Source organism: Zootermopsis nevadensis, unplaced genomic scaffold (genome assembly GCF_977971745.1).
Source record: "Zootermopsis nevadensis isolate Lab colony 2312 unplaced genomic scaffold, Znev_1.0 Znev_ptg000007l, whole genome shotgun sequence".
NCBI classification, from domain to species: Eukaryota; Metazoa; Arthropoda; class Insecta; order Blattodea; family Termopsidae; genus Zootermopsis; species Zootermopsis nevadensis.
Genome location: NW_028259139.1, coordinates 3,524,301 through 3,751,858, shown reverse-complemented (window position 1 = coordinate 3,751,858; position 227,558 = coordinate 3,524,301). Strand labels below are relative to the sequence as shown.

Sequence of the window (227,558 nt, the reverse complement as noted above, 5' to 3'; positions counted from 1 at the left end):
TAAATCCCATATTCACAGCGGCCGACAACCAGTAAACAAATGTGCTGATGTACTCCACGCATTGTACTAAAGATAATTAAATACCTTATTATAATTAAAACTAAAGTTGTAGGTCTTAATGACATTCAATTTTATGGCCTACACCGATGAGCACGTTTAATAAATACGCAAACCGTTACTCTCCAAGATGGAACTGGATCACTGAGGTTTAATATAGAAACCTAGCACAGTATCTCGAATTTAGTTGTTTAGATGAACTACGTGGGCATTATTCCCCATTATGCGTCAATGTTGAACTGATTACTGACTGATTAGCACTCCTACTTCGTATTCGGGAGGTCCCGGATTCAAATTTATTCTATGATTTTGTGGCTTCCCTCCGTTGAAACAAATGAATGCCAGAATAGTACTTTAAATTAAGCCACGACCGTTTCTTCCAACACCGCTCAAATTATTCATGTTAATCATCCCGCCATTTGACGATACATAATATTCTTAACTACTGACAGTGTCAAGTATACAACAAATAAATGAACTACCTCTCACTATGAGTTAATGTTACGACCTTCTAACAAAAAACGCATTGAAACAAAACAACTGTACTGTGTAAAGCTCATATTTATTGCCCTACATTAGTATATCAGCTATGTAACACACTGTCCTCGGGTACATACATTTCGAGTCAAACGTATGCTACAGACCACTTTGAAATAAACGACATTGGTATACAGTACTTTAATATATTTCTTATGTTGTTCGGTAGATTGATTTGCGATTGTTCATAATTTTTGTTAAATACCACATATAAATCACTTATCTCCCGCATTTAACCTTGTCGTGGTATCTTTAATCGTCATTCATTCTCACACAGACTGGTTTAGACTACATGCATGACATCACCGTCAGGATAGTTGCCGTCACTATACGGCGTTGCACTGGTCCACGTCACTGCTAACCAAACTTATCAACACCTCACAAACTAGTTTTCAGATGCTCAGAAACAGACGACGTTTTCGCCTACTTTCTACAAACAGAAAACTTAAAAATCCTCAAGTGCCTCTGTTCATTTTTTATCCTCCGAATGTTTGCTGCATCGGTCACTCAACACAACATTCTTCAGACCATCTGTGTACAGGAGCCACAAGGGATCACCGCTAATAAACAAAGTAAAATGTGTGAACTGTGGCAAACCTCAAAACTCACATTTATAGAATACCAACATAAAAAAGTGACAGTGGAACCACGGTTCCGGAGAATTTGACGTAAATACGTCTATACGGTAAGGAGTTTATATAGTGGCTTTATTCTAAATATTTTCTTTATACCCGCTTTACAATTGATTAAAGTTTGAGTAAGACAGTACTGCCTACCTTGAATTAGTTATGCTTAAGATGGGTCTGTGGTAGGAGAAATATGTTATAAAATTTGTACATTTTAGAGTATCAACATATCTATACAAGATTTTGATCTAGTAGTACTACATTGAGGATTTGACAGTTTTCTCCATAAATGTGAGAAAGCTTTGATTGTTGACGGCAGTAATGTAACACAACAATGCAGAGTAAACAGATGACGTTTCCTAGGTAACATAACAATGCATACAAGCTGACCATTGTTGTCAGTCCATATTTACAAATTGTTGATATTTCCTAGGTAACCATCTTACAAATTTTTCTTACACTTTTTTGCAGAATGACACTGACCCTTCCATATAGACGTATTTACGTCAAAAAACTTAAAAGAAATATTTTCATTTTAAGTATAATATTCTCTTCAGTATAAGAGTAGCAGCCACTAGAGCTAGAGAACTTTGGACACAGATAACATATGGATGTGAATTTCACTAGATGAGCGTACTGTTAGCTTCAAAAAGTCTCTACTTTATGCAATTAAGCATTTACTTCATTCAAGATCATAAAAATCATCATTTCTTTAAACAGAAACAAAAATAAAGAAAAAATCTAGTCTTATAAACAAGTAAATATAATATTACCATTACCATACTTCAGTTAATTAAGCAAAATCAATTAAGATAAAGGAAGAAGAAAAAAGATGAACTCGAGATCAGGAAGTGAGATGGCATCAGCTGTAAGAGAACTTTCAAACACACAAACAAATTACATACCTCTGTGAAGAAGAATCAGCACAATTTTTGAAAACCACTTCATGAACAGGTTGAATATTCCTTAAGCTTAATATTAAGACTCTGTCCTTTCAAAATAATACTGTATGCAGCAAAATTGAGAATGTGGGATCAGCAAATGTTGCTTCACTGTGAAGATTATATCCTGGAGGTCAATATCATTTCTGCAAACATTTATTACATTTATGTTCTTTGTCAATGCTGTCTCAGCCTGTATGGGAAGAAAGAAGGAATTATCTTCTGAGATGGAAGCAACACACAAGAAGGGCTCAAACCATTCACACTGTGACTTTGTAATGAGGCATGAGGATGGTGAGGAGAAAATCTGTACTTGACTTGGCTGGTTCCAAATGAAGGAAAATACTTTCATTATCTATGGTTTATTTGAAAATGCTTTCAGTAGCTCTAACTATACAGCAATGAATGGTAGGAAATGATATGGATGGAAGTTGTCATGGCCTAATTTAAGGTACTATCCTGACAAATGCCTGGAGTGACAAAGAAAAATCATGAAAAAACTCATGATATCCAGTTATCTGGACCAAGATCTCTCTAACACAAAGCATGAGTGCTAACCACTTGGCCATATTAAGTCTGAGGAAAGTATTACAGCATATACACAATCTTGTAAACCAACATAATACAGACTGGTGTTCTAATATTTATCATCATGGTGAACAACTGTGGCATGCATATATAACTTATGTGACTACCTTTCATTCATTGACATGGCTTTATGATCTGGTGGACATATTTAATCCGAAGTGTTGCAAAGACATGTGTCTATCTAATTATATCATTACATTATATATTTCGTCAGATATCTTCGCTTATATATCAAACTACTGCCAATTCTATAGAGGAGACCACAAACTTTTTATTTATGTTACCTAGCACAATTTTAAAAAAAAAAACTTTCTCTTATAAAATTTGGACTGAAAGCAAAGTATATGTGGGCAGTGCTTTCATCTAAAGGTAATGATTTGTCTCTCAAGTTAAAACTTGTTACAAACCAAGCTAATACATGCAAACAGAGCTATGATGTACAATGTACTGGTATCTCTTATAAAACATTGTGCGGAGGAGTTAAGCACTGGTCACACACAATAAAGTATTTAGAATTCATAAGCTAATGGCAACATTTTTATAATTCCTCCATTTAACAATCCTGAAAGTATGGGAAAGATGATAACAGTACTTAATTTATATAAGGTAAGTCTGCTAAATCAGCAGTCTCCAAATCAAAGTAACGCAACACTCATGTTCATGGGCTGATAGCAATATTAACCCTACATAATGAACTTCGAAGTGGAAGTAGTATGAGAGATTAAGACAGTAATCAGTATTCCTGTACATTAAATTAAGTCTATGTTATGGGGTTGGTGGTTAAGAGGTCTGGAATTTTAATACATTCTCTGCTGAACACATGTGAACTGTCATTAAGTATAACTCATTCACATCATCAATACTTCTTTAAAAATTTAGTTTACTACACATGATTATGAGTATTTAAATTGATATAAGGGTGAAGATTTATGTGAAAATAAGTGACAGGAATGGAGATGATATACAGCGAGAAGCTTCATAATGTTAGGGTGATTAAATCAAGAATGAGATGGGTAGGGTATGTAGATGAATATAATGGGTTCATAATAATTTCACATTTACATTATTTTTCAGTCCTCATTCAACTCCTTATCTAAGTATTGATAATTAACTTATTACAAAGTTCACATTAAATAAAGTTAAAACAGTCAGAGTTTTTATTATATGCAATGAAATAATATTTTTAAATATTCCTAACTTATAGCATGTTCAACATTTCTCCTCACTAATGGACGAGAGTAAAGTGTGCATTGTGAAGACAAAAGCACAGGGACCTGCATACCTAGCAGCAAGAATAACATCCCAGAATATGAAAAACAAACTACGAATAACATATATAAAGCTGAATTAATTTCAGTTATTAACCCATTCCCTACAATGAAATGAATGAGATAATTAGGAAGGATCTGCTGTGCAAACCACAATCCAATTGGACAGATGATTGCGTGTCAGTTTTCTATTGCATGTAATGTTATACACATAAGTTAATTAGGTGCCACAACTATATAGAACATTTTATTTAAACAGTTTCTGCTCTTTAACTTGGCACAGAAGTCTTGCTTGTGTTATTTGGTTTGTATGAAACAGCCTACAATTCTTGTACAACCTGCAAAAATAAGCTTAGCTGTACTGGAGTTATATGGTAACATTTAATAAAACACAAGCATATCAGTACTGGTAAGTAAATACCAATTTTCTTTCTAAAACACACTGATTTCTGTAATTATTTGTATACAGGTGCAAGGAAATGCAAGTCATCTGAGGAAGACATAGCAGAATAATTCAAATATTCAGAAAAGTCTGCAGGAAATTCCAGGACATGCTAGAGAAAAAGCAACATGAGATAAGCAGATGGCAACATTGTACAAAAGCATATCTGGAAAGAAGTCTAACCTCCCATCTTATAACAAAAGTATCTGCTTTATATAAAGCTGTCAAAATATTTGGTAACACTGGAATTGTGTACTACTATTTTAATCAAAACTCGACTCATTTATTAATACACAAAATATACTTGTAACACTGTTCTATTAATTTTCAAGGGAATACAGACATATTTTGACAATGACCTCACTTTCTTTTAAAGAGGCACACAAAACCAAGTCAGTTGTCTGTGCAGTACTTACAGACATATCTTGGTGTATCTAACAAATGGCAAAATAAAGTTATTTCTATAAAGTTCCTGTTTGCTACAATAAAGTTCCTGTTCGCTACTTAAAATATTTTGCAGTGTTTGGGAACTGCTCTGCTGTGAAGTCTGGATTGTTGGCCAAGTTTTCCCGTACAGCCAAGCGCACTTGTTCTCTGTATGCTGCTTGTATTTCAGGATCATTGCCAGCAACCTGGGTCACAGTTTCCAGTCCAGTTACAGCATCCACTCCAGCAGCATCTACAGCATTACCAACACTCTCTACAAACAAAAAAACAACGAATACTACATATATAAACTCTCAATTACACATGAATGGATTATCCAGTTTACTCTACAAAAATTGTTTTATTATGAACTAAGAAACTGTACTTCCGATTGTCATTTCATCTTACCTGCAAAAATCTGACTGACAGTTCCATGAGGTTTTGCTGTAGTTGCATTTTATGACTTTTAGATGGCAACCTTGACAGGAAAGAATCAATGCATAGAGGACAAGGATTCTTCCTTCATTGTCTATGAGTCTGTCTTGCCCGAAGAAGAACCCATCTTACCTGCAATAATTTTACTTAGGCTTCCTTGAGGTTTTGCTGCAGTTACTATTTTCCGCCTCTTAGATGGCATCCCTGCCAGGTAAGCATCACTGAATGGAGGCTGAGGATTTTGCCTACGCTGCCTTTGTGTGTCTCTTGCTATAATAGGAACCCAGTCCTAAAAATAAATATCTTTATTTCAATATACATATTACACATTTTAAAACCATTCATCAGACTTGTACCACTGCCAGTAATCATGCTAAGAGTTGTGTTGATTTTCACAAAGAAACTGTGAACTGTGATACCATCCTGAACTGGCATCAGATTCTGCATCTAAACAAAGCATGTAATAAAATATGTGTGTAAAGCTGTCCACAAGTTTTAAATACAGAGGGGTCGTAAATGTATTTGTTACAAATTTTTCATCACTCACTGGTTTAATGGTGATTCAATGTACTAATCTATTGCTGACATAGATACACAAAAGCAGAGATTATCATGTAACAAATAAAAAAAAAATTAAATCTGTGGCTTACAGCAACAGAGAGCCAAAGCCGACTAGCTCGACTGTTGGCCTCATGTTCACATGCCTAAGCAGAGGTGAACGATCATCCAACCAGATATAGGGTGACGTGTGGTCAGTATGACGAGTCCCCCAGCCATTGCTAGCTTTCTTAACTGGAATACGCTACTCATCGTACCTCCCCAATTTCCTCACGATGCTGGGTTGGCACTGGCCCCATACACTGGTTGAAAGCTCATGAGAAAATTTCTTCTCCCCTGAGACTCGAACCAGTGCGCATTCCGTATCGCCGGTCCGAAGCATGAAGCCTCAGACCGTGCGGCTACGACGCGGGACCACGTAACAAATAATTTATATACATATATATATATATATATCCTGTACATCAAGATTACTTGAAATAAAAGTTAAAGATAGTCATAAGGTTTGTATTTCTATTACCTAAACCAATATCTGGTATGACATAATTTATGAGAAATATGAATTTCAGAGAGTATAGCAGAAGTTATTGTGGAGAGACACTGGCAAATATAAACGCCTCTTCAAGAACCCACTCTAAATGCGAGTGCTGTCTCATATTTTAAATTCACTAGCTTGATCACAATGACACACATTTTGATCAGCAACAGTAACTCAAAATACAGCAAGTGTGTGTGTGTGTGAAAGAGAGAGGTTTTTACCAAAAACGGTAACTTACAGAAGGCAGGGCATTGTGCCATGTCTCAGAACCCAACAACACATCTGGAAGATTATCAGTGTCCATTGTCAGCCCTCGATCTTGTTCACCCTTATTTTGAACTGGCACACCAATTCGATTGCATTCAGATGAAATTCCATCTGTTTCCATTGGCTGAACAAGAGCAGAACGGTGTAAGAACAAAAAGAGGTCAGTTAGAAAGTTTCAGATACTGAATGGTTCTACTTTAGGTAAAACACTAAAAAAATTACAAGCTGAAAGTAATGGATATCATTTGAGTAAGGAGTAAATTCTATTTGTTACATCTATAATGCATAGATAGAAAATAAGAGGCTCAAATATAGAACCAAGTTTCTTTACCTCTGAAATGGCACTAGCCTCAACCTGTTCAGCATGAACTGGTGACTCCTGTGCTGAAACTGATGCTGGTGGTGGGACAGGGGGCTCAGCTGTTCCCCGGATGCGGTACACCAAATATCGTTGAATATCTTCAAATGGAACATCCAACTGAGAGATATAGGTACGTAGATGTGTAATTGAACTTCCTACAGTCCACTGCTGTATAGCTGGATGCACTCCACTTGTCAGACGTTGCTGTAAGTTACATCATGTAACATTCATCTTTCAGATTGCCAGGAAAATCTTATTAAATGTTATACTTGGATAAAGAGATTGTAAATATGGTATGAACATTTGGGAATGTTTCATGGGAAAACATGTCAGACTGACTGGAAAGATTAAACAAGAACCAGACATCATGCTGATAAGCAAAAGTAATGTATGAGATTTGAGGTTCTCAGGGCAGCAAAGATGTCAATTTTGGTCTTCTGTGTTGCAACATTGTGAACTTACAGATAGATACCAATGTTTCAGAGGAGCCAATATGGCATTACAACCATTAGACCAAAATCAACAAAAATAATTTAACTTAATGTTTCTGTTTTAAAGTTTTTTAAAATAAATTTTAACTTTCAAATGTACATACACATTTGAAATGTTGGGAAGATGGTCTCAGATGAACAAATGTTGATGTAAAACACTTAAGCAATACTGGCATTCTGCAACATTAATGTTGTCTGCAAATTCTGTAATTTTATATTGTTTTTTATACTAGATAAAACTTGATTTATTTTACTTACATGTTTCTGATGCCTAAGATGGCAACCTCTAAATTTCTTTATTCAGTAAAGTGGTTCTCATGTAACTTACAGATCTTTTATACATACTATTCATTAAGGCACTACCACACTACTACAAACTTATTGATTTAGTTCATTAGCCTTTTAGTGTGTATGGTTTCTTGCATTACATTCTAGGAAGTGGGGTTGTGTTTTTCTGAATTTATACAATTTTAATGAAGATGATAAAAGTAAGGCTATAAAACATCAACTAACTCATCACATACAAATGAACTAGCAAAAATTCCACTTTTGTTCTGTAGGACAGTCTTGCATGACCTCATGTTGTCACGGCTACAGCAAAAACTGATAGCTAAACTTTTATATTTAATTCATAACAGGAGGAAAATCTACACAGTACACTATCATAAAGTATTTTAAAATAATGTGACATCCTTAAACCAAGAATATATAAGTGTACGAGTATGCACAAAATGGCTGCAACAGAGTAACAGTATGTAATGTCCATACATACTCATCATTAGTGTTAATGATTACTATTCTCAGTTTACTCACCACATAACTCTGCATTATTGTCTCCAGCCCCTGAATTTTATCTACACAACAATGCATCAAAATAGCACTCATCTCTCCGATGTATCTTCGACACCAACGAAACACTTCCTGGCCAAAGTTGTTTTCATTTCCTGCAAAATAAAGACAAATTAGTATCTGCACACACAAATTTCAACTGTAATCAAAAAATTTGTTTACTAACCTTCAGACATTATGATTGTGATAACTTCTGGAAGGCGGATCTGATTATATTGATTTGCAGTAGCAACCAAATCTACTTCATCTCGAAGTCGTGCTTCCAGCTAAAGGGGAAAAAATTACCTTAGACTCTTCAGAACAAAGTGTAAAGCAATAAAAATGACAATTATATTCTTATGGCCATCATGTGTCTCTGACTAAGTCTCACTGTCACCTTACCCTAAAGACAGAAACCGCTAATTCCTCTCAACCACTAATAAATCAGAGCCCAGTACATGTCATCAGCAAAATTTGAAAAGGCAGTCATAGCAAACAAATTTGGAATAACTGATTCATTTCTTTACCCATGGTTCTAAATTAAAAGACACATTTTTAAATAATTCCAAATCATTATTGCATACAATTTTTGGAACACAGTTCTTCTAAATATCCCCTTTGAATCTATCAATCTTTTCTCGATAAAATGGGCAATGAAAAATGGAAAATAATTTTTAAAAAATGTTTAATTTAACTTCTTTTACTTAATCCCTTCAATATCAACCCAAGTACATACTTGAACTATGTACTGTGTCTGCACTATGTTAACCAAAGTACCAAGTCCATGTAACATTCATTTCAATGTCTATTTAAGAAAAACCGTAATAGCATTTTATGCACGTGCTTTCCACTGTATAACATAATAACCAGTGCTGCTTTTCTCATTCTCTACCATATTAAATAGCCAAGGCAAACAAAAAATATCAACAAATAATAAATTTATTTCCACCATGGAACAGTGTACACAGCTGGTCTGTTATACCATAACACTCAAAGGGCTAAAAGTAGGTGTTTTTTTTAGTGTTCTGTCTGACGACAGGTCCATATGAACAGGATCCTTCCATCCTTTTCTCGGACTGGGACCTGTTCATATACGTTCTTGGCAGATGATCCAGAAGTGGTTTGCCATTGCCTTCTTCTGTGTGTGAATGGAGTAATTGTTGGGATGCCACGGAGGAAAACTCCGTGTTGCCTAGACCACGGCCTTGCCCAACACAAGTTATAAATTCGGGCACCGCCGGGAATCGAACCCGAGACCCCAGGATTACAAGGCCAGCGTTCTGACCGCTATACCACCTCATCTTATTATTATTTAGTGTTCTGTCTGACGACAGGTCCATATGAACAGGATCCTTCCATCCTTTTCTTGGACTGGGACCTGTTCATATACGTTCATGGCAGATGTTTCAGAAGTGGTTTGCCATTGCCTTCTTCTGTGTGTGAATGGAGTAATTGTTGGGATACCACGGATAAACCGGGGAAGCCCCCGGAGGAAAACTAAATGTTTTCTGTTTTCTTACACAATTATCAACATTAGGAATTATTTCAACATTTTATTTTACAAAGTGCACTGGACAAACCGTAATATCAAAGTAGGGTCTCATTTCCCTAATCAGCATGTCTGCACCTCGGGCTATGTTCTCTGGGGTGGGTGTCTGGCCTTGCAATATGCGCTGGCCAACAAACTCCCTCAACTGTGGGTGTATGTTGTTCAGTGAGGCCATATATCCAAAACACTGAGCGATCAAATCCTGGAATGTCAAATTTCGTGCCTGAAAAGAAAAATTATTTTATTATGTAAATACAATCAGTTATACTCAATGCAACAAATTTGTTTAATAAATAACAAGCGTGAAAGAAACTAGTGTTCTGCAAAAGGAAAAACAAAAGAACCTCAGCCACGCTCACCAGTCTCCAAACTACGATTTGAATTTGGGATCTCATGAATATGAAGCACAGCAAACCATTATACTATGACCTCAGTTGCCAGGAACTGCTGCACACCCAAAATGGTAGATAACGAACAAAAAAGGGATCAATCTAATTTCTGTTTGCACTTTATGCAAGCTTATTTCTATCTGACTGATACTAATACTGACTTACCAATATCATGGCTAAATCAGCAAAGATAGACTCTCCTTCTGTGTAGGAATGGTCAGGAATAGACTGCAGTAAGTCAGCCAATGTTGGACTGGAGCCTTGCACAAAAAATGTTCCTCCAAGTCCACTAGACAAGTTCTGATAACAGATCATTGAACATTACAAGACAAAAGCCAAACATACAACAGTAAATACTAAACTTACAATATCACTGCAAGTCTCGACAAGGCAATAGACAAACAAACCTCACTATACTTTTAAAGTGTAAGTGTTCAGTTCAGTGTTCCATCTTTGATATCTGTTACAAATACCAGTATCCTACTTATAAAATTAAATCTTCTCAAATTTTACCTACTACAATTAATTCTCAAGTACTCACATTGCATGATAAACCACACAGACAATTTAATGAATGCAAAAGAAACTTACCTCAAACATTTGTGACATCACTGGAGGAGTCTCACCAACCTGAAATGAAGAAATTAATTTTAGAGTTCATCTCATAGAGGTATAAAACAAGAATAATTTTACACACGACTCTGAATACAACCATCAATTTTACCACTGAAACTGTGTATGTAATCTCACCCCAGAAGTTCCTTGGCCGGTCATCATGTTCATCAAAGACAGGAATGATAAGCCAGGAGTTTGGTTCGTTGAGGCGGCACCAGGAGCTGAGGCAGCACCAGCAGTAGCTGACTGCATGTTGGGAGGCCTCGGTGGTGAAGGAGGATGCATTGGTGGTGGTGGTGCTGTTGGGATCTGGAAGGAAAATGAACCCATACCCATGCCAGGTGTTCCACCACGCATATTGCCAATGATGTTTGAAATTAAGCTGAAAAGGTTGCCAGCCTGTTGTTGTGGCTGTGGGTGGGGATGGGGTTGAGACTGATGTTCGGGCTGGGGTGTGGGTCGTGGCTGAGGTGATGGTGGTGACTGGGCAGGATGGCTACTGGAATCTTCTGATGGTTGTGACAACTGCTGTGGCTGCTCTGCCACTTGTACCGACACTTGAACCTCAACTTGGGGTTCTGAACTTGCAGTGGCAGCCAACTGCTCTTGGGCCTGTTGAGCTATTCTTTGCCTACGCCTGAATGTCCGTACATGGTGTGAATTGCATGGTAAGAATGGATCAAAGTTGGTTGAACCTAAGCCTGTAGACAAATCAAACATATTACAATATACTCCGAACTACAACCACACTTAATCCACAATGACAGCAGCACTGAGCAGAAATATACAGCTCCAGTGCACCCACAGTGATGCTGACATACACGCACGCTAACCACTAGTCCACCGAGGGCGACTGTCAGAAGAAGCATTACTCAAAATGTTATAAATTTTCATTATATTAATATAGTACTTTTAGCAGACTAAATGGTTGCCTGATGTCACCAACCACTATCCAAGTGACAAGTTCCATTCTATTTAGAGTCAATAATATCAATGTATAACAGATATAAGTAACAATTTGTTGCAATTTGTGCATTACACAACATGAAAGAACATACAGTACCTTGCACAGTAGCTGGTGCAAGATGAACATGGGGACGTGAAGTAGAGCGTGTTTGCGTAGAGGTGGTGGGGTGCGTAGCTGTGTTGCCACGGGCCTGACTGTTCTGCCCTCCTGCACTCACGCCTGCACCAGCAGCTGCCTGAGTAGTTCCATTAGTGTTTGGTACATTACCAGTTCGACTCATCACATGTCCTGCTACAGCTTGCATCAAATTATGTATGAACTCTGGTGGAGGTGGTGAACCCCAGGGAAAGTTGCCACCTACAACTGCAGAATTTGAACATCACATCTTAGTGTCACCACCATACATGTAATGATCTTCATGTGTAAATGTAATTTCCACCTTTCTTTACAAACCAATCTATATAACAAGGAATTGTTGGTTGATTGGTTACCAAGAAATTCTAGGCCTTATGAAATAACAATATTCATGAATATGTGTGTTGCTGAAGGTAACAGCATTATGGAATATTATGATGTGTCACAGTGTCATAGTCTCACAGAAGTCGACCAATGTTTCTGAGGTTCTTACTGCCTCCATCATCGAGGTAATGAGTAATGAAGGCGGTAAGAACCTCTGAAAATTCAGTCAACTTCTGCAAGACTACATGGTGCAATATCCAAGAAGGCTGTCATCTTCATACTGCTGTGAAAACCTAAAATATAACATGTGTAATGTTATAACCGTTGCCATGGTTTGTGCAAAGGAATTTTGGGCATTATGGGATAATATTTTTGGCTATGTGGTAATTCAGTCATAGTCTACTACAGGATGGTTATAAAATAGGATTTTAGAGGAGATAATAAAAACCATAGAATTTATGTTACATAAAAACAGTTGGCTGCTGCTGGATGTCCGTGCCCATTGTAAGCATATTTAAATGGGCATGGACCTGGAACAAAATGCTGAATGGCTAATGTTACTCATTGTTCTCTTATAATGGATTAATATGAGTAGTATTTAGATTTATATTACAGAGTATAAAAATAGTTCTGTCTTTGTCATATCTCCAAGTATTAATGTTTATAATATGATCTGAGAATAACAAAGAGGAACAATGTAGCAAAGAAGAGTGATAAGATTCAAGGAGACAAATGTAAAGGGGTGGGAATAAAACACAGGAGAAAGGAGGGAAGGAGATAAAAGAGATAAGAGAGAAAGTGGGGGGAATAAGATATGAAACAAATCATTCACCAGCGATTCTCACAGGTATTTTTACATTATTATGATACAGCACAATTTAATGTTTTTCTGTCAGCACTTCAGTCTGTTGCTTGCAGTACTTACCATTGGGATCTACTCCACCTGAAGGTCCACTTGTATTTCCATTGGTAACTACTGTTGCTTCCAGAGAATCAATAGTGATACTACCTGGTCCAACTTCCATGAAGAACTCCACATTACCTGGAGTAATGTTGAAAGTAGGTTGAGGAACAAAGCCTTGTTCTGAATTCTGGGCTGTGGAAACATAAATATTACTTTCTAGTAAATTGCCCATCAGGAATGACTGGTAATTCTAAAGTAATAAACACACAATGTCTTAAATATTATCCCATAAAGCCAAAAAGTCCCTTAACAGCATTACCATGGCAATGGTTATAACACACACTCATTAATATTCTCCCAAAATGTCCAGAATCCCTTCATAGTACATGATCACCAATCAATCAACAAAGTTTCCAACCAACATTTGCTCATTATACAGACAGACAGACAGTTCATATCCAACCAATAACAGCCACAGAAAAATCACTCATCATAGTTCTTGGTTTACTTAATGACCTTTTCTAATGACGTAAGTTTATGTGGAGAAGAATGGTAGATTAATATGTGAACAATAAATTGGAAAGGATGTGAAATGAAGCAGTCGTAAGATGTTTTGAAGTACTACTCCAGCATTTTTCTGGAAGGAATAGGAAAATCAGATAAAATAAATATATTAGAATATGGTTTAAAGCATAACTCTGATTACAAAAAATTTATGATAGTAATATTAAAAAATTATCCGAATGATTAGTACTTGAAAAGGAAAAGTTAGTGGCAAGAAAACAAAAATTAAGCAATGAAAACACTTCATACCAAAATCAAAGTTTGGAATGCGGTACTTGTAGATATTATTGCAGCATGATCATTAAAAAGGAAGATTAAAGCACACAAGTTTATCACAAATGAAGAGGATGGAGGAACACAGTCATCATTAATTACAATACCAATATACCAAAAGAAAATTGATTTATACATAATAATGGCTTTACAGAGCCAGAAACAGATCCTGCCCCCAAATTTCATCTAATTATAATTATCAGGACTCATCTGTCACAGATAAAATTAAAATCCTATCCTTGAACATAAAACCTATGCACCAACATGCCAATTACACAACAGAAATCATGCATATTATTGAACGTGTCAATTCAATGCTATTGCGGAGCCTGCTTGGGAGATGGCTTCACCCTGACAACAGAGGCAGTAAGAATCTCCAAAACATATGCAATATAGCCTTCTCTTCACAGATGTATCACACAAAACAATAACCATATTAACAAATAATACATGCCCAAATTATTTGATTAAACTGTCTAGACATAACACTTATACTGAACACAGTGTTAAATTTGAACTTCCACATATCATTATCAACCACATGATGACAGATGATGAAACGAGTTAAAATTATGAATCAGAAGCAAGTGTCAGTCTATGAAATGGTGTTACAAATGTTCACCTGTAAAAGAAAATTTCAAGACCCAAGAATCTGCTGGAAATGCCATGGATGCGTAATGGGTTAAAAGTTAACTGACATATGATCATAATTTGGTGACCCATAAATGGATTACTGGTTATATAGGAAACTAACATAAGAACAGACTACAGTAAACTGAAGGCTGAATGTACTGATTTAAATTTCCAATGCATAAACGAAGATATATATTGTAAATGCTTTCAGTACTTACCTTGAGTAGTAACATGAGGTCTTGCAGACTGGGTCTGGGGTGCATCTTGAGTCTGGTTAGCGTTGGTTGCAGCAGTCTCGGTCTGAGCAGCCACAGTACCACTGCTGGGTGGTCCCAAAGTTGTGGGAGGTGGTGGTGGTGGTGATGAATTATCATTCTCAGCATGTGTAGTTGGCTGTGAGGTGTTACCTGCATTCGGTCTGTTTGCCATTACATTAATCTGAGCCTGAAAAACAAACAGGTCATTCATAAATAGGAAAAAGAGAAAGAAAGAAAGATGATAACACTGTAAACATTTTACCCTTTTGAGTATATATACACAATGTCACTCAATATTCATTAATAAGCTAATTAAGTGGCTGAGTGGTCACACTTCTGCATCATAAGTCAGAGATCTTGACTTCAATTATTGGTCAAGAAACTGTAATTCCTGACTGATGTCATTCAGGATTCTCCTGTCTGTCTAGGTAAATGTTAGCATAGTACCTTAAAGCAGACAAATTAGAGGGTGATCATGCATCTAATTTGTCTCCATATAATTGATGCAGTTGAGAACAATCATTAAACAAATTCATTAAAAATCACATTGAACAAACTCCCACGAAGATTTTTTCATGTTCCAGAGAGTACTGCATGCAAATGCTTTTATAATGAAACATTAAATCTCATAAAAAGCCTACATTCAGAGGGTAGGGCATACTGTCAAAGACAGGCAGCTACATAACTGAAATGGAATCTTGCCAGAACAAAGTAAAGTAAGAAGAGATTTCTCTATACTTAAGATTTTGTTTTTACCTGAATTGGTATCCCTGCCTGCAGTAATGCAGAATGTTGAATAAGTACTGGACGACATCTCAGATTACGCGGCGGAGGACACGACAATTCACACATGATGTCACTCATGGCATGATATGCATGAGACAGAAAGTGCATCACTTCTGACACAGAATTGAACACTCTCTGGGCCTCTTGGAGTGCTGTTGACTGTAAATATAAACAATGCATTATAAAAACAAATTTATATTGCACAACCACTAAACAGTTCTCCCAAGTTTCAACATTCCATACTATACCATGAATGGACAGAGTTCAAAATACAACTGAATAATATGCAATTCTGAAAACAGCAGCTTCAGTGTTTGAAGACCTTCCAGTGTTTTGGAAACAGCACAATTGCTATTGTCAGGGTGAACATGCCCTAAATCAGTTATAAACAGGTAATACAAAGAATCACTAACGCACTGAAAATAAAGTTACCTTCTGAGGCACTTATTATAGATATTTAAAAATTAAATTCATACCTCAAAGTAAACACATAGATCAAGTGGTCAATGTATTTTATGGAAATAATCACTTTTCATTCTGAGAATCAAATGAAATCCATAAAAATGCAGTTACTTAATGTTGTAGCAGGTGGCACATATAGCAGCAACCTCTGTGCTTTAACCTATTTGCTATGGATTATTTTCTCAGCACTTTCATAAAATAATGCAATGTTAAGGTAAAAAAACTGTCAATATATATTTCATTAAATGTAATATAACAATGTTTTTCTACAACTTCAAATGCTTCAAACCAGGTGGCAGCACTATGAAGACCAACAAGAATGCATTTTCAAAGCTCAGTGAATTAAGTCAAATGATACAGAAAAAAGGAGAATATTTCTTGATATGGACTAAATAATTCTGTGCTTCCACAACTGCGAGTTGCAAAAATGGGTACATTAGTTTTGTCATGGGTGTCTGTCCATCTATAAACATGTGGGAACATAAGAACCACTGGAGAGATTTTCATGAAAAGGAGTTTTACTAAATTTTTTGACACATTCCAGTTGTAGTTAGCTCACAATAAAGGGTACTTTTTATTGAGATCCACATCTATTTCTGTAAAAAGCAGTGACTGGGTAGGAAATCCTGATCTAAAGATCAACCATGTGGAGAATCACCACCCATTCTCAATAGTCAAATTACAGCTATGCCTTATTTCATAATTTCTTTACCGTCATTAACTGGCACCGAGTTATACTACATCAATATCAACAATACATACATCTGCCTCAAGAACTGGATCAACTCGCATGAGTTGATGGTACTGCTGCAGATACGGTTGCATATGTGCAGTAACATTGTTCAAGTCATCTAGCAAGGCTGCCATGTCATTTGTTCTCGGGTACCTGTAGTAGGAAAAGAACACATCGTGACAGTTTTGTTTCCTACTTTGACACCTCCATAAGCTGCAGCAGTTATGTAAGTGGAAATAGCAGGATGACGTGTTAATTTCAGCACCCATGGAGTCATTTCATTAACGCATTATTCAATGTACTATTGCTGAATTTACCTGGAAATATACGAGAAAAAACAAAAATTCTGACGAAGACAGTCTCTCGGTACAGTTCTGAATCACCTACTTCCTGAAAGGAAGGCAGTCACTCAGTGACAGCAAACATAGTGGTAGTAGATTCCCATATATTGCTAACCCATAAAACTACAATCATAATCATAAAAGACAATCACTGGATACAATCTGGAAACAATTCAAATCCCAACAAGTTACTTCCCTAACAGCAATTACTCTTCACCTTGATCTTCCAAGAAGTCACTTCACAAGTAATTTACCCCCCATCCTTTTCTTGTTCCACATCTAAGCTTCCTTGATTTGTCCAATGTAACATCAATATGTGAGCTGCATAAATCACAAACTTCCTCATGTCACATCTTTGATTCAAAACTTTCTACAAATCCTCCTGCACCCAAATATTTTTCAGAATGCTTTGTTTACAAATACTAACAATTTCTGTTTATATGTGAAATTAAATTTATGTTTCACAATAACACAAACCTAGTAACATGTTTTTATTATATACATTTCAGTACTTGGAAAAGCTGTGAACAAACAGATATCAGATAGAAAAACACCTCAACTACTCACTCTGTAGACCTCCTGTTTTGATTTTCACTTCCAGACATTGAATTGGCATCTGCTGATGTCTGTTGCGTGGCTTGTGCATCAGCCTCTCCGGCCTCCGAACTGCTGACTTGCTCAGTTCTTGTGCCTTCCTCATTGCCAGAACCTGACATAACATTAAGACTGATTAGTGACGAATTTATACGAGGCTTTCAAGTGACAAGAATAATCCTTTGAACAACATGAGTAATCAAAAACCAAAAACTATGTTGTGATATACCCATGAAAAGTTTTCTGAATGGTAAAAAATTACCACAAAAATCTTCAATGGGACTAGAAGATGAATACTTTAAACTATTAGCATATATAATATTTACATTTGACACATAATAGAAATGTCATACACAGAAGCTGAAGATTAAAACAAAAATATACTGAAATTAAGAATGTTCATGCATGTCTTTCAAAAACACACACCATATTTATACAAAACTCATACTGTATATAATATTGGCCTCTAAACATAGCAATATTGCAATAAAAACCTAACCTATAAAAGCCAGTATTTCAGATAGGATATTCAAAACATTACTTCAAATCAGTTTTAATTCTCCTTACGTGTATCAATCTGTCTCCAATTTGTCACTTACAGAACATACTTGTCATCATTATGGTATAACCAAATGTTGCTACTGTAGACATGTCAACCTTTAAGTAGCCTCAGCCCGGACCTATCTAGTTTTCTTTGTACAGCTATGGGTCATGATAAAATATAAAGCTATTCATAAAAGTCTGAAGTTAGACTTTAAAAATCAACCTGACATCAGCCACAAAGAGAAAAATGTGTTAAAATACTGCAAATTTTAAGTGAGCCAGATATAGCCAACAAGCTGGGAACTGCCCATTTCAGACTGAAATAGAAATTAAGCTGAACATGTAGGTAGTCAGTATACAAAATTTCACAACAGAATAACAATGGACATGAATTTTATAAATTATGAATCAGTAATGGAGGAAAGTCAGAAAGGTTATGCTTCAGCGTACAATTTGGAGACAGAGTTCTTAACTTGGATGTTACCATCTATCCGAATATTGACAGTCTCCTGTGATCCTTGTGGCTGCCCCCCTCGGACAATGGTGATGTTCGGGACACCTGCAGCATGAGCAGCAGAGACTGCAGCAGCTATTGCAGCAGCTGTGGCAGCTTGTGCAGCCTGAGCAATGCTGCCAGCAAAGGGCTGAGCTTGTGTAAGCACGCTACCACCATTTCCATTGTTCTCTCCATTCGAACCACTTGAGTAAAATACAATAAAAAGGCAATGTTCAGACAATCATTAAGGATACTAAGAACTGAATTGGGCAGAGTTCTGCACACTTTACAAATATGTAGAAACTGTTATATTTTCTTACAATAAATAATACAAGTCACCTCCAGCCTTCATCACAGCCAGAACCCAGCACAACAAAATATGGTGCTTTAATATCACAAACTTAAATATGACAGTCACTTCCCAGCTACCAGCAGGAAATGCATGACTACAGGATATCACACAGATGTGTAGGGGCATGGAGGTACAAACACACAAAGCTAAACCTCAGCACCATACATGAGTGGGTGTCCAGCTTCACATTTCACCCACAAAGATTAGGCTGGCTGGACTCGCAATCCCTGTTACAGCGATTAAGAAAATCCCAATGCCCCCTGTTCAACCTACCAAGCATATATCACAACACACAACAATCTATCAGAATTACACAATAACAAACTTTCTTACCTCCCATTCTCAGTATCTTCTGGAGGTATTTCTGGGTCTGGTGACTCCTGAATGCCAGGCCATTCCAATCGCTGCAGAACAGCTGATGCACGGCGTATCATTCGACGAGCCACAATTAAGCGGCTTTGTGAGAGATTATGTGACGGCTGAGGTGGCTGTATACCTTTACAAATTCAAATGAACTCAAAATTATAACACTACCGATGCCATTACAGTTGAATGAACTCAAATTCCATTACCTTTAATTCATATTAAACCATACCATAATTGAAGAATCTCAATAAATGAATTTCAACTGTCCTAGCAACTAAGCACCGCAAAACTGTATTCTGCTTGTCTAGGATGCCATATTCAGGACACAAACAGCACGACAGTAAAGTCAATAGAATAAGTGACACAGATTTCCCCTATCTGTCTACCTGGCAGCCACCTACCCCCAAATGGCTTCCTCACTCCTACAAGCTGCCACTATCTAGAGGCACTCTCCCCTGTGTTCTAAGTTTGTCATTTCATTTTATTAAAATAAATCAACATATATTATATAATTTATTTATCATTCACTATATTCCTTCATAACATTAATGATTACAATTAATAAATACAATGCTCCTGCCTTTTAAGGCAAGGAGAAACTTGAACTGTTGACAAGGGGGAGGGAGGTGTGTAGTGCAGGAAAGGTGGGAGAGCAGAAGGTCGACTGTAACTCCCACCAACAGTGTTGATTCTTTTGTTGACCTAACTGCATGCCCTGTTATTCAGATGTAAGCATACACAATATAAAGCCAGTCTTAACAGTATATATATAAAACTGCTGAAGTTTTCTTTTCACCAAATGAGATTTAAACATTCCAAATTTACAGAAAAGAAAACAAAAAAATAATCAGCTACAGTGCAGGAAAATTTTATACATCATTTATAGCACATACAATAAACATTTAACATATGGCACTTCCATTGTACGTACAGGAAGACATCCTTCCCAGCAGATGCAGGTAAATAAGATTTAGTATGATTTCTCAATGGAAACTAGGGTACCATCATACCTTGTGCATCCATAAGATCTGCAGGGAAGGCCATAGCCCCCAGATACATGGCATTTCCATCCATGCGAGGTTGTCTGTGATGTTGGTTTGTGCGACGTTGTTGCTGATTAGTAGACCTGCCACCCGAGTTATTTCCATTGGGACGACCTGCCTGAGGTGGAGGCCGATGCACAAGATGAATGACCTTGCCATTGACATCTACAAATCAACATTCAGGAAGCAATTTCACATGATAATAAAACTGTATTAGAGGTGAAGATAAAATGATCCCTGTGCCTAATACAAGGCAATGATGGCAGACAGCTATACATTCTTTACTTCAGGATTTAACAGAGGCTTCATGTACAAGCTGCCTTTATCCCTGGGGAAAGAAACCTTGGACTCCACTGGAGACAAAGTTTAATGACACCTGTAAATGTGAAGATGATGCCAAAAATACCAACCATAAGGAAATAAATCCCAAATGCCAAGTTAAGAGCCAGCTACTTTATTCACCAAGCTATCATGGCTCATGAGAAACGTTAATATTAACCCTTCTTATGAATAGGAATAATTAAGGATTCCTTAAAGCATAAACACAATTGTCAAAATAAAGAAGATTATTTTTGTCAACAGAATTGAATGTTTAAGAAACTGCCTTTTTTCAAACGTGGACAGAAATGTACGACAGTCTGTGATGTTCATAATTTTTAATTGTCACACTCATCAAAAATCTCATATTAAGTAGCATCTGACCGATGAAAGAAATATTATAGTCCGCCTACTTAAAATCGATTTCGAATCTGGAACAGACTGTGCTATGGAACAAGCCCAGGAGAACACTAGCTTCCATGAGTATGGGCAAGTTTTATATGAGCTTATTTAATAATACAGTCATTATTACTGCCATTTTTTTCAGAGCCTCTCCAGAAGCAGATCAGAGCTGAATAGTTGGAGATGTACAAGTAAAAAAGGATCACACATTATCATGCATTGGTGTGGTCTAATAACAATTGCATGTAACATTTTCAGTTATGTAAACACCTGTCCGTCATATGTACCTACCATATTCACTCAAATTTTTTTCATCTACCAACACCCTTCCACAATAAATCAACCGCTGAGAATCTGCAGGAATACTGATCGATTCAGCAATTTTCTCTTTCAGTTGCTTCACGGTAGTCTGTAACATTAAAGAAATGAGCACTTGACTACTAAGCTAAAATTTCAAAGAGAAAATAAATTATGAATAACAAGACTGTAACAGGTACTATGCAGACTGCAGATTAAAATAATACCAACGCAAGAATAACAATTCACCACATTAATAAACATAATTTGTTAACTACAGCTTATCCAAAGTTCAAAAATATACTATTAGATCTTAAGGCTATTCCTCCTAATAGCACCACCCACACAAAGTTAAATTGACTGTTTTTATTTTTTCACTCTGGACTGTAATGCAATTATGTTTCTTCTTTTAGAAAATGGTGAAGAAATTCACCTGCTTCAACAACAAACATAAAACACATAATAAAAACAACAATTCAATTAATTTATTTAAATACTTGGTGACATTAGAAAAGCCAATTAAAGGCAAGCACAGAAAATACAGCAGTAACAGCAATAACAACAATAATTTCATCAACCTCCCCATTAACAAATGTTCTTATGTTCAGAGTCCAACATGCTCCAAAGACTGCTTAGCAGTTTCATTTTCTTAATCATGCGTGTGTTGTAAAACTGACTACTGCGAATTTTATAAAGAGCACAGGTAGACAAGTCTTTTAAAAGCAAGGAATAAAAAACTGTTTTGAACATGTTTAACTATACAAAAAGCAAAAGTAATGAGAAAACATATTCTGCTGAAGTTGCAGCTTGTATCAAAGGAATTGTTTATACAAAAAAATTACATGATAATTAAATACTTCTTCATATAGGAAAATATCTACCACTTTAGGCTGATAGTAAGACAAGAGAGAACTGCTTCAAAACAGTTATATATTGACCATGTGTATCTGACATAACAGCAAAAGTCTTTACTGAATATTGGATAAGCCACACTGTGCCTCCAAATTGGTGAAATGTATCAAATTTGTGAAGAAATGTAATCCTCTGACCTGATATATTAACACCAACCCCTTAATGCTTCATATCTCTACATTCATTACTATTTCTAAATATCATGTGGCTTTTGAAGTAGTAGTAGTGTAAATTTATCTATGCACCACAAAATCTAAAGTCAATACTTAATAAATAACTCAATCTCTGTTCTTCAGTTTTATTTCTGCCACAAAGTTAAACATATAGTGTGAGAATTAAGGGTCTCATAGTGGTTAAGATGTCCATGGTGGTCTGAACTGTGATACCATGTCGAATTGCCATTTTAAAGGAAAACACTGCCTTCGCCTCTGGGGCTGATCAAGCATCTTTTGGTTCCACATCTTTCCTACTGGTCTTAACTTTCTCCACATCCCCACCCCATTCCCAAAGCAGTGAATGACCAATCCCTTTGGTCTGGTCCTCATCATACCCTACATAAACCATTCAGTTCCTAACATTCCTCATTTCAGCCCAAAAAGATGTGAGGCAGTACATTCCTCTGAAACACTGCAACCTACCTACAAGATTACATGGTGTCACAACCCAGATCATCATAAACACAGAGTGTGAAAGACTGATTGCAGATCTATGAAACACTAAATTACTAGGACTGTTTTCTTCATACTACTGTTCAATGTCCACAGTCCTTTCACTGAAACTACTATCCAAAAGACAGGCAGCACAATATTTTAATGCCAATATAAACTATTACAAATTACAGAAATGTAAAAAATGCATTTTTGGGTCTTAATAACAAACAATTTTAATCTCTAACACCTCCTTACATAATGCAATAATCAGTATATTTGGAGTATTACATAGCAATAAAATTTTTGAAAAGTCTTTGAATGGTTCTCACTGCTGATGCATTTGTTTTTCTACTTTTTACGAAATGCCACAACCAAAATGAGAATTTCTGTTCCTACAATATCTATATCCAACACACAATTCCCAAAGTATGAATATAAATGTGGAGACACTGATTTTAAGTCTATAATATTCATGGTAACCATTACATTAATATACAGCAATTATTTTATATCACAACCACAGTAACATTGTGAGAGTAGGGGAAACCAACTGTTACAGCTATATAATGTAAAAATATACAAAATATCCAGAACAAACTTACATCATCTGGTACAGAAAACCCATGATTATGTGAATCTAATGTCTTCACTGTAAGCTCAATCATGTTTAATTCTGTAAGAAAAAAGAAATAAATACCATATACAAAACAGTTTCTCAGAAGCAGAAAATAATAACATAAAAACAATTCCCAATTTCCATTTCTTAGATGTGTTGAAAATTCATTTATAATTGAGATCACTTATTAGTCTAGTTTATATCTGGCAAATGTAATTATTGACAACTGGTCTTATGTTATTTATCACTATTAGTTACGCATCATGGTCAGATAGTCCTTTTAGCACTGGTTTCATTGAATAATGATTCTTCCTCATACTATCTATAAAAACATTATCAATGGTGGTCCTTCAGCCATTCTGAATTCTTGCTAAAAGTTAACATATGATATAATATTAAATGATGTTTGTTGGGAAATTAGACATCATGATGTCTTTCAGTACGAAAAATTTGCATTTTGTCACTACAGATGATGTGTCATGTATTATAAGTTCTCAGAAGACCTCGCTAAATAATATATTCTCTATTTGCCAGGAGTGTCTGGAGTATTACAACTCTATTCTCTTAACATATATAAATTTTGCATCCAAATGTATGCGAACAGCCACTCTTCGAAATTTTTCCAAAATTCATTTAAGGCATAACTTCCAAAAGTAATGAAGTCTTTTTATTGAACTTCCTCAATTTATTCACTGTGATGAGGAAATTCAATAATAGCTGTCTCCTCTAAATTGATGCATATGCGTATGAATTATAGTATCCTTATTAGACTTCTCCAGCACCTATAAACTTAAAACTTGTATTTCCTCAAACGAATAGTCAAAATTATCTCCTGCAATATCACTGAATACTTACTGCAGTACCTTTACAACAAATACTGACGGTATACTAGAAACTGACATGAGCAATTTATTGAAATCGGATGTTAATTTGTTTTTCACACAGACACAACTTGATAGCGAGCTTTATCGCATTACAAAGCAGCTCTAACGCTTCGGGAAAGCCAATGGTATTAAAAAATCGCATAAAGAATCATTACTCAACTTGCCTATTCACTTCTAGGTGGAGCAAGCTACGTCAGACATTTAGTTGTACCGTTAAAACAAAACTTGTGTGTGTAAGTAATTACGCTGCAACAATCACCCGCAGTATGTAATCACAGAATCAAACACAAAAAAGTGTGGAATAAAGGCTAAAACTGTCCAATTCTTACGATTAATAAATGTATTCGCATTCAGTTACGCAGATACTATCAGCAAATGTCCTTCTTCCCCACAATCCGCCATACACAGCAATCACAGATAATAAATTCAGAATTCACCATCACAGATAATACACAAAGTTGTCTGAAATTACAAAGTCATAGAACTTGACTACATACATACACATACATAACCCCGGCACAACAGCCCAGAAAACAGCCGTCATCAGACTCACCGCCTTGAAAACCTCAAATCCTACATCGCTAATATTTGTTCACCTCCCCAACCAGTTCCTACTACTAAAGGAATAGATAGAACTGAAATTATTTATCCTTCATATGCCCAAACCAAAGATGTAGAACATGTCATGGCACATATACAATACTTGTTTGTAATTCAAATAAAAAGTAACAGTGGAACCACGATTCCGGAGAATCTGACGTAAATACGTCTTTGTATTTAAATTATATTTAGGCAATGAATACAATGAAAGAAAGTTTATAAATTAGGTTGATAACTTGCAATAATTGCTTCTTGCGATTTCTATATTCCCTCATACGTTCAGCATGAAGTGCTATGCACCTTTATTTGTATAAATAAATGTTTTTAGAACCTAAACCATTTGTGATATGTAAAATCTGAAAATAGATATGGAAAGCTCAAGAGGCAATACGTATTTCGTACGCAATATGTCCAGATCCATCTCTCACGGTTTTCGAGAGGCGGGCGCTTAACGCGCCAGATGCATTGAAAATTGTACACATTGGTTCATTAAAATTACAATAAATATATAAACAATTATAATTACAATAAAATACATTACAGATTCTTAAAGGTCCTTATTTACTGATCATTTTACATAGGTTACATTACCCTTACAATTCTTTAGGAATGAACGTTTAAAGGGCTCGGATTCTCCTACACGAGTTCACAAATGCAGATGAAAACATTAAATGTGAAGAACAATAATAATAAATAGAAATTCCTTACCTCAAACTTTGTTCAATTGTAAGAGACCACGTTGTCCACCAGCACAATTTAATCAAAACTAAAATGGGCAGTATCGCAGATTTCTTAATAATTCTTATATAAGATAAGTACTTGTGATATTCTAAAACGTTTTTAACAGCACAATATTATCTACTCTACGACGCACTTCTTCTACAAGCGATTCACAGCTCAGCTCTTTCCGTAATAACGAAAGCGGATTTTTGACGGCAGTAATGAAACACAACAACGCCAAATAAACAATTAGTTTCTTAGGTAAAGGAGTAAAGCACTGTTACACATTGTTGATCTTACACATTTTCCTAACGCTGTTTTGCCGAATGACCCTTCCGTATAGACGTATTTACGTCAAAATTGTAGTTACCACAGTAATTTAGTCAACTACAAAATTACCGCCAAAAGATAAACATATGAGCATAACCACTGTTGCTTACATGCATTTATAATAGCTCAAATTATTTGGCTGCAGTAAAATCTTCTATGTAGTAGGAGTAAGGAGATACTCTTAGCACTAGCTGAAACTTCAGGTTCGCCAATTTGTTTATACTTAGCTTTTCCTGTGATAAGTGACCTGTCAGTTCATTGAATGTGTTGTGCAGTACTTAATCACAATAAGTATTTGACATGTCCTTCCACCTCCTGATCCTGAACACTACTCAGTGTGACGCTGACAACACTAGTTGGGGCAGATCTGTGCATTTGAGCTCCATGAGAAGTAAAAGGGCAAGGGTAGAAGATAAGAAAACATGTATCACTCATATTATAAACATTTCCCCACAGCAGAACTTTGTAATTTGCTGTCTCATTGCCAACATCAGTAATATCTTTAGCATATATATATATTTTATTTTTGTATATGCACTTTCCTTTTACCTGCAAGATGGAGACATGAACAAAGGAAGCAGTTTGGCCCTGGCTACAGTACATCCACAAGTTCTCAGCACAGAGCCCATACAAAACAATAACAATAATACAAAGTGACTAACATAAAATATTGTCACTTGAAAATGGTGGCAAATTAGAGTTGTTACATTTTCTGCTCAAAATTCTCTCTCCAACCTCCACAATATTGTACTATGGCTCTGAATCACCATATACATTTAAGTAAAGTAATGTGATTCACCATATTACTTCCATGTTAACAGTTGCACCACTAGTGGCCATCAGTCATGCCACTTCTCCCGTCTTAAGTTCTCTGTCCAGTGATATAACTTTCATTTCGGGGTGCTGCTTAGTTTTCATTAAATTAATGTTATAAACCACTCAGATCATTTGTTAACCCTGCATTTGCAGAAAAAGTCAATACAGTGCAAGTATTTAATAGAAGTATGAGGTAGAATAAACTATACCTGTATACACTGACCTCTACAGCAAACGTGCTTTGCCAACAGTAGTATTTTATATGTAAATAAAATTGGAAGGGGCGAGAGGGATGCAAAAGAACACAGATTCCTTATACTCCACCCTGGAGTATATTTTCCGACCTGACAGCAAAGTTTATTTTAGCATTTGCATCAAGTTACATTCAAGAGGCAGGCACTACACCTGCCAAATAAAAGATATTTCAGAAAGGAATGAAATTTGTGTTTTAACCATTTGCACAGACATTCGACGTTGAATTGAATGTAACACAAACTTTCAATGCACAAAAGTACAGAATTCATAAATCCATAACAAAGATTCCCTTTATGTGCAGGTAAAGTTACTGACATAAAAATCAAGATTCTGTCCTTTATATCGAGTATGGACTTGTCCTGCTAACATGTCATACAAATTGTGTTAATTATTTCATGTCACAGAAAAAGTTTTACTTTAATCTAGTACTGGACACTTGCCACATGAGAACTACACAGCACAGTTCTAATAATCTGCAAGATATTATACAAGTATAAATCGATTACATGCTTTTCTAATATGAACAACAAAGTATGTAGGATTTGAACAGCGAATTCCTCAGTTGCTTTCAGCAGCAGCGGTGGCAGCAGCAGGAACATCATTCACTGCCTGTTTCTTATCGTCTCCAAGTGACTTTATATTTTCTACTACTTTTGTGCCCATTCCTGCATCAGATTTTGTTACTGTTTCATCAGCTTCTACTGCTGCCTTGTTAGCATCTCCCTCAGAAGGTGGATCTGCAGTAGCTGCGCTTCCCTTCTCACTGTATCTAAATCTGTCATACCGTCCACCTTCAGCACGTGAATCATCATCCTCATCCGAAGACTTATTACCAGGCTCCACTACTTCACGCAGCAGTTCTCCGAGATCCTTATCAACATCAGCCCATAACTTGTCATCCATTCCACTTTCAAGGTCTTGATCCATGTCTCCATCTCCCTCTGCCCCACCTTCTGCAGTAGTTTCAGCAGAGATATCACGTCCTTCTTGCGACAATTTTGCTGTTCCCTCTGTACTGTTCTTACTGCCTGCCTCAGTGTCACCAACACTAACACATTCTTTACCAGGAATATCTTTTTCATTTGAACTGCTTGCACCATCATCCTTTTTCTGAAACACAATATACATGTGCTTTGCAGGCCAGAGGAAAAACAGTAAACTGCAGAGATACACAAAGAGACAAGAAAAAAGGCAGAAGTTGTGACAATGGGGAATTGTGCTTGAAGATACAACACAGATTACAAATTATGTTAAATGTATGAAATGTACAGCCATATCTGCAATATACGTACCACACAGTCTCTTAAAGATAGAAGAATTAAGATTCTATTATGGATAGAGCATTTCTAAATTAAAACATTTAGGATTTACCTTACCAATGACACCCAAAACGATATGTGATGGATATAAAACCCATTTTCAAATAAAATATTTTAATCATAATACAAACTTTAATGCAACAAAAATTTTGTAAATACAATTCAACCTCAATACAACAAAAATTTATAAACTTTGAAGGAAAAAATCCTCTTCTAACAGGTACTCGTAACATACAAAATTGATTGAAATGTATAATCCAAATATGGCACAAAGCTGAAAGTGGTATTAATTTTAATTCTAAACACAATAATATTACTCTTCTACTGCAAGGAAGAAAGCTCTACACAACAAAGTTGGGACCCTTCAAATCTGCCACTTAAAAGTGGAAATGTTTCTGAAAGAACAAAACTAATACAATACCAAACTTAATTTGGTAGCAATAATACAGTTACGAAGTGCCTACACACTTTGCTAAGGCCTAGCTACACCACACAGTTTTAAGTCTGGAATTATTCCACAGAAGAAAAGGTTCGACAGGAGAAGAAAGTCACCGCAGCTTTGATTAATGTTCTGTAAAGAGACGAGGAAGAATCAAGTGCTTCCAAGATATTCTGAAAACAGTCTTACCTCATCTTCACCTTCAGTCTTTTCTTCCAAGTTTTTCTTGGCCTCTGCCTCCTTCACAGCGTTTTCTTTTGCTACTTCCTTGCGATGATGTATTTTCTCTGCTTTACTTCTCAGCGCTCTATCATCACGATAACGCACATACCGCTGCAAATGAGTCCGAGTGCGACAGTGAATTGAAAGAGCTCTCTCTGTCTGGTCTAATCGAGGCAAGTAAATGCGACACAACTCACAGAAGTACACCTCAATTTTCTTTACATACTCCGAACCTAAGAGAATGAATCAAAATATCAGTAACCACTTCACTGTGCAAGAACATGTGCACAAATAATAAGAGTTAAAATGTTCAAGAATGTTAACATCAAAACACATTACTGGACATAATTCTGAGGTTCTTCAATAGAGTTTAAAAATCACTTCTTGAAGTTGCAAATTATGGCAAAAAGCATATTTCTGGTAAAGTAAGTATGAAGTAATAGAGTACTATCTCATGATCATATTACCTACCAAGATTAATTTCAGATTTTGACTTCTTCTCTTCACCCTCCTTGTCTTTTTCACTTCTTGGTTTCCCATCATCACCATCTCCTTCATCACCAGTATCTGAAAATGGGTTAAAATGTGTGAAGCATGATGATTTAAACACAAGCCTACCACCCTTCTCCTTTAATGTATATTCTGATTACACATCCTCTGTACTGTCCACTGCCCCACCATTTTATGTTCCCCTGCATGGACTGCGTTAAATTACATATGCTCAGAAAAAATACATCAGATAAAATATAGATGGTTGCATGGAGAGTGCTGCTGGCTGTTACTATCTCATAAATCTCTGGATATTTAACTTTTATCATTGAAAATTTACTTGAAATAATAAACAGACCTGATGCATAATCTTCCGACTTGCACAAATCCAAAAACTGACCTGATTTCTTTTCACAAACCAAACACAACCTGATATAAAATAAACACAAAGAATGTACAAGAAACAATAAAGTGGAGTGACCGGGAGCAGCAATGATGTCCTATTTTGTGCATTATCAATACTTACCATCAACAGTACCAACAGAATCAAGTATCATAAAGTTGTCCATATTCAATTCCTTGTCTTCATCCATTCCACTACCATCATCATCTACATCCCGTCCTCGGTCATGCAAGTGCATCATACGCTCCTCAAGTCTTGCTTTCCTCTGAAACAATCAATATTCATAGCGTCTTCATTCTTAGCATGTTCTCGAATACGAAAATGGTCAGAACTACAGATACTGCAATGCCGAGGCACTACATCACCAAAAGAAAAGAATTCATTCTTCTCTGTGCTCAATACATACAGAGAGCAAAGAGTCCCTGTGCACACACCCTAGGTCAGTGGTATTCAACCTGGAGTACGTGTACCCCTGGGGGTATGCGAAGACATCTTAAGGGGTGTGTAAAATTTAAAAAAATATTATTTTATGATAAGCACTGAATAATCAGGGCCAAATTTAATACATTATTTTGGATGTAATTTATTTTAGATGTGGATTATATACTATGTATAACTTGAATTACACACCAACAACTTTGGGGGTAGAGTTGGAAGAGAAATTATATCTGGGGGTACGCGAACAAAAAAGGTTGAATACCACTGCCCTAGGTGACACACCTGACTTACTCGTGTTACATGACCATATGACCTTGACAAACTTTTACCATGTCGTAACTGTCAGTTCACCACGAAAAATACATTTTACTTATGAGGTCACAGGGACTTCTAAATCACTTGTACAATCCAGAACTATAGATATCTCTCACACTATATACAATTAAAAACAAGAAAGAAAGCACACGTTTAATGTACAATACTCTTACAGTCTCACGCTACAAACATTTTTCCCACACTTAAGACAAACAAAAATAATGTACATTTTCTTTTCACTGTATACTTCCATGAAAATACATAATTTTCAGTACATTTCTGACTATTCATCTTCCATACAGTAGGGACAGAAGCTCAGGTATGACAATCACACTGCAAAACAGGACCACAACAAACTCCAAACCTTGAGAGCAATGGGATCATTGTCAGTCTTGTAAACCATAAAGGTTTAAGAAACACAAGTCTCTGGATCCCTATTTCTTGGCCTAGGTATCAGGGATTTTAATTCCAATTATAAGCCTTCTTTTTCATGTGAAAATCACAAGGCAAGTAAGCTGTTGTCAATAAGACAGTATTAATCAATACTGAAACCTCTGATGCATCGTAACACAACAAAAACAAAGTAAAATATCCCTTGTGCTCTTCTTAATAGACTTAAATGCAGGTGCATGAAGAGTAATTATTGTGACATAATTAGGATAGAATAAAATGGCACGGCAAAGTGTTAAAGACCCACAGAACAGGTGTACCAGTAAACATTACTGTTGGACAACTGTGTTATAAATTTATTTATTAATATTTGAGTGTGTATACATATATATGTGTGTGAATCATGTACATTAGGAGCTTTAGGAACTCATTTCCCTCCTTTGAAAAACATATACAACAATGTACTTACCTTAAGATGGTCCAAGGAGCATATGTGGTTTTCATAAAGCATAGGAGACTTGAATCCCATGCGACATACACGGCAATATGGCATCAAGAATTTCTTCATAGCCTTTAAAGAGAATTTATACATATATGTAAATATTTTTTCATGCAACACTTCCTATATGTAGCATACAGTGGTCCTTAAGTTAACAATAACTGCTTTCACATAAAACCATAGTTAATTACAATCGTCGTTAATCGAAAACAGGGAACACACTATAGACATTCAAGTGACTTGTTTCCATAAGCAACACAAACTGAACACTGAATGGCCAGTCAGCTGAGCTCAAAATGCTCATAAAAGAGGTTGCTGATTGGCTGAGGCCTGCTGGATCCACCTAGGAGCATTCTGATTGGCCAAAACTGTAGGCAGTGTAATATCATAAACATAATAACAAAATGTGTCTATATGAAACCAAGGGACCACAGCAATTAAATCCATACCACATGTAAGGAAAACCTACCCGATGAGATTCTGAAGCCTGATGTTTCGATTTCAGCTGCCTGTAGTTCAGCTTGCATACAGGACAGAAATTTGAGCGCGGTGCAAGGTTGCCATGAACTTCTTCAGTTTCCTCCACAAGTCGCTGCTTTTGTCTCTGGCTCATACGCATACGTGCAAGTGTTTGCTTGTGCCTCAGGGACTGTTTACGCATCATGTTTATGTGCTTCGACGTGTACAAATGTAATGTGTATTCCTGGAAACAGAAAAACATATTACAATACTAAACAAAATTTAAATTCACACTAATTTTCTTACAGCAGCTCACAGAAAGGATGGAAAGTTATTTAGCTGACAAACTCAATACTCAAAAAATTATCACCACTGTAACAAAAGCCTTTTATTGTGTCATATCTTGAGCCAGTTTATCTTCATTTTAATATTACTCTATGTACTGGCCTCCCAAGAAGTGTCTCCTCATGCAGTTCATGAACTCCCTCTTTTTCCAATCAATTACAAAATAAATATCTTCACAGACATATGCAAACCTTAAACGTTATGCAGCGCACATAGCAGTGGGGGCAGGTCAAACGGATGTATGGCCTACCACTTATCATTGATCGTGGTATGCGTTTTCGACCTTCTTCACTTACAGCACGGGCATCTGAATCTTGTTTAATTGTAACCTAAAAATTACATAAAATGTAAAATTAAGTTCTTTGTACAATGAGTTAATAAGCAATATTAAAACCCACCTAAGAGAATAATAATTAGTATGGAGATAGATGTTGTTTGGAAACAAATAAAGCTATTAAAACAACAAGGAAAATGTACAATTAAATGGAAATGTACTGAACACCTGGTCTTATGTTTTGTATTGGGATAATGTTTCAAAATTATGCAACTTATGGTACTGATTTATGGAAAATGGAATAACATGGCAACTGCACAAACTGTTTTCATGAGTGGCAATAACTGATAAAGTTTCATAGAAATAAGTACTTTCGTTTTCATGAATGAATGCTTACATGTACACCACTTTCATTCTTCACATCTGACTTCTTAGGTGGTGACGCTGTACCAGAAGCGGAGTCCCCATTGTCATCCTCTTCTTCCTCTTCCTCATCATCATCATCATCAACCTCTTCACCCTCCTCTCGTTCATCATCCTTGCTTGATGTTTTTGCTTCCTTTTTCTTCTCCTTGACTTTTGTCTTGTCCTTCTTGTCTGGAGTTTCACCTTCTTCCAATTCATCATCATCGTCGTCGTCATCTGCATCTGCCTGTTCATGAAGCATGAAATGCCATTAACATTGATAAACTAAACTATAAAGAAAAAGCAGATTCAATTAAAACAATCAACTCAGATGAAACTACAAACAAAATTAAATCAGACTGAACACTGGAAATCTCCAATTCACCTATTTCTGTTAATGACTTGTCAGAAATTTACAGAATGTGGCATGGGGCTTTACAACTTCTCATAAAAGTAATTTTGGAAGGTCTTACAAAACTCACGCATAATACAATTTAGAAAACTTGCAAGAAAATGTATATGCTGAAACACTGGTATTTCAAAGTTTTCACTGTTTGTGAAGTATGAAGAATCATCAGCAATCTACATGCAGGCAGTTTAAGATTGAGATTTTAATAAAGAAAATTATAATCAATAACAACCTGTTTAGTTTTTATATAATCCATTGCAACAGTTCAATCTCATTAATTTGACATCAAATTATTTCAAATACAGTACACTCTGTATCTTTGCTGCATTCACAGGTGACAAAGTTTATGTCTGGGACCTTCAGAACGAAATTATCCTTGACAGATCCAAGCATACGAATACTTTTCCCGGCTGGGATGTGCATGGTCTTGATATTATGTTTAGCCAGCAGTCTGATCTTGTTTGTGGAAGTGCTGATATGGCAACAGCTACACCAGTGGGCTCCATACACAGTGGCTTATGGTTACTATAGAACTAAAATTAAGTCGTGGTTGCTGTATCCATTCTGCCCGAAGGCCTTCTTCAGGTGCTCCAATTAACCCTCAAGACTTTCAGTGTCACAGATGGTTCTCGGACACAGGACGAGCGTTGTGAGCAATGCTTTCTTTTGGGCTGCATGGTGTTGAGACTTCGCATTAAAGTACAAATCAGTGTGTACAGGTTGTCTATACCAATGGTATTCAACCTGGGGTACGCGAAGACATCTTAGGGGGTACGTGAAATTTAAAAAAAAAAAATTATGATAAACATTGAATAATCAGTAGTGTAATTTATTTAATTTAGATGTAGATTATATACTATGTATAACTTGAATTATACACCAACAACTTTAGGGGTACAAAGTTGGAAGAGAAATTATATCTGGGGGGTAGGCGAACAAAAAAGGTTGAATACCACTGGTCTATACACAGTGTGTCCAAGTGAAAAATCTGGTTTCCTGTTTAGTTGGGTGTCTAAGAACGGAAGTGTCCTGTCTTGTTCTGCCTCTATTGTGAACTTGATTTTTGGATGGATGCTGTTAATCCTGGAGCTCTTCTTTTCTGTGGGTCCATACTACAAAATGCTATTATGTTGTCATCTTCACTGAAGTCAGCACGGTAGTGTCATTTCATGTACGCATTCACTTAATTCCTACCCCATAATCTTTGGCTAATTCAGTCGCCAATTCTTCACTGACAAATTTTTCAAGGTTCTCAAGCTTTAGTTTAACTATCAGTAAAATTTTCTTATGATTTTCAGTGAACTTACTTAGGCATCACAAGTGTTAACATACCATAAAGAAATTGACTGCACGACATCACCATAAACTTTTGAACAAATCTCCCCTCACCAATGATACTGACTGTACAGTAATGAAGAAGACAAAATTCTTTGCCCATATCTTCTGTAGACTCTCCCATATCAAACCCCCTTCCAATTGGGAATGAGAAAATGTCAAAAGCCTACCTAACACCTGTCGGCATTTATGAAAAATAGGTCATGCACAGATAAATGGGAGTGTTACAGTTGCAACAATATGGAATTCTATATGCTTTTTAGTATGGATAATGCAAAATATATCTAGAAAGGTCATGAACACTTTACTTAAAAAATCACAAAACACCGCATTACTGTATGATCTGAGTAACAGTAATGAGAAGAAACATAATTCTGGAGTTACATTACCACAGACTGAAGAAATAAGACAAGGGCCATGTGAACTGTTAGTTAGCACTTACTTTTTCCATTTCTTCATCCCAATTTTCTTCTTTCTCATCCTCATCACTTATGTCTTCAGTTGCTTTCGGCCCTTCCTTGTCCCCCTGGCCATCCCTTTTGGATGACAATGTTGCTTCCCTAATCCTAATATTGCAGAACAAGTTAGTACATTACAAACATAGACACAGAGACAGAGACACACACACACACACACACACACACACAAACAAATTATAGAAAGTCCAGCCTCCCATCTCACCCTCATGACAATGAGTCCGACGTCAAATCTTGTTACAGCAGCAGTTTCCACAAACTTGTTCACCTCCTTTCTCCATATATTTATTTCTATCTCTCTCTTTTCTATATCTATGTACATACACTGAAGGTTGTTCATCTTCAGAAATGGAACAAAGAGTTTTGCGTACATTCGTATTCCCCAATCAATGCATTATTTATTGTTACGATTAATTTCATTTGCCATTGTAACCCAATTTCCCTCAATCCTTGGCTGTGTAACTTTCATCGAAGTACAATTGACTTTGTATTGGTGACATCCAACAAATTTACATGCAAGTTAATGTGTTTCTGGCTGTTGCAGGTGCCACGTATAACAAATAACTAGAGACAATGCTTTCTTTCAACTCTATACATAGGCCATCTACTCCATGATCAGCCTAATCCATTTCCCCTTTCAATCTTTGTATAAGAACAAATATATACTCAGAGCTGTATAGTCCAATTTCCTCTTGTTCTCTCTGTATGTCATTTTGTAACCATTCGGCCAGTTTCTTTTCTCTTAATATACCGTAACAGATATTACCTCCGCAACCTCTGAAGTTTGAGTCTCCTTAGGGTTTCAGCTTGTGATCTTGCTGCTAACATTCTTTTTCGGAAGTTGTAACTAGAATCCATAATGTTTTTCTTCCTGATGAGTATGGTGTCGACTCGTCTGGGGAAAATCATTCTCGACATGCCTCTTGTTCCCCTGCCACTAATGCGCCCCCTGAAGGAGCCTCGGGGGGAGGATAGATGCCGAGGGGGGGCACTAGAAGGTGGGGGCATGCTTGAGTCCAGCTGTTCAGCCTTTCTGTGGGGATAATCCTCCCTTGAACGGTCTCTGAAACTACTGGCTGACCGCCTCTCCTCGCGGTAACTGCGGCCCCTTTCATCTGCATAGCCTCCCTTCTCCTCGGAGTAACCGTAACGATTACTGTAATCACTCCCACCCCCGTAGCCGCCTTCGTGGCTGCGACGGCTAGACGAGGCCTGTATGGCAAACCCAAAACATAAGCAGCTATTACAATGAAGAGGAGTTCCCATCTGCATGTTCACCATCACTGAAATTCTGAAACAATGATACTGTTGTCAGGCTTTCAAACATCAACATTCTTCAATTAACAACCAACATAAGTCCCTCCTTATTAGGCAGGTCGAGCAATATTGGACAGGCTTACAAGTTACACAAACGTCAAACAAATCAAAGATTTACAATTCCACCCAAACATACTGGGTCATCTTAATAGTTACAGTTATCATTCATAATGAGCCATGTCTATAAGACAGGTTTGCATAAAACTTCTTCTCACACACAAATAATGAAACATTATAACTCAACGTTTTCATTTAGAAATGTTATGTACAGCTTTGAGTGTGTTTTATTAGCATTTCAAAAACCACATGATGGCACATTTGATCTTCACCTTGCCTGGGTTTTTAAGTTTGCATTATCTATTCTGTGCTTTGTCACAAATCTAACACTGTTAAATCATCAGGCAATCATCTGAATTCTCTTTCACTTTTAAGATGAGAGCTGCCTTCTTTTTTCCAGAGGCATATCAACTGTTCTGCAGTATGTTTGTGCCAACACCACGAAATTTCTCATCCTTGACAGTGACAAATATTAATACCAAAACTGTAACACTGCATAGGTAAAATGGAAACCTGTCCATGATTAGAAAAACAACAGTGATACATCACTAGATAATTATCTCATATCTTTCAGATCTGTCTTCCTTTCCTAGAGTCACATCAGTCATTCTGTAGTACATCTGTTCTAATACAATGAAAGTGTTAAATTTCTCATCTTTGCTACTGACATAAACATAAGTACCAATATTGTGACACTGGATAGGTAAAATGGAAACCTGTCCACAGTAGGAAAAATAATACATATCAGATGTACAGTATAAACAATCTTCCTCCAATTCAATCTTCTTAGATGGAGTTTGTCCCTTGTAGTCTGTCAGAAGAAAATTTAATTATTTTGTTTATGGTAAAATACTAAATATAAAACTTTTTCATTTGGCAACTCAAATCTTCAGATCTCTCAATTCCTCTCTAATATACACAAATCTTCAGTGTTGTACTTGCTGTAATGTTGACAAACACCTAAATCTCAAAGGTAATCCATAAAAAATGTTAATGAAGATCCAAAATAACACACATATTGTATACTAATTAATTCTGATACTATTTCCTGGTCATGTCAATAACAATGGGAACAGAGAAGTGTTTGTGACCAATATGTTCAATGGTACAGAAACATAAAAGTAAACAAAACTGGAAAATAAAATCATAACATATGCATTTCCCCTTTTGACTTGACTTTACTGGGTTCTCAGTTGTACAAATTAAACACAATGCCAAATGAAAGCAATTTCTCAGTCAATACAGCTAGTCTCACAGTCAAAATTCAAACTTGGAATCTTCAGAACATGACGCAAGAGTGCAAATTATTTGACCAAGATGTTCAGTGTTGTTACTGACTGTAGGAAATTAAAAAGTTTTATCCACGAAGTAAAGCATGAAATATACAGAGTTGTTCTGGCAATTAGAACACTGTAACATCTATACCGTTTCAAGATATTTCACATAGAAAAATGTCTTGGATAGAGCTAAGTTTTCAATATAAAAGAAAAAAATCTGTGTGCATACACACATCATCACGCTCCGATTAAATATTGCTTTGACGTCCAAACTCTAATAAATGGCTGATAGTGGCTAACAAAATGTAACTCACACACTTTTCTTCAGCAAAAGTGAAGAAGTCTATTAAACACATCCCAAAACAATTCACATGCTGTAACAAAATCCAAATCCGCAGACTGAATTACTTTCTGATCCTACAACAGTAGTAAATATACAACTATACCTTCTAAGGCACACACAAGCAAAATACCAAATTTTTTCACATAAACCTGACAGTTTTATTTAAACATTTTCAAATAATCATCATAAGAAAAACAAACTTTGCACTTTTCAGTTCACACTACAGAATGAGAATCCAGGTTTGGGACTTCAGTAGTAAATCTGCACATGAAACCAACAAGGATACAGCTGCTGGATGGGTACAGGAGTAATTCCAATGACAAACAAGCCTGGCAGGCAGAGGTTATTGCTTCCCTTCTAGGATTTTACAAATTCCACCTCCCTCAAAAGAATTTACCGAGCTTAATCCACAAGCTATTGTACTTACATCACTGTATGGAAACACTTACAGTCCACTTGTGAACAACAAGCATCTTAAATAAAAACTGAGAAACAAACGCATGGATGAACAATGCAAGGAAAATTGAAATTTCCTCCTGTTACATCAAAGAGAACATTCATTAACTTGACAAAAGACAAACACTGCCACTATAGTATTAACACTGAGAAGTTTAAATCTATCCTGCATCACAAGAGAAGTAAATTAACAATTAATTAGAATATGAAATTGAGTGAATGGGTACCAAAATTTCAAATTGGTTCTGAATAACAGTCACATTTTAAAATGTAACCTACTCTGAAAAGTCTGCACACTCCTCCTTTAACACTTACTACTTTCCAATCCTTTATTTAGCAGTGTTAATATTTGACTTATTATTACAAGCTCTTTGTTACTAGAACAGAAAATATAAAATGATAACAGGCAATATACTGTATCACACCAGTAGTTTTAATAACTTGTGATTCTCAGTCTTGTACACTCTGTTTTCGTGCACAACACACACAAGAGGTTTCTGCTAATATTCCATCCAAGCATTGTTATCAAATTTCTTTTGCAAATACTTAACATTAAATTTTTCTTTCCATTAATATATAATGATAAAAACTTTATTAATCAAAATGAAAATATCTGAAGCTCTAATGTAAACTTATCTATGTCCAACAATAAGACATCTTACACCAGCACACAAGTTCAGGTGCCCTAATAGGATGCATGCTGGAAGTCTGTTCTTTGTCTTTTTGGAATGTTCTAAGACACATTTTCTGAATTTACAGAACAAACATTTAATCGATTGCATTCACACATCAAAAACCAACAGGCACTGAAGTCTACAAACCCATATTTACATGAATACTGTTATAGTCCTTCTGCGTATCTTTCAAGCTGAATAAGTGTTGGACCTCAGAAAGAGGATATACTAGGCTGATGATGGAAAAGACAGCACAATGAGGAACTCCATAATTTGCACTCTTAAACAAACTTTATTACGAAAACTAAACCAAGGAAGATAAAATGGGTGGGGCATGCACCTCTGATGATATGGCTGTTGGATAATTTTAAGGAATGCATCCTGTTTTGTGTTAATAAATAAATTAACAATCTGTCTACACATTTTTTATTACAATTCCAATGTCCAGTAAGATCCACTACATGTTTCAACCTTCAATAGTCATCTCCTGGTGGCTCTCTTTAAGTACTCAAAACTGATATGATTGCTAAAGCGTAACTTCAGGTTATAAACAACTCACAGACAGCTTGAACATTCTAATAGTTTAATATTTCAGCCAACATCTTACAAAATAGCCGTACAACTTAAAATCTTCACCCTTCCATTTCAGAATACACCTTCAAAACAGAGAAAAAAATATGTTTCTACTCTAGGTCAAACTTCCAACGCTTCCAGGTACATACCTATTACGAATAACTGTAAAGCAATCACACAGATACATGCAAATGTAATGTTTAAAATATGCTTACAACTTAGCAGTGATATCTATTAGTTGTGAGCACTTAAAAGAGAACCACCTGAATACAATCATTTTAGATCAAATCTTGTAGTGGATCTTAACAAGCAATGAACCTATAATCAAAATTTCTTGTGTAGATGGACTGTGAACCTTATGAGTTGAGGGATGCATACAGGATTTCGGTCAGAAAACCTGAGAGGCGTAGGAGACCTAGTGGTATGATGATACAGTAAAACCCATCTAGTTGGACACCCCTATATCCTGGACACCCCTTTATATTGGACACTTTTAATTGGAACCAGCGAATATCCTATAATTTTACATGTCCACAATACCATATATCTTGGACACCCCTTTATCCTGGAAGTTGAACACCTCTTTTGTTGTAAGTTGGACAGGTTCATGCACTTAACTTCGATGCTTTTCAGGGAAAGTTTATCAGTTACATATTTTGTTATTTTGAATTTCTGACTGATTAATGCCTCCTCTCAGGAGGATTATCTTATAACATTGAACCCATCACTGGAATGCATTGCAAGTGTTTAACTGTTCTTTTGCTGAACCCTTAACTGGACTACAGTATCACAGAAGACACAGTTTTAACTCCATCAGTATTGTGCTTGCATTTGAGTTCAGACTGTGTTAACAGAAATGGAATTTTTGTTTTTGCGATGGGGAGGCAAAAATTAGTGGAATTAACTTTAGAAAATGTTATTGAGACTGGGGTGTAATGTGCAATGCATGGGAGTGGGCTTCAAAAGATTATTATTAATACTATTGTCATTAATTCTTAATTCAAGTAAGCCTACAGCAGTTAGTGTATGTAAGTAAATAGACTATATTGTCATTAGACCACAATCTGATATTTCTCTTTCCCTCTATCTTGGCCACCTCTGTAAGTTGGACACATTTTCGTGGAACCACAAGTGTCCAACTTAGAGAGGTTTTACTGTATTTCATACAATGGACATTACAATTTTAGCAGTTCATAAAAGTGAAAGATCCCTATATGCAAACTGCATCAAGGATTTCAATTTAATTATCTTTTTTCTGGCATCAATTTTGCTTTTTTGCATTAGGGTCATTGTTCTAATAACATATTTTGAATGCCAAATACAGGAAATTAAAATAAAATATATTTTCTTTCAACACACTGCGACAGATCAAAAAATGGCACAAAAAGCTGGGGTATATCTAAATTATGCCCTCCTTAATTGGAATTCATCTTATACAGGATAATTGAAAATAGAATTAATAAAATTTACTAAACAAAGGAAACTAGAAAAAAAAGTAGGACAGTAGACAAGGGATATGAAGAGTTAATGAGATATCTATAGCATAAACTCAGTTCCTTTTCATGTTACGTACACTGCTGAAATATGTCATCACTGAAATGAAACTTAAGACTGCAATCTCAGGCATCATCTGCAAGAAGAGAAATCATGAAAACTCAAGTACTCAAAACTGATAAGATCTAAACCTTGTCACTCTACCTGTACATAACCATGATCAGTCCTCAAACGTTTGCGTTGGGACTCTGGAGATCTGTGATGACTGTGATCACGAGCTGAGTAACCTGGTCCATCCTATAACACAAAATAGAAATAAGTTGAGGAAGAACGATAGGATATCTCAAATTAAAGTTGTCACATTCACATCCTGCAAGTTTTTATTATGTATGATTAGCAGAGTATAGATGAGGCAACAAACTCTGATAATTCAAACTTGTCTTTTGGTTCCTTCGTCTATTAAATTTTAAACACAGTTAAAATCTCACCATACGGCTGTAGCGCCGATAGCTGGAGTCATCTCCACGACCTCGGCTGGTGTATCTTTCACCACTACTGCTACTAACTCCACCGCCTATAAACAATTTAATTTTTTATTATCAAATACTAGAACACAAACAAAACTGAACTGGCTCAGAATTTGGTCAAAAAGTGGGATCTGGTATTAGCAACATGAACCTTCAGACAACTGTCTGAAAATCCAAACCACTTAAGTGACACTTGAAATCTTTACATCATAAGTACACTTCTATTCTCTTATGTTTAAGGCTATGCATAAAATAAGGCAGGTGCAATACTTCTCAAGAAAATAATGGACAGGCCATAAACCAAACATCCTTGCATGGGTACTTGTCTCAAATAGCTACCATATCCATTTGAATGCAATTTCATTGCAAATTATTAACGCAGTTTTACATTCCTTCAAACACTGTAGTAGTAGTAGTAGTTCCTGTAACTCCTAAGTGGGGCACAGGGCCTCCTTTCAGAGGTTTCATAGTCTTTAAAGCGTGCACTGAATAGTAGTGAGTGACCAGCTCACTGACACTGCACAAATTCTACTCACTCCTGATTTGACTGCCAGAGCCATCTAGCAGTGAATCAGGAGAGACTTGGGTGAGAAATGGCCGCTGAATTTTGCTTACGAACATCTCGTATCATGCTCACAAGGTTCTTTTACATGCGGTAAATCTACGACATGGGACCGCCGGCTTTACTTCCCCTCAGAAGGAAGTTGTGCTACGGATTTTTATCAACCTTAAAAATCCATCAACCTCAGCAGGGATTGAACCCACAAACCTCGGGTCCAGTGGTGAGCATGCTAACCACTAGTCCACTGAGGGCAACCTTGAAAAACAGACCCATGATTATTAAGTATATGTGCATGCATGCATACAAACCTCCACACACACAAAAATGCATTATTTAAAGCTTATAAAAGTACAATACCTGATGGGTATCTGCTCCGAGAATCAAAACTGGAGGAATGTTCTTTGTACCAACCAAAGCGCCCTCTTGAAGCACCTGAAAAGCCACCTCGTCCACGGCTGTTCTCACTACTCCAGCTACTACCATCTGCTCCTCTGCCACGAAAGGAACTGCCCCTTGCACTAAAACCTCGACGAGACATCAATGCAGTTCTGGAATTACATAAATTCTAAACTTTAAATAAGTGAAGACTGGTTCTAGCGGAACCTGACAACATACCTAAAACCAACACAATGCCTCATTTGAACAAACTACAACCTCCCCAACTCTTGGCATTCATTTGTCAATATGTGGTGATCATAATTAGCCATGCTATAGTTGAACACACTGATTTTGGTATAATTTAATATAAATGAGAGGAGGATTAGGATTGAGACAGGAATGAAGAACAAGAGTCATCAAAATATTGGCTGCCTGTAGTTGTTGTTGTACCTGGATATGGTTAGAGTTGCTACTCTTACCACATAATTTAAATAATATGACCACCTTTCAAAGGCTGATTTCAACAAAAATTTCTTCTTCAAATGTAAACTTGTTTCATGTAGATTGAACAATCACAGAGATTGTAATGTTTGAAGAACAATGGTAAAATTATATGAATGGACTTCTACAACTACACAATTCCATTACTCAATCACCATATGAAGTTCAAGTAAGCACTTAAAAAAGTATTTCCTATCTCATTCCTTCTACTCCATAGAAGAATTTACCTCAAACAAAAATTCTCAGCTATTATAAATACATTTAAGCAATAGTTGTGAGTTCTCGTGTAATAATTTTTGCTACAACAAGGTAGTTGAGTGTAAATCACTATAACTATGTAATTCATATTTGTATTAGAAACAAGTACTGTATTTGTGCTATGACATGTTCTACATCATTAGCTTGGGCCAATAAAGATCTATAGAATGCAAATGAACTATTTTATACACAAGACTTTTAGACACATACCTAATGTATCAGAGAATACTATTCAACAATAAGAAGGAACATTCTATAAATCGTGTACTATAGATAAGCATAAAACTTTATGAAAGTTCTGTTCAATCAATCTACATTTCGTCATAATGTTAGGAACTGAAAAGTAACTACAGTTTAAAACCGAATTTACACAAACCGGTAATGCTATGGACTGAATAACACAAACTCCAAAATGGCGGCGAACCAAACTAATGGTACGTAGCAATCCCAAGTAAAACGACATTAGTTTTAACAAAAATATAAAGAACTCATACACATGCCTAACTCTGCAACAATATCATACAGACTTCCTGCACAATTTACCACATGACCATAACGAAATTTACTACGCCCCAAACTTACGATAGCGATCACAAAGTAAAGATATACGATAAAATATACTTATTAAACATATGCAGGACGGAAACTACATTATGTTACTTACGTTTGCTTATAATATTAAAGAACTACTACTTCTGAGACGCAAAGATATCACTTCTTGTAAAAAAGGTAGACCAAATTATTAGACCAACTACTTTTCACCAACGCCAACCACTGAACTCCACTTTCAATCACAGAATAGCAAACCGCAGGAAAATGCCATTCACAGAATTATTTCAACCAACGAGTCTCATGAACACGGAGAACGAAAACGGACAACATACAGTGAAGAAGAGCCATCTGTATTAAATGAACCATGTTAAAACCCCGAGATTCAATAATAAAATGTAAATAAAACGCTGATATGTGAGATTCCTGTAGATCCACGTTTACATATGCTCATTATATATAACGTCCAGGTTTATGAATAAGTCCAGAATTTAGGTTTGGATGAAATGTGATTTAACAGATTCATAACAACTGCCATTTTTTGCCCTTATGCATTGAAGCAATATATATACACAACTTTAGTTGAAAGTTTAAACTGACATTCTCAGCAACGGTTCATCGTACGTAAGATTTGTATTTAAAATAGATATTTTGAAACCAATGTTTGGAACATTTTCCCATATAACGTACATTTAACAAAACAAGGAATTGTGTTTCGTCATAAGCATTTAAATTATGACGTTCATTAATGTGTAACTATTCCGTTAGGTTTCCTTCCTGCGAAAAAGCGCTGGTGTTGGCAAGGCACATCCTTGAAAAGCAGAGAGAATAAAATGTTTAAATCAGTCTGTTGTTATGACTGCTTAGTTTGTTTAGACCAGGAGGTAAAGGTCTGGTCAGAGGCTGAATTCAGCGGACACTGCATCTTACACCATTGCAATGATAAGATGATAAAGACTAATAGGTTCCGGTTGCTGGACTACCGTGAACATAGACTGTACTGGATTTGAGGTCCCCACGGCAGTGAGTCTGAAGATGGCTGTCTTCTGGGTTGTTGCGATATCGCCCTGATGTTGGAGTCAGCAAGGACATCTGAAACGTCAGTAAACTACCAGATAACAAGGCACAACTAACCAGAAGACAGCCATCTTCACAGACTATACATTTCAGAAAATAATTATATAAGTAGGATGACGCCAAAATAATTGAGTTATTGAGAATATGCGGCATTTTTTACGGGGCTTACAAATAGATATTCGCCTAGCACTACATAGCATTGCATTTTTTAATAACATTATTCTTTGCTGACTCATTCAAAAGTTAGTAAAATTATCCATACTTGTTCAGTTTGGCTCAAAATTTCGTGAATTGAAAATAGGCGTCTCCGAGCCTGAAAATTAACATCTCCTCTGTCTGTGAATTGTGTTACTTTTGTTAGTTATACAAGAAATTACTGTTTTGTCCATTTTACATCTACAACTCCGGTGGTTCATCTCCACTGTCAATGCATTAAACATACCAAACCAAATTTTTTTTTTAAAAAAAAAAGTACTAATTTTGCCTGTGGGATTTCCTACGCTGCAGACGTAGTAAGCCCTTGTTCGTGTTCCGTCACGGGAAAAGCGTTTGAGATACTCTTTCTAGATCAGTTTCAATATTTTGCAAGAACATTACGCTCATATCCTGGAATGTGTGTAGAGGGGTTCATGTTGTAACATCTGCCCATTTGGGATCACGTGAAAATGAAAGTTTTTCTAGAAAATGTAGGTGCTAAAGAAAATGTGTGGTGAAAGGGTCAACGTTAATGCTAATATCACAATCGGTCTATTAGTCAGTGCAACAATATGTAGTTTGTAAAATTTTTATTTATTTATTTAGTCAATTGAATAAAAATTTACTTGGATATTATCCATCGTCTAGTAATAAAACGTAAAAAACGACGTTTCGGAGATGAGACTCTATCTCCGTCTTCAGGTTCCTACTCAGTTGGGCCCACTAGATAGCGCTAATCCCTATCCGGTCCGGAGATAGGGATTAGCTCTATCTAGTGGGCCCAACTGAGTAGGAACCTGAAGACGGAGATAGAGTCTCATCTCCGAAACGTCGTTTTTTACGTTTTTTACGTTTTATTACTAGACGATGGATAATATCCAAGTAAATTTTTATTCAATTGACTCTTCACCATCGTCAAGAAGTTTTAGATTTGATATATTTATTTAGTGTTCTGTCTGACGACAGGTCCATATGAACAGGATCCTTCCATCCTTTTCTCGGACTGGGACCTGTTCATATACGTTCTTGGCAGATGATCCAGAAGTGGTTTGCCATTGCCTTCTTCTGTGTGTGAATGGAGTAATTGAAACCGGGGAAGCCCCCGGAGGAAAACTCCGTGTTGCCTAGACCACGGCCTTGCCCAACACAAGTTATAAATTCGGGCACCGCCGGGAATCGAACCCGAGACCCCAGGATTACAAGGCCAGCGTTCTAACCGCTAGACCACCGTGGCTTCTTGTAAAACATCTCATAAATTTATATCCTGTACTCGCTAATGAACACGCCTATCGTTCGTTGTTAATTCGTACAATCTGAGGTGAAAATTAGTCTGCTTTAATCTGTGATTAAAATCCACACGTACTTTTCCTGTGTCTAGGTCAGAGAAGGTAATCTTCCCTCTAATTAGAAACATGAAAGTGCTATATTAATTTATAAATTCGTTTTCGTTTGGAGGGGGGGGGGGACTGATGGTACCGCCATTGGTGGGATGGAGGGGTATTGATTCTCCCAAGCCAGGCGGCGTTCAACATTCAGTGTGTCGTAAGGCGTCGTCATGGCAGCAACAGCGTCGCGACGACCCTGAAGCAGTGACCGTGCATCGTGATACTGGTGATTCACGAACAGTGAGAAGTGAACTAGTCTTTTCTGTAACCCCATATAATATTGCGAGCGAAGGGGACTGGGTTCGAAACTTAAGCCCGTGATTATCGGCCGTCGTATTATTGATTCGGGAGATTTTCGTTGCCATGACGACAACACAAATGCTGGAATCCTGGACACCGTCCAGCTAGTCCCGTCTGTTCACGTCAAACAGGTTATGTTCACGATGAGGACCGAACAGCGCGTGCGTCGTAGTTGAGGCCTCAAATGATGGACTTATGCTGTGTAGGGGCCGGGTGTGCGCCCTGGGGCTCCTGTTGACCTTATACCTGGCAGGAGTCTTGCTTATATCCACTGTCACCCTGGATGCTCAGCACAAGGTCAATTTAAAGGATTTTGACGTAATTTGGTGTCGCTGGTTTTAATTACTAACCTAATATTCACGCGCAGTTTCGATTGAAAGCGGCTACAGGATTCGCAAACTAGCAAAGAAATTGGCTGTGAGGACGTTAACTGTCTTTAGTCGCTCAGAATAGCTCCTAGTGACGGGATTTATTTTTGTGACGCCGTCACGTCAGTTTCTATTACCAGATTCATTAAAAAAAAACCCGCATAATCACAAATGTTACCGTCAAAAGAGGTCTAAAATGTTTCATATGCAAATGTTCTGAACACAGTGAAAAGAATAGATTCGTATTCTAATGTCCCCTGTCGGGATTAGAACAAGGACTTAGTAAAGTGGAATTAAAGGGTTTTGAAGATTGAATGTAAGTCTTAACCGTCAGCGCTGCGTTAATATCCGGAGAAGGAACGCAGATGAGTTACAAGCCTAATTCTACCTACAAAGTGGTTCCTTTTATCAAAATCTTGTGACGAAAATGTTGTGTGCATTTATAATTTTTTTATAGTGAACTGCACATCTAACTTTGCGTGATTTTATCCTCCTAATTATATTTAGCGAAAAGTACAAATCACGACAATTCTAATTCTACAATTTTCTTCAGAATGTCTTAACTTTCTTAGTCCAAATATTCTTCTCGGCTCCGTTGCCCAAAAATCTTCAATGCCCATTTTTCCCTCACGATGAAAACAAAAGTTCAGCACCCTTTTAAGGCAACTGGTAAAATGATATAAAATTATAATTTGAGTTTCAGTACTAATACTTAATTAATAAATTACCCCAATTTATGCAAAATATGTTTTACTGCCGTGAAAATTTAATAACAGAAACATAATTTTTTTAAAAAAAAAGACTTTTAAAAAGCAATATGAAACACATGGGGATATATTGAATTAATAAGACTAGAATTACACTGTATTAATTTTATGAATTCTTGTGTGTAATTAGCTGCTACTAATCTTTAACACGAGTCCCAGTGGTTTTCTGCGGGGTACAACCGATATTTTGATCTGAAACCATTAATCGTCGTAAAGACAGATTCACATAAGTAGATCTGATGAGGGACGTTACGCTTAAGGCTACTTGAACTAACAACTATCGCAGAATACCAGTATTTACCTTTCTACTTTGTAAATTTAAACCTTAGAAATTATAAGAAACCAAATATGTTATCGTTCTCCAATACATTGGCGGTCGACCTTTAGACCGCGGTCAACGTCTTGCTCAGACCTACTTTAAATCAATCACCTTCGTTCCGACAAGCAGCAGCAGTTACCTACGTGCAGTTTGTCAGAATCTATTATTAGTCGAATGGAGTTTTTCAGGGTTCCAAAGGAGGCGGGGACCGATCTCAGGGAGGAACCGTGGTGGGGGGCGTCATCAGGGTAGTGTCCAGACGCAACCGGTTGCAGTGGTGCCAGGCGTTGCGGTTCCTGGACGACCCGGGTCCCGTAGTGGCCCTGGCGTCATTTCCCGGCAGCGGCAACACATGGGTTCGTTACCTGTTGCAACAAGCCACAGGTGAGAACTGCAGACGCATTGTAAGATTAAAAGAAGAGCAGTCTTCCTAAAGATGCGTGTTCTTTATTAGAACGTAACGTTAAGCTATTGGTGATTTTTTATGCACTGTACGAGCTAAATTAATAAATTCCTTTAAAAAAATTAAAATATCTCTGATACTCCATTTAAATTTTGATTTTTCACAAATATCCCTTCGCCCGCATTACAGTCGAATTACGTAATCGGGACAGATTACAAGAGAATAAAATGTATTTTAAATAAATTAATATAGCGCCATTTTACATGTCACTGGCTTTTTTGTGAATAAGCTAATAGTCGATCTGTATATCAACAAATTCCACGTGGGAAAAGTCCTGACAATGAATAATTTTAAGTCTAAACTACCGTCGTCAAACCCCTTTAGAACTGTATTCCGGCTTATATTAAAATACTGGGTTTGATTAATAGCAAAGCCATCAACTTTATATTTCGCTAATTATCCTATTATTTACACAGAAACTCCCGATAATTCAGATTCCACATTCTATTTTCATATACCAAATAGTCCGACCATGTTCTTGGATCTGTGTAACATTCTATGGTATACTAGGATTTTGAGGTGAAGGTATGCTAGCTTCCCGTCTAACTCCCGAAGCTGCAAGACCACCCTTTGTCAGCTGTCGGTAACTGCTTATTCAGTATATATATATATATATATATATATATATATATATATCCTATTTAACCTGAGGACGGAAGCAGATCCAGCTTCCGAAACGTAATTTTCTTTAAAAAAAACAGACGATGGACAAAGTTCAAGAATTTAGTAATCCCGATCGTAATTTGTTATTTATATCGATCTATTGCTATGTCTTGCCGTCACATGATCTAGTAATGTCGCAGGTATTTACACCGGCTCCGTCTATAAGGACTACGGTTTGCTCAAGAACGGCTTCCCTGCAGAGTCCGTGGTGAATGGGTCCGTATCGGTTGTCAAGACGCACGAGTGGGGGGCGGCAGCTCGACGGCCTTTCGACAAAGCAGTGCTCCTCATCCGAGGACCGGGACCCGCGATACAAGCCGAATTCAACAGACAAAGCGGTGGTCACACCGGCTTCGCGTCTCCTGACAGATATCGCCGGAACAGGGGCAAATGTGAGTAGTCGAAAAACACGCAGGAGCGTAATTAATCTCCTGAGTAATGCTTGTTACTTCTAACTTATCAACGAAATTTTCATTTGTCGTATTTACTATTTGCAATTTCACATTTCGATTTTAATACGGAGGACCTATTAAGTTTTATACCGGAATAAGACACTATCGATCTATATGACCTTGAAACTATGTGTAACAATAAAATTTGCAGCTGTAATGATGATGCTCTAATTGTAAATAGAACATTTCGATAGAAAGAGCATCATTTTAATATATTTTAATATATTTTAAATATTAAATGTTAATTATAGTAATAATATTTTAATATTTAATAAAATATTTTATTGTGATTAGACGGTTAAAATAAACAATCAGCTGTAATAAAGTTTATTTTATGTGGGAAAGAAAGTTGGAAGTGTGGATAATCGAAGTTGTGTCTTACAAATTTCGTAAGAAGAATTTTTAGCCAGATTTTTATTTTAATGGGGGGAAAATGTAGGGTTATGATGTCATCATGCTCATCCTTGTATATGACCTCTCTTCCACTTAGATAAAAGGAATAAATATATATAAGTATATATTAAATCTTGTCCGTCTAATCACAATAATTCTTATTAAATATTAAAATAATTAACATTTAAAATATTTAAAATATTAAATGATGTTCTTTATCGAAATATTCGATTTACATTATTTACAATATTTTAAATGTTAATTATTGTAATATTTTAATATTTAATAAGAATTATTATGATTAGACGGACAAGATTTATTATATATACTTATTATATCACAATATGACGCAACTTTACCATCTTATGAAAAGGAATAAAACTGTTTTAATTTTACAATTCGTTATCTGGACGTCATACCACTGGCCACTGCCATTAATAAAACTAACTGTGATGTGATGTGAGAATAGTGTGGTAAATATGACGTCCGGATTCTTCCGTTCTAACGAAACTTATGCTTATAAATAAATCACTAAACTGCGTAATTATTAATAAACAATTTTTGCTTCGCTCAACATATAGACTGAAAGATATGAAAGAACATAAACGCCATAAGTACAACCCAGAACTTCCGTCTTGAATGTTAATATTCTTGGTGCTGTCTTAAAATAAACTCAAGATCACACAACACAGAACTAATTTCTGTCTTAAGTACTAATTTATTTTTTAAGTCATAGCATACAGTTGATTAAGTTCTTGTTAGGTTGTTCAAGAATGAGGCTATGACGTCATGAGATGTAATGGTCCACTGTTACTCAGAACATTTTGTGATGCTGTTGTATATTAAACACGCGAGAGAAATCAATAATTACGTTCACTTCTATATGTGTCTGGTTTGAATTTAATTGTTTTTGTTCATTGGTACTTCTGTTATGACGATTATACACAGTCAGTTTTAAATCGGAACGTGTAGGGAACTGCGACGACTTGTTAACAGACTGGCATATTTCTCCAGGGACGGTTTATGTATAGAAGTTCTTAAAATAATCTATTTATTACCTTCTTTGTTTTTTCATGAATCTTACTACCCGCATTATCTTTGTGAATTTGGAAAATAACTTTTTCTGGAAACAAATGTAATTTAACCTAAAACTTCTTAACGATGGTGAAGAGTCAATTGAATAAAAATTTTCTTGGATATTATCCATCGTCTAGTAAAATATAAAACGTAAAACGACGTTTCGGAGATGGGACTATATCTCCGTCTTCAGGTTCCTACACAGTTGGGCCCACTAGATAGAGCTAATCTCTATCTCCGGACAAAGTAAAGTAAGTCCCGGACTTAGCTCTATCTAGTGGGCCCAACTGTGTAGGAACCTGAAGACGGAGATAGAGTCCCATCTCCGAAACGTCGTTTTTTACGTTTTATATTTACTAGACGATGGATAATATCCAAGGAAATTTTTATTCAAATGTAATTTAAAACTTTTGGAATTTCCTTCTCCAGCTTTTGCTGAGATCTCGACCCGTGTTTTATTTTATAAATTGAAATCGACATTTCGAAACCTGAGTGGAATTTTTTATCCGTATTCTTCTGATTGATATTTATCTCAATTTTCCTTAATCCCCCCCCCGCCCCCCAGACGTCCATTCGGGATGGAATATAAATAGTAGAAACAGAGTAAGGCTGTCTAGATTTTTTATTTTCATTCTTTTATTTGAGCGAGAGCATCACTGCTTTACGACTATATGTTTCTTCTTTTAGTAAACTTCGAATCCTATTAATAAATGCATTGGCGTGAGCTTAATTTTGTACTTTATTTCATTTGACTTTACTGAATACGCGAAGGAAATCGCTTTACGTATTAGCTGTTTGTCTTGTGGGTTTTAGGGTTCCGAAGTATATGCTATTATTTTAGTAGTAGTAATAGTGGTCTAGCGGTTAGAACGCTGGCCTTGTAATCCTGGGGTCTCGGGTTCGATTCCCGGCGGTGCCCGAATTTATAACTTGTGTTGGGCAAGGCCGTGGTCTAGGCAACACGGAGTTTTCCTCCGGGGGCTTCCCCGGTTTCAATTACTCCATTCACACACAGAAGAAGGCAATGGCAAACCACTTCTGGATCATCTGCCAAGAACGTATATGAACAGGTCCTAGTCCGAGAAAAGGATGGAAGGATCCTGTTCATATGGACCTGTCGTCAGACAGAACACTAAATAATAATAATAAATCTTTTGTCTATAACGATTCGTGAATTATCTTTAACAATTCAAAATATATCACGTTTGTTCCATGCTGTTGTTTCCCCGTTTTCCTACGAAAAATACTCTGGTCTGTATTGCACTCTTTTTACAAAGGTCTGTTCTCTTGAAAATCCGAAGAACTTACACAGGCTAGCGATAATGCATTTTCACTTAAATCGGCCAATTAGTTTCCATGGTACTGATGTTTGTAAATGAATAACCTGGAGTCTGATACAAATCAGTGGTTAATATGGTCCCGAAGAGTGTCTGAAGCACTTTCCAGGCCGTCCGGGTATCTCGCATCAAAGGATAAAAATATATGGGTATCAGTACTGAGAAAATTGCGGATTTCGGAGACTGGCTTGTCTTGTTGCAGATTGGCAACAGTTCGTGGCAGACAAGCTGTCAGCATGGCGTCAGACCAATCTGGACTGGCTGCAGAACTTCACCGGTCCTATGTACATTATGTTCTACGACCAGCTGCTGGGGGATGTGACCACTCATCTGCAAGGCCTACTCCGATTCTTAAATTTTAACGTGTCCGAGCAAAATTTGGCCTGTGCCATAGAACGTCGTGAAGGCATCTATCGACGCAAAAGGCGAGTTATAAACTTCGACCCCTTCACAGCGGTAATGAAGCAGGCGTTGCGCAAGGAGCAGGATGCTGTGTTCGATGCTGTTGCCAATTATCCGCAGAAATCAGAGGCGACATCTGTGAACGTACGGTGATAACAGTGACATCTGTAACGAAGCAAATGACGAGCACCAGAGAGGCGTGGGCGTTGGAATATTGTGGATAACGATGACGAGGTTATAGACGAAAATGTATTACTGTGGAATAATTCTGGAAGGTCTTGGAAGAGAAAGGACAAGAATGCAGACAACCCACACAAGAGAAACTATGGATTGAAAGCAATAACAGGATGTTAATAACGTAGATAGATTCATATATTGTAAATGAACGTCACTCGCTTTCACCTAAAATAACTATACGTGGTCTCTAACAGATATAGTATCGAAAACGGATCATAGTATAACTTGCAAAGTATGAAAGTTCTAGAATAATTTAAAATTAACTTTCATAAAAATAAAAATATTGTGTAGTTGAATACTATTGTCAGATTTCGCCGAAAAAAGACGAGAATTTTGTTACTCCGTGACATTAATAAGCGGGAATTATGATCATTTTATTCCAGAAGATGTCAAAAAGGATGATAACAGAGACATGTAATCAGAGTACCTTTTAAAAAGTCATTGGTGGAAACTAGAGGAAGAATCTCTCTTTGTAGAAATAACATTAGCCAGAAAACGAAAGATGATGTATCGTGAGAAGAGTTGAGAATGAGAGATGTCAAAGTTACTGAAACTTAACTTTGTTATCGATGTTTTGCATAAGAATCTAAAGCAATTTAAATCAAAATTTAATTGAATGTGTGTAAGATAGTTGTTCGTCACACAAACATAGAACAGGCTTTATCATAACAGTTAGAAGTTAGTATTATTTTGTACAGTCTGGCTTTCGTTAGAAGTATTCGTTCTGGAACTTCTTTTAACAATAATTTTGTCTCTCAAATAGGCCTACAGTGTGGCTACAAAAGAACAGAATTAAAATCTCAGTACAGTATTTGGTGCTAATGAAATGAAACAGAAGACACTACTGACAATTTCCCTTTAAACCCTTCAGAAATCGTTGTCTCTGTTTCGAAACACGCTACATACCTTAGAAAGAATTTGCCGTTCATATCAATGTGTGTTTGTTATGTGGTATAGTGCGATGTATAATTAATTTCTCCTCGATTATCCTAGCTCATACGGTAAGGCAATAACGTGGGTAAGTGATACCCAAATATCTTTGTACAATAATGTCCATAAAATAAACAATACAGTGTCTCGTTGGTTTATGTACAATACTTCAGAGATTCCCGTCCAATAACGCTTTCTGGATCCAGCTGAAAACATACATATTTCTCAATTGTAAGACGGATCTTACTCCGCGGCTTATGGTTAGCACTCCTGCTTCTTCTTCAGCAGATCACGAGGTTAAATTTCTGCCCGAAAACCGACGAGTTTGATTGAAGTTTTTCACAATTTTCTTAAGTCCCTCCAGCCAAGTACCAGGGTAGAACCTTAAATTAAATCATAATGTTTCATACCCTTTTCAATTCATTCTATCACTAGCTGCTGTATATTCCGAGATACTGACATCATCGTTAAATAAACCGCACATAATGACAAAAAGAAATACATATTAACGTATATTTTGTTTTCTAAGCTTTGTTTCATTAATAGGTGTTCAATATAAATACCAGGCTCTCAAATGCTAAGCTTCTTTTTTATGTTGTTATAACGGTTTCCTCACACCACTGCAAGTTTGTATCCACTCAGTTAAAGCGAACAGTGAAATTGGAAAAGAAAATGAAGGTTAACAGCTTTTATTTGTTTAGTGAAGTAAAAGCTGCTTTATAGCGTTCGAAAACTGCCCTTTTACGTGTAAATATTATACAGAGCGCTGAAGTACACACCTACGTCCAGTCTAACTCACACTGCGTAACCACGGGATCATCATAAAACCAGTTCCGAGTATTGTAAATTGCCTTCATTCCCTCTGGTTTTATACTCTACGTTCTTGTTGGTACAAAACACAGTAAAATGATCTAAGCACCTTTAGCTGTATGAAGGGGTTGGTGGGGGGGACTTAGCAATGAACTAGCTCTCTGGTCCACCAGGACGGCGAGACGAACGCGATAAAATGTTAATACTTCTTTTAAATAAATAAAGCAAATTGAGTAGAACGACTTTCTGTGTACATTCTTGGCATGCTGCACTTCAACAGTTGAGTTTTTAGCATGAAGCTTTCGTCTGTTCTTTCATGTGAGTTGGGGTGAGTGTACATTAATTTAAGCGTTACCAACTCACACACGTACACTTATATTTTTTATGCAGTAACATCATTGATGGTATTAGTTGAAGACGATCAACATACTCATTGCGCGCTGCTACTTACTACTTTCGACATGTTTGTTTGGGAAATTTGTTTAATTTAATTTTAAGTGTTGGCAAAGCAATGTCGGCTTCGATCTATCGTAGGAAGTCATCTTTAGCTGTGATCTCTCGAAAGTAATTGACAGTAGCTTGTGCTAAATCCGTAGTATAAGTTCTGATATATTTGTACGTTGTTCCATGGCCCTTTAATCATACGTTCCCTTTATGTTACCAAAAAATTTCCATCGTAGATGCTGTGATGTGCTGCAGTATGCGCTGTTGTAAAACCGTAAGTAAACATGGTGTCTAAAGATTGTAAAAATATGAAATTGGTTCTTTTCTCATGTTGAGGCATTTCATTTATATTTTTACAGAAAATTCACAGACGTTCTTTTCTTATGTTCTAGGAGAATTGAGGCGCTTATATATCTGTAATGGGGTTGACATCTCCGCTTAGTAACTTGAAGGGGTTCGCGACGAGCCGCCCACCTTTGGTCGTCTTCACAATTTGTCTTTCAGTATTTTCTTTGACCACTGTGTCTCTTGCTTACTTCATCAGGTATTCTGGAAAAATTCCAAATCAAGATTTTCATGTGGTACGTACATCATAAGATCGTAATGGCAGTAGTTTTCTCTCTTTGCTCTTTGTGTGCTGTTTAATTTTTGTAATATGTATTTTTTTGTAGTGGTTGATTTTGGAAGGAGATAAATCTCATTTATAATAAATTAGTTAATTATGTAGAATGATTGTGTTTTACTTTAGTTTCAGTCATTTTTGAAGGTAGATAAGTCACTGCAATCTCAGGAGATTGGTTAATGTTTGATATTTGTACTTTGTTGTTTTCCAAAGCCCCTGCAGAAAAATTCTGGAACAAGAGCTTAAAGTAGACCATGACTGCTTCCTTCTGCACTCTTACCTGTTCTATATTTATTGATCATCATGTAATTTGACACTATATAATGTGGACTAAATATCTGTGCAGTGTAATATCTGTTCTACTGATTAGCTCCATTAGTAGTAGAATTTATGACTTCATGCAGTATAGTGTCTTGACGGTTGATAAACTCTCAACTGTATATTTATTTTTGCAATAAACAAGCAACAAAACCAATGAGGGAGAGGAAATCACAGATAACACTGGCCTGTGAGAGAGGTGATAGTGTTAAATTTCATGGAATAAATACAGCTCAGTGTTTTCATAATTTTCAGGACTGGAATAGGTTCCTGAAGCACCTGAGCAGTTATGAGTTATGTGCTCTGCCAGACACAACTAGCAACAGTACTCGAACAGTGGATGAGGAACAGAATGACAGTGTCGGCAATGTATCCATCACTGTGACAGCTTCATTGAGTCTTGTGCAGCAGCTCAGTCCTCTACAACATAATATAACAACAGTAGCAGGATTTCTGCCACTTGGAGGTATGGTTTAGACACACATGATGCAGAATATAATGGAATTCCATCTGCCTTCATTGACTGCATATTTCTGATGGCTCCAGTCTTGAGATGGTTGATGGATTCATACTACACGTTGAGGAATGTCTGTGTAACTAATTCAGTAGACAGTCATAAGCTTTTGTATCACAGGTTCTTATAATGTACAGTATTGTGGATAGAATAAGTGCTGTGTATACCCAGGCTAATATCCATAGCAAGTGCATGTGTGGAAACAAGGGAAGAACAATAGGCTATACCAATAGAAGATTTGTGATATGAAAAAATGTAATTTCATGATTATGACTATTTTTATCTGTAGAATTTTACAAAGTGGATTTAGAGCAATACATATGTGTGGCATGTTACTGTCAATACGCCTTTTTTACAGATATATAGTCTCATTGCATGTGTTTCAGCTTGATTAGGCCATCTTCAGGTACATTTCATGTAACTCAATGCAACATATCTCATTGTTGCACTGAGTTTCTATTGTTATTCCATATGTTCCTTCATTCTTTATAGCCTTTCAACAAACTTTTAATTCATATAGTAGCCTTTAATGGTTTATGACAGTTGTGGTTGTGATTGTAAGAGAAGTTAGTTTTCTGGTTCTCATGCTAGAGAGTAAGAAGATCACTTTCTTCTGGCATGTTGCACAATTTAGTTTCATACAAATTGACTGACATTTGATGAGTGGTTACTGCTGCTATAATAAGGGTGATGATCTTATCACCCCGGTGATGGAAGCAGTAAGCACCTCTGAAACATCAATCAATTTCTGTGATACATCCCAAAAGGCAGTCATCTTCATGGCGAATGAAGACTGATGTATCATCTAATATACATTCCAAGAAACAGAACCTCATACGCTTTTTGACAAGTAATAAGAATTAAAGGAAAATATAATTAAGAATTAATAATGAGAAAATTGTAAATCCTACAACATATTGAACTATAGAAAATTTTCAATGAATGTATTTAAAGAATGAGCTGTGGTAGGATCCCCTACAAAAGTATAAAATATCAGCGTGGAGGAAGGAAACGTCTAAAAAGTGTAAAGATTCTCTTCTGCAAAACTTGTAACTAGCAAACGAGGCATAGTAATTTGTGGTTTTATGACTGATTATGATGAAATAACTGATCTGTGGGTTAAGTATTCTCAGCTGCTTATAATGTTGCTGGCCTTATATCAGAATTTGTTGCTAATCTAAGGAGACAGGACTTGTCATGTTTCAGCATGGAGCTCCATGTGCAAAACAGAGTCACTAGTTGGAGAAGGGGCTGCACTTAACATGAGCCTCACATTGCCACAAAACCTGTCCCAAGCTGATGATGTGTGTGTCACCTTTGTTGGTCCTCGATCCCTCCTGCCTGTGGTTAGCACCTCACCTGCCTGTACACCAGTGGCACCTCAGCAAGGACTCTTGGGGAGGATGTTGGGGCGAAGTAGGGATGCAGAGGTGCTGGGTGAAAGAGATGATGATGACTGGTGCAAAGGTGGCACTGTTATGAGGTTGGTGTACCGATCCAGTCCTCAGCTGACAGTTCTGCTGACTGGGGTATGTATTGTTTTTTGCTAAGCTTTTGGTACTTCTCCTTCACTTTGTAGTTTGAAGCCTGACCAAATTCTCTGCAGTTTTATTTCTTACTTTCTGTCTCTCCCACCCTCCATGATATAAAGTTATGGTGCTCATTATGACTGTTTTCTTAATGCCTTAAAATTATCATTGCTAATCACCCTCTGTTTCTCATTTGAAGTCAGGATGGCAGGTGCTGCATAAGTTAGGAGAGCTGACCTGCTGTGTGTGTTGCTGTACTCACTATATTCTTTATCTAAATATGTATTTTGGCCTTCTTATGAGTGTAAACCACATTGTCCAGTTTTGACTAAAATTACTGTTAGTAAATTTTAATAGAAGTTTTGTAAAATGTTGTCACAGTCAGATCATGTAGAGTGACATTACTACAAAGCAAGGAGAAGTGGATGGACATTATGCAGCAAATGTATGCTCTCCTGCAGGTTTATATAAAGAGCTAAGAAGTGAACAGTTAAAATATTCTGTGAGCATTATAATTTGAGAGTTTATTCACTTCAAATTTTACAATACTCTGTTAAGTGTACTGTGTTTGATTTAATTTATACCCTTTCAGCACATGAATAAGTTACATAAATTATCAGTTATGTGTAAGGACTTCCTTGAAAAGTGTTAAAATTGTTGTTTACTTGCATTTATGCTGAATTATAATAAGAAAATTAAAATGTTGTGAAGCCAGACCCAATGTATTGTTTGTTATATGTTGTTTTTCAGAGTGACCGATCCCTCATCAACCTGCATCTTATTCACACCAGCTACTTCCTGTTTGTGATGGCCATGACACTGGTGTGCTATGCAATCATTAAAGGAAAGCCAAAGCAGAAAAACATTCTTGTAGACAAGGTATAAATTATCAATGTTGTTTGTGCATATGTCATGTACATATCATGAGGAGAGAAAAAAATTGTTTCAGCTGTGCAGTTATACTGAATCATGCATATACATTACAAATAACAGTAGTAGAATGGTGTATACCATTTGAGAATACACTGAGATTTTGAATGCATTGTTTGTGATTCCACATACCTCGATGGTCTCTGTTAACTTAATGTGACATTATTATTGATAATGCGGTGAAGTATTTTTGGGTGACTAACCATGTGAGTATGGATGTCAGATTTGAGGTTCTCAAAGTAGTCAATATGTTGATTGTGATCTTCTGGACTGTATGACCACGTGGACTTGTAGGTGGGTACCAATATTCTTGAGGAACATTCTGCCTCCATCATCAGCCCTGAATGTTCCCTTCAAGCACCGATACATACCTACGCGTCCACACATTATAACAAACTGAGAAGTTGACCATTGACATGTGAGTATGGAATTAGTTTCCAGAATTTCATAGACTGTCTCTGCCTTCTTCATCAGGGATTACTGTATAAATATAGTTACAATAGTTGCATCCAAATAAAGTTACTCAGCTGTGAAGATCTTTCACTGTGTAGAATTTTCTTTACCTCATGTTTAGTGTAATGTTTACCATTTTGAAAATATCCTATCCAAAGGATTGAGTTCTTTTGATAATCTTGCCAAAAGGTCCAAGCACATTCTTTTCTCATTGTTTACCACTGAGATTTGTTTGGTATCACATTCAAACATGTTTTGTGCTTTCAGGTCTTTGGTCAAAGTTATGCTTTCTCTGTTCAAGTGTCCAGTTCTTCTGTCTTCCAGGCTGTCAGTCACCAATAATTTTTTACTATTTCAGTCACTTCTTCCATATTTGGACCAGTTCTTGGATGGCCATTTGTTTTGTCATCTGTATCATCTTTCTTTCCATATTGAAATTATTTAATCCATAGAAATACATGTTCTGCTTTTTGTTCCCTCTTCATAAACTTGCTGTAATAATGTGGCACATTTCTCCATCTTCATCAGCAGCAGCAACAGTCGAGGATTAAGCCAATTGCTTATTTTACCCTTTAATCAGATCATCTAACACAGAGATGTCCCATGTCTCTTCTGACACGTCTTTTCTCATACACTTATTTGTCATCCTAGAATCTGGAATTCTTAAAAGATTATCCATCTGATTTTGGTGATATTATATTCATCCATTTACTTAAAATATTTCTGATTTTTTTCTTATGTGTACATTTCATTTATGGTACAGTATGGTATATCCTTGGGGCAGTCAAAGCCTGTAATAGGCTGTAGAACCCGTGATGAGGATGATGGTATATCTTGATACTTGTCTGAGAAAGTGCATTTCAGCATTGTGTGTATTATTGTGATTTCTCTTAGGCAATACCCATGTCTTAGGTCCATAAATTGAGACTGGTATTGCCATTTGTTCATATAATCTCTGTTGTGTCTCCTTTCTTGTCTTGTTATCGAGTGTATTTTGAATGGCACTGCATACATATAGAAACTTTGATAATTTTATTAATTTAATGTTGCTTCTCTGTTCCAACAATTTATCACTTATGTTGTTTAAACGAACATAAATAATATAGCATAAATAAAAATCCCTAACTGATAATGAACTTAATCCCAATGATACAAAACTCCAGAATCAATACTCACATGATCCAGCATTAGCTTATTTTGCAGTGTTCCCTATAGCTGCACAGAATCGTCAGTCTAATTTTTTATCTTATATTATGTGAATACACATGCTACTTCTTTATGCAGTTTCTTACAACTTTCTGTGACAGAAATGTTTTTGTGTGTGATAATCTGGATAATAGTGCAAGAATTATGTTGATAACTGTAAAAATAATAGCAATATAAAGGGATTAGGATGAGAATTGTTTCAAGTATGTTCATGTAGTACTGTACTCTTTTCATACTTTTAGCATCACTGTATATTTCTTGCAAAGTATTGATTTTAATTGTTTTCTGTGTTGCAGGTACAATTGGATCCTTGAAAGGACATCTTGTATGGGGAACTGTGCAGAGCATTTGAAATTACCATCTGCGAGATAGATGTGGATTTCAGCAATATCTCTGTTAAGAGACTGTGATTGATTAAATATTGATGGACATCGTGTCATATTATACTTCTTTATTCACAAGAAAATTGTGACTGGTTTCAGTTACTATTTGTTGAGCTTGAGTAGAAACACTTGTGCCATGGAAAATAAATTATTTTAAAACAGGACCTGTGAAGTGTACAAAATATGTTTGTAAAGATATCCCAAGTATATGATCATGGTTTTACACATTCATATTTGATTTTTAAGCTTTGTCCTGCAACTGATAATATTGCATTCACAGTTCTACAGTTCATTTTACATACATAGACCACAAGCATATGATTACATTGGTTGTTTGAACATAATGTACCAACTTTTCTTTGTTCTGCTGTTGGTGTTAATGACAAAGTCTGTGCTTTATTTTAATTGGAAATAGTAGATGTTTAGCCAGTTTCTGGTCTTTACATTGTAAGTAAAGCAGTTTTAGTAATCATTTTACTTCACTAGCATATCCTGTTTTGTGGCATATCCAGAAAAGGTGCTATCTGGTACGATTTCCTGATGGACCAGTTAACCTGACTGACGGGTTTCATGGCTTTCTTCATATCTCCAGGAAAAGATTGGAATAGCATCTCAAATTGACCAACTTCTTTCCCATTCATCATTCAATATCATCACACCATATCTTTGTCATTACTATGTAACTCCAGCAGTTGATACAATGTCTTAAAATAAACATTCAGAACATGTCTATAATATGGCTTTTTTTTTTTTAGAATTTTTTCAAAGCAATCCATGTATATGTACTCACCTTTGTTTTATTATCTGCCATCAAAGAGTCATTTGGTGGACATTATAAAAAAACTTCCAGTCAGCAGCACATCACAGGCCTTTAGATGTGAGCGTATATATTGCATTTTATGAATGCATGATTGACATTTCAAGGAATTAAGAACATAGCAACTCTGACTCTCCTTCAGACTGCTACCTGATGGCATTGTTGCAAATTGAAAACTATGATAGTAACAAGTCATTTCCAGAAGAATCCAAGTGAACTATTTTCAGCAGTGCAGATATGCATATTGGAACAACTAATCAATAATTCTGTCAGCATCTGAGCATTAGACAATCTGTTTTAAGGGAAGAATAATTTGGCAAAAATATTTGTCTTTTACTGATTGCAAGGGTCCAAGTACACTGCAGATTGTGAGCAAACACCTACTTCTTGGTAGTTTTATTTAATTACATACTTCTATCTAGGATTCCTACCCTTCTTTTTTGGATCCTGAAGGAAACTATTTCTTTTTCAGAATGTTTTTATGAAGCCAATTTTTTTTATCCTCTTTCAAATTTCAGACAACAGTGTTTCATGATATCTATATTTTTAACAAGGTCTAACAATGATGAAAACTGACAACACAAAGCAGATCACTGAATAGTATGACAGACAACCAAAATTATATTTCTGGAATAGAAGACAAATGATAAGTAACAACACTAATGTCTGGGTTTATGTATAAAATTATTTAATAACACAAATTTATACTAGAATACACACTCATAACATTCTTTGTGGCTTGGTCTGTTACTGACAGAAAAAAACTCAGCAATTCAGTTTTTTAGGGGATCATATTTAAGGTCATTCTTAAATGTCTTAGGTTCTTATAGTTTTTACAGATGAGGGCTTATGACCTTTTCCATACAATAATTTTATTCACCGTCTTTACACAAGCTTTAGATTGTTAAAATCACATAAAATTATAACATTTCAACATATGATATTGTTACATTTTAAAATGACGACATGTTTCGATGTTCATTCCATCATCGTCAGGTCTATCAATTAAAATTAAAAAACTGTTGCACTTGCTGCCCTGCGTATACTGATTTGTTCTACCCGTTAGATTTTATTTGTTTAACCTCCAGGCTTCTTCGATTTAATTTTTGAATTTTTTTTTTTTCAAAAATTAAATGGAAGAAGCCTGGAGGTTAAACAAATAAAATCTAACGGGTAGAACAAATCAGTATACGCAGGGCAGCAAGTGCAACAGTTTTTTAATTTTAATTGATAGACCTGACGATGATGGAATGAACATCGAAACATGTCGTCATTTTAAAATGTAACAATATCATATGTTGAAATGTTATAATTTTATGTGATTTTAACAATCTAAAGCTTGTGTAAAGACGGTGAATAAAATTATTGTATTGAAGAACACAAGCATGACGCAATTAAGATATAAGACCTTTTCCAATTCAGGAGTAACTTGAAATTATGAGTTTGTTTTAGACTTTGGTATGACTCCTGGATAGAGTATCAGACTTGTTTGACATTATGTACACAGGGCAGCTCAATACAAAATGCAGACATAAATCACCTCTGATAGGATTCAACTCCATAATTCCAGTGTTCAGTTTTCATGACCCATACCTTACAGTACATGGTGCTAATGAAAATATTTTGGTATCAACAGAAAAAAAGTTACTGCTTTTATCTCTGACGTAGCATTTGCCTGTTCTCAGAGTAAAGAATCTTCCTTTATGAGCTACAGACAACAAATACATAGTTAGTTCATACAAATCTTTCTTAGAATGTTCCTGATTTATTTGGAATGTGAGGTTCAAGTTAGCACTGTATCTTGCATTTGTGCTTTGTAATAAATGCTGAACCATTTGACAACAGATCATATAGAATTAACTGATCTGGTACTGGCTAGTGAAACCAGAACAACTCAGAGAAAAGTGAGTCCTAGTACCACTTTCTCCACCACACATACCGCACAAGCTATCCAATATGTGAACCCTAACATCTACAGAATAGAAGGAGTGAGTAAAGAGGTAATCTTTCAATACAGGCTTGAATACCTTTATATCATAATTTAGACTTTTAATTGTTGGTGGAAGATTATTAAATAACTTGATACCTGTATAGTACACTCCTTTCTGATATTTAGTAAAGTTAGCATTTGGCACATAGAGATCATGTCTTGTATTTAAATTATGTACATCTGTATTTCTTTTAAATTTATCCATGTTTTCCACCACAAATGATAGCAAGCAGAGTATAAATTCACTTGCAAGTGGAAGTATATTAAATTTACGAAATAATTTTCTACAAGATACCCTGCTTTTGACACCAGCCATTATTCTAATTATTTTCTTTTACATGTAAAAAACTTTATTACTGTCTGTTGAATTTCCCCAAAAGATTAATCCATATGACACTACAGAGTGAAAGTAAGCAAAGTAAACTAGCTTTAAAGTATCTATTGTCATGAGTAGTACAACTGTTCTCATGGCAAAGCATGCAGAGCTTAATTTGGGAATAATATACTCAATGTGTTTCTTCCAATTTAAGGTATTGTAAGCCAAGGAATTTGTTTGTTTCAACTTCCACAATTAATTTTTCTTCAAAACCTATATTTAACCTAGGATATGTCTTGTGCTTAGTAACAAATTTTATGAAGTTTGTTTTTTCAAAATTTAGTGCCAGTTTGTTAGCTCTAAACCATTTGTTTATGTTGGCTGGTGCTTTAAAATGATGTTCAGTTAGACAAAGAATATGTGGTAATTTGGCACTTTTAAGAGAAATTATCAATTCTTCAGTTTTTGGGAAAAGTCCTCTGATGTTCTGATGGAAAACCAGATTTTCTTTCTGGGTGGTTTCTAAGTTTTTGGTTGAAAGGCCTCTAATTTTCTGATAATATAACATGAAATTTTTATTTTGATTGTGATCTAAATTTAGAACTGGCTTATTTACAGTGACTTGGATATCTTTCAGGAATTTAGTGATACATTTGGGCCTTAACCTAAAAATGGCCTAGGTCTTACACCAGTGATTACACTTGATTACGTATGTCACAGACAATACTACTAATGCCAATGATGCTGGTTTTAAGTAATATAACGTTTATATTAAACATTAGTGTTCTCTTTATATTCTTTTGATTGTGCGACGCTTACCTATAGCCATGCATAATTTTACTTTCATTACAATGTATCAAATAGTCTGCCATGTTGATTAGAGGCCAAGGAGAAATGTGAATGATGGCCACTGACGTAATTGAAATGCTCTGTGAAGTCCATAAAGATGGCGGATTTATGATGGATAATTTGATTTTAAATATATTGACAAATGTTAAGTATGTTTAGTAAAGAAGTAAATAGATAAGTATTCTAGTGGACCAGGTTAAATTTAATTTGCTGTCATTCACTCGCGCGTTATACTGTATGACAGAATTGTTTTGTTTATAAATTAAATAATCCTTGAACCTGCGTCTCACCAATCCATTTTTAGTAAGTTCAGTTGACATCTGATGGGAATTGGTTTCCCAGTTATTATTGTTATTTATAAGCTCTAAGGATGGCAAAAGATGAAGTGGATGATCTTCTTCCCGATATAGACGCAGCAAAGGGATTTTATGCCAAATATGAACCAAAGGAAATACTTGGAAGGTAAATGAATTCTGAGTGATGGGAAAATAACATAGTGTAATTTGTATGGGTCTGTATATAGTGGTATGTCCTCCTAGGGGAATAAGTTCAACAGTGCGACGCTGTATTGAGAAGGAGACAGGTATTGAATATGCTGCCAAGATTATAGACCTGAGCAATGACAGTCATGATGGGGCAGGTGAAGGAGGAAAGACAATGCTTGAATCCACTATAGAGGAAGTGCATATATTGAGGATGGTGGCCGGACATCCATATATTAGTGAGTATTGTGTTTTTTTAATGCACTGTGTGTAATTAGTACTTGCAGAGAGGGAACCAACTGTTGTCAGTAATTGAGTCAAGCAAATATAAATTATGTATCCCCAGAGTTTTTGAAATTGTACTTAAACCACAACTCCAGTTTATTACTTGATGTGTTTCAGAAAAGTAATTAAAATAACAAAATGTATGGTATATTTTGTGTTTGTTTGTGTGTGTGTGTGTGTGTATGTATGTATGTATGTGCAGGTTGTTCCAAAAAGATCTATACATACATTCGTTGAACAGAGTAAAGACATTTTACTGTATTGGCACTTGGTGAATTAGTGAATGTGGTGTAGGTGTTTAAAATGGTCACCATTAGTTTTGTGGTACAGTTGACAATGGTGAGCAACTGATTGACAAGTGGCCACCAAAGTTGCTGCTGGGATGGCTGCACAAGACCAATCAATTTCTAGCTTTAGCTCTTGAAGTGCTGTAGGCTTTGTGATGTGCACCTCCTCCTTTAAGTAACCCCACAAGAAAAGTCTGGTTGGGTTAAATCTGGCGAATGTGGGGGTACTCTACAGATCCTCTGCATCTTATCCATTGGTCGGAAAACGTGTTATCAAGACAGGCCCTGACATCACGATGGTAGTGTCAGTAAGATGTATCATTGTGTACCGCCGGAAGAAAGCCCTCTGACTGTTTATATGTAGGGGTCTGTGAAAACTTGCATTGTAAGGGTTGAAGTAATAAATGGATATGAAAAAGGAACTAAGTTAATTTTTGTTAAATGGAAGTTACAATAAAGTTGAATTTTGGAAGAACAAAAATGTATTCTGTTATGTCTGTATAACAAGCAGCATTCCACTGTATGTGAAGTTTGGTAGGATTTTAGGTTTTCATAGTAATGAGTCAGAAGATAGCCCTATCTATGAAGTTTAGACATTGTACAGTTTCAGTGAAAAATAATGTTGGGCAGATATACACTTGGGACTTTTGAGTGATCACTTGGATATTTAGAGGAATGTAAGTGAAGTTTTTATTGTTTAAGAAATACAGAATTGTCACTGTGGGATTTATTTTTTCAGTGGCAGAATGAGATACCTCTAATTGTTGCTATATTGCAACAACATTAAACTCAGTATACTGGTATTGTGTTCCAGTTGAACTGCATGATGTATTTGAGTCAAATACTTTCGTCTTCCTTGTTTTTGAGCTGTGCAAGAATGGTGAGCTGTTTGATTATCTAACATCTGTGGTAGCACTTTCTGAAAAGAAGACAAGGCAAGTAATATAGGTTTGTTTATCTATACATTACATATAAAAAGTATTAGGCAATGTATAAAGACATTAGCACAATACAGGATTACTTTTATAGCTACCTAAAAGGGATTGTGTTGAGGTTTGTCTTTTCTTCTGTCTAGCGTATCTTCAGTTTGTCATGTTGAATGATACAGGTACATCATGCGACAGCTGTTTGAGGCCCTGCAACATGTACATAGTCACAATATTGTGCATCGTGACTTGAAGCCAGAGAACATTCTGTTGGATGATAACCTCAATGTAAAGCTCACTGACTTTGGCTTTGCACGTGTCTTGAAGCCGGGGGATAAACTGTTTGGTGAGTTACACTTGTCATTACCTGGTAGTTATGGATTAGAAATGAATGTGTGTTCCTAATAATCAGTAAATAAATGGAAAATGTCTTTAATATTTTTAGTCCTGGAACACTGAACCTCAGTGGAAGGTCATTAATGCTAGACTCTTTTAAAAATTAAGGCTTAGTTTTATTTGATATTATTTTTTATAAGCTAAACATAATTTTTTGGAAAAAATCATTGTATGAAGCATTAACACTTACAGTGAATGTACTTGTCCTCATCACAATGCTTCGTGATCTGCATATATAGCCCTTGAACTATACAGCAAAATCCTGATTGTCCGTGTGTGGATTATCTGTGCATAACTATTTTTACAGAAGTGCAGGCACATGTGAACTAGGCTTTTTACATATGAATTGAAATTCTCACAGTAGTCAGTAAGGAGATGGCTGCTTTTGTGTTGTAGCTCCATGTAGTCAACAACAACAACAACAACAACAAAAAACATCTTTACCTTACTTTTCTTCAGCATCTAAAATTATAATAAAGAAGAAGAGAGGATGAATTTATTAACGTTGTTGCTAAACATATGTATTTTGTATGACAGGTATGTGTCTCAGTGATAAACATAATTTCAGTGATGCAAATACATTACTTATTATAACTACTGTTAAGCAACTAATAGCAGTGAGAAGTAGTAGTATTGTACACTAGAGTGTAATAAATCCCTGTGGCATGTAGCAGGAGAAGTCACATGTTGCACCACTAACATACTGAAAAATGTTGTGTCCTGATATTACTTTAAAACATTGGAAGTTGTAAAATGGGCAGTAATAATAAAACAAATAAATTAAAATGATAATATGGGCAGTGGAAAGCAACAACAAAGATGTGTGACAAATATCTTTGTACAAAAGACCAGTGTTCTGAACTCGGGTATAGGGGGGTTACACATGCACACATTACTTGCCTACGAGACTACTTATGCCACAGAGACGTTCGTAAATTTCATGTACATTAGTGCTCCACACAAATGTAAAGGCGGGAAACATACAGTTGGAATTGTGTTTCTGTGAAATCCTCATTTTTGTGTGCTTGTGAGGAAACAGAGGAACATACCTTAAGCTCAAGCTTAGGTATAGAAATTAGTAGAAGTAGACATATGTGATTTTCCTCATCTATGTGATGGCCTCCAGAACAGTCATCTCTCCTTCTAGCAGCCCTTGGTAGACTGTGAGTTTAACATCAGATCATCGGCTTATTGCTTTTCATTACAGATCTGTGTGGAACCCCAGGGTACCTTGCCCCTGAGGTACTCAAGACCAACATGTTTGAAGATGCAGAAGGCTACTCAAAGGAAGTGGATATGTGAGTTTGTTTAAGCATGTATCTTCTTCTTCTGCCTTTGCTTGACATTGAATTTCAGCAGTTACATTTTATGATTTTCTGGCAAAATTCCATATAAAAAATTACTTGCCATAGGCGTGCTTCAAAACGTTGCCAGACAGTGCAAACCATATACAAAAATATAAAGCATCATGTCATGAACTGTTAATTTTTGTAATCCTGTACTTAGATCAGTGGCAAAAAAAGGCTGAAAGTGTGTGTGTTGGTATATGAACCTTCTGTATCCAACATGCCTGCCATTTGAATAGCTACATGTACCTGGTACATCTAGTTATGAAGGTAAATAGCTTTCCAGTGTTGACAGTAAATGTAAATGTAAAGATTATGTTGCAGTCAGTTGTATTATCCCAAAATAGAGGTTGGTTTTAATCCTAGTAAATTGTTGGCAGCATTGAGATTTGAGTTTCTTACTTGGTGAAGATGTTGGTTGTGGTCTTCCGGGTTGTGATGCCTTGTGGTCTTGTATGTGATTACCAACATTTTGGGGGACATCAGTTAACTGCTGATGAATGTTTTCTTTGTTTCAGTTGGGCATGTGGAGTAATCATGTTCACACTGTAAGTAAGACTTTTGTCCATTGACTTTTTAAGTGAAAACTTTAAGGCAACTTAACGTTATCCTCATGGGAAGTTATTTTTTATTAAACATGAGACATTCCAAGTTAGCTTAGTTTTGCTACTGTTCAGCATTGAATATCCTTACTTACCTCCTAAATCTCACAAATGAGGTTAATGCATTAATAATCTAGAATAGACTTCCAGTTGTTATAAATGGAAATTGTGTTAATATCTACATCATCTGCATACAATTCAGCCACATATTTTGTGAGTGTTTTAGAGGTTATGTTCTGTTATGCTATGAAGGGATTTGTATGGTGGTGTATTAGTTTGTGATTATTTACAATTAGAAATACTTAGCAAGTGTGAATGAGGAGTTTGCAAAAATAAATGCACAGAGGACTCAAAAAACTGATTGTGTTGTATTGATGTTTATATATATGTGTAGGAGGGTTATGTAATAATGATATGGTGTATAAATTCAACATTTCTTTATAAGCACATTTAGGACTGTAGTGGAATGGGCTGTTGGCTGTGAACAGGGTCTGCACTTAGCATTTCCTTGTTTATTCTTTGTTAAGATATATATAAGGGGTTCTTAACCACTTCCAGACTTTGGTCACATTTACTTTTGCTTATCGATTTGCAGGCTGTAAGGATATAAATGAGGACAATTTATTGAAAACTCCATGGCAGTTAATTAGAAACATTGTGGTCTTGCACTGTCTTCTATAAGTAAAATTATGTTTCGAGAGATGAAATTTTGGAAGTGGAAAGAGTGTGACATAGGTCATATCATTTGCAAGTGTTTAATAATCAGAGGAATAATTTTATGTTTTATTGTGATATAACCACCATTTAAGGTGTTTCTCAGTTTGGGGTACAAAGAATTTGTTCCCCTTTAGTAGGGGGTTTCATTATTGATTTTAATGTTGGTATGTGACATGATACCCAAGAATCTGTACTTCCTCTTGACCACCCACCTAGAGATACATTGGACAGCTAAAGGACATGTGCTCAGTATGAATGTATTTGGCATATATTCATATCTTACTGGTTCAAGCTGATGGACTGGTTATCCTGACTGTGGTTTTCATGTTACTTCAGTTCACAGTGCTTTCCAATTTACTGTTCATAATCTCCCCATTATCTCATTGTATTCTGCAGTGTACAGTGTGTCATTAAGTGTCCTAAGAACTAACCAACCATAATAATTTAACGCTATTCCAAGGTTTTCTGAGTCCATTTTCTATTGTGCCCTCTTCATATTACACTGGTGTTATTCATTAAGTTAAAATTCCTTAAATAAAATCATAGTACATTGCATTCAGAACATGGAAAAATTGTAAATCTTATGACCAATAATTTTTTTTCATAACTAAATTACTTAGATGCCTTGTCCAAGTCTATTTCATTGAGTTTCCCTTCTTCTTGCAGGCTTGTGGGCTGTCCTCCATTCTGGCATCGCAAACAGATGGTGATGCTCCGCAATATTATGGAGGGGAAGTACACCTTCATAACACCAGAGTGGGCTGACATAACAGGTATGGCATGTTATATCTGAAATATTTATTGTATGGAGGTACTCATTCTCCTGCCAGATAGTGTTGTTCATGCAGTCCTGTCAGGTGCCATTCTTGATACATGATTGTTCCATTCAGTGCTTTGCATCTTCATCCTTTCTCTTAATTGCTGTATCCTGCATTTGAGCCTGATGTCTTGGTCTCACATAGTCAGTCCTCCATTCTTCCATTATATTTCTTAACACACTCATTTCAGCTTTTTAAATATTTGCCTTCGTTTTGGGGTATGTTCTTTTGTGTGGAGGCAGTAGTGTTTAGGAATGAAGAAGTTCATTAAATTTTAATTTATGATAATGCTGCACACTGCAGATTCATTGTGAATGTGGGAGCAATGTTGTTATTTGCAGAGCCACCTAAAGATCTGATCCGCAAGCTTCTTGTAGTGGACCCAAAGAAGCGAATCACCATTAAGGAGGCACTGGAGCATCCATTCTTCCAGATGATGGTAAGGATCTTGACCAGTAGTGCAGTGCTCTGTTCTTGTGGCTCTCTGGTGCCATGACACATAATGTATCTTAGTCTGATAAATATGGAAGCTAACTGATTCACATTTTTACCATGTTGCACTGTGGTCCCAAATTTGTATTCTTGTGTTCCCCAGCAAAGTAGATGACCAGATGAACGTATTTGTGTATTAATCTCTAGTAATAATAGTGTATGCTCAAAAGAAAATAAATGAGTTGACAGTACTGTAACCAGCTTGAGAATGGCTGGTAGCATTATGAGTAACATGATGACAGAAACATTGAACATAATTACTGACATTGCATGTATCATTAAATTTATGTTTATTATCAAACGTGCCATTGCAGTTTCTTGTTCAGATTAAAACTGAGTTAACTGGTGAGCTAAAACTTTATACTAAAGGTATATATAAGATTTGTAGCAAGTAGTAGGTATTCTTCTGTAATCTCAGAGTTGTTATATAAATTTGTATTTGTCTTGTCACTGTCAGCTTTACAAAACATCTGCAAAATCGTAAAAGGTTAATACTAAACCAAAGTGAGTGTTCTGTTTTACTTATTACTAAGACTTCTATTCAGCAGTATTTTTTGTACTTATTTCAGAGAAAGGTGTGTGACTATATTATCAGGAAATCAGATTTTAAAGTTATATTGTCAGTGTGTATATCTTCAGCAATGGTACATATTATTTGTTTATTAATCTGTGACCTAGAGAAGAGAAATTTATGTTGTTGCTTACTATCTTTATAGTTAATAACTCTTGTTCTTGATCTCTTCATGCAGCCAGAAGTGTACCTATTAATATAAAACAAATTGCATTCATATTCATCCATCATTTTAAAATAACCAACCAGTTCCCTTTCTCACTTACATCCTTCTGCAGCAAGAAACTTCTGGCATGCAGTTTAAAATGTACTCCACCTACAGTACCCACTGAACTTTGAGTCTGTCTCTTACTTGTAATCTAATGCAGTGTTCCAAAACCATTTTTCACCCATGGCACACCCTTGTCTGTCAAAGACACGTGATGGCACACTACATTTTGCCTTACTAAAAGGAGGTGCGAAACTATACATAGCTATAAATATGTATATAACTACTTGCCCTATAAGAATGGGTCTGCAGTGGCCGCATGGTCTGAGGCGTGGGCCTTGTGCCGCTTGGTCGCTGGGACCATGGGTTTGAATCCCACTCGAGCCATAGATGTTTGTCTGCGTTTTTCTGTGTTGTGCTGTCCTGTGTACAGGTAGAGGCCTTGCGATGGGCCGATCCCTCGTCCAAGGAGTCCTACCGAATGTCTATAGATCAAGCCAACGAAAAGTTGGGACCCGCAGTGCTCAGGCACTTGAAGAACGGGTCGTTCCCAATATCCCTATAAGAATGCAGGTTTTTGAAAGCAATAACACTGACTTCATGAAGCAGATACTGAGCTTGGTTGTTGTAGAGCTGGGAAGTGTGTATTAAATTTATTATTCTATACAAGTGATACCTTCTATGTGAGCCTTCTGTGTGACAGGAATACCGCAGATACCAACACTGGAGAACTAAAGTTTGATTTGTTAACTGAAAAATAATTTTTATGTTCAGTATAGAATTTCTGTCTGTGATATTTGGTCTGTGAAGAGTAACATGAATGGAGCACTGCATTAATAGCTATGTTCTAGTCTAGTTTTCTTTAGTTCTGTTTCATTCAGAACATTACAGGTTATTCCAAGTGTTTTTAACTCACTGATTTGTTTGTTCATTAATTTATTTCATGACATTGCTTCAACTGCAAGTGGTTATGTAATTTCAAGTAAGATATATGATATGGGGAAGTTTTGAAAGGTAGCAGTCATGGCATCTTTGAAAGTATTATTCAAGTATTATATTCAGTGATTAATAGATACAATAGAAAATATTACTCAGGATAACTGGTTCCCTGGTTCCTTATCAGGATTCAAACTGAGTGTCTCCTAAATGCAAAGGCAGCCTTCTCAGTTTTGCTTAAGGTATATGTCTTGACTCATGAATCTTGTGGTCACAGCAATTCTGATTCCGGCTATCATGTTCATAAGGTCCTTGAAATGAATGTTGGGATCATATTTCAGAGTAGTCATCAACCATTTCTTTGTCTTCTCTCACATTCTTACATTATTTTATCTCATGACCTATGCAGTTCATTGTTAAATAACCTATGAATAAACCAACAAATTGCATTATACATTATCACTTCTGTCACCAAAAATATGTTGTTGAAAGGGAGTTTTGCTACATAGGTTTGTATGTCATGAAGGATCTGTCATATTTTTTTATGAGTGTTATGTCATGACACTGAATTGTGCTGATATGGAGTCCTGATAAATGTTCCTGTGGCTCACTTTTAAGTAACAAGGTGAAACACTGTTGTCTCCTCTTCCTTTCATTTTATCTGCAATGTTTTTTCAGCTGTGGGACCAAGATATAACCCCACTGAAACGCAGCCTGTCTGGCTCTTCGAGACGACTCAGTCGAATCTCACAGTTGGCTCTGGTAATACACAGTTTATTGTAGTGTCTACTAACTTGCAGGTTGTAAATAACACTGGGAGGAGCATAACATAGTGTTGTGCATGGACATGCCAGCTTCTGGGGTTACGTGTGTCGTATATCGTGTGTTACCCCATGTTCCACAGATATGCAGCACCTTTGTGATATTGTATGACCTGTTTATTGGTTGATTTACATCTCCCTCAGAGCTGATTAAGATAAGGATCAAAACATTTGATTTTTGATGTGAAGAGAAATAACTACCAGCCTCGTTTGATTTCTAAGTGGAATGTCTTTCCATTTGTACAGATAACTGCTTGGTGTAGAATAATTTTCACAGAATAGCAGGAATAGCCATATTTTTATCTGTAACATCACAGTCATCTTCTTTTATGTGAATACATTTAATGAAGTTGTTGATTGATACCTCGATGGACTGTGTTTCCATCTTCTCTCTGATATAAGTTTTGTTCATCTGTTTAAACATTTAAACACATGACTGCTTAAAGGAGAGGCTGTAATGGACTTGTGGACTGAGCCCCTTGGCATTAATGGTTATGTTCAGTATTACTAATTGCTACATAATTTTTGGAAAATTTTGTGTTCTTCTTCATTTAACCATTTCATGATCGTAACTGTTGATCATATTTAAACCATGTAATATCTCTGTTTCTGTACTACAGTGCTGATGAAGCCTGCTGTAGACTTTTGTACATGCATTAAATGTCCACAAATTCAGGAAATTCTTATTGTTTACTTATAAAGCTATCATGATCATCTTATTTATTTTCTAAAGCAATAGAGTGAGCAACCTATATAGAACTGTTAATTTGCCCACTGTTTTATATGGCCATGGTTTCGTGTGACACATGGTCTCTATTGCTGAAGAAAGAGTAAAAAATTGCAAGTACAGTGAATCTTGTATTTTGCACAGGTTTCCATTTGAAACTACAAATACAGGAATACACATTATATACCCATAGCGCATATAAGCATTTATTACAGAATTCACAAAGCTATATAACTTGGACATTTTTAGTGTAAAGTTGTCACTTCATGTACATCCCTTCCTACTGTGCAGCTTGTATTTGTTTAATTTATATTAACTAAGCTTTTATTTATAATAACAGTTTACAAGTTTTATGTGTTTTAGTTAAAGTTGTCACTGTTTATTAGAATTTGTTGAACGTTTTTCAGATTTCACTTTTTTTATAGTGTTCCACTAACACATTGTTTGCTTTTAAAACACAAAATTTTATTGGAAACAAATCAAGCAAGTTTTGTTACTGTTAGCATTGTCCTTGGATTAATTTTCTTTGATGAAATGACCAATTACTTATTTAGTCAGTTGTTTCTTCATTCAGGTCTCCTACTTCGCTATAGATGTCTCTGAAAACAATGTTGTGCCTGTTTTGAATCTTTGCAGCTATCAGTATGAAGATAAAAAGTCATTTTAACCCATCGTTTTTATTACTACTCTTGTTCGTGAATATTGCTGAAACTGGAATTCTTTGTACTTGCTGTCATAAGAACCTTAAATATTACTTTATTTATTTGACTTTTTATCTTTGATTGGCTTGAAGTCCAAGCTGTGTTTCTTATTTATTTTGTTACTGACAACAGTAAATCAATGACAGGCTGTTCGCAGACATCTCACCTGAGTATTATTTCTTTAAAATAAGTGAGATTTTCTGCAAGGCCCAGCTTGAGGACATGTTTCAATAAAAGGCATATGCATCAGTCATTTTCCTGCTATTAGAGACATTTTTACAGCAGATATCACTCTTTGTTCTTTGGGACAGGATAAATATTTTTGAAGAAGACTGGTTTATATTTCGTACAAGTTTTGTTCTTGGCAGGATTCAGTATATTTTAATGTATATACTAAATAAATATATGGATCTAAACGTGGTGATCTAAATACAAAATAAAATAAATGTATGAAATGTGGGTCTTTGTGATTATACTTGTACAGTATTGTTAGTATCACTAAATTGAGGGGGTTACAAGCTTGCATAGATGGGGGAAATAAAAACAAACATAGAAAACAGATATAGTCAGAAAGGGTACAGTGAAGATGGAGATTATGAAAATAGGTTGTAAGGTTGTGAACTGAATTGAACTGGCTTAGGATCATGTCCTTTGTTTGGCAGTATATGATGTCCTTTTCAGGGTCTGTTACTTGAGTCTGCTGTTTATGTCTGGGTTAGTGATTGTGAATATATTTATTGCTGCTGAGGTTGACTTACAATATTGGGATGATTGTAAGTATGTTTGTTTGCTGTGGAGTCAGTGTTAAATTATTGCATGTATGTCTCAACAAAATGCAGAAATGAATTGATTTTGTTGTAATGAGAATTTTGTCTCTTTGTTTCTCCCTTGTCAGCTGTATTATTTGGATTAAAGTGATATCACAGGTGCAGAATCCAGTGTGTTTATTTTGGTGTTTATTAATTGTGGTAATCATAACACCAGTAACACAGTTATTTCCATGACAGCAAATGCCAGTAGCTCCTGTACTAATGCTTTGTGCATTTAACATCTGTATCTGTTGGTCTATCTTTGAGGACTTGTCTGTGAGTTGTTAATTCAAGTTGTGTTCTGCAGGAGATGAAGAGTTGTACTTTCAATGCCCGCAAGATGTTCCAGTATGGAATTCTTTGTGTACGTGCTATGGTGCGTATCAGGAGATTGCGTTTCACACCAGAACCTCTTTCAGTGGAAGTTGCTCAGGTTGATCCTTATCGCATTAAGGTGCTCAGAAAGGTGAGCTCTTTCCATATGGTTTATAGAAGATTAATGATTTGTTGAGAATTGTAAGTGATAGATTAAGTATAATAGAGAGTTTATCCTTAGCTAGTGTTTATAAAGTCCCCCCACATTTAAGGAAGCTTGCAGATGTATCTTTGATTTTATATGCAGTGATAGTGTTTGCCATCTTTAAATTAAGTATGGGTGAAATTGACCACATTAATCGTCAAAGCTGTTACTTTGGGTGTCGTCATCACAGTATGATCATTGAGATGAAAAATGCTAAGCCTTAAAAATGTAATCCATTATTTAAGTGTTTTGTTAATTAAATTTTGTGTGAAATTGATGAGAGTGGGATTTCTGTGCTTATCTTCTACTTTATAAACTGATACAATATTTGAATCCTTTTGTGCTGTGGTAATTCTTCCTTATGCCAAATACAGTGTGTAAATTGTGAATCTGTGGATGCAACATTCTCTGTTCTCCTAAGATCAGTTGTGCTGGAATGTGGTTAGTACTTGATTATTTATATGTTTTAAGTTTTGTGTAACAAATTGGAAACCTAGGTATAATGGGAATTTATACCATTTTTTATTTGAGGTTTTCATAGCAGTGAGGATGATGGAGGTGTTCTCAGTTTCGTGCCATGTATTCTCATTGGAGAAACGTACCGTCTCCATCTTGAGGGCTGAAGTGGCTTTGGTGGGAAGTGAAGGGATTTATATAGGGTTAAAGTAAGGGAAGTCTCAGGTAGTGGGCTAATCGGGGATGAAGAATGAGGAGGAAAAGTTTCACACCAATAGGAAGTCTCCAACCAGGTGGTAGATAGCAGATGTATCAACAAATTAACGAGATTCTTACTCACTATAAAAGAAGTATTAAACAATAGTGAAGAGTATGAAAATATTTCATCTTGTTTGGATGAAAACTGAATCCAGATGCACTATTTTCTTTCAGGTGATTGATGGCTGTGCTTTCCGTGTGTATGGCCACTGGGTGAAGAAGGGTGAAGGACAAAATCGAGCTGCCTTGTTTGAAAACACACCCAAAATAGAACTTAAACATATCTATGTGAGCAACCTGAGTCGATAACATAGTGTTAAGTAACCTAGCCATTTTGAGTAGATCTGCACAGGTCCACATCCAATCATCGTAGGCAAATATCAAGTTCCTAACATTAGGATAAGTTAAATGTCTCTACACAGTCATTAATATTTTTCATCTTGGAAGTCAAGTTCCAGGGGCAGACATTACATACATGTCTTTCTGTTTATCGTCCCAACCTGTTATGTACACAATTACATTGAGCTTTCCCCTTCTAAAAATATTTATATATTCCTGTTTGTAATAAATACTCTAATATACCAGCTAGGTTTAATACTGGGAAATATGAAAATATTTTCATTAAACAGTTTTAGCTCCTGGTGTTGGTATAGATACAATATCAGAATGTTGAGTGTATAATTTATTTTAATGTCATTCTTGCTATCAGGATGATTCATACGCATAAAATCACTTCGTCATGTGGCACCATGCAAGATTCAGTTGAATTACTGAACATACTGGGGACATTGTCATAGATGTTTTATTCCCACCCACAAGAGATGATGTTAATCTTAATTGATCAAGAAGTAGTGCTGATCTGCATATTTCATTTCCAAAAATAGCTACTTGACAGATTTTTATGAAATTTGGTATTAAGGAGGGAATGTTTACATTGAAAGTTGCTAGGTAGATTTACTTTTGTTTCAGAATTAATAAATTATAACCCTTACTTCACATGACACTCAGATCAAGCTGTTAACTTTCTTTAAAACAGTTGATTATACAAAACTCATTTTACATGCCATAAAATATTAATCTTATTAATATGTAACAAAGCTCTTGAAAAAAAATATTTCTGTCTAAATAGAGTGAAGAACTTTAATGTGATATATTTATATCTGAATCCAAATCACATTTATTTTCTTTCTGTTAAAGAAAATAATTATGATATGGAAGCGAGAATTATAGACATTTGAAAGATGAGTAAATATTGTAGTAATTGATACTGGCAATTGAAGCACAGTTTTTTAAAAGACACTGAAAGGAAATGCAAATCAATACATATACTTATATATTGTATCTTATAGAAGGTAGTATACTAAATCAATTGATTAGAAGAATATGTCCTGCATATGTCACCTTCATTTTTACTGCTGTTAGTTGTGTTTATAATTTCATAGCATGGAAAGAAATAAACAAGTGTGAGGCAAGGCAATAATCTCACCATTACTATTCATCATACATATCAACAAAATAATACAGAAATGGAGACTGACCAGACATTGAAGCTTTGCATTTAGCAGAAATTATAACATTGATAGTGTGGTATTTGTAAATGATCACATCCTTTTGGACATAGCTGAGGATGTTCTACAATACTCATATTCATTATACAGTACTGAAACAGATTAATACTTTTAACTGTTTGAGATATAATTTATCTTGTGATGGAGGCCATGCCATAGCTCAGGCAGTTGCCAGCTTCTCACTGTGGTCACTTTGATTTAATGCTAGGTCAGTCCAGTGGGATGTGTAGAGGATATAGGAGTACTGACATATATTTTTCTTCGAGACCCTTCAGTATCATTCCGTCGCTGATCCATATTAGTTCATTTATCATCGGCAGGATGGGGGACACAGTCGACCTGTTAGCATCTGCACTTCTGTTAAGGCATATTCACCGTACTGCAGTGATGGTTATGGTGATTATGATGGTCTTCTGAAAGAGAATGACAACCGTAAATTTAACAAGTAACAGGATTCATAGAACAGTACATACGAATATGAGATTTGAGGTACTCATGGTGGTGAAAATGTTGATGTTGGTCTTCTGGGTTGTAATGCCATTGAGTAGATACCAAGGTTTCAGAGTAACATATTGTTTCCATTTCATCAACCCTGAAGAAGGAGGTAGTAGTATGCATTGTTATGGCAATACAGAAGAAATAAAAAATAACAGACAATTTGACAGAATTCCAATGAAAAAATATTTTAAAATACCAACCAAATGGAAGAGATGGGTAGCTCAGGCTGGATGATTGGAGTTCAATCCCCAATAGGGACAAAGGATTTTTCCTCTAGCCTCTGCATCCAGACTGGCTCAGGGGTACACTCAGCCTCCTGTGCAGTGGGTACTGGGGATCCTTTCCCCTGGGGTAAAGTGTAGCTCTATTTAGTGTCAAGGTTGAGAACGAGTAGGAAGTATACCATCTCTCCCCCTGAGCACCTACATGGTGTATAGTGGTCTAGCTTTAATCACACTTTTTATCAGAAACACTGGTATTAACATACAGTCATCGTTGCATATCCACTTAATGGAAGTAGAGATTTTTAAGAAAATTTTTCCATATTACCTTTTTAACACATTGGTCTAAAATTTAGACATGAAGTATGTGTGGATGTTGTTAGGTACAGAAGAATGTTTTCTTGCCTATGGGGTTGCATCCCCTCCCAAATCTTCAATAATACAATGCAGTTGAAATCCTCATATTTTGTGAAATTGTGTTCATTGACCTCAGATTAAATTTGTGGTCATAATTGTTAATCTATGGCCATTATTTGGTACAGGTTACTGTAATATTTTAACTTTGTAGTATAAATGTCTGGAGTCTTGTGAAATTGAGCCACTGGTGATGACCTCTTGAGGTCGAAACGCATATGGCAATAGTGTCTTTTTATAGTGTTAATAGTTGTTGGTTTGCTTACTCTATATAGTATTTTTTGTTGTTGTTTTTTTGGATAACACTATATTTGAAGTCTTACTGCTCTCACAGTGGTTTGTTGAAACTTTCGTGTCTGTGGGGTTGAAATACAGGTTTATAGTGTACTGGTTTTACATTTCTCTTGAGAAAATATCAGTCTCCATCTTCAGGACAGAATACTTAGTCCTCATAAGTACACATATTGTATTGGACCATGGTGCTATTAGAAATTCTTGTGGTTTGATTGGTAGATCTGAGAATATATGCAGAATAAGAAACAATGAACAGTTTTAAGGGCCACTACTATTACCCTGCAGGAAGTGTACCAAGTCATTGCATTACATTACTAAATTAAATGGAAGGTTTAAAATAAAATTACTTCAAAATTTTCATCAGCTTGTAAGACTAAGGAAAGAGAGAAATAATGTAACATATTGAGGAACATAATATGTGACATTAAAATATTTTTGCTTGAAAGTATTATAAATACATTTGTTACAGGATGTAATTTAATTGCAGCCATTTAGAAATAAACTATATTTTAAATAGGTGTTGTTCATATTGAAACCTCTGTAAGATTGGTTGTCAGTAAGTCACATTTCTCCGTACTAACCTCTAGTAACAGTCATAACATTTTGCATTCTAAGCCAAATAACCTTTGTAATTTAATAGTGTTACAGGATAAAGGAACATTACCTAATTATCCATAATACACATGATCTTCAGTTTCTCACAAGTTTACTGGCATTATTAACATTTGTATTTGTGGGTAGATTTATAAACCGTAAGGGTGACTTTCAACCATGTTAAGTTGGTAAATATGTGGCGTGTATTCCCATTAACGAACAGCACTCTAAGCCTGTGACCTCAGAAACGTTGGTGGACATCTACCACACTACACGACGTAACAACCCAGACGACAGCAATATTCATGGTGTGAATGATTTAATTTCAAGATTTTTTAAAATAAGTCAATAAGAACCATGTTATATTACAGTCAATTTAGTTGTATTTTTTCACATAATATTCATCTCTTTATGATCAGATCATTATTTTCTAAAATTTTATTGGACACTTCAGGTTGAATTTGAATCTATACACTTCCTGTTTAAATATGGCACTGCTCTTGAATCTGCTGGTTTGCAGTATTGTAATGGCTAGTGCCTAGGAATTACATACCTCTGCCCTTACTTGGTATGTTATTGAAGAGGAGAACAGCAGGTTTGAAGTATCTCTGTTCACAGTATATTCAGTGGCTTGTATCGCCAGGTTCCAACAATAATACATAATGACCATAACCATTAAACAGCAGAATGTGAAACTATTCTTTGACATCCTTTCCCATTGATGTACCTTTTTGTTGAAGTTTTCATGCATGCAGGTCAAGTGAACTACAACAGTTGTTTGCTTTCCTTCTGTTGCTATGGTATTTCAAAATCACTTCATTACATGTTCAGTTATGGTATGCAGTACCAGAAAATGTCATTGGAAATTTAGTTTTATTTGAGATTGTTTCTCATGAGGGGTGAAGATGGTCACTTGTGACCTGGGTTGTAATGCCATATAGAAATGTCTGTCGTGAAAAAGGAAGTGATATGTTCCTCAAAAATGTTTGTTACAAAACTACATGGTGTCAACCCAGAGGACCACAGTAGACTGTATATGCCTGAAATTGTAATTACTCATGTGCCACAGGGCAATCCACAACATTATCATACATGATACATAATTTTAATTCCACAGCTACCAACCCATGCATCTGAGTCTAAGAAAGTACCTGCTTGTATTGAACCTAAGATTTTGCAACACACGTTTGAATACTGTTTTATGGGAATCACACATTTTAGAGTTTTGCATGGAAGAGAAAAGAAGTGACGCGAGTATTCAGGATTATCTTGCTATAAATGTCCTCTCAATTTTGGGACATTTTAAAATTTTGAAAAACAATCACTGAATTCTGTAATTGGGCCTACTTGTTTGTTCGACTATTTTATACTCAATTTAATTAATGTTACTTGTATTATCTTCAACTTACGGATACGTTTTCTAGATATCACATCTGTGGTGCTCACGGCGGCGAAGAAAGTTTTTAGTTGTTAATTCTTATTTTGACACTGTTAACCCCCACATAACCGAACAGTGGAATGCATACAATAACCCTGACGAGGTGCACGACAAAGGTCATAAGATGTCAGTATTGTGCGTTCCATTTGTTCTGATTTCAATTTAGGTATAAATATTTGATAATGGTTAAAGAACTTGTTTGTGCTACGTTGACATATCATGTTCCGCCACAGTTTGGAATAACAATATTTATAGTTCGTTCGACTAGGGAGGGGATGGATATTGATGCAGCAGCATTTACTGCATTGATTGCGTGTCCTTGTTTACGTGCTGCATTTGGCAACAACGTGCTGGTACCCATGTGACACGGAGGAAACGTGACAGGCAGGGTGACGCTTGTGTTGCGGTCGCGTTCTCGTGGGTTGCAAAACCGTTGGGTCGGTAGGTAAAGACACTGCATAATATTTTAACAGTTTGGAAAATTACGTTATTGAAACATGAGTAAAATGTTTATTTGACAATTAAAAGCGGACCGGGATGCTAAGCTCACGACCTATAAGACGAACACGCCCTGTCCGAGTTACGTCACATAGTGCTCCCTGATTGGACAGTTAGTAGACCCCAGACACGTGAACCGAGTAGCAGCAAGCATGGCAGTTGATGCGCAGTGGTTTCCAGTTTTTTTGTAAGTGTCTTGATCGATCATTTTTAATAAGTTTTTTACCTGAGAAGTGGCGGATACGTGTGCGTCATTATTGTATTTGTGGATTAACACATTTTGGAGAAATCTTGAGCTTTGGTTCGGTCGGTATATTATAATTCTTGGGAAGTACTGTGAGGGTTTCAGTGGCTGCGTGGCGTGTTGGCGGTCCATAATTGCTTGGCCAATCGTTGCAAACATCCTTTTGTGACGTAACAGGCCTGGCGACTATTCATTGGCAGTTGTCGTTGGCAACCCAAACACTCACGTCACTCACGGCCGGGGCCGGGGCTGGCAGTGGCTGCTAGGTCCATGCTGCAGCCCTGTCTGCTGTGTTTATTTTACATTCCCAGTAACATCTGAATTTTAGTGTGTGCTAATAATGGAGGCGTAAGCTCAGACGGCGGGAGGGCGAGTTCCAGAAGAACAATGAGTCTGGAGACGCTTCTGGAAGCGGCGCGGTACGTGGAGCTGCAAGAGGCCCAGCGGCTACATCAGTCGTCGTCCTCAGTGACTTCTCTGGCACGTGGTGAAGGTATGTTTAGTGTTGCAATAATTACTTTGATATATTTATTTCAGTTATGAGATGTAAGGAATATCTGTTATTTACTTTTGCGAGTGCATACACTATCTCTATAACATTTGCTACACCAGTTGTTAGATTCTACAGGGATACACAGTGTGTGTCTCATTCAAAGTACTGCCGCTTTATTCTTTGACACTGTTGTATGTCCGGATGACGGCATGTTGAGACGTGCCTTATCGATTACCGTAATAGGGCTCGAAAGGTACCGGCCCTGCCATGGGCATAATGGCCAGATGCGCAGGAAACGTTTTCAGCTTTGTGATTGTAACCTTAAACTAATCATGTAACCCATCTGGGTTGTATCAGACGCAAAAGTGAATGCGTTCTGGAAATACTGGAGAGGAAAAATAATGGAAAATGATGTCACCATTTGAAAAAGGTCATTGGCTTGTACCACAACCGTGCGTAGTTTTTATGATGCCTCGGTGTGGCAAGAAGTTAAGTGACAGTGTGCATTATAAGTAAATTTAAACATTCCTGTTACATACGGTGTTCCTGTTTAGAGACAAGTTGGTACAGGCCTATAATTATGCATGCGGTGAGGTGTCGCCCTAAAGTGAGCATCTTATCAAAGAATCCCATGTTACCAATTTTAATTATGGTGACATGTACAAGTTTATTGTACGGTCGATAGATGGAACTGCAATGTGATTAATGATTCTTTTGTACTCTGTTAATAGATGGCAGTTGGTGTGAGTTTGTGTACTCCAAATTCAATATTTTGGTTGTGCAACGTTTCGTATTCAGAGCATCGTAGGGTTATATTGGCATGAACTTATCCTGTATTTCGAATTCCGCAATTTTGTAACGCTGTAGTTTGCTTAATTTTTGCCTGGGATGTCATGTTCTCGAAAAGTACTGTATTATACAAAAAACCCTTATTTGTATTTGACTTGAGGGTATCTCCTACAAGGCTAGCAGGTGCTGTTCGCTGGGTGGTTAAAGTTCTGACTTCTAGAGCTGAATCGATCACATTGGTTAGTAACTGAACTACCTCACCACCACGTGTGCCGGAAGTATGTGTCAGTCCCCTTTAGTAAACCAACCGTGAGCAAAGGTAGAATGTATTTGTAATATTTCTTACGTACAAATCTGCAGTTATGTCCACTGGTAGTCAAGGCCCACAAATCATGGATTGCAATTTTGTCAGCGATCGTAGTATATCGTGCTGCTGTGTTTCCAGAAATCGTTGAATACTGATTTGCTAGAGTCCAAGGCACTTTCCAGATCAACTTCGTTTTTAACCCAAGTTCTATTCTTAAGGAAAAAACAATACATGTATGTGTTTGCCATCAGAGTGTGGCTTCCCCCAAACGTCGTCACCATAGACTTAATTTATTTTTTTTATGAATGCTGCACCAGTGGAGGCCACTTCAGCCTCCTACATTTTAATTTCATGTTGACAATAGCACGGTGGGCGCGCGAAGTTGTGAGGTGGGTGCCACTAGCCCCATTATTTGGATCCTAAAATAATTTGTGGTAATAGGCATTGAAAAAATGCGAAACTTTGTTAGAAATTTTTTTTAAATTGGTATGGAGGTGGATCATATGTCAATTAAAGACATGACTGAAGTTACATCTAACAGGTTTAATGTGTTTTCTTCTTTACAGAATCAGTACTTTAGTAAAGAAGTTTGCTCAAATATAAAATAATAATGCAATGTATTTGCAGTTGCAAGAAATAACAAGAATGTGATAGTTGATCCTACGACTATCAGCACTTGAAACCAGTACCCTAACCCATCATTCAGAGCAGGCCTATATTCTACAGAGTATCCACACGTCGACCCACGTGTACAACTATTGACCCAAAGAAGGATGTCCAAAAAGGAATAGAATGAAGAGGCAGAGTAACAAATTTATCGATGACCGTCTGGAAATAACCTCCACTAGACGTTAATATGGAGACTACCTCTTTCGATATCTTGTCACCTGTGGAATCTGTGAACCCCAGATCCCATCTTTGGGCCCGTTTACTTGGCCGCGAAAGTGGAAAACAAACCCCTTTTTTTTATAGGAAGGGGTACTTAATTGTATAGATGCGAGCCTTCTGCAGTTTTGGCGTTCATAAGCCCGGGCGTATTGTAGCCTGCAAATGCAGGCATTTGGAAAGGATATATATGGTGCTTTTTAGGAGGGGGGCGGGGAGTTCGCGTGGCACGATTAAACGAAATCGGTAGTAACGGTAAAAAAATGTATGTACCTAATTCCGGCTACACACGTACAGGTATGACTGAACAGACGCTCGTCTCAAGTATACCTCAACGTGTGGATGCACTAGAGCATGAGGTATACCTGTACGTGTGTAGCCGGCTTTAAGCATGATGCATGAAAGCCCATGTTTGAGAAGTATTTGAACGAAGTTTGCTTCAATGCTCTTACGTATCAAGTTTTCTACATTATTTATCCGGTTACATACATATCAGTTTTTAACATAAATCTGAAGAAAATCTTGAATTCATACCAGCAGTTATGTTCATTGCAGTTAAATGGGGCCATGGTCACCGATCCACGTGGCTATAACTTTCACCACTTTACAGCTGCATGATGTATATTTCCATAACAGTCATAATCGCAGCCCTGATCAGTGGCTCTTATGTGACTGACCAGTCAAGACGTCGAGGGGAGCGGGGTTTAATGAGTACACCTTCATTAGCGATCGTCAGTGTTTGATGCACAGCATCTGGCAACATTGTGTGACCCGAGGGGGGGGGGGCATTGTGGGCGGAGCGTTGCCAGTCTGTTGTGCCAAGAGTAATACTCAGGACGGATATGTAGTACAATGGGTGTGCTAGTCGACCAGCAAGTTTATGGTGTCAGGATAATGCCACCTCCCAAGAAGAAATGGATACATCATTACTTACTGGGTAAGCGAAAACCATGTATTCACACGAGAGGTACATTTTCGCAGGATAGGCCGTGTTGCTAACATTATTATTGCATAGGAAGGCTCGCTTTATTAAGAAAGGCATTCTATTTTTGGGTCAAGGGTATTGAGTTTTTTAGAAGTACGCATGCGCGAACCCGCCTACGGCGTGACCTGGCTGTCACGTGGCGCTTGGTGACCCTCGTTGAATGTCAGGGCCACGGTTGTTATCGATCAGGACTTTGGCCTCTGTCTCAGCCGTGTGATTGTTGGCTTGCAGAGGAAGAACCTGCCCCCGGCGGGTTTCTGTCGTTCACCGCAGCAGCGCCGCCTCCACCCCCTCCTGCTGTCACTTCAGAACATCAACCGCCGCCGCCACTACCGCCCACCAGACCCGCCCACAACCAACAAGTCTCCAATGGGGGCCCCGCCCCCCATCTGCCGCTGGACCAGCCGGATGATTCCAAGGAATTCCAGAAGCGAGCGTGAGTTGCACTAATCACGTTGATATTTGTAGTTGTTGATGGAGTGGGATGTGTGGTACATGGCTGTGTCTTGCTGCAGGGCTGGCACACGCGAGGTGCACAACAAACTTGAAAAGAATCGCCGGGCGCATCTAAAGGAATGCTTCGAGCTCTTGAAACGGCAGTTGCCAGCCTCACAGGATGAGAAGAAGTCTTCCAATCTCAGTATCCTGCACAGTGCCCTGCGACACATTCAGGTACCCCTTGTTTTAGACAAGGCCAAGGGAGCGTGTGAGTCCACGTGCCATAGAAAGCACGTGGCCGACAGGTGGCGCGGTGTTGCCATATTGCCTGGGTTTCCTTTGTAGTGCTCTGGCCTTGTGGGGGATGGAGGTTCTGATTCCGTAATGATACCAAGGCTGATTGTTGAAAGTATACAAGTAAACATGCTGACTTTTTACAACCGTAGATCATATGATTGAGTCATTAGTATTTTACTGTTTTTAACTTGACATGAGCTCCACATTTATGATAACCATAAAAGGGCAAAATTCCATAAACCTTTTTTATGATAAGTATGCTTATTCCCAGGATACCTTATGTATTGTGAATGAAAATGTAAGGCGACCATTTTATTTTATTTATTTATTGTCAAATCAGGATATTTTGGTACTTATGTATTCTTCAATCAGATTTCCTATGAATGATCATGAATTATTACTTAATTGTAGAAGTAACACCAATCGAACATTACTACCTTTCAGTCATTGCAATCCTAAGAAGGAATATCAGTCTTGACCTTCGTATGAAGGAAAGTCATGACAGTAAGACAAGAACTTATTTCTTGGTATCAACCTCTTGAACCAAGACATGAACTTAAATCATTAAACAGATTTAGAATGTGCAAATTTTAAATAAAATTCACAACTGACAATTAATGAACTGATATTAGAGAAGTTATCAAAAAATTTGTCCCAATTTGGTCTTTAGAATGGTTTTGGAATTGCTGGTTTAGAATGGTGGGAAACAAAACTAGTACTATTTTGTTAGATACTATCGTTAACATTTTGATATTCCCACTTTGATTATTAGTTGCAATTTCTAATTTACATTTTATTTATATAAGGTGAAACAAGTGGTCATGTTTGTGCATTGGTAGTTCTTGCGGCGGAGGGAGCGGGAATTCGAGCACGAGATGGAGCGATTGGCACGAGAGAAGATTGCTGCACAACAGAGGCTAGTGATGCTCAAGAAGGAGCTGTCGGCTCAGTGGGACCACATCGACTTCAACGCGCTCCTGCCAGAAAGTGTGCATGTGCTTGAAGATCCGCGCAACAAGGATCACGTGTCTCATACTACTTCTACTGCCACAGAGAGGGACGAAGTGATGAGCGATGCAGAGGAGCCACTTAACAAGTGTGGTGTGGTGTATAGCAGCACGTCGTCCCTGTCCAGTGCTGCCACTGCCTGCTCACCACCTCAACTACCTCCCCCTCCACCACCTCCACCTCCAGGACCTACAGAATTGCGTGGAGGAGAGGATCCCAAGTCTCTACCTCCCACGTCCGTGGTGCAGCTGCCTGTGACTGCGCATGTGAGTTCATTAAACGTTTGATTCCTCTCGTATCTCATGTGTTGGGGCATGCTACAGTGATGGCTGATGTGTTGACAGATGGTGGGGACTACGGGTCTAGCAACGCTGGTTAGTCCCACCATCCAACTGCTAGCTCCATCAGGACTACGCATGTTGCCAGGCGACCCGCAGCCACTGGCGCTGACTGTGCACCCGCCACATCTCCCCAACACAAGTAAGAAATTAATAGAGTTGCAGGTGTGATACAGTAAGAAGTTCTTGGGCCACTCATTAACACAATTAGCCCTACGCCGTAATAATTTTGCCATTCTTGTCTTTCGTTTAAATACAAATGTTGGTATTTTTATAAAGCTCATATTATCGTCAGTAAAAATTGGCTCGATGCATTAAAAATATACTAATTGCCTTCTCTGTCTATCATGGTCTGGGGTTTGTCTTCGTCTTACTTTCATACGTTCCAGTATTGCATGCTGCATGTTCCCTGACACCATAGAAACCCTAGGACATAGAATGGCAGGTTAGAAAAAGAATATTAATCTCAGCTTAAATTAATAATGTAGTAATAAAGGTTATCATAATTTCCTCTTATAGTGTTTGGTATGTGAAACACATCATAACACACGTTTAGACCGTGAATCACACGGTGTGTTTAAGAAAAAATATTTTTGATTATTCATAATTGTATTTATGTATCTAATTTAGTTACAGGCACCATTTTGTAGAGGTCTGTACCAATTTTTTTATAACGTGCATTACATGTGTCCATCTTTAGTAATACAGCGGACGTCCTGCTAGATCCTACGTAGCATATCCACAGCCGTTGATGCTGCAATTTGTTTTAGTTTAGGAAGTGTTGCTAGCAGTGGTTGAATGCAGACATGCCCCTCGAAGAAAAAGTCTAATTGGGTAAGGTTAGGAGATGTCTGAGGCACGGACTGGTTCATTGGTTGTCCATATGGCCAGGCAGGAGTTTGTGTAGGGGCATTATCCTGTTGAAGTCCTGCAGGATATACAGAAGCAGTTGTGCTCATAATCAGATCTCCAGCATATCCAGATATGTTATTCTGGTGGTGATATCCTCTGCAAAGAATGGTCCATAGACCTTCCACTTTAACTCTGCAGGGATCACATTCGCTGTCGGAAAGTCTCGCCGTGGCTTGGCGGGATGCGTCAGGTTTTCCAAGACCCAGATGCGACGATTATGCTTAAATGTGCTGGAAGGTCATTTTGTTTCTAAACACCGGCTTATGCTCAAGTTTCATAATTTCTAGCATTTCCAGAAAATATGTGCAGGAAGATGAACAAACTCGGATGTCATTGTCACTGAGATCTTAAAGCATCTGCAGTCTTTAGGGCTTCATATACAAACGTATTTTTAGAATCCACCGTGCAGTTTTGGATGGAATATCCGCTTCTTGACTGGCACAGCATGTGGACTTCAAGATGCATACAAAATCTTACCACACGTTTGTGCCATCATGCCTCATGGCCACCCCATTCCCCCTTTTATTCAGGCATTATTCTGCGGATTTGGGTACCACTGCTTGCTGAACTTTTAAGATGTGGGTTCTTTCCAAATTGCATTCTGTTACTGGAGGAAGAACTAATGGATGCTTCAGTAGTAAACTTTGTACTTGTCTTGTCCATGTGATATTTGATTCATCAGGACTACCAAGCAAGCTTTAGAGATGTAAATATTTGTGATCAGGCCCCATATAACCAGGTCCAAAATAAGGTTTGAGGCATTTATGACAACTGAAAGTTATAAAATCCTCTGGGATAATTAGCTATGTCATTTAACAGTAAAGAGATCATCTCTTGTCTCTATCATCATGGAATGATGGTATCATACTCTGATGCTGGAGACAGAGGTCACTGAAGTGAAACCAGCGTTATGAACGTGCTTGTGTTACAGGCAGGTTTGGGTTGTTGTACTCCATTTTTTAAATTACGTATTCTTTCTTTGTGGTTTTGCATCAACAAATACAGATGTATTTTTAACTTATGAGCATTAAAGAATGCTGTGCTGCACGTAGTCAGATTCTGCTGTTAGCAAAACTACTCAACAGCGCAGGTTTTTAACTTCATAATGTATTTTATTTCATGTCACATTTTGTGATATTCCATTAAAAAAAATGACAAGAGTTCAAGTTGTGTTTCATGTAAAGTAGAGATTATATTAGACCAATAGTAGTAAAATAAAGATAAATTTGTCCCTGTGCCTAAGCCCCATACCATTTTACCATGCAGGGAACATGCATGTAAAGCACCACACAATTCGTAATTCTAGACTCCATCACTTGATGGGTGATGAGTGGTCAGCTTAATGTTCTCATCACCAACCACTAGAAAGAGCCTCTGGTAGCCATTATGTATAAGGCTGGGCAGGCCTCAGAAGTGGTCTGACAACGTTGTGAAGAGAAAAATGCCAGTCCTTTCCAGGAATCAGGTGCATCTCTCTTCGTATTATCCAGTCACTTTATTGAGTATGCTCTCCTTAATGCTTTCAGGTATCTTCTCAGACTACGTCATCTAGGTTATATCTGCAGTATATCAGAAAATTAGCCTTTTATTTTATGATGTAACTGTTTGTGTTTTAACACAGTGTTTCTCAATTTACACTGCAAACATTTGTTGAATGAAAATATAATTTTCCATTCCTCTGCTGCATGGTACTCTATATAAATTACATAAACAAATGTACAATTTCTAGCTGTTAATAAGTTTGTGGGGAAAATCACACTTTCTGTTGATTAAAACAAAAATGTAACGATGGTTTGAAACAAAGGAAGCGCTGGGGATTTTTTAATTTCAACTGTCATTTGCGCTGTAATGTGATTGACATTCCCTACCAAAACTGTTTTGGTGATCTTAAAAGTGTTACTATTGAAAAACATGTCAGTCAGTTCCCTTTTTGTGCTTTCCTTTCTAGATGTTGCCCATTCACCTGCTTCTGCGGTGGTGTCCCACCCGCGATTGCGGGGTATGAGTGGCAGTGAATCAGATACCAGGACAACTGCTGCCATCACCTTACCAACATTGCACTTACCAAACAAAATGGTGGCCGGCAGTGTGGCTCTTGCAGCAGAGGCTGCACGACTTCCAGGTGGGGCAGAACTCAATATTCTGCCAGCCAACGGGGCGGTGCGGGCTACTACCTCAGGCAAACATCACCCCATAACCCTTTCTGGAGGTTTGTGTTGTCTACAAAATAATACATGTGCGTCGGAAGTAACATTTTTATTGTTGAGATTCTATGGCTGGTGTCTAATGCACAAGATCAGTTTTCATGGCTCAAACTCTAAAGCAGTTGTTGTTACTAGGAGCAATATTGTTTTTTGATGAAGCCACTGCTTGATCACTATAAACAAATATTGTGATGTATTAATTTAAATTTATTTGTTCAAAGTTTAAGCACTCAGCTGTGATATAGAGACTACTTTATTTACAAAGACTGTACTCACCGCTGTGAGAACCTGAAATCTATTTTGTTCACCATTTTCAGTGATATATCCATCTGAATGAGGTATCAGGTTGACACTCTTTTATTTGCATCATAGGAAATTGAATTATACACAGAAATTAAGTAATTAGCAGTCATGTGTTGAAAGCTTGGCCATGCAAATTATTGGTACATAAAACATAATTAAATCAAGTGGAATTTTTAATAGTAAGCATCTGTATATATAATGTTCGTCTCAGTATCACAGGAAATCTACTGTGTGGATGATGTTCATTCCAGGTTTCATGACAAGTTTCCTGTTGGATTAAAAATTATAAGTAAGGGAAAGAACATGGATGTGATAATACCATGTTCCTCTAGCATGACCAGCATTCCACATCTCTGGCACAGTGGCATCTGGTCTCACACCAGTATTTGTAGGGTCTCATCAAAGATCTTCTGTTTGGTTAACAGAATTTGGGATGGAATTCTTGAGTAGGGCATTTGAAGAGCGTCGGTTTTCCAGCCGGCTCTGTAATTCTATATAAATTCTGAGAGTGTGTGTTTAATTTATGAACCTATCTTGTGTTACGGAGACTAAAATAAATTATTTAGGAATTTTTACATAACATAAGGGTGTTAAGTAATTGAAACTTTATTATTCTTCACTCTTACTTCCCTTTTTATTTTAGGTTTGACGCTTCCAAATGGTGTGCTGGGTCATGCAGGAGTTACACTTGCCACCAAGTCAATTGCTCACACTGCTTGTTCTGGTAAGAATTGTTTACTGAAAGAGAAGACTGTCTGCTGTCCGAAATGAGGACATCTGTGTCATTTTGGTTCATAGTTATTTTAACATCATTATTTCTAACCCCTTTGGTTATTCCAGGATGTCTGTCCATGCACACAGTTTGCATAGATGAACAGCGGCATGAAGATGGACTAATATGTCTAAAACATGCCACCTAGCTAAATAAACATTAAGATGTGGTATATGAGTGCATAGATTTGCAAATATTGTTTGTGGAGATAATTATTTAGTAATGATAAGGAATGTAATGACAAAAACTTTGTTTTTAAAATTGTGCTTCAGAGGGTTGAAGATAAAGTTGCATTGATGACGCACTGTTCTGATGTGTTGACTTACGTTCTTTTTCAGAAGCAAGTGGTACTGTGCTGACACCTGCTATTCATGGAGCTGGGACTATCCCTACGCACCTGACTTCAGCAGGTATGATCAACTCTTTGAAGCTGGAGCTCGTGTAATAATATTTAAGAACTCTGTCCATACTGCAAAGAAAATATGCTTCACCATTGCTTAGATCAGCTGGTTAATGCTCTTGAAGAAAATAATCCCTATTTTCAGTAAGAATCTGAGGCAGTACATAAATACAAAATAAAGTTACTGATTACTGAAACAGGTGGCTCATAGTTTCCACTGGGCTTTAAACGATTAGTTGAAGAACAATTTTTCTTTCTTTCAAAATGATGAGCTAAATAGAAGATGAACACTTGCTGTAATAACAATTTACCGGTTCCTTGCTTTGGTAATTTTCGATGAAGTGAAAACTAATGTCATGAAATAAATGTACCTTCTTATCACCATGAAGGTATATAGGTGGAGCACAAGAAATTTCTTGCATTTTAGGTGACTATAGGGATATTTGGGGAACCTTTAGAAAAAAAATGCATGAAGCTGTTTAGATGAACAAGACATATACCTATACATTTTTTATTTGCTGCATGTATCAGAAACCCTTCTCATTTTTTAAAAGGAGTGAAAGCTCCCAATTGTGTGGGAAATACGTATTTCCTCTCATAACTTCCTACATGTAATTTTGAGAAAGAAAAGTAGTTACTTTAATTTTCTCATACAGAATTTTTCCACCTGTTTGGCAGGTATCACACATGTGGTGACACCGCTAGGTAGCCACACAAGTTTGACCCCCCTGGTGACTCCAGTGACTGTTGTTTCACAGGGAAATCAGGTAGCTCATATTCTTGCTACTCCTCAGCAGCTTGGAGGCAAGGTATGTGCAAGAGACTTATTTATGCATACATTCCCCTGCAGTTCACTTTTATAAAGATTAAAAATTTGATTTCTCTATCAAATTTTAACCAGTTCTGTGAACCTTAATCTGGTGTATGGACATAATTGTACTTTCTCAGACTTCTCTTTAACTTACAGGTAGACTGATTTATATTTGTTTAGTTTTAGGACATTCTTCGTAGACTACTATATTTGATAATTCTGTAAAATGTATTTGAGATTGCATTTTCTTAATGTTTTATTAGAACTGTATAAATATGAAGGTTTTGATGTGTGGCAAGAAACATACGTCATAAGCTTAATAAAATGAATGAGGTAAATTACATTATTTATATTGTTTGGACAGTGACTGCTACAGATATGTTACTAGAGGAATGCTCTGTTGCAGATGATGACTACCACATCCCTTCTCAAGTCAGTGGGTCCAATGCCATTAATGAACACTCAGTACCTGAGCACAGCCACACTGGTGAAACCAGTTGTTGTCGTGAGCACACCTTCCACGCTCCCACCACACTCCAACAGCAGTTCGTGAGGTGTCCATGTGATACACTTGCTCCCAGCAGGCTGGGAGTCACAATATTCCGTCATAGCATCTGTGTGTGATTGAATAATTAACTTCTCAAGTACAAATGTTGTCCTGTCTGCCTTAGTGAGGGGATGTTGTGGAACTGCTCAAATTAAATATCTGTGGCAGAGGTCCTGGTTAAATGTGCCCATACCTTAGAGTTCTGTGTTCAAACCTTTCAATGTGTTCTGTAGAGTGTACTGTAGAGTTTATGAACATTTGGAATGATGGGAATGTGAATGTTTCTAGGACAGCTGCATCTGACATTTTTTCATTTTCCCTCCCCTGTTTTATGTTCAAATGTGTATGTGTGTGTAAGTATAATAAGGATGTGGCTGAGATAGTTCAACAGTGGTATGAATGTGTGTATGTATGTGGACAAGAATTAAACATACACGCATTGAACAAATTATGGTTTTTTGCTTGAAGACTTTACATGGTGCTGATGCTCATGATTTTTATTGTGCATTTGTTTCTAAACAGGAAGAACTCTTCTTTCTTGAGTGTACATAACATGAACAAACAGAAATTATGATCTGTTTATGTATTTAATTGTAAATAGTGAACATGAATTGCTGCAATAAAACAAACTTCATCAATCCAACAGAAGCAGTCATGCCTTGAAAAAAAATAAACATCTCCAGGAGTTTATCAGCATGGAACAATTGTCATACAAATCTCCATTAAATGCCCTAACCTTGGTTAATATAAGCCTCCAATAGTGCCTTCACCTTGTTCTCGGAGTTTCATTGAATATATTTGATGAAAGTTGTATCCACATTAGCCCATGCTCTTTATTAGTCCTCCAAGTGTATTAATTTCTTAGATAGGGTATGTGCCTTACCAACTACAAGTATGTCAATTTCCTTCAGTTTTATTCTTTACAGTAACCATTGTGTGTATTCTTCATTGTTTGTCAGTATTTTATTATAAAATTCAAAAGGCAGTCTTAACAAAAGGTAACAACATTGAAGTTAAGAAAGAAAACTGCAGGTAACATTTAAAAGTGCTTATTAAATAAGCCCTGTGGCAATAAGAAAGAAGAAATTATATTTCTTTGTTAACTTGTACTGAAACAGGCTGCCCTTATCCATTGTAATAGAAGTCATTCAATATCTGATGTTTTATTCATTCTCAGAGGTTTTCTTATTATTTCTTCTCATTAGATTAAGGGGATAGTGTAAACTGTGTTCATATTTGGAAGCAACACTGTTGTGTTTTAAGGTGTCTGTATACTGGGTTACAGAGCTGTAGAACCGAAGGTAAATTTTCTTTTTGTGATTTAAGGTAAAAACAATTAATGTAATAACATGTATTAGTGACGAGAAATATTCGTAGTTCCCTGTTACTAGCGGCACCGAAACTGACTCGCCCGTGACTCACGTGTTAAAGTCCCTCCTACGTCAACAGCAGCAGCCGATAACGCAATGTAAGCACGACCGTAAGCTCATAAATTGGAGACCCGGTACATCCCAGTAGACAGCCATCTTCAGACTCATGGCTGTGTAAACTACAAATGCTACTGTGTATGTTATGTATGTAAGGATATTTACATCCCAAATAATAGTCAAACACTACTGTGAGATAAATTTTTATTCCAAGAGTAATTGGGCTGTACATTACAATTGTGTTATTGGGGGAAGGCTGAATAACAAAAGCAGTTTGATTTGATATGTCTTGTAAGGAAAAGTAGTCTTTATGGAGATGTACAGAATGTAAGAACTGAATGGTTAGTGCTCCTTTATATTTGGAACATGATCAGTTCAATCAGCTAGAACACAAGCTATCCTGATTAATGGTTTTTGTGTGCTGGTTGTACACTCATCCCCAGACCAGGAAAATCCAGACTTTCCATCTGTGCCTAAGGCTTCCAAGTGGCTGTTCCTTTCAAGTTTCACAATTAAGATTTTGAATGCCTTTTTCATCAGTCCCAAGCATGATGCACGTCATTCCCATATATGTTTAGCCATTTAAATGGAAATACAAATCACAAAATTGTGCTTAAAAGTGTTATGCCAGAACTGCTAAAACGGAGTTGAATAGTGGAACTACATTCTTCACATAATTTATCATATTTTGATTTCAGAAACTGAATTTAAGTAATAGTATTATTTAATGTGAACTTTTATGCTAATGAGATTGGATAATTTGTAATATATTTATGATCGCTGTGTATCGCATTACTTTGGTATGTAATAGGCTGGAAAAATTTCATATTCAAATTTGCCTACACATCAGAATTAGAATAGTTTTAAAGCAGCGGCGCATAATGAGCTAGTATTTTAGTAATCGGAGGATATTTTGTGTTGAACACTTTCATCGATGGGCAGAAAAAGAGACAACTGGCATGCTTCTGTTGGCTGTTGGTTGCACTGCTACTGTACTCTGGGAGTCCTGGACAATTTCCTGTCGGCGCATGTTGTAAATTGAGGCTCTTGCGATAGGAACAGCGATTGTATAAGGACGCAATTTGTTATTGCGATAGAGTTTGGTTTTAGATTTTGCGCGGTTTAAACCTGCAGTACATTATTTAGTTTTCTAAAGTTCTATTGGGAGCAGTTTTAGACTTCACAATGTTTTGGGGTAAGTAACACCGTAAACGGAAATTTGAATGGCGACGCCATGTGGTAACTTATACGGAATGCATGTTAGGACCAACATGATTGGGTTTCTTTGTATCGTTCTGGTTTCCAAATGTAATATAATAATTGTAAATTGTACTGTGAAGTGTCTGTAACAATCTGTAAACATGAATGCCTACAATCAGATGTGATTTCCATTGTGGGACATTTTTTTTAGGAAAGATAGGTTTAGGATATTGCTTTGGAAATTATGATGTACTAGTTTTGTCCAAAACATGTAACAAGATGTAAGGGATATTCAGAGAAGTTATTTCGGAACAGACTCCGAAGTACAAATTTCATGAATAGCATTTCAGTGTATCACAGATGTATAAATGCTATGATTGATGGAACATGTAATTTCCCCAGATCTAAAAGTTCCCTACTTTATATGGGCGTTCAGTGACAATTGTGTTTAACATATGGACTGCAGGAGTAAGGGTAGGGGTATTGTTTACCTTGCCTCTCAGACCTAAATGATTTCGTTTTGTTTCCTTGTTCTAATTCTAAACTTCCCACTGATTTTCTGTTTTTTATTTTTTATATTTTGAAAAGAGAAGAGACTTCTGGGCAGGAGGATAATGTGACAGTTGATCTTAAAGAAATAGAGGAATGAGGCTATGCACTAGATTGGCCTTATATGATTTGAAGCATTCACAGTGACTAAGTATAATAAATTATTTGTGGGTACTGAATTTCAGTACCTGGAAGATGAGGACGAAGATTGTTCTCGAAACATTGGTGTTTCTTTCAATGCAACCACCTGAGACACCCAGTAGTACAAGAAGAATTCATTATAGACTGGCCTTCCTCAGGACAGGGTCCAAGAGTGGACTCTTGTAACATTGTAATGAACCTTCCAGTTCCATAATAGGTGGATAATTTGACTATCCTCACAGTCAAGCTTTTCAGGAATGCTTTTCTGCATGAAGTACCGGGTCTCCAATTTATGAGCTTACGGTCGTGCTTACATTGCATTATCGGCTGCTGCTGTTGACGTAGGAGGGACTTTAACACGTGAGTCACGGGCGAGTCAGTTTCGGTGCCGCTAGTAACAGGGAACTACGAATATTTCTCGTCACTAATACATGTTATTACATTAATTGTTTTTACCTTAAATCACAAAAGATGTTCAAAGTGACTTCCTTGTGCTTGCAAGCAAGTTTCACATCTCGTTAACATGTTTCGAAATATGCGACGAAGCTCTTCTTGGGAAATTGTCGAATATTTTCTTTTTGTGATTTAAGGTAAAAACAATTAATGTAATAACATGTATTAGTGAAGAGAAATATTCGTAGTTCGCAGTTACTAGCGGCACTGAAACTGACTCGCCCGTGACTCACGCGTTAAAGTCCCGCCTACGTCAACAGCAGCGGCCGATAACGCAATGTAAGCAAGACCGTAAGCTCATAAATTGGAGACCCGGTACATTGGTTTCTGAACAATGTTAGCTGGGTCCCTTGTGATTGTGATGTGGAATGTCATTGTAGGTGTTATGGGATTTTGTGTAGGGCCAACAGCACACCACTATTATTTTATGAAACTTCATAACAAAACCTCAGAATTGGCTGGATTGTTTGGAATTATTTATCCAGCATTTATAGGATGTGGGAGTTAGTCCAACTGCAGCTGTTAACACTAATGCCATATCTTCCATAAACTAACGGGAGCTGTAGCATACCTCATGCCAATATAAGAATATTTCAAAAGAATATTTTAGCTTTATCCCCTGTATTCTTTGTGTAGTAATAAAGACATAGAACACATCGATTAAGTATCTGTACCCCAACACTGAAGCCATGGCTAAAAAAATGCAAAACTTGATACATTTCATGTGAGTGCAGCAATAACAGTAATGGAAATAAATATTGCTGTTGAAATGTACAAGGAATGCTATTTTATATGGGATATGTGCTTGAGAATCCTTGGTTATGAAAGTAAGAAAATGCCATTTGAATATTTCAGGACCCTGTGAGGTTCATTTGACTGTTGATGTGTCATGAAAAGGAGAAAAATTTATTTTACAATGGAAAGGGAATTACACAGTTTAGGAATGGGTTTATTGGTAACAAATTTTCTTAAAACAGCAATTACTTTTAGTGTTTTGATGGCAAAGTTCCATAATTTGTCTTTGGGATTGGTTGGTATTTCTTTATGTCCGTGAAATTCTCAGCTGCAAGGAGTCTCGGATATCACAGACTCCTGATGAAGAGACTTTTAAATTAGTAGAAGAGAAGAGTGCAATCTGAAAGGTTCAAATGGTTAAGGTATGTAGCTCAATTTTTATAGGGTCTGCTTGGAGAACTGCCACTTGAAGATTGAGAATAAGATGGAATAAAATAAATGAACCTTTGGAATATAGGTTTGAGGGTGGGTAGGACTGGATCAGGAACATGTTCTTTGGTGAAATTTGTTACCATTGGTGTTCATCCTTCAGGTTCTGTTACTAGGGACTTGTTTCAGCAGTATTTGAGTTGAAGATGGCTGTTTTCTGGGTTGTAATGCCATATCTAGTAGAAGTTTGCCAACTCTTCAGAGGTACTTAACTGCCTCCATCTCTGTACTCACTGCTGTGAAAACTTCATTCTAACAGTGGATTTGTTCTGCTCATTGGGAGTTAATAATTTAGGTAACACTCCTACTTTTCTTTCGTCTTTGAATGGTTTTAAATGTGGAAATTCACACATTCTGCTTTAATCCATACAATTAGACTTGGTTCTAACTCTTTTTATTGGACAATATGAACATCATATATTCATCTTTTGCTTGCTCTCTGCCGTATGCCATTCTTTTTTGGTACTAAATCCCTTTTTCTCTTTTCTTAACTCATTCTTTTCTGTAGCTGTATTTGACACACTCAAAACTATAAAGTGGATTTTTCAGTTTCTTCCAGGTATTTTTAGATTTAGTTTATAAGTTTTTCCCTTTTCTTTTAGGACTGATTATGGAACCTGGCAAGCGCTACACTCAGACTGTCGAGAGAGCTTTCCATGTCTCGATGGCATGCCTTGAACCAACCACAGCAGATAATGATAATGTTTCTGTGTTGTTGGCATTTGAGAGCAGAGAGTTTATATTATGCAGTTTGAACAAACACAAAGTTGTACAGACACAACTAGATCTGAACTTTCAGAGTGGAGACAAGATTGCATTCATGTCTTCAGGAAAGGGGCGAGTTCATCTTACTGGTGAGTGCTGTATACTAACAGTGAGAAGAAGTCCCTTGTAGTTAGCCTAATTTTTCTGCCAATATATTTAGGTTTGGTTGTTCAGAAGTGAGAAAAGTTGTAGAGAAATAAGTTTTTTCTTGTGGGTGAGGGTTGAGTTGTTTATATTTCCTTTATTTTGCTTGAAATCCCTTTCTTATGAGTGTCATTTTGAGGACACCACACTGTGCAAGCCCCAGTATGTACACAAGCACTTTAACATTTATTTTAGCCTGTATCTCCTCTTGTCATTGTCGAATGTAGTAAAAGGGTCATGTTCCTTTTAATGTAATAAGATTTTGTTTAATCTGTAAATAAGGAGGGGGGCTAATGTTAATGCATGCATACACAGTCATATACAACAGTAAGAAGCATTAATGGCTCTGTTTTGCCTTGCAAGTATTTATCTGATGAATGCAGAATGTGTGATTAGTAGTTTTTCAGTTTCACTGAAATCCATACTAATTATTTCTAATAATATTGTTTGTGAATGAAGTTAACCTCAAGAGTGCAATCTTTGACAAAGTTCTGTGTGTTCATGAGCTGTACTTTTACAAAATATATGTGGTAAATTGTTTTATGCAGTTTGTGGGTGGAAGTGAAAGTGTGGTATGTCATAAATTAGGGAATACTAAAACAGATGTAGTTTAAAGTTAAAATAAAATCCCATTAACAAAAGGATTATTAGGTCACATTATTTATGACTCGTTGTAGTGCAGGCTGGCAACCATTCTGTTGGATTATAACACTGAAGGGGTAATTGCAAGAACCATTTTATTAGTTTGATTCAAAACACATTTCAATTCATTTATTAAGTAATTGTCCTTTTTACATGAAATGTGAATTTTGTTATTAATATAAGTAGTGTTTGAAATGAACATACTTGGAATGCTCTAAAACTACAAATTCATGTTCATGCTTTGTTGTAATAATATCACTTACAGGTTTTTGCTTTGTTGTAAATGTATCTTTTTATATTTCTGTTTGGATGAGTATCGGTTAGTGTTTGAAATTACTCCTGATTTATAGAGTTGGAGACTGAGCTGTGTTGTTTTCAAATGAAATGTTGAAGCAATACAGCTTTTGTGTCAGCACTGACCTGAGGTACTGACACATTTAGATGTTTCTTGGTATATTGTAATGCTTGCACACCTGATGTCTACATTAGCTTTACTTTTGTCAGATAACTGATATTGCCCATGAATGTTTCAGGTTATTTGCTTGAAACAGATGATGATGATGATGATGATGAAGATGAGGACGATGAAGATGATGAAAATGAACTGACCAACAATGAGGACAGCATGATAGATTCAGGTTGGCATTGTTAGTTTTGTTAGTGCCTGTTTTCTAATTAGAATGTTAGTACATTCCACTGGGATCTATACCTGCTCTGAATTGTTAAAGGTATCAAAATTGCTGGGTAGAATTTGTGGGGGAGAGAATGAGAAAATATATCTTGCAGTGTTTTTGCTTGTTAGAAGTTGAGTGGTTGTGCAGGTCTGTAAAGGAGTATATCACAAATACACTGAATACTGATTTCTTTGCTTAGAGTCTTCTGTGAAGAAAGTATCCAGCAATCTGCCTAAAGGAAGTGGCAAGAGAAAAAATGAACCTCGGTTGTCCCAGCCTGAGAACAAGAAAGTAAAACTTGAACTAGAAAGTGATGAAGGTATTATTATACAGATACTGCTTTGTGTTCGTTATGCTACTTATCATCCTCTTTCCCATAATCACATTTTATTTCATATATATTTATTTTCATTACAAATGCATGTCATACTACCAACTGAAAATTATGTGTTATGTGAATTAGAATGATAATTGAGGAAAGGATGTTTGAAATGTTTTTGTATTGAAAGTAAAAGTTGCATAATTTTCTTCTGACTAATATTTTACAATCAGTATACAGGTAGCCCTCGATTTATGCCGGGGATGTGATCCTGGACGAACGGAATCGGCGTAAATTGAAACTCTTATAATGTAAATCAATGGGGAGTCAATGGCATGTGTTCCCAGCACCCAAACATTGACTAGTAATATAATGGCATTACATTTAAATCTCTGAAATAATGTAAATAAAATAATGGGAATTTAAAACATATATATTTTATACACTTACAATCAGCAATTTGTTGGTCTCTGCAATTGACTGTGATTCTTTCATGTGATTGATGTGTACAGTCATCTCTGCTGTTATGCAATAGTTGCATTCATGTAGGACGCCAACCTATAGAAAATCGCGTAGTAAAAGTAACCCTGGTACCTCCGCAGAGATTAAATTAGTCCTTTGAAAGTTTAAAGCGCCAGGAATGAAATTGCATAACAGCAAACTCACATATGCAAAAGTTTGCATTTCACAAACAGCTTTTACCGATTCATCGACCTCATTGGAGTAAACTGGCATTAACAAAACATACGTAATTGCAGAGATGACTGTATTTATAATTTTTATTCAAAATCAGCAATGTAAGAATTACGATTTAGTATAAGAATCAACATGAGATACATTGTAAAACATTATAAATACTACTACTAGTACTATGGCGTAACAGCCTCCTCTTATAAATAATAGTAAAAAATATTTTTTTCACTTTTTGACTTGCTGGTTTCAAAATTGGCGTTATTCTGAATCAGCGCAAATTGAACTGGCACAAACCGAGGGCTACCTGTACAACAGTGTTCTTCTTCTAGGTATTTAAAGTGTATATGCTACTGAGATATTTGCTTTGCTACCCCTCTAAGGATAGGTGTTGGAATTCATGTATCGGGGACTGTTATGTACACACCAGAAGAAAATTCATATTGAGATTATTGTGCTGATGTGTTGTGTTGGACTTTAAACTTACAGATAAATTGTCATCTGATGATGATTTTAATTTTGCTGGTGACTCTGACGATAGTGAGAATGAGGATGAAGAGGAGGATGATGTTGATAATGATTTTCTGGATGATGATGATGAAGATGAGAGTAAGTAACTTCCTGGTGAACACCCCATACCAATATGGAGTCAACTCCATGCAGCATTCTTATTTGTAATTTTTATCTGTTATCACTGCTGGTGGAAGAGACCAACAGAAATTACCTTTAGTATTTGGAGATGCTGAGAGTTTGATGGTCAAGCTTTCTGTATCTCTTAATTGCTGATACAGTTGGAGGAAACAGTGTTGCCAAATCTACCCAGATTGAATCCTCAAATATGACATGCAACCATTACATTTATGTAAAAATTTCAGGAAAAATGTGCATGTTCTATTTGGAGAAATACTGTATGTGGCAGAATACGTTACATTGTATTCTAGTATGTTTCTGTTTTTGATAAACATAGCATGACATTAAATTTTTAAGTTCCATTATTCAATGATTGACAGTCCTCCTTTGGTTGTCCCCAACAGTTTATATTCTAAGTTGTAACAGTATCAGTGATTTCTTGCACCTTGCCTTATTTACAGGTGAAGATGATGTTGAGACCTCACCAAAACAGAAGACACCAGAATCAAGAAAAAAAGATAAGCAGTTAATAAAGACACCGACTGATATCGTGCAAAATAAGGTTGCAGTTGAAAAAGTGAAAACTCCAAATGACAAAAAACAGAAAAATGTATCCCTTGTTGAGAAGCAGCAACAAAAGAACAAGACACCCAATGAGAAACAGCAACAGAAAAATAAGACGCCTAATGAGAAACAACAGCAAAAAAACAAGACGCCCAATGAGAAACAGCAACAGAAAAACAAGACGCCCAATGAGAAACAGCAGCAGAGTGCTACTCCAAAATCTTCCCCTGGAACCCAAGTAAATGTAATTTTGCCTTGTGATTTTGCTCTGCATTCTTATGATACGGTCACACCCTGAAATGTCCCTAATTCCTTCCTCTGGTGATTTCTGTATTGTTATTCAAGTTATTCATGTCCTGTATAATGTCTTATAATTTTGGTACATTAGTCTGCAAATACGGTACTTCCCGCTCAAATTCAACTTCTGAATTATCACACTAAAAATGACATTACTTTTTGTACTTCTCCATCATGTTTAGACACATCTGTCCATGGTTTGTTTGGCTATGAGGTCTAGTCACAGGTCACTAAAATTGTTAGTTCATCATTCATATCTTCAGAGGTCTTCGTAATATTGCTTGATTTTTTTAAAAATTAATTTGTAAGACACAGTACCTTGAAATAGGCCATGATTGCTGTATCTTATGTGCCAGTCATGATCATACTGTCATTTTGCCATCTCATAACTGCATTGTAGCATCAACTTTATCTCTTGTCTGCTGCTGCTGTCCTACCATTGTTGCAAGGTTGCATTGCATACCCAGTAACGTGTCTTGGGAAATTTAGTTCTCTTTAATTTCTTTGCATTGTCACAGCCATCAGAACTGACTGTTTTATAGTATTATATGTGTTTTTATGAGTTTTATTACTTACACATCTTTTTATACTATACATTGTGCCTATTCCTTTTATGATTCATCTGTGGATATCAAATTGAAAAGGAATTTGTCTTGTTCTGTCACAGGATTGGTATTTAATTCATTATATTGCCCGGTTGTGTAACAATTCTTATTCTTCCTGGCTTACATTCTTGGCCACTCAGGTATAATCTTTATCCCTCAGTACACCTTAGATGTTCTTTCGTTGTGCATTCCCAGTGATTCCAAAATGTGAGAAGGCTTGCTGTCTGATCAAGAACAGTATGTTTTCTAATGTGGGGTAAATTTAGGTTTCAATCAGACATTTTAATAGTGAATATTTAGGCATGGTTTTATGTGGTGTACTATATCGAGTCACTCGTGTCAAGATTATAGACTGAGTTCAGTTGGTGGCACCAAGTGGCCGTAGTTTGTGGCTACTATCGACATACAGTTTCTCAAAGTAGTAAAAACAGATAAAAAAAACCTACTATATAGAATAAACATTACATTAAATGAAGACCGAGTTTATTAATTTTCTTTGGATTATTAAATGCACGATACAATAATGAAACTTGAGACCTATACCCGAAATATGTTAAACCCCCCCAAGTGATCTGCTGTTCATGTTTCAGAATGTAGTGGGGGAACTGAATGAAATTGTACAATTATTAGTACTGAAAATTTTCATGTGTTAATGTATTTTATTACTAGGGATTATCACCCCAGCAACAATCTGGGAAGAAGAATAAGAAAGGACAGGAGACCCCAAAGGGAGCTAAAACACCTGGTGCAGATACACCTCAGAAGAAGGTTCTTGAGGGAGGAGTAACTGTTGATGAAGTCAGAGTAGGCAATGGTCCTGTTGCTAAGCCAGGCAGAGAGGTGAGTACTTATGAATTGTATTTTGCATAGCTGCCTTGTTTCCCTTCTGCCTCTTTAAACCTGCAAACAGCTGACTGTAATAATAAGTGTAATTGTGTTGTGGTTGATTGCTTAACAGGTGACAGTATATTATATTGGGCGTTTGAAACACAACAATAAGCAGTTTGACTCCACTACTCAGGGGTCTGGTTTCAAGTTCCGGTTGGGCCGTGGTGAAGTGATAAGAGGCTGGGACATTGGTTTGAATGGAATGAAAGTTGGTGGAAAGAGGAAGATTGTTTGTCCTGCTACTATGGCGTAAGTAATGCAGTGACCTCTGAGTTTACATTTCTTTTGGTTCCTATACATTTGCATTGGTATTACTTTCTTTAAATTTGTTTCCAGAAGGAACCACCAAGAATTATAATTCATATTACATTTTAATGTGTGTGCAGAAAATTCTAGGCATTATCATGAAAATTTTTGGTACTGTGATGACCTGGCACGTGGGATGTGTGCAGGCCTGGGCCAAGGAATTATTTGTATTGATTTTCTTTTCTTTGCCTTTCAACATTTTCAGAAGTGTTAGAATTGTCATGAAATATTGTGGCTTCTGAGGGAGATGTAATTTTCATAGTTTATTACATCAGAATCCCTTTGGTTTGTGTCCACAAGTCTGTCTGATGATAAGGCTGAATGTTCATTTCTGTTTGTGTTCTCAATTTATTTTTGGTAAATAAAATTCTGCCAGGTAATTTGCAACACCACATCTAATTTTAATTACATATTGCCAGTCACATTATATGAGCTGTGGTATACATCAGCAAAATTGCATGATAAGCATCACAGCCTGTACTCCTCACCTGATATTGTTAGGGTGATTAAATCGAGGAAGATGAGGTAGGTGGGAACATGTGGCATGCATGACTGAGGGGCGCTTACAGGGTAATGATCAGTAGGTGTGAAGACAGGAGTCTGCTGGGAAGACCTAGATGTAGGTGGGAGGAAAACATTAAGATGGACTTTAGGGAGATAGGAATTGATTGAGCAAACTGGAAGCAGCCCAGTGGTATGCTTTGGTGAACATGGTGATGAACTGGGTTCCATAAAGAAAGCAGGCTATTATTTGACAAGCCAAGCATACAATTAATTTTTTAAAGAACTTTCTGCACTATAAAGTGGGTGTACACCAGCAAAATAACTAACCATGGGCTAGAAGGCCAGGGACCACAGAGAATTTTGGAATGTTTTCCCACAGTTGAAGTGATCAGAGCATGAGGCTGACTTCACTTCTCTATTTGTTGCCAAGGTCTAGAATATGTGACTTCATCTCCATATACCATATATAATCCACATGATAGTTGCAGATTTATCATTGTTAGTCACTGATTTTATTTTTCCTCTCATGCAGTTATGGTGTCAAGGGCTCACCCCCAGCCATCCCACCAAACAGCACACTGGTCTTCGATGTTGAACTCAGAGCAGTGAATTGAGTATCATAATGCAAGTGACTTAATTAAATCTGCATATTTGTGAATGGAAGAGTGCAGTATAAAACATTGGTATATCCTCTTTATGTAAAATGATAGGATGGTACTGAAGGCTGATAAAACTCTCATGTGTACAGAACTACAACTTTATTCAGTTTGTTTCATACCCACTAACATTTGACATTATTGATGTACACTAACAAACTTGTATGTTCTTATGTTATGTGCTATGTAGAAGTTGAAACTATTAATAAAAGACATTTTATATACATGATATACTACATGTTGCATATTTAACCTCTTAATTTCATTTAACTAAGACTATATAGTTCAAAATTACTTGATAATAAGGAATGATATAAGTTTCACATAAATATTACAGAGATTTCTTTTTTCCTTCAGTTGAAACTGCACAAGTATCATTCTCTTCATTACTCTCATCTACATTCTTTCCTGGAGACACCATATTCTCTGTCTTTGTCTCTACTGCCTTCCATGGATTCCAGAACTTTAACACAATTGGCTGAATGTACCGATGCCAGATGAAGAGGAGGAATGGTATCACAACGCAAGGCACACACACCATGGCTGAAAAACCAATTATACTGTCAATGTTTGAAAATGACTTTGTTGGGGAGCCTGAATCATTCTTCATGCTGACAGTATGAATATGTGGAAGAAAATTATGTACAATATTCCAGACTTAAAATAAATTGATTAAATCACATATTGTTTTTACTTCTGTTTTGGATTTTTAGATTCTGAATATCAACTTCAGCTTATCAAAATATATATTGTACATTTGCTTCAATGTGGAAATATGAAACTTTTCTAAAATCTTCAACACTAACATCTATGAGAGAGCTTAAATAAATGTGAAATAAAAAGTACAGGTCTCATGTATGTTGTACCAATTTCCAGACAATCTTTCCCACCCTAAATATAATATGAACACAGTTAAGAATTTATTTAGATGTAAGGTATATCTTACAAACATCACAACCGAGTATTATTTTGTAGTTGAAGAACATAATGTCGGGAGTTACATGAACTGAGTTTATTCAAATGATTTGAGATATGAATTAAAGCTTTAGTATGTATTTATATTAATAGCATTGTCATCTGGATTATATAATGCTGGAATCTTGATTATTTATAAACCATACATCCTGCTCTGTAATCCAGCAGTATATAGGATGCAATAGGTTTGTTCAAAACATTTAACTCAATAATATTACCTGAAAATGATAACGGAAGTTTAAATGTTTCCGTTTTAACGTTTGTTCCAAGAGTGTGTCATTTTCAAACAAAGAACTGGCGTACTAAAAATCTAATGTCATACTTGCACTTCTAACCTTACAGTAGACACATCTACCACACCACAGACTAATGTTTATAACAGTGACCAGAGATTTCAAAATACTGATAAACGACCTTACAACACCACAGATATTAACCAAGTAGGTGCCATTTACGGTCTATGCCGTGTATTGCAGAATGTCGTGTTTCTTGGTAATGTTGGTATCTACCTATAAATACTTAAGGCATTATTGACAATAACTTTAATTGTAAAACATTTTCAGAACACAAATTCAGTGTCTGAACTAAGCTCAGCAAGCTTTACTATGAAGCCTGTCACATCACTCATGAAAACAGAAACTTTAAAATTAGTCTTCTTTGCGCACTTCCATTTGATTATGTCATATGGAGATGGATGTGCTCTGGGTTGTAGCGCCGTGTAGTCTGGTAGAAGTTTGCTAATGTTTCAGAGGTCCTTGCTGTCTCCAGCATCAGGGCGATCGCATCACTCTTCGTCCTGGTGATGGAGTCAGCAAGCATCTCTGAAACATTGGTAAACTTCTACCAGATTGTGTGATCTGTGGCTTTCACGGCGACTGAGTTTAATGAATGACTCTCGGGCTACAAGCCACGTCAGGTTGTTGTATGAATAAAACACCAACGTTTCGAGAAAAATTTATCTCAACCAAAAATTCTCAGCTGTTATAAAAACATTCAAGCAATAGTGCGTATGTTATTTTTTGTATCTTGTGTAATTATTTTTGCTGTAGTAATATAGTTGACTGTACATTATTGTCATAACTATGTAATTTTATTTGTATTATAAACAAGTAATGTACATGCTATAACACGTTCTACAGCCTTGTTTTGGTCCTGTGAATGATCTACGTGAGAACCAAAAATTTCACATGTGCCTAATGTTTTGATAGTGACTATACAACTAAAGTAGTCAACTTGTTAGTTTATCTGAATCAAAGAATCGAAAGTATTGTCATTATTTGTATTTAATAATTTATTATTTTTGCTTATTTTACGTCCGTAATTCGAGATGAATAAAATTTGATAGTACTAATAGTGGTTTCTTGACCATCAGTGACTACTGATCAGAGATTACAAATATCTACAAATGTTGCTGAGGTATCCGTAAATAACGTGTTAGTAATTTGTCTTTGGTAACGTAAGATCGTCTTATTTGACGAGAAATTTATGTATTCCGTTAAAGGTCATTCGGAAAGGTATGCATGTCAAAAGCCAGCTAGTAAGTAAGGGATACTGATCGGCTTGATAGGGTTTATACCATTAGGCAGGATTAGTATACGCTGCCAACAAACCCGAACGCCGTGATCTTAACCTATAACTTTGGATTTTAAAACTTTGTATACAAAATTAGCATTTGCCTGTCCATATATGTAGGAAGTAACGTATCGCAAGGCCGTGAATTTTGAAACAAAACAAAGTTATACTCACACTTAAAACAAATTATTTAAGTTATCACAAATTATTACATATTTGTTCTGATCTATGTTGATCCTCCTTTAGGCTGTGCATAAAACATGGATAAAACGAAAGAATGGCAAATGGAGTTACTGATGGAGAAACTGCGCTCAAAAGCTGGACAATTTAAGTCATTTGTGGAAAGTGCAAAGGCACTAAGGATGTCGATACTGGCAAGTATTTCTTCTCATACTTCACTACCTTAAAATAAGATTATTTCAGATTTTAGGTTCTGGTTGCTTCGTTAAATTTGCAGTTCATATTAGGAGAATGTTTTAGGACAGTGGACTACAACAAGACAACTGCACAAAATATTTTAGTCTAATATACCAGAATTATGTGGGTGGGACAGGTGGTGAACAGCTGACCTCAAAGAGTGGGAGATTTGAATGGCAATGGTTAAGACAAGTTTGTACCATGACCAGCACAGATTTTATGATAATTCTTGTCTGATAGTGTGTTAGTACCAGTATTTATTTGTCTGAATTAATGCCAGTACATGAATTGTAGAATTATGCACTGATATTGTGTTGGGTGAATAGTTTGTGAAGTAGTAATGCTGTGAATTACATTTTATTCTGAAAACATCCCTCTTTATGTGTTAGAAGTATACCTGCATATGTATGTTTGTTTATGTTTTGTTTAGGTTTTGTTAAAGAAGTAAATTGCACATGAAGTGCAGTTTGTTCTATCTGTTTTCAATTAGCTTTCCATACCAATGTTCTATCAGGTTTAAAGCAGTAATAAATTGAGGTAGAGTTTGTGAGATCTAAACACTCTTCAGTACACCACTGTTTTACTGTTCTGAAGTACTGTGCATTGATTTCAGAAGGTATGATGTAAATGAAAGGTGAAGAATTTAGTCTTAATATTTCTGTGTGTTCAGTTATGGAAATAAGGAACATGTTTTTGTTTGCCCTATGACATTGTATTCACAAGTATTCAGGCACATGCATGGCCATGTATTTTTGCTGTACAGTTCTGGGAAAAGTATGGAATAGGGGATTTCCATTGAGTATGATGATTTTATTTAAGGAACCAGAAATTGGATTGAAGGCATGGTTGAGTGCAAGATGTTGGAAGTTCTCTGTGGCTAAACCCCCTCTTGTGCTGAGGTCAAGGATGAGCAGGAATTCCACCTAATCCCCCAATAAGTGCCTAGTGGGACAGGTTTACTTTTAAATTAACTGAAATTCTCAATACATTGATGACCATATGAATCAAGAAATAGTAAAACTTATGGCTTTGAGTTTCACGCAGGATCCTGTACAATAGGTTTATATGGAAATATCTGGGACACCACTTACCTTCATTTAGTTCCAAGGTCTAGAATATGTGGAGCTGTCCTCTATTCTGCAGATGCCCATTAATGTATTATTTTAAAATAAATCTTAACTGGCTGTTATGGTTGAGTGATTAGCATTAGCTTTATATTCAGGAGGTCCATGTTCAGATCTTGGCCTGGAGACCACCTATTCTGATTGAAGTTTTTGTGATTTTCCTCAGTTCCTCTAGGCACACGTCAATTTAGTACCTTGAACTAGGCCACAACTGCTTCCTTCTGCATCATTTCCAATGAATGATTTACTATTATCCTTTAATTTAATGCTGAAAGTGTTGTTAAATAAATTATAAAAAATTGAAATTATTTCAAAATGGTAATACTGTGTCAACTATATATCTGAGTATTGTTTTAATTTTGTTTTATTTTACGATGCAGGAAAAGAGGTATCCAGTGGATAATGTGGAAAGGAATCAGCTTCAGAAATGTTTAGACATCTTGCAGCATTCAATCAAAGTTACTTCATTGCAAGGGATGGTAGAGCGTCTTGAAAGTGTTACAAGGCAACTAGGGTATGTTACCACTCACATCTGTCTTGAGTTTGCTTGAACAATGACATCATGATAATTGAATGATTATCTTTGGATGCAGTTGCAGTGAGTTTCTTTGTGAGTTAGGTTGACATTTTTTGATGTCCCTGGCAGAAGAGTTGGACACATCTCCTGTAAAGTCATGCCGATGAAATTTAGACTGTTCATCGAACTGAGAAACCTGCAGTCTATGTTCTCTGTTTTTCCATTTCCATTTGTATCACCACTTTTAAAGTTTTATGTTCATTTGCAGTTTCTTTGGATGATTTTGAAACCCTGATCTTATGTGCAAGGCATCTGAGGGATTTGTGAGAAGTATATCTGATTCCAGCACTGATTTGATTAAATTTCTCTTTGGTGAACACTTGATATTTTGATTTGGTCTTTATGTCCTGTAATATCCATGCATGTGTTAATTTATTTATCATTTTATGAATAGTTTTCCTACATGGAATTGTAACATTTCTGAAATTTATGCTGGAATTTTATTTATTTATTCCCTCCCCCAACCCCCAGAACCACATTTCATGTAGTTATATTACATGAACATCCATTATTTCAACGTGTCACACACTTTGCACTTGTACACAGGAAATAATAAGACAACTGAATAAATGAATGTTTATTGCACAGGTCAAGTGCAGTAGCAGAATTTAAGGCACTGTGGGTATCAGGAGATACAAGTTGGCCATCCCATAAATATATAAATTTGCTTCTTATCCATACACTTCAGAAAACTTTCTTTGAGAGAAGGAAAGAAGGTTCGTTTTTGCTGAATTGCTTATGTACGTGTTCATTTTGTAGGTTAAAATTTTCACCTGGTGGATCACCACTAGACTGGTTTATATCATCAGATATGTTCTATCTGGAGGTGATGTTAGAGTCAACAGGAGGAGTCAAAGATGTCAGGATTCACCATGAAGGCAAAGTTGAACAACAAGTAAGTATGTACTAACATTAGCAATGCTGTTGTATAATGTAACAGGAAATAAGCAAAGTTTCATTCCAGAGCTTATGGCATTGTCAGTGCTTCAGTCTATATTTATCCTAGTGCAGATTTTATTACAAATTAAAATCTTTTTGAGCTATTTCTGTGCATAACTTTTGCTGGTATATATTGCAATTGCCTGAATGTTTCCACACATCACATCAGAGTTTTACCCCAGTCATACTTGTGATTTATACTTACAAAAAAGTTATTTTACAAAGGTTTCAGACATATCTATACAGATTGATTATTTTGTTAAGACTGTAAACAAAAAATGTAAGAAATTAAGCTGGAAAGTGCAGCTAATGGTTTTTTTCTTTTGGAGGATGAGGGAGTGGTCAACTGAGGGGTCATCTGGCTTTTACTATTCGTACTTAACACTCTTCATCTTCATAGTCATCATCAGTTTGTGGATTAGGCATTTATGGCTCTACCAACTTCAGATCTCTTCAGGTGTCAATATTGACCATCTTTTTTATCTACTGACTTACACTGAATGGCTGATTTAGGCAGTTTTGTTTAATTTATTCTTGATTATAATTTGTATTCTGTGTCAGTAAGTGAGCATGTGTGTCGAGTATTATCATAAGGAATATATGAATACAGCCAACTGTATTTAATAAGTGGAACACTTGGCTTCTGTAATTTTCAGATTTGTTGTCATAGGTTTGATAAATGTGAATTTGCTTAAAAAAGTGTATTTGTGATAAACACTGAATACTGTCTTTTTCAAAATAAACATTCAGTTAATTTTTGGACTTATATTTGCTTTGTGTATTTATTTATTCTATAAAATCAGTATATTGTTATGTCTTGAGTTTACTTTGTATTTTCATCTACAGAGTTGCGAAGAACTTGTGTCATGTCTATCAAGAGGAGATTTTGCTGACTTCACAGCACAGTTAGAAGGATTGGCATCCATCTATCAATTAAATGCTGAAAAGAAAGTGAAATGCAAGGCATTTAGTGCATTGCAAAGTCTGGAAGCTGATTTAGGGACTCTTGCCACACTTCAGTCTTTTATCAAGGAACCTTTCAACTTGGTTCATAAATCCCCTGTTGGAATTTTAGAAAAGAGGCGTGGAGGTATGTTTATTTATAACAAAACATTTTTATGGTTTTAGGACATTTATTATCCCCAGTCATTCAGTGATACATTTTTGCAATTGAATATTCTGGATTTTGTTCTCGGTTCAGAATCTGTCATCAAGTATGAAGGTGATTGTCTTCTGAGATGTTGAAATGTGTGGTCTGGTAGAAGTTGACTGATGTTTCAGAGGTGGTTACTGCTTCTTTTATCAGGATTACACACTTCTGAAATGTTGGTCAACTTCTACCGGATTACATGGCACAACATCCCAGAAGACAGCCATATTTTTGTGTATATTGAAGTTTGTAACAAATATTACAGGTCATGCCATGAAGCTAACCTATTTGGTACCTCCATATGATCTACTAGACCAGCAAACAAATTCATCACTGTCTTTATCAGTGGAGGAAGTTACTTCACGAAACCTTGGTTACAGTGTTATGGTGTGTTTGGAAGGATCTGCGGCCCACAAATTGCAGACTACTGCTCTTATTTCTGTTAATCGTAGTCCCAGTGGCAAAAGGTAATGTTAAAAATACCACAGATATTTAATTATGTGATAGCCTGAGCTTGAATAATTGCACTGAAATTTTAAGTAGTGGCTTTCATATTTGACAGTAATATGGAACATTTTATGATTTACCTGTGGCCATTGAAGGATAGGTTGTTTGATTGTACCATTTGTACTTTGTCTTGTAACAAAAATGGTATTCTAAAGGCATGTGTCAAAACTGCTTTACATGGTTTCCAGAGTATGTATAGACTGGTACTGAACTAAGTGTAATTATTTTACAGACATAATCAAGTTTTTTACTGGTTACAGTGGTCACACAGTTCAAGGCACGTACACTCTTGGACTGCTCAAATACTGGGATTATGGGCTGATATCCTACTTGAGTCAGGAGTATACATCATTGTGTACTGTATTTTGCTGCCCAGTCTTGCATTTTCCATATTTAAAAGTTTCAGTTAGTGACTCTCATGTCTTAAATTTGTGTATTTTATGGTTAGTGATGTGATCTTTAAGACATCTTTTGTTTCCACCTGTTCTTCTATTTTATATTTGTCTTTCAAGGATCAGTTAATTGAAACATTAAATGGGTATTTTATCTCTAGGTGAATAAAATCCTCATAAATTTTTTGTTTACATGATATACATGCATGCATACTGATTGGTTAGAAAAGTAGTGTAATTGTTTATCCTGCAAGTCATACTGCCTCTGTATCTACCAAGCAACTGTGGATTGTGACCTCTGGAATCTTAATGACTATTATGTTGAGTAAGAAAATTCCTATCGTGGAAACTGAACATTCAGAATTATTGTCCTAAAATCTTTGTTATGTCCATTTTAATACCTAAGAATTGTATTTAATGGCTGTAGTTATCACTGTGTTGTAAATTTCTTTGGTGTTTTTATTATTCAAATTCTGGTTATTGTCATTCGTTGTTACTGCTGGTCTGTATTTTGATTTTATTGCCATATTATTTCCTTCTTCCATCACCTGTATCACAATTAACATTATGTAATCATTTTTATTTTGTATGTATATAATCATTGTTATATATACATTTCCAAGTAAGAGAATAGTGAATTTGAATAATGTTTGTATTTTAAATTGTAACTATACTGTCTGAAGTGGTGGAAGAAATTATCTGTTCTCCAGTAAACTCGCCAAGAAAATTCAATACATAAACCATTCAGTTTCTACCATCAATTCATAGTTTTACTGTTTCATGTTGTTAGCACACCTCTTTATGCATCATTGAGTGCTGCCAACTCTGCAACACTGCCTGCCTGCTTTGTTCTACGCCTTAACAATCCAATGCCTATGTGTTTGAATCTGGTGCGTCGAATTCAGCAAGTCACTGAGATGGAGTGTGGAGACCTTTCTACTCCACATCCATTGCTGAGTCTTGTGACTCAACATGCATCAGCTGGCCAGTTGGATTGTGCCAACAACCGAGGACTCTTTGTGGTAAGTTTATACTATATGTACTTTTTGGGATGCATCTGTAAGCTATGAAAAGTTTATATTAGCCTTGCCATGTCTGTCCACACGTAACAACTTGAGAAAGGCTGAATGGATTTTCTTGAAAGTTGATATTGGTGAGTTTTATTGATATTTGTCACATTGCAATTTTGGTTAAAACTAGACAGTGGTAATGTATGCCCCTGCATGCAGAAATGACTGGTTGCAAGTACCCAGGCTGCCTTGGTTACCATTGTTACCTTGGGAATCCCCAGCCAGTTGTGTGACGGCATCGTGGAGTCCTCCATGACATCAGCCTGCAAACAGGGCCAGACACCTGACTCATGTGAAGGTCATTGATCTTAGGCAACTGCTGCCAGTCATGTAGGTTATTCTGGCAAACATGCCAGAATTGTTATGCTATGCAGATATTTCCTAACTTTTTAAAATAAATGTGCTGATACTGAGGTGTATTAAGGTGGGAGGGAGATAATTTGAAAGTTTCTGTAAAACTTTATAATATATAAATCAGATAATAGTTCATCCATATTTTAACCTCTTTTTTTTCCTTTTTTTAAGTCAGATTGTGAGTTGCTATGATATTTATTTTCCCAGGGTTGTGTTCAGACATCTGACAACTTTACCATACAACTGATGTTCTGTACCAGCAACCAAAGCCACAACACTGCTATGCAGTAATGACCTTTCAAACCTAAAAAAGCACTTGCCATGGCAGTTCACAGTCTGACAGAACTGCAGTGCTATTTTTGTGCCACTTTGTACATAACTGAAATTATTAAAAGTTTGGCTTAAAAATATACTACAAGGATTAGAATGTTATAATGAATTAATCAGGTTACAACTTGTGCAGTGGACTGTACATTTCTGCTTGTTCTTGCTTTGACCTCAAGTATACATATTGCACAGTAATTACAAGTAAACTTATATTATTTTGGTTTTATTTAAAATCTAGTTATTTTCAGTTGAAAACTGATTTACATTTAACCACTTTCATTTTTAGCACAAGAGTTTTGGTTTTCATTTTGTTAATAACATAAGAATTTGAAGTTGCTGGGGTTGCAAATCTGACTGAACAAAACTACTTGCTGGACAGGAAACAGCCCCATTCAGCTTCATACAGCAGTGTTGTGCCTGCCAAGGACCATCATGAGGTAATTACAAGTAAGTTAAGCAACTGAAAATCTTAGAATGAATTAGAAAATCTAAATTAACTTTAATGAATTTTGTATGAGAATTGAATCAGTAACATTTGGAATAAAATCAGAATAAAACATGATGGAAATTTACTTGTAATGATCACACAACACATTAGTTCAAGGTCAAAGACTGAGCAGAAATGTATAATCAATTACTTAAGTTATAACGTAACTAATTCATTGCATTATGAGAATGGATGAAGTTGATTACACTGCTATTTGTGGATGATACGATTTTCATCTCTGTCACAGAGGATAATATTTTTACACCAAACAGCACAAGTACTTGTAATGAAAATTTAACCTCAGAAAACCAAAATTATGGTTCTGTGGGCCTTGAACCAGTAAGAAGCAGAATTGATAAAGATAATGCAATATTGGACCGAGCAAATGTTTCACATGCTTGGGTTGTAACATTCAGTACCAAGAAGAGAAAGAAAAGATTTCAAAATCAAAGCATTTCTATAAATATTTGGACTTCTAACAACATTCTAAGACTGAATTTAGTTCAGAAAGCATGAAGAATAAAACATCGGCCCTTCCATTATTCCTCTATGGCTGTAACATTTGGGCTTGGAGACAAGACTTAATGAATATGAAACTGGCTTCAACAGATCACCAAGTAGAAGACCAGGGACTCCAAAAACAAATTTTAAAATACCATCTGACATGAAGAAGACAACTGATGCCCTTGTAAAAGACAGTTGGATATCATAAGTGCTGAGACCAAAATGGGCTAATCTTCATGATTGAATGGTGCTGACTTAATAAAGTGAAATGAAGTTTGCACAGTCATTTCTCTGTTTATGCATTTTTGTTTAAAGCAGTCGATGTCTGTGTAATGTTTCTTCATTTACGTTGTTTTGGGTTACAACTTACTGCCATTACAGAATCAGTAATAGTCAACATATCAAATGATTAAGTGACATTCATAGAGACAATATTTCTTAAAATATTAACAAAAGATCTGAACCAACTATATAAACATTATACAGGTATTGTTAATCACCTGGGAGTTAAACCCTTGTATGGAAAATTAACTCTCCATTTACAAAGCATTTTTAAGGAATGCATCTACTGTGTAAATTTAGAAATGGCTGTATTTCAGAAGTGGTTTTGACATGAGTTGTGTTATATTCTGCTTTAGAGTATGAAACTTTGTTAGTACTGTACACACATGTAAGATGTTCTTATGTTGTTATGCTAACTGTGAATTTTTGTAATTCCAATCCTAATTCTATAAAAGGATATTCATTTTTGTTGCTGCATTAATCCTAGTTAATTCATATTTTATGTTTCTTTGCATCATAACTTGCACATAATGAGTGCACAATAGAGGTGTGATGTTTATTCATTGATCTGTTCATCTGCTTGTTTCATTTCTGAACCACTTTGAATAAATTTGGTATGGATGAGTCTTGTAATAGGTGTGAGGTGTATATAGCTCTGTTCTGTATTAACTGTGCAACCTGATTTTTATTTGAAGTGCAAAACTAACATCATATTTATCAAAGGCACTTCCATCATTCAACACATTAGTATGTGATTTTTTTTTAAATTTCTTAACCCTTTGATTGCTGAACATTTCATAGCTCGCTGATTCTAGTATTTTGGGAAAATAAATACTTTTCAAATGTTTGCTAAAGATGGCAGAGCATATACAGTTTGGCAGTGACTGCATAGATCTCATTAGGAGAAAATGTTATGGACTGGGAAATCTCAGGTAGTGTGGTATGGTATGTACTTGTATGGGATTTCCAGAATGTAGTGTAGGTCTGTAACTTGTATTCGAGATGTTCTTCAGTGTGGTGTATATTGTATAAACTATATAAAAAAGTAATATATTGCTGTGCAACCTAACATTAAAACCAGCGAGAGATGAACAGTCTTAAATAATTAATTTGAAAATTGTGTGCTCAGAAATGGAATACACCATTCTTCTGTCGTTAATCTCAGTCTCATGAACATTGTACTGAAAATTATATTGAGTGTCCATTGACTTTATGTCAGTACTTCAGGACCTTGTTTCTGGAATCATTCCCAGTCAGAAATGTCATACAAATGTGGGTCCACTGCTGAGCAATAACACAGCTATGGAAGTTTGAAATTCAGGATGATCTGAACTTTTAAAAGGAAAAACAGGGTTATTCAACATCAAAAATTCAGTTGAGTAGTTTGTCTCATCTGTTTAATTTGTAATCATAATCATATTTTTCATGTAACCTCATACATGGATATCTAGCAGAGTGAAATCTGGTGACCATATTGGCCATTTGTGCAGAGATCACAATCAGTCTGGGAACTGTTCATTCAGGTAATCCATCACATGTCTACTGAAGTGTGGGGTGTCCCATTGCGCTGGAAGTACAACTGTAAACACATTGTATGTCCAAATAATTTTGATGTTATGTACTCGTCTACGTAACTGTAACCCATGTTTGTATGACATTTCTGACTGGAAGTATTGTTAGGAATAAGATCTAGAAGTATTGACATAATGTAAAGTGACTTTCTGTATCTATGAATGAGGGTTTAGGTTTTGCAGATGGTGAAATATGTCTTGTATTTATTTACCATTGTTTTGAAGGAACCTTTTGCCTCCTCCTGTAGATGGAGGTAATGTTTTCTTTTGAACCATTGGTAACCATCTACATGGCATCATAATCCAGGAGACCACAGTTCAAATTATATTGATATACATTCCAAGGGTTAAGTTTGTGTACTCAAACTTTTATGTGGCTAGTAAACAACTGATTTATGGTTAATACAGCTTTTGGGAATAAAAGTGTGCAGAATATGTAAATAAAATCAAGACTGCGCTTCTACTTATATTTTAGTCATGTTGTCTTTTAACACACTAGTGCAATGATATGCTCCTTTGCTCTGTTTGATCTTTCTGTATAACTAACAAGTGTTGACCCTGCAATGAAACGCTATATTTCTTTCCTTTCAGACATTACCTGATCAGCAGCATTGCTTCTTCATGACTGAGAGCAAGAACCTAGAGGGAATTTTGGTTTCAAATATCCCTTTTTTACATCCAGCTCATGTTCCGCAGATCCTCATGCTATTACGACAGCAGGCTTTATTTAATGTTCTTGTCTCAAGTTGTATCAGGCCAGCCAGCAAGCATGGTATGTTCTACTGTAGTTTTTATTTCAGCAGGATAGGAAAGGTTACTACTGTCATTATTGCTGCTGTGATTGTTATTGTTATTATTATTATTTAGACAGAAAATTGGTTTCTGTAATTAACATAATTTTAAGAAATCTGACTGAGGAAAGTGAATAGGTTGTGTGTGGCTTAGTTTCTTAGCAAACGTTGTGTGTGTGTGTGTGTGCGCGCGCTCGCTCATGGGTGCTCTTGTGTGTACACACGCTTAGTAACTTTTCTTAGGTTTGATAAAAACGTTATGGAACTGAATTTGTGGAATGAAACTAAATATGAGAATAATTAATCCACATTTTCTGTCAGAATAATCTTCCCTTGGTTTTATACAGTGATTCTGGGGTTTCTATAATTTGTTAAAGAACCTCCACTATTATTTCAGGAAGATGCGTGATGCTGCATTTTATGTGATCTTTTGATTTCCTGAAGTGTTTTCTTTTGGAGTACCTTTTAAAGTTCAATACATAGAAGGTCACTTTGTATAATATACAGCAAATACAGTTGGTGAAGAATCTGTGGAAAGTTGTGCTTCACTAAAAATTCCCTTATGTTGAAAGATGTCACTATTGTGGTCTGTGGGAAACATTTTGCTAAGATTCTCCTTATTCCCACACTTTGAGTTATAATCATTTAAAGGAGATACATATTTCTGTCACCACTTAATAAGTCATTCCGCCACTATGTTCATATGCTCATGAATTAAATAGTTTTCTCTGTGTTCATTGTTGATGCCCACTCGATACATGTCTCATCTTCCTTGGAAGTTTATCCATCTTTGAAGGGCGACATCACTCATATATTTTTAGACATTTAAGATGTTATCCAATATATGATTTTTTTTTTAATTTCACAGGTTTCCTTGGTTGTATTTCCAATTTTAACTGACAATTTGAAAAATGCACTTTATTCCTTCATGTCAGAAATTTCAAAGGATAACTTATTTATTACAAATTTCTGCACAAAATACCAGCTTTCACATCTGAGACAATGTCAGAGAAGTTAAGCTGGCAGGTTAATATCAATGTTGTGTGAACTTTCTGACCAGTTCTCATGCCTACACGACATCTTCAAAACCGTGTAAGAGTGTTATTTCTCATGCCCACTGATTCCAGAGAGTCTGCATCTAAGTGTAATATATTTGTGCCATTTATGACATGGAAGTTGACAGCTGTTATCTGGTACCTATCTAATGGCAAGGAATTGTACTATGAAGTTATGCAGCCAGATCTATTGACTCTGCTGACTGAACTCCTTATCTAAGAAGTCTTTTATAGAATTTCATGTAGGTTTGTCATCTGTGTATAATAGTTTAATTTAATCTTTACAGCAGATCTGGAGAGTGTAATAATGTTTGAAGTGACTGCTCTTTCCTGGCAACATCTTTCTATTTCATTTGAACATCCTCTGGAAGAGACCATGACAACAGCAGAGTTGGATCTGGCAGATATCTCAAACATCAAATGCAAGGTGTATGGTGCTGGCAATGGTGAAAATGGATGCACACCTGAGCATGCCAGTAAAGTTTTACAGAGGTAATTTAAGGTTTATGTGTTCTTTATGCAAAAAGTATAAAGTGAACTCCTAATAGAAAGGTTATATCTGGTCTCTTATTTTACCTTCTGAACCATCTTTACAGTGTTTGATGAAATTTGGTATTGGGATTCACATTAACATACCAGAGAATTTAATTTTTATGTTACCAGTTCTCTTGGATTCCAACTTTACATGCACATCACTTAATACTCTTGGGAGCTTGGGTAACTTAATCAGTATAGTGTCTGTCTGTGGACTGGGTGACCAGGGTTCAATCCTTGGCAGGGGCAGGCGATTTTTCTTCTAGCCTCTGTGTCTGTACTGGCTCTTGGGCCCACCGCTGCCTCCTATCTGGTGGGTACTGTGGGCTCATTTCCCAGGGGGTAAAGCACAGCTGGGTCATGACACTGATCAACTCACTTCCATCTAGTGCCAAGATCAAGAACAGGTAGGAGTCTGGAGGTGCACAATTTTTTGATAAGGGACACAACTCTCTGAGCAAGTAATGCTGCAGTAAGTGAGGTAGAGACAACTTAGAAAATCTAGGTGGCCTATTTGCAGGAACTTGTGAACCCGGCAAAGAACGACTGGGTTCCATGAAAGGTGGGTAATTTCTTGAGTAGTAAAGTGATTGTCAGCATGGATTCGGTTAGTCAGCAAATAAGGAGTAAGTGTTTTCTAAGTTATTTATGAATGTTTCTGATGGAGATCTTTCAATTTCTTGGTCCTTATCCAGTGTCTTTTTTATTATGCTAAGTTTCAGAAATGGGCTCTGTGTCTGAAATTAATTTGAAAATCTGTCTGCCTTTGAACAGTAAATTATTTGTACAAGACATTAGAGAATCCGTGTTTCATCTTTTAAATCAGGTTGTTATGTGGAGTCCTTTGTTATATGTAATGAAATTGTATTCATTTTCTCAATTTGTTTTCAAGAGAAAGTGTGAAATTTTAGATTTGTTCATTGTTGCAGATGTTGGTCAATACCAGTCACCATGCGGTCACTAATCCGTCTTTGGCAGAGTCATAACCTTCGTTCAAATGGTCTTACAGCCGGTGGTAACCTTAGTCTTCCCCCAGGCAGTGACCCTGGTCGTGGGCATGGTGGATCCATGACACCAGATTTTGATGTGAGTCGTGTTAAAGCTGAACCTGATGGTAGTAGTTTACCTCACAGCCAGTCACTAAGTGGTTCAGGAAGCCGTCAAGGATTTGGCCCTGATATGTCAGATACAGGTGTTGGTTTCCAGAGTCCAGGAAATCCAATTGAAAGTTCTGTATCAAATACATTTCAGTTTGGTGCTTTACTTTCTAGTCAGGGATCAGTTGGAAAAGGGCCTGTTTTGCTAAACATGCTTAGTGAGCAGACACCAAACACCAAAAAACAACGGAAGCGAAACAACAAAGATGGGATGTGGCGAAGTCCTAAACGAAAGCAGAGTGAAGAATGTGAGATTGTTCTAGAGAGTTCAAGCAGTGACTCAACCCCTTTGGGAACTCCAACTTCAAGGGATGCCCCCATGGAAACTATTTTGGATTGTGAAGAGGAGAAAACAGGTTCAGATTTTGGTGAGGAAGAAATCATGCCAGTTGAAGAAGTAGAAGAGATGATTGTTAGGAAACCAAAGAAAGAAAAGAAAACTTCTCCGCCAACTATAATTCTTGATTTGGCTGAAAGCAAAAATCTTGTAGCTCCATCAGTAAGCATAACTCCAATTACATCATCTAGTTCCAGTTTTAATTCCGTTTTGACAGGCATGGGACTTGAACGGAGACCTGGGATTGAGATAATCCCCATTGTTTCCACTCCAGCTACGTCTCTTCATTCCTCCATCACAATAACCCCAATTTCATCCAAAGTGATTGCAGCAGATGATCGCAATTACAGGGACAGGAAGAGTGGGAAAAGTCGAACTGAAGATAAAATGAGGCCTGACAAGAAACGAAATAAACGGAAACGGGAAGACAGCCCCAGTGGTTGTGGTGGTTCTAGTGTTGCAATGGGACCCCCAGACAAACTTCCTCCCAAACAGGATCCATTATCCAAACCAGTGTCAGTTAGCATAAAGCCTACCGAGTCACCACCCATGACATCTGTTCGTCCTTCATCACCAGCTAGTGCACTTCGGAAGGTAACTTCCTCCCCGACACACGTGAATCTTTCCTTGACCAAGTCAAGCTCGAGCAAACCTTCCTCTTCACACCAGAGTCCCAAACATTCTCCAGGTTATACAACAAGCAGCCCCAAGCACCATGGTACCTCATCTCCAAAGCACCAATCATCTGGAGGGTCTGGGAAACCAAGCATGTCTGCACTGAAATCTGCAGCAAGTTCTCCATCAACTGCAGGGAAGAGTGGGTCAGATGTGCCTAAAGTAAAATCTTCATCCAGCAAAGATAAGGATCGCAAAGTGTCCAGTTCTTATAGTGGAGCAAGCTCTGGGTCTGGTTCAAGTCCTAAGTTGAAGTCGTCCAGTGTGAAGTTGAAACAGTTGGATATAACAAGTGGAAGTGGTGATGGGGGTACGGGGCCTCAGAGTGGGGCTGGCACACCCCCATTAGTGACCATAGATGGCAACAAATCATCTGCAGTGCCTCAGGTACGGAATAGGAAAGGCTCACTTTCAGCAGTGATAGACAAACTTAAATCGGCTCAGCACCAGGGACCTGAACCAGGTGAGGTAATGAAAGAGGGAAGAGGTAGTGGTACCAACCCAAGCAGTAAGATACCAGGAGATACATCTGGTAGTATTATTAGTAGTAGCAAGAATCCAGGGGAATATATGGTGAAATCAAGCTCTGAAGGCATAAAGATCACAATCAATAAAACACGAACTAAGGACTCTAAATCTGGTGTTGTAAAAACTTCATCATCATCATCATCCAGCACTGGTTCTGGATCACCCAAGACTCATACTGGTCTGAAACCAGGAGTTAATAGTGGACCAGCTTCAAAGAAACCACATCAGATGCTGCAACAGAAGTCCACCAGTGGCAACAGTGGTAGCAGTGGAATTTCCAGTTCCAGTAGTAAGGCAGGCAGTGGTAGTAGCAGTGGTAACCCTTCGTCTAAAATCCCATCCACTATAAAATCTACAAGTTCTCCTGTATCTGGCATCCTTTCTAAGTCTGCTTCAAAATCCAGTGGATCACCAAAAATGAGTAGTTTGGCTGATGCAAATAGACGGGACAATAAACCAAGAACTTTGAAGACTGGCAGTGATCGTGAAAAGCCAGTTTTCTCCAAGGGGCCTGATGCTAGAAAATCCAGCCCTATTGGTTTGAGAGATGAATTAGAAGGTGAAAGGGCTCTAAAACTTGTTACAGCTCATGCCAAAATAGAGCCATCATTACCACCACAGCTTATAGTTGAGGGTATGATAAAATCATTAGATACAAAATTTCAGATACCAAAACTCTCTGCACGAAGCAGTAATCTTAATGAAGGAGATTCAAAGAAACAGTCATCAGATAAAACATCAATTGGAGGTACAGAATCCAGTAATAGGATGGATTCAGGAGCCAAACCCATAGATCTGGTGGGGAAAGTAGATGGTTCAAATACCTCAACAAAATTTCCACCTCTTTCTAAAACAGATGATATGAAAGGTTCCAAAATACCAGCATTGGCATCTGTCACACCTGCCTTAGCGATATCAAGTCTTACAACACCAACATTAAAACCACCACCTACTACAGCTTTTCCATCAGTTACTTCAAAATTACAGGATATAAATTTAGACACTTGTCCACAAATTTCAGCTCCTACAGCTGCTCCAATAGTTGCAAGCATGTCTTCTAGTAGTTCTGAGCCCACATCTGGAGAAACATTGGAAGTATCCCGAATGAAGACTGATTTGCCTCGTAGTGGACAATCTTCAGGGAATAATGCAAAGGAAGAAACAACAATTCAGGTTATAGGAAAGCTCGAGAATCCTGTAAAGTCTTTCTCTGCTAGTAATAATAATAATGACCCTTCAGTTCTTTCTACGTTACACTTGAGCAAAACTGTGGACTCTTCCCAGACTAAGTTTTCTTCCTCATCTTCCCAAAAGCAGGCAGAAGATTCTAAGAAGCTTGTCAACTTAAGTGATATTCCAAACAAATCAACAGGTCTAAATAAAATGACACCAGCACCTACTACCTCACAAGAAGCAGCGGAAATACTACTGGACATGTCAGCATCTTCATCTCTCCAAAACAAACCTCTTGTTGTAGAACAGCAGGCTGGGAAACTGGCGACTGTACCTGAGCGTGCAGTTGCTGTATCAGCTCCAAGCCGAAGAAACACGCCCCCTCCTCCACTACCTCCACCACAACCCTCTGTCCAGGTACATATTTTGCAGTCGCCTGCTGCTGCTGCATCTACAACTGCCTCACCTGTGGTGATTACTTCGCCCCATTCAGCATCCCCCTGCAGCATAGATGATGAACTCATGGATGAAGCTCTTGTTGGGATGGGCAAATGAGATGTGTATGCAAAGTATTTGTGCATATTCAAAGACTGGTTTTACACATTTATTTTGTTAATGTACATACTGTGTATCATGACTTCTTTTGTCAAACAAATAATTATGGTGACTGCAGTATTTTAGAATGCCCCAAAGTTAAGACTATGTATAAAATATTATGTAATATAAGTATAAATATACATATTTAAAAATTGTTTCCAAGTTTGATGCTGTGATCAAACATGGAGATGTTATTTTCATATTTCATACACTGAAATTTTGGCCTTTTTTAAGGACATGGTTGAATGCATCAGGGTGATTAAAACATTTCCTATGCATTGTCCTTTTGTGTATATAGGAAACTCATGGAATTTCAGCTTGTGAAGAAGCTTGCCACATAAAAGGTGCAGAGTGATAAGGCGTTTCTTATGGAATGTGTACTGTAAAAGTAACTGCTATGGACTTTTCTTCATTTTATGAAGACATCAGAACTTCTGAAATTTCCATATTTGCTCATAATGACCCAGTCCTTAGTCAGCGTTTAGGAAATGCAGCCAACTCCACTGTTCAGGAGGGCTCATAACTGGAAATATATATAATCCTGAAATCTATTTTTTGTAAGCTCTGTGGTAAAACATGTAAACATTGTATTATAAGCATGTGAATCCCTCTACCCAAGCTGCATGTATGTGCTGACAACAGTATTTTCCTATTGGAATAAACTGAAATCATGTCTTTTATTTTTACCACTATTAGGATATAAAATACACTACTTTGTCCTTAATAAATATAATTTTTATGTATTTGGATTCTTCTGTGTAATTGTTCTGTAATTATTCTGCATGAATAATCCACAGTACAATCTAAATCTAAATGACTAATCAAGAGTGTTATTAGAATATGAGAAAGATCTGAAAGAACTTTTGACTTGCGGTTTTCATGGTGGTCAGAGTGAAGATTATGGTCTTCTGGGTTATGATGCCTTGTAGTTTTTTAGGTGGTTACATTGGAGTAACATACTGCCTCCATCATATGTCCTGAAGATGAACAAATTTTACTTTTCTTTACTTATGTAACTGGTTGTCACTCAGTATACTGTTTGTTATTAACCAGACTTTACAACAGTGCAGCAATGAGATCAGCATTTTTGAACCTATTCCAGTCAGTGTGCACCTTTGTCTTTGAGTGAAACTTCATGTTCACCTTTTTAGTGAGAACTTTTATCTCAACTGCATGTAATTGTGTATTATGAAAACAAGATATACAAAGACTATTTAATTTTAAAGAATTTCTATTTATTCCAAGCAGAATTTGAGGTTTTCACAGTGATTGAGTTCAGATAGTATGTTTGTGGACTTTTGCAGCCAAGTGCTCTTCTGGTTGTATTCGTTGCTTTGGCAAAACATGCTGGTGCCTTCTTTTGCAGGGCAGCAGCATGTTCCTCTAAAACAGTATGAATTCACTGCAACAACTCTGAGGACCACTGTCAAAATGTACATATTCCATGTTTGGCAATGTATGAAGTATACGTATCTCTCTCACTCCCAGGGGATACATGTTTGCTGGTTCAGAACTACTGAATCAATGTTGTATAACTTAGGTTTTCAGGTGAGGTTTCTAACTCTTTTCCCTGTTATTCTTGGTTCTTTTATTGGTGCATCAAAGCAGTATGTTTTGTTCTCAATTTGGAAAGCATGTTCCACTTCAATCACAAGTACACTCATTCTCAATACCAATGGCAAAGTCAGTTCTTGTACTTTCTGAAATATTATCTGTGAAAGACCGAGTACTATAGAATTATATTTTTACTGCCATGAGTTCAAGAGATTTCTCACCTTCCTAAAATCGACAGTAACAGCTTCTGTAATTAGGGTCCAAATGCGTAGTGTGGAACAGTAATGTGACGCAACTGCAGTAAACAGGTAAAATAGAAAAGTATCAGAACTAACCACTGCACAAAGTCATAGGCAGCAGTACTATACATGTTTGTTTATTCATTCTTGTTTTTACTTACATTAGTGGTAGGTGAACTGTATATACCAGATGTCAGTTAAATTAATGCCTTGAAGTCTGTCAGGATGCATAATTATCTACCTTTTTAGTTGCTTTCCACTGTACTTTCCCTGCTTATGCATATGTGGTAACTTTTGGGTGGAAGGTGAAAAATGAGAACAGAATTTGTAAAGAAGCCTCAGAAGACTGATAAGTGTATGATAGAGTAATACAAATATTTACAGCATGTTAAATCTTGGAATTATTTGCTACCATTCAGTTCAGAGTCTGATCTTCCTGTATCCTATCTACAAACCTAAATATTATCATTTATGAAATTGTAAATTTATTTGTTTCATATTGGTGTCAAACTTTTTCTTTTTGAATAAAAAGCAGGTGTGCTAGTCATTGAATAATGACATTCACTGTGAATGTATCGATTAAGTAGGTATGGACAGCTAATTAGTAGTGGTTGACCATTTTGAGAATCATATGTGGAGTTAAACCTCATGTTGTATGAAGACTTGTATGTTAAATACATAGTTCCTCAAACTTGGCAGACCTGTTTACACACACAATGATGAATCTCTGGGTCAAGAGCAGAGAATTTATTTAATGATTGAATAACAATTAACCATTAAATGAAGACTATGCAGTGTTATAATCTGACATTACTGCATCATGATAGGAGTAAACTGATTGCTTCTTAGTATTTGTGTATCCCAGTTAGTAACAAAGATAAAGGGAATGTGCCGCATGATGGCAATAACAGGATGTGATCCACACTGTTACTGCCACCATTCATTGTGATGATACTTTGTTTTAAAGACTTGTCAAGTCGTAACATAGCAGAGCTGTTGAAGAAATCATTAAATGATAAGAAAGTAGTAAATAACCCATGCCAACAAGCCAAGCCAAAAGAGCATGAATTTTCATTTTAGATAACTTTCCTGTGAGTGATTTTATTAAACTGTACTGTGAAGTACTTCAGTTCTTATACAGTTGCTTTGGGAGACTATCATATGTTCACTGACAGCGCTGCACGACATTGGCCTACACAGTCCAACGAACGTGATTATGACTAATTTCTGAAGTCCTTGCTGCCTCCATAAACGAGGGTGAATGCCCTGATGATCTTAGTCATCATCTTAAACGCCGTTTTAAGAATCTCAAATCCTAGTCACGGAGGGATCCTTTTGCAGACGCGTCAGGTGAAAATAATCTGTACTCGTAAGAAGAATATGCGTAACAGTACATGAGGCTCGAGACATGGGTATAAACGATGTTGGTATTAAGCTATAGGTATGAGTGGGCAATCTTTTAGAAATGTCTTCATTCTTTTCGTCATACCAGTTGCTATCGGCCCAACTTTTATCATACTTGTGGTTTCCACGACAGTCCTTTTTAATTATGAGACTGGGCACTGTGCATTCGGGATTGCCAGAAATATGATGCATTTCCCTTCGTGTTCAACCATGATTTCATTCCATTTCGGTAAGATTATATTATAGTAAGATTTGAGGTTTTCACAGTGGTGAGTATGAAGATTTCTGTCTTCTGGGTTGTTGCACCGTGTAGTCTGGTCGATGCTAAACAACGTTTCAGAGGTCATGCTGCCTCCGTCATCAGGGCGATATTCAACCCAGAAGACAGAAATCTTCATTATATTATAGGTTCCTATGCCGCAACCAACGAGAGACTCCTGATCGCAGATCTCTATGCACAGTGTGTAATGTGTGTGTTATATATGAAAGGTGCTTCGGCGTATTGATTGTGTCGTATGGTCTTGGCCATTTATTGTTAGTGCTTGTGATAGTAGTGCAATTTTAGTATTAATATTTGTAGAGTAAGAAATTTTAATGAGATTTCTAGATTTCTCTTGAATTTTCATGCACTGTATGTCTTCGTATAAGCATAATAAACTGTGAATGCGGCCACTGACAACGTTCTGTGGTGGCATTCACTTACAATTGAATATGCAAAAATATGAAAAGTTAGAAAAAATTGGAGAAGGTAATGTTTCTTCCAAGAAATGTAGTACTTGTTTATGAGCTGTATTGTGGCGTGTTATGTTTTAAGCCATAGAAGCTGACGTTCGGCCAAATACAGAATTAAGTTTGTACTGCTAAGAAAACACTTCCATTAAAAAAATGAATTGATTAATGCATTTTCAGGAGGTAATAGTTGTTTATTCAAAGAATCGTATGAAACAGTCAGGTACACTCTGTGGGTGAAATGCAGTGTTACTGATTGTCAAAACAGGTGGCACAAATAGTTACCACAGGCTTTGATAGGATTATGGCTTATGTTTTCTCATGGGTTCAATTTGGAAATTGGTTTTGTATTTCTCTTTAGGCACTTACGGAACTGTCTTCAAAGCTAAAAATAGAGAGACCCATGAAATTGTTGCTCTGAAGAGAGTTCGTCTTGATGATGATGATGAGGTAAATTCCTGTAAATTAATGTGTGAAAAGTACTAATTGTCCTTCTGTTCACATCTTTTTTTTCTTTCCAGCAGTGATTCTTGATTAAAACGTAGTCATTGATGACTTTTGCAGGGTGTACCATCATCTGCTTTACGAGAAATCTGCTTGCTGAAAGAGTTGAAACATAAGAATATCGTACGACTCTATGATGTTTTGCACAGTGACAAAAAATTGACTCTGGTATTTGAACACTGTGACCAAGACCTGAAGAAGTACTTTGATAGCCTGAATGGTGAAATTGATCCAGATATAGTAAAGTCTTTTATGTACCAGCTTCTGCGTGGTCTTGCATTTTGTCACAGCCATAATGTTCTTCATCGTGATCTTAAACCACAGAATTTACTCATCAACAAGGTAAAGTATACTAAAATTTTGTTAGATTTAGTAGACCTAACACAAATCTCTTTAACTACCCAAATGGTACTTAATCAAAACAAGCACTCATACTTGGGATGTGTTGGGAGTGTATTTAAGGGGATGTTACTTTGTGTTAGCATTTCTGTACATTTACCAAAAATTAAGTACAGAATGATTGAATATCAGTAGGTCTCTTCAAACATTTGTGAAGTATTACATTTTAATCTCTTAATGAATAGTGAGTAAAGGAGATTGGTATGGGCAATGGCTAATCCTGGGATAGATGTTGGGCAATGCAGAAGTTTTCAATCCCTAATGATTGCATCACACTGGTGAGGTATTTTGATGACAAGGTGATGAGTAGAATAGAGTTTATTTGCATTCCATACATACTTTTTAGGACTCAACCAAAGGATGTAGAACATGTCATTTCATACAATATACATTAACTTCAGAACTTTCAACACAAGTACAATAACGTATTTCACATATCAATGTACATGGTGATGCCCAGCCTCCTAAAATCAGGCAGTTGAATCATCATCATCATGTTTATGTTTCTGTTGTGTTTTGTAGTAAAACATTTCTTTTATATTCCTCATTTTATTGGTCTGGCAGTGCAAAATTAGCCAGACCAGAGCAATTGTCACTGATTGTAAGCAATGCAAATAAGTTCCAACCTCACGTTATGAGGTACCTCAAAAATTAAATATATTTTTATATATATTATTTTAAAGTTATTGCTATTTTAGTACTGCAAAAAATAATTCAGAGATTACACAACATAAAAGTACCATTATTAATTATTGTTGGATCAGTCATTAGTCTTCATTACATTTTCATCAGTGATTATAACAAATTTAAAGCATTAATATTTTTTCATTAAAATACTTTTTAATTGTCATGGGACCTCTGAAGCTTAGCATAGCTTAGGACCATGTCCTACATTAGACTTTGATATTGGTATATTGAACCTTCAGGTTCTGTTAGGGGAGGGTTAGGTTTTATGGGTAATGTCTTTTATAAATAATTTCAGTAGTTCACATCCAGTCTGCCCTTCAGATACTAGAAATTCTACTTTATTGTTAGCTTCTATAATTTATACTAGTACTATGCACTTTACCTAAGTCAATTGAAGTGATTGTAAGTCATCTTCCTTAATGGCCTGTCCTTACTTTTGTTCAAATGGACAGAAGGAAATTTAAAATATCTGGTTCTTGTAATTTATTGTTTTGACATGGGTACAGTATTGTGCTTATTTTATTCTGCTCCTTTAGCCCTTTTATTGTTAATGATAAAAATACTTCATTGAACATTTAAGAAAATTTCTTCTCCTGTCCCTTTCCTCATACCTGCATACACATTTTCTTTTCCTTTAAAATCAGCCTTGTATTTACAGCATTAATTTATTTCTGCTGCTTCACTTTGTCAAAAAAGTATCATAAACATCTGTTTCGTATGTCAGAAATAAATTGACATGTTGAAAACTTTTTTTTTCTGTCTGTGAATAGAATGGCGAGCTGAAGTTGGCTGATTTTGGCCTTGCTCGTGCATTTGGTATCCCAGTTAAGTGCTACTCAGCTGAGGTGGTAACATTATGGTACCGCCCACCAGATGTCTTATTTGGAGCTAAGCTGTACACAACCTCAATTGACATGTGGTCTGCTGGTTGCATCTTTGCTGGTAAATATCAGTTCTAGGTTTATTATTGCCTTTATTTAGTTTGTATCTCAGTGTCCACTGTTATGTTAAGATTTTTCTTATATTGAATGATTCTGTACCCTACATGCATTTCCTTTATTATAGTTGTTGTGGTGAAAGAGAGGTATTAAAAAGTTGACAGTGGAACCACGGTTCCAGAGAATCTGACGTAAATACGTCTCTGTAATGTAATGTAATGTAATAATTCTTATATAAGGTAAGTACTTGTGATATTCTAAAACGTTTATACCAGCACAAAATTATCTAGTTTACGAGGCACTTCATCTACAAGCGATTCACAGCTTAGCTCTTTCCGCAATAACGAAAGCGGATTGTTGACGGCAGTAATGTAACACAACAATGCCGAGTAAACAGATGACGTAACAGTTAGTTTCTTAGGTAACATAACAATGCATGAAGGAGTTCATATAAAAGCTGACCGTTGTTGGCAGTCCATATTTACACATTCTTGATATGAATCTTTCACATCTTCGTTACACATCTTTGTTACGCCTTTTTACCGAATGACCCATATAGACGTATTTACAGATCAGTGGTAAAACAAATTGCATAGCATTGCAATTAGAAGATGCAATAGATATTACAAGTATATGGATTGAAATTTATCTGGCGACTAAATGTGATAAAATCTTCTTGGGCAGCTGGTTGTGTCAGTGTGGATCTGTAACCCATATTGACGTAGCTAGTCACCCGAGAAGATTTTATTGCAGATATTACAAAGTTTATAAAATAAACAAAAGTAAAAAAAATAATATTAATTGTGTATTTTATTTGTGTGTTTTATAAAATAATATTGCATTGTAAAATTTTCTTGCTAAATGAAATTAATACAGTTTTTTCTGGATTAATTAAGAGTGTCTTACTGTTTACAAAATTCAGTTTTACATTGGTGGTTGGAACTTCTCTGATCTTTTCAGTATACTGTCTTTGTTAGCTGGTTGCTTTGAAGTTGAAGAAAATATCCATATGCATGTCTGAGAGTCTGGTACTGCGATTGATGTATTTTAGCTTACTGAAAGTTATCTCGTAGAGTTATGTTGATCCAAAAAGTAACAATTATTTTAGCGCATGACCATAAAGAATGACATTGTTTCACTAGAATAATATTCCATGTTTAGGGACAGTACCTTTTTTTAAGTTTCTGCTGGAACATCCCTTGCAGATGTGTGTCCTTTTGAAGGTTGATAAGTTTATTTTTCTGGCATTTCACTTCAGGACAAAAATTCTTCATTCTGAAATATCTTTAATGGAAGTTACTCATGAATTTTCAGTGAAGCAAAAACAAGCTGACATGAGTTAATTGTTTTATTTTGGATTTAATAAATAGAAAATACAGAGACTGTACAATCTCAGAGAAGTCATTCTCTAAAGGTGTGTGTAATAATGCAGTTAATTGCATTTGACATCTGGAGATAGGAGTTGAAGGAAACTGGATTTTGTTGGCCCAGGACAGGGTCCGGTGGAGGGCTTTGGTTAATTCGGTGACGAACCTTCGGGTTCGGTAAGCCATCTAGTTAGTTAGTTATTGCATTTGACATCTACCATCTGACATGTTTTGTGTACATGTATCAGGAGTTAGCTTTTCTCCTCTCCTGAAATTATTGGCATGCTGAATGGTGTGTACTGGATACGAAAGAAAAGGGGGTTATGGAGCGTTACATATTAACATATTTTCAAGTCAAGTAGTACATTTTTAAACTAGACAGCCACTGCTTTTGGATTGGCAATCCGTGTCAGTTAGGGAACACTTTGACTTAGATGATAGACTGTCTATATGATGATTCAGTAGTAATTTAATTCTGATTGACTGGGCATGCGTGTTTTAATAACACTGTATTTGACTGTGGTTTTCTTACAGAGTTGGCAAATGCAGGAAGACCATTGTTCCCAGGTTCTGATGTGGATGACCAACTTAAGCGTATATTCAAGTTGCTAGGGACTCCAACTGAAGAAACGTGGCCTGCAATTAGTCAGTTGCCAGATTACAAGGCTTTTCCAATGTACCATCCAAGTATGAGTTTTAGTCAGGTGGTACCAAAACTCAATTCCAAAGGAAAGGATTTGTTACAGGTATTGCATGTTTGAATTCAGTGAAACACATGTCAGGGAGGAAGACTGCATATTTTCATTGGTACCTCTTATACAGAATGTCCTGTGAAATGTCTGGTAAACTGTGGGTGGCATTCATTGGCTTTATTTTGAGTGGGTTGAAATTACAATCATGACATTATTATCTGATAAATCTATTTTCATTATCCTGTGCTTGTGTCCCCCACCATCTTCTTACAGTACTTGCTACACTGATCTTTAAATTAACATTAAGTAACTACCACAGTTCTGTATAAACAGTGAATGGCTTTCATCTAAGTATCCAGATCTACAAGAAGTAGTCGTTCCTAGCTGCTAGTTTGCTCATTCTGGCAGAGTGTCCACACCATTGCTAAGTTGTGAAATAGTGAACTTGCCTCCACTGCGTGTACATACACGTCCGCCAATTTTTATGTGATCCAGTCATTTCATACGTGCTCACCAGATTTGACACCTCTTGACTTCAACTTCTGGGGATACATGAAGGACTTGGTTGACGATTGTGTTATTGTTTTGCAGCGTCTGTTGGTGTGCAACCCAGCACTAAGATTGCCAGCTGAAGATGCGATGACTCATCCATACTTCAGTGATCTCAACACGGCAGTCAAGAACGATCGCTGCCCGTAGCAGGTCTGGCCATAGAGTCTCTCAGTCTTCAGAGTAAACTGATGGGCCGATGCTTCCAGTCAACTATGACAATTTTGAACCAGATCATGAACTTATTTCTCATTGACTTCCAGTGGACATATCCAAAATCAAATTTTTACATTTGAATTTCTCCCTGTATTTTGACAAGAGTGAATGTGATGTAGCATTCAGAAGTGTTTTAACTTTTACGTTAATGAGCGTCATTGATTGATGGCCGAAAGAATGCGTAAAGTGCCCGCATGAGACTGAATCTCTGTGTGTCTGACACAGCAGTTTTAGATTGCTTTGTGCAACAATGGTTTATCTTAATATTTACAGATCATTTAATGATTGTTTTTATACCATACTATGGTACTACATACATCTTTTATAGACTGACATGAAAAGTCATTTAAGTCCGAACATAAGTCGGTGATCAAGTGATCAGAAAGATGTGTGACTACAGTTCATAATGGAAGGTTGATCCTTTTAACCTCTTCTTTCTTCATTCTCTGAACATTTGGAAGTACACAACAGTATGCCATTTTTTCTTTGTCATTTTCTAGTTTCCATTCATGGTTATTTTGTTGTGTCTTACTTGATGCTGAATAACTATGCATTTGATATGGCAACAATAAAGATACACATAAAATTATAAAATATTTGTGTTTCACCAATGCTGATATTTGGTTCTGAGACTTGGACCTTGAAGAAAAAGGACAAGAAAGAATGAAAGCTTAACGGATAAGTTTCCTTTGATCACTAACAGTGGTTACTTGAAGAGACCGAATATCAGACAATTAGGAGTTATAAATGCAATAGATGATACTGAAAAATAGAGATTCGATTGAAGATTGCTTGCGGAGAGATTGAATAACAGAAGACTACTGAAGAAAGCATACTGTGTTAGACCTTATAGAAGAAGAATGTGGGAAGACCTACAAAAATATGATCTGAACAATTTTAGTTTCGGAACAGGCCGTGGTGGCCTAATCTTTGGTTCTGAAGAAATAAGAAATAATTGGTCAAATGCTCTAGCTCTTCCATTTTTCTCGTAATTTTGTATTAAATTTTCTATTCCCATTTCTTTTATCAGAAGAAATTCCTCAGAATAGTAATCATATTTTTCTCTTGTGTTCAGCCACCATGTTTATTTGGAACTTTTACATTATTGTATCAAAAGGTATATTATTCCTAAGCACCAGAGACTGCATTGTTCTACTCCTTATAGTGTCAAGACTGATTAGATTTCAGTTAATTGTTGTATAACATTACGATTCAGTTGATCCTGTACGGCCAGTATGGATTGGGACACCACATTGACCTGGTGATAGATATAAACATTGCAGGAAATATAAATGTTTTATTCCTGAGCAATTCAGAAATAAAAGAATTAAATGTTATTTAAAGTGTATCATTTTATTTATTTGCTGTTTGAAGCATGAACAGCTTGGAAGAATAACAAATAACGAGATGAGATGATACGGACATTTTTAAGAATGAATGAAGAGAGAATTCTGTAGAAATTTTTGTACATGTATGTAAAAGTAAACGCCTCTCCCAAATCCAGTCCTAGTGTCCAAGTCATAAAGGTGGGTAATGTCTCTATGGACAGCTAACAGGACTATGATCCCCAATACCATGTTCGGCATTGAGCCAAGGGCTGTGTGGCACTGAGGCTGTGATGAAATTAATCTCATATCATGTTTAAAGACATTGTATCAGTCACTTGTTTAACATATGTCTCGTACAGTTATTTACAAGTTCTGTAGTGACAATATTTCATGCAGCACCACCCAGGAAAAAAGCATGGCATATATTATGACAATTTTAAAAACAGTAAATATCAGTGTGTAAAAGGCCATATTTATTACCCATCTCATGTTCTTAATGAAGAGAAAGTAGTTCATCCTTGTTGCAGCCATTCTGAATTTCAAGGGGTAATGTAACACAAAACTTCTATAAGAATGTACCTTTACGTCGATTAAACTGACAGTACGTTGTAAGATGGCATGTGTCATTACAATTTTAAAGTATATACAAATCATCTTAACATCATGTGCTGCTCAGATGAAGCTAATTGCTATAGGAATGGATGTTAATAAAAATAATGCAGTATTTTTGGACTCCACAGAATTTTGACGTAAATACGTCTGTACGGAAGGGTCGTTCGGCAAAACAGCGTTAGGAAAATGTGTAAATATGGACCGACAATGGTCAGCTTTTATATGAACTGCGTGCATAACAATGCTTGACTCCTTTACCTAAGAAACTAATTGTTATGTCATCTGTTTATTTGGTGTTGTGTTTCATTACTGCCGTCAAAAATCCGCTTTCTTTATTACGGAAAGAGCTGAGCTGTGAATCGCTTGTAGAAGAAGTGCGTCGTAGACTAGATAATATTGTGCTGTTAAAACGTTTTAGAATATCACAATTACTTTTCTTATATAAGAATTACTAAGAAATCTGTGATACTGCCCTCCACTCTCTCCATTTTAGTTTTGATAAAATTGAGGTAAGGGATTCCTATTTATTATTATTATTCATCACATTTAATGTTTTTCTCTGCATTTGTGAACTGGTGTAAGAGAATTAGGCTTGTCTTCTTTTGACGTAAATACGTCTATACGGAAGGGTCATTCGGCAAAAACAGCGTTAGTTACGAAGATGTGTAAGGTCCAGCGCCGAGTCACTTTAAACGTTCATTCCTCAGGAATGGTAAGAGTAAGGGTAATGTAACCTACATGTAAAATGATCAGTAAATAAGGACCTTTAAGAATCTGTAATGTATTTTGTTGTAATTATAATTGTTTATACATTTATTGCAATTTTAATGAACCAGTGTGTACAATTTTTAATGCATCTGGCGCGTTAAGCGCCCGCCTCTCGAAAACCGTAGGAGATGGATCGGGACATATTGCGTACGAAATACGTATTACCTCTTGAGCTTTCCATATCTGTTTTCATATTTTACATATCACAAATGGTTTAGGTTCTACAAACATTTATCTATACAAATAAAGGCGCATCGCACTTCACGCTACTGCTGCGTTTGTATGTATGTAGAGATAACAAGATGGATGACATTGAAGCTAAAATAGTCACGTACAAATCCCAAATTTACAGAGATGTTTTCAATTATGGCCACAGAAGGTCGTAATACAATGCCTATAATATTGGCAGGAGATTTTAACATTGATTTAAAGAAGGAGGAAAATCAAAGCTTTGTCACATTTATGGAGGAAACGTTTGGCTTAATGTTGATGTCAACTCCTCAATGTAGTGCTACTAGATCAAAATCTTGTATAGATATGGTGTTTGCACGAAATGTTGATACTCTAAAGTGTACAAATTTTATAACATATTTCACCTACCACAGACCCATCTTAAGCGTAACTAATTCAAGTTAAATAAGCAATGTCTTAATCAAACTATTTACTCAATTGTAAAGCATGTATAAAGGGAATATTTAGAATAAAGCTAATATATAAACTGCCTTTCATTGTATTTATTGCCTAAATATAATTTAAAAACAAAGACGTATTTACGTCAGATTCTCCGGAACCGTGGTTCCACTGTCTTACGAGCTTTGTCAGCGTAACTCGACCCTAAATGAACGCGCCTTAGCAGTTTTGGATTTCATTGGATTAAAGAAAGTGTAACAATAGAACATCAATATAATGTAACGGTTACCAACTGACATAATTTGTTTGTTGAGATATTTAAAATAATAAACTTAACTTGGTAAAATCACGTTGTTAGTACATTTAATAGGATATTCTCGTGAGAATGAACGTACTGCATAGTATCCAGCCCGGATACAGCTTATTCATTTTGTTGCCTAATCGCTTATTATTTCGGTTTGTACGCTTTCTGTATTTGTAAATCCTATTACGAGAGTGTGTCTCTGATGTAAGTATTTAGTAACCGTCTCTAATATTTATATTTATAATGGTTGTATTTTTGCGGCATGTACGTAAAGAATTCAGGAATTTAAATGTTCTGATAAATTTTATAATAATACGTTGATTATTTCATTGCGTTCACTGCTGCAGGTTTAGCATGTCACTTTAATTCAATTTGACAGCAGAAGAAAATCAGGGGAACGTAGCCGTAATGACCGTACGTGCCAAATTCCGACAATGTGCCAATCCAATAGATCAGGCAACCATGACTGTCAACGAAAAAATTTTGAGGGAATGTCACACGCTGTATGCAGACGAAGATATGGGTAAGTATTTCATGCCATCATGTGGCGAATTGTGGTTCTGTTCACCGCATCCTGTTTTGGATCCTACACAGCACATTTCCTGTAATTGGTTCGATATTTTATGTAGATATAATGTAAATATTTCGAAACATACAGATATGAAAGTTGAAGTGGAAATAAACGTAATTTAAAGAAATTGGGTTTAGTTGTGGTGCACAGTCTACAAAATAATTCTGGGACATTTCGTTTATTTACATATTATTCTGAATAACTTGTTTCCGTGTATTTTGTAGTATTTGTTTTAGAATTAAAAGCAGTGCATTCTGTGTAAAAATTGCCTTTTATGTTCCTAAAACTCATAGGCACTCACACAGAATTAATTGAAAATGCTGATTATTGTGCAAATTCTCCATAATTTACTTGTCGAACCCAAACTACTTAAGGGTGCTATTATTATGCAGAATTTACTGCAACTTGTTTGTGACCCTTACAAATGTTCATTCAGGAAGGGGTATTCACGATTTTTTTGAGAAATTCATATATATTTGGCGGGTGCAACACAAATTCCAGACATTCAGAATTTATTGAAGGATACTAGTAAACAATATGACATTGTAAATTGTAGGAAAATTCACAGAATCACTGTGTACATTCAGAAGAGGAAGGGTGACAACAGACATAGTTTTTGGATTAAGACACTTGGTTGAGAAGAACTGGGAATATGGAAAAGTCAGTGATGATATTTATAAATTATAAAAAAGTGTATGGAAGAGAAGAGGCCAAAATTATTTACAACAAAGTAAATGGATACTTTTCCTTCTTTCCATTTTTCATATCCCCTACAGTTTCCCTGGTTGTTTTACTTTTTATTTAATTGGTTTTTGTTGATCTTCACTGTTGGTTCCCTGTCAGCCCTGATAGGGGCTGCTTCTTCCCTTCTGTGCATGTTAGAACGGTATCCATATTTCCCCAATATTCATTTGTTTAGTTTTATAGTTACCCCAGTTTCAGAAATTTTAAAATGTGAAAAAAGTGTGTCTTAAAATTCAGGAAATACAGTATCTACAACTTTAGTAAAAACATTTTTCAGTGTGTCTATTAAATGAAATACAAACAGAATACTGTGCATTTATGCTGTATAATTACCTATTTTAACAGCCCATTTATTCATGCAATAAACTGACCAGTGAGAGATTAAAAATAGCAAAGGATGCATTTGGAAACTGAACTACAGTTTAAATACATCATTCCACTATAGCCACACTAATGTAATTGAATTGAATCCTTTTGTGTAATTTTAGTTGGCTGTCAAGAAATGCTGATAGCCTAAGGGTTTTAGTTTAACTTAAAATTTACTGAATAGAATTCTATTGGTAATCATTTGTTATAAACAAAACAACTTACTTCATCTTATGTATTTCAGGCTTGATTAAAATTGCAGAGCATTTCAACCTTAAGCTGCTTGCACCACGAAAGAAAATTGTAGTTCTTCTAATTGGCAATCATTCAGCAGGGAAATCATCCTTCATCAACTGGTGAGCTTCATATGTAGTAGAATGAGTTCTGAAAATGTATGCAATATTACAGTTGGCCTTTACTCATTTTTAGATATATAATTTCCGTTGTTTGGTTTTAGGTTTTTTAAATTTGCTTACATTGAATCTTTGACTGGTATTATTTTCTTTGGAATCATGTTTTGAAAAAAAAAAATTGCGGTGCATAGAAGGTATTGATGTATATTTTCTTCGGCTTCTTCTTCCCAGTCAAGATTTAGGCCTCCATAGACCTGTTCCAAGGCTAAAATTGGTTGCTCAATCTCCTGTGCAGTCAACCTACTTCTCTCCGTCAAGTTGGTCTATAAATTATACATATTTTCTCTCTTTTAATCCGTGGCATAACAGCCCTCTGAGAGTCAAAGCCAACTAGCTGACTGCTTGCCTTGCGTTCACATGCCTAAGCAGAGGTGAACGATAACTCACATGGAATAAATTGCAGTACCTTTGTATGTTGCAGGTATATTGAGGAACATGTGCAGAAGACAGGAGTTGCAATTGAGACACAAGGCTTTGTCATTGTCACAAGTGGCAAGAAGAGGGAGTCCCTCATGGTATGGGTCTATTGACTGCTCCTAGCTAACTACTTCTTACAGTCACGCTGTACCATTGTAACAGTATAGTGAGCAGTCACAGTTTTAATGTTCCTCTGAAAATGATATAAAATGATGAAATTATAGTCCAGACATTCATACTACACAGTTATAAAATGCAAAACACATGTCAGGGGTGTCTTCAACATTTATTTTTTACAATGCTTTGAAGTCCCTGTGCTTCATTAAGTTGGTCATTAAGACATTGTACTTAAACAAAATTGGAAAGGTATACTCTTCAGAGCACACGAAAGTTCTGAAGGTGTTCTTTATGCCACACACTGCTTATTATTTTCTTAAATATATATATGAATAGCAGTTAATAATAAAAGCAACCTCCCATTTGTTACTATTCTTGTCATGTATACTCACATATTTATCATTTTAATTCCAATAAGTGATATATTTACTAATTATTAGTAATTCACTTCTTTCAACAAAATAGGCTTTTTTCTCATGTGACTGTGACAACACAAAAACTTGTTACATTCTAATGATTGCAGCCAGAATAATTCATATGGTCACTGGTAGATGGTAGCATGGGTAATTATGTCACCAGTCTTCCAGTGGATATCAAATAGTTTATAGCAGTGGTATTCAACCATTTTTTGTTCGTGTACCCCCAGATATAATTTCTCTTCCAACCTTGTACCCACAAAGTTGTTGGTGTATAATTCAAGATATACATAGTATATAATCTACATCTAAAATAAATTGAATAAATTACATTACTGATTATTTATTGTTTATCATAAAATAATATATTTTTTTTAAATTTCACGTACCCCCTAAGATGTCTTCGCATACCCCAGGTTGAATACCACTGGTTTATAGGACCACTGATGGATTGCAAAACAAATAGTCTGTATGAGCACTGATAGATGGCATTATGTTGATGGTAATGGCATCTTGCCTTTGGAGGGTGGAGGGGTTTGGATGCAAGGTCAGTTGGGAGGGAGCTTGTGTGGCAAAGTATAGGGGTATATCTCAGGGGTGGTGCAAGCCCCATGGGTGGCAAAGCTGGGAGGCATTTTGGATGGTGGAGACCCAGGGGTGACCAAGCTGAGCATTCGCAAAGATGTGTTTTGAAAGCCCAAGGTGGTAAGATAGATTGAAATTAACCCTAATATTAATATATATCATTGACTATACCAACACTTGGAATTTGTGTATAATGTTATAATGGTTGCAAAAAGCCCTAAAATGATAGGAGATGCCTTTCTAAAATTTGAAACAACAGCCAAAAGACTAGGCCCAGAAACAAGTGATGGTAAGACAAAGTTCATGGTTAATACAACCTGTGAATGAAATTTGGCAGAAACTTTTTAAGTAGGAGATCATAGTTTTGAGAGAACAAATTCTTTCAAGTGTTTAGGAGTAGTATTAGCAATTAAGAATTACTTACGTGCAGAAATCAAAGCCAGGATAGCTGCTGGAAATCGATGCTGTTTTGCACTGCAAAGGTTTATTAAGTCAAAGAGCATCTCACAGAGCAAACTAACAGTGTACGAAAGAGTAGTTAACTAATTGTTACCTATGTAAGTGAGACTTGGTTTCTTAAAACAATTGTTAATCAGTGCATGGGAAAGTCCAAAAGAACATTTCTGGGCTGGTAAAGAGCTAAGATGAAGATTTCTGTCTTCTGGGTTGTTGTGCTGTGTAGTCTGGTAGATGTTTACCAATGTTTCAGAGGTCCTACTGCCTCCGCCATCAGAGTATGAAGATTTATGTCTTCTGGGTTGTTGCGCTGTGTAGTCTGGTAGATGTTTACCAATGTTTCAGAGGTCATACTGCCACTGTCATCATGAATCACCCTGTTGATGGAGGCAGTATGACCCCTGAAACGTGGGTAAACATCTACCAGACTACACAGCGCAACAACCCAGAAGACAGAAATCTTCATACTCACTGTTGTGAAAACCTCAAATCATACAAGAGCTAAGAAATGTGTATCAGTGCCTGAACTTCATTTCAATCCAATTAAGATTTTTGGTCCATGTGGATATAATGAACAGTCGGAGATCAAAAATGGCACTAGAAGAAGGAAGGGTTAACTTAGGAAAAGGTGATTAGGTAATGTTTAGGATGACTTGTTGAAGATGGTATTGAAGAGATGGAGGGAAAAAATCAGTTGGTAGAGGAGTATGGAGGAAAATGTTTGAGGTTTCCAGGGTTCTTGAAGGACTAGAACCACAGAGTAAATCAATAAATTACTAAACAAAATTTCAGGACCCTACATGTTGTGCCACTGTCGCGACTCCCAAATCAGAAGTTTTTATATCTGCCACATTATTACTGATAGCAAGAAATTAAAATGTACAGGGATGAGGTTGCCTCTATATGATAATCATACCAAGTTTTTTTATCTGTTGGTTGATTCAGAAGTTATTAGCAGTCAAACACATTCAGATGTGATAAAATAGGAACCTCGTCTTTTGTTATAATATGAAGAAAATATTTTTTAAATGTGTCATTCATATAACAGAAAATATAGTTTTTTGTGGAGACTACAGGGAACACAGCCTTTTCTATTTAACAACTTTTTCGGAAGATCTAATTGTTGTTTTATCCTACATGTGAGTGCCTTGGCTGCTGTTTAAATTGTGTACATTCCAAATATTTCAGTACAAAGACTGCACCCATGTTTGTAACACAGTGTTATTTGTTGCAGGGTAATGCAACTCTTCATCTGTATCCACATTTCAAATCGTTGCAGAAGATACCTGGTAAGTTTATATATAACCAATATGATTTGTGAATGATATGTTTGCTAAAAGCCACAGTCTGCTTGACAATTTAATTTAACTTTTTATAGTTTTTGCATATGTAGTTTAGTATTTATACATTTTTTGTTATTTATATGTAGAATCTGGAATCTGCTGTTACTTTTTGAGGAAATCGTTTTGAACAGTAATATAGCACACAGTCTCTTTTGATCCATTAAAGGCTTTTCAGTGGATTAATCATGCAGCAGAGGATTACTGTTGTATCCTTATAGAGAATTTATAAAACCTCTGATATTGCTGTCCGAGGCTTAAATTCAATATTAATACTGTTGGAAAAGATTTCTGAATGTTTTTTTCACCAGTATTTCTTTAATAATTCTTAAACTTTTGATTTTTCTTTTGTTTTCTTGGCAAACCATGTCTTTCAAAGGTGCTGGTATACAAAATTGTAATTGGAAAACCTGAATGCAAGAGACTACTTAGGAAACCTGGAAATAGATGGAAAAAATAATATTAAAATTAATCTTAATGAAATGTAATGTAAGGATATGGACTAGATTTATTAGACTTAGGATAGGGATCAAGTGAATATGGCATTTGGCACTTGGTTTGAGTAATAGATAAAAAACATGTCACCCCAAGTGAGATTCTTGTGGTTTTCTTCAATTCCTACATGAGAATATTGAGATTGTTTCTTAAAATATGCCATATCTGTTTCCTTCCCAGTTTATCATTCAGGGTTATCCTGATGTACCTCATTTATCATCAACCTATGCAATTAATAGAGCATTCTGAAACTAATTCAACAAACAAACAAGTCTCACAAAGAAAGCTGTATTCTGGAATGTTGCACTGTTTGTGTGTGCGTGTGTAGTCTGGTAGAAATTGATAAACATTTTAAAGATTATTACTGCCTCCATCATCAGGGTGATGATGAAGGGAGTAAGCACTTCTGATACAACAGTCAGATTCTACCAGACTGTATGGTGCAATGTCCCAGAAGATAGTTAACATCATACTCATCATCGTGAGGACCTGAAATCTCACCAAATCTCTTATAATCTAAAATATACAAACTGGGGTATGATCAAGAATAGCTGTCAGTAAAGTGGCTGAGACCTGCTAGTTCTCACATACCTTCCTATCCTGAGGGTTCAAAGGACTCTTTCGCCAGGAGTAAAGTGGTCGGAATATCAGGTTGACTACTCACTTCCATGTAACATTGAGATTAAGAATGTGTGGAGCTTTACCTCTGCTTACATTGCATCTTCATGGAAAAGTGCTTAGGCTGAAGGACAACTTTACATTTTCTTTACCTTTCCATACAAATGATGTTGACCAAACAACTTTTTACATATAGTCAACAAAATTAAACAAATTGAATAAGAATGTCAGTCTTCTAAGTCTGGACTTGGGATTTTTATTTGTAAGAGCAATGGTCAACTTGTGTGGTCAGAGTCTGGTGTGGTTGTGTGACTTCCTGCTTCTTATCACAGCTGCCACATGTTTCCAGGATACTGTAACTTCCTGTCTACATGTACCTACATTGACGCACAAACTGAAGCACAGGGGCAGGTAATATCAGTTAATCTGATTGGGATTTGGGAACCAAATGTAAATTATAGGTGCTAGCAGAATCAAAATTCAAATTATGACTTTGCACAAACAGAAGAGCACATATTTTCCAAATACATTCTTTGTTACTTGTCAACATAATTTATTTTGATGTTTACTTATTGCAACTAAAGATATATTTTGAAGAAGGGTTAGTCAACAATACAGATTACACATGTTATCATAATTTCTGTTGCTTACAGCTAGTAGTTGGCAGTACACAACTAATTTGCCACAACAGTAGTAATAAAACAGTGGCATCATTGTATGGACTAACAGAAGTTTAAGTTGTGGTGTCTTGAAAATGCCTGCCACATCAAACTGCAATTTGTCTGAACTTCACATATTTTTTAAAAATATTTTTTATTTTTGTTTATTTTGAAAAAACTTTTCAAAAACATCTGTTAGGTTCATAATTTTTGTCTTGTCTCTCCGCAAGAAGGTAACAGACTCAAAGAAGCACAGTGCTTCTTGAAAAATTCCCGTTAGCCATTCCTTCATTTATCTTTCTTCCTTTTGTACCTTTACTTCCACTCAGATTCCCTCTGCTTCCAGTCCTTACAGGGACCACATGAAACTTGCCACTTTATTGATTTTTTTTGAAATGTTTCCTTTGTCAGAATTTTTCAGTTCACCCATCTTCCTTCTTTCACCATCCCCATTGGCTACCTACCTCTTTGATTTATCTTTTTATTCACATTTTCATTGGCCACTCTAGATGGAGTTGGTATGTTCCTATGAAACATTGGTGAACATGTACAGCACTAAACAGCATCACAAATCAAAAGACAGAAGATCATAGTTCACATTAAAAACTTGTCAATGTAAATGGTATCCTGGTTAATATTAGATCTGGATATCTCTTAAATGAGATGCAGGAATGCTAAGCACCACACTAATGTTTAGTATTTTAGAATACACTTCTTGAAAATTGCATTATTGTCATCTGGCAGTCAAGGAGTACTTGAGCAACTTGTTGGTACATTTTGGCCTCATTCTTCACCACATATCACATTAAATTATAATTAACCTCTGAAGTTGTTTTAGTGTTGTCACACAGCCTATGAATGAACAAACTTCATATTCATTAAATTTTATTAGTATGTAGAACCCATGAATATTGCTTGTTGTCTCCCTGTTCCTTCCCACAAACTCCATCCTGTTCATTAAAATAATTGGTTGCCACACTCCTAACAACTGAGGAAACACTATTAAGTGAAGTGAGCAACAACAGTAAATGAACTTCATTGTACAGAGTTTTCCTTGAGTAGTTGATGGGTTAATTCAGTTGTTCATGAAACACTCTTCTGTCCTAAAGGTTCATCACTTCATATGATAATTTTCTGAATCCTCTTTCTTTAATTTCATGATCCTTTCTTCTAATATTTTATCTTTCAGGTGGTTCCTTCCATTGTGGGTTTTCAGCCAAAATTTGTATGAGTTTCTTGTTTCCCCAGTTTGTGTCCTATGTTCTTTGTTCATATCAGTCTTCTTGATTTAATAACCCTTGTGCTATGAAGTGAAGGATGCAGGAAGTTCATGTATGTGTCAGGAACTGTGCATATCTACAGGCTAAAAATGCATCAAAAACTTCTCAGCTTGTGTTACATAATTTGATGAATGTACAAGAGGAAAGCCAAGATAATCTATAGAACATTAAGTAGTTTTGTAGTCTCTTGTAATTGTAAATGTATGTCATTGCACATATGGCAAATTATATTCCTATTGTACACGACACAATTTTCTGATAGTTCCCATAACTATATTTAAAAAAAAATCATAGTCTTAGACTGAAATTATTATGTGCAGTTTTTTGTATATTGTCAAGCACGGAGTATAGAATAAGATGATGGAAAGGATGATCATGTGTACAGTAAACTTTAAGTTATGTTGGAGAAAACTCTGAGAATCTCAGTTGGGATAATGGGTCCCCAGCCAGGACTTGAATTGGGTACCTCTGCAATGTAATCCTAGTGCTTTACTGCTGTGCTAGCCATGGAACAACATAGCCGTTGCACAAACTTCTGCTTCATATTTCAGAGGTCCTGAATTAAAATCTGAACCTGGAGACTGACAACTTTCTTAAAACATATTTGTAGCTGCTAAATAAAAATCATAATAACAAGCATTGAATTTTTTCTGATGATAATAATTTTGATGGATTGTGAATTCAATTCTTGATAGGAATTAATAAAGATATATTCATGAGAATTTTACGTTTACTGCAGCTAATATGATGTTCCATCATTTGGTATGATCCTGAGCTAGTTATGTCCACGTCCTATCTTTACAGTGTGTTTCCTTAAATTCCATTTTAATGATATTCTGCCATCTCATTCTTGGTCTTCTACCTGGATGCTTTCAAAGAAAATTCCCCCTAATATTGTGTACATTTCTTGTCTCCCCATATGATTACTTTTCTAGCCTGTTGTAACCAGTTATATGTCAATACACTAAGAATACAAAGTTTTTCATTGCGTAATATTTTAAATTGATCATCGTATTGTTTGTTTGGCTCCATTGGCTTCACTTTCCTTCACAGCAAATTGAAGTTGCTTTTCACTTACTTATCTTTCATTTATCAGAAATGAAAAGTGATCATACTGAAGGATTTTTGGAATGATTCATGAAGAGCAGTGGTTATATTTGTAGCAACATGTTTTATGGTTGCAAGTTGTGTGTTTGTAAGCAGAGGGTTGAAGTGCCCCTCCCCCTTCCTGTTTCCTGTTTTTCACAATAATCTTGCCTTTTCCTGTGGGAGCGGCTGCAGTGTATAAGATCTGTTGCAACAGTTTTGTCGTGCCACTCTCCACGGTTTACAGCTCTGTTGCGGTGTGGCTCATCACCGGGCATCTTGCGTGACGTTGGACTCTGCTAGCTGCCTAGTGAAGGGCAACATCGGGGCAGAGCCATGCTACCATGTGAAGACTTGGACACTGGTCTGTACACTAATAGTTTCTATGTACTGTTGTTTGTGCAGGTGTAGTGGATTTCCTCTCCACTGAAATTTCAACTTCAAAGCAGAAGAAATTTAGTTTGGTGACATTTGTTGATACACCTGGACTAGTGGATGGAGATATGCAGTATCCATTTGATGTTAATGAAGCAATCATTTGGCTTGGTAAGTCAGCATCTTGCATTGATGTTAGCCTCTATTTCAGTAATTTTTAACCCCTTGATTTGTAAGGTTATATGCCATTTTAGAGGTTCTTTTACATGTTTACATTTGCAGTGAACATCATATCATTTTTCACTGTCTTTGTTATACAATTCAGAGTAGGCAAACACTTCATATTTTTAACCAACAAATCTTAGATTAATTACATAACTTTACCAAAATGCACTAAATGAAGCTTATATACATCTTAGTCAAAGCAAAGTTTAAGAAACCTTCATGTACTTTTTTTAACAGTGAATATGTGCTAATTATGTATTTTTATGTTTGATAGGAAAGATGGCTGATCTGATATTCACATTTTTTGATCCAATTGGTCAAGCACTATGTAAACGAACCTTGAATCTAGTAGAGAGACTTAATTCTGCTCATGCTGAGAAAATGCGCTTCTATTTGTCTAAAGCAGATGATGTTAGTAATGAGGCTGATAGACAAAGGTAAAGTGAAAAACCAAGTCAGTTTTAATAATTTAAATCCTTAATGCTTCATCATTCATAATTCTTGTTGGTCTTGAGATTAATACTGGCTTGAGAATTTGGTTTATGATACACATTTTATGCTGAGGAGAATTTTTGGATCTAAGAAAGGGGAACGGAAGGAAGATGGAGAAAATTATACATAAAGACGAGCTCCAGTTGTACTGTTTATTACTGTTACTTTTAAAAATATTTTCTTATCCAAGAGTTGAATTACATTAAATAAATAGATAAGTAAGCAAGCACACTGTTAGTGATCCTTGAATGATCCTAAAAGGCTCTGCGTTAACTGCAGTTGACATTTTGTTCTTTGTAGGGTGATGATGCAGATAGTACAGGAGCTCTGTAAAAGGCCTGGACTTAATCGGACAGGTTTCGACATGCCTACCATATGCATCCCAGATCTGAATAAGGTACTTACACTTCACTTATAAAACAGCCTCTGATGTTTTTTATTTATTTTTTTCTAGAATATACATTTTACGTTGTGATCTTGAGACTTGCAAGGTATACAGGAAGTTTGAAATGGGAAAAACATGGCTGACAGCATGGATCAGTAACTACTACCTAAGCAAAAACATTTACTATTTACTTTAGAGTGTACTATACAAGCATACTTACTAGTGGCCAATATGTTCTGAAGTGATGCTGTGCTACTATACCACATAGCAGATACTGTCTCTCTCTCTCGCTCCTCCTTCACCCCGCTTCCTCACCACAAAAGTCTTAAGATCACAGTCACAAACAGAATGTCTGTGCATTTCTCACTCTTCTGAGAGTTAAAGAATAGGAAGCTAATGCTTGAGTTTGGCCTGAAAGTTTTGATCCTAATCGGAACTTGTCAGGTATTATCATTAATTTCAGTGATTCTAAGTTCATTTTCTCTCTTTCTTGGTTAGTGTACTGAAGACCATTTAAGAATGAGTTGCAAATGGTCAGTTATCTCTGTTTAAACTTGGAATGTGTTAACTTGTTTAAACTTACAATATGTATTCATTAAGTAGATACATTCTCATTGGTCCTTAATATTTTAATTCTTGCATATGAACATAAATTCTGTTTTCTAGTTTTGACTATTTGTTTTGTAATAATACAGGGATTGTGATGATATGTTTTAGCAAACACGGTGTGTGAACCAAATAGAGGAAGTTTGTCAGGATATAGAGCGCACCATCAACCACACAATTCAGAACACACTGAACACTCTAGAGAGAGACTGCGAGACCGTAGCACAGTTACTAGAGAAGCGTCTGGAGCAGGACACTGAGGACCGCAACTATAATTTCAAGACTACAGGTAGAGGTAAGAGGTACTATGTTACTCCGTTTTGCTTGCTTAAAATTTTTTTAATGTTATGTAGTAGTATAAAGTCATTATATTTTGTATGGGATGTTGTTGTTACTTGGCTACTTTGTAGTATTATATTAGTTAACTAACATTATGTAGGATTGAATTTGATATGACATAATAACTGTGAATTATGACAGGGAAGGATGTAGAAGGATGAGGGCTTTAAGGAGTATAAGGACTACAAAGAACCACAAAAGCCTCAATTTTTAACCAGGGTTTGAACTGGATATTTTCTAAATTTGTGCTACCCAGCTTGGTTGGTGGTATAAAAAGCAGTTTTATTTGCCATAATAACTTTTGTTTGAATAACTGAAATTCATTCAGCTGTATTTGAAGTTTTTTTTCATTCTTACCAGCTGAATTGACATTTCACTTTAATTTTTATTCTTTTTATTAGGCTGAATTTGACTTGTCTGCATACATTGGCATGTATCTGAATTTGGTTATGAATGTATTTATGAAAGGTGATGTTACAAGTTGCAGTAGATGAGTGTGGTAAATAATTTGTTTAACATTTTTATTTTGTTGAAGTATAAAATAATCAGTTTCATTTAACTATAATTTATCTTCATCATATTTGCCTTATTTTGTATAGTTGGCCTGCTTATTACAAAGCGGAGTTTTCTATTTCTTCAGTTGTTTTTATTTTTTATTTAGGTCATTTTCTAATTTATAGTTTTTTTATTGCATAATGGCACGTTCTTTCAACTTGTTCATTCCAGTTTATTATAGTGTATAAAATCTGTTTTTAAATATTTAAATTCATTTCATTTATTGCTCATCTTTCGATCAAAATTTATTAAGACTTCCATTTTTATGCACAGATGGGCAAAGAAGTAAACATCTTGTTGTATGAATTGTTAACACTCATCTGTGTGTGTGTGTATCTGTATAGCCATGGTGTTTGGAGCCCTGGCTGTTATCCTTCCACTGCTGCTTGTCCTAAATGTGCTTGTTAGCATCTCCAGCAAGAGCTTCCTACACGCGTTGCTTGGTGCAAGTTTCACAGACAGCCTTTTGGTGTATCTGGTAAGTACTGATACATTGGTTTGTGTGTCTTCATCATCCATTGGTGTTTTCATAAGGATGGATTATCTTATGATTGTGATTTTATTTGTAATTTAACAATGGTCAAAGTTCAAGAAAATAATTTTAGAGACTTATTATTTTCCATTTATGATACTGTGCTGTGACATCTAATGTGTAGGTTTACAGTGAGATGATGTAACAGGTTTCTTCATATTGCTTGTGGTCTCTGGGTTTTGGCACCATGTACTCCTGCTGGTCATGACCAGTGTTTTGGAGGAATGTGTTACCTCTATCTTCAGGGTAGGAGTTATGTAAGTGGAGGGCAGCCAATGGGGGTGGTGAAAAAAGAAGTTACAAAGGATAAAGAAAGAAAGGGAAACAGAGAGGCAAGACATTTATCCAAAATGTTCGTAACCACCTGCTAGATTGTATGGTGTCACAACCGAGAAAATCACAAATTATGTAATTTCTACTGCCATGAGAATCTAAAATCTCAGGTTTCATCTTTCCTGGTAAGGCAAAATACAGCTTATATCTAATGGTATCTTTCAATATCTGTTTTGTTCCATGTGTCTCAATTTTTTGTAGATATTTTTAATAATTTACCTTTTCATCTATTCATTCCTTTTAATTCAGTTTAGTTTTACAGTGAAATCACTGATTAGTGTTTCTCTGATGGGTTTCCCTCTAAACCGGTGATCTATAATTGGTGTGCCATGATTTATAAGAAGTTGTATATTCATACTTTATAATCATAAAAAGGTACTATCTTGTCAGTTGTAATTATAATTTGTAATGCACACACTGGTCAAAGTTGACAGTTTTGTTCAACATGTGTTACATTTTGTTTCATATGCCTGCATTCTTATATGGCAAGGATAACATGTAGATACATATTTATGGCCATGTATAGTTCCGTACAATTTTGTGGTGTGCTGTTATGTGTCTTTAACAAATTATAGTGTGCCACAGGTGGAAAAAAAGCTGCAGAACACACTTTAAACACTGAGATAATTAGAATGGGACTAGAGAAATTGTACATTAAATATGAGAACACCTGAAATCAATAAATTTTATTTTGTTTTGTTCCTGTTTAACCCTAGAACTGTTCTTCAGTATTTATGTTTAGTTGACATTTTTGTTTTTTATCTGTATTAAAGATTTCTTTATGTTTGTTTGTGTATCACATGTCTTTTGTTATTTTTAATCTCTGTCATTTACAATATTTAGATAAAATGTATTTACTATGTCTACCTTGTACTTTGTTACTTTCTCTCTGATGATTCTTAATCACATGTACTATATATAAGTATCATGTTACACTTCTAAATTTTATACTGAAAAGGTCCTATATACATATGCTTTAGATTTGACAGCACTGTGCAACAATGAAGCATCAGTTTAAAATTAATGTTTGGACAGGAATTATCTCCTCATAGGTTCTTATGAGGTACTACCTCACCTCTCAGGGGCCTCCTATTTACATTTTTTAACATACCAAATACCTCACCTATTGGAGGACATAAACTATGTGATTTATGCATTTTGAAGCTTCTCCTCATTTTAACCTCAATGTAAAACAGTTTCTGGACTGTCACTACCCACATTGGTGGATAGGATGAAATTGTGTGGTCTTTGTGATCACCCAGTCACACCTACAGACGTCCTACTTGTGGGGACATCTGAAGGGCACTATTTAACTCAAAGAGAATCAGCATGTTGGATGAGTTCTGGTGTTTGATACAGGTGACTGTGACAACAACATGACTCATGTCTATAATTTTTAAGTATATCAGGAATTCTTGGTGTCACGTGGCACAGTATTACTTGTCTCATTTGATTTACTAATGCTTCCTGTTTTCATTAAAAATGCATTTACACCTGTATATTTCTAGGAACTTCTTGCCAGTTTTAGGAATAGGACATGATCTTTATATTTATTGAATGTGATTAAGAATCACCATGTATAGTGTGTAATAATAGAATGATTACTGAATAATGACTTGAAAGGGGATGTATTAAAAATGTTGTGAATTGGTTATCTTCCAGTCTCCAGTTCGTATGCTGTGGTCAATAGTTCCCGATAGATTTCAATGGACAGTATTACTAATTATTGTTATTGGCTCGGGTGGTCTGTTTTTCCTCACAAAATGGTCACTGGGATTGCGGCTGACACTCTCTCGGAGACAGAAGCGGCAATACTTGGAGATGAAGGAACATGTGGAAGAAGTAGTGAATGCAAAGAAGGTAATTCTGATATTATTAGGAGAAATTATATATGTGATTTTTTTGTTTTGTTATTTATTAATCTTTTCACTGGTATTATGGCACTTAGCTGTGTGTTTGCAAGTTTACATCCAGACACCTGCCATTGGAATGTATTTGAGCCAGCTTTATCCAGGTTACACCATTGTAACTCTGCTTCACTAAGATCCATATTAGTATAATCTTCCTATGCATGTTACACATCCTCATCCTTCTTGATTTAATCAACTTAACAGTATTATATGAAGAATAGATATTGAGAAGCTCCTCATTATGTTACTTTTATCTGTTCTGTTACTTCTCTCAGTCCCAAATACTTTCATCAGAATTTGTTCTGAAACAGCCATAGTCTCTTTATTTTTAATTCATAACTTAATTTAATATTGAAACAAGGTAGAACTACATTTAAGTAAAATTGGTGTGTTGCAGCAGCAGCTGTATCGTGAATACTTGGGGCAGAGTGTGGGTGACCATGACTTGTGAAGGAAATTTACAACATTTCACCTTTCAACACTTGTAATTTGCATCATGACATACTGTATTTATCCAAATGTCACTTCCCAAATTAGTTGTATGCTCAAATTTTTATGGAATTATTAATAAATGAACATTACTTTGTTAAACTTTTGCTAGAAACAAAAATTTGCTAAATTATATTTATGTGGTAAGTCCCATTTTAGAAGTTTATATAAGCATGCACTGTTGCCAATAGAACTCTGCCAGCAGACAACACAGCACATGCCAGCAATGTTGCCATGTGTACTGCTGTGTCTTGATAATTCCCATATGTAGAATTTTGTGCTACCCAAGTTGAATCCTAAATATTACATACATCTGGTATTTTACATAAGAGTTTTAAAAAACCATACGAATGGTATTTGGATAAATACAGTACTTTGGAATGTATGAATGAAGTTTTTAACTGAATAATTTATAATTACCTGTTAGATTTGAGGTTTTCACAGCAGTGAGTATGAAGATTTCTGTCTTCTGGGTTGTTGCGCTGTGTAGTCTGGTCGATGTTAACCAACATTTCAGAGATCATACTGCCTCCGTCATCAGGGCGATGAATATGCCAGGGAAGCCATCAAAATCGAATTACATCTTGATAACTTCAACAGGGAAGATGGACTTCACTTGAGCTGGTCCTGGAAGCCTCTTATTCACACTTTTTGAGGGCTCCGAGAGCAATCCAGAGTGCACCGCCGGAACCAACCAGACCACTAACCTGGCCCTTTCAGGGCCCCGATCACATTCAGCCGAACTCCTGATGTCCCACCGGACGCACTTCCCGAGTCACCCCCCTCTCTCTTTCCTTTTTCTCCTTCTCTCACACTCACCCACGCGCTTCTATTGGTCCACTCCAATGCCTGCTCCCATTGGCTCGGGGCAGGCTACTCCATTTACAGTCCAGTTCATATAAACCTAGCCCCACACACCCTATTGGCATATTCATTGCCCTGATGATGGAGGCAGTATGACCTCTGAAACGTTGGTTAACATTGACCAGACTACACAGAACAACAACCCAGAAGATAGAAATATTTATAATTCCCTGTTTGAGAGTTGTTCTGTTACTGATTGCATGACAGTATATAGATTTTTACCTAATTTATTACTGTCTAGTTGTATGAAACTATTTTTCGTGTAAGAAAGACTGTTAAGTGTCATGCATTTCTTTCTCAGGGAATCAAACTGAAAGCAAAAGACAGCATTTTCATCTTGAATGTCTTAGTAACAAGCAGAGATGAGTGTCAGTGTTATTGCTGCTGATCAGTAAAATTGTCCGCATACCAGCTGTATAATAAAATTTTCCAATTTCTTAAAAGCTTTTGTTTTTGGTTCATATATTTCATCAGCACTTTGATTTATTGTTTATGAACTTTATGCCATTTCACACTACACAACCAATGCAGTTAGCAACATATCAGTAAGAAAATCAAGATGGACTCACATTTTGATATCTCACTTCTTTAAATGAGGGTAAAGATAATTATAAACTACAGGGCACAATATGACGTCATTCCACGGCATTTGCTTTCATCAGTTTTATTTTAAGGGAAAGGACAGAAATGTAGGTATCAAAGTGTTTTTTCTGCTCAAGAACGTAGATTAAAGATGGAACTTGTAAATCAAGTTGTGTGATCCTCATCTCTGCCAGCATCCATGTGCATGATAATATTGTGTCTTGGTTTTGCTATGGCATAAAGTAAATTATGATCTTAAAACTTTGAATACCGTGTAGTGTATTAGAATATAAAATAAGTAAACAAACAACTATTAACACTATAAATGACACTAGTGCCAAACGCGTTTCAACCTCAAGAGGTCATCATCAGTGGCATCAAGGAAATTCATTCATTTAATCAAATGGTTTAAACTGGATTTAGAAAATAAATAAGGTGTTTAACGAAAGTATTTCAAGCGACACTGCACTAGATGTTGTTATTCACAAGGGTTGAACTCTGCACTTAGCTATTGATCGGATGGTCCTGTGGCCATAGCTGGTCTGCGGCGAGCTGTGGTTGCGTCGTCCATACCTGTGAACTGCAGCTCGCCGCAGACCAGCTATGGCCACCGGACCATCCGATCAATAGCTAAGTGCAGAGTTCAACCCTTGTGAATAACAAGATCTAGTGCAGTGTCGCTTGAAATACTTTCGTTAAACACCTTATTTATTTTCTAAATCCAGTTTAAACCATTAGATTAAATGAATTAATTTCCTTGATGCCACTGATGACCTCTTAAGGTTGAAACGCGTATGGCAATAGTGTCTTTTTTATAGTGTTAATAGTTGTTTGTTTACTTATTTTATATAGTAAATTATGAGTTTATTTTTTAGAGTTAATATTCTTGTAATTTATATTTAACTCCCAGCTTTTATATAAATGCTGTGGATGTATAAAGTATTTACAAATGGTAAAGAAAACGTTATATGTGAATTTTGTATCATGTTACCCATTGCCTGAGCAGCATTATCATGTTGGAGGCACACCTCGTTTGGTAACAGTCCTATGTTTGATGCTTATGGTAAGCTCCAGATTGTTAACTATAGATTTGCAATGAGAGGTAGAGTTCATAGTTGTCTCTATTTTATGTATGTATGTATGTTTACAATTTTAGGATTTGAGCTTCTCATGGCAGTGAGTATGATGATGGCTGTCTTCTACATTGTAGTGCCAAGTAGTCTGTTATAAATTTACCAGCATTTCAGAGGCCCTTTCTTCCTCCATCATCAGGGCAGCAAGAACCTCTCAAATATTGGTAAACGTTTATCAGACTACATTGAGCTACAACCCAGAAAACAGCCAGGTTTGTACAACATTTTCGTTGGCATATGTGATAGCACTAGTGGCATAATAAATTCTTCTCGGGCTACCAGCCATGTAAGGTGGCTTAATGAAGTAAACACCAACGTTTTGAGAACCATCTTCATCCTTCAAAACGCTGGTGTTTTCTTCATTAAGCCACTTTACATGGCTGGTAGCCCAAGAAGAATTTATTATATTTGGTCATTGTGAAAGCTTCAGATCACACAGAACTGATGGCATTTATGTATTTTGGTGTCACCACATGGTTAGCATGACCAGGTCTGAACATCATCCACACTTTCTACATTTACTTTTAAATTCCTAAACCCATCTATAGAACTTGAATTTCTGATGGCAACTACTGCCATACATACATTGTATAGCAATGAGTAAGTACATACATAAATTAACACTTGCATTCAAACAAGTAATCACATTTGACCACTGCTTTATGTCAGTCAGTTTTAATGTATTTTGATTACTAGGTGCATGCTATGACAAAAAGCCCTCGAGAGGGTAATTGTTTTCCCTGCATAATTACATGCAAGCCATTCCATTTCCAGTTTTCATTTGATACTTCCGAATAGTAGAACATTATAAGTTCTTGCAAAGTGAACAAAATAGAATAAAATTGAAATGTTTTGTAGGTAGATATACAATAAACCTTATTTTACAAAGCAGGAGAAACTTTTAGATTTTTATGCAGTTTCTGAATGATTCAGTTGATATTTTATGATAAAAAATAGAATTTGTAGGTAGTTGTTTCCTAATGTTCATAATGTTTGGCCATCAGTGAACCACTATAAACGCATAAGTATCAAGATTATTGTATAAGTGAATATTATAAAAAGAGTACATTAATGAATACTTTCCATTGATTCAAGTACAAATCTGGCCCTGGGTATGAAAAAAAAAAAGTGGAACTCCAAAAAGTGGGCTTGCAAATTTAAACTTGGTAATTACTATGGAATCACCAAGATGACATGGACCATAACTGTCTTGTTGTTTTGTTTAATTTTTATGATTGGAAAGCATCCAACACTTTCTGCACTAGTTGGTACATTTACATATTTGAGTTTTCTTTGGATAAATGCATAAAATTATAATATGGAGATCATACCTAACCATTTACATGTTCCATCTTCAAAACTATTCTGATGCAATTTGGTACTGGATGGAGAATTTAAATTTGACGTATTTTGTTTCAGTTTAAAAACCTTTTTACATGAAGCTACATTCAGACTAAAATTTCTCAGTAGTCCCATATTCTGTGAAAAATGAGTTATGATATAAAATAATACGCTCATAACCAAGTTATACCTTTACTTTGAACACTATTATTTTTGTTGTTAAAATATCATTAATGCCCCTTGTGCATTGTTATATTTCTATTGCTGATTACCTTTGACAACCATAGGGTTTAAGACTGTTCATTGCATTAGCTGTAATATTTGTATCTGCAATGAAACAACTTAATGGATACAAAATCACTTGATCATATCATGTTTACTCTTGTACTGTATTTAATGTTTTATATTTAAGAAGTGTCGTACACATTTTTTTCCCCAGACACATTACATTTTTTATCTCTCACTCACTCTTATTTATATATAGACTACTTGTAGTGCCTGTTCTTTGTTTTGTCAATTCTGGAGCGGTAATTCAAAGGATGCCTGTGTGTAATGTTCCTGTAAGGCATTCATAACATTTCTAACCCTTCTTCTGCACATTATTTTTCACTACCCAAAGTTAATGTAATTTTATGGTAAAAATCTGAGCTCATTTTGAGGATTAGGTTATTTTATACATATAAAAATTAAAATTACAAATTACCAATACCAGAACACCAGTCATGTACTCAATATTATATTTACAAAACACTTTTTCACGATCTTTGAAATGCTTAAAACTGAGAAACACGACTACAAGTGTCAAAATTGTATGAACAGTTATATATGTAAATTGGTTGTCTTTTGTCCATATAATGTTAAGTTGAAAATAATTTAAAGGTGGAGGTACATAATTAGTATTTTCAGAATGTAAATAATATTTCAGTCTGATTCCCTGAAACTCCTTTTCCGTTTCAGTGGCTTGTCACTTGATTTGATTTTTGTTGAGAAGTCTGTTAATTTGATGAACAGTATTATTATGTGCTGTGTCAATTGTTCCACAGTAGAATGACCATTTTGTATGCAATATATGAATCATTATTCTTCCTTACAACTTGATCCATTAATCCTTTTGCTGTTATAGTATGATGGAACAATTATGTTTTCTGTATCATATCTTTAAGTAAATTCTTTCAGCCCAGTAGGCCCATCTACTTAGGTTATCACAGTGTGAACAAAGAGTGCATAGCATGAGGATTGTCATATATAAAGAATTTTTAAGGATGTAGAAAAGCCCATATTATGTTTAGATGCAACCACAGAATTTTGAGGGACAGGAAGGAGACAGACTAGCTAGTGTACGGGCCGAGACTTAACTGTGAATATGAAGCGTAAGAACTAAAGTAACACATATTTGTATTTGAGTTGACAGTAAATCCCTGTATGAGATATGCCCTACATAACGGACCAATAAGCTTTAACACATCTGGTGGTCCATGACAAGGATTTGTGTGTATCAGGAATTTTTATAAGGAATTGCATATTCGCTCACATGTTATAGTTAGACAAGGGCAATTACTCTCTTTCATCATCGAAAATTTATCTAACGTAATTTATTAATTTTATATTTTTATAAGGCACGGATTTTATATACAGATACATATTTGTGGTCATGTATTTCACAATTATTGTGTACCGCAGGTGAAAAAAGGTTGCGATACATGTCTAGTAGAGGAGGCCGAACTGTTAATGTCATAGTCATAACGTGTTGCTGTACTGTGTTACGCTATCTGCGAAGATAGCCAATTTTAGGTTTGTTAGGAAGGAGCTATGTTTAGATACCAGTTTTAAACAAATTTTGTTTAGCGGCTGTGTCAACTATCGATAGGTCGTGAAGAAATAAACAACCAAAAATCGCATTGCGGCAATTTGCGATGTTCAAAATGGACGGCTATCCTAGAACACTGCACTACGTTAGCCAAGAGACAAGGTACTTCATAACCGTTTCTTTTCAATTTTGAGAATAGTTGCGTTGCAGAAGTTGCCGGTTGTTATAGGTAATAGTATAACAATGGTAATTTGTATTTTAGTCGTCGTGGTTTGACGTACTTGTGGAAACAATGTGTATAAAACTCATATCTTGATTTGCCTAATGTAGCATTTACACCATAGCATTTTACTGCATTGTTTGGGCTTGAGGTAAGGGCTGATACATGGTTTTCTGGAGTAGTGTTTAATATGAAGAACTGTCACTGCATTATATAACTTGTTAGGTCAGTGTCACTGAATTTTTTATATAATATGAACGCAGGTCTACTTGTATTGCGTTGTTTTACCGCCAAATTTGCACTTTGTCTGTGTCGGGCGGCTTGAAAGTAGACGAGACTTCATCTTAGGGATGATGTTCCAAGGTCGGAATTCAAAGTGTACATGTGTATTGAATGCCAGTACGAAGCAGTGGTTTTAATTTTATGTGAGAGATTTGTATTATAGTTCCTTTCTCTTATTTTCATAAGTTTCATTTTATAGAGTTGTTTTCGTGTGAATTAATTCTTCAGTAGGCTAGCCAAATGAACGATGTGAATTAATTTGATGTACCTTACCCCCTCTTATTTTCCTTCAGGCAGGTACTGTGGATATTTTTTTATATTTTTTTCTCCAAAAATATGCAGCTTGGCGGAGACAATAGTTTGTTTTTATTTTTGTATATTCCCCTCATAGTTGGGAGGGCGAGGGTCCGTCCCACAGTTCAAGAAACTCCTCCATAAACCATAGACCAATGGCTGACTACCAAGTTCAGAAAAATGAAGGAAAAACCAACTTGATTATTAACTACCTACCACAGAATATGACTGAGAAGGAATTGTACAGCATGTTTGTTACCATCGGTCCAGTTGAAAGCTGCAGAGTCATGAAGGACTTTAAGGTAAATATTTATTGTAATACTAGAAGGATTTAGTCAGTTTTTGATTAATATATGTTTGAGTTAAAAATCTGTTATATTTTATTGTGTCAGTGTTGTATCCTTTTTTTTGTGTTTTTACTTCAGACAGGATATAGCTACGGGTTTGGTTTTGTGAACTATTCTAAGGCGGAAGATGCATCACGGGCCATTGGCACATTGAACGGGTTGCAGGTGCAGAACAAACGACTGAAGGTATCATTTGCTCGTCCAAGTGGTGAAGAGATCAAGGAAACAAACCTGTATGTCACCAACCTGCCACGGTACGAGTAAAATGTGTGTGTTAAAAGTATTGTTTATAGTACATGTTACTAATAATAGATTAGATTAATTTAGTATGCCCTAGAATTAGTTGCTTATCTTTGCAAGTGATAGGCATAATGTTGTAATGGACATAATGATGTGAGAAATTTGCACCATAAGTGGCCAGTGGAGAAATTAAAAGTGTTGTAATGCTCTTGAAACTGGATTATGTACTAAACTTAATGAATTATTCTTCGGCTACCAGCCATGTTAGGTGTTTTTTTTGAGAAAACACCATTTCAAAACCGTCCTCGTCTTCAGGGTACTCCAATTCTCTAATAAAATATTGGTTTAAAGAATCAAAATTACTATACTTTTTATATTCATTTTATGTAAAAAAGACATTTTTAATGCTCTAACCTCATATTTCTTAGTATAAGTGCACCGAGTCCAATAATTGGTAATAACAAAATAAATACCTGGAGATTTATAGCTCAAGGTTTGCGTTACCAGATTGCCTGTAAAAACATTAATAGATTGATGGAGTGTGATCTTATCTGTATACAGAAGCTGGACCATGGGAGAGCTGCCTTTTTGGGCACATTTTTGTGAACCAAGAGAACATAAATAATACTGTAATACTTAAAACATTCACTGTCAGTGATAGCAGTCTCTATTCAAAGAAACTCATTGCTCATTAAATCATGTGTAGCATTTTTAATAAATTTCCATGAAGTTTCAATATGTTGCCCTCATTTAAAATCTTGTAGCCTGCAAGTCAGTAAGTAAGCAAGGTTGAATGTGACCCTAGGCCTCAAGAAGGTTGAGAACACTTGTAGTACACAAAGCATTCACTGCCAGTGATAATAGTACTTGTTTTCGGGCATGCCAGTGATGGCTCACACTATTCTAGCTAGACTTTTAAACATCTTGACTTTTCTTCAGTAGGTTCTGTGCAATTACCAAGAGACTTCCACACATCATGATGAACACTTTGAGGAAGAAAAATATGTATTAATTTTAAATAGTGAATTATTCTAATTGCGAATATTTATTGGTTTGTTTAGCCATTGTCACGTAATCTGGAAGTTTAAACTGGCATTTAAATATGTAGCAGTGAATGTGTTAATTTTGTTGGCAGTATTAAATACATTAACTGCTTTTATGTTGATTATTAATTTTTTAATATGATTTGCATATTGTATCAATTTTGTTTGTTGGTGCAGCAACATCACAGAGCAGTATCTGGACTTGCTGTTTGGCAAGTACGGACAGATAGTACAGAAAAACCTCCTGAAGGACAAGCTAACAGGCATGCCCCGGGGTGTAGCGTTTGTCAGGTGAGTTCTTTCCTAGTCTTGTGTCTGTGTTTCCTTTTGTCAGTTTTGGAAAACAGTTCTTCCAAAGTATTCATCAGCATTGTGAAAAATAATTTGTAACCATACAGGACCAATGTTTTGCTGTCATCTGCAGGTTTTCTTGTTGTTCTTCATGTATGATTGTGCAGACAATTTGTCGGCTTATAAAATGTTTGCTTACTGCAGTAAAAAATATTTTTCACAAAGGTTTGACCGTCGTGATGAAGCACAGGAGGCTATAAACAGTCTAAATGGTGTTATCCCAGAGAATGGGACTGAACCATTAGTAGTGAAGATTGCAGAGGAGCATGGCAAACAAAAGGCAGCCTATTATGCAGGTTGGCAGGCGGGATATAACCAGAGCAGAGGTAAGTATCCTACTGCTAGCAGCTTTGACTTTCTTTATGCATTACTTTTCCAAGCTTTTATCTCTTATTGTGAATGTGCTATGCTGTGGTTTTTTCATCATCATCATCATCAGCTATTATATGTTGTTGCCGAGTACGTCGGTTTCATGCATCGGTGTTGAAATTGGTCCAGATGCTATGTCATTCCCCATTTTTTTCATATACCTTGGAATGCAAATGTAAAACATAATGGCTCTCTTCTGCTGATTTTAAGACTTTGGTATGTTTGGTTTTGCACGTATCATAGGAATTGTTAATTGATAGTGTTATCCTTGACTTTAAAAACTTAAATTTTGCTAGAAAAGTATTGCATTTGGAGCTGTTTGTATTGATTAGTGTGCTGATTTGTTTTTTATTATTGATTCTCATGGGACCTTTCAGTTTTCTCTTAATCCAGTGATTATATATGCCATTGTGAACGTACATTTTAATTCTGACACAGTTTTTAAATGGTGTGTCATGTGGGTTTTATTTGATAACTGTAAAAGATAAGAAACAATACTCCAATTACTAAAAGGAGCCTTTATGATTGTGCTTTTGCAGTTGGTTTCCTTGAATTTTCACTTCACATCTATCCCTCTTTATTTTATGAACAGGGCTGGGATTCCAAAGCATCCTTTTCATTTATTGAGTTTGTAAAATTATTTTTGCAAAGATAAATTATATCAAATAATTGGTTTTTGATTTCAAAGTACATAAATATCTGCTTTTAAAAGAAACTTTACTTCCTTTTTCTGCATTTGAGTACATTAAGAGCACTTCTATTTAGCTCTGTTTTCAGGACAGGTATCTGGAGTAGGTAATTCTTTCAGATTCCATGATCCTACAGTAGTATATGTAGCATTGTATGACCACAGTTCACAATTTTGCATGTTTAAAACTAGAGTTGTTTATAAATAATCAGGATAATGACCGATGGTGGGCTCGTGTGAACACTATAATGAAATTTGTGGTTCCATAAAAGAAGAGTAATTCCTTGACTATCTGAGTGTCTACCAGCTTGACAAGAAAGAATCTGCTCCGTGGAGTTAGTTGCATTACTTTTTCTATAAGAAACACGTTTAAATGGAACTGATGTTTGGGGAGTGTCCTCTGCATCTGAAGATTGCTGTCTTCTTCATACTCATCACCGTGATAACCTCAAATTTTACGTCCTCTACATCCATCATGAAGCCTGATGGCAGGTGTACTGAATAGGTTAAAATTATTAATATTATGGCTTTTATCTAATGTTTGTAGAGTGTGGTACACATGTTTGATATCTGACTAGTAACATGACATTATAAGGAAAAACTGTTGTCACTAATCTTCAAAATTTCTGAGGTCTGTGCCATGGAAGATATTGCTGGAAGTAACTTCTGAAAGTCCTCTGTTGTCACATTGCTCTGAATGTCTTCAAGTGATTAACAGTGAGACCATGTCATGCCGGTCTTTAATTCTGAGAACATAAAGTGTTATAGATATTAATCAGGCAAGTTGAGTGGATGTTCCAACACAGATCTTTCTGCCACAAAACTTTATTGAAAGTGCTGTGTCAGAATGTGTATTAGTATGCTGAAAAATCTGCTTGTCCAGCTGAATATTTGATTTTTATTGATGATGCACTCATATAAATGTCTGCAAAATTTGAAGGTAGAATGCTTAGTTGACTATTTACTTTGGAGAAACAAATTGATGATGGATATGTTCATACCTATTCCTAATGTGTCTGATATCAAGAAAGAGGTCAGCATGGTTTGGGTAGTGTTGTGTGTGTGTGTGTGTGTCCGTCCAGCTTTTCCATTGGAGATTCTGGCTTCTATTTGTGGGCCTTGTTGGAAGACCCAGGTCCCATCGTGTAGGTCAGATTCTTCCAACTGTCTTGTTGATGCTTCTGGGCTACTTTCTTATCTACCTTTTGCTCACTGCTGAAGTTTTTTGGTACCATTTTGGTAAAAACATTCTTCATGTTTGGATCTTTGATTGTAATCAGTCTCAGTTTTTCTTTTCATTTTTAGTTCTTCCGTTGTCATTTCTGACCATTTCAGTAACTTTTTTGCATTTATATTAGTTCTTGGAACTCATGCAAGACCAGATTTTCTGTTGTTCTAACATTTTTGCTGCTTTGTTCAGCTCCCTTTACAAACCCAAAAGCCTCTTTTGTACACACTGTTCCTTCTCCATAAAGTTGCTAATTTTGCAAATGTCAGTGTTATTTGTTCCAGTGTTATTCTCTAGTATGTCAGGTACAGTAAACCCTCGATTTAATGGACTAGTAGGGGGAAGGGGTGTCTGGTAATGCTGATTGCCCCGTTAAATAGCACATTTCTTTCTGCAGTGCCATCATTTCCATTAGGAATACCATTAAGCAGGTTAGTAATATGAACTGGACACCTTCAAAGACACAAGGTTTATTTAAACACTACAATGTGAAGAGATAATTAAGTTGAAAAAAGATCCAAAAGTCATTAGCATACATTTTCGGTTTTAATGAACTTTGTCTGTTAAAACTGAAAATGTTTGTTATGACTCCTGTCCAGAAAACATTTGGCAATACCAGATAGCGTCTGTTAAATCTGAAATCCGTTAAATCGAGGATTTACTATATTGGCCGTGTTTTGACAAAACACTTGTCAATAAAATGCTTACTGCAAATATGAGACAGATCAAGTCTTGACTGCTGAATCATGAAGTCATATGACCTGATTTGCACCATGTGATCTCTGCAGAAAAGTATAAGTCCAAGTATTTGTAAGATAATGTACATCAGGAGCTTTTGGATTTGTAAAAGTCAGGATTTAAGATGTATTATTCTTTGGTCTTGAAGAATCACCTTGCCATCATGCCATTGGCTCTGCTGTATGGCACATCTATGTCTTCTTCCCATTTGTGTTGTTTTAACCAAGCAGCAAACAGTGCTTCCTTCTTCAGTGTTGCCTTTAAACACTTCTGAATGCCACCTAACTTGCTCATTTCTTCTATTCTTTCAAGTATTTAACCCTTGCAGTACCAAGATCAAGTGTTAAGAGTGAAGGTAACAAATTAAAATTGCCTTCACACAAAGAAATTTAAAGTAGATTAAAATATGGAGAATGCTTGCTACCATACATTCAGAATTTTCTGTCTTCCCATCTGCTACCTAAAACATGAAAATCGAAATATACAAAACTATCTTTTGATTTTGAATATGAACTTGGCCTTTCACATTAATGGGAGAACACATACTGAGGGTGTTTGAGAACGGGGTGCTGTGGAGAATATTTGGACCAAAGAGGGGTAAAGTGATAGGATGAGATTGGTAGGGCATGTAGTGTTTGTGGGAGATGTGAAATGCGTACAAAATTGTTGGAAAGCCTGGTGGCAAAAACACCACTTGAAAAATTAAACAGGTGGGAGGTGAAGTGAAGGGAGGTTATGAATTGGATTAATCTGGTTCAGGATCAGGATTGTTGATGGGCTCTTGTGAACATGGGAGTGAACTTTTAGATTCCATGAAAGGTGGCGAGTGTCTTGCCTAGCTGAATGTACTGCCCACTTCTAAAGAATGATTCTGCTCCGTATAGTTGGTTTGTGCCAAGATCATTTAGAATGAGGTAAAGAGTTTGTATAATATTTCAGCATTTTGAATTGATATATGCAGTTGTGGACTGTTCATAGAGGCAGACATCCTGCCTACATTAGTGTGGTATTTGAATGTTTCATTTGTGAGAAAATTGATTTCAAACAAAAATTTTAAAAAAATACTCAGTAGTATTGGCACCATTCTTTAAAATGGTTGGTAACAACCACCTACAAGACTACATGGTGTCTCAATCCAGAAAGCCGTAAACAACATCTTTGCCAACTTGAGAATCTGAAATCTCAATACTCAGCATATTTAAACCTTTTTTGTGGGTGCGTGCGTGCTTTGGGTGTTTGGAATTCTGGCTGTGAAAGAGTTCATCTTGGCTTGTATGATTACTACATACATTACTGACTGTTACTTGTTAGCATTTGTTTATAAACTCTGCAGTCAGAGGTGGTTGTTTTTTAATATACTATGTGTTATCAGTTAAGGTGAAATAAGAAAGCATTTCTTTTGTAAAGTTACTTGTATGTGTACAGAACTGTTACTCAGTTATGCACTTTACCATTTCCTCAAATTCTGGTCATGCTGTAGGGTGTAGAGTGAAATTGTATTTAAAATTTCTCTGGAAAACAAGGAATTCAACACTAAAGTGAGAAAACTGTAAGTGGCAGTGAGATAATGGGATGGGTTGTAGATGTATAACATTAGATTAGGATTGCACTGTATGTATTAACTCATACAGACCCACCACCAATGGCATACATAATTATTAATTTTAGCCTTCTTTATCTTTCATGTAGGATAATATTGCCTGAATGATGTCATACTGCATTTTACATATATTTTATCATTTTTAGAAAGTGAAAATATAATTTTATGACAAGCTTATGGTAGTAAATGGGAATATATACAATATATTACAAAGTATTTATTATGTTTAGTTTAAAATTAATTAGAAGCTGGAGGTCTTACATGGATGTTAATGTGTCTGTGATTTCCCACACTTGGTTTGTGAACCTTTTGGGGGTGTACAAAATGTTTCAGGGTGTTCACAAAAAGTATTGAGTGATGTCAGGTTTTTTGTATGTTTGTGTTGATTAACAAAAGTAAATAATCTGTAATTATTTGTTTTAGAAGAATGTCAGTCTTATTTCCAATGTTTATTTGAGGTGTATGTTTACACTAGTTTGTATTTGCATGAATTTATTTGCTGAGAATGTCTGTACCATCACTTAAAAAGATGTTAGACTGCTGTGAAAGCATGATAAAACTGCAGTCAGAAGTGCTGCATGTTCATTGACTATATTGATTTTCAGTTTTAAACTAATTACATGATGTATGTTCTTCTTTGAGTGGTTGATATTTATTCATGTTGTTAGTTTTCCTAGTTTTGCAAGTCATCACCATATTTCCCGAAGTCCACTATTTGACCCAGTCCTGAGCCAGTCTGTCTTCACGTCCTGTTTTCCTCTCAGTTCATTTCAGTATTATCCTCCTATTTATGCCTACGTGGTTGAAATGTTTTGAAACTTGCTGTGTGGGTGGCTGCAGTGCTCAGGCAGGGGGCAGTGCTCCCGCTTTCTCAAAGATGAGACTTTTGCATGATTATTTTCATAGGGATAAATGATGTATTTTGTGGAGGCAGAACCATATCTTGAGCACTTCTTTCTTACTGTAGAAGACCAGCCCTGTCTATAAGTCATCCTCTTGTGTGCTACACTTGAGTTTCTTTGGCACCTCCTCCTTATTGACCTTATAAATTTTGTGATGTTGGAAGGTGATAATGAAACAGTCCTGCAGCTGTGATCAGTAGAATTTTTTCATTGAGTCCCAAATTTAATTTTGTTTAAAACATGATAGTTATGAGGTATGCTACATAAGACCAGTGAGTTGGAGGTCATAACCAGAAGATGAGCCAAAAGACAAATGTTGAGATGAGTCAGGAAAGCTACTCATACAGCTCATTATGTGTGTGTGTATGTATGTGGAATTGGAAGCTTCCATTGTGATCATAAATAGAGGTAGTGGTAGTGGTGGTGTTTTTCTTGATGCTGAAATAAAACTGTATAAGAAGACATGTTATCAGAAATATTATTGTAAAATGCAGCACTCTGCATTCATTAAAAACTGCAAAAAGATATTGTGGGTAACAAGTAAAATGCTGCAAATATGTGACAGTGTGTGTTATGTGTAGGCTCTTAATCTGGTTGTAACACTTATTATCATTAAGTTTTGATGCAGGACTGTTTCTTGTGCTTTTTTATTATAGCATGTAGACACTCAACTTACTGAACCTGATTTTTTTAATGAAGGAACTGATGCTACATTTTTATTTCTTTCTTCCTTGTGCAAAAAGGAGGCGAGGGTTTGTATACCAAGAAAAGAACATATCAGTATTAATCAATGGCACCCTTATTTAAAAAACAAACAAAAACTTTTAATTTGTTTATTTATTTGACATTGATAATTAAATATTCTTACAGCTTGTCAGTGCTCTACTAATTGGCTTCAGCATCAAAGCATGAGGATATATAGCTTTCAGTAGGGCTGCCTGCATAGTTCTGTCAGTGTGGTAGGTGCCCTTCTATATATCATTGGTGTTACTCCTGTCATGTAGGCAGAGTTGTGATATTCTCTTCTAACTGGTGCCCCACTTTGATTTTGAGTCGAGTGTCCAATTTTTGTTTGTTTTTTAAATTGTCATGAAAAGTGTACAGAAGATTTATTTCATGTAATGTAATTCTATGTAGACAATGTTGTAATTGATTTTTAATCAAACATGGACAGTTGCAATTTTGTTTATATTCCAGTGAAGAAGGAACTGGAGGTAATGTTCATATGTTTAAATCGAAGAAGTCACCCAATGTACAAAGGAAATTATTCCATCATTATTTCACTTTAATAATAATAATAATAATAATACATTAATATTGAATATAAGAATTATATTAGTGCTTGTGTTGCTGACAGAAGCAATTTTCTGTTTTCTTTCTACTTTATAAGTGAAATCAGACTAGTAGTTTGTACATAGACTCATTATGTGCTCTTCAGGTTAATGTATTTCTGCAGTTCAGGCAGTTTATGTATGTATAATATCTGAAGGGTACATACATACTAGCTGTATCTGTACTGTATGTAAATTGTTGTACATTCTGATGTTTCAGATTCATTCTGTATTATTATATTGTGTGTGTGTGAGAGAGAGAGGATAAAGTATTACATTGCTGCGTGATGTGTTGTTATTGTGTTGGAGGGGGCGCAGGAAGCCGGGGTCGAGGGGGTGTCGGGCGAGGAGGGGGCATGGTGCGGGGTGGCGTCGGTGGCTACTCGGGAATCCGAAGCTACAGCGGCGTCATGCGGCCTGATAAATCTCATAACCGGTACAATCCCATTGGCATGGGCGGAGGCTACAATATGTACAACTGGAACTAAAGTTAGTAGATGTACTCACTCATAAACATCTAGGAAAGGGGAGACAAGCAATGGGGTTCCTACATTCTTACAGCAGTGATGATAGAAAAGCACGCTTTCCTGGTCTGATATTTCCTGATCTCCAATTTTCCTGTCATGTTGGGACTTTACTCATAATTATTTTTTTAATGATCATAATGAGAATACAGTTTATTTTATATTGCATTCCCAAACTTATTCACGGGTCACTGAGACAGTACTATGTTAAATGTTCCAATTTTTGTTTATTTTTTTATTTATTTATTTTTTTTCATACTGCAGTTGGGGACGAATGAAGATGCATATGAGTTCGAAGATCCGTCGTTTGGGAACTTTGGAGCTGCAAGTGGTGGATTTTATTTTTTATTTTTTTCCTGCTGCATTCCCATCGTTAAATTATAAGAGTGCGGTAGCATTTCTCACTGAACTGGACCAGTTGTTATAAAGTTCTTGGCGTTCAAAGAGCTAGCTTTCTGTTCATATTTTTGTATTTTATTTCTTTCGGAAAATTTATTTTAAGATGGTGTGTTATGTATGTTTGATGTAAAATAAAAGTTTCAGTGAGGAAGGCGTTACAGCTATTTTCAGTATACTTTTTATGTTTATTTATTTTATGAAACCTGGGGACTGATGAAATCAGGCAGTGAATTTTATCATCATTTGTACCTTCACGTGATTTATTGGGAATTGAACTGCAGTGTCCACATTTTATAATTTAAGTCGCAATATGTGGTTTTGTTTTATTTTATTTAACTTCTGTACTGCGGACAAGGCTTGGGTTGTAGATCTTCTCAGACTAAGGTGTCATACTCCGTCAGATGTTACCTTGCTTTCGTATGATGATTTCTAACATTCCAACAGACAGGGATACATATTTGACACCAGCTTTTCTCATACATAGTAGTTGCTTACAAGAAACAGAAGAACAGTGGAAGCACTTTGTCTTACTTGCTCATGAAATAATGGCAATGTGATGATATTACTTTGATACATAAGTTTAATAGTGAGAAGAACAAGCTTGGAAAGTGTATTTAATACTGGAATACGCATAATATTCTCATGTGCTCTTTGTAGTGTGTGTTTAGAGGTATTAAATTCACCTTGTACAGTAGTTCCCACTTTGGTCACCAGCTCACAGCACCTCATTGTCTACTTTACGAATTTCTTCTGTTTTCAATTTGTTTTTACCAGTCATAGGTTATTCAAAAATATGATGTTGAGGTTGTGCAGAATAGTACAACCTCCACATCAAATGTCATTCTAATCCATCCAGTGGTTCTCAAGTTGAATTGACTGGACAGACACGACCTGCCCATAGTGTGTTCTCACCATTCACTTTATGCAAAGAACGCATAACAACCTGATATCTGTAGATATCACAAAGATTGTAGGTCTGAACTAAAACTTATCTTCCATGATTCATTTTATAGTGTGTGCTGTATTTCTTATGTATTTGTATAGGTTAATGGCTCAACCATCATTTTAGAGTAATGCCATTTTTAGGGTGTTCATATAGTTATTCATGCATAGGACCGACTATTTACACAAGTCACAGCTGTAGTCATAATTTGTTTTAGATAGGCACAGATAGCCTGGGATTGTAATACCTTTAAACACAGCTAGCACATACAGGGAATTTTGTAATCTTGTTACTTGCCTTCATGGACAAAGATTTTGGATGTGCGGAAGCAGATCTTCCACATTTTCCTGTTTGTGTATACCATAGTGTTGTGACTGTGAGTTTGCCCCAGTATCTTGAAGAAATCTGCTGTTGCAAGAATTTGATGTCCATGTCTCCATTACTGATCATCTCTGTTGTATACACAATCTCTTGAATTTGTCATCATTTGAAGGATCATGAGGTTTGCAAGCTGATCTCCTCTGCCATTGTTCAGCTGTATTATGCATCATACTGATGTGACACTAAGTGTATAGGTAGACTTGCATGTTTGCGAGGAATACATTTCCGAGATATAAGGATACTGTTAGAGATATGTTCATGAGATAGTAGCAGTTATTGACTTGAATAATGTCATGAACTTGTATAAATATATGCATGTATCCTTTTAATGAGTTAGATATTATTCTATTCTCTACAGCTTTTTCCTTCTGTAAGGCATGTAAACTGGCATGTGTTTGAAGATGATCAGATAGTAAATTCCAGTAATGTGCTTATTTTGGAGGGAAGTTTTTGATGCATGACATTCTTTTCTCTCTAAGAGATATATTTGGTTGTGTTGGTTACACTGAGGGTTCTTCATGCATCTAAACTTGAACTGTAACACTTTAATAAGTATAACAGAGTATAAAACATGAAACATTGCAGGTAAGGTCACATAAGGAGAACAGCAGTGGAATACAGCATAGTCTATAATACATTATGGAATTTTTTGTCATTTTTCCTTGCATGCACAAATGTGGGGGACATTATTGACATTAAGAAACCAGTTAAAATGTATTAATGAAAGTGTTTTGTAGAATTTGGACTGAATTGCCTTGGTTGTGATTACAGTATTAGAGTCACAGAATCTGGCTAGGAAGACTTTTTAAAAGTATATGTTATAGTCACAGGTAAGTAACACAAAAGTTTTGACACCTCAAGAGGTGACTAGAGAGAGAATAATATAAACTGCCAAGACCAGATAGAATATAAGCACATACACAAACAAAATGTCAAATTAACACATCGATATATTTGTATATTTTGCTGCATATATACATTAGAGCTGTAACTCTAGGTACATAAGTAATACTTCATTATCTCATAATTCATTTTTGTGCATTTATTTGATGGATGCAAGGCATGTTAAGCAATGTGTTATGCATGAGATTGGAAATTGTCTTTTGATGACAAGAGGAATTACTTGCTGAACAAAGAAACTTGTAACACTTTAACATTAGTTAGACAAATTAAGGTTATGTTTTAAAAAAACTGCATGGAAGATATAGAGATAAGCATATTTGTTCCAAGTAAAGAAAGTGTCAAGGTAAAGGTGTTTGGTGCATGTTATTTATTTAGATTCTTGTGACTAACAGTCTTCTTACAAACAATATTAAACTAATTTTATTAGTTTATAAAGTAAAAGTAAAGGTGTCCCACTATGTGCCATGTAGGCGCTTGGGGGGAGGAACAGGTATAGCTCTTACTCATTATTGACCTTGGCACTAGATTGGGGTGAGTGGTCAGCATCACGCTCTGGCCGCACTTTACCCCAGGAAAGAACCCTGGTACCCATTGGATAGGAGGCTGGGTGGGCCCCAGAGCTGGTCTGGATGCAGAGTCTAGAGGAAAAATCCTCTGCCCCCGTCGGGGATTGAACCTCAGTCGTCCAGTCCGTAGGCAGTCACTATACTGACTGAGCTATGCTGTCTCATTTTATTTGTATAGTTGCAAAACTTGGTCTGTTACCTCCGAGACAGAGAAATATACCTGTGGAATGTGATGCAGTCTGCTGTGAATGCATATTGCCGTTTCACAACACCGACACCTGAAATAAGCTGTCTTAAGGAAACACCACGTGTTGCTCACAAAGAAAGTGATTATTCTCTACAACATTGCCCACCCCATACAGCCTGTTTCAGAACAAACTCCAGTAGCAGTTTTATAGCCCAAACCCTGCAAGTAACGACTTACACCTTATTGGACCACTGAAGAAGCACTTTGGAAGAAAACACTTCCAACATGATATGTGAACACTGAGCTGTCGCTTGATAATTAAACAGACAATGTATTACCTGCAACAGATGTCTCACTTATGCAGAAATAGAAGGCTTGTTGATTATTCCTTATTCATTTGGATGTCTGTGTGAAAGTAATAAATACAAGTTAACACAGCCTCAGGTGTTACTTAGCTAGCTTTTTGTGATGGATTCAGAAATTAATTGTGCTTCTTCAGTAGCTGGGTTTGACATTTAGAGGACATGGGTTAATATAATTTACAGTATTTACATAGACGTAACACTTCCTGTCCACTTCCTGCCTCTACCTTTATAATTTCAAAGCCATTAGCTGTGATTTTCCATGTAGTTACCATACTATTGTGTGAACGCATGTAAGTTTCGTCATTAAATTTGTCTGATATTGAATATTAACTTCACATTTTCATGAAATTTTCATCTATACAGAATATTTCACAGCAGAATACAACTTTGGTTCCATTGAACACCTCTTGTGCCCTGTGTTGAGATTTTAGTTGTGTCTAAGGTTTATTTTATTTAATCAACGTGGTGGTGGATTAATCTTTCTAAAGCCTTGAGAACTGACACAGCACTACATGACTTTTACTTCCTGTATTCTTTCATAGATCATACATAGTCATTAGCAATTCTCATGCCATTGAACTTGGAAGAGAAAAGGAATCAGAGAAACTAAACAAAGGGCATAAATAAAGATAGTGTCATTTCAGTACAAGTAGGTTTGATTGTATACATATTTAACACAAAGGTAATGTTAATATTTCAAAACAAAATGATTTACGAATGAAAGAAATTTGATTTGAATGTTATTTCATGTTGCATATTCAGAATGTGGCTTTTCCCGCTTATGTGGATCAATTTTTTATTGAGCACATCTGTCTTTGCAGTGTTATATTATAACAGTGAAGACAGTGACCTTTGCATGCATTGGTGACTTGAACTGTATATTGCTGTTGGCATTGATTGATGTGCGGACACAGTACAGCTGTCTCTGCTGAAAATAAATGTACATTACAATATAGACACATCCAGAAGCAAAATTCATTAATTGTAGGAATTATCTGTGAACCCCCTGTGACAAATCTTCACATGAGAATCTGATTCCTGCATCAGTACCAGTTTTATAAATGTTCTGTCATGCATGAAATGAGTACAGGCACGATTTACATCCACCTTGTGTTTTATCGTAAAAATAACAGACTTTGATTAAATTAGTATTGTTCTTGTATATCTAATGAGATACAAGGAAACAAAACAATGTTTGCCTCTGAAGTGTGAATCCATATTGTTGAGTAGAGTTGCATCAGCACTAAATGTATTTTTGGCCTGTCTCTCCAGAGAAAAACAGGTGCCTGCTTCAATGTGATAAGGGAGCCAATACCTTTTGAGATTTCAGATTCTCATGGCAGCAGGTATGAAGATGACAGGCTTCTGGGATGTTGCACCATGTAGTCTTGTAGAAGTTGATCAACATTTCGGAGGTGCGTATTGTCCACATGTTAAACAGCTTTGTTCATCATGCTGACTTAACCAAGTTATCAACATAATGTGCTCTTAAACTTTTACAGAAGGATTTCCAGACCTATGTTCACTGGCCCCTTTGGACTCATACTGACATCCTGGTGTTTCTGTAATTTATGGAACACGATTTAGAATATTGCATGTTATGATTCCTGACCATTGAATTTTTTTTTTATTGTCATTTTAATGAAATATAATTTTGATGTACAATGCATTTAAAAAAATTGCCAATGCTTTCAAAAGCAGTTCAGGTGTGATCATGAACTCTGTCTTATTTTTAACTGAGTTGCATTTGTGCTTCTGGTATCTTGAAAATATTTGTAATTTAGGACCTGGAAATCATTTACTCATCACATTTGATGCAAAATATTTAATGACAAAGAATTCAGATAAAAATTGTGGCAAATGCAAAAATATAAAACTTATTTTCTTCTTTTAAAATGGGTGTTTCCACTTTGACAAGATAATAGTATTTTCATTAAAATACATCAAAGAAAATTTTCCAAGTAGGTTTATCTTTAAAGGTTTTGCATACAATGGAAGTATGTAACATGTACCTATAACTTAATTTTGTATCTCTCCACAGGCGGAGGTGACAGCCTCTTTAATTATGTGCATTTAATAAGCTGTATATTGTTCAATTTTGAATTTAAAAATTAAAAACTATCATTTGCAAGTAACAACAGTGACCCTTTTTATTTTGTCAACCTGGATCTGTTTCACATGGCCCAGCACTTCCTCTGTTAGGACCCTACCTACGGTAGTAATGACCTCATTTTCACGATTTTAAGACCTGGTGCCAGTCCCATGTGCCTCAACAAAGTCCAGAACAGTGGGATTAATGGCACACTCCTGATAGAATTCCTCTAACAATGCCTTCTGCATCTGTCCAGAGGGGTACGTGATGCCTTGTTCTTTGTATCCATCACAGTTAGTCTTCGCATGAACTAGAGTTGCATACACACGTTTTGCATTGTAAGCCTTCTGAAGAAAGATGACACAGATGGCCTCACTTCTAGTGTAACCATTGGCTGTGTAAACAATGCAACCAAAAGTCAATATGCCTCCTCCTTCAGAAACAACTGATCATGTCAAGTTCCAACAACTATAAGCAAATTAAAATTTCTTATTAATTAAAATTATTTAACTGAATTACTAAGTGACACATCTTATAGCACAGGACTTTCTTTGAGCAGCTGATATGTACTTGCCTCATAAATAAAATCCCTGCATTTATGAAACCAAAATAGAAGTCACAAATGCCTACCACTGAAATCTGGCCTCGTCAAACATTTCATAAGAAGTTAATTTTTGATTAGAGAAAGCTGCATCAATGCATCCCCCCCCCCCCCCCCCCAAAGCCTGAGAACCACCCCTTTTTGCCTGTTTGGAACTGCTCATTCAACACATTTGCAGTTATCCTTCTGACTGCTATAGAATAAAAACCTTAAATTGAGAAATGAGACTCATTCTAAACAACAAACCTGGTACTTCAAAATGGTCTCTTACAGCAAAAATAGTTCTTATATATTGTTTGCATTATGTTCAACAAAACTGATGCATAATATTTTTATAAAATCTGCCCATCCATCCACACATCCAGCCCATTTAAGTGTCGAGGATTTATACCTAAACAGGAAAATAAAATGATGCAGAAATACTGAAAATTACCAACAGATAATTCTATGTGATCACAAGGAGAACAAATTGGAAATGTGTGCACAGCGTAACAATTCTGGTGCGTTAACTTTGTTACTGGCTCTAGATTTTCAATGCGTGAATACTCCATCATAAGTTATGGGAGAGGCTGTTTGTTCTGTAAAAATATGGCCTTTGCAATTGAAGTCAGTGACATAAGATTTGTATGGGGTCAGTCATTTGTGCGGGTGAGGTGTCTGTTGCCTATCTGATGAGATTATGACCACCACGGAGGATTCCACCAAATAGTTGGATGGGCAGGGTGACTGGCTGGGGATTCTCAGAGCTCTTACTGACATACAGAATGAGGGCCATATTGTATGATTTTTATCAAACGCAGAATGTGTCAAAATATTCTAGTGAAACTCCCCAAATTACATTTTATGAAATCGGTTCAGTATTTCTTGAGTTGTTACATACAACACAGTCAGCCAGAAAAATATGGAAAAGCTAACTGAAGAAATTTTGCAACTTTAGTCACAAACGTGCCAAAAAATGACACTTAAAATACCTTAATTTTTAGTAGGTACTTGGAAAACTAACATGAATAAGAAATGCCTGTGTAGATAGTAGTACGATAGAAAACTTGCACTTTGGTGCACTAAGCATTTCAACACACACATTTTGTAAGTTGAAATGAAATAGCATGAGAGTGTCAGACCATTGTCTGTATTACACCTGCAAATTATAAAATCACCCTAAAATCTCGCACTTCTTTTTTCCCCTTTTCATTTGTTTATTTTTTGAGTTCACCTTTGTTGTAGGATTATTATGTTAAGCTGATAAAACTGATTGCTAAATATTGGCTGCCTGAAGGCAGACCGATGTCTCCTGAAGCTTAAGGACAGGCCATCCCCCGTGTCAAAGTACCTACACCCAGTTTTTTTTGGAAAAGGAACGACTTGATTTTACGGGCGTCTATGTAAATGCGCAGAACCTATGGGGGGAACAAGGACCTTTCACTTCCCGGCCTATAAATCCAGCTCCTCACACCCTATTGGCATATTCATCGCCCTGATGACGGAGGCAGTATGACCTCTGAAACGTTGGTTAACATCGACCAGACTACACAGCGCAATAACACAGAAGACGGATATCTTCAAGGAAAAGAAGTTTATTAATAATTGCGACAATGAATAGGCAATATTTATCCATAATGAACATTGAATATGTTCTCACGGGGTGAAAGTGTTTATTGTGGTTCGTCGGGGTTCTGACATCTTGTTATTTCCTGGTTGATTACCAACGTTTCGGAGGAGGTGGAGACTACATTCCGCATGAACGTTTGCAAGGATCTGCAAGACCACATGACGTCACCGAAAACGGTGTTCTGTTTTATATTTCTCTATTGGCAGCGTGTTGTCTGTGGAACAGGGCTTACCAGACTTGACCAGATTTTCTTGTCGTTGGTTTCTTACCTTTCAGGAAACAATGACTTACTCTGTGACAAAGTATAGAATGTAGATTGCTCTGAACTTAATGACCTCACACGTGAAAGCGGAAGAGAATTGGAGTTCATTGTACCATGTTTGAATTTAGAAGAGACTTGCTTAATTAATGCGGTTAAAATTGTATGTAGATGTACAAGACACGTTCATCGCTTCCTGTTTACCCGGGCCACTCACATCACCTCATCTGACCTGACCGTGTGGGAATCTGCGGTTCAATAAAATTATCAGAGTATTTTGAGGTACCTCAGTGTAGTGAGGAGAAATCACCGTGGAGGATACGGGCACAGCGTAAGTTCGTAATGCTCTGGTTATCGACACAAATCACTAGAGTGAAACAAGCAAGTGTTCTTTTTTACTTTCTTTCCATGTAGTGTTCTGTAGTTGTTTTGTACGTTTACTGATACAGAAATGCGTTAAGACCCTGCTGTTAAATTATTCCCGTATTTTAGTTTTCATGGGGAAATTTTTCGATAAAGAGCAACACCTACAGACATCTGCTAAATTATTTATACTTGTTTGATTATAATATAAAAGCCGAATTCATGGAAACAGTAAAGTATTACTCAGAGTGTATGATTTGAGGTTTTATCATCGGTGAGTATGAAGATTTATATCTTCTGGGTTGTTGCGCCGTGTGGTATGATAAACAACAGAATACAGAAATCTTGATACTACTCAGAGTATTTTAATATTTTATTGTATTTAAAAATAAACAGTTTGAAGTGGGAATTAACATATACCAAATTTCTGTCATAAAGTTGAGATAGAACGATCGATTGCTAAAGAAATTCTATATTCTGTCTTCAGAGCCACAGACTATTAATGTGTTGCGACAAAATTTGGCGTGAGGAGTTGTTAGCTCCCTGCCCAACTCTCTATCAGGAAGACCACCCATTCTCGGCTGTTCGAGATAACTTATTTAAGATATTTAAACCACTAGCCTTACATTGAAGTATCCAACCGCAACATGAGGACGCACCAAGCTGTTTAGTCCACTCTTCTTATTTAAACACAACACGAGAAGCTCTCAAAGTCCGGAATCCTATATTCATAATCGCCCAAACAACTTAACATAGATAGGACTTGAGGTACGTAATGTGATTTGTGCTAGTAGTTCCCGCCTCAGAAGTTGGCAGTGTAGTTATGCTGGTGTTGCTAAAGACAGGAGTTGTACCAAAATGTGCCGTCTTCCAGAGTTCCGAGAAAATCGAACAACTATGTAATGCATTTGTCTGAATTACTAACAAAGGGTAAAAGGATATAAGCACGCGTTCGCTTTGTTATGGTCACGGGAATATTTGGGAAAATATTCCTGTAGTTGGTGACTAGAACTCTTGTGATGTAGATGTTTAAAGATGTAGTTGATTTGTTGTCTTATGTTTCGCCTGCAAGGGGTTTCCGTAGATATCTTAGGCTGCATCTGATTGTCGATAGGATCTGCATTATTGTGAATGGCTTCTCTCAGACTCTTACGACATTCCTAATCCACTGCAATTCAGCCTTCGTGCGCTTCAAAACCAATAAACCCAGAAGCAGGACCAAATAAACAAATATTAATATACATTTGCATATTTTGGACTTTTTCTATCGTCTCATCTTCGGATAAAGACGCAAGGCTTCGGAAGCCAGGCCGTGCTTACGTCATGAGGTAGAGAAGATCGGAAGTTTTCTGGAATTCATATTATTGACAACAAACATGCAAGCTAAACTGGTGCATGTCTTGATGGGGTGTGAAGTATAATCATGTAGGGGAGGCCTTTGCCTCCTCAGATCTTGTATATTATCACATGCATAAATTAAAATACATTTTCCAACAGTTATAATATAGGCCCTTCACATGCTACGAGCGTGATATGTTAATTGTATTTTTGTATTGAACTGTCCGACTGAAGTTTGTGCAGGATGTAACGCTTGATGAAGGATTCTTATACGAAGACAATAACGTTGTTTACTCTAATCTGTCATTATCGTTTGAACAAACTGAATTGTTTTATAACTACAGTGTGATAATTTTATTTGTGAACCCAAGGACATTTAAACAACTGTCGGCAGCCTGGAACTCTACGAGGTTATTTATGGCTAAAACATACCTGGCGTTCATTGTAGATGGGCTTACAAATAAAATGATCGTTCTGTACGTACACCGGAACCAGTTCAGTATGCGGAGTGTTGCACCGCAGTGGTTAGCACTCAACTTCTTTGAAGTTTGCAACCGGGACACCAACTGTTGTGACAAAATTTTGTTGTCAATGGCGGCAAATACTGACACAGTACCTGGTAATGGACCACGTCTGCTTCCTTGTACTTCATTCTTATATCATTTTGCCATCATTAATTCATCGCTACATAGTCGAAGAAGCTGACATGACATCGCTAAATAAATCGCGAAACAGTGGTTTTAAAGCCCTAGGAGCTCACCTAGATAATCAACCGTAATCTATATAATTTTAGTAAGATTTTTATGTTATGTTTTTTTATATCTATAGATAATCTAGTATTAACTGTTTCGGATAGGCCCATTTATTTTACTTCTACTTAGAAGTATAAGTTCATATATCTTCATTAGTGTTTGTTTTATTAATATGTTTAAACTTCTGTTCAATAAGATTCACCTATTATAATTTTGTCAACAATAGAATTCTTATCTGCAATGAATGTGGTAGTCGAGGTGTAATAGCTCCATGCATTCTTAACCTTGGTACAAGCTGGAGCTAAGTGGTCAGCTTCATTCCCTGGCCACTATAACCCCAGTGGCAGTCATAGACACAAAAAACTAATGAACATAGATTAGTAATATCTTGTTAGCCTTATTTTGGCTTTAGGAAGGAAGGTCCCATACCTATGCTGAAGTAAGATTTAAGGGACGTTGAAAATGGCTGTCTTTTGGGATGTTCCACCATATAGAATACTATAAGCTCGATGAAGTTTCAGAGAAACTTATTACTTCGATCATGAGAGCATTTGCCGTCTTAATACATATCGCCACAAGAACCTGAAATTTTCAGCCTCCTTGTACATAGCACTGTCATTTAACAACAATGATTCTATTCAGTTTTTAGTTTCAGTCAGCCAGTGGTGCATGTGGTTGTTTGTGGCATACCTTTCCCTTATGCATTTTGTAAGGCAAGACTGTTTTATGGTTATGTTCTTAAAGATGGCTGGAGTGTGTCTCTCCATGTATCTCTATCTGGTGTAGTGATGAGGTTACAAATTTTTGGAGCTTTACTTTGATGCGCCTTATACGTATTAGTGCTGTCGCTCTTAGATGCAGGACAACATTGTGGATCTATGTGTGATGTAGCGAAATGCTTATGTGATACAGTTTGTTTTATTTGCAGTGAGACAAAATGGCTCCACAACAAAAGACAGAAGTGCAAGCTGTTCCTGATTATATTCAGGCTGGAATCCGACTAGCACATCCACCCCCTGGAGAAGAGGTTGTCATCTCAGGTGTGGCTGGCTATTTCCCTGACTCAGGAAATGTATACCATCTCCAGGATAATCTGATGAACAAAGTGGACATGGTGACAGATGATGATCGGCGCTGGAAGCTGGGTGTGTGCATCTGTTTGCTACATTATTTTATATAAAAAGTTGCATTGGGTTTTGAATTTTCAGCAAGAAAACCACCTTGTTATTTCAGATCATAAAAATATGTGATTAATTCTTTCTGTAAAAACTAAAAATCTTAATCAAATGTTTTTACCTGTTATTAAACACGATGATTCCAGGAAACTGCCACTTGTTGAAACAATTCTGGTACCACTAATCTTCTCTCTCAAGACCTGTACACATATGAAGTTGAAATTTGAGGAATTAGTAACAATTAAATACAAGATGTTTCCTGTTGAGGTGGGCAGGAGGTTAAAATTGTGATTACTGCAAGGGATATCTGAAGTGAGGGACTCTTCTTCTTCTTCTCCTCCTACTTACATTTTACATTCCTGAGCACATTTCCTCAAAATTAGAATACTTCTGATGTACCTGACTGCAAATAAGGAATTAAATATGGAGAGCAGAGGAGATACAACATTACATGGATGTGTATAATTAATATAAGATGATAGATGCCCAGTGATAATTTTACATCATTGCTCTTTCACAAGTTGCATTAACATCTCTGCTTAATTATTAATTAATTAATTAATAATTTAAAACTAATAGGCATAGATTTGAATGCTTGTATGTACCCTGATGAGTTCAGTACTTTGTACACAGATCATCCTGAGATACCCCAGAGGACAGGGAAGATTTTGGATGTGAGCAAGTTTGATGCATCATTTTTCGGTGTCCACTTCAAACAGGCACAAACCATGGACCCAATGTGTCGCATGCTGCTGGAGAAAACGTATGAGGCCATTGTTGATGCAGGTGAGCAACTTTACAGCTAAAAATTGTTTAATTGATGTTATAATTTGCAGGTGTAATACAGACAATGGTCTGACACTCTCATGCTATTTCATTTCAACTTACAAAATGTGTGTGTTGAACTGCTTAGTGCACCAAAGTGCAAGTTTTCTATCGTACTACTATCTACACAGGCATTTCTTATTCATGTTAGTTTTCCAAGTACCTACTAAAAATTAAGATATTTTAAGTATCAGTTTTTGGCACGTTTGTGACTAAAGTTGCAAAATTTCTTCAGTTAGCTTTTCCATATTTTTCTGCCTGACTGTGTTGTATGTAACAACTCAAGAAATACTGAACCGATTTCATAAAATGTAATTTGGGGAGTTTCACTAGAATATTTTGACACATTCTGCGTTTGATAAAAATCATACAATATGGCCCTCATTCTGTATGTCAGTAAGAGCTCTGAGAATCCCCAGCCAGTCACCCTGCCCATCCAACCATTTGGTGGAATCCTCCGTGGTGGTCATAATCTCATCAGATAGGCAACAGACACCTCACCCGCACAAATGACTGACCCCATACAAATCTTATGTCACTGACTTCAATTGCAAAGGCCATATTTTTACAGAACAAACAGCCTCTCTCATAACTTATGATGGAGTATTCACGCATTGAAAATCTAGAGCCAGTAACAAAGTTAACGCACCAGAATTGTTACGCTGTGCACACATTTCCAATTTGTTCTCCTTGTGATCACATAGAATTATCTGTTGGTAATTTTCAGTATTTCTGCATCATTTTATTTTCCTGTTTAGGTATAAATCCTCGACACTTAAAGGGGCAGAGAATTGGGGTTTTTATCGGCGCATGTTTCAGCGAGTCAGAGAAGACTTGGTTTTATGAGAAACTGCAAGTAAATGGATTTGGTATCACAGGCTGCAGCCGAGCCATGCTTGCAAACCGTATCTCTTACTGGCTCGGCATCAATGGTAAGCCATATCTGATTCAGTTAATTTATAACCGTTTTCATTTGTTGCTTTTTAAGGAACAAGGTTCTGTTTCTGGAACCATGTGAGTAAATAATGTGATTAACTCACAAACATGAATATTATGGAAAATAATTAAGAAAGTTTCATTACACTTTGTATGAATATCATGCTACTGGGGACCACACTATTGTGGTTGGTTTCTACTCCTTGTTACCATCAACATAATCATGGTATCCCTACAACCTTGGGTGGTAGGTAGAAACAATGTCAGTGATTTTCATTGTACAATACTTTTGGAGATTAATTATAATCACTTTTTCTCGTGCCTTTAAAACATGTTCATTTGTATTAAAAGATGAAAGTTTAATTCTTCACCATTCTGGACTGAACCTTGCCAATGGGCACATTCAAAATTTCCCTAAGTTTTTACACAACTATTTTGACTATCTGTTCTTCTTTTTTAATAAATAGTGCTATATGGAATTTTATAATCATGACATGTTGCAGGTCCCAGCTACACAGTAGACTCTGCTTGTTCCTCTAGTATGTATGCTCTGGAGCATGCATATAAGTCCATCCGGGATGGACACTGTAATGCTGCTATTGTGGGAGGGTGTAACCTCTGTCTCCATCCATATGTCTCTCTTCAGTTCTCACGTCTTGGAGTGCTGAGTCCACAAGGCATGTGTAAATCCTTTGATAGGGATGGTGAGTACGACTGATGTAGTTATAATTTATTGTAAATTGCTCCTGATAGAGTTATATATATGTTCAACAGAAATGTCAAACAAGGAAATATACTCTAATTAAAAATTTGAATAATGAAGAGGAAAAAGAATATTTATTTCAGTTTATTTTCTTATTTTATGTACCGCATTGGTTATGTTTGTTTGCTGCAGATAAAAATCTATTATTACAGAGCTATTCAATGTTGGTTTGGCTTGAGATGCATTTAAAGTAAGGATTATATTCGGTTGAAAATTTTAATCGTAGACTGTCAGCACCAAATTTTGTCAAACTCCATTCACCACTTTTAGGGATAAGGCATGAGGAAGTGTGGATGGATGGGTGGATATGACCCACATATTATGCATAAGTTTTGTTTAATGTAATGCAAACAATATATAAGAACTATTTTTGCTGTAAGAGACCATTTTGAAGTACCTGGTTTGTTGTTTAGAATGAGTCTCATTTCTCAATTTAAGGTTTTTATTCTATAGCAGTCAGAAGGATAACTGCAAATGTGTTGAATGAGCAGTTCCAAACAGGCAAAAAGGGGTGGTTCTCAGGCTTTGGGGGGGGGGGGATGCATTGATGCAGCTTTCTCTAATCAAAAATTAACTTCTTATGAAATGTTTGACGAGGCCAGATTTCAGTGGTAGGCATTTGTGACTTCTATTTTGGTTTCATAAATGCAGAGATTTTCTTTATGAGGCAAGTACATATCAGCTGCTCAAAGAAAGTCCTCTGCTATAAGATGTGTCACTTAGTAATTCAGTTAAATAATTTTAATTAATAAGAAATTTTAATTTGCTTATAGTTGTTGGAACTTGACATGATCAGTTGTTTCTGAAGGAGGAGGCATATTGACTTTTGGTTGCATTGTTTACACAGCCAATGGTTACACTAGAAGTGAGGCCATCTGTGTCATCTTTCTTCAGAAGGCTTACAATGCAAAACGTGTGTATGCAACTCTAGTTCATGCGAAGACTAACTGTGATGGATACAAAGAACAAGGCATCACGTACCCCTCTGGACAGATGCAGAAGGCATTGTTAGAGGAATTCTATCAGGAGTGTGCCATTAATCCCACTGTTCTGGACTTTGTTGAGGCACATGGGACTGGCACCAAGGTACATTCTATTCATGTCTTAATAAAATGTAGGCAAGCTGGCATTCTTAATTTTAATTGCTGTTACAACAGTTCTGAGATATTACATGCATGTTATACATTCAGTTATATATTCAGTCCGCCCATTCATTTTGTGCTCATTATTTATAATAAAAATTCTTTCAGTATTATGGTCTGAAAGAAAAGATGCTTTGAGTTCATGATGTTAGAAGTAAACTGGCCATATGTTGTTACTGTGTTAACCACATTTATTAATGAAAGTTGCAACCCAAAGACAATGCATTCCTGATTATAATGGTGTGTTACAAGTGGAATATGTCTTCAGTGTTGTCCCTAGAATAAGTATTAAAATTATTAAAATGTGTGGTACACACACATAGTCCGAGTTATGCAATATCTAACACAGTCTTAACAGCATGCTTCTCATAAGTATGTATACTTCGGCTCACCTGGGTCTTCGAGGTAGAATTGCCACATGGACTTGGAGGTAGGTACGAACTTAAAAAAACACTATCTCTATCTTAGCTACTTTTGGGGTCTGGGATATATGCACACATGCTAAATTTAATGTGCATAGTCTAACTGGAAGAGTCTCGTTCAGGGTTGGAGACCATATGTTTCTCCAAAATGCTAATTCACATGTCCACATGGCATTGCTACCTAGAAGACCAACATCAACATCTTCGCTGCTGCGAATACCTCAAATCTAATGTAACCTTAAGATTGTTTGCTTGAAGATGATACTTTCTTAAACTGAATTCAGGTTGGGGATCCAGAAGAATTGAATACTTTGGATCAAGTATTCTGCAAAGGGAGAAAGGCGCCACTTCTCATAGGGTCAGTCAAATCCAATCTTGGGCACTCTGAACCAGCATCTGGGATGTGCTCTATCATGAAGGTTCTGATTGCCATGGAGACTGGTATTATCCCTCCCAACTTGCATTACTACAACCCCAGAGAAGGAGTGGAAGCGCTTGTGGAAGGACGCATCAAGGTACATTTTAAAATATGTTTCTTGTAAAGAAAAGCATTGTGGTGCAGTAACAGATTCAGATGGTAGTGTCAGTTGACATAATATTTGTGTTAAAATTGTAATCATTCACTGGAATGTTACTTTTGTGTATTGCAGGTAGTAACAGAGAATTGTCCTATGAATGTTAGACTGGTGGGTGTCAATTCTTTTGGGTTTGGAGGAGCAAATGCCCACGTTCTGCTACAGCGGAATCAGAAGAACAAAGTAAATGGTGGTGCACCTACTGATTCACTCCCACGACTTGTTGTTGCGTCTGGACGCACAGAAGAGGCAGTTGACGTCATTCTCAAAGATGTAAGTATGCCTTACAGTGTTACATGACACTCACTACTCACTGTAGTTAAATAAGGAAAAAACCACATTCTCTACAACCGCAGTAAAATAGAAAACATATGTACTCTGTCAATTGTCTATCTTGTTTGTTGGTGGGAAGAGGAGTATGAATAATCTACAGGCATCCGGAATTTTGTCTTACTTTCATCTCTCACACATTGAATTTTGAGCAACTGATTCTTGAAGGATTTGAAGCTCTCACAGCAGTGAGTAGGAAGATAGCCACCTTCAACTAATCCTTGTATCAGAGTCACAATTTTGATTACTTAAATATGATACTTGCATAGCAAATTGTTAAGCAGAAGGTGTGACTTTTATCTCCCCTATAATATTGCCATACTTTCCAGAGACACATTGTATAATATGAAGGATGACAAAGACAAATTGTGGGAAGAAGTGTGTAATGGCCGTGAAAGGAGATAGTTGAAACCTTGGTTCACATTAAAATGGCTGTCTTCTGGGATGTTGTGGTGCATAGTCTGAAATATCATTTCACTTCTACCAGACTACACAGCACTACAACCAAGAAGATGGAAATCTTCATATAGGATTTGAGATTTTAATGACAGTGAGTCTGTAGATTGCTGTCTTCTGGGTTGTTGCGCCATGTAGTCTGGTAGATGTTTACTGACATTTCAGAGGTCCTCGCTGCCTCCATCATTGGAATCTTCATACTTGCCACCATGGGAACTTGAAATCTCACTTAGTTGACATGTTCATGTTCATTTACATGATAACATATGATTTTCTAAATCTTTAGGAAATTCAAGAAATAGTGCTGTACAGATTTCCAGTCCTATAAATCTTGTTATGATGATGATAATGTTTGTAATTCTGTGATAAAATTTAATTTTTCTGATGGATTAGAATTCTGGGTTTGTGAGCAGTTGGTTATAGGATCAAATTCTACTGAAGGGAGAAATTTTTATTGCTTGCTGTCATAAATATGTTACGAACAGTGCCATTATCATCATTTTTGCTCGTGGTGTTGTAGGTTTGTGGGGTGGAGAGTATTTATAACTTGGATGTAGACTCTGACTGCATTAACTATTATCAAATGTAACTTACAGTTTTGCACTGTCACTGTATGACTGTTAGCATTTAAACAATATTTCATGTTATATTCATATACAGGTGTCATGTTGTTCAATTGTAATATGTCTAAAATAAAAAACTTAATCAAAATAATATATATAAATGCATCCATTATAATTATATAGTGCACAGGGATGTTGTAGCCTGAAGAAGATGGAGTACACATTCTGCTTGAATAGAAATTTATATTTTATTTGTTAATAAAATACTGTTCTTTTTGACCATATGCATCTTATTGGCTCTCAGTCAGCATGTTTTTTTTACATTTTACAGCATATCGAAGATAGCAGTGCTGTTTTGTTGACTTAGAGCCTGGTAGTGGTGGTGGGGGGGGGGGGGGGGGTGTCAAATCCGAGATGGATCCTGTAGAAATGGTACTAAATGAGAGAATGTCAAAATTTTACAAATAACAGCAGGAAGTTTATGTATTTATTTGAATAATATAGCATGAGATTTCAGTAATGAAAATAAATTTCAACATTCTGTTATGATCTAAAAGTTTGCTTTATTACCAATTTATTTATACCTCTAGTTTCCCTTTGGAGGAATTTATAATCATGTAACATTATTTACAGTTTGAGATGCATGTTTTTATCAACTAACCAGTTTATCTGAACAGTTGCTAATGAGTCAGTCCTTTATGTCCAGTTTGAGAGTCGGCCAGTAGATGCAGAGTTTGTACACTTGATGCATGATCTCCAGTCAACAGAAATCCCTGGCCATGTCTACCGCGGTTACACACTTCTCACACAGGATGATAGAAAGTTGAGAAGTATTCAGGTCAGTAAAGAACCACACCTGCATTTACAAGCTGATATAGATTTGTATTTTATTATTTGTGGAAAGTAATCTGTATTACACAAGGTTTATTTTTTTAACACCAGCTGATCCAGTTTTAATTTACTTTTTAAATTCTTGCATTCATACTGGCATTGGACTAGAACATGATTTCCTGAATTTCACATGGTTTGTAAATGTCTGTTCCAAGTAATATGCTGTTTATTTTTAACTACTTTTAAAGATAATTCTTCCTGTGAAAAGATACAAATAACTACAAGTCATATAAGAATAAATTTGTTCTCTGGCAAATTTTTGGAAATGTGATACAATTTTTCTCTTGCATCATGTAGCATACAGATAAGAGTTTCATTTTCCCACAATATTTTATAATTTTTATCATTCTTTTCAAATTGATTTGGTCAGAAAAATAAATACTTTATATTTTTTCTGCTACTTAAATAATAAGTCTTGAAAAACTGTTGTTTTATATGTGGAAAGGATCTATAGAAGCAAAAATGTTTCCTTTAATCTGTTGATATAATCTTGCATCATTTTTAGTACTACCCAGGAAGCAAGCGGCCAGTCTGGTTTGTGTTCACGGGCATGGGCTCACAGTGGCCAGGTATGGGCAAAGCTCTTCTCAACATCCCCATTTTTGCAGCAGCCATTGAAAGGTGTCAGCAGGCACTGAGACCTCATGGTGTGGATCTATTAAACATCATTACAACTGAAGACCCTAGTATCTTTGATAACATCCTGAATTGCTTTGTAGGCATAGCAGCCTGTCAGGTGAGAACATTAAAAGTTAATTAAAAGATTTTAATGTAATTTGAATTAAGAATCTGTCTCATGAGCTCAATTCACAGGTTCCCAAATGTTGAAGACAGCAATCTTCAGACTCATCGCCATGAAAACCTTAAATCCTACTTCCCAAATGTTAACATCTCATTAGTTCTTGAATTGAAATATTGTAATACATGAACCAGTAATATACGTATACACACACACTCTCTAATGTGTCCCTTTCTGCCCTTCCAGATGCTCATTTGGCCTAATCCATCTAGTCTGTACACTGTTTTTCCTTCTGTAATAAAATTATTCTGTTGTGAATGTCCTGGGATATAACAAAATTATGTTTTTCTGAACCAGCTAACTATAGGAGTAAAATAGTATAGATTAGTATAATTGTTTCCAGTTAATTAACCATAATATTAGCAAACAAAACCAACCATTTCACTTATTTGTGGTTTATTGTTTTTGGAGTTCTACATATCTTAACCAGGGAGTGTATTTTTCATTTGATTTTACACAGAATTTCCCATATAAATGTCATTCTGATAGCACGTATTTGGACATGGCGAAACATGCTGTATAGTTAGACAACAATGTTGATGCAGGTGGGTTTGGTGGATGTTCTGAGGGCAGCTGGAATCGAGGCAGATGGCATTGTGGGGCACTCAGTGGGGGAGTTGGGCTGTAGTTACATGGATGGCTGTTTTACGGCTGAGCAGATGGTCCTGTCAGCATACTTCCGTGGTCGTGCGTCTCTTGAGACAAAACTTATCAAGGGCTTGATGGCTGCAGTTGGTAAGTTTGTTAGATGCAATTTCTTTTGTGTTTGTTGTCATTCAGCCCTTGTTATATTGTCTGTTATCTTAAATTTGTATGTAACATTACCTTGCCATATCAGTTAAGAGACGTGTAGAGCGTTATAGAAGATATGCAACTAGTGTGCTACAAGTATGCAGTCTCAAATAGTGTGAATGCATTTATATTTCATTTATAGTTTATTTAAAGTATTATATCAGCTGCAAGGTAATGTGACAATGAATGAGGTGAAAAATGATAGATAGCATGAACTGATAAAGATTGGATAGAAATTAACTATTGGTATTAAATGCCCATACTGCAGGGTTGCTGGACAGACTTTAGCTCTGGATTTTCACATTTAGTGGCATATCATTTCAGCATATAGCCAGCTGGACTGTGTTTTGCTATTTTTTTTAATCAACTATGATCAAGCTTGACCATCATGACCCCTTATCGAGGTTCTCCTGTGAAAGTACTACAGTGGTTTCACCTTGCCTTCCGTGGCCAGTCTTTACCCACCAGACTGGAAGAGGAGACGCGGACAAACATCCATGCCTTGAGTGGGACTCAAACCCATGGTCGCAGAGGTCAGGCGCACGAGGATCATGCCTCAGACCGTGTGGCTACTGTGGCTGGCTGTGTGTTGCTATACTGCCGGGTTAATAAAGGATAAAGAATAACCCCTGTAAAGTAAGGGTCCTTTGATTCATTCCTTTGCTTATACATACACCTGTTTCTAATCAAAGGATGTGATGTTGCAGGTCTAGGAGCTCAAGAAGCTAAGAAGTTATGTCCACCAGACATAGAGGTTGCTTGCCACAATGGACCAAACTTCTGTACACTGTCAGGACCAACAGATTCCATGAAGAAGTTTGTGAAATCACTGCAGCAACGTGGAGTGTTTGCTAAGGAGGTGAACTGTGCGAACATCGCATATCACAGCAAGTACATAGCCTCTGCAGGTCCAGCACTGCTCAAATACCTCAGGGAGGTATGTGTATGAAATACTTACAAGTCAATGATTTGTTCTTACCATCATCATGTTTACTCTTTCTTGCTGCAGGTCCTCTAGCTGTCAATCCATTTACATTGAACTCCTGATTATCCAGGTCAATGTAAGGGAGAAGATACATGAATAATAAAAGGATGCAATTAATGCAAATTATTTTCTTTTATGCATTCACAAAAGTTTACAAGTCACCTTACTTTTTTCACACAAGTGACATTTATTTTGAGAAATTGTTTGTCATGGTTTCTTGTTTTTGTGAACTGTTTAGACTCCTTTTCACAATAATATGAATTTTCCTGGTATCTGTAATGCCATTGTATTTGAACCCTCTCTGATCCATGTAGTCTAGTAAAATGTCAACACACTGCAGTGCCATGTTTTATGTGTGTTTAGTTCATATATTTGCAATTCACCTCTTATAACTTAATTTTATTTTTGGTTCTTTCATACATAATCTGCACAGTTTCTTAAATCATCCAGCCATCCATATTTCTTGTTCAAGTAATGTTCAGAATGTTAGTACCATAAGTAAACATTGCAACTGCCATTTTATTGTCAGTCTTTCTTCTTTATATTTTGAATTCTTTTTATTTCTCCTCTTATATTTTTCACACTGTTGCTCTGCAATACCCATTCAATATTTTTTTTTGTATTGTGCTAGTTTTATGACATAATTTCAGTTATTTTATATGTAACAGAATTGGAGGTGTCCAGAACCATTTTAGACATTCTGTCGGCTCATTATGTATATTCAGGAATGATGATTTAAATTATTCTTGTGACTTTGCAGGTGATCCCACACCCAAAGCCTCGGTCTGACCGCTGGGTGAGCTCCTCAGTGCCAAAGAGTGCATGGGACACCCCTCTGGCAACACACTCATCAGCCGAGTATCACACTAACAACCTGCTAAGTACAGTTCTGTTTGAGGAAGCTTCTCAGTTTATCCCACCCAATGCCATCACCATAGAGATAGCTCCACATGGTCTGCTGCAGGCCATCCTGCACCGGTCCCTCAGCAAGGCCACCACAAACATTGCCCTTACACAGAGAGGTCACTCTAACTGTAGTGAGCTGCTTCTCACTGCTCTTGGCAGGTGCATATATTGTTAAAATATTGATCAACAACTTGTCATATACATCTATTTTATGTTGAGCATTAGACAAGAGTGCGTGGTACATCAGATCATTTCTTTCAAAAGCCTGTGATTCTTTTAGTACAGGAGTTTTGTGAAACATTTTAGTTGAATTTGGAACTTTCTGTTCTCCTAGTTTGCACAGAAGGAATTGTGTTGATTTAATAAAAGCTCATATCAACAAACCTGAAATCAGCATTGAGTGCACAGGTGTGGTTTGTAAGAGTTTCACTGTTTTTGCTACAGTTCTTATTTCTTTTAGTACTACCATTTCTTACGCAAGGTCCTGAATCTGCTTTTGAAGGAAATGTTCAGTTTGAGTCACAATATCTTTTAACATTTCTTCAGTTAATGCTTTTGGTTTTTTGTCTTTTAGTGTGCCAGATGTTTTTACTTTGTTGACAAGATTCAGAATAGTGTTTTTATAAGGAAATCAAACTCTGAGGAACTTTCTTCTAAATTTTATCTGCAAATTTCACAAAATAGTCATACAAAAACACTTGATTCTGTAGTAAAAGATTATTCAAAAGTCCCTGTGCACCTGTAAGAACATGAATATATTTCTCATGGTGAACTTCCTTGCATAGTACAACTGGTTTAAGGAAGGTAGTGATCAGCATTATAGTCAGATAATATACACAAGTCACATACACCACCTATGGTGTGTATGTGTATGTATATATGCATGCATGCATAGGGACTTTTGAATCATACTGCATAAACACATCTATTTCCAACACAAAAGGAATCTTGCAAAATACTCAGTTACATGTGAATGTTGCAAGGATGTAAAAGGATAATTCTTTTTATCACCACAGCTGGCCAATCGGAAAGCCAGTGCTCCCCAACACAGCTTGCATCAGCCATATTTCCAATTGTACTACTGTGTTAAATCATCAAATGTGCCACGCATCCATTTGATTATGCAAAATTTTAGAAGAGTGGTGCATGTTGTATTTGAATAAACATGGCATTTAATTATCTAACAAAGGGCAGAATGTACTGTATTTGTGAATCCACGAGAATTTTATAATATATGGGACTTGAGAAAGTATGTTACACATGTATGGGTGCATAGACCATTATGGCAGAGCTGTGAAGTGACACCCAAATAGTTATGGTAATAATTACATTCCAGGAAACATTAAATAAATAGATTTCTCTCTCTGAACTTTTGAATGAGTACTATAGTCTTGCTGTTTCTTGTAGCAAAGCTCTTGTTTTTACAGATTGTATGAGCTGGGTTTGCAGCCACAGCTTGCAAATTTATATCCACCAATACAGTACCCAGTGAGCAGGGGGACACCAATGATCTCACCACTGGTACGGTGGGAGCATTCCGAGGATTGGTATGTCACATCGTATAGGATGCAGGTACTTGTGTTTGTCAGTTACCAATAAACTCAGGATTTTTTAGTAATAATTAAACTCTGTGAAATGGGAGTGGCTGATATCACATGGTAAGTGAATTGTTATACTTATTAAATAAGTATAACAATTCATACTTTACTGCCTGTTGTGAATGTAATTTACATTCACAACAGGCAGTAAAGTATGAATCTTATTATCACCATATTATATGTGATAGGTTTTTGAAGATACAGAAGTCAGAAGCTCCTATTGGCTTTCCTCTGTTCATGTTCTGTACATATGTACTTCTAAACTTAATGTCATAACATTTTTCTAACATTTTGTACAGTTAATTGTTACTAGAGCATGAGTCTAGCATTATAATTTCAAACAACATTTATCTATTTGTTGGGATTTACAAAAGTTAAAATTATGATTTTAGAATGGAGTCAGTTCTCTTAATTCACATTTTTATTACGCAGTTTGCATGTATAATACAATCAAAGTCTTGACATGCAATCAAAGTCTGTTTTTATAATTTGTGTCCATTTTGGGTACAAGGCTGCTTCCCAAAGAAGTGTTTCATAACAAAGGACTTTTTGAGAATGCAACTATCATGTTATAGCAGAAATGACTATTAATGTGGAAAATATGACCAGATTCTGAATGGGTTGACACAAGAGTAATACATTTGACTCACATTGTAGAGGTATTAATTTCAAATCTCAAATGGTGACCAGAGATTTTTGATGGAAATTATTGCTTTCCCCAACATTCCTACCAATCCTTCATTCCTAATAATTCTGCAGTCTACAGTATCTTGTTTGATGTTACATAACTTCAGCAGTTTATACATCTTCATGAAATAACAAAATGGTTATCTATTAAAGAGATTAATTTTTATTTCACATCCAAAATGTTCATATTTATATACTGTTTTTTTCAGAATCATGTTATCAAGTAAAATGAGCACTTCTGTGTTCAAAAGAAATAGATTGGCTCCAAACATCATTAAGCTTCATGTTGTGTATGGTTGTCATTGCAGGAGAAAGTGAAGTCTGGTGAACGATCTGTGATGGTTACTTTAGATGATGAAGAGATGGATTTCTTGTCTGGGCATGTGATTGATGGGAGAAACCTCTTCCCTGCCATGGGCTACCTTGTGAGTTTTACATCATTATTAGAATGTGAATTATGACTTAAATACTTTGTTCATTTTCTTGCTTGAGCATTTTATTGTTATTCATCTTTGTCAGTAAATTTCTGTTGTTACTGCCATCATTAAGTCTGTCAGATATTCAGTTTACATGTTCACAACATTTTTCTGTAAGATGTATTTTAATGTTATTCCCCACGTGCGTTACTCGTCCTGTTGTCTATTCTTCATTTAATCATTATAACAGTACTGTGTAAAGAGTGCAAATTCTGTAACTCTTCATTATTTATTCCTCATTCTCCTTTTAATTCCAGCTGTTGTCTTCATTACTGACCAGTGAATTATATTTAGTAGAGTTCTTTGTGAGAAGCTTGTAGTTACTCAGGTTGCCATCACATTCTCCACTTTTTATAGAACCCGAAGGTTAATTGCTGTTCTAAGAAGAGCTTGCCACAGTTCTCTATCCTGGAGCTAGATGAATCCAGTTCACATTCTCCTATCCTGTTTTCTTAAGATCTATTTTAATATTGCTTAACTTGCATGTAAGTTATACAAGTAAGGTCAAGAGCTATTCCTAGATTAATTGTTTCTGCTTTCTGTTCTTCAGACTCTTGTCTGGGAGTCGGTTGCACAAATGGTTGGACAGTTACATACAGAAGTACCTGTTGTGTTTAAGAATGTGCAGTTTCTCAGAGCTACCAACATACCCAAAGAAGGTATGTACATTAGTTTTGCATTCACATGTATCTATTATTTAAGGAACTACAGAAAGTAATCTGTGGAGCAGTTCCTGTTATGCAGACTGCCTTTTGGTGGTGGGAAATGTGTGGAGCCTAAACTTCCAAAATATATACAAAATATGCTGTGACTGATACATATTTAAGTGAAGCTGTCACTGCTACTTAATATTCAGTTATGAAGCATTTATGGTTACTGCTATAAGTAGTATAATGTTTTACCTTTAATACCAGGTAGTTGAACATTACAATCCAAAATGTTAGATATGTTGGATACAGTGAATCAATCTAATTGATACCATTTTTATTGTCAGGTTATTAATCCTCTCACTGTAAGTGAGAACATATTAATCATTTAAAGTCTGGTGGTAACTATATACCACTAGCTTTAACATTCAATAACACTGAATTTTGCCCACATTGTGTGTTTATGAGTTTCATATGATTCTCGTATTAAACAGTTATTGTTTTCCTAACGGCATTTGCCAACTGATCTTTGTAATGACGAAGTATTATGTTTTCTTTTTGGTAGGGACTGAATTCTTAAATGTCATGTAGACAAGCTTTAGCTTCAAAGGTGTAATGCACTTCACATTATCAAGGAATCCAGTCATACATTAGAATTATAGCAAATGATTGTTGCTAGACTTTATCTGGAAGCAGCTCATTCCAGTTTACATTATTATAACCTAACTTTTTCTTTATAATTCAAACTAATATTACATTCCCATGTACATTTCTAGTCATCCAATCAAAAAATGTGTTTGTCTGTATTGCTTGTTTTCCAGTGCTTGCTATAATGCATATATTTGTGTTAATTACATAGCAGTACCAGGATTACAGTATTTCAATGTGTGTCAAAATGTTATATTCTCCATTTCTCAGCTATTTTCTCTTATACTTTAAAATTATCTTTTGTAATTTCATTATTAAAGCTTTTGTATTTAAAAGAAAAAAAAAACAGGTTTTGCAAAAAAAAAAAAAACAGTAGGAAAGAATTACAATATTGTATATTTTGAACTTCAATTTTTGTTATTTGAAAACTATATGGGAAGATAAAAGTACAGAAGTTAAAAATTAACAAGAATTTCTTGAATTTTTTCTTTCTATAAATTGTTTAATTAACAAGATGTTTCCAGAAGTTGTAACAACATTTTGCCCCTGGAATTTAGTTATGAAACAAACTATATTTTTAATTTTCTACACTTATTTTACACAGATTTGTTGTGCCTTTCCTTAGATATTTATTCACTTTCTTTTATGATAATGTTGCTTTTAATAATGAATGAATTAATAGAACTGACATTTACATGTTCTTTATAAGAGATGCTAGATTTCCTCCTGGCTTCGTGATTCTGATAGAATGCTATAGGACAAATTAAGCAATGCAAAATATCTTACATGCATTTCCATGAGTTGTACTTGTCAGAATGTAATGTACAATTGCGTTATGGGACATGGAGCCTAATATAGTTTTATGCAGACAGTTTAACATTGTGTGTCTGCAGGAAGCATCGAGTTTGTTGTTATGGTACAGAAGGGGAGTGGGAAGTTTGAGGTGGCTGAGGGTGGTGTGGCCATTGTTAGTGGTTCAGTGCAGCTACCTCAGAACATCTCTCGTGAAATGGTGTCTCTAGAGCCTCCTGAGCCACTGCATGATGATGACCTGCTTGAACTCACATCACGAGACATCTACAAGGAACTGCGTCTCCGTGGCTACAACTACCAGGGTCTCTTCCGTGGCCTTATCTCAGCAGATAATCATGGTAGGTGTCAGTAATCTGTTTTTAAACCTAATTTTTGTGGTTTTATCATTTCTGATTGCAGTAAATCATCAGTTTAACAGATCTTGATTTAATGAATTTTGGATTTAACATACACTGTCTGGTATTACCATATTGCTTCTGTTCACTGGGCAGACATTTCCATTCTAATGGACAGAGTCCACTAAAATCAAAAATGTCCACTAACGATCATTGGATTTTGTTTGTGCTTAATTATCTTGTTATACTATAGTGTCATAGTGAACCTTATATTATTGTAGGTGTTCAGTTCATATTACTTATCAATTAATGGTGTTTCTAATGGAAATTATGGTCTAAGGATACACTACTGAAATTGTAGAAACAACTGCAAGTTAACAGACAATCAGCATTACCAGACACCTCTTCCCCTTATTAGTCTGATAAATCTAGGATTACTGGTATTAAAGATGACTTGAATTATGCATCTGTTCAAATTTGTCATAATATATAAACATTACTTTTTTGAAGTCTGATATATACTGCATCTACAAAACAAACCGAATCCCATTGAATGTGAATTATGCAAGCTTGTGATTCAATATGCACTAAATATGTGCCAGATTATGCACAAAAGCATCAGTCCAATTTGGTACAGTAAATGTCCAAAACAATTATGTTCAAAGTACACAACAGTATGTCTGAGTAAGAACAACTTGATCTACTGTAAACTGCCCAGATGGACTGTAAAATTTTGGATAGATGTCTTTGAGTTATGAGAGAGAGTTCTGATTTTCTAGTCTGTCATAGTTTTATCCATACTTATCAGATTGAATATTATCATCAGCACATATTTAAAAATATCAGTATATGAAGTAGGTGATTGGGCTGTGCATTTTTGGATAGTGTGACAGGGATTTTTTATGTTTTGCAGGTAAAACAGGAAAAATCCGCTGGAGCAAGAACTGGGTGGCGTTTATGGACAATATGCTGCAGATGCATATCCTTTCAGAAGACACGCGAGGCCTGTTTATTCCAACCTCACTTGAGAAGCTCACAATAGATACAAAAAATCATATTGCAGAAATCCAGTCACTGACTGTCGATAATGAGGAAGTTGGTGAGTGTTTGTAATCAACCTAAAATTTTGTATACAGGCACCTAATATAGTTGTAAATACTGCCCAATCTAACAATTTAAACCACCATCATGACTGTTTTCTTCGGTATTAGACATAATTGGCATTTACACATAATATAAAGTATATTTTTTCTTCTGTTTAGAGGTGTTCCTAATCATGTTCTTCCTCTGAAAGATAGTTTTGATAAATTACAGAACAGGTAGTCAGTTCTCCCAAACAGCTTCACCAACTTTGTTAGGATGTGCTAATAAACTTTACTTTGGTTTACTTTTCATTCTTTTTGTTATAATATTTTTTCTTGTAATTTAATATTTGTGATATCTTCTTCTTCCTCAAGTCATTTCTACACTAATGAGTCATGCATAGGAACCTACTAGGTCAGAATGTAAACATGTGGCATATCTCACAGCTGTTCGTCAAAATAATGTGTAATGGAGATATAACAGACACATTTAAACAAGGCTGCGTGAACTTTGACTCTTTTATGTATCTCCTAAATTAATTATTTCGTGGTGCTAATGATTTTATGCTTCCTAAAATCTTTAAGATACATTAAGTAACAGTATGGAACATGACAAATTATACTGCTTCCATAAAATATTAATATTTTTGCATATATAAGTTATATTAATACAAAATTAAAGGATCCAGACTCAAAAACAACACATTTCCATCATGTTCCCACATTTTAAAAATTGTTTGTTTCTTACATGATATATGTTAAAGAATGTACCAACTTTGCTTTGGATATAATGCAGTGGTTCCAGTACGTGTGTATAAGGAAGTGGACATCATTCAATCTGGAGGTATAGAAGTACGAGGACTTAGAGCAAGTGCCATAGGCCGGCGCAAGCCTCTGGGAATGCCTGTTCTTGAAAAATATGTGTTTGTGCCAAATGTGGAACCAGCAGAACTGGACTTGCACATAGCATTGCGAGTGTGCATGCACATTGTTTTGGAGAATCAGCTAGGCATCCATGTGAAGGCAGTAGAAGTTCCACATCATGATTTTATGCCTCTCTCACCCATACTGGCTGTCATTCTTGGAGATCTTCCTCTCATTCAGGCAAGTGCCTATCCTTTGACAACCAATTAGAATTAATTTGTCATCATATCGACTGGTTCTGTGATATTGTAGAATATATTCAGATTAAAGCACCCTGTTCCTTCTAACATAGTAAAACACAGTGAAATGTCATTTAAAATTTAGATACCCAGGAAACAACTGAGCTGATGGCACTAGTATTTTAAATGGTGGGTGAAGGCTTGAATATTTGATAACTGGGTTTATATTTGACTCGACTATATTGATTATTCATGAATGTCAGCAAACGAAAACAAATAAATTATAATTTAAACTTAGGAACTACAACTATAGCTACTTAACCTAACCTAACCTGATCTCATTTATGGTGTCTTGCCAAATAATACTACAGCAGAATATATTGACCTAATCATTTTAATGTAAAAGTGTTACCCTGCTTAAGTAAAAATGAAAGTCATAGTACAGTAGATTTCAGTTAACTAGACCATCGGTTAATCGGGTCAGCCATTTATTTGAGACATATCTTTAAGAACAAAAACAAAAAAAGTATTTTACATTCAGAAGAAAATCATTAGAATAATGGCAGGCCCTAAAATGACAGCCTCTTATAGGAAATTATTTTAGAAGTTTAATATTCTTCCACTACCCAGTGAATTCTTGCTCTCACTATTATCATTTGTAGTGGATAACATGGAAAAATTTCAAACAATATAAGAATAAAATGCAGGTACAAACTTCATGTGCCGAATTCTAACCTCAGTAAATATCAAAAAGGAGTTTACTATACTGGAATTAAGTTATTCAATAATCTTCCACCTACTATAAAAAGTTTAAACCACGATATAAAAATGTTTAAGCCAGCTTTAAAAGAGTATCTCCTATCTCACTGCTTCAACTCATAAATACATGTAAGTAACAAAGGTGATGGTTTCTCATCATAATTATTTTGCTGTAATACTGTAGTCCCAAACATCTGTAAATAGCTGTTATAACTATGTATTTATATTTGTACTAGAAACAAGTATTGTATTTGTGCTATGACCTGTTCTACATCCCTGGTTTAGGCCTATCAAGGATCTATGGAATGTAAATAAATTCTATTCTATTCAAATGTTTCATATGTGTTGATTACATAGCACCCATAGTAACTGTTATATCTCAACACTTAACAAATTCTATAAAAAAAATAGTTGACACTATTTTAATACACAGTGTCTTTGGAGACTTACATTTAAAGAATAGATAACTATTCTGTCTGTTCTTCATTTTCTTATATGACTTATTTAAAAAAAATTCCACTGCCATATTAAATACATATTTTAATACTTCATCCATGCTTTATATAAACATATCACAACTTACATAACAACATTTGGAGAAAGAGTAATTTTTTATCTTACTGTATGAGTTCATCTATAATATAGTAGAATATTTTGTGTACCACTTTGTTTTTAAGATAATGTATCCTCTGTAGAAACAATCAGTGAGCTTTTTTTCATTACAGGCGGACATAACAATATTGGCAAACAAAAGTGATCTTTTGGTGGCAGACTTAGACATGACTGGAATCAAAGTGGAAGACAGGAAGCTGATGGGAGAACAGAATTGCTTGCTTGTTATTGCCTCCAATATGTTGCTTCACGCTGAGGTACTACAGACTGCAGGCAGTGCACTGGCTGATGGCGCCTGCATCTTGTCCCGTGAAAATCCCGACACAGACAGTGTGGGCAATGACCACTTTGGGTTTGAGATTGTATTTCAGAAGACTCTTCGTGATGAAAAGCTGGTCTTGCTCAGGAAGGTGTGTGCATGTACATGTGTAAAATGTATGAATTATGAAAAATGCATGGAAGTATGCGTGTAAACATGTGTGCATGTATGTATATTTGCATGTTTGTATGTATCTGTGTGAATGTGAATGTGGAATTACATAAATGCTAATGTCTGTTTCAGTAAATTATTGAAAAGTCATACAGTTTAATGCAGAATTTTTGTTTCTTTTGAATTGTAATAACTTGTCTTTAGAAGATATCCGTCTTCTGGGTTATTGCGCTGTGTAGTCTGGTCGATGTTAACCAACGTTTCAGAGGTCATACTGCCTCCATCATCAGGGCGACTAAAATATGAAGATTTCTGTCTTCTGGTTATTGCGCTGTGTAGTCTGGTCGATGTTAACCAACGTTTCAGAGGTCATACTGCCTCCGTCATCAGGGCGATGAATATGCCAATAGGGTGAGAGGAGCTGGATTTATAGGCCGGGAAGTGAAAGGTGTAGCCTGCCCCGAGCCAATGGGAGCAGGTATGGGAGTGGACCAATGGTAGCACGTGGGCGAGAGTGGGAGAGGGAGAGAAAGTAGAGAGAGAAAAGTGAGTTAGGTTGTATGAAACGTTGGTTAACATCGACCAGACTACACAGCGCAATAACCCAGAAGACGGATATCTTCATACTCATCGCCCTGATGATGGAGGCAGTATGACCTCTGAAACGTTGGTTAACATCGACCAGACTACATGACGCAACAACCCAGAAGACGGATATCTTCATACTCACCGCTGTGAGAACCTCAAGTCTTACAACTTGTCTTTACTTCAGAAATATTATTCAGGTTGAAATTGTTTTGATGATCACATGAGTTTAATCCTCTTTTTCATACTTTCTTTGCATATTATTTTCCTTAGGATGTCAAGAATACAAAATTAATTTGACATAATGTGCAGATAAACTCCTTTTTATAATTTCAGATTTCTTATTTATTTAGTCACCAACATAACTTTGCATTTTATTAAATTGAAATTAGAGCTAAACCAATTCTAAAGGGTTTTGACGACGGTAGTTTACAATGAATAATTTTAAGTTTAAAACTAAACCCATAACTAGGATAGGGTGGACTCTCATGGGTTTGGTAGGTTCTGTAAAAGGCAAAGAGCTTTTTCAGGATAGCCTTATTTGAACTAGTTACTTAAATGTGAATCACACATATTAATTCCCCATTACTGGTGCTTACAATATCTCTTGTTTGAAAGATCATGAAGATTCTGCAATCATGCTAAACATAGTAGAATATGCTAGTAACCAGTTTTTAACCACTTTAAGAATTAATTAATTAATTAATTTGTATTAAATTTAATATTGGGAACTTTCACAAAATATGTCTACAAATTCCAGTTTCAGTTAAGATCAGACAAAAATAATGGGCATTTTACATGAAGATCTACATGCCTTTTTGTGTGCAAAAATGCCTGGATGGGGAATCCCTATTATTCCTTGTTTACCACTGATACTATACTCACCAAGACTACCCTGTGTACTGTTGTCACATTGATTTCTTTGGGAGTTTATGTGGGGAATCCACAGCCAGTCCCTATGCTGGCATTATTGTTCAACCAGACAAGCACCAGGCACCTTGCTCATGCAAAAGACATTGACTATGGACAATAAATTTACTGGCACCATTTGCAAAGGTCAGAGGTCCATTAAGATTGTTATGCAGTACATACATTTTCTAACTTGTTTATAATGGTGTTGCAGGGAACAGTAATGGTCAATCCAGTTGTAATCCATGTAAGTGCCCAAAACTACGATTGGTTGTCACAGATACAGGCAGTTATTGGGGGAAACTCCAAACGTCGCATCATACTCGTTGCTCAGGGTGAACCACTCAATGGCATCCTTGGTCTTGTCATGTGTATCCGCAAGGAGCCAGGAGGCGAATCCATAAGGTCAGGCTATTATATTTTGGACAGAAGTGTAGCCTCTTTCTGCTTATTTCATTATTTTAACATTTTTGCTGTTGTAATTGCTCACAGCTATAAATGTAGTATGTGACGCTGCTGAATATTTAGTGTGAAGCCCAGATTAAGATTTATAAAATGTTCTGTAGTTTTTTTGATTTTATCAGTTACTCCAGGGTAATAAATATAATACCATAGATCTTCACCCCAACTGTGAAAATTATCCCAATACTGGCCACAGTAGCATCACTCTTAGACCCTGGCCACACGACTGTACAAAGTACGTCCGTTGCAACGGACGTAAGTGAGGACACCACCCAAGCGCAGTGTGATGTGCCAGTTGCCCCAATGGAGCCGGAAGAAGCCGTTGCATTCTGTGGTCTTGCCCCTTCATAATTCTATGACGGACGTCACGATGTACGTTACAACAGATGTACTTTTTATGGTCGTGTGGCCCCAGCCTTAACAGTATTTATTCACATTTGTTTAGTCTGTTGGCATATTATTTTATAATGTCTACTTAGAAGTTCCAGTTAAAACACTTCAACATAAATGCCTCAGAATTATCACAATAGCTCCATGTAGGTATACAGCACTTGTACAATAAGTTAATTACTCCAACTTCCATTCAGTGATGTTTTAAAACTGACAAGTAGCTTCTGTCTCTCATATAAATGGATGTCTGATGACTGTCAAAGTGTGCAAATTTGCTGGTGATGATGTGTCAGTTGCAGAGATTATTTAGCATTGAAAGAGATGAGTATGGAAGAGGAACGAGTTATTTCATCACTCATATTACTTGAATATTTGCCTTTAAGGGCTGAGGAAACCCATGACAAACCTCACTCAGGATAGCCAGTTGTCAGGCAGAGACTTACATTGGGTACTTCCCAAAATTACTTGCAACCTGCCAATATTGCTCTCCATGGCCTAACTTTTCAGCAATGGATTTTCAAACACTGGAAGAAAGAAAGAAGCATGAGGAACGTTATTAAGAATTCTGAAAACTTGTTTGTGTTTGTTTTAGATGTGTTTTTATTCTGGATCCATTGGCACCAGAATTTGATCCAGACTTGCCCCTGTACCACCACCAACTGAACAAAGATCTGGTGGTTAATGTATACAGCGATGGACAGTGGGGATCATACCGGCACCTCCCACTTGACAGTTGCAGCACTGTCACTGTACCTCACGCTTTTGTAAATGTCACAACCCGAGGAGACCTCTCCAGCTTGAAGTGGTTAGAGGGAAATCTGCAGCCAGATAGGTTTGTGTCCAGTAATGAGACTGTCATTGCATATGTTCACATAAGCTTACATAAACACTGATTAGAATTGAATGAAATGCTGTCCTGTGAGCAGATACTGCCATGTGAGAAATAAATTACCTTGTCAGCAGACAGAGGCTAGGATGATCCAAAGTCATTAAGAGCTTTTATAAAAGTGAATACTTTTATTATAACTGAATGGAAGGTATGTGTGAAGCAGTTTTGTGTTTGTTACAGTGTTTCACCAAGGCCAAATGAAGAGTTGGTACATATTTACTATGCTGCTCTCAACTTCCGTGATGTGATGGCAGCAAATGGCAAACTGGCAGTAGAAGTTCTTACCAAGAATCGTCTGAAGCAGGTGAGAAGCTGCTCTTCCTTAAACCTGCATGAATGACTCTAACGTGTAATTAAAAGATAATGCCCCTGTATTCCCTTCAGCTCCATATTTTATTCTAATGAAGCCCATCTAGAGACTTTCCACCCTGATCAAGGTTTTTTCATAGGTTTAGGCAACATGTTTATCTCACATCTCTCCTAATATATTCTTCACAATCATTCTGCCACTTTTAATTTTAGAAGCAGATTCAGTGTCATCAAATAAACTAATAGCTAATTTTTATAATCTATTTTCTTTTATGATTCACTGATCTATGTAATACTAAGAGAAGGTGATGGCTGTCTTCTTGGTTCTTGTTTCAGAGGTACTTGGTGTCTCCATTGTCAGGGCAATGAACCTGATGGCCCTGATGATGGAGGCAACTGGTAGCTCTGAGATATCAGTATTCTTCTGCCAGACTGCATGGCACAACAACCCGGAAGACAGCCATATTCATACTCACTGTCATGAGAACCTGAAATCACACCTGAAAATGTTATATGAAAGCGTGAACCAGATTAATTGTCTGCCATAGTTTTAAAAATATTGGTGTATGTTAGGAAGAATTTTAACCCTTTGTGGTTCTATGTCGGACTGAGTCCGACATTTAAAAATCCGAGTTCCGGTCCTATGTCGGGCTTAGTCTGCCACATACTTTATGAATTTTTTATGTGATCTGGAGTCAAACTGAGGCTGGCAAACAGTGTCAGCCTATCATTCAAGCTTTCTTCTTTGCACTAGTTCTACCCTAGTTTTCCTGGTAAGACTTTGTGTACCTTATAATAGTGAAAGGAGGCAGGAAAGAAATGTCATCTTATTCTGACACGTGTCCAAAGAAACCAGGATTCCACACCAAGTGTTTTGCCATACATCATATAGTGAAGGAATACCAACGGGTGTGTAGATGTCATATTTACTTAGAATGGAAGTATTTTATATCTGATAAAGTTATAAAACAAATATCCCATCTTCCTAGTAGGAAATTATATTTTTTTAATTATTTTTGATGCATAGAGCAATCCACCACTGACATATGCATATTCATTTGTCTTCTTATCAAGCATTCTTTATGTGTAGTGACTTCATCGTTTACACTTCACATTCTGTTTCACTTTAATGGTGTTGAGCTTGGTCTTGATCTTTTGAACACAGTCAGCCTGAAAGTAAGCATAGCTCTGAGAATATGAAATCCAATGCTTATACATCATATATCTGCATGCAATAAGAAATGCTTAGGCATTGCCAAAGTCATATCTACTGACGTGCTCTTGCTTCTCTACAGAATGACAGGAAGCAGAAAGGCACCACTTATTACACATCTCACTAGCGACAGTGGTACAGTCCGTAAAAAATATTTCACACAGTCAGTATTCAAACAAATGGAACTGTCATCGTCTCAGAACATATTTTCATCATATTTAGCTACGTTTCTTCCGTTTTATACAAGTTATAAAAGAAAATCAGACCAGTTCATAATATTAGTTGAATTTATAAATTTTAGTGGTATTTAAATAGACCAGCAGGGGGCTGTAGTGGTATTTAAAAGGGACCGTAAAGGGTTAAAGTTTCATTCACTAGGTTATAATATATTTATTTTGTACACCTTCCTGTTTGTTTCCAGCATCTTTAATGTAGAGTCTGTAAGTATTTCTGTATTTATTTCATTGCATTTGATAAGAATTTGTTATAGGGTTTCATCTTCTTCTATGATACTGTGTGTTACAATATGGCTAAATAAGTTTTTGTTCCAAAAATACAGATTAAGTTCAACTTTCTTTCACTTGTAAATTTATGTAATGTTTTGATGGCAGGACTGTATTCAGGGTTTGGAGTACTCTGGATATAATGTGAATGGTCAGCGTGTCATGGGAATGTGTGAATTTGGATCCCTGGCCACGATGGTAATGGCAGACAAAGAATTACTATGGAATGTACCTGAACACTGGACACTGGAAGAGGCAGCTACTGTACCAGTTGTGTACGGAACGGTGAGTTAGCACAGGAATCCACAGACATATTAATATGCCGTATAGTCATCAGGTCTCAAATAGAGTCTTGACGTGTTGAGACTGGACTTAGAACTCGATTACTCTATATTCTAATTTATTTCTATATTAAAATCACATTTGTTTTTAGGTATATTTTCTTCACCAAACTTTTAGCTGCATGTGGAAGCATACTTCTAGCTTCTCACATCTGTTTTATTTTCCTTCTCAAAGTGTAGCTTTGTAAAATTTTTGAAGTACATTTTGGTTCTTTATCTTTTAAGATATCAGCATCTAACATAGTTTGTTCCTGGAATCAGACATCCCTCCAAGACTGAATGAGGAATATTGGCTTGGGGGTAAAGAAATATAATTCAGGGACACTTGTATTTAATCACTTGCTTGACAACAAAGAATAAACCTACATTAGTGTGCTGTAGTAGCATAGTTCATTTTTCAATAGTGATAGTTCCATGCATTATTATGAAGTATTTAGCATTGGGGCATTACATTAAGCCTGTGCCAGTCACTAACAGAATGTGAAATTCATTGCATGCTTTTATATATATATATATATATATTACATGTTATATAACTTCACACCTTCTCTTCCCAGTCCAGGAATCATACATCTACCTGACTTACAAATTCATGAATGTTTGGTTAAGGTGCTGAAAGCTAGGAGGGACAACAAATGTTACTAGAAGAGCATAATAGGGAGTTAAGCATTATATCAGTAACTAAAATAGTGTGGTTACAAGGCACAACCGGTGTGCTATATACTATATGAAATTGAATGATCATATGATAAATATTTTATTAATCCTTTCTTTAATCATTTTAATACATGACATCCTACCAGGTCTAATTTCTCTTGTCTGAATTTTGGAATATGTATTCAGTCAATTCAGTGGTGGACTAGAGTTTGACATTTTGGATATAAAATACTCTTTGAAGTCCACTGAGCTTCAGTCCTTTCAAATCTGTCATGGAGGTTATTTTAGAAATGTTCAATTATGCTCTAATTGTGTGTAAAATCAAACCGAGTTGAACCAGGTGTTGTTTGTCACAAATAGGCTTATTCTGCTTTGGTGATTTGTGGGCGTATGAAGAAGGGTGATTCAGTGCTGATACATGCAGGCAGTGGGGGAGTAGGACAGGCAGCTATCAACATCTGTCTGCACATGGGCTGCACAGTGTTCACAACTGTCGGGACGGAAGAAAAACGGGAATTCATTAAGAAGCAGTTCCCACAGGTATCTGGCATGTTTGATTGTAACAATAAATATGCAGAATAATTTAATAAATCCACAGATTTTAACTCTTTACAGCCATGTAACTGTATGTACCAGCTGCTTTAATAATCAGTAATGCTGCATTTTGTATTTGTGGGTATCAGTGAAAACAAAATGGAATTTCTGAAAAAGTTGCATTTGTAAATGTGTGGCAGAATTAGTGCCAGTAATGGCATAGTATGTGCCTTTTACTGTATAGTCTTTTGACCATAGTCAAATGATCAGAATTCGCTTCATTGATTACAATCATAAAACATGTTTTCAGAAATGTGAAACACAAAGTAATTGTGCATACTTGTGAATAAGCAGTGATAAATTTATGGGGAAATTTAACAAAAATTTAGTATGTAGTGAGCAAAGTGACTATGTTAAATGGATGCCTTATCACCACAGCATGATACGTCCTGAGGTTGTGGATGGAGGAAAACCCTTGAAATGTAGAGGGTAGCTGTGAATGTACTGAATACATAGTCATGGACAGCTGGCAAGTGGTGGTCTTCCAGCTTGGGGGTTGGGCAAGGGGTCAGCAATTCCTTACTACAGTATTGAGCATGCCACAAAATGTTACACAGGGCTTCAGTTTAGGGTCTGTTGTCAGCTTTTGTTAACATGATAATGAACCTTTGGGGTCCATAAAAAGTGATATATTTCTTGACCATTTGAGGTAACTATATGCCTAAGGATGACTCTGCTATATGTGTAGTATGTTAGTTATGGGAGCAATTATACATATGTAATTTTTTCATTGAAAATTAAGAGTGTTTATACTTTAAAACAGTTTTGTGCATGTTTCATAATATTTTTAATTTTTATAAAAAATATTCAGCTTGCAGACAAAAAAAGAACTTTGTGAGGGTTGATTGAAAGTATCCATGATGAGAAAATAAATAAGATATGCAAGCTTGGCTTTTATGTGAATGTATAAATTGCTCTTCTTCTTCATATATGCCACTGCATTTTTTAATGCTAGTTTAAATCTTTGCACTAAGCAGCCATGATTAAACAGATTAACATATGAATTCTTTATTTTACAAAACATATACTTCTAATGAACATGTAACTAGATTCATACATAATTTGATTTTTCAAGGCTGAACCAGAGTGTTCACTATAATGCAGAGACTATATCATTATGGTTCCTTTTCTCTCAGTTGACAGATTGCAACATTGGAAATTCTCGAGACACCTCTTTTGAGCAGCTAATAATGCTAGAGACAAATGGCAGAGGGGTTGACCTCATTCTTAACTCCCTTTCTGAGGAAAAGCTGCAGGCTTCCCTACGATGCCTTGCTGATCACGGGCGATTCCTGGAGATTGGCAAAGTTGACCTTGCCAACAACAGTTCCCTTGGTAGGTAGAAATTTCTTATCAGTATATAACAGAAAGTAACATGATTTAAATTGACTTGCCTAGTGAGTTATTTGTGAAAAAATGTAGGAACATTCGACACAAATGAATCAATAAAAAGTCATTAATGAAATACAGTATACTCCCAATTATCTGGGCTAATGGTAGGAAAAAGATATGTCATTATCAGAAAATATGGTCTTCTTATGACAAATGTTCTATGCACTTTCACCACTATCACAGTGTGTTGCAATTTCCACCAACTTAGTTTTGTTTTTATGTATGTTATGTACAATTTGTTTCCTGATCCAATAATATTTTGTGAGATTTTTGCACAGACGTATTCAGTTTTGTAGCCATTTGACACACTTAACAATTACTCTTCTCTTCTGCAGTAACTGAAGCACACTACAATATATTGGAACTGACACACATTGCAAGACACAGACTTTAAGCAGGATCAAACATAGGCTAACCTTTCCTTATTTCCTCTTCCATTCATTCCTTTTTAGCCTCCCACCTGACTGGTTGAAATATTTTTCAAACATGAGAAAAGGATGAAAATATAGTTCACACATTGCTTCATTTACAAACATGCATGTTTTTTATAAACTGACAAATCAGAAAAAAAAATCACATTGATAAAGTACAAACTGATAACCCATTAATGAATAATTGGGAGTATACTGTTGTATTTTTATAGATATGGTAAAATATATGTAATGTAATACAATTTGTATACCAACACTGGTAGCTAATATAGAATTTCCTACATGACATTAATGTCAAAATGTTAATCCCCTCTTATGATTTTGACTGGTCCAGTAACTGAAACCATTCATGAAATGAACTGGTGATCTTGACCACATGTCTTACCTATACATATATATATTTTCACTTATTTTGACCTGTTTGATCACAGTTCATGATCAACATTATATTTTATCAACTTATCTGGAACAAGATGCATAGGATACGTTTCATCATTAACAGTAAGAATGACATAGCAAAACTTCTGTGTTACAAGATCAAAGAATTGGTTACTGCTGGTATTAATTTGTTTTAGTGAGGTCAGTAGTGATTGATTGAATTTTAATTATTATTAATTTGTGGATGCACATGTTTTATTCATTTTATGGGTTCTGCTGTATTGGTATGAAGTTTAAGAACTTTTACCAAACCTTAATTATTTGTTATAATGAACTTCTTCACATGTCCATAGCTGTTTTCCATATTTAGTGACATTGTTCTCTCTATATCTCAACACACAGGCATGGAAATATTCCTGAAGGAAACAAGTTTTCATGGCATCATGCTGGACAGTTTGTTTAGCGGGAGTTTTGAAAGAAAGAAGATTCTGATTGATTTAGTTAATGAAGGCATTAAGTCAGGGGCTGTACAACCATTAACCAGGACTATTTTTGCTGAGGATGAAGTAGAACAAGCATTTAGGTATAGTTGTCTGTTTCTGAATGAGGTGCAGGGTTATGATACTTCTGTTTCTGTGTAAGATTTGAGGTTTTCACAGCGGTGAGTATGAAGATTTCTCTTTCTAGAAGTTTTCACGCAAGCATGTTTACTCTGACAGCACTAATTTGCTGATGACTGACTGACTTACAGATTACAGACTGACAGACTAACTAATTAACTAACTGAATGAGTGTATGATAACTAACTGACAAACTTATTTTCTGGTAATAAGAAAATAAATATTTTAAGATGGCTGTCTTCTTACACACTGCCATAAGAACCTCAGATCCTACCAACTAAATGTTCAACCCCACTAACATCAAAGCTTGCCATTTTACATTATCGTGAGCCTGTCCACAATTCTCTTTCTCACAAATTTTTTCTTCACAAAGATTTATTCTGTTATCCTTTTATTGACCTTGTAATATACTGCTTTTTGCTGGTGTAACAGTATATTTACTGTCAAATTGAAAATGTAATCATATTTGATTTTGTAAGAAGAAATTAATTCCACATGTTCATGGAGGCAACTGGAGAGTAAATTTTAATTTTGTCTTTATCTTATTATCATTTTAGTATAAACTGGTAGCCTTAATACCCTACACTTATATTCAGAATAATAACAACATCTTGGGACAAATGAAGGATATTTATATAATTGTATTGCAGATATATGGCAGCTGGAAAGCACATTGGCAAGGTGTTACTGCAAATTCAAGAAGAGAAGGACAGGAAACTAACTGTACCTTCACCAAGACTGATACAGGCATCTCCACAATTTTACTGCAACCCTGCATATACTTACATCATTGTCGGTATTGTATCCTGCTAATTTGTTCTCTTTCTAAATAAGGTGGTTATATTCTGGAGTTCAAATAATTTATAGCAAATGATTTTCATTATAAATTTTCCTGCTACTTTAATGCTTTTAAACCAAAGCTCTTATAAATAATACCTAAAAGTTCTTACCTCAAAGAAAACATGACACATCTTCATTACAATGATCAGTTGGTTAATGCTGTTCAAGGAAATAATCACTGTTTATTCCGAGGATCATATGAAACTCATACATACACTGCGATCATAATGCAGAGTTGCAGACTGTTTAAAGCAGGTGGTTCAAATAGTTACCACTGGACTATAAAGGGTTAATATCTCATTGTAGTTAAAGTTTATTTAAGTTTTCTATTGATTTGTTTACTTTTTTAACAGTTGCAAAGAACCACTGCTGGTGAGGCAGTGAATTTAACTGTAATTTTAAACTTAAAAAATAAAGATTTACCATAACTTACAGGTGGATTGGGAGGCTTTGGTTTGGAACTGGCTGACTGGCTAGTATTACGAGGTGCTCGCAAATTGGTGCTGGCATCTCGCTATGGTCTGAGAACTGGCTACCAGAGTGCACGTGTGAGAATATGGCGCAGCTATGGTGTGACAGTAGTCATCTCTGTAACTGACATCACCACCAAAAATGGTGTTGCAACACTGTTGTCAGATGCAAACAGACTGGGACCTGTTGATGCCATATTCAACCTGGCTGTGGTAAGTACAGGTTTTCATAAAATTATTTTCAGTTTGTTTAAGTATGCGTTTTCACCTGCATAGGTTCTGCACCATTCAGTGAGATGAGGATTAAGAATAGCTAGTAGATAATAACTTGGAAAGTGATGTTAATGGCCTGTTTGAAGGTAGTGTTCCAGAATTTGTCTGGGGAAACTAAAGAAAACCACAAAATACCAGTCAGGATAACCAGTAGTGTGGCTGAGATTCAAACATGGTGCCTCACAAATACAAGCTTAGAATGTTATTAGAAGATGATGGTCTTTTAGGATATTGTACCATGTAGTCTTGTAGAAGTTGATTGACATTTCAGAGGTGCATACTGCCTCCATCATCAGGGAAATTATTGCTTCACAAGCTAGCTTGGTATTATTAGAGTTCAACTAGTATGAGATGAGCATGGTGTTCAGAAATCACCCTGTGGGTATCACTTTTTTCAGTACTGGTAATATTTCATCTATATTTGAGCTAATGTTCTACTAAAATAACTTACTAAGTAATAATTGTCAATGTATATCTGCTTGGTAGTAACACCATATGGACTTGTTAACATCTTCATTGCCATGAGAACCTCAAATCACATACACTGAATTACTGATGGTAACTAATAAACTACCTTACTTACTGATACTCTCCATAACTGACTGACTAACTAATTAACTATGAAAACAAATTCATTGATACAGGGGCTTCTGTAGCTAGTCAGTATGCAATTGATCAGAAGATGTCCTCCTATTATGGAGCCTGGAGGTTCAAAAACTTTAATACAAAACACTACCATTGGAACATATTCTGAGCCCATTAAACCCAGTTCAAATATCTGATGTTTCTTTAAGATCCATGTTAATATTATCATCCCTTCTATACCATGATCTCCTCACAACTTATTTATTTAAGATCTACTTCTAATCAACTTATCATAACTTTATTAATTGACTATCTAAAAGTACATAATGAGTTGTATAAATCAGAAAGATTCTGGATTTATAATAACATCCTCCACTCTCTATTTACTTGATCTCATCTACATTCATATATTTTCCTGTGCACTGTGTTTTCAAATATAGTTGATATAGGGATGAGAAGAAATGAGATGAAATTTCAGATTCCATTTGATTCAGAATGCATTATTATTTTGAGTAATATATTGGTTGAAAATTGAATTGATAACAACTTTATAAAGTTACATTCTTTATGTTTGGATTGATGAAAAAGTTTTGAGCATTTCCAGAACAGAAAGATAATGTTAGATACTGGTTGCTGCATTAATTTCAGGTACTTCAAGATGCCCTTCTGGAAAACCAAAGTGAGGCTGCTTTTGCTGCTTCTGCAGTCCCCAAGGCACATGCGACTCAGTTCCTGGATGAGCTGTCTCGCCAAATGTGCCCACAGCTTCGTCACTTTGTAGTGTTTTCCAGTGTGTCATGTGGACGTGGTAATGCAGGGCAAACCAACTATGGCATGAGCAATTCTGTCATGGAGCGCATTTGTGAGGCCAGGGTCAGGGATGGGCTACCAGGTCTCGCTGTGCAGTGGGGAGCTGTAGGGGACGTGGGGCTGGTGGCAGATATGCAGGAGGAGGACATGGATGTGGTTATAGGTGTGTTGCTATGGCTGACACAATGATTGTGTTGGTTTTTAGTCTGAACAGTTGCACCTTTCTCTGTCAGCAGAGAAAAATAGATCAGTTGGCTGTGTGTTAGCCATCTTTCTTTTAATTGTCAATGTTGGGCTTTCATACATCATCTGTTATTTCATAATATAAATATTTTTTTAACTTTAAAATTCAAATTTAATATATGACTTCCAGACATTTTTTGCACTAAATTTCCCAAAACAATAACATCAGTATTGTAGTACTGATTTTTATGAAACCATGGCAAGAATTGCTGCTTAAGTTTGTTGTGTTCTTGTCTTAAGTATAGCATCACATATGTTTCAATATAGTTTGTTTAGTTACATGGGAATGACAAGCTCTGGTTACATCCATTTTTGTTTCTTTGGTCATACTTTTAATTATGCTACTTCACGGATAACAGGAACATATTACTACGAATCATTGGAATAACCATATTTTTTATGCACAGTGTTTTTGCTGTTATAGGAGGCACACTTCCTCAGAAGATATCTTCATGTCTTATGGTACTAAACAGCTTCATGAAGCAGTCATGTCCTGTTGTGGCAAGCATGGTTGTGGCAGAGAAACGTGCTGGAAGTGGTGGATCTGGCAACATTGTTGAGTGTGTGAGCAATATCCTTGGTATGTAAAAGCACAGCAGATTTTCAAAAGTTTTAAATTGGAACATATTACTGAAGAAAATTTCATTTGTGGTTTGCTGGGTTGTGGTGCTGTTTTTGCCATGTAGATGTAGGTGTTAGATTTATCTGAAACATTGGTGACCACCTGCAAGGCTGCACAGCTTTACAACCTAGAAGACCACAATTGACATCTTCACTGCCATGAGAATCTGAAATCTCAGATGTACAAATATGATTTATTTACCATCTTCAGAGACTTTCAAATGGAATAAATAGCATTCACATGGAGATGTAATTAAATGGCATGTTTAAGCAGCACGTTCCATTATCAAATTCCAGATTTAATTTAAACTTCCATATTATACACTTGGAGTTCATGCATTTGCCATCTTGTGCCTATGTAAGAATTTGTAAGCTGTCTCTTATCATCATGTCAGTTCACTACATTATACCCCAAAATGGATTCTCTGGCTATGCATAAGACACAGTCTTCCTGTCGCTATAGACGTTCATATTTAATAATGAGTTTAAACACTGCAACAGCATTTATTCTATGAATCTCCATAATAATGATTTCATTTTGAAAGATTTAATTCCATGGTTTATCATCACTGTGTAATTTATAGTCTACATCTTCTGTTTTTAAAATGTTGATCTATTATTAATTTATTGTTTTCTTCCCCCATTTCTTTCTTACCCTTTAAAATCACATATTCCATGGTATCCATGGAAACACTTTCTTAATTCTGTAATAGGTTAACAGAATTAGAGATTCCTGTTATTTTCTTCCTTGCATTGATACTACTAGCTGAAATACTTACTGGCAGTCAGAGTGAAACACCTATATTAAATTATGTAATTCCCATATTTCCTTGATTTTAAGATGACATCGATTGTAGGATTGTTGATTTAGTAGTAGGTTTCCAGAAATTAGACTCTATATCAATTCTTAAACACCATCAAACATAAGAACTTGAATTTAACCTATGGTTTCCTTCCTTAACAAATTGGCATTGGAAGGTATTTTAACCTTTATTGGCCATGCATCACGAATTATGTGCAGTCCATCTGACTATACATCATGCTAGCATACTGATAACCTGTTAACCCCAAAGTTAAAGTCTGGCCAACAGCCATGTAGTACAAGGGTTTAAAATCCCTTATTCCCATATGATAAAAGTGAAATGGCCAGAAGGAAGAGACTGCCTACTAGAAATGTTGGTAAGTCTCATAGGGTACCTCTGTGGCTCTGAATTAGGCCTGATAGTAGTACACAAGATGGTAGTCACCATCTTGATGATAGGGAAGATAAGAAAGGTTTGATTGTGCAGGTATCCGTGATCTGAAGACTGTGAGTCTACACTCCACATTGGCAGAACTGGGAATGGACTCCATGATGGCTGTCGAGATCAAACAATCCCTTGAGCGGGAATTTGAGGTGTTCCTCACAGCAAAGGAGATTCGAAGTCTGACATTTGCATACCTTCAAGAGCTATCTGCTGCCAAGCAAGTGTCTGAGAGCACATCAGAACAACCATCAGAAGGTACAGTCATAGGAAAGGAAAGCTGCACTCTTCATTTCTTGCCCATTTTCATCACTTTTTCTTTATTCTAGCCCATTTCACACAGACTAACCATTTCCACAGTACATGGTCTTCCTAGATGAATTCATAGTTATTCAAGTGTTCAAAAAATTTTACATTTTCATTCATCCTGAAGGCTGTGATCGCCAAGGTTACAAAAACTGGTCATATCAAGTTTTCCATAATTGTACATAACTAAAAATAACTGTAGGGTGCAGCAGATGGCAAGAAAGTTTACAAATCAAAGTGTTAATAATTTATTTTTGCAATATTTCAATTCCAGTTCAATTTTCTATTAATGAAGTACAACTTCAAGGACTGGAGTTACTTCTGCGTGTAATAGGAGATGAGGTGACTGCAGCACAGCCTGTCTTGCGCCTGCCATCAGAAACTGGTGTTGGGAAAGATGTAGAAGATGCGACAAAGGCTGGACCAATACTTTTCATGTTACCTGGTGTGGAAGGCATGGGGAGCATTCTGGAACCTCTTGCCAAGAACCTCAAGTACCAAGCAATGTGCCTACAGCTTGGCTACAGCAATGTGGGTCACACTGCTCAGGACATAGCACAGGCCTTGCTACCGGTACAGCAGATGTCTTTCTTCTATTTTATTCACTTCTGATCCCATTATGAATATAATTCATTGGCAAATTGAAAGTTATGCTTCTAGTCAAAAAATTCCCTGGTGTTCTGGAACCCAAAATGCTTCATAATTTTCACTTTTCCCCCAGATATTTCATCTCTCTTAGATCTATGAATATTTTCCTCAGTGTTTAAACGAATAAAAATATTTACTGTACCAAAATTTCCAAAAGGAGTCTCGATTGTTTACCACTAACATATTTGTGTGAGTTTTAAGGGATGCATCCTGTAGTGTGTTCAATGCTTAGGTTGACAGTCTGTCTACACAACAATTTGTGATTATAGTTTCAATGTTTATTAAGAATCCACTACATGTTTCGACCTTAATTGGTCATCCTCAGGTGGTTCTATTTCTTTAAGTGTTTGGAACTGATAGATATTACTGCTAATTTCTATACATATTTTCTGTTGCTGACTTCACCTCTTAATAGACTGCTTCTTGAGCAACTTACCTATTTTAGTAGAGTGGACTATGTGTAACAGATGCAGTTACCAGTAGAAAGTTCTAGTTGAACTGAAGGGGTTGGTCTAAGTTGATGGTTAGATCTGGGTGGTTGGGGGGAGGAGCAGTCTTTAGGTATTATTGGAGTTCATCAGAATTTCAAAAATGGGTTTGTTGCTATCTAGGTTTGTTTAATTTAAATGAACACCTTTTTTAACTCTATTGTATATGTGGAATTTTTCTAGTGTGCTCATGTAACTGCCTTCTTTGGCCTCTGAGAATTTTCATTGTATCTTCCAAGATTCCATATGAATGTCCATTTTATAGAATATGTTGGGAAAATCCTATGTTAGGTTTATTAGCTTTTATATCCCCCATATGTTACTTGAACATAGTTTTGAAATTTCTGCCTGTTTATCCTATATAATGTTTATGGCAGTCGTGGCAAATTCGCTAGTAAATTTCACTTTTGCTATATTTGCCTGTTGTTTCAAGTGTCTATATATAATATTGGACATTATGAAACTTGCATTGATTCCTGTATTTTTAAAGAGGTTTTTGTTTTTTCTGGCCTGCTGTCCCATGTAAGTGTAGTTCATTTTTTAGGTCTGTATATTTTAGGTGACTGTCAGTATCTTTCTGAGAAATAAATATAGTTGGTGTGTTAGAATCTTTCCTGTATTTTAGAGATATTTCTAAGCACTTCCAGATTTATATTTATTTAGGGAGTATGTTTTCATGTATTCTGAACTACAGTTCTTCCCTCAGAGTGAGAAATTAAGATACCTATTTCATGTACCATAAAATATATCAGTGCTTTTACACTGTATTCAGAACCACACTGTCTGAGGCTCACTATCTTAACCCCTGCATGAAGGTTCTGTAATTTTGCTTGGTCTGCTGCACATATATTTATCTTGGTTTCTTTTCTAACCTTCCCTTTTTTTTTATTAATTCCATTACATGGTGTCATATTTCGTTATATTGTAACTGTAGTCTTTGAACATTCTTCCAATTTCTTCTCTTACACTAAATAAAATCTCTTACAGACAAAATATATTTATAATTCTGTTAACTTTTCATAATTTATTTGGTAGTCGAATGGGATATGTAGCGAGTATGAGGATGGCTGTCTTCTGGCTGCCTCCATCATCAAGGCCCTGATGATGGAGGCAGCAAGGACCTCTGAAACGTTGGTAAACTTCTACCAGACTACACGGCAATACATCCGAGAAGACAGCCATCTTCAAATGGGATATAGCTGCTGTCTTTGTGATGAACCACTCTTCGCTTGATACAAATCACCTTTCTTGTGGCATACTCTGTTTAAAATGATGAAGCTTTTGCAACAATCTCCACAGAATACACCTTTCTAATCTTGTTTCCTTTGTATTTATATATTACCATATCAAAAATGTTTCACATGAAAGTTATAGGTCCAGATCTTAATAAGCTTCTTATTTTATAGCATGCATCATTTTTTTGTATCATGAGACATTGCTGAGAAAATAAATTTATGTTTGATTTCAGATACACATAAAGTAGGGATTGTTAATTAGACTTTTACAAACCAAAATTAAATTTTCCTGACAAACTTATAGTGTGGACCCCTGATACCAAATTTAATCAAAATTCCATTTGGTAATTCAAAAAATGAAATATATGGTCAGAAACCTTCTGCTTTATTTATTTCATGCCAAGAGTACATTTGCATCTTGAGCATCACATCATCACTTCGATTGTTTATAATATCATTGAATTATATTTTTGCAGCACATACGCAGCCGACTGGCTCCAGGTGCATCATTCAATATTCTGGGATATTCATTTGGTGGCATTCTAGCTATGGAACTTGCATTAGAACTGGAGGCAGAGGGTCGGGAAGGACACGTGTATCTGGTGGACAGCTCACCCGACTTCTTGAAGTCTGTCCAGGAGCGCTCCATTGGTAACGATGAGAATCAGATCGAGATCAAACTGATATGCGTAATGTTCAATCTCATGGCACCACATGTAGCCACACCAGATGGAGTCAGTCAGGTAGACAGCATACATTACCCTTGCATGTTATAACTTTCCAGGCCTACGTAATCAGGAATACGTACACATCTTAAAGGAGTGGTTCCTTGAGCAATACAAATATAAAGATGGCATACAAATGTTAAATTAATTCTCTTGAAGATGGTTATCTTATGGGGTGTAGTGCCATGTAGTCTGGTGGAAAATTTCTGATGTTTCAGAGGTATTTGCTGCCTCCATCACAGTGATCTGAAATGTTGGTAAACTTCTATCAGACTACACAATGTTACAACATAGAAGATAGTCAGTCATCTTCATACTTGCTGCCATGAGAACTTTAAATCCTACCTAATTTTCTCTTGTTTCTTCTTATTCATCTCTTCTCCTCTTCCTCCTCATGCCCCTCTAGATAGTAATACATTACTGTCAGGTGGCAGAAATTAATGCCACAACAGTACTAACACAAAGAACTGCACATTTTTGTAATGCAGGACCTCCCCCTACTTCCAAGTTTATACTGCCACTCCCTCATACGTTGTCCCTCGTGTGTCTGCATAGTCAGGGGCGTAGTTAACCACAAGGACAACTTCGGGATTCTTATGCCTGAATCTAATGAAAATATTCTCTTGACCAATTCAAATACACATTTAGGGTCTGAAAAGTTTAGTATTAGTTCAAATATAAACTGCTTCACTCACTTATTTCAGAAAGACAAGCATGGAGAAGTCCAAGTGTATTTATTGTGATTTTGCATACATCATCGGTTTTGATGTTGATTTATTGCAACTACAAATCTGGTTTTGCAATGGTAATCACACTACATAAGTCAGTTAAATAATCATCACATCAAAGTAATTTAGACCAGTTTAATAATAATTTCTTAAGTACACATGTGTTTTATACATACAGATGTGCATCGAATTAAATTTAATGAAATATGTAATATTTTAATAATTTTACTGAAGGAACATAAATAGAATTTGAGGGGTGTGAATCATATGTTGTTTTTTAAAAAGAATCTATAGTTGGTTGGATTCTAATCTTCTTCATTTCAGTGAGGACTTCCTTATAGCAGTAAAAATAACCTTCTACATTTCTAATAATTTTAACCCCCCCCCCCCCCTCAAAATTTTGACTGTTCTTGGCCTTATCATCCTAATTTATTGCAGACATGACCATTTATTATTGTAAAAATAAATAAATGAGGAAAAGATCTTCAGTTTACTTCTGGCTTGTTGGTAGTAGACAAGTGTGCAGTACAACTACATGCTCTATAAGCCATATGAATTCCGGCTGATACATAAATCAGCATAAAAGGAAACAGATGACAGAAATGGAAATAGTGATGTTATAGAGTAACTGACAGATAATGAGGGCCTACTGTATATTAAATGCTGGTTCATAGCAGAAACCATCCCACAGCACCAAGATTTTATGTAGTGGTAGACTCCCTTAGCCAAAATATCCAGTTTTGGGACATTGGATGCTTGGTTTAGCCGTCCTTGTTTGCTACAGCAGAGCTGCCTTCTCCCAAATGAAGGTGAGAGTTTGTTTTTCCTGGTAATATTTTTATGCTAGGTTACATCACCCTGGATCTGTGATTCATATGTCATAAATAACTATAATGAAATGAGATTAATATGAACTTGTACGTTAACAGTTGGTTGAGAAGATCACGCCTCTGAAGACCTGGGATGAGAGGTTAGAATACTTCCTCACTATGCTTCCCAAGACAGATCATAGCACGGAACACCTTAAAGCTGTTGGTGCTGCTAGCTATGCCCGCCTAAAGGCCATTTCAAGCTACAGTTGGGGTCACAAGAAGACCATCAAGTCACACACTACCTTACTGAGGCCCACTTTAATGGCTCTCAAAACAGAGGAAGACTATGGACTCTCAAAGGTGAGAAATCACTTGTGTAAAGAGACAAAATATAAGCATTTGTGTGAAAGATGAGTTACCAGTTAGTGAAACTCAAAACTTTTATTTTATCATACACATTAATAATCTTTTTTTCGCAGATATGTGCCATATTAACTCAGTTCATACTTGTCAATTGTATCTTCTAGGTTGTAATGTTCTGCAGTCTTGTAGGTGGTTACCAATTTATCAGAGAAATGTTGTTAACCTAACCTACAAAACTACACTGCATCACAATTCAGAGGGCCACAACAAACCCTTTCACTGCTGTGAAAACATAAAATCTCAGTCTGTTATCTGTTGATTCTTGGATTACATAACTATTTGAATTATCCAAGTGATACAGCATTAAGTGACAGGATGATTATGAATGGTGACTGAGGAAAAAAGCAGTTGTGGCCTGTCAAAATACACTGTCCCAGCATTGTCCTAGAGGAGGAACAAAAACTATAAGAAACCTCTCCCCCCCCCCCCCCAAAAAAAAAAAAACAGTATGTGTCCTTGATTCATATCATGCACCTCCTGAATTGGAGTCAGTCATGTTACCACTAATGAGCCGGGATAGCTCAGTCAGTATAGTGACTAGCTATGAGCTGGACGACCGGGGTTCGATCCCCGACGGGGGCAGAGGATTTTTCCTCTAGCCTCTGCGTCCAGACCGGCTCTGGGGCCCACCCAGCCTCCTCTACAATGTGTACCGGGGTCCTTTCCCGGGGGTAAAGCCGGCCGGGGCGTGATGCTGACCACTCACCCCCATCTAGTGCCGAGGTCAAGGAAGAGAGGAGCTATACCTCCACTCACCTCAAACGCCTACATGGCGTATAGTGGGACAAACTTTACTTCATGTTACCACTATGTCAGTCCACTCTGCGTGTGTATGGGGGATGGAATGGTTAATTCATGAGTATATTTGGGTACATACTGTTTGCTCAGCAGGTAATAAGGGCATGTTTTATGTTGTGTTTGCAGTACTGTGACAAGAAAGTAGAGGTGCACTTTGTGACTGGTAACCATGTGACGTTGCTGGATAACAAGGACTCTGCCGCCATTATCAATCGGCAAGTGGTAGACAATGAAGCCATTACATTCAAGAACAGCATTATGTCTAGAGATAGCAACTGATGTGAGCAGCATGGAGCAAAATAATTTATATCCACAACATTCTATCTTGTCAAATCTCAAACATTTACAGTATGATTACTAGGCAAGGCATTTTTTCAGGAAGTACTATCATTCAGTTATTGATGGCTTCAGCAGCTCTGTGGGCTGAAGTGCACAGAGCCCTGCTGAACTCCAAACCTCCTTCCTGTCACTGCAGGTCTGCAACTTTACTAATGAAAAATAATCACAACATAAAATCAAATTATACTTGACATTTAATATAGACATTCACAAATTCAGTTCAAATAATTTGATCCAGAGTTCCTCTCGCCACATGCCTTTGTGTCACTCTTGAGCAAAATGCACAGATACAAATAAATCAAAATGCTAAGGATGAGCAAGCTGTTTGCTCCTTGACTGAAAGAGAATTTACCATTGAAAGGGCCTGAATTGAATTGTAAGATTTGAGGTTTTCACAGCGGTGAGTATGAAGATTTCTGTCTTCTGGGTTGTTGCGCTGTGTAGTCTGGTCGATGTTAACCAACGTTTCAGAGGTCATACTGCCTCCGTCATCAGGGCGATGAATTGCTCTGATGACGGAGGCTATACAGCACAACAACCCAGAAGACAGAAATCTTCAGCTTACCTTTAATCAAAGCCCATCTGGCCTCTAAGGTTCCAGATCATATCAGAAAAGTTTATGGAAAACTGTTTGTCACACCACTGCTACTCCCCTGGCTGGACTTTGTCTTCATCCTAGCTTAAGACAGACCAAAATGGCAGCTGGGTCCTGGCTTTCTGTCACTTTATGCCAGGGGAGGAAAGGGGGAGAATGGGGAAGGAGAAATTGCATGGACTATGTGCTTGACTCGCCTGCTGGGATTTTCCAGTCATTCCTGCCAAATACCTGAAATGGACCGCTTGTACTTCCTTCTGAATCCTCATAAATCAGTGTTCATTACTGATGACTCCTTCCATTATGCTAATGGTACGTGAATGGTACATTAAATCTTAGACAGATATGTCAACAATAAAAATTGTGAAGAAGGTGTGAGGGTTAATTGCATTGATCTTCTGTATCTTACATTTATACCATCTGAGATTGCTATTTACAACAGCAGCAGCAATAAAAAAATGTTTGATGCTTGAAGATTACATAACAGTCACAGTAAGTGTTTTATCTTAAAATAAAGACTAGTACTGGACCAAAAGGAATACTGCAAAAGCAGTACTGTTCTATGTTTGGTCAGAAACTGAGTTATTGTTGAAGAACTTGCTATATTTATAACGATGCAATTTCACATACAGAAGTTGAATAATTATTCAATATATTCCTACATTTCAAAATAAATGTGATATTAAGTGTACTTCTTACAGAATGCTTTCTCATGTTTTGTATACGAGGTGCGATCGAAAGGTTTCCAGACTGCGCGTATAAAAACCCGTACACTTATCTCAGGTATTAAATTCATCCATCACCCTCGAAGAAGTTCCCCTGGGAGTGAACACAACGATCCCAGCGCCAATGCCAAGCCTGGAAGCATACCTGGAAATCTTTCTTTGTCAGCCTGTCAAGCACCATCTGCGATTCTGCCTGAATCTCTTCTATCGTCTCAAATCTCCTTTCCTTTAGCTGAATTTTCATCTTTGGGAAGAGGAAGAAGTCACACGGAGCTTAGAAAGGAAGTTGAAGTCGGTTCTTGCAAGATCTTTGAGCTCCTGACAAACGAGAAGTCGATTTTGCTTCTGGTCCTCAGACAGGATGCGTCACATGTGGAGTTCTTCCTTTAGAATCAGCTGACAGGTCCCATAGCCTATCCCAACAATGTCACACAAGTCGTTGATGGTACGACGTCGATCTTCGTGAATGGCCTGCCGAATCTTCGTAACATTTTCGGGCGTTGTGCTCGAAGACGGTCGTCCAGAACGCTCGTCATCATCGACAGAGGTTCGGTCATTTTTAAAACGTGAATGCCACACAAAAGTTTGTGCACGACCCATTGTGGACTCCCCAAATGCTTGCTTTAGCATTTCATAGGTTTCCGTAGCCGTTTTGGCGAGTCTTTGGCAAAATTTGATGCACACGCCGTTCCGAAATCGCAGGAGGGCGGAGTAATGCACTACCAAAACGCCCGTAACTAAGAAACAAATGCTAATTCGATGATGCCGGCTGGCACACTGATTCACTATGAATGTAGGCCGCACCCCCTAAAGGCAGAAGCTCGTACTACATCCGGTTCGCCCTCTATTGACACAGTCTTTAAACTTTCCGATCGCACCTCGTACACCATACTGAAGAACATCTCGAATACAAGTTACAGACCTACACTACATTCTGGAAATCCCATACAAGTACATACCATACCACACTACCTGAGATTTCCCAGTCCATAACATTTTCTCCTAATGAGATTTATGCAGTCACTGACAAACTGTATATGCTCTGCCATCTTTAGCAAACATTTGAAAAGTATTTATTTTCCCAAAATACTAGAATCAGCGAGCTATGAAATGTTCAGCAATCAAAGGGTTAAAAAAATTTAAAAAAAATCACATACTAATGCGTTGAATGATGGAAGTGTATTTGATAAATATGATGTTAGTTTTGCACTTCAAATAAAAATCAGGAACTGCTGCATCTGAAATTTGTCTGTC

The 227,558-nt window shown here is 36.2% G+C and overlaps 12 protein-coding genes and 3 long non-coding RNA genes across 49 annotated transcripts; 11 read left to right on the top strand and 4 right to left on the bottom strand.

The window, feature by feature from the left end:
* The first annotated feature begins 713 nt into the window (after positions 1–713).
* LOC110830666 (uncharacterized) lies at positions 714–4,927 on the top strand. Its single transcript, XR_002543325.2, has 2 exons — positions 714–1,279; positions 4,487–4,927. It is a non-coding gene; the product is annotated as an uncharacterized LOC110830666 (long non-coding RNA).
* Positions 2,508–25,197, bottom strand: LOC110830659 (large proline-rich protein BAG6). Its single transcript, XM_022065819.2, has 22 exons — positions 24,933–25,197; positions 23,871–23,941; positions 21,701–21,818; positions 20,657–20,854; positions 19,614–19,776; positions 18,917–19,131; positions 17,863–18,004; positions 16,984–17,107; positions 15,730–15,918; positions 14,935–15,160; positions 13,268–13,438; positions 11,980–12,246; positions 11,052–11,617; positions 10,893–10,931; positions 10,467–10,601; positions 9,944–10,135; positions 8,551–8,650; positions 8,349–8,479; positions 7,015–7,248; positions 6,655–6,807; positions 5,453–5,609; positions 2,508–5,159 (listed from the first exon to the last, which is right to left on the bottom strand). The coding sequence occupies exons 2-22, from the start codon at positions 23,931–23,933 to the stop codon at positions 4,960–4,962; spliced, it is 3,783 nt and encodes a 1,260-aa protein (XP_021921511.2). The 5' UTR covers positions 23,934–23,941; positions 24,933–25,197; the 3' UTR covers positions 2,508–4,959.
* Positions 25,198–27,569: 2,372 nt separating this feature from the next.
* On the bottom strand, positions 27,570–44,944 carry LOC110830653 (uncharacterized). Of its 3 annotated transcripts, none has more exons than XM_022065801.2 (14): positions 44,788–44,944; positions 43,344–43,534; positions 42,386–42,471; positions 42,102–42,194; positions 36,473–36,918; positions 35,673–35,796; positions 33,479–33,733; positions 32,999–33,136; positions 32,473–32,706; positions 31,974–32,075; positions 30,485–30,626; positions 29,941–30,036; positions 29,437–29,702; positions 27,570–28,599 (listed from the first exon to the last, which is right to left on the bottom strand). In XM_022065801.2, exons 2-14 carry the CDS (start codon positions 43,522–43,524, stop codon positions 28,048–28,050), a joined length of 2,715 nt encoding a protein of 904 aa, XP_021921493.1. In that variant the 5' UTR covers positions 43,525–43,534; positions 44,788–44,944; the 3' UTR covers positions 27,570–28,047. The 3 variants fall into 3 exon arrangements, with proteins under 3 accessions (XP_021921493.1, XP_021921494.1, XP_021921495.1); XM_022065802.2 differs by having other exon boundaries at positions 43,344–43,551; positions 44,788–44,930; XM_022065803.2 differs by lacking the exons at positions 36,473–36,918; positions 43,344–43,534; positions 44,788–44,944.
* Positions 44,945–47,468: 2,524 nt separating this feature from the next.
* Positions 47,469–55,189, top strand: LOC110830729 (WSCD family member AAEL009094). Its single transcript, XM_022065992.2, has 4 exons — positions 47,469–47,926; positions 49,272–49,467; positions 50,350–50,601; positions 53,671–55,189. Exons 1-4 carry the CDS (start codon positions 47,825–47,827, stop codon positions 54,021–54,023), a joined length of 903 nt encoding a protein of 300 aa, XP_021921684.1. The 5' UTR covers positions 47,469–47,824; the 3' UTR covers positions 54,024–55,189.
* Positions 55,190–56,348: 1,159 nt separating this feature from the next.
* Positions 56,349–62,981, top strand: LOC110830730 (transmembrane protein 248). The gene is made up of 6 exons (XM_022065993.2): positions 56,349–56,565; positions 56,684–56,872; positions 57,487–57,697; positions 58,952–59,274; positions 60,025–60,153; positions 62,160–62,981. The coding sequence occupies exons 2-6, from the start codon at positions 56,711–56,713 to the stop codon at positions 62,175–62,177; spliced, it is 843 nt and encodes a 280-aa protein (XP_021921685.1). The 5' UTR covers positions 56,349–56,565; positions 56,684–56,710; the 3' UTR covers positions 62,178–62,981.
* LOC147874579 (uncharacterized) lies at positions 62,300–66,270 on the bottom strand. The gene is made up of 2 exons (XR_015533898.1): positions 66,189–66,270; positions 62,300–63,213 (listed from the first exon to the last, which is right to left on the bottom strand). It is a non-coding gene; the product is annotated as an uncharacterized LOC147874579 (long non-coding RNA).
* On the top strand, positions 65,535–82,087 carry PhKgamma (phosphorylase kinase gamma). 7 transcript variants are annotated; one of them, XM_087343985.1, is made up of 12 exons: positions 66,346–66,367; positions 66,629–66,680; positions 66,758–66,939; positions 68,087–68,207; positions 68,381–68,544; positions 69,802–69,892; positions 70,459–70,488; positions 71,926–72,032; positions 72,419–72,516; positions 74,963–75,046; positions 77,650–77,808; positions 78,751–82,087. In XM_087343985.1, exons 1-12 carry the CDS (start codon positions 66,361–66,363, stop codon positions 78,883–78,885), a joined length of 1,230 nt encoding a protein of 409 aa, XP_087200111.1. In that variant the 5' UTR covers positions 66,346–66,360; the 3' UTR covers positions 78,886–82,087. The 7 variants fall into 7 exon arrangements, with proteins under 7 accessions (XP_087200115.1, XP_087200112.1, XP_087200109.1 ...); XM_087343988.1 differs by lacking the exon at positions 66,346–66,367 and adding an exon at positions 66,374–66,521; XM_087343989.1 differs by lacking the exons at positions 66,346–66,367; positions 66,629–66,680 and adding an exon at positions 65,535–65,583.
* A 1,882-nt stretch (positions 82,088–83,969) lies between these two features.
* Positions 83,970–96,482, top strand: LOC110830693 (uncharacterized). Of its 4 annotated transcripts, none has more exons than XM_022065906.2 (11): positions 83,970–84,044; positions 84,674–84,838; positions 88,036–88,240; positions 88,320–88,476; positions 89,379–89,813; positions 89,892–90,027; positions 92,746–93,006; positions 93,948–94,028; positions 94,415–94,486; positions 95,155–95,285; positions 95,694–96,482. In XM_022065906.2, exons 2-11 carry the CDS (start codon positions 84,733–84,735, stop codon positions 95,838–95,840), a joined length of 1,731 nt encoding a protein of 576 aa, XP_021921598.2. In that variant the 5' UTR covers positions 83,970–84,044; positions 84,674–84,732; the 3' UTR covers positions 95,841–96,482. The 4 variants fall into 4 exon arrangements, with proteins under 4 accessions (XP_021921598.2, XP_087200107.1, XP_087200106.1 ...); XM_087343981.1 differs by lacking the exon at positions 83,970–84,044 and adding an exon at positions 84,106–84,288 and having other exon boundaries at positions 94,418–94,486; XM_087343980.1 differs by lacking the exon at positions 83,970–84,044 and adding an exon at positions 84,109–84,288.
* Positions 96,483–98,247: 1,765 nt separating this feature from the next.
* LOC110830691 (46 kDa FK506-binding nuclear protein) lies at positions 98,248–108,741 on the top strand. 2 transcript variants are annotated; one of them, XM_022065904.2, is made up of 9 exons: positions 98,248–98,456; positions 101,431–101,682; positions 102,913–103,017; positions 103,253–103,372; positions 104,552–104,671; positions 105,154–105,494; positions 106,828–106,998; positions 107,117–107,295; positions 108,389–108,741. In XM_022065904.2, the coding sequence occupies exons 1-9, from the start codon at positions 98,447–98,449 to the stop codon at positions 108,468–108,470; spliced, it is 1,380 nt and encodes a 459-aa protein (XP_021921596.1). In that variant the 5' UTR covers positions 98,248–98,446; the 3' UTR covers positions 108,471–108,741. The 2 variants fall into 2 exon arrangements, with proteins under 2 accessions (XP_021921596.1, XP_021921595.1); XM_022065903.2 differs by having other exon boundaries at positions 105,154–105,500.
* A 1,266-nt stretch (positions 108,742–110,007) lies between these two features.
* Positions 110,008–129,793, top strand: MED1 (Mediator complex subunit 1). Of its 7 annotated transcripts, none has more exons than XM_022065836.2 (10): positions 110,008–110,490; positions 111,306–111,433; positions 112,981–113,114; positions 113,937–114,072; positions 114,963–115,206; positions 115,532–115,733; positions 116,956–117,187; positions 121,352–121,532; positions 122,894–123,098; positions 124,070–129,793. In XM_022065836.2, the coding sequence occupies exons 2-10, from the start codon at positions 111,320–111,322 to the stop codon at positions 127,563–127,565; spliced, it is 4,944 nt and encodes a 1,647-aa protein (XP_021921528.1). In that variant the 5' UTR covers positions 110,008–110,490; positions 111,306–111,319; the 3' UTR covers positions 127,566–129,793. The 7 variants fall into 7 exon arrangements, with proteins under 7 accessions (XP_021921528.1, XP_087200099.1, XP_021921530.1 ...); XM_087343973.1 differs by having other exon boundaries at positions 110,008–110,494; XM_022065838.2 differs by lacking the exon at positions 110,008–110,490 and adding an exon at positions 110,786–110,903.
* A 996-nt stretch (positions 129,794–130,789) lies between these two features.
* Cdk5 (Cyclin-dependent kinase 5) lies at positions 130,790–138,222 on the top strand. Of its 6 annotated transcripts, none has more exons than XM_087343976.1 (6): positions 130,790–130,812; positions 131,895–131,983; positions 132,098–132,379; positions 133,894–134,065; positions 135,963–136,174; positions 136,712–138,222. In XM_087343976.1, the coding sequence occupies exons 1-6, from the start codon at positions 130,809–130,811 to the stop codon at positions 136,817–136,819; spliced, it is 867 nt and encodes a 288-aa protein (XP_087200102.1). In that variant the 5' UTR covers positions 130,790–130,808; the 3' UTR covers positions 136,820–138,222. The 6 variants fall into 6 exon arrangements, with proteins under 6 accessions (XP_087200102.1, XP_021921620.2, XP_021921624.1 ...); XM_022065928.2 differs by lacking the exon at positions 130,790–130,812 and adding an exon at positions 130,877–131,033; XM_022065932.2 differs by lacking the exon at positions 130,790–130,812 and adding an exon at positions 131,106–131,264.
* A 2,291-nt stretch (positions 138,223–140,513) lies between these two features.
* On the top strand, positions 140,514–161,317 carry LOC110830701 (uncharacterized). 4 transcript variants are annotated; one of them, XM_087343975.1, is made up of 12 exons: positions 140,514–140,731; positions 140,875–141,050; positions 142,453–142,564; positions 143,043–143,136; positions 145,847–145,901; positions 150,496–150,636; positions 150,965–151,127; positions 151,483–151,579; positions 152,285–152,468; positions 153,412–153,545; positions 155,595–155,792; positions 156,243–161,317. In XM_087343975.1, the coding sequence occupies exons 2-12, from the start codon at positions 140,936–140,938 to the stop codon at positions 156,291–156,293; spliced, it is 1,344 nt and encodes a 447-aa protein (XP_087200101.1). In that variant the 5' UTR covers positions 140,514–140,731; positions 140,875–140,935; the 3' UTR covers positions 156,294–161,317. The 4 variants fall into 4 exon arrangements, with proteins under 4 accessions (XP_087200101.1, XP_021921616.1, XP_021921614.1 ...); XM_022065924.2 differs by having other exon boundaries at positions 140,516–140,731; positions 140,910–141,050; positions 156,240–161,317; XM_022065922.2 differs by having other exon boundaries at positions 140,516–140,731; positions 140,907–141,050; positions 156,240–161,317.
* A 770-nt stretch (positions 161,318–162,087) lies between these two features.
* On the top strand, positions 162,088–178,099 carry LOC110830704 (sex-lethal homolog). 9 transcript variants are annotated; one of them, XM_022065933.2, is made up of 7 exons: positions 162,088–162,220; positions 162,952–163,156; positions 163,280–163,455; positions 164,662–164,775; positions 165,001–165,161; positions 172,001–172,180; positions 172,480–172,789. In XM_022065933.2, the coding sequence occupies exons 1-6, from the start codon at positions 162,165–162,167 to the stop codon at positions 172,177–172,179; spliced, it is 891 nt and encodes a 296-aa protein (XP_021921625.1). In that variant the 5' UTR covers positions 162,088–162,164; the 3' UTR covers position 172,180; positions 172,480–172,789. The 9 variants fall into 9 exon arrangements, with proteins under 9 accessions (XP_021921625.1, XP_021921633.1, XP_021921632.1 ...); XM_022065937.2 differs by having other exon boundaries at positions 162,147–162,287; XM_022065938.2 differs by lacking the exon at positions 162,088–162,220 and adding an exon at positions 162,303–162,429.
* LOC147874577 (uncharacterized) lies at positions 174,678–182,015 on the bottom strand. Its single transcript, XR_015533897.1, has 3 exons — positions 181,510–182,015; positions 177,275–177,521; positions 174,678–176,887 (listed from the first exon to the last, which is right to left on the bottom strand). It is a non-coding gene; the product is annotated as an uncharacterized LOC147874577 (long non-coding RNA).
* Positions 180,721–226,270, top strand: LOC110830700 (fatty acid synthase-like). The gene is made up of 36 exons (XM_087343978.1): positions 180,721–180,851; positions 183,902–184,118; positions 184,782–184,934; positions 185,732–185,905; positions 186,413–186,613; positions 187,520–187,758; positions 188,521–188,751; positions 188,887–189,084; positions 190,867–190,998; positions 191,557–191,787; positions 192,396–192,585; positions 193,350–193,579; positions 194,388–194,692; positions 195,961–196,105; positions 197,127–197,243; positions 197,845–197,953; positions 199,483–199,740; positions 200,651–200,836; positions 201,616–201,923; positions 203,407–203,703; positions 205,432–205,622; positions 206,662–206,901; positions 207,139–207,262; positions 209,092–209,268; positions 210,342–210,521; positions 211,712–211,910; positions 213,179–213,359; positions 214,047–214,192; positions 214,672–214,919; positions 216,213–216,537; positions 217,042–217,197; positions 218,528–218,740; positions 219,063–219,361; positions 221,636–221,902; positions 223,542–223,784; positions 224,772–226,270. The coding sequence occupies exons 2-36, from the start codon at positions 183,911–183,913 to the stop codon at positions 224,922–224,924; spliced, it is 7,254 nt and encodes a 2,417-aa protein (XP_087200104.1). The 5' UTR covers positions 180,721–180,851; positions 183,902–183,910; the 3' UTR covers positions 224,925–226,270.
* Positions 226,271–227,558: the final 1,288 nt, after the last annotated feature.

What these genes read in the sequence shown, in the direction of transcription:
- LOC110830693 (XM_087343980.1), top strand. Translation starts at nt 84,264, where the DNA reads ATGCGCAGTGGTTTCCAGTTTTTTT. An exon ending in TGCTCACACTGCTTGTTCTG is followed by an intron (nt 94,029 to 94,414) that starts GTAAGAATTGTT and finishes GTTCTTTTTCAG; the next exon opens with AAGCAAGTGGTACTGTGCTG. An exon ending in TACGCACCTGACTTCAGCAG is followed by an intron (nt 94,487 to 95,154) that starts GTATGATCAACT and finishes CCTGTTTGGCAG; the next exon opens with GTATCACACATGTGGTGACA.
- Cdk5 (XM_022065929.2), top strand. Translation starts at nt 131,468, where the DNA reads ATGCGGCCACTGACAACGTTCTGTGGTGGCATTCACTTACAATTGAAT. An exon ending in GTCTTGATGATGATGATGAG is followed by an intron (nt 131,984 to 132,097) that starts GTAAATTCCTGT and finishes TGACTTTTGCAG; the next exon opens with GGTGTACCATCATCTGCTTT. An exon ending in AAGGAAAGGATTTGTTACAG is followed by an intron (nt 136,175 to 136,711) that starts GTATTGCATGTT and finishes ATTGTTTTGCAG; the next exon opens with CGTCTGTTGGTGTGCAACCC.
- LOC110830730 (XM_022065993.2), top strand. Translation starts at nt 56,711, where the DNA reads ATGGGGTTGACATCTCCGCTTAGTAACTTGAAGGGGTTCGCGACGAGC. An exon ending in AGGATTTCTGCCACTTGGAG is followed by an intron (nt 57,698 to 58,951) that starts GTATGGTTTAGA and finishes GTCATGTTTCAG; the next exon opens with CATGGAGCTCCATGTGCAAA. An exon ending in TGACAGTTCTGCTGACTGGG is followed by an intron (nt 59,275 to 60,024) that starts GTATGTATTGTT and finishes GTTGTTTTTCAG; the next exon opens with AGTGACCGATCCCTCATCAA.
- LOC110830659 (XM_022065819.2), bottom strand. Translation starts at nt 23,933, where the DNA reads ATGATTGAGCTTACAGTGAAGACATTAGATTCACATAATCATGGGTTT. An exon ending in GAAGATACTGAGAATGGGAG is followed by an intron (nt 19,132 to 19,613) that starts GTAAGAAAGTTT and finishes ATTTTACTCAAG; the next exon opens with TGGTTCGAATGGAGAGAACA. An exon ending in TGCACCAGCTACTGTGCAAG is followed by an intron (nt 11,618 to 11,979) that starts GTACTGTATGTT and finishes ATTTGTCTACAG; the next exon opens with GCTTAGGTTCAACCAACTTT.
- LOC110830729 (XM_022065992.2), top strand. Translation starts at nt 47,825, where the DNA reads ATGCTGTGTAGGGGCCGGGTGTGCGCCCTGGGGCTCCTGTTGACCTTA. An exon ending in CCTGTTGCAACAAGCCACAG is followed by an intron (nt 49,468 to 50,349) that starts GTGAGAACTGCA and finishes GTAATGTCGCAG; the next exon opens with GTATTTACACCGGCTCCGTC. An exon ending in TCGCCGGAACAGGGGCAAAT is followed by an intron (nt 50,602 to 53,670) that starts GTGAGTAGTCGA and finishes GTCTTGTTGCAG; the next exon opens with ATTGGCAACAGTTCGTGGCA.
- LOC110830653 (XM_022065801.2), bottom strand. Translation starts at nt 43,524, where the DNA reads ATGTCTCGTCGAGGTTTTAGTGCAAGGGGCAGTTCCTTTCGTGGCAGA. An exon ending in GCTCCTTGGACCATCTTAAG is followed by an intron (nt 30,627 to 31,973) that starts GTAAGTACATTG and finishes TGATTGTTTCAG; the next exon opens with AGGAAAGCAAGACTTGAGGA. An exon ending in AAAATCTGAAATTAATCTTG is followed by an intron (nt 29,703 to 29,940) that starts GTAGGTAATATG and finishes TCATTCTCTTAG; the next exon opens with GTTCGGAGTATGTAAAGAAA.
- LOC110830700 (XM_087343978.1), top strand. Translation starts at nt 183,911, where the DNA reads ATGGCTCCACAACAAAAGACAGAAGTGCAAGCTGTTCCTGATTATATT. An exon ending in TGATCGGCGCTGGAAGCTGG is followed by an intron (nt 184,119 to 184,781) that starts GTGTGTGCATCT and finishes CTTTGTACACAG; the next exon opens with ATCATCCTGAGATACCCCAG. An exon ending in AAGACTATGGACTCTCAAAG is followed by an intron (nt 223,785 to 224,771) that starts GTGAGAAATCAC and finishes TTGTGTTTGCAG; the next exon opens with TACTGTGACAAGAAAGTAGA.
- LOC110830701 (XM_022065924.2), top strand. Translation starts at nt 140,936, where the DNA reads ATGACCGTACGTGCCAAATTCCGACAATGTGCCAATCCAATAGATCAG. An exon ending in AAATCATCCTTCATCAACTG is followed by an intron (nt 142,565 to 143,042) that starts GTGAGCTTCATA and finishes TGTATGTTGCAG; the next exon opens with GTATATTGAGGAACATGTGC. An exon ending in GCATCCCAGATCTGAATAAG is followed by an intron (nt 151,580 to 152,284) that starts GTACTTACACTT and finishes GATATGTTTTAG; the next exon opens with CAAACACGGTGTGTGAACCA.
- LOC110830704 (XM_022065933.2), top strand. Translation starts at nt 162,165, where the DNA reads ATGTTCAAAATGGACGGCTATCCTAGAACACTGCACTACGTTAGCCAA. An exon ending in GAGTCATGAAGGACTTTAAG is followed by an intron (nt 163,157 to 163,279) that starts GTAAATATTTAT and finishes TTTTTACTTCAG; the next exon opens with ACAGGATATAGCTACGGGTT. An exon ending in GGGATATAACCAGAGCAGAG is followed by an intron (nt 165,162 to 172,000) that starts GTAAGTATCCTA and finishes ATTGTGTTGGAG; the next exon opens with GGGGCGCAGGAAGCCGGGGT.
- MED1 (XM_022065836.2), top strand. Translation starts at nt 111,320, where the DNA reads ATGGATAAAACGAAAGAATGGCAAATGGAGTTACTGATGGAGAAACTG. An exon ending in ACAACCGAGGACTCTTTGTG is followed by an intron (nt 117,188 to 121,351) that starts GTAAGTTTATAC and finishes CTTTCCTTTCAG; the next exon opens with ACATTACCTGATCAGCAGCA. An exon ending in GCCAGTAAAGTTTTACAGAG is followed by an intron (nt 123,099 to 124,069) that starts GTAATTTAAGGT and finishes TCATTGTTGCAG; the next exon opens with ATGTTGGTCAATACCAGTCA.
- PhKgamma (XM_087343983.1), top strand. Translation starts at nt 66,270, where the DNA reads ATGATGGCCACTGACGTAATTGAAATGCTCTGTGAAGTCCATAAAGAT. An exon ending in GGCCGGACATCCATATATTA is followed by an intron (nt 66,940 to 68,086) that starts GTGAGTATTGTG and finishes ATTGTGTTCCAG; the next exon opens with TTGAACTGCATGATGTATTT. An exon ending in GCCGGGGGATAAACTGTTTG is followed by an intron (nt 68,545 to 69,801) that starts GTGAGTTACACT and finishes TTTTCATTACAG; the next exon opens with ATCTGTGTGGAACCCCAGGG.
- LOC110830691 (XM_022065903.2), top strand. An exon ending in GGACAGCATGATAGATTCAG is followed by an intron (nt 103,018 to 103,252) that starts GTTGGCATTGTT and finishes TTCTTTGCTTAG; the next exon opens with AGTCTTCTGTGAAGAAAGTA. An exon ending in TGATGATGATGAAGATGAGA is followed by an intron (nt 104,672 to 105,153) that starts GTAAGTAACTTC and finishes CCTTATTTACAG; the next exon opens with GTGAAGATGATGTTGAGACC.